General features: G+C 46.2%; 1 protein-coding gene across 5 annotated transcripts; it reads right to left on the bottom strand.

Moving 5' to 3' along the window:
* Nucleotides 1-9766: 9766 nt before the first annotated feature.
* LOC116501393 (secretory carrier-associated membrane protein 1-like) lies at nt 9767-127506 on the bottom strand. 5 transcript variants are annotated; one of them, XM_032206922.1, is made up of 6 exons: nt 127393-127506; nt 127248-127312; nt 43638-43715; nt 13060-13158; nt 12695-12806; nt 9767-9992 (listed from the first exon to the last, which is right to left on the bottom strand). In XM_032206922.1, the coding sequence occupies exons 2-6, from the start codon at nt 127302-127304 to the stop codon at nt 9778-9780; spliced, it is 561 nt and encodes a 186-aa protein (XP_032062813.1). In that variant the 5' UTR covers nt 127305-127312; nt 127393-127506; the 3' UTR covers nt 9767-9777. The 5 variants fall into 5 exon arrangements, with proteins under 5 accessions (XP_032062813.1, XP_032062812.1, XP_032062815.1 ...); XM_032206921.1 differs by having other exon boundaries at nt 127401-127506; XM_032206924.1 differs by having other exon boundaries at nt 127408-127506.
* Nucleotides 127507-202439: the final 74933 nt, after the last annotated feature.

Raw genomic sequence — 202439 nt, 5'->3', positions numbered from 1 at the left:
ATATAAGGCTGTTGTCAGAATATGTAGGGAGGCAACTAGGAAAGCTAAGGCCTCCCTAGAATTAAACCTTGCAAGAGGGGTCAAGGACAACAGAAAGGGCTTCTTCAAATACACTGTGGATAAAACTAACACTAGAGGCAATGTAGGCCCACTAATGAATGAGGTGGGTGCCCTGGTGACAGAAGATAAAGAGAAGGCAGAATTACTGAATGCCTTCTTTGTCTCTGACTATAATTCTGGAGGCTCTCCTGAGGAGCCTCATGCCCCTGAGGCCCAAGACAAAGTCAGAATAAAGGAGGAGTTTGCCTTGGTTGATGAGGGCTGGGTTAAGGACCAATTAAGCAAACTGGACATCCATAAGTCCATGGGTCCTGATGGGATGCATCCGCGCGTGCTGAGGGAGCTGGTGGAAGTCGAGGCGTCTGCCCTGGAGGGGTGTGGAGGAAGGCGTCTGCCCCGGAGCCGATCGCCTTGGCAAGGTGATCGGCTCCAGGGCAGATGCGTTCTGCAGTGGAGTGGGGGATTGGACAGGCAGGGCTAAATTTTCCGGCACTGAGCCCACTTGAGGGAGCCGCCAAGGCCCGGCAGCCCTCACGAGGGAGGAGAACGAGGCAAGAACGAGGAGTAGGCAGAGCCAGCAGCATAGGCGGAGCCAGCAGTGTCAGCGGCGGGCCATTTAAATCAGGCGCCACCACGATTTTGCAGCCACTTGCAGAGGCGATCGGCTACGGGGCAGACGCGTTCTGCAGCGGAGTGGGGGATCGGACAGGCAGGGCTAAATTTACCAGCATCGAGCCCACTCGAGGGAGATGCCAGGACCTGGCAGTCCTCACGAGGGAGGAGAACGAGGCATAGGCAGAGCCAGCAGCGCCCCCTCCCCAGCCGTTCAAAAGCTGCCCCTAAGGACCGTGAGCGACCAGGAGCACGGCGACCAGGACAGGTAAACAGGGCGTGGCGCGTCAGAAGGGAGTGGTGCGGCAGTTAGCTCAGACAGGATGAGCAGGCAGGGCAGAGTGTTCCCCCCCGCCCATATGAACACCTCCTCTAACAGCAGTCTACCGCTAGCTCAGCTGCAGTGGTCTCCACCAGGCACAGTGCTCTCTCTAGGAAGTCTGTACACACCCAGACTGACTGCCCGCTCAAAAATGCAGCAGTTCACGTCTCTGGATGCAGGGAGTGCCTGAGCCTGTTGCTACCTCCTGCGGGGGGCAAAGACACTGTGTACGTGAGGCGCGAGCAGGTGGACGACCTGGTCCGCCTCGTGGCAGAACTCAAGGAGGAGGTCAAGAGGTTTAGGGGTATCAGGGCATGTGAGCGGTTGATAGACTTGTGGAGCAACTCCCTGCGTGGTCTGAAGGACAGGTACTGGTGGGACCACTCTCATGACTGGAGTGCTGCAGTGTCTGGCTATAGGCTCTTCAGAAGGGACAGGCAGCATGGAAGGGGTGGTGGTGTGGCTCTCTATATCAGAGAGAGTTTTGATGTCATGGAACTTGAGGCTGGGAATGATAAGGTTGAGTCCCTGTGGGTTAGGATCAGTGGGAAGGCCAACAAGGCAAGCATCCTGGTGGGGGTCTGTTACAGACCACCGAACCAGGATGAGGAGATGGATGAGGAGTTCTACAGGCAGCTGACAGAAGTTGCGAAATCTTCAGCGCTTGTTCTTGTGGGGGACTTCAACTTCCCAGATATATCCTGGAAGCACAACACAGCCCAGAGAAAGCAGTCTAGGAGGTTTCTGGAGGGCGTGGAAGATAGCTTCCTGACGCAGCTGGTTAGTGAGCCTACCAGGGGAGGTGCCCCGCTAGACCTTCTCTTCACAAACAGAGAAGGACTGGTGGGAGATGTGGTGGTTGGAAGCTGTCTTGGGCAGAGTGACCATGAAATGGTAGAGTTCTCCATTCTTGGCGAAGCCAGGAAGGGGACCAGTAAAACCGCTGTATTGGACTTCCGGAGGGCTGACTTTGAACTGTTCGGGACACTGGTTGGCAGAGTCCCTTGGGAGGCGGTTCTGAAGGACAGAAGAGTCCAGGAAGACTGGGCGCTCTTCAAGAAGGAAATCTTAATGGCACAGGAGCGGTCTGCCCCCACGTGCCCAAAGATGAGCCGGCGGGGAAGAAGACCGGCCTGGCTGAGCAGAGAATTGTGGCTTGAGCTTAGGAGAAAAAAGAGGGTTTATAATCTTAGGAAAAGAGGGTGGGCCAATCGGGAGGACTATAAGGATCCTGCGAGGCAGTGCAGGGACAAAATTAGACAGGCCAAAGCTCATCTGGAGCTCAATCTGGCTACTGCCGTTAAAGACAAGAAAAAATGTTTTTACAAATACATCCATGTAAAACGGAGGACTAAGGAGAATCTCCATCCTTTACTGGATGCGGGGGGAAACCTAGTGTCAAAAGATGAGGAAAAGGTGGAGGTGCTTAATGCCTTCTTTGCCTCAGTCTTTAGCAGCAAAACCAGTTGCTCTCTGGATACCCAGTACCCTGAGCTGGTGGAAGGGCATGGGGTGCCGAATGTGGCCCTCACTATCCATGAGAAAATGGTTGGCAACCTGCTACGGCACTTAGATGCGTGCAAGTCGATGGGGCCAGATGGGATCCACCCGAGGATACTGAGAGAAATGGTGGAGGAGCTGTCCAAGCTGCTTTCCATCATTTATCAACAGTCCTGGCTATTGGGGGAGGTCCCAGTTGACTGGCAGCTAGCAAACATGAAGCCCATCTACAAGAAGGGCCGGAGGGCAGACCCGGGGAACTATAGGCCTGTCAGTTTAACCTCAGTGCCAGGGAAGCTCATGGAGCAGATTATCTTGAGTGTCATCACATGGCACTTACAGGGCAACTAGGTGATCAGGCCCAGTCAGCATGGGTTTATGAAAGGCAGGTCCTGCTTGACGAACCTGATCTCCTTCTGTGACAAAGTGACACGCTTGGTGGATGAGGGAAAGGCTGTGGATGTGGTCTACCTTGAGCTGCCTGGCAGAGAAGGACCTGGGAGTATTGGTTGATAGTCGGCTGAATACGAGCCAGCAGTGTGCTCAGGTGGCCAAGAAGGCCAACAGCATCCTGGCTTGCATAAGAAGCAGTGTGGCCAGCTGGTCTAGGGAAGTGATTCTCCCTCTGTACTCGGCTCTGGCGAGGCCTCACCTCGAGTACTGTGTTCACTTTTGGGCCCCTCGCTACAAGAAGGACATCGAGGTGCTCGAAAGAGTCCAGAGAAGGGCAACAAGGCTGGTGAGAGGTCTGAAGAACAAGTCTTACAAAAGTGGCTGAGGGAGCTGGGATTGTTCAGCCTGGAGAAGAGAAGGCTCAGGGGCAACCTTATCGCTCTTTATAAGTACATTAAAGGAGGCTGTAGCGAGGTGGGGGTTGGTCTATTCTCCCATGTGCCTGGTGACAAGACAAGGGAGAACGGGCTAAAGTTGCGCCAGGGGAGTTTTAGGTTGGATATTAGGAAGAACTTCTTTACTGAGAGGGTTGTTAGGCATTGGAATGGGCTGCCCAGGGAAGTGGTGGAGTCACCATCCCTGGAGGTCTTTAAAAGACGTTTAGATGTTGAACTTAGCGATATGGTTTAGTGGAGGACTGTTAGTGTTAGGTCAGAGGTTGGACTCGATGATCTTGAGGTCTCTTCCAACCTAGACAATTCTGTGATTCTGTGATTCTGTGAAGTCATTGCTAGGCTACTCTCTATCTTCTTTGGTAAGTCATGGGCATCGGGAGAGGTGCCTGAGGACTGGAGGCCTCCGGTCACTCTGGTCTTCAGAAAGGGCAAGAAAGAGGACCCAGGTAACTATAGACCGGTCAGCCTCTCCTCCATCCCTGCTAAGGTGATGAAACAATTTATCCTTGGCGTTGTCTCCAGTCATATCAAAGATAAAAGGGTCATTAGGGGCAGTCAACATGGCTTCACCAAGGGGAAGTCATACTTGACCAACCTGATAGCCTTTTATGAGGATATAACTGGGTGGATAGATGATGGAAAGGCGGTGGATGTGGTCTATCTTGATTTCAGTAAAGCCTTTGACACCGTCTCCCACAACATCCTCGCAGCTAAACTGAGGAAGTGTGGTCTGGAAGATCGGGTAGTGAGGTGGACTGTGAACTAGCTGAAGGAAAGAAGCCAGAGAGTTGTGGTTAATGGGACAGTCGAGTTGGAGGCCTGTATCTAGTGGAGTCCCTCAAGGGTCAGTACTGGGATCAGTGTTGTTTAATATATTCATCAGTGACTTGGATGAGGCAATGGAGTGTGCCATCAGCAAGTTTGCCGATGACAATAAAGTGGGAGGAGTCGCTGACATGCCGAAAGGCTGTGCTGCCATCCAGCGGGACCTCAACAGGTTGGAGAATTGGGCGGGGAGAAACTTAATGAAAAATAATAAGGGCAAGTGTAGAGTCCTGCATCTGGGCAAGAACAACTCCAGGCACCGGTATAAGTTGGGGACTGCCCTGCTGGAAAGCAGTGAAGGGGAGAGGGACCTGGGGGTCCTGGTGGACAGCCGGATGACCATGAGCCAGCACTGTGCCCTTGTGGCCAAGAAGGCCAATGGCATCCCGGGGTGTATCAGAAGAGGTGTGTATTACTAGGTCAGGAGAGGTTCTCCTCCCCCTCTACTCTGCCCTAGTGAGACCGCATCTGGAATATTGCGTCCAGTTCTGGGCCCCTCAGTTCAAGAAGGACAGGGAACTCCTTGAGAGAGTCCAGCTCAGAGCAACAAGGATGATTAAGGGAGTGGAGCATCTCCCTTACAAGGAAAGGCTGAGGGAGCTGGGTCTCTTTAGCTTGGAGGAGACTGAGGGGTGACCTTATTAATGTTTATAAATATGTAAAGGGTGAGTGTCATGAGGATAGAGCCAGGCCTATTCTCCCACATGCCTGGTGAGAGGATGAGGGGGAATGGGCTAAAGTTGCACCAGGGGAGTTTTAGGTTGGATATTAGGAAGAACTTCTTTACTGAGAGGGTTGTTAGGCATTGGAATGGGCTGCCCAGGGAAGTGGTGGAGTCACCATCCCTGGTGGTCTTTAAAAGAAGTTTAGATGTTGAACTTAGTGATATGGTTTAGTGAAGGACTTGTTAGTGTTAGGTCAGAGGTTGGACTCGATGATCTTGAGGTCTCTTCCAACCTAGACAATTCTGTCATTCTGTGATTCTGTAATCTTTGTGCCTCTCCTCTGGACTCACTCTAAGAGGTCCACATCTTTCTTGTTCTGGGGGCCACAAACCTGGATGCAGTACTCCACATGGTGCTTCACAAGGGCAGAGTAGAGGGGGACAATCACCTCTCTCTCCTTGCTAGCCACTTTTCTTGTGATGGTGCCCAGGATGCACTTCGCCTTCTGGGCTGCAAGCGCACACTGCTGGCTCATGTTGACCTTTTTGTCCACCAGAACCCCCAAGTCCTTCTCTGCAGGGCTGCTTTCAATGAGTTCTTCACCCAGTCTGTACCCTTGTCTGGGATTGCCCCAACCCAGGTGTAGCACCCTGCACTTGGACTTGTTGAACCTCATTCGGTTCACATGGGCCCACTTCTCTACTCTGTCCAGGTCCCTTTGAGTGGCAACTCTTCCTTCTTTGGTATTAACTGTACCACTCAGCTTAGTGTCACTTACAAACTTGCTGAGGGTGCACTCAGTCCTATTGTCTATGTCACTGATGATATTGAAAAGCACTGGTCCCAAGACAGACCCCTGAGGGACACTGCTCATCACAGTCCTTCTTTTGGACATAGAGCCCTTGACCACCACTCCCTGGGTGTGGCCATTCCAAAGCCATATCTTTCCAATTTAGAGATTAGGATGTCGTGTTGGACTGTGTCAAAAGCCTTACAGAAGTCTAAGTAGATGACATTGGTCAGTCTTCCCTTGTCAACTGATGCAGTCATTCCATCATAGAAGGCCGCCAGACTGATCAGGCATGATTTGCCCTTGGTAACGCCATGCTGTAGAGAACTAATTTTCTGTATTCAAAGGTAGCTGTGTAGTCATAACAAGGAGAAATGCTAAGTAGTTAAGTGGACAGTAGAAGGCCTTATTAATGTTTATAAATATGTAAAGGGTGAGTGTCATGAGGATAGAGCCAGGCTCTTCTTGGTGACATCCAATGATAGGACAAGGGGAATGGGTGTAAGCTAGAACATAGGAGGTTCCACTTAAATATGAGAAAAAAAAATTAAGGTGAGGGTGGCAGAACACTGGAACAGGCTTACCAGGGGGGGTGTGGAGTCTCCTTCTCTGGAGACTTTCAAAACCTGCCTGGACGTGTTCCTGTGTGACGTGATTTAGGTGTTCCTGCACCAGCAGGGGGATTGGACTAGATGATCACAGAATCACAGAATGACAGAATTGTCTAGGTTGGAAGAGACCTCAAGATCATCGAGTCCAACCTCTGACCTAACACTAACAAGTCCTCCACTAAACCATATCACTAAGTTCAACGATGATCTTTCAAGATCCATTCCAATCCCTAACATTCTGTGGTTCTGTGATTCTGCGATCCAGGTCTGGGGCCCCCAGCACAAGAAGGACATAGACATATTACAATGAGTCCAGAGGAGGGCCACAAAGATGATCAAAGGGCTGTAGCCCTAATTTCTATGAAGAAAGCCTATTTCTATGAAGAAAGGCTGAGAGAGCTGGGGATGTTCAGCCTGAAGAAGAGAAGGCTCCAAGAAGACCTCATTGCATCTTTTCAATACCTAAAGGGGGTTTTAAAAAGGTGGAGAGTGATTCTTTTCTCAGTCGGATAATGACAGGACAAGGAGGAACAGTTTTAAATTAAAAGGGGGGAGATTTAGCTTAAAAGTTAGGAGGAAACTCTTCACTCAGAGGGTGGTGAGGCACTGGAACAGGTTGCCCAGAGAGGTTGTGGATGCCCCATCCCTGGAAGTGTTTAAGGCCAGGTTGGATGGGGCTTTGAGCTGATCTAGTGGGAGGTGTCCCTGCCCATGGCAGGGGGGTTGGAACTAGATGATCTTTAAGGTCCCTTCCATACCAAGCCATTCTATGATTCTATGACTATGTGATACTTTGACAACCATGATGGATACCTGCCCATATACTCCCACATACCTTGCCACCCATAACTATCCTGCCTTTGGGCAGATCTCTGGGTGGTATTCTTAAATAGCTGTTTAACTTTAGACAAAATTCTTCACATTCAACTGTGATACAAATTGTTAGAAGTTAATGACCACCTGAGGGCTGAAATGACCTAAGGCTTTGGTAGAACTCTGTGTCATGCGATGTCTATATGAGAATAACTTCAATGAACTTGAACAGCTATACCAATACAGTACTCAGCATGAAGTGATCTAAGAAAGCCATTTCCTAGTTTAGCTGTGGAAGCAGGTGAGAAGGGAAGGGAAGGGAAGAGAAGAGAAGAGAAGAGAAGAGAAGAGAAGAGAAGAGAAGAGAAGAGAAGAGAAGAGAAGAGAAGAGAAGAGAAGAGAAGAGAAGAGAAGAGAAGAGAAGAGAAGAGAAGAGAAGAGAAGAGAAGAGAAGAGAAGAGAAGAGAAGAGAAGAGAAATAAAAATGGCATTCATCCTACAATAAGTGTAAAAAATGGTAAATTATATTAGGTTAATGAATATTCAGGATCATTTTAATTAGTGTAAACTTCCTTGTATAGAAGAATCCTACTTAGATATACATTCCCTGTCTTAATTAAATATGCTTTATCATCAATTAATGTTTATAAATCAATTCTAAATAAAGACCACAAGTAGCACTGTTGCTGTCTATTTGGCATCTTTATTATTGAGATGATTATTTTACAGTCCCATTTGGGACTGAAAATAGGTATTTGTAATAAATTTCATTTCAGTAATATTTTATTGATGGTATTCTTGGAAAACCAAAGTCCTCGTTAGAATACATGAGAAAAAAAAAAACAACACTTTTTCCCAGGAATCATTTTAAACATTCACAAACTACACAAAGTAACAAACCCAAATGATACAAAATCTTTCCATCAGATTAAGCATCTCTTCAGTTTGTAACTTCAAATAAGAAATATTCTTTGAAAATCAGTACTACTTATTTTGCATGTGTTATCAGCCTTTGGGGAAACCAACTTGGAAACAGAGGCTATTGAGCAAAAAAAAAGTTTGCTCTCAGATAAAGGTAAAGAGACATGAGACATTTCACTAGTAACAGCATATGAAGTCCTAAAAATGGGTGCCCACTTTCACAGAGCTAGGAAAACTGCCATTCTATCTGCAAGCCACTGAATCATCAAAGATAATACAGAAAAGCTCCACTGGCAACTGACAGAAGCCATTGCTTCTGGAATCAGACAACTCTGAACTCTGATACAAAGAGAAAAGATGGATGAATTACAGGAATAGAGATAAAAGCAGACTTCTGTTCTCATGAGATAAAGTGCATATAGATGTGAAAAAGATTTTTAAAAGTTTCTTCAGAAACAATAAAGGCCAAGAATAAAGATATTGAAATTGCTACTAACCAAGGCAACACAAAAAATGAAATTCTCAGGGCTGCTAAAAAGGGCCAGGAAAACTGACCTACTTTACGAAGTCCTGAGCAGCTGATACTAGATTTATCCAAATGTGATTATGTTCACAGATCCCTAAGCCTTACAAGACCTAGGAAGATTTGGAAGAGGAAATAAAATAGAAGTACAACAGCAAGCAGAAGCAGGTTAGTTTGCTGTGTTAATGAGTGCCTCCACTGAGGAAGCATAGCCACTCTAATGAAGTATGAGCCATATCATGTAGATACATTCCTAGGAAAGAAGAATCACAAGGATTGATTCAACAGTCAGCCCTAAGGCACAGAGTTCTGTACTCAACCTTTTTTTTTTTTTAAGCCTGAAATACATTTTGTCTTTCTTTTCCTTTATTATGCCTGCTTCCTTCCTGAGTAATCCTAAATCAGAGAGTATGAAAGCTAAAGAAAAAGCAAGAGGACTTAGTTAAAATCTCAGTCTACCTAGAAGAAAATCTGTCAGTTTATTATGAGAGCAAAATTTGTATTTATTTTGAAATGCTATGTCACCGCTTTCTTGTTTCAATGAATAAAATTACCAGATTAACAGGTAAAATTATGCACATGTGCTAAATCTGGAACCTAGAGAAAAATACAGAAAAGTTCTGAAATTCACATCCCCTTAGTATGCTAAAAATATATTAATGTCATCAAAGCACCTAAATCTTTGGAATTTTCTCTGTCTGAAAGTACTTCTTAGGCACTCATCACACAAGACAAGACAGAAGAAACAAACCTCATGGAATTTGTACAGTTGATTCATCCAGCATTTCTCCAATCAAAGCACAGCACCTGAATGAAGGCAAAACTAACCTCCCAAAGACTGTTTAGAACATGCTTGGTGTACAAGGGATAGTTCCAACATGGACTGATTGTTCAGCTAATTTCCTTTATGCTATTTTTTTAACAAATTAAAATTATATTCAGTCTATATTATAAACTACACTAAACTAAAACTATGCATATTAAGGCACATGGATATTACACTTTTAAAATTTGTAAGTCTATTAACACTGATAGTGAATTATATTTCTTAATATATAAGCTGATGTTAAAAAAAAATATTTCTAAGGTAATAAATTGTCAAAGCTCATTTTACAACAAGAGGGATATTTAAAATAGAAAACTGCAATATACTATAACCAAACTACTTTAGGGTAATCCTTCCCTTTTTTTTTCATGGAAGTTTATATGAAATAATAAAGTACTTTGAAAATTGAAGCTAACAAAAAGATTACACTTTAACATTTAACTTCCGTATTTTAAAATATTTCATTGCAGATGTTGCAAAAGCCAAATTATCAGGCATGTTTCGAGTTTGAATAGGCACTTTGCTTTTTCTTTAAAAAAGTACTTACACATCCACAAATAGTACATAATCTTTACTGTCTTCTGGAATTCTACAGGAATGTCTACAGAAAAGTCCTGGTAGAAACATGGACCCACTGGAAAATTCTCAGGAAGAGGTGGCCAGTTATTTTTTCTACCTGCAAATCATAAAAAAACAACAACAACAAACAAAACCCCACCAGCTTTATAATACAGTTTTAACATCTGTATACTAGAAAGATATATGCATCTGGGCTTGTTCAAATTGTTTTATGTACATAAGTTTCACAAGCATATGGATAACTTGGGCTACCAAAACCCAAGAGTTTTATCAGCAATACTCACACAAACTTCAGAAATAAAATATGATGAAATGCAGACAGATCAAGGAAAGTACAATATTTTATCTATATAAAAGACTAAGCAGGCATCTGATGGTTCCTATAAAGTAATAAGAAAAGAGTTTTGACAAAACAGTTAGATTTGAGCAGAAAATCAATTTCTCAGAGTTCCTTGACTTTTAAATACACATTTCCCACCATACTCATATGCTCACTTTGTGGAACACAAAAACTGGGGATTTCAAGGCATTCTCCATCCTCAGAATCCTGATATTTGTAACGCCTGGATATCTCTAACTCTTTGAACTAGTTCCCAATATAGTTTACAGTCAAAGCTTTGCTTAAAAGCCTGTAAGCCTAAAGAAAGGTAATTATTAAAATGGTCTCAACTACAATATGAGAAGATGCTCTACAGCATCAATATATTTTGGTATAAATTGTGGGACAGTGAGAACACAACAAAAGACAGAAGAGTATTAGACACCAAAGATTTCCTGTATGCTGATCTACTCACAGGCTAGAGTATACATTCTGATGAATGCAAGCCATACCAAGTACAGATTCAGAGATTCAGATGAGATAACTACAACAAACCTATATCATAGCATTTAAAATGCTGGATGCAATAGATATGTTTGCCACCATATTGCAAAAGTGGAGCTGACTAGAGACTAACATAAAGGCAAAATTATTTGAAATTCTGATAAGTGTTTGCTTGCAATTTCTATCTTCAAACATAGCTTTACTAGCAGTTCACCTGTTAAGAAAACTTGCAAACCTTACGTACTTGCATTATTTAATTATTTCTTTACCCAGACAAAATGAAGCTGACAGTTCTGACCAAACAGGTCCAAAACACTGAGTATTTGTTGAGTTTTATGCCTCTTCAACTGGACATTTTTACCAGTTCTTTCAGAGCTGGGGGTTTAGAGGGAGCATACAAAAGGTAATCAAGTGATATGCCCATTCATATTAAAAAGTACTTTTCATTTTCTTATATCAAAAATATCTGATAACAATTCAGATCTTTGTTCTACGGTATACAGTTATTTTTCTCAGGGTTGCAAGTTTCAAGATAGTCACAGAAAAATTCAGATATAGTAATTCAGGTTATTATTTGAGAGTAGTATTTGATGTGCTTTTCTACCTTGGTGGAACAGGTTTCAAAATTTTCAACTAAAACTGAAAGACAGTCTTAGTATTTTTCAGACATGCCTAAATGAACTAGCTGAAATAGGAAGCAGCACACTTTAATCAGCTCAAGTGCACTACTGCACGGGACCTGAACAGAGAGAACCAAAGGCATTGAGCTGAGAAGACCCACAAGCTTTGAGATCTTTCCACTGTGGTCAGTTGCATACAATGACAGTGTCCTAGGTGTGCAGCCAGCATCATAACTTGAATGCAAATAACTAGAGTACTATTGCAAAAGACCTTGCCCTGTGATCAATATGCTTCTACAGTGTTTTGAAAGGAGTTTAAATGACTGTGCAAAAGAAAAAAAAATCAAAAGGAAAAAAATATTGTTCTCCTCAGTCACAACATACAATTCCTGATTTGCAGCATCTTTTACACAGTCATTTGGTAAAAACCTAACACCCTCTTTAAAGCTTTAAGAGCTCTCTCTTCTCTGTTCAGCCTTCCTAAAGAATCCTTTAGATTCTTCATGCACTCTTCAAGTCCTTTGATGTGAACAACTGAAACTTAATAACAGAGCAAATACCATTTAAAAATATTCTGAAACATGTATTGGGTATCAGAGTTATAGTCCCTAAGATACAGATGAAAGTAATTAAACTGTCAGTAAAGCCTGGAAGAGACAAGTAATCAATCCAGACCATCAATATAAATTAGTGAAATTAGGTGAAGGGCGATATATGGAGAAGGAAATGAAAAAAATCACCAGAAAAGCATAATCTTGGAGAATAGGTACAGAGATTTAATAAAGAGACTGGAAAAAATAATACAGAGAAAAATAAAAATGGTTTAATGAAGGGACCATGATTCTTTTCCTTAGAAGAATACCAATTCCTCACTCCCAAATCCCCTACCATATGACTGGTAGAAAATTCCATGAGGATTTTGAATCACTAAACAGTTATGCAATCTGGAATTGTACCTCTGTATGTTCCAATATTTCAGAACAGGAAAGTTCTTCTGCAGCAATACTGACAGCAGATAAATCAGAGATGTTATTTATGAAGTTACATTTAATTCTTCCCAAAATGCTCCATTTCAATTCAATAGTATTACTTGGATATTAACCCAGAATAAAATTAGTTGATAGTAGAGTACAATATGTAATAATGACACATTTAAATATTTTTGCTGTGAAAATTTGTACAGGACAGTTTTTATTCACTTTATGCACTGTTCTAAAGGAGATACATTTTTCTCTTCGTGAAGAGATTATAAAAAACCCTCTTTGATTTGCTTTACAATGTCACTGTAAAACTAAAATAGTTTCTGAGAAAATGTGAAATTTCTGCAGTTTTAAAAAGTAATTTTTTCATGCATACCCCTCTGCTGATTGAGACCCTGCATTGCCCTTTCTCTGCGATCTAGTTCAGCTGCTTTTCTTTCCAGTTCTTCTTGACGCTTTAACAGTTCTGCCTGGGCCAAAGCATGCTCCTGAACAAAACAAGCATTGTTAGATATTGATAAAAAATACAAACACAAGATAAATATTCCAAGTCTATTTTCTATAATTAAGCATCTCCATTTATGGATGAAGACCGACCTACTATTGCATAAATTCATGAAATAAGTGACTTCTAAAAGGCAATATTAATTTTCATAAAGCAACACTTATTTATAAAAGACTATTCAAGAAGTGTGTAATTACAATTAAAAGCATTATAGTGCCTGAAAGTTATACACAAACCTTTGCAATTTGTGCATAAGCAGGTGGTTCTTCCGCTGGTTTCATTATTGCTGTCTGAGTACTGGGTACATCAGGTATTTTCACATTTCCTGAAAGAGGCTAAGAAAACAAGAGACAATTATTGGGAAACAGTCTCCCATTCTAATAACCATATTTTCATTAAGTATATAAGAACTAATCCAGTTGTTTTGAAAAAAAAGTGTTACCGATAAACTGAAAATCTAATATGCTGCCTGCAATATTTACAACTGTCCTGGTTTCATTTAGGACAGAGTTAATTTTTTTCCTAGTAGCTGGTAGAATGCTATGTTTTGGCTTAGGATGAAAAGAGTGCTGATAACACGCCGATGTTTTAATTGTTGCAGAGCAGTGCTTACATCAAGCCAAGGACTTTTCAACTTCTCACTCTGTCCTGTGGATGCGGTCTACCTTGACTTCAGTAAGGCATTTGACACTGTCTCCCGTAACATCCTCATAGACCAGCTCAGGAAGTGTGGATGACTGGACGGTGAGGTGGATTTACAATTGGCTGGATGGCAGAGCTCAGAAGGTTGTGCTTAGTGGTGAGGAATCTAGTTGTAGGCCTGTAGCCAGCAGTGTCCCCCAGGGGTTGTACTGAGTCTGGCTGGGATGTTAACTTTCCCTGCAGCAGCCCATACAGTGCTGTGCTTGCCACACTTGTGGCTAGAACAGCAGTGGTATCACACCAGTGTTGTGTCTGCTGCTGAGCAATGCTGGCACAGCATCAGGACTCTCTCTAACCCTCCTAGGGGGTGGGCAAAAAAGTGAGAAGAGAAACATCACCAGGGCAGCTGACCTAAACCAACCAAAGGGATATTCCATACCATATGATGTCACACTCAGCAATAAAAGCTGGAAAAAGGAAGAAGAGGGGAGGAGTGGGCTCTTGTGAAAACGTCAGTCCTCCTCCCGAACACTGGCTACGTGCGTTGAGGCCCTGCTTCAAGGACGTGGTCAATCATCGCTCATTTGTGGGAAGTAGAGAGCAATTTCTTTCCTCTGCACTTCCACATAGCCTTTATTTGTTTGTTTGTTTGTTTGTTTTCCCTTTTCCCCTTTCCCTTTTTTTTTTTTGCCTTTAGTTAAATTGTTTAGTTAATAATAATCTTCCCTTAATATTTTTTTTCCTTTAATTAAATTATCCTTATCTCAACCTGTGAGTTGTTCTTTTCTTTACTTCTTCCCCTCCTCATCTAGGGAGGGGGAGTGAGAGAGCGGTTGTGGTGTTTAGCTGCCTAGCACGGTAAAACCACCACAGGGGGCAGTACTGGGTCCAGTTCTGTTCAACTTATTCATCAATGACCTGGACGAAGTCCAGGTGCAAGAAAAAGTAGAGAGAAGAGTTTCTAAGAGAATCAGAGGTAGTAAGGAAATGGTAAGAAAAATCAGGTATCTGTCTCAACATCGTTTGTTATTTTTTCATAGAATCATAGAATGGCTTACGTTGGAAGGGACCTTAAAGACCATGTAGTTCCAACCAACCTGCCATAAGCAGGGACACCTCCCAGTAGATCAGGTTGGCCAAGGCCCCATCCATCTTGGCTTTGAAGACCTCCAGAGATGGGACATGCACAACATCTCTTGACAATCTGTTCCAGTGACTCACTACCCTCACAGTGAAGAATTTCTTCCTAATGTCTAATGTAAATCTCTTTTCATTTAAAGCCATTCCCCTTTGTCCTATCACTATCTACACAAGTATAGAGTCCTTCTCCATCTTTTTTATAAGAATCCTTTAAGTACTGAAAGACCATGATGAGGTCTCCCCAGAGCCGCCTTTTCTGTACGCTGAACAGACTCTCTCACCCTTTCTTCGCAGGAGAGGTACTCCAGCCCCTTAATCATTTGACACCCCAAATGGGGGTGGACCCCCTCCCCTGTCGCTGTCAGGCAGAGGGAGGGGACCTAGGAGTTGAGGAGGAATGGAGACAGGTCTCTGCTCAACATCACAGGCAATGCCCCCCCACTACCAGCCCCACCTTCCCAGGTGCCCTTACACAACAGGTTTGAGGCCCTAGAGCTTGAGAGACCAGTAGCTGAGGAAGAGGTAGAAAGTCTACCCAGGAGGATGCATAGGGTGAGGAAGTCGACTCCACGCCTCAGGACTGCCTCCACCAAGAAAGAAAGAAGGGTGATTGTTGTGGGCGACTCCCTTCTCAGGGGAACAGAGGGCCCTATTTGTCGGCCTGACCCTACCCATAGGGAAGTCTGCTGCCTCCCTGGGGCCAAGGTCAGGGACATTGCCAGAAAGCTTCCCAACATGGTTTGCCCCTCTGACTATTATCCTCTTTTGATAGTCCAGGCTGGCAGTGATGACATTGAAGAAAGAAGCCTGAAGACCATCAAACGGGACTTTAGGGGACTGGGACGGTTAGTGGATGGAGCAGGAGTACAGGTGGTATTTTCGTCTATCCCTACGGTGGCAGGGAGGGGTACAGAGAGGACATGGAAAACTCACCTGATAAACACGTGGCTCAGAGGCTGGTGCCAACACAGAAATATTGTGTTTTTTTTTGAAAATGGGGCGCTTTACTCAGCACCCAGCCTGATGGATGCAGACGGGTCCCTATCTCTAAGGGGAACACAGATCCTAGCCCAGGAGCTGGCGGGGCTCATTGAGAGGGCTTTAAACTAGGTATGAAGGGGGATGGGGCTGAAACAAGGCTTGTTAGAGCTGTGTGCCAGGGGGAGCAATGGCAAGGCTGGGGGAGAAGGCAATGGCCCAGCTGAAGTGCATCTACACTAATGCACGCAGCATGGGTAACAAACAGGAGGAGCTGGAAGCCATCGTGCGGCAGGCAGGCTATGACTTGGTTGCCATCACGGAAACGTGGTGGGACCACTCTCATGACTGGAGTGCTGCAGTGTCTGGCTATAGGCTCTTCAGAAGGGACAGGCAGCATGGAAGGGGTGGTGGTGTGGCTCTCTATATCAGAGAGAGTTTTGATGTCATGGAACTTGAGGCTGGGAATGATAAGGTTGAGTCCCTGTGGGTTAGGATCAGTGGGAAGGCCAACAAGGCAAGCATCCTGGTGGGGGTCTGTTACAGACCACCGAACCAGGATGAGGAGATGGATGAGGAGTTCTACAGGCAGCTGACAGAAGTTGCGAAATCTTCAGCACTTGTTCTTGTGGGGGACTTCAACTTCCCAGATATATCCTGGAAGCACAACACAGCCCAGAGAAAGCAGTCTAGGAGGTTTCTGGAGGGCGTGGAAGATAGCTTCCTGACGCAGCTGGTTAGTGAGCCTACCAGGGGAGGTGCCCCGCTAGACCTTCTCTTCACAAACAGAGAAGGACTGGTGGGAGATGTGGTGGTTGGAAGCTGTCTTGGGCAGAGTGACCATGAAATGGTAGAGTTCTCCATTCTTGGCGAAGCCAGGAAGGGGACCAGTAAAACCGCTGTATTGGACTTCCGGAGGGCTGACTTTGAACTGTTCGGGACACTGGTTGGCAGAGTCCCTTGGGAGGCGGTTCTGAAGGACAGAAGAGTCCAGGAAGACTGGGCGCTCTTCAAGAAGGAAATCTTAATGGCACAGGAGCGGTCTGCCCCCACGTGCCCAAAGATGAGCCGGCGGGGAAGAAGACCGGCCTGGCTGAGCAGAGAATTGTGGCTTGAGCTTAGGAGAAAAAAGAGGGTTTATAATCTTAGGAAAAGAGGGTGGGCCAATCGGGAGGACTATAAGGATCCTGCGAGGCAGTGCAGGGACAAAATTAGACAGGCCAAAGCTCATCTGGAGCTCAATCTGGCTACTGCCGTTAAAGACAAGAAAAAATGTTTTTACAAATACATCCATGTAAAACGGAGGACTAAGGAAAATCTCCATCCTTTACTGGATGCAGGGGGGAACTTGGTTACAAAAGATGAGGAAAAGGTGGAGGTGGTTAATTGTTGAGGGATTTTTGAAACAGCAAAGATCCCATGGCTTGCTGCAGCTGAGCAAACCAAGCTACCAGGACAACTATGAAAACTTCCCATGACATTGTTCCCACATCACCCAACTGAGGAATTTAGAAAAATATTGTTGCCAGCTGCTGGCTTCAAGGACAAAATCTACGTGACTGCTAATCACAAGGGGGTTGTTTTCTTGCAGGTGGGGTTGTTTTCTTGTAGTTGTTTGTCTGAGTGCTTTTGACTAATAATCTTGTGTGAGACACTATCCGCCTCTGTTAAGTTCACTAAAATAGACTATTCGAGTAATAAATAGAGCATGCTCTGACCATGCTGGTGTCTGTCGTGTTTTTGGCCATTCTTCCTGCAACATATGGCGTCTGAACAGGCTGAGGCCCGAACAGGCTGAGACCCGGACACGCTGAGAGACATGAGAGACGCTGAGAGCAGCTGAGAGATTTCAGAGACCCGGAGAGCCCTGAGAGATGCTTAGAGACACAGAGAGACTTCAGAGACAAGGAGACCCCTGAGAGACGCTTCATAGACACAGACAGCCCTGAGAGACACAGAGAGACCTGACAGAAGCCGAAACACCTGAGAGAGGCTGAGAAACTCCAAGCACCAACCCGGACACAGATGATCGCGGTGAGATGCGGGAACAAAGGAATCGCGGTAAGACGCGGTGATTGATTGATAGAGATTGTGGTGAGACATGGAGACTGATTGATTGATAAAGATCGCAGTGAGACGCGGAGATTAATTGATTGATACGGATTGCGGTGAGACACGAGAACAAAGTAATCGCGGTGAGATGCGGGAAAGTGCCGTAATTGCGGTGAGACGAGGGACATCCGGGATCGAGTTGCTACGGGAGATCGGAGGCGTCAGTGAACAACGGCAGACGACCGCCACCGTGTGGCGAGTTGGCACATAGCGGAGGGGTGGAGATCACGACTCTGCAGCCCGTCTGATGTAACCATGGAGGAAGCAGCTGTGCAGCTTCTCTCTTGCATTCTCTCTAAGAGAGGCATATCTTGCAATGTAAAAAAAGATCAAATCCTTGGTACACTGGGCCCAGAAGAAGGGTTTTCTAAAGGAAATCCTCCTAATTTTTAGCCCAGATGAGTGGCGGCTCATAGGAGATCATTTACGGGATACAACCATCTCAAGTGGAAAGTTCGATAAAGATCTATGTACGACCTGGCTTGCAGTGCTTAACGCGCTGTGTGGTATAAAACCCAAACGGCAGCCGGCTATGGCAGCGGCGCAAGCTTTCTCAGTACTGTCTGGGACTGACAGACCACCGAGTATGAAACCTGAGACCTCAGGAATGCAGCTGACATGATCTTTATCATCGGTTCCTGCACCCACCCTGGTTCGGGGTATGACCTCTCCAATAAATCAATCGGCGGCAGAAATAACAGACTGCTGATGGGGAGTGGGGACTGCCCTCCCCACCCCCCGCGTTGGAAAATCTTGATAAAGCTGTGCTGCCAGCATCGGTGCCGCTGCCAGGCAGCAATAAATCCACTCAGGATGCCAATGAGAGGTGCAGCAGCAGCTTGCGAAAATCGACCTTCACTGAAGGAGCTGATGGGTACAATGCAAAGAAAACAAGACCTGATTAACAGACTGGAGACTCAGCTAGCAAAACAGAAACAGCTGAGGATTGAGGAACTCAAAATTGTTCAAGAGGAAGCTGCCAAGATCAAGGAGTGGGTAACATCTAAGCTGAGAGAGCTTGAGCTAGAAAACTACCACCTGAAAAACTGTAATCAGAGGCTGATGGAGCAAATTAAAGCCCTTCAGGATACATTGCAAGGTATGACCAGCATTTCTCCCTTTAAATCTCTTTGGAGCTGTAATTCTCTGAAGTCCAGAGCAACACAGACTTCTTTACCTGAGAAGATAGACCAGAAATCTATGCTTCTTGCACCTGGTTTCAGGCAACTATGTCAAACAAGACCTACCAAACGTGTCTTCTCTACAACAAGCATCGTCCTTGCCAATGACACCTTCACTGAGGATGGAGAGGACAAATCTCTGCTTTCTCAGAACACACTGAAGCTCGTGTCTGACCCATCAAGCTGGAATGTCTCTGCAGAAAAAGACATATTTTCAACCATAAGCTCTGAACACAGGTTAGGGTGTTCTGATCCTGTGTCTCTGCACCCTCCAGCTGAGCCCACAAAAATCCTTGAGGCTTTGACTTTCCGGTCTTCACTAGAGGGAAACCATTGCACTGTGAGCACCTTGCAACAAGTGTCTTTGCACGGAGCCGGCCCCTCTGATGATCTGAGTGCCAGGTTCCGTTCCCACCAACTGTATTCCACTTCCTCAGGAGAAATAATGAGCATGCTTGAGGGCACCCTCCAGACTGCTGGGCCACCCCTGGCTGTGTCAACGTAAGCTGTTACAGCAGGTTCCATCTGTCCAAGGAGGGACAGGTGCTCCGACGTCATACGTGATGCTTTCATAGAGGGGCATAGGCATGCGACATCCTTGGCCTGCCCTATTATTATCAACCCTGTGCAAGGCACCAGGTTGTGGCAGCCACATGACTGCAAGCTTCTACAACAAGCTCGAAAAATGGTTTTGGACTATGGATTACAATCCCAGGCAGCTCGACAGATAATTCAATGGATTTTCCAGGCAGAACTGATGTGTCCACTTGACTGTCGAAACTTGGCGTGTTTATTGTTAACTCCTTCCCCATTGTTATTGTTTGAAAAGGAATGGTTGCAGTCACCACAGGGGGAAGCGGGTCAACTGCGTCAACCGGGGGACCCCCGTATGGGATTACTGCAGAGATGTTAAAGGGAATGGGTCCTTATCTCAATACCCAGATTCAGTTGCAGTTCCTTGCGATTATTCACCAAACAGCTGCACAGCTCACACTGAGGACTCTTCTTAGTCTCCCAGGGGAAAAGAAAGCACCTCCATTCGCATCTGTAGAACAGGCCTCTGGGGAACCATATGCAAAAGTCAGTCCAGGCAACCAGATGTGGTGGTGCAGGACTGTCAAAGAATTGCTTTTACGGTACCCTCCATTAACAAACAGGCCCTGGCAATGCGCTATGAATGGCTAGTGCTTCTGCAGGGGATGAGGAATTCCCCTACATTATGGCAATTATATGTGGCCTGGGCACTACAACCAATTCGGACAGCGTGGTGTGACGTAATTATTTACCATTATATGGATAACATTTGGTTTGGTTGGCCAGAATACTTCCAGGATTCAGTTTTAAAGTTTAATCAGGATGCATTGGAAGCAAAAGGGTTGAAGATAGCCCCAGAGAAGGTTCAATGGAAGCAACTATGGCTATACTTGGGATGGAAAATATCAGACTCTACTATTTGTCCCCAGAAAGGTGATATAACTATGGTGTTACATAATTTGATAAATGTACAAATGTTCCTGGATAATATTCAGTGGGGTTGCCACATTGTAGGGATTACTAATAACAACTTAGCTATATTACTACCTTCATTACGGTGCAGGAGTGCAGAGCAGCAGATTACACTAACAAATGACCACCGGCAGTCTCCTTCACAAATAGCTTCTAAGGTTGCAGCCGGCACTGCTTGCAGATGTATAGCAGATGTTGCACTCTCTTTCCTAATTAGTGATCATGTGTCTTTTCCATTTGCAGTGATTGGTCAGTGGCAAAAAGAAAAGGGGGAGAGTAAGGGGTGACAAAGACAGAAATGGTACCAGAAGGATGCCACTGACACTAACAGCACGGGTAATAGGAGTAGTATAAATGACACAGGTGATGGCAAGGGTGAAATGATAGGTAAGTATTTTCGCGTTCTGGAATGGATTTTCCTACAGATTCAGCCTAAAACGAGTGTTCCATATTCTCCCAAGGGCCAAGTGATGGTTGAATGATCACACCAGGTTTTAAAGGAACAATTAGTGAGATTAAAAGAGATCAAGAACATCGATGAGCGATTGTCCGAGGCATTGGGTGTCTTGAATCACTTACGTTTTACTGGTGACCAAGAAGACCCTCCTGCGAGTATTCATTTTCAAACAATAAATAGAGCAGCACCAAATGTGTTACCACAAATAAGGATGAATTACCGAGATCCTGCTACAGGAACTTGGAAAGGGCCATACGAGTACAGAAATACAAATAACACCTGTGATTAAGATGACACTGATAGGCAGGGTTTAGGGGCTTATGGCACGGAGACAAGGGTAACAACTATAGCATTTGGAACAATCGTTCAGCTATGGCCTTACCTCCTGATTTTTTTATGATTTGCAGGGATAGGACCTGGCAAGGTATCCCTGCAAATGCTATTGGAGGTCCATGTTACTTAGATAAACTCACTATATTTGCTCCTAGCTTGTCACAGTTGCGTGAGATCATCAGACATAAATGGGCATTGCTCACACCGGATTGCAATGATAATGTTGAATTGCTTGGTGTTGCAGCTAGAGCGGCACTGGCAATTTTCGTGCCAGGAGCGGCATCTGTGGCCACACTTAACAACTTAGAAAAATTGGCATGCTGGGCCGAGAAGCAAGCCAATGCCACGACAGAGATACTTGAGGAGATGTTACCAGATCAAAATAGTCTGCAACATGGGCTCTTACAGGATCGAGCTGCTATTGACTTCTTGCTTTTGACTCAAGGGCATGGGTGTGAGGACTTTGAGGGAATGTGCTGTTTGAACCTTTCTGATCATAGCGAGTCAATTCACAAATCCATTACTTTCCTGAAAGAGCACATGAGAAAGATTCAAAATGATATCAGTCCTTTCTATCAATGGCTCACTGATTTGTTTGAAACGATGCATAGATGGTTACTGGGATTAATCAAAGAGGGATTAAGGGTTCTGTTTGTTGTGGTGTTAATCATCATTGCGTATTGTATTGTAATAAATGTGGTTAAAGGGTTACTTGCAAAACTGTTAATTCAGGCTTGGTTTGCTCAAAAAGAAAAAGGGGGAATTCTTGGGGGATTTTTGAAACAGCAAAGATCCCATGGCTTGCTGCAGCTGAGCAAACCAAGCTACCAGGACAACTATGAAAACTTCCCATAACATTGTTCCCACATCACCCAACTGAGGAATTTAGAAAAATATTGTTGCCAGCAGCTGACTTCAAGGACAAAATCTACGTGACTGCTAATCACAAGGGGGTTGTTTTCTTGCAGTTGTTTGTCTGAGTGCTTTTGACCAATAATCTTGTGTGAGACACTATCCGCCCTTGTTAAGTTCACTATAAATGTCAGGCAATTCGGGTAATAAATGGAGCATGATCTGACCATACTAGTGTCTGTCGTGTTTTCGGCCATTCTTCCTGAAACACTTAATGCCTTCTTTGCCTCAGTCTTTAGCAGCAAAACCAGTTGCTCTCTGGATACCCAGTACCCTGAGCTGGTGGAAGGGCATGGGGTGCCGAATGTGGCCCTCACTATCCATGAGAAAATGGTTGGCAACCTGCTACGGCACTTAGATGCGTGCAAGTCGATGGGGCCAGATGGGATCCACCCGAGGATACTGAGAGAAATGGCGGAGGAGCTGTCCAAGCTGCTTTCCATCATTTATCAACAGTCCTGGCTATCGGGGGAGGTCCCAGTGTCGTGGTTTAACCCGGCTGGCAGCTAAACACCACGCAGCCGTTCGCTCACCCTCCCCCCTCCCTCTCTGGGACGGGGGAGAGAAATGGAAAGTGAAGCCCGTGAGTTGAGATAAAGACAGTTTAATAAGACAGGAAAATAATAATAATAATAATAATAATGATGATACAATGGTGATAATACGAAAGTAATAATAGTATGTACAAACAAGTGATGCACAATGCAATTGCTCACCACCCGCTGACCGATGCCCAGCCTAACCCCGAGCAGTCCGGCCCCCTCCCCCCGGCTAGCCACCCCTATATATTGTTTAGCATGACGTCAGATGGTATGGAATACCCCTTTGGCTAGTTTGGGTCACCTGTCCTGGGTCTGTCCCCTCCCAGCTCTTACTGCACCCCCCAGCCTGCCCGTTGGCAGGACAGAGCAAAGGCTGAGATGTCCTTGGCTTAGTATAAGCACTGCTCTGCAACAATTAAAGCATCGGGGTGTTATCAGCACTCTTCTCATTCTAAGCCAAAACACAGCATTCCACCAGCTACTAGGAAGAAAATTAATTCTGTGCTAACTGAAACCAGGACATCTATCCACCCCTTATTCCATACCATTTATGTCATGCTCAGGTTACACTCTTTTCCATACATTCTAATTAGTCACCTATAGTAATCATGGTAGTGATTATATACAGTATAATATACTATTTAACATGGTGCAATTCAGTTCATGGGCTATTCTCACCCAGTATTAAATCTCCTTGAGGTACACACCGGACCTCTCCGTTCTTTTGCATTACCCACCAAGTATATCCAGGTCCCTGAGCGAAAACAATTCCACGAATAGGTTTGCCTTTTCCTGAGGCAGGAGTAGCCCAGACTGTTTTACCCAGCATATTTTTTACATGCACTACAGGAACTTTATCCCCATCTACAGTACGTAACAGGTTTGATTGGGCAGGTCCAGCTCGGTTGGTAGATCCCCTAGTATTGACTAACCAGGTGGCCTTTGCCAAATGCGTATCCCAGTTTTTGAACGTCCCAGCGCCCATTGCTTTCAAGGTAGTCTTTAACAGGCCATTGTATCGTTCAACTTTCCCGGAGGCTGGTGCATGATAGGGGATGTGATACACCCATTCAATACCATGTTCTTTGGCCCAAGTGTCTATAAGGTTGTTTCGGAAGTGAGTCCCATTGTCTGATTCTATTCTTTCTGGGGTGCCATGTCGCCATAGGACTTGCTTTTCAAGGCCCAGGATGGTGTTCCGGGCGGTAGCATGAGGCACAGGATATGTTTCCAGCCATCCGGTGGTTGCTTCCACCATTGTAAGTACGTGGCGCTTGCCATTGCGAGTTTGAGGGAGTGTGATGTAATCAATCTGCCAGGCCTCTCCATATTTATATTTCAGCCATCGTCCTCCATACCAAAGAGGCTTTGACCGTTTGGCTTGCTTGATTGCAGCACATGTTTCACAGTCATGAATAACCTGTGCTATAGCGTCCATGGTCAAGTCCACCCCTCGATCACGAGCCCATCTGTATGTTGCATCTCTACCTTGATGGCCTGAGGTGTCATGGGCCCATCGGGCTATAAATAATTCACCTTTATGCTGCCAATCCAGGTCCACCTGAGCTACTTCAATCTTAGCAGCCTGATCCACCTGCTGGTTGTTTTGATGTTCTTCAGTAGCCCGATTCTTGGGCACATGAGCATCTACGTGGCGTACTTTCACAGCCAGGTTCTCTACCCGAGCAGCAATATCTTGCCACAATGCAGCAGCCCAGATAGGTTTGCCCCTACGCTGCCAGTTGTTTTGCTTCCATTGCTGTAACCATCCCCACAGGGCATTTGCTACCATCCATGAATCGGTGTAGAGATAGAGAACTGGCCATTTTTCTCGTTCAGCAATGTCTAAAGCCAGCTGAATGGCTTTCACTTCTGCAAACTGACTCGATTCACCTTCTCCCTCAGCAGCTTCTGCAACTCGTCGCGTAGGACTCCATACAGCAGCCTTCCATCTCCGATGCTTCCCCACAATACGACAGGACCCATCAGTGAACAGGGCATATTTCTTTTCATTCTCTGGCAACTGGTTGTACAGTGGGGCTTCTTCAGCACGACCCACCTCCTCCTCTGATGATATCCCAAAGTATTTGCCTTCTGGCCAGTCCATGATCACTTCCAATATTCCTGGGCGACTGGGGTTTCCTATTCGAGCCCGCTGAGTAATCAGTGCAACCCACTTGCTCCATGTAGCATCAGTTGCATGATGCGTAGAGGGGACCCTTCCCTTGAACATCCAGCCTAGTACCGGTAATCGGGGTGCTAGGAGGAGCTGCGCTTCAGTACCGACCACCTCCGAAGCAGATCGAACTCCTTCATATGCTGCCAATATCTCCTTTTCAGTTGGAGTATAGCGGGCCTCAGATCCTCTGTATCCCCGACTCCAAAACCCCAGAGGCCGACCTCGAGTTTCCCCAGGTTCTTTCTGCCAGAGGCTCCAGGTGGGGCCGTTCTCCCCGGCTGCAGTGTAGAGCACATTCTTTACATCTGGTCCTGTTCGAACTGGCCCAAGGGCTACTGCATGGACTATTTCCTGCTTGATTTGTTCAAAGGCTTGTCGTTGTTCAGGGCCCCATTCAAACTCATTCTTCTTACGAGTTACTTGGTAGAGTGGGTTTACAATCAGACTGTAATTTGGGATGTGCATTCTCCAAAACCCCACAACACCTAGGAAAGTCTGTGTTTCTTTTTTGTTAGTTGGTGGAGACATAGCTGTTATTTTGTTGATCACATCCATTGGGATTTGACGACGTCCATCTTGCCATTTTATTCCTAAAAACTGGATCTCCCGTGCAGGTCCTTTGACTTTATTTTGTTTTATGGCAAAACCGGCTTTCAGAAGGATTTGGACTATTTTCTTCCCTTTCTCGAAAACTTCCTCTGCTGTGTCACCCCACACAATAATGTCATCGATGTACTGCAGGTGTTCAGGAGCTTCCCCCTGCTCTAGTGCAGACTGGATCAGCCCATGGCAAATGGTAGGGCTGTGTTTCCACCCCTGGGGCAGCCTATTCCAAGTATATTGGACTCCCCTCCAAGTGAAGGCAAATTGTGGCCTGCACTCTGCTGCTAGAGGGATGGAGAAAAATGCATTAGCGATATCAATTGTGGCGTACCACTTGGCTGCCTTCGATTCAAGTTCATACTGAAGTTCCAGCATGTCCGGCACTGCAGCACTCAGTGGTGGCGTGACTTCGTTCAGGCCGCGATAGTCCACTGTTAGTCTCCACTCGCCATTAGACTTTCGCACTGGCCATATGGGACTATTGAAAGGTGAATGAGTCTTGCTGATCACTCCTTGGCTCTCCAATTGACGAATTAGCTTATGGATGGGAATCAGGGAGTCTCGGTTGGTGCGATATTGCCGCCGGTGCACAGTTGTGGTAGCAATTGGCACTTGCTGTTCTTCGACCCTCAGCAACCCCACAACAGAGGGGTCCTCTGAGAGACCAGGCAAGGTAGATAATTGTTTAATGCCCTCTGTCTCTAAGGCAGCAATACCAAAAGCCCACCGGAACCCTTTTGGGTCCTTGCAGTATCCTCTTCTAAGATAGTCTATGCCAAGGATACATGGAGCATCCGGACCAGTCACAATGCGGTGCTTTTCCCACTCATTCCCAGTCAGACTCACTTCAGCCTCCAATACAGTCAACTGCTGAGATCCCCCTGTCACTCCACAAATATAGATGGGCTCTGGTCCTTTATAGCTCGATGGCATTATAGTACATTGTGCACCGGTGTCTACTAAAGCCTTATACTTCTGTGCGCGTGATGTGCCAGGCCATCGAATCCACACAGTCCAATAAACTCGATTGTCCCTTTCCTCCCCCTGGCTGGAGGCAGGGCCCCCCTAATCCTGGTCAGAATCTTCCTCGTTTCTGTGTTTGAAGGACTGTCTGCTGGAAGTTGGAGCAGCAAACTTTTCGGAGAATCCCTTTTTCCTGATTGTTTTCTTTTGCAACTCACGTACCCGTGCCTCTAGGGTCGCGGTAGATTTTCCATCCCACTTTCTCATGTCCTCTCCATGGTCTCGTAAGTAAAACCACAGGGTGGCACGGGGTGAGTACCCACCATATCGTCTTCCTTGTGTGGGTGAACGCCTACCCCTGACAGCTGAGACACTGCTTTGTACAGGTGCGAAGGAGAATAATCTCTCTTCAAGTTGGTGAACCTTTTCAGAAAGTTTCTCCCAAGTGTTCTCCTTTGGTCGGTGGGCACTGGTTGGTTCAGGTGGGGAGGACAATAGATTCTCTTCAAGTTGGTGAACCTTTTCAGAAAGTTTCTCCACAGCTGAGACGCAGGCCTGTAAGGAAGAGGAGAGACTTTCTTCGTACTGCCGGAGTTGTTTAGCCGCTTCACCCACTGTGGGTTCCTCATCCTCTTTCCAGGCCATTATTGCCAATGAGCTGGCATATGATGATGGTGCACTCCGTACAAACTTCCGCCACATGGGTCGTGTACACTTGACTTCATCTGGATCTGTGGATGTTTGTTTGAGGTCTGGATCCTCATAAATCACTTCCCGTACGGCTAATTCCCTCAGGTACTGGATTCCCTTCTCCATAGTGGTCCACTTGCCTGGTAGACATAAAATATCTTCCTTGAAGGGATACCTTTCCCTCACAGCTGAGAGGAGACGCCTCCAGAGGCTGGTGGGTCGTGCTCCATCTGCAATTGCTTTGTCAATGCCGGCGTCTCGAGCAAGGGATCCCAGCCGCTTGGCTTCCCTGCCGTCTAATTCCACACAATTGGCTCCAGAGTCCCAGCACCGGAGCAGCCAGGTGACAAGCTGCTCACCTATACAGCGACCAAAATCTTTTCGCACATCTCGTAGCTCGCGCTCGTTTAGGCTTCGGGTAGTTACTGTTGCTCTTTCGGCATCCTCATCTTCCTCCTCCTGAATCCTTGACGGCCCAGCGTCGTCATCATCTTCGTCATCTCTATACTTAGTTTTGGCAGAAGCCTTACCTGGATTGGCAGAAGACTCTCTGCGTTCTAAACGACTTGAATTTCTATACCATATTTTCACCTTCTCTACAGGGGCAGCTTGCACTGCTACTGCTCGTTTCTCTGACTTTGTTACAGGGTCTGCCACAGGGGTTGGAATGCCCTCTGCAGGGTCAACTTGCACTGCTACAGCTCGTTTCTCTGACACGGCCACAGGAGCTGGAGCGGCTACAGGAGCTGGAGCAGTTGCAGGAACCGGAGCTGTAGCGGCTACAGGAGCTGGAGTTGGAGCTGGAGCAGTTGCAGGAGCTGGGACTGGAGCAGCAGTAGGAGCTGGAGCTGGAGCGGCTTCAGGAGCTGGAGCTGGAGCGACTTCAGGAGCTGGGACTGGAGCAGTTGCAGGAACTGGGACTGGAGTAGCGGCCGGAGCTGGAACTGGAGCGACTGCAGGAACTGGGACTGGAGCAGCTGCAGGAGCTGGGACTGGGGCGGCTTCAGGAGCTGGGACTGGGGCGGCTTCAGGAACTGGGACTGGAGCGGCTGCAGGAGCTGGGACTGGAGCGGCTGCAGGAGCTGGGACTGGAGTGGCTGCAGGAGCTGGGACTGGAGCATCTGCAGAAGCTGGGACTGGAGCATCTGCAGAAGCTGGGACTGGAGCGGCTGCAGAGTCCACCGTAGGGGTCACAGTGGCCGTTGGATCTGTCACGGGACTTGGAGTGGCCGCAGGGTCTGTCACTAAGTTGATAGCAGTATCCATGGCAGCTCGATAGGCGTAAGCCAGGCCCCAGCATGTTACAATGATTTGTGTTACTTTGGAACTTCCCGAATCGCGACACCTTTTATTCAAGCATTCTGCCAGTTTTTGAGGATTTTGCACTTGTTCAGGGGTGAATTTCCAAAACACTGGGGGTGCCAACTGGTCTAGATGCCTGCCCATATCCTCCCATACTCCCTGCCACCCACAACTATACTGCCTCCGGGCAGATCTCCGGATGAGCTTCCTAAGTAGTTGTTTAACTTTAAGCAGAACCTGAAGTGCATTCAGGAGGCAGAACAACAGGACTATGCTGGTCTGAGTATCCCAAGGATATTCAATATCTTGGAGAGCTATTGTAATAAACTCGGAGGATAAGAGGGTGGTGAAGGAGGAAGGGAGAGTGATCAAGGAGGGTACAGGGGTGGTGAAGGAGAAAGGGAGAGTGATCAAGTAAGAAAAATTATCTTCCCCTTTCCCCTCCACAGATTGACTCCCTAATGAAAAAAGGCAACAGATACAATTGCTAATAGTTTCCAAAATACAGTTTCCAAAGTATAGAATCGAAGATGTTACTGAGTACAAATACCAGGTTAGAGTCATGGCCAGATATTTCATCATCTCATAAGCCACTGATACAACACACAGTACCATAATGGTCTGAAACCAGGGCCCGGAGAGGATAAACAACATGACAGAGAGCAAATACGGAAAATAACGTGCTATAATACTCAATTTGGAAAACAGGCGCAGCACAGTTGAGATTAAAGCAATCAGCATTATGACAAGTGACTATTAAGCAGGTCTAATACTTATACCAATTTTAGTTTAACACACTCTGGTCAGATCTGCCGTTATCTCAACCTTTCGAGCCCCACGTTGGGCGCCAAAAAGACTGTCGTGGTTTAACCCGGCTGGCAGCTAAACACCACGCAGCCGTTCGCTCACCCTCCCCCCTCCCTCTCTGGGACGGGGGAGAGAAATGGAAAGTGAAGCCCGTGAGTTGAGATAAAGACAGTTTAATAAGACAGGAAAATAATAATAATAATAATAATAATGATGATACAATGGTGATAATACGAAAGTAATAATAGTATGTACAAACAAGTGATGCACAATGCAATTGCTCACCACCCGCTGACCGATGCCCAGCCTAACCCCGAGCAGTCCGGCCCCCTCCCCCCGGCTAGCCACCCCTATATATTGTTTAGCATGACGTCAGATGGTATGGAATACCCCTTTGGCTAGTTTGGGTCACCTGTCCTGGGTCTGTCCCCTCCCAGCTCTTACTGCACCCCCCAGCCTGCCCGTTGGCAGGACAGAGCAAAGGCTGAGATGTCCTTGGCTTAGTATAAGCACTGCTCTGCAACAATTAAAGCATCGGGGTGTTATCAGCACTCTTCTCATTCTAAGCCAAAACACAGCATTCCACCAGCTACTAGGAAGAAAATTAATTCTGTGCTAACTGAAACCAGGACACCCAGTTGACTGGCAGCTAGCAAACATGAAGCCCATCTACAAGAAGGGCCGGAGGGCAGACCCGGGGAACTATAGGCCTGTCAGTTTAACCTCAGTGCCAGGGAAGCTCATGGAGCAGATTATCTTGAGTGTCATCACATGGCACTTACAGGGCAACTAGGTGATCAGGCCCAGTCAGCATGGGTTTATGAAAGGCAGGTCCTGCTTGACGAACCTGATCTCCTTCTGTGACAAAGTGACACGCTTGGTGGATGAGGGAAAGGCTGTGGATGTGGTCTACCTTGAGCTGCCTGGCAGAGAAGGACCTGGGAGTATTGGTTGATAGTCGGCTGAATACGAGCCAGCAGTGTGCTCAGGTGGCCAAGAAGGCCAACAGCATCCTGGCTTGCATAAGAAGCAGTGTGGCCAGCTGGTCTAGGGAAGTGATTCTCCCTCTGTACTCGGCTCTGGCGAGGCCTCACCTCGAGTACTGTGTTCACTTTTGGGCCCCTCGCTACAAGAAGGACATCGAGGTGCTCGAAAGAGTCCAGAGAAGGGCAACAAGGCTGGTGAGAGGTCTGAAGAACAAGTCTTACAAAAGTGGCTGAGGGAGCTGGGATTGTTCAGCCTGGAGAAGAGAAGGCTCAGGGGCAACCTTATCGCTCTTTATAAGTACATTAAAGGAGGCTGTAGCGAGGTGGGGGTTGGTCTATTCTCCCATGTGCCTGGTGACAAGACAAGGGAGAACGGGCTAAAGTTGCGCCAGGGGAGTTTTAGGTTGGATATTAGGAAGAACTTCTTTACTGAGAGGGTTGTTAGGCATTGGAATGGGCTGCCCAGGGAAGTGGTGGAGTCACCATCCCTGGAGGTCTTTAAAAGACGTTTAGATGTTGAACTTAGCGATATGGTTTAGTGGAGGACTGTTAGTGTTAGGTCAGAGGTTGGACTCGATGATCTTGAGGTCTCTTCCAACCTAGACAATTCTGTGATTCTGTGATTCTGTGAAGTCATTGCTAGGCTACTCTCTATCTTCTTTGGTAAGTCATGGGCATCGGGAGAGGTGCCTGAGGACTGGAGGCCTCCGGTCACTCTGGTCTTCAGAAAGGGCAAGAAAGAGGACCCAGGTAACTATAGACCGGTCAGCCTCTCCTCCATCCCTGCTAAGGTGATGAAACAATTTATCCTTGGCGTTGTCTCCAGTCATATCAAAGATAAAAGGGTCATTAGGGGCAGTCAACATGGCTTCACCAAGGGGAAGTCATACTTGACCAACCTGATAGCCTTTTATGAGGATATAACTGGGTGGATAGATGATGGAAAGGCGGTGGATGTGGTCTATCTTGATTTCAGTAAAGCCTTTGACACCGTCTCCCACAACATCCTCGCAGCTAAACTGAGGAAGTGTGGTCTGGAAGATCGGGTAGTGAGGTGGACTGTGAACTAGCTGAAGGAAAGAAGCCAGAGAGTTGTGGTTAATGGGACAGTCGAGTTGGAGGCCTGTATCTAGTGGAGTCCCTCAAGGGTCAGTACTGGGATCAGTGTTGTTTAATATATTCATCAGTGACTTGGATGAGGCAATGGAGTGTGCCATCAGCAAGTTTGCCGATGACAATAAAGTGGGAGGAGTCGCTGACATGCCGAAAGGCTGTGCTGCCATCCAGCGGGACCTCAACAGGTTGGAGAATTGGGCGGGGAGAAACTTAATGAAAAATAATAAGGGCAAGTGTAGAGTCCTGCATCTGGGCAAGAACAACTCCAGGCACCGGTATAAGTTGGGGACTGCCCTGCTGGAAAGCAGTGAAGGGGAGAGGGACCTGGGGGTCCTGGTGGACAGCCGGATGACCATGAGCCAGCACTGTGCCCTTGTGGCCAAGAAGGCCAATGGCATCCCGGGGTGTATCAGAAGAGGTGTGTATTACTAGGTCAGGAGAGGTTCTCCTCCCCCTCTACTCTGCCCTAGTGAGACCGCATCTGGAATATTGCGTCCAGTTCTGGGCCCCTCAGTTCAAGAAGGACAGGGAACTCCTTGAGAGAGTCCAGCTCAGAGCAACAAGGATGATTAAGGGAGTGGAGCATCTCCCTTACAAGGAAAGGCTGAGGGAGCTGGGTCTCTTTAGCTTGGAGGAGACTGAGGGGTGACCTTATTAATGTTTATAAATATGTAAAGGGTGAGTGTCATGAGGATAGAGCCAGGCCTATTCTCCCACATGCCTGGTGAGAGGATGAGGGGGAATGGGCTAAAGTTGCACCAGGGGAGTTTTAGGTTGGATATTAGGAAGAACTTCTTTACTGAGAGGGTTGTTAGGCATTGGAATGGGCTGCCCAGGGAAGTGGTGGAGTCACCATCCCTGGTGGTCTTTAAAAGAAGTTTAGATGTTGAACTTAGTGATATGGTTTAGTGAAGGACTTGTTAGTGTTAGGTCAGAGGTTGGACTCGATGATCTTGAGGTCTCTTCCAACCTAGACAATTCTGTCATTCTGTGATTCTGTAATCTTTGTGCCTCTCCTCTGGACTCACTCTAAGAGGTCCACATCTTTCTTGTTCTGGGGGCCACAAACCTGGATGCAGTACTCCACATGGTGCTTCACAAGGGCAGAGTAGAGGGGGACAATCACCTCTCTCTCCTTGCTAGCCACTTTTCTTGTGATGGTGCCCAGGATGCACTTCGCCTTCTGGGCTGCAAGCGCACACTGCTGGCTCATGTTGACCTTTTTGTCCACCAGAACCCCCAAGTCCTTCTCTGCAGGGCTGCTTTCAATGAGTTCTTCACCCAGTCTGTACCCTTGTCTGGGATTGCCCCAACCCAGGTGTAGCACCCTGCACTTGGACTTGTTGAACCTCATTCGGTTCACATGGGCCCACTTCTCTACTCTGTCCAGGTCCCTTTGAGTGGCAACTCTTCCTTCTTTGGTATTAACTGTACCACTCAGCTTAGTGTCACTTACAAACTTGCTGAGGGTGCACTCAGTCCTATTGTCTATGTCACTGATGATATTGAAAAGCACTGGTCCCAAGACAGACCCCTGAGGGACACTGCTCATCACAGTCCTTCTTTTGGACATAGAGCCCTTGACCACCACTCCCTGGGTGTGGCCATTCCAAAGCCATATCTTTCCAATTTAGAGATTAGGATGTCGTGTTGGACTGTGTCAAAAGCCTTACAGAAGTCTAAGTAGATGACATTGGTCAGTCTTCCCTTGTCAACTGATGCAGTCATTCCATCATAGAAGGCCACCAGACTGATCAGGCATGATTTGCCCTTGGTAACGCCATGTTGGTGTCCTGGATCATATCTTTGTCCTTCATGTGCATTCACATTGCCTCCAGGAGGATCTTTTTTTATGATGTTCCCAGGCACAGAGGTGAGGCTCACCGGTCTGTAGTTCCCCAGGTCCTCCTTTCTACCCTTTTGAAAAATGGGAGCAATGTTTCCCTTTTTCCAATCACCAGGGACTTCTCCTGACTGCCATGATTTTTCATATATGATGGAGAGAGGCTTGGCAACTACATCAGTCAATTACCTCAGGACCCTGGGATGCATGTCATCAGAGCCCATAGACTTACACCTGTTTAGTTTAGGTGGTCTTGAACCTGCTCTTCACTTACAGTGGGTGGGACTTTGCTCCCCCAGCCTCCATCTATGGGTTCAGGGAAATACAATACAGCCCAGAGGAAGCAGTCTAGGAGGTTCCTGGAATGCGTGTGTGAGAAACTAAGTTGTGTTTTTGCTGTAGAGAACTAATTTTCTGTATTCAAAGGTAGCTGTGTAGTCATAACAAGGAGAAATGCTAAGTAGTTAAGTGGACAGTAGAAGGCCTCACTGTTCCAAAATAAGGTAGAAGCTTGAGAAAAACAGGATGAGCAGTGTGAGAACAGTAAAACAAAGATCAGAAGTTCTGAAAACACAAGAAAGGAGAAAAAAAAAGTTGTAGTTGTTAAGTTGCGTCAGGAGGTCCCAAACTTGCTCTTCACTTACAGTGGGAGGGACTATGCTCCCCCAGCCCCTGCCTAGAGGTTCAAGGACTCGAGAGATGTGGGAAGCCTGAAGATTAGTGAAGACCGAAGCAAAGAAGTTTTTAAGTACCTCTGCCTTCTCCACATCTGTTGTTACCAGTTCTCTGTCTTCATTTGTCAGACACGGTACGCTCTCCTTAGTCTTTCTTTTCTGAACAATGTACCTGTAGAACCCCTTCTTGTTATTCTTTGCATCCCTGTCCTGGTTTCAGTTAGCACAGAATTAATTTTCTTCCTAGTAGCTGGTGGAATGCTGTGTTTTGGCTTAGAATGAGAAGAGTGCTGATAACACCCCGATGCTTTAATTGTTGCAGAGCAGTGCTTATACTAAGCCAAGGACATCTCAGCCTTTGCTCTGTCCTGCCAACGGGCAGGCTGGGGGGTGCAGTAAGAGCTGGGAGGGGACAGACCCAGGACAGGTGACCCAAACTAGCCAAAGGGGTATTCCATACCATCTGACGTCATGCTAAACAATATATAGGGGTGGCTAGCCGGGGGGAGGGGGCCGGACTGCTCGGGGTTAGGCTGGGCATCGGTCAGCGGGTGGTGAGCAATTGCATTGTGCATCACTTGTTTGTACATACTATTATTACTTTCGTATTATCACCATTGTATCATCATTATTATTATTATTATTATTATTTTCCTGTCTTATTAAACTGTCTTTATCTCAACTCACGGGCTTCACTTTCCATTTCTCTCCCCCGTCCCAGAGAGGGAGGGGGGAGGGTGAGCGAACGGCTGCGTGGTGTTTAGCTGCCAGCCGGGTTAAACCACGACAATCCCCCACCAACTTTACTTCTGTCAGTTCCTTGGCTTTCCTGATCCCATCAGTGCACATCCAGACAGCATTTCTGTATTCTTCTCACGTATAAATGTTTGTTGATTATCACTCTAGGATTTCTGCTATATTAAGAATGAAATCCCAATAGACGTTGTATTCCTGCCATTGTCCTCACAGGATAGAGACAGTTATTGTAATATAGTAGCATTTCTTTATTAAGCACTGAAGGAACCATGCATGTTTTTGTACACTACTGTGTTTTCATAATGACTTACCTTCATAGTGTGTATACTGGGGAATGAAGTATAAGTTTTCCAATCTGTCCTTAATGGTGGGAGTTGAATATTGTTTTAATGTGTTTATTTTTCCAGGCTGTTACTCAAAGATCATAATTCCATGTACAACAGCCACAAGTATTATAAACTACCTCCTATAGATTAAGAACAGCAGAGAAGGCAGCAGCAGCAGCAGTTGGTTGCTGGGTGCTGAGAAGAGTGTGAGGCTCCTGAGGTCCCAGGGGGTGTCTGACAGGGTTTCTGAGCCACGACACTCTCGGGTTCTGTGTGCTCTGTGTGTGGAGGCACTGGAAAACAGGCAACCAGTCTTGCGAAAAGGCCGGGAAAGAAGTGGGTGAAGCTGGATGGTCACATGGCCAGTTCAATCTGTGGAAAGTATGTCATGGTTTAACCCAGAAGGCAGCTAAGCACCATGCAGCCGTTCACTCACTCCCCCCACTGCGGGATGAGGGACGGAATCTAAAAAAAAAAAAAAAAAAGGTTAAAAACTCATGTGTTGAGATAAAGACAGTTTAATAGCATAGAAAATGAAGGGAAAATAATAATCATCATGATAAAAGAAAATACATCATACAAAACAAGTGATGTACAATACAATTGCTGACCACATGCTGACCAATGCCCAGTCATACCCTGAACAGAATCACAGAATCACAGAATCACAGAATTTTCTAGGTTGGAAGAGACCTCAAGGTCATCGAGTCCAACCTCCAACCTAACGCTAACAGCCCTCCACTAAACCATATCCCTAAGCTCTACAACAGCACTCTCCCCCCAAGCCAACTCCCCTCATTTTTATTGTTCAGCATGATGTCATATGGTATGTAATATCCTTTTGGCCAGTTTGGGTCAGCTGTCCCGATTCTGTCCCCTCCCAGCTTCTTGTGCACTCAGTCTCCTTGCTGAGAGGGAGATATGAAAAACTGAAAAGTCCTCGACTCAGTGTAGCACACCTTAGCAACAATTAAAACATCACTGTGTTATCAGCATTCTTCTCATCCTAAATCCAAAACACAGCACCACACCAGCTAATAGGAAGAAAATTAACTCTGTCCCAGCTGAAACCAGGACAATATCCACCCCTTATACCATACCCTCTACATCATGCTCAGGTCCCACGCTTTCCAATACATGCCAATTAATATCCACCACCTTTCCTGTCTTTGATATATAAACACAGATACCATTCCCTTAGTCTATGGGCCATCCCTCTAAAAAGTCTGTTGAGTTTATTTAGTATATGACTTTGGGCTACATATGTCATCGCAGTCCTTCAGGGCAGGAGAGATTGTGTGTGGTGTTGGATTGTTGCATGCTGAAGCCAGCTACGGTTCCATCACCACTGCGCTTGCCTGGTTCTGTCAAAATTCATTTTTTATTAATCTGGGTCATTCTTACAGTAATACCATTGATATGGCAATATATAGCAACAGTAGTAGTGATGACATACAGTATTCTATAGCAATTACATGATAAAACTCAAATCATGGACAATTCCCACCAAAAATCAAATCTCCTTGAGGTACACATTGGACTTTCCTTCCGCTTTACCCACTAAATGTACTAAAGTCCTTGAGCTAAAGCAATCCCATGGATGGATTTGCCTTTGTCTGAGGCAGTAATAACCCAAACTGTCTTCCCCAGCATGTTCTTTCTGTGTACTACATGATCTTAATCCCTTTCTATAGTAGGTAAAAGATTTGATTGGGCAGGGCTAGTTTGGTTGACAGATCCCCTAGCATTGACTAACCAGGTGGCCTTTGCCAAATGTGTATCCCAATGTTTGAATGTCCCAACACACACTCCTTCAGTGTAGTCTTTAACAGTCCATTATATTGCTTGATTTTCCCACAGGCTGGTGCATGATAGGGGATGTGATATACACACTCAATACCATGTTCTTTGGCCCAAGTGTCTATAAGTTTTTTTCAGAAATGGGTCCCATTTGTCTGATTCAATTCTTTCTGCGGTGCCCTGTCGACATAAGACTTGCTTTTCAAGGCCCAGGATAGTGTTCCGGGCGGTGACATGGGGCACAGGATATGTTTCCAGCTATCTGGTGGTTGCTTCCACCATTGGAAGTACGTGGCACTTGCCGTTGCGGGTTTGAGAGAGTGTGAGTATACTCAATCTGCCAAGCCTCCCTATATTTATATTTCAGCCATTGTCCACCGTACCAGAGAGGCTTCAGACTTTGAACTGTTCAGGACACTGGTAGGGAGGTCCCTTGGGAGTCAGTCCTGAAGGGCAGGAAGCCTGTACGCTCTTCACGAAGGAAGACTTAAAATTGCGGGAGCAGGCTGTCCCTGCGTGCCGTAAAATGAGCCAATGAAACAGGACTACTGAGGAAAAGGCTGAAATTTTAATGCCTTCTTTATATCTGTCTTTACTAGCCAGACCAGTGTCATGGTTTAACCTGGCCGGCAGCTAAACACCACACAGCCGTTCGCTCACCCTCCCCCCTCCCTCTCTGGGATGGGGGAGAGAAATGGGAAAGTGAAGCCCGTGAGTTGAGATAAAGACAGTTTATTAAGACAGGATAATAATAATTATTATTATTATTATTATTATTATAGTACTATTAATAATAATGTGTGCGAAACAAGCAATGCAGAATACAATTGCTCACCACCCGCTGACCGATGCCCAGCCTAACCCTGAGCAATCCAGCCCCCCTCCCCCGGCTAGCCACCCCTATATATTGTTTAGCATGATGTCAGATGGTATGGAATACCCCTTTGGCCAGTTTGGGTCAGCTGTCCTGGGTCCGTCCCCTCCCAGCTCTTGCTGCACCCCCAGCCTGCCCGTTGGCAGGACAGAGCAAGAAGCTGAGACGTCCTTGGCTTCGTGTAAGCACTGCTCTGCAACAATTAAAACATCGGCGTGTTATCAGCGCTCTTCTCATCCTAAGCCAAAACATAGCATTCTACCAGCTACTAGGAAGAAAATTAACTCTGTCCTAACTGAAACCAGGACAACCAGTTATCCACAGGGTACTCAGCCTCCTGAAGTGGAAGTCTGGGACAGGGAGCAAAAGAACGCCCCCCCCCCCCCGCAGCCATCATCCTCCATACCAAAGAGGCTTTAACTGCTTGGCTTGCTTGTTTGCAGCACATGTTTCACAATCATGAATAACCTGTGCTATAGTGTCTATGGTCAGGTCCACCCCTTGATCACGCGCCCATCTCTATGTTGCATCCCTGTCTTGATGGCCTGAGGTGTCATGGGCCCATCGAGCTACAGATAATTCACCTTTATGTTGCCAGTGCAGGTCCACCTGAGCCACTTCAATCTTAGCAGCCTGATCCACCTGCTGGTTGTTTTAATGTTCTTCAGTAGCCCGATTCTTGGGCTCATGAGCATCTACGTGGCGTACCTTTACAGCCAGGTTCTCCACCCAGGCAGCAATATCTTGCCACAATGCAGCAGCCCAGATGGGTTTGCCCCTACGCTGCCAGTTGCTCTGCTTCCATTGCTGTAACCACCCCCACAGGGCATTTGCCCTGAATCAGTGTAGAGATAGAGAACTGGCCACTTTTCTCGTTCAGCAATGTCTAAAGCCAGCTGGATGGCCTTCACTTCTGCAAACTGACTTGATTCACTTTCTCCCTCAGCAGCTTCTGCAACTCGTCGTGTAGGACTCCATACAGCAGCCTTCCATCTCCGATGCTTCCCCACAATACGACAGGACCCATCAGTGAACAGGGCATATTTCTTCTCATTCTCTGGTAACTGGTTGTACAGTGGGGCTTCTTCAGCACAAGCCACCTCCTCTGATGATGATATCCCAAAATATTTGCCTTCTGGCCAGTCCATAATAATTTCCAAGATTCTTGGGTGACTGGGGTTTCCTATTCGAGCCCGCTGAGTAATCAGTGCAACCCACTTGCTCCAGGTAGCATCAGTTGCATGATGTGTAGAGGGGACCCTTCCCTTGAACATCCAGCCTAGTACTGGCAGACAGGGTGCCAGGAGAAGCTGTGCTTCAGTACCGACCATCTCCGAAGCAGATTGAACTCCTTCATATGCTGCCAGTATCTCTTTTTCTGTTGGAGTGTAGCGGGCCTCAGATCTTCTGTATCCCCGACTCCAAAACCCCAGGGGTCGACCTCGAGTTTCCCCAGGTTCTTTCTGCCAGAGGCTCCAGGTGGGGCCATTCTCCCCGGCTGTGGTGTAGAGCACATTCTTTACATCTGGTCCTGTTCGGACTGGCCCAAGGGCTACTGCATGAACTATCTCCCCTTTAATTTGTTCAAAATCTTATCATTCCTCGGGTCTCCATTCGAAATCATTCTTCTTACAGGTTACTTGGTAGAGCCAGCTTAAAATCAGACTGTAATTTGCAATGTGCATTCTCCAGAACCCCATGAAACTTAAGAAAGTTTGTGTTTCCTTTTTTGCTAGTTGGTGGAGACATAGCTGTTATTTTGTTGATCACATCCATTCGGATTTGACGGCGTCCATCTTGCCATTTTATTCATAAAAAACAGATCTCCTGTGAAAGTCCTTTGACCGTATCTTAATTTAATGGCAAAACCAGCCTTCAAAAGGATTTAGGCTATTTTCTTCCCTTTCACAAAAACTTTCTCTGCTGTGTCACCCCACACTACAATGTCACTGATATACTGCAGGTGTTCAGGAGTGTCCTCTCTGTTCCAGCGCAGACTAGATCAGTCCATGGCAAATGGTAGGGCTGTTTTTCCACCCCTGGGGCAGTTGATTCCCAGTGTACTGGACACTCCTCCAAGTAAAAGCAAACTGGCCTGCACTCTGCTGCTAAAGAGATGTATAAAAATCCATTAGCAATATCAGTTGTGGCGTACCACTTGGCTGCTTTCGATTCCAGTTCATAGTGTAGTTCTAGCATGTCCAGCACGGCAGTACTCAACAGTGGCATGACTTCATTCAGGCCACGATAGTCCACTGTTAGTCTCTACTCACCCTTAAACTTTCGCACTGGCCATATGGGACTACTGAAAGGCAAATGAGTCTTGCTGATCACTCCTCAGATCTCCAATTGACAAATTAGCTTATGGATGGGAATTAGGGAGTCTCGGTTGGTGTGATATTGCTGCCGGTGCACAGTTGTGGTAGCAATTGGCACTTGCTGTTCTTCGACCCTCAGCAACCCCACAACAGAAGGGTCCTCTGAGAGACTGGGCAAGGTAGACAATTGTTTAATGCCCTCTGTCTCTAAGGAAGCTACATGTATGCCAAAAGCCCACCAGAACCCTTTTGCATCCTTGAAATATCCTCTTCTAAGTCTATGCCAAGGATACATGGAGCATCCGGGCCAGTCACAATGTGGTGCTTTTGCCACTCATTCCCAGTCAGACTCACTTCAGCCTCCAATACAGTCAACTGCTGAGATCCCCCCGTCACTCCACAAATACAGATGGGCTCTGGCCCTTTATAGCTCGATGGCATTAGAGTACATTGTGCACTGGTGTCTACTAAAGCCTTATACTTCTGTGCGTCTGACGTACCAGGCCATCGAATCCACACAGTCCAATAAACTTGATTGTCCCTTTCTTCCCCCTGGCTGGAGGCAGGGCCCCCCTAATCCTGGTCAGAATTTTCTTCGTTTCTGTGTTTAAAGGACTGCCTGCTGGAAGTTGGAGCAGCAAACTTTTCAGAAAATCCCTTTTTCCCAATTGTTTTCTTTTGCAACTCACGTGCAAAAAAAAAAAACCTCACGTGCCTCTAGGGTTGCGGTAGATTTTCCATCCCATTTTCTCATGTCCTCTCCATGGTCTCGTAAAACCACAGGGTGGCACGGGGTGTGTACCCACTATATCGTCTTCCTTGACCAGAAGGACACTTAATCCTAATAGCTGAGAGACTGGTTCGTAAAGGTGGGGAGGAAGATAAATTCTCTCTAAGTTGGTTTGAAATTTCAGAAAGTTTCTCCAAAGTATTCTCTTTTACTTGTTGTAACTCTTGAAAGAGATTTTCCACAACCAAGACGCAGGTCTGTAGTGAAGAGGAGAGACTTTCTTCGTACTGCTGGAGTTGTTTAGCCAGTTCATCCGCTGTGGGTTCCTCATGGTCTTTCGAGGCCATTACTGCCAATGAGCTGGCATATGATGACGGTTCACTCTGTACAAACTTCTGCCACATGGGTCATGTACACTTGACTTCATTCGGATCTTTAGATAGCTGTTTGTTGTCTAGGTCATCATAAATCACCTCCAACATGGCTAATTCCCTTCTCCATGGTGGTCCATTTTCCTGATGACATCCAAGATCTTCCTTGAAGGGATACCTTTCCTTCACGTCTGAAAGGAAACGCCTCCAGAGGGTGAAGATTTGTGCTCCATTTCCAATTGCTTTGTCAATGTCCGTGTCCCTAGAAAGGGATCCCAACTGCCTGGCTTCCCTGCCCTCTAATTCTAGACTATTCACTCTGGTATCCCAGCACCGGAGCAGTCAGGTGAAAGGTGCTCACCTGGACAACAACCAAAATCCTTTTGTATAACTCATAGCTCATGCTGGGATAGGCCTCAAATAGTTATTGATGATCTTATGATATCTTCCTCTTCTCGTTTCTGTTTTGGCCCAGCCACTGCAGAATAGCCTATCTCATCATCTTTTTCTTCCCCTGTCTGAGTAGGAGTTCCTCTTCTTTCTAAATGACCTGACTTCCCCATCCATTGTTTCATCTTGGTTACAGGGGCAACTTGCACTGCTACAGTCTACTTCCCTGACCCAGCCGAAAGGCCTGTCACAGGGGTTGGAAGAGCCGCAGGGCCCCTCACAGGGGTTGGAACGACCGATGGGTCCGACACAAGGGTTGGAGTGACCGCAGTGGCTGGAGTGGTTGCAGGGATTGGAGTGGCTGCAGAGGCTGGAGTGGCTGCAGGGGTTAGAGTGACCGTTGGGCCACAGGGTCTGTCACTAGGGTTATAGTGGCATCGATTGCAGCTCGATAGGCATAGGCCAGACCCCAGGACGTTGCAGTGATTTGTGTATCTCTGGTATTGCCAGAGTGATGACACCCCTTTTTCAAGCATTCTACCAGTTTTTTAGGATTTTGCAGTTGTTCAGGGGTGAATTTCCAAAGCACTGGAGGTGTCCACTGCTCTAGAAACCTGCCCATATCCTCCCACACTCCCTGACACTCACAACTGTCCTGCCTCAGGACAGATCTCTGGATGGCATTCCTAAGTAGTTGTTTGATCTTAAACAAAACCTGAAGCGCATTCAGGAGACATAACAATAACAACATGCTGGTGTGAACATCCCAAGGATATTCGAAATCTTGAAGAACTATCGTAACTAGCCCGGAGGAGAAGAGGGGGGTGAAGGAAAAAGGGAGAGTGAACAAGTGGGAAAAAATATCTCCCTCGTCCCCTCCATAGATTGTCTCCCTCAAGATAAAAGGGTAAAAGGTGTAATTGTTAACAGTTTCTGAGATATGGTTTCTGAAGTACAGTCGATGACAGTGCTGAGTACAAATACAAGGTTAGTCTCATGACCAGCAATTTTATCATATCATAAGCCAGTGTTACACCGCACAGTAAAATAATAATCTTCAACCAGCACCCGGAAAGGATAAACAGCACGACTGGGAGCACATACAGTAAGTAATATTCCATATAACTCAATTTGGAAAACAGGCACAGCAGACCTGAGATCAAAGCAATCAACACTGTGACTAGCAACTATTAAGCAAATTGAATACTTATACCAATTTTGGTTTAACACACTCTGGTCAGATCTGTCATTATCAAAACCCTTCGCACCCCATGTTGGGCACCAAAAGGACTGTTGTGGTTTAACCCAGCCGGCAGCTAAGCATCACACAGCCGTTTGCTCACCCTCCCCCCTCCCTCTCTAGGATGAGACAGAGAATTAGAAAGAAATGAAAGCCTCTGGATTGAGATAAAAACAGTTTATTAGGACAGAAAATAAAAGAAAATGATAATAATAATAATGATACTACTACTAATAATAATGTGTACAAACAAGCGATGCACAATGCAATTGCTCACCACCTGCTGATGGATGCCCAGCCTATCCCTGAGCAGCTGGTCCCCCCACCCTGGCTAGCCACCCCTATATATTGTTCAGCATGACGTCAGATGGTATGGAATACCCCAATATAAGCCTACGTTTGAAAAATATACTATTTGAATGTTTATAAATTATACTGACAAACAGTAATCATCCATACATTTTGCAGATCTTGTACAAGATCTTCAATATTAAAAGTAACCACTGAGAAATGCTGTTACAGCAGCTATTTCCTATTCTATTCCCTGTATTTTTTAACTCAAATGAGCACAATGTAAATTAAAACTACACAAAACAGAGGCAAAACCTGACTGTGTTTCTCAGACAAATTATTCCTTTTAGTACACCACAAGTATTCATAGCCTGTGGACTGTTACTTGAATTCAATGTTTTTGTTACTCTGAACAGGACATTCCAAAGTGAAATTGAAGTCAAAAGCAAGACACTGAGGAAGTATGCTACATTAACATGCTTTAAAGAATAGAAAATTTAAAAAAGTGTAAAGAACAGACTACCAGAAGTCTTACTGAACAGGTGAAAAATTCAGTTCTGTTTTGCTCCCCCTGCCCCTTTCAGGGAGCCACTTAAGTCAACCTACCCACTGCATCCTCCAAATACTTTATGGGATTATCTAGCCTTTTTAGCTAACCCTTCACGTATTTTACAACATCAGTCCCAACCTCTGAAAACAATACCCCACACCTAAAAAGATTAACAGCATACTTAAGAAATAAATGTGCTTACTATTCTTGAATCAGAGAATGGATTGTACTCATCTAGTCCTGGAAGAACATTTCTTGTCACTTGTGTAACAGAAGGATCCTAGAAAAAAAAAAAAAAACAGTTCTGTAAATGTATGCACATGTATAGAAGCAACAAATCAACGCTTACTTTCCTCTATCCTTCGAATACAAGGGTACAATATTGAAAGGAAATTGATAAAAAAAAAAAAAGGGATCAATACGTGGCTCCAAGGCTGGTGTCAATGGCAGAATTGACACCAGTTTCTTGACCGTGGAATGGTCTACTGTGGTGGTTTTACTTATCTGGGCAGCTGAGCTGCACCACAACCACTCTCTCACTCCCCCTCCTCAAAGGGAAAGCGGGAGAAAATATGATACAAAGGGCTCAAGGGTTGGGATAAGGACAGGGAGATCATTCAACAATTATCATCATGGACAAAACAGACTCAGCATAGGAAGATTAATGAAATTTATTACCTATTACTAACAAGCTAGAGCACAGAGAGACAAGAAAAAAAAAAAAAAAAACTAAAAACACTTTCCCCCCATCTACCCTCTTCTATGTCCTCCCCCTGAGCAGAGCAGGGAATGTGGGTTATGGTCAGTTCATAACACTTAGTCTCTACTGCTCCTTCACGGTCACTCTCTTCCCCTGCTCCAGGATGGAGCCTCTCCCACAGGATGCAGTCTTTCCCAAACTGGTCTTACGTGGGCTTCCCCCAGGAAGGGGGAAGCTCTTCAAGAACTGCTCCAAATACCGGTCCATACCGCAGGCTCCATCTGTCAGGACCAAACTACTCCAACATGGGTCCCCCACAGGCAACAGCTCCTGCCAGATCACCTGCTCCAGCATGGGCTCCTCTCCACAAGCTACAGGTCCAGACTGGAGTCTGCTCCAGCAGGGGCTTTCCATGGGCTGCAGCGTGGAAATCTGTTCCACCATGGTACACCATGGGCTGTACCTCCTCTCCCTCCTTGTTCACTGACCTTGTTGTCTGCAGGGCTGTTTCCCACTCATTACTCTCCCAGCTGCTGTTGCACAACATTTTTTTTCCCTTTCTTAAATATGAGCTCACATAGACACAAACAACATTGCTTATTGGCTTGGCTCTGGGCAGCAGCAGGTCCCTTTGTAGCTGGCTGAAACTGGCCCTTATCAAACATAGACTCTTCTCACAGAGGCTGATGAGATGTACCTTTCTCAGAGGAGGGAAAAAGGATTTCTGCACAGTAGTTAGTAGGGCTGGCATCCCTTCCTTCTCTTCTATCAACCACACTACTCAACTTCATGTCATCTGCAAATCTGCTGAGGGTGCACTTGATCCAACTGTCTATGTCATTGATACATAGGTGAGGCTCACCAGTCTGTAGTTTCCCTGGTCCTCCTTTCTACCCTTTTTAAAAATGGGAGCAAAGTTTCGCTTTTTCCAGCCACTATGGACTTCCTTCAGGACCCTGGGATGCATGTCATCAGGGCCCATAGACTTGTATGTGTTTAGGTTCATCAGGTGGTCTCGAACCTGCTCTTCTCTTACAGTGGGTGGGACTTTGCTCCCTGTGTTGGTCTGAGCTGGAGTCACCTTTTCCCTGCAGCAGCCCGCACAGTGCTGTACTCTGCACTCGTAGCTGGAACAGCACTGATATCACTCCAGTGTTGCGTCTATTGCTGCATAGTGCTGGCACAGCATCAGGACTCCTTCCAAGACCCCAAGAGCCAGCAGACTGGGGGTGGGCAAGTGATGGGGAGGGGACATTGCCTGGGCAGCTGACCTAAACCAACCAAAGGGATATTCCATAACACATGATGTCACACTCAGCAATAAAAAGGGGGGCTCTCATGGGGAAGGGGGCTGTTCCTCCTGAACAACCACTATGCATTTTGAGGCCCTGCTTCCCAGGAATTGGCCGAACACCGCTCGTTGATGGTGTCGTGGTTCCACTCGAGTGGGCAGCCAAGCTCCACCACAGCCGCTCTCTCACTCCCCCTCCTCAAAGAGGAATGGGGAGAAAATATGTGAAAAGGGCTCAAGGGTTGAGATAAGGACGAGAAAATCACACAATAATTATTGTAACGGGCAAAACAGACTCGGCATAAGGAGATAGTAAGATTTATTGCCTATTACTAACAAGCTAGAGAAGTGAGAAAACAAAGGAAAAAAAAAAAAACAAAAGCACCTTCCCCCCCATCCACCCTCTTCTACCTCCTCCCCCCGAGCAGCGCAGGGGAACGGGGGAATGGGGGTTATGGTCAGTCTACAGCACTTCTTCTCTGCCGCTCCTTCTCGGTCACTCTCGTCCCCTGTGCTGTGGGGTCCCACCCACGGGATGCAGTCCTTGATGAACTGATCCGGCGTGGGCTTCCCACAGGCAGCAGCTCTTCCAGAACTGCTCCAGATAAGGGTCCATACCACGGGGTCCATCCCTCAGGAGAAAACTGCTCCAACCTGGCTCCCCCACAGGCAGCAGCTCCTGCTAGGTCACCTGCTCCTGCGTGGTCTCCTCTCCACGGGCTACAGGTCCGGCCCGGAATCTTCTCTGGCAGGGGTCTTCCACAGGCGGCAGCCTCCGTCAGTGCAGGGCCACCTGCTCCACCGTGGTCTCCTCCACGGGCTGCAGCATGGAACCCTGCTCCACCGTGGTACTCCATGGGCTGCAGGGGGACATCCTGCTTCACCATGGTCCTCACCACAGGCCGCAGGGGACTTCTGCTCCGGCGCCTGGAGCACCTCTCCCCCTCCTTCTACACTGACCTTGACACCTGCAAGGCTTTCTCACTCCCTTGACTCTCCCGGCTGCTGTGTGGCGCAGCGTTTTTTTCCCTGTCTTAAATATGCTCTCACAGAGGCGCAAAACAACATCGCTTATTGGCTCAGCTCCGGAAAACAATGGGGCCCTTCCCAAACATGGGGCAGCTTCTAGATCTTTCTCACAGAAACCACCCCTATGGCCCCCTGCTACCAAAACCTTGCCACGTAAACCCACTACAGATGGGAAGTAGAGAATATTTTTTTTTCTCTCTCTCTCTGTGCTTCCGCGTGGACTGATTGTTTCTTTTGTTTCTGTTTTTCCTCCCCATTCCCTTTCCCTTTAATTAAACCTTTCTCATCTCAAACCTCAAGTTCTCTGTGTTGTATTTTCTCCCCCTTCCTCTTTGAGGAGAGGGGGAGTGAGAGAGTGGTTGTGGTGGAGCTCGGCTGCCCACCTGAGTAAAACCACCACACTCCCCCAGCCTCCATCTACGGGTTCAGGGAAATGAAAGACTTGGGAAGCCTAACTGTCAGTGAAGACTGAAGCAAAGAAGTTGTTGAGTACCTCAGCCTTCTCCATGTCTGTAGTTACCAGTTCACCCTTCCCATCCACCAGAGGGGGTGCACTCTCCTTGGCTTTTCTTTTCTGAGCAATTTACCTATAGAATCCCTCCCTGTTATTCTTTGCTTCCTTTGCCAAGCTCATTTCCTCCTGCACAAAATGTTTAGCATGCAGCTAGATTAATACATAATACAGTGGGTGAACAATTAGATGACAGGTCTGGCTCAAAGGGTTATATCAGGCTGGCAGCCAGTCACTAGTGGAGTTCCCCAGGGCTCCATTTTAGGACTGGTCCTCTTCAATGTTTTCATAAACAGCCTCAGTCTTCACCAACAAGTGCTCTAGCCACACCACCCAAGTCACACAAGGCAAAGGCCAGGACTGGGAGAATGAAGAAATGCCCACTGTAGAAGAATGTTATAAATGAAGTCTCAACTCAATCTGAATTTAGTAATATTTATAAAAGGCAAGTAAACAGTGCTGGGTGCGCAGGGAGTCTATGCTCTACCAACACACACACACGAACATCAAACTTTCTAAATATACAGAACATTGCTTTTACATACTAAACACGAGTACGCCCATACATATGTACGCCTATACATATGTACAATCAGAACAAACAATCCTTTAAGTCTATCACTATTAAGGTCCATGTCTGGGGGAGCATAGTTGGAATTGGTAATCCTTGTTGAAGTGCTCCCTTATCTTCCATGACTTAACAGTTTCCTTTTTCCATTCATTTTCCTGATTACAAACACCAGAGAATTCCAGGGCTAGTTGTGGGAACAATATGTCTTGCTTTAAGTTGTCAAGCAACTCAGCCTTCGGGCCTTATGTATCCTATTCTTCCCAGAATGAAGAAAAACATATCCATCTCCTTTTCAAGGCCAATAGGGCCTGGGTCAAAAGGCACGTCCAGGTCACCAGGGGGCATAACAGCAAAAGCCTTAAAGCAAGATAAATATTACAAAATTCCGATTGAGTTGAGACCTCATTTATAACAAATTGGTGACCCCGACGTGATCTTCTTGGACTTTGGATCTGTGACCGGTAAAGGGAGTGGCCCTTGCCGATAGCAGTGTTAGAGTCCAACAAGATTTCGAACATAAGAGGCAAGTAAGAAACCAAGAGGTCTTCTTTTGTGACCTGTAATTCTGCGCGCAAAGACCCGAACGAAGATACCGTTTGGTTGGGTGGAATTCGATTGTGTGACTGTATGTAAGGGTGTAACTGAGACGGAATTTAGTTCTGAAGCTAAGAATTCGTGGGTGGGTTAACCACTTGCAAGACACCTCTAGACACAGGCACAGCCAGCGATTCGGAACCTCTTTAAGGGTTCCAGAGATTCGGAACTTATTTGAAGCTTCCAGGGATTCAGCCAGGGATTTGGAACCTCTTTGAGGATTCCAGGCGTTATATATGGAGTGGTAATTCGTGTCGAGAAAATAGTTGATATTAATAAAGAAGGGGGAGATTTGGGAATGTGTCCATGGGGGTTGGAAAGCCCCATGGTTGAGATAGCATTAGACTCTCAACGACGAGGCCATCAGGAATATAAAAGAGGTTAGAGGGAACAAAGAAGGGTGATTCAGGAGACTCCATGCAGTCTCCGGTTTCTTGTTCTCCAGCTGGTTCTCTTGTTCTCCAGCCATTAGGGCATGGAAGTTGCCAAGTGTTTTCTGTTGTTGTTACATTCAAAGTTGTTTGACCAATGAAAAGTTGTTTTGAAAAGAACTGCTGTGGAGAGAAGGGTATAAGAGGGGAGCCTGCCCTCAAGATAAAAAAGGCAACATGATGAAGTTACATCAATAAAGAAGCAGGAAAAAGGAGTGAAGAGGAACAGGCTGGCAGAATGGAGACCAGGACGGTAACAGGCACTTTGATTGCCTCATGAAGATAGGTTCGGCCAAACTCAGCAATCTGCTCAGAGAAGCTTGTACTGAAAGTCACTGGAAATAGGCGCACTGGAGCTGGAGAGAAGCTCGAGCTGAGAGAAGCGGACCTGTGCACACAACTGCCTTTCGCTGGTAAGCAGTTGTGCATTATGGGGAATCATACGTCCTTAGGAACAAAGACTGTCCTGGTAACCTTACAGCTTATTCTCTTTATTAACAATTGGACAGTTTATGAGCCTGAAATATGGGACCAAACTGAGGTCAAGGTGTGGGACTCTGCAACTAAAACCGACAAGGTTGCAGTGGGATTGCTCGGCACCTGGCGAGCAGTCTCTGAGGCCTTAAAGAGCCCTGTGGGACCACAGTCAGAAACATGTCGTTTTCCAGACAGTGAGGGAGCTGCAGGCTCCTTTACTGATCCGACTGCTACGCCATCGGCCCCTCTGCTGCTACAGCCATTGAAGGATTTTGCTGTTATGCCCCCTATTGACCCGAACGTGCCTTTTGACCTAGGCCTATTGGCCTTGAAAAGGAGATGGATATGCTTTTCTTCGATCCAGGCAGAACGGGATACATAAGGCCTGAAGACCGAGTTGCTTGACAACTTAAAGTGAGACATATTGTTCAAATGGAAGGGAAAATGGAGACTTGTTTGTAGTCAAGAAAAGGAATGGAAAATGACTGTTAAGTCATGGAAAATAAAGGATTGTTTGTTACCTTTTCTGATTGTACATATGTATAGCCATACTCGCGTTTAGTATGTAAAGCAATATTCTATATATTTAGAATGTTTGATGTTTGTGTGTGCGTGTTGGTGGAGCGTAGACTCCCCGCACACCCAGCAATGTTTACTTGCCTTTTATACCTTTGATAGCTTTTATACCTTTTATAGCTTTTATTCCTTTTATAAATATTCTTTTATGAATATTACTAAATTCAGATTGAGTTGAGACTTCATTTATAACAATGACATAACTTCATCGTGTTGCCTTTTTTTCTTCTTGAGGACAGGATCCCCTCTTATACCCTTCTCCCCACAGCGGTTCTTTTCAAAACAACTTTTCATTGGTCAAACAACTTTGCATATAACAACAGTAAATACCCAGAAACTTCCATGCCTTAATGGCTGGAGAACAAGCAACCCAAGACTGCATGGCATCTCCTGAATCCTTCTTTGTTCCCTCTAAACACTTTTACATTCCTGATGGCCTCATCGTTAAGAGTCTGATCATCAACCATGGGGCTTGCCGACCCCCATGGCCACACTCCCACATCTCCCCCTTCTTTATTAATTTCAACCATTTTCTTGACACTAATTATTATGCCATATATCACACACTCAAAGCATTTAAGAGTAACAGTAGGATCACAAGATACACTGCCAGGCCCATATATTGGTCACCACTAGTCAACTCTTGGATAAAACAGCACTTCCTTTTGATCTGTCATGCGCTTCATTCGTCTCCGGCCCACTCCCCTCATGGAGAATACGGAACCACGGATTGGAACTCCACACTCGCTTCACAGTGATGTTGCGTCTCACTCACACAGCACAATCACACAATCACACAGAGAGGCCTCTGGCACATTTCATTCATACCACAAGAATATTATTTAGAACGATAACCAACCAAATAAGTATTGTCTCTGACTGTGTTCTTCGTGGAGTGACTTATTCCACTTTGTTTCAAACCCATACCCTTACACAAATACTTTCAACACAAAATACCTGGACATTTAAGAATAAGACATACAATTATTAACACTCCAGTTAGTATCCCTCCAGCAGCTGAAAATATTACCCAGGTAACCTTGTCACAATTGTGAGAGGCCTGCTTACCCTTCTCCTGCTTCTTATACAGTCATTAGCAGGTCCGTCCTGGCTCCCAAAACTGGGATGCAGCGGTAACCTCGGATTTGCTCGATCTGCTCCCAAGATCACTAGCGGCTGCTCTATCGGTCAGCAAATCCCCCTTGACCGCTCTATCGGTCATCCTGTAGGGTACCCTCTTCCCTTACGAGGACTATGCTACACGCCAGACGTCTCTGCACGATTTACCAGCTGCCCTGGACACGCGTATGACTTACAGGATTTTCCTGTACTGTAAAACATACTGCTTGTCCGCAGCTTCAGGAGGTCTTTGTCTGCTCCTGTGGTGAGCAGCTAAGAGTGGAGTCCCCTCCAAGCAAAATACTCAGGGTGCACCTAGGGGCGCCAATCCCACAGCCGAGCAGAGTGTCTCCTGCCTGGTTCGCCAACATGACTCACAGAAAGCTGACTCCTCAATCAGTAAGATTGTAAAGTAGTTATGTTTATTCAGTGCTGGGCAGCACAGGGGGGTAGTCCCACCAAAGTCGTGCACGCCTAACTTGGCAACTTGCTTTGGTTATATGCAGTAAAGAGTTACATATGCATGAAGCTTCCCAGTACACCTATGCATATGCATAACCTGTCCCCGCTTAGTATTAAAATTAGCTACAAGAGGTCATTTCCATAAATTCCTTGTCTGCACTTGTGCGGTGCCTTGTGGTGGTGGCCTCTGAGGGTTGTGGGTATGAAGTAAGATGTCTTCATCAGGGTTGAACTTTTCACCTCATCTCTTTGTGCATGCTCTCTGAGCCCTTGGTCACAATCTGGGCCATAAGGTTGTTTTGATCTGGTTCTTGGGATCTGAGGGGCTCCTGTTATCTAGAGGTCTAAGCGCAGCACAGGCACAGTACGTTGCAAATGTAGCACATATTCATTCTTAATCTCTCTCTGATTTCTAATTCCATGTTTCAGGTGCAACATACTTGCTCTCTTCTGGATCCACAGGTATTCTACTATTAACAGGAATGTTCAAAGCCTGACAGACACAGCCCTCCATGGACCCAAATATCGGCTAAAATACATGGGGTCTTAAGGGTTCTTTTGGTCATTCTATCATACAATACTGGACCATATTTAATTTACTCTTTCCTTCTCTGGGGCCCCTATCGCTCCAATTTCTAATCATTATTCCTAATGGACTTTCTGGTGATAGGTCTGGTAATTTGCTCCCTTTCTTCTGGTCCCTGGTCCCTGGTCTTCGATTTTCTCTGACCCATATAGGAATTTTACCATGGCAATTCCCACAGCCCTTGGTTACCTTAGTAAGAGTGTCTTGCAGGGGGTTTAGGACCTCTCACCCACCCACGAATCCTATAGGAATTGCTTTGGTCCTTCACCGGCCAAGTCCCTTGCGGAAGATTGGAACCGCGATTAGAAGACCTCCACACTTGCTTCGGAACTGAGTTCCGTCCCAGTCACAGTCTTACACACACAGGCAACCAAATCCCACCCAACCGAACGGTATACGCCTTAAATACTTACAACTCTGTCATCTTCGTTCGGATCTTTGCATGCAGAATTACGGGCAAAATATAGTGCTGCAGCCAGCAAGGGAGCTCATAAAAAAAAAAAAAAATCTTTGCTTGCCTTTATTCAGGTTCTGATGGTGTCCTGACCTGACTCGAACAGGAGCCACCAAATGGTGGGGTGCCTATCCTAGATCAAATCAAAATTCAGAAACCAAAGCCCTCCTGAACGAGCCCCCAATTGTAATAAAAGGCTGAGTCCCAAATAGGATTACAATCAAAGTTTTACAATTTATTAAACTAATAGAGGTAAGCAAACAGCGCTGGGTGTGCCGGGAGTCTCTGCTCCACCAAGACGCACACCTATTACATCAGGTGGCTGGCTTTTATGCTCCTAGGCTAATACATATTCCACACCACTTTTTGGAAAAGGCAGGGTTATTATAATTAGTTTCCCGGGATCCAAACCATCCCACGGACGCATGCCTATCGGTCTCCAGTGGTCCCTCTGGGGGGTCGCTCATGAAGGAAGGCTCATAGCCTTCCTTCCAGGCTTTGCCTTTCGGTCGTTCTTCATCTTCCCCCCTTCTCCTTATTTGCTCATCTCTTAGCCGGATATCAGAGACCTGTGCAGTGCCTCATGCGATAGTTAGCAGTTATTTTGAAACCCCTTTGTTCTCTTATCCCAGATATCAGAGAATTGTCCCATGCAAAAGTCAGCAGTTTTGGAAACTTCTTTGTTCTCTTATCCCCGAGACCCGAGTTTCAAGGTTTACCCTTCAAACCCTCTATTGACACAAACTGCTAGACCATTCTTTTGCAAGATACAAGAACTATATACATTTACCTCTCTGATTCTCTTAGACTTGTGGTTATACATGGGTATGTAAGACAGAAGGTCACATTTCATCATGCGGCCCTAGCATTGTTCCATGTTGACACGAATCAGATGAACACATTTCACATACAGTCTGGAGAAAAGAAGGCTAAGAGGCAACCTCATTGTGCTACAAAATTCCTGAGCAGAAAAGTGGAAAGGGAGGTGCAGATCTCTACTTCAGTGATGGGACCACGGGAATGGCACAAAGCTGTGCCAGGGGAGGTTCAGACTGGACATTAGGAAAAAAATCTTTACTGAGAGGGTGGTCAAACACTGAAACAGGCTTCCTAGAGAGATGGTTGATGCTCCATGTCTGTCAGTATTCAAGAGGCATTTGGATAATGCCCTTAAAAATATGCTTTAACTTTTGGTTAGCCCTGAAGAGGTCAGGCAGTTGGACTTGATGATCTTTGCAGGTCCTTTTCAACTGAACTATTCTATTCTATTCTATTCTATTCTATTCTATTCTATTCTATTCTATTCTATTCTATTCTATTCATTACTCTACTCTACTCTACTCTACTCTACTCTACGCTGGTGAAATCTCACCTCAAGTACTGTGTGCAGTTTTGGGCATCAGAATATAAGTCATAAAACTATTAGAGAACATCCAAAGGGGTCCCTTAGCCAGTATGAGAACAACAAAGATGGTAAAGTGTCTAGAGGGCAATACATACAAAGAGCGACTGTATTGGATACACATGGCAAGGTTTTGATAGCAGGGGGCTGCAGGGGTGGCCTCTGTGAGAAGACTCCAGAAACTGCCCCATGTTTGATAAGGGCCAGTTTCAGCCAGCTACAAAGAGACCTGCTGCTGCCCAGAGCCAAGCCAATAAGCAATGTTGTTTGTGCCTATGTGAGAGCATATTTAATAAAGGGAAAATAACTGCTGTGCAACAGCAGCTGGGAGAGTGAGGAATGAGAAACAGACCTGCAGACAACAAGGTCAGTGAAGAAGGAGGGGGAAGAGGTGCTCCAGGCACCAGAGCATAAATTCCCCTGCAGCCTGTGGAGAGGACCATGGTGAAGTAGGCTGTCCCCCTGCAGCCCATGCTGTACCATGTTGGAACAGATTTCCACACAGCATCCCATGGAGGAGCCCACGGTGGAGCAGATGGATCTGACTTGAAGGAGGCCGCGGCCCATGTGGGACCCAGGTTGGAGCAGTTTGCTCCTGATGGATGGACCCCGGGGTACAGACCCCAATTTGAAGCAGTTCCTGTGGGAAGCTCATGCAGGATCAGTTCAGGAAGGACTGTATCCTGTGGGAGGAATCCCATGTTGGAGCAGGGGAAGAGAGTGACCATGAAGGAGTAGCAGAGACCAAGCATTATGGACTGACTGCAACCCCCATTCCTCGTTCCCCTGTGCCGCTTGGAGAGAGGACGTAGCAGAGGGTGAATGAGGGGAAGACATTTTAAGTTTGTTTTGTTTTAGTTTCTCACTGCTCTAGCTTGTTAGTAATAGGTAATAAATTTCATTAATCTCCCTATGCTGAGTCTGTTTTGCCCATGATGGTAATTGTTGAGTGATCTCCCTGTCCTTATCTGTGTTGAGTCTGTCTGGGATGGAGTCACCTTTCCCTGCAGCAGCCCACACAGTGCTGTGCTCTGCACTCATAGCTGGAACAGCACTGATATCACTCCAGTGTTGTGTCTATTGCTGCATAGTGCTGGCACAGCATCAGGACTCCTTCCAAGACCCCAAGAGCCAGCAGGCTGGGGGTGGGCAAGTGATGGGGAGGGGACATTGCCTGGGCAGCTGATCTACACCAACCAAAGGGATATTCCATAACGCCTGATGTCACACTCAGCAATAAAAAGGGGATCTCTTGTGGGGGAGGGGGCTGTCCTCCTGAACAACCGCTATGCATTTTGAGGCCCTGCTTCCCAGGACATGGCCGAATATCGCTCGTTGATGGGAAGTAGAGAATAACTTTTTTTTTCCTTTCTCTCTGTGCTTCCGCACAGCCTTGTTGTTTCTTTTGTTTCTTTTTCTCCCCATTCCCTTTCCCTTTAATTAAATTATTCTCATCTCAAACCTCAAGCTCTTTGTGTTGTATTTTCTCCCCCTTCCTCTTTGAGGAGGGGGGGGGGGAGTGAGAGAGCGGTTGTGGTGGAGCTCAGCTGCCCACACGAGTAAAACAACTACAGTACTTTTTGGTGCCCAACATGAGGCTCGAGGGTTGAGATAACGGTAGAATTGATTAAAGTATTTACAACTAACATACTTGCTAGTCACAATGTTCAGTTTGCTGTTAATATTTTTCTATGTGACTTTGATGTATGTAGTCCATTCTCTGTTCTCTTTTTTCCTCTATATCTGATTGGAGAACGTGTTGAAACCAAACTGTGTTGAAGCCAACTGTGTTTGGTTTCTTTATCATGCTGTGCTGCAACATGCTGGCCTTCAGTTTCGTCTGGTACTTGGGCCCTGCATTGTTATCATTCTGGTCTCCTGGAGATTATCTTTTTGGAAATATTAAGAATTACACCGCCTTCTTTTTCTCCCCTAGCAGTCAATTTGTGAATAATATCAGGGGTGGTGCCTTCTTCTTCTCTCCCTCTGGGCTAATTGCAGCAGCCTTTGAGTATTTTGGATACCCTTGGTCGGATGTTATCCTCCTAGTTCTAGTGTTTGTCTTCCTCCCTAAGGTCAAACAATTTATTAAGAATATCATCCAAGAACCTGCACCAAGTAGTTATGGGTGGCAAGGTGTGTGGGGGGATATAGGTAGGTACCTGGGTACCTGTCACGGTTTTCTCCTCCGATGGTACTTAACTTCACCCCTGAACAAGTGCAAAATCCAAAAAAACTGGTAGAATGTTTGAAAGACGTATGCCCTGACCCTGGCAATACCAGAGAACTCCACCAGCTTGCTGCACTCTGCTGAGGTCTGGCTTACACCTATCAAATGTCAATTAACACTGCCCAGCACCCTCAAGGGGATAGGGAAGTTTCTGAATTTGATGACAAGATAGCACACACTGTGACCACCCCAGAGGACCAACCATCTATGGTATCAGTTGCCCCTACAGTCAAGACAAAACAATGGAAATGGAAGTCAGCTCGTTTAGTAAGGGAAGAAGCCTCTCCTAAGAAGGAGGGAGAAGAGGAAAAGGCAGGCACCTCTAAAGTAGCAGCATCACAACAACATCAGGGAGAAGAGATGGAAATCATAAAGGAATCAGAATCCACTCTATCTCTATCCTTGAGTGAGTTGTGAGAAATACGAAAGGATTATGGTCGGCGCCCAGGTGAACACATCCTCACCTGGCTGCTTCAATTCTGGGATGCTGGGGCCAATAGCCAACAATTAGAAGGCAGTGAAGCCAAGCAGCTGGGATCCCTCTCTAGAGAAAGGGTCATTGACAGAGTATTTGGGAGAGGAGCACAGGTTCTCAGCCTCTGGAGGTGACTCCTGGCAGCTGTGAAAGAAAGGTATCCCCAGAAGGAAGATATTGTATATCAAGTAGGCAAGTGGGCCACTATGGAGAAAGGTCTCCAGCATCTGCGGGAATTAGCTGTGCGGGAGATGATTTATAGTGATTTGGACAATGCCCAGACACCCAAAGACCCTGATGAAGTCCAATGCACAACATCCATGTGGCGGAAGTTTGTACGGGCTGCACCTTCATCACATGCCAGCACACTGGCAGCAATGCATTGGGATGAGGAGATGGGGCCAACAGTGGATACTGTGTCCAACCAGCTTCATAAATATGAAGAAAATCTCTCTGCCCCAGTACAGGCTTGCATTTTAGCCTTGGAAAGACTGTCCCAACGGTTAGAAGAACACATAACTTCCTCCTCACCTAGATGGAAGAATCTTTCAGCCATTAAGTGCCAGAATTCTCCACCTCAAGCAAGGGAGAATCCGGGATACACACCACAGGGTACCTTGTGGTTTTATTTACATGACTATGGGGAAGATATGAGGAAGTGGGAGGGTGAACCGACCTTAGCCCTAGCTCCTGGGGTAAGTGAACTGTGGAAAGATACAGCAGCAAGAAAAGAGGCCCCTAGGAGTATTGCTGCCCCAGTTTCCATTGGGCAGTCCCCCAGAGGCAGTAGAAGGGCTAGTATTACTCCTGACCCTGACGAAGAGACCTCTGCTTCACATTTGGAAGAATTAATTGACAGATGCTCCAACCAGGGCCAGTGGGGCCCTGCCTCTGGCCAGGTAGAGGAGAGGGACAAACGGATTTACTGGACTGTGTGGATTTGACGGCCTGGCACACCGGAACCGCAGAAATATAAAGCTTCAGTGGACACTGGCGCACAGTGTGCCTTAATGCCATGAGGCTACCAAGGGACAGAACTCACCTGTATCTCTGGAGTGACAGGGGGATCCCAAGAGCTAACTGTATTGGAAGCTGAAGTGAGTCTAACTGGGAATGAGTGGCAAAAGCATCCCATCGTGACTGGCCCAGAGGCTCCGTGCATCCTCGGCATAGACTACCTCAAGAAAGGGTACTTCAAGGATCCAAAAGGGTACTGGTGGGCTTTTGGCATAGCTGCCTTGAACACAGAGAAGATTAAGCAGCTGTCTACCCTGCCTGGTCTCTCACAAGACCCTTCTGCTGTAGGATTGCTGAGGATTGAAGAACAGCAAGTGCCAATTGCGACTACAACTGTGCACCGGTGGCAATATCGCACCAACCAAGACTCCCTGATTCCTATCCATGAGTTAGTTCATCATCTGGAGAGCCAAGGAGTGATCAGCAAGACTAGCTCACCCTTTAGTAGTCCCATGTGGCCAGTGCGAAAGTCTAATGGTGAGTGGAGGCTACCGGTGGACTATCGAGGCCTGAATGAAGTCACATCACTGAGTACTGCAGTGCCGAACATGCTAGAACTCCAGTATGAACTAGAGTCAAAGGCAGCTAAGTGGTATGCTAAAATCGATATTGCTGATGCATTTTTCTCCATCCCTTTGGTGGCAGCATGCAGGCTACAGTTTGCTTTCACTTCGAGTGGTATTCAGTACACCTGGAATTGACTGCCCCAGGGGTGGAAACAGAGCCCTATAATTTGCCATGGACTGATCCAGACAACACTGGAACAGGGGGACGCTCCTGAACACCTGCAGTACATCGATGATACCATCGTATGTGGTAACACAGCAGAAGTTTTTGAGAAAGGGAAGAAAATAATCCAAATTCTCCTGAAAGCTGGTTTTGCCATTAAACAGAATAAGGTCAAGGGACCTGCACAGGAAATCCAGTTCTTGGGGATAAAATGTCAGGATGGACGTCACGACATTCCGATGAATTTGATCACGAAAATAATGGTTATGTCTCCGCCAACTGGCAAAAAAGAAACGCAAGCTTTCCTAGGCCTTGTGGGATTCTGGAGAATGCATGTTCCAGGCTATAGTCAGCTTGTGGGTCCTCTGTATCGAGTGACTCGAAAGAGGAACTCTTTTGAGTGGGGCCCCGAGCAACAGGCCTTTGAACAAATCAAACAAGAAATAGCTCGTGCAGTAGCCCTTGGGCCTGTCCGTACCAGACCAGCTGTGCCTAACATACTGAACCCTGCAGCTGGGGAGCATGGCCTCACCTGGAGCCTCTGGCAGAAGACCCCAGGAGAAACTCGAGGTCGACCTCTGGGATTCTGGAGCCGGGGCTATCGAGGATCAGAAGCCAATTACACCCCAACTGAAAAAGAGATACTCACGGCATATGAGGGTGTTCGAGCCGCTTTAGAAGTTGTGGGTACAGAAGCACAACTCCTCTTGGCCCCACAGCTACCTGTGTTAAATTGGATGTTCAAAGGGAAAATCCCCACTACACACCATGTGACTCATTCTATGTGGAGTAAGTGGATAGCGTTAATTAAACAGTGGGCTCGAATGGGGAAATCCAACCGACCATGAATCCTGGAAGAGATTATGGACTGGCCGGAGGGCAGAGATTTTGGAGTGCTGACAGAAGAGGTAACCTGTGCTGAAGAGGCACCACCATATAATGAGTTGCCAGAAGACAGAAATCAGTATGTGTTGTTTACTGACCAAACCATGCTGTGTGGTAGGGAGCCATCGGAAATGGAAAGCTGCCGTGTGGAGTCCCACACAACGAGTTGTGGAGGCCATGGAAGGGGGAGGTGAGTCGAGTCAGTATGCAGAAGTGAAAGCCATACAACCGGCCCTAGAAATTGCTGAAAGAGAAAAATGGCCAGTACTGTATCTCTACAATGACTCATGGATGGTGGCAATTACTCTGTGGGGGTGGCTGCGGCAATGGAAACAGAGCAACTGGTAGCGAAGAGGTAAACCTATCTGGGCTGCTACCCTGTGGCAAGCTATTGATGCCCGGGTAGAAAACCTGGCTGTATGTCATGTATGTCATGTAGATGCCCACATGCCCAAGAGTCGCGCTACTGAAGAACATCAGAACAATGACAAAGTGGATCGAGCTTTGAAAATTGAAGTAGCTCAGGTGGACCTAGACTGGGGATGTAGGGGTGAGCAGCTTGTAGCTTGATAAGACCATGAAATATTAGGACATCTAGGGAGGGATGCCACATACAGATGGGCTTGTGATCGAGGGGTGGACCTGACCGCTGAGGCCGTTACACAGGTTACCCATGAGTGTGAGACCTGTGCTGCAATCAAGAAAGCCATGAGGGTAAAGTCTCCCTGGAATAGTGTGGGAAAGGAATTTGCAGGTGGCTTCGCGCTGTTTCACACGTCCCTGAATTAGGGATAATGAGGAAACAAACAGTAGAAACAAAAACTTGAGCAAGGTTGAGATAAAGTAAATTGGCTACAGTGTTAAAGATGAGCTTTGGGCAGTGCCCAATTGCTGGCTAGGTCAAGGCGCGTCTGAGGGTCTCTAACCAATTGTATGACAGATTTGGGGACGTGGACAGCGCGTAGGAAGCAGTGTCCAGTGGGGATACTAATGCTGCTGAGGTGATGACTGTGGTGGCTGGCGACTGAGACTTTAAGATCGTGGCAGGCAGAAAAGGAAGTAGAGAACACTGCTGCCCAGGCAATAACAGCAGCTGAACCGAGATCAGAGCCTGCAAGGTCACCAGAGCAGTGCAAGTTGATAGACCTGGGGGATGACAAGGAAGAGGGCCACGGACCGCCACCGCAGAGCCCCTCCCCGCTGACCCCCTCGGTTCCCACCTTGTCTCCCTGGGGGCCCGAGCTTTCGACCCGCGGGAACGATGGGAGCAAGTGTGCTGGGAAACGCTAAAGGATGGGGATCCGGTTGGAATGGCTTTCCCGGTGCAGGTGCGACCCAATGGTCGAAATGCAATGCTAACGCAGGGTCCAGCGCCACCTGCACCCCCGCTGTCACCTCCGAGCACTCGCGCACCTGCCCCGCCGCCGGCTGCTGTGTTTCTCAGGTTTGAGCGCCCCCCCGCTCGCCGCCGCCCGCCGCTGCCGCCGCTGCTGCTCACCCCCCCCCCCGGGCCGCCCCCCTCGCGCCCCCACCTCAGCCCGCCGGCCCCTCTGCTGGCGCTGCGGGCTACCGCCGGCAGCTCGGCCAAGGATGTGGGTGGATCCCCTGAAAGGGCAGCCACAGATCTCAGCAGTGAAAACAAGAAACTCAATAAATCCCAGCAGCTGAAAAAAGTTTTCAAAGAATGTGGTGCTGTAGGGGTTTCATTCCACGTTGGAATTTCATCAGTATCTCTAGGAATCTCCTACCTGGCTGTGTCAAGTGGTGTGGATATGACTGCAGTTCTCTTCAAACTTGGTTTCAGTGAATCATCACTACAAACTAAAAGGGCTGCTGGTACAGGCACATTTCTGTTGGCATATGTTATTCACAAATTGTTTGCCCCAGTTCAACTCAGCATTACTAGTTTCTGTGCCATTTATTCTACGATACTGCCGAAAGATTGATTTCTTTAAACCTCCTACCCCAAATCCGTGATAACTTCTTCATATATTTTCTGTGCTCTGTGATAGCTTAATATATGCAGATTTTCAGACTTGTATCCTCTTGTGTTAGAGATAAAAACCATAAATGATGGCGAAATTTCATTGTGAATGTCTTAGGATGTTAAATGTTTGGTTTTTAGGTTTTCTTTAAATGTATGTATTTAAGTAAATTTGTTAGCATACATTTGACAAATTATGTTCATAAATGTTTTGAAGCAATTACAGAATCACAGAATCACAGACTTTCTAGGTTGGAAGAGACCTCAAGATCATCGAGTCCAACCACTGACCTAACACTAACAAATCCTCCACTAAACCATATCCCTAAGCTCTACATCTAAACGTCTTTGTCGTGGTTTAACCCGGCTGGCAGCTAAACACCACGCAGCCGTTCGCTCACCCTCCCCCCTCCCTCTCTGGGACGGGGGAGAGAAATGGAAAGTGAAGCCCGTGAGTTGAGATAAAGACAGTTTAATAAGACAGGAAAATAATAATAATAATAATAATAATAATAATAATAATAATAATAATAATAATAATAATAGTACAATGATGATAATAGTACTACTAATAATAACATGTACAAACAAGTGATGCACAATGCAATTGCTCACCACCCGCTGACCGATGCCCAGCTTAACCCCGAGCAGTCCGGCCCCCTCCCCCCGGCTAGCCACCCCTATATATTGTTTAGCATGACGTCAGATGGTATGGAATACCCCTTTGGCTAGTTCGGGTCACCTGTCCTGGGTCTGTCCCCTCCCAGCTCTTACTGCACCCCCAGCCTGCCTGTTGGCAGGACAGAGCGAAAGTCTGAGGTGTCCTTGGCTTGGTATAAGCACTGCTCTGCAACAATTAAAACATCGGGGTGTTATCAGCACTCTTCTCATCCTAAGCCAAAACACAGCATTCCACCAGCTACTAGGAAGAAAATTAATTCTGTTCTAACTGAAACCAGGACATCTATCCACCCCTTATTCCATACCATTTATGTCATGCTCAGGTTACACTCTTTTCCATACATTCTAATTAGTCACCTATAGTAGTCATGGTAGTGGTAACATACAGTATTATATAGCAATTAACATGGTACAATTCAGTTCATGGGCTATTCTCACCCAGTATTAAATCTCCTTGAGGTACACACCGGACCTCTCCGTTCTTTTGCATCACCCACCAAGTGTATCCAGGTCCCTGAGCGAAAACAATTCCACGAATGGGTTTGCCTTTTCCTGAGGCAGGAGTAGCCCAGACTGTTTTACCCAGCATATTTTTTACATGCACTACAGGAACTTTATCCCCATCTACAGTACGTAACAGGTTTGATTGGGCAGGTCCAGCTCGGTTGGCAGATCCCCTAGTATTGACTAGCCAGGTGGCCTTTGCCAAATGCGTATCCCAGTTTTTGAATGTCCCAGCGCCCATTGCTTTCAATGTAGTCTTTAACAGTCCATTGTATCGTTCAACTTTCCCGGAGGCTGGTGCATGATAGGGGATGTGATACACACACTCAAAACCATGTTCTTTGGCCCAAGTGTCTATAAGGTTGTTTCGGAAATGAGTTCCATTGTCTGACTCTATTCTTTCTGGGGTACCATGTCGCCATAGGACTTGCTTTTCAAGGCCCAGGATGGTGTTCCGGGCGGTGGCATGAGGCACAGAGTATGTTTCCAGCCATCCGGTGGTTGCTTCCACCATTGTAAGTACGTGGCGCTTGCCATTGCGAGTTTGAGGGAGTGTGATGTAATCAATCTGCCAGGCCTCTCCATATTTATATTTCAGCCATCGTCCTCCATACCAAAGAGGCTTTGACCGTTTGGCTTGCTTGATTGCAGCACATGTTTCACAGTCATGAATAACCTGTGCTATAGCGTCCATGGTCAGGTCCACCCCTCGATCACGAGCCCATCTGTATGTTGCATCTCTACCTTGATGGCCTGAGGTGTCATGGGCCCATCGGGCTATAAATAATTCACCTTTATGCTGCCAATCCAGATCCACCTGAGCTACTTCAATCTTAGCAGCCTGATCCACCTGCTGGTTGTTCTGATGTTCTTCAGTAGCCCGATTCTTGGGCACATGAGCATCTACGTGACGTACTTTCACAGCCAGGTTCTCTACCCGAGCAGCAATATCTTGCCACAATGCAGCAGCCCAGATGGGTTTGCCCCTACGCTGCCAGTTGTTTTGCTTCCATTGCTGTAACCATCCCCACAGGGCATTTGCTACCATCCATGAATCGGTGTAGAGATAGAGAACTGGCCATTTTTCTCGTTCAGCAATGTCTAAAGCCAGCTGAATGGCCTTCACTTCTGCAAACTGACTCGATTCACCTTCTCCCTCAGCAGCTTCTGCAACTCGTCGTGTAGGACTCCATACAGCAGCCTTCCATCTTCGATGCTTCCCCACAATACGACAGGACCCATCAGTGAACAGGGCATATTTCTTTTCATTTTCTGGTAACTGGTTGTACAGTGGGGCTTCTTCAGCACGACCCACCTCCTCCTCTGATGATATCCCAAAGTATTTACCTTCTGGCCAGTCCATAATCACTTCCAATATTCCTGGGCGACTGGGGTTTCCTATTCTAGCCCGCTGAGTAATTAGTGCAATCCACTTGCTCCATGTAGCATCAGTTGCATGATGCGTAGAAGAGACCCTTCCCTTGAACATCCAGCCTAGTACTGGCAATCGGGGTGCTAGGAGGAGCTGCGCTTCAGTACCGACCACCTCTGAAGCAGATCGAACTCCTTCATATGCTGCCAGTATCTCCTTTTCAGTTGGAGTATAGCTGGCCTCAGATCCTCTGTATCCCCGGCTCCAAAACCCCAGGGGCCGACCTCGAGTTTCCCCAGGTTCTTTCTGCCAGAGGCTCCAGGTGGGGCCGTTCTCCCCGGCTGCAGTGTACAGCACATTCTTTACATCTGGTCCTGTTCGAACTGGCCCAAGGGCTACTGCATGGACTATTTCCTGCTTAATTTGTTCAAAGGCTTGTCGTTGTTCAGGGCCCCATTCAAATTCATTCTTCTTACGGGTTACTTGGTAGAGCGGGTTTACAATCAGACTGTAATTTGGGATGTGCATTCTCCAAAACCCCACAACCCCTAAGAAAGTCTGTGTTTCTTTTTTGTTAGTTGGTGGAGACATAGCTGTTATTTTGTTGATCACATCCATTGGGATTTGACGACGTCCATCTTGCCATTTTATTCCTAAAAACTGGATCTCTCGTGCAGGTCCTTTGACTTTATTTTGTTTTATGGCAAAACCGGCTTTCAGAAGGATTTGGACTATTTTCTTCCCTTTCTCGAAAACTTCCTCTGCTGTGTCACCCCACACAATAATGTCATCGATGTACTGCAGGTGTTCAGGAGCTTCCCCCTGCTCCAGTGCAGACTGGATCAGCCCATGGCAAATGGTAGGGCTGTGTTTCCACCCCTGGGGCAGTCGATTCCAAGTATATTGGACTCCCCTCCAAGTGAAAGCAAACTGTGGCCTGCACTCTGCTGCTAGAGGGATGGAGAAAAATGCATTAGCGATATCAATTGTGGCGTACCACTTGGCTGCCTTCGATTCAAGTTCATACTGAAGTTCCAGCATGTCCGGCACTGCAGCACTCAGTGGTGGCGTCACTTCGTTCAGGCCACGATAGTCCACTGTTAGTCTCCACTCGCCATTAGACTTTCGCACTGGCCATATGGGACTATTGAAAGGTGAATGAGTCTTGCTGATCACTCCTTGGCTCTCCAATTGACGAATTAGCTTATGGATGGGAATCAGGGAGTCCCAGTTAGTGCGATATTGCCGCCGGTGCACAGTTGTGGTAGCGACTGGCACTTGCTGTTCTTCGACCCTCAGCAACCCCACAACAGAGGGGTCCTCTGAGAGACCAGGCAAGGTAGATAATTGTTTAATGCCCTCTGTCTCTAAGGCAGCTATACCAAAAGCCCACCGGAACCCTTTTGGGTCCTTGCAATATCCTCTTCTGAGATAGTCTATGCCAAGGATACATGGAGCATCCGGGCCAGTCACAATACGGTGCTTTTCCCACTCATTCCCAGTCAGACTCACTTCAGCCTCCAATACAGTCAACTGCTGAGATCCCCCTGTCACTCCACAAATACAGATGGGCTCTGGTCCTTTATAGCTCGATGGCATTATAGTGCATTGTGCACCGGTGTCTACTAAAGCCTTATACTTCTGTGCGTCTGATGTGCCAGGCCATCGAACCCACACAGTCCAATAAACTCGATTATCCCTTTCCTCCCCCTGGCTGGAGGCAGGGCCTCCCTAATCCTGGTCGGAATCTTCTTCGTTTCTGTGTTTGAAGGACTGTCTGCTGGAAGTTGGAGCAGCAAACTTTTCAGAGAATCCCTTCTTCCTGATTGTTTTCTTTTGCAACTCACGTACCCGTGCCTCTAGGGTCGCGGTAGATTTTCCATCCCATTTTCTCATGTCCTCTCCATGGTCTCGTAAGTAAAACCACAGGGTAGCACGGGGTGAGTACCCACCATATCGTCTTCCTTGTGTGGATGAACGACTACCCCTGATAGCTGAGACACTGCTCTGTACAGGTACGGAGGAGAATAATCTCTCTTCAAGTTGGTGAACCTTTTCAGAAAGTTTCTCCACAGTGTTCTCTTTTGGTCGGTGGACACTGGTTGGTTCAGGTGGGGATGAAGATAGATTCTCTTTAAGTTGGTGGAACTCTTCAGAAAGTTTCTCCACAGCTGAGACGCAGGCCTGTAAGGAAGAGGAGAGACTTTCTTCGTACTGCCGGAGTTGTTTAGCCACTTCATCCACTGTGGGTTCCTCATCCTCTTTCCAGGCCATTATTGCCAATGAGCTGGCATATGATGATGGTGCACTCCGTACAAACTTCCGCCACATGGGTCGCGTACACCTGACTTCATCTGGATCTTTGGATGTTTGTCTGAGGTCTGGATCCTCATAAATCACTTCCCGTACGGCTAATTCCCTCAGATACTGGATTCCCTTCTCCATAGTGGTCCACTTGCCTGGTAGACATACAAGTTCTTCCTTGAAGGGATACCTTTCCCTCACAGCTGAGAGGAGACGCCTCCAGAGGCTGTGAGATTGTGCTCCATCTGCAATTGCTTTGTCAATGCCTGCATCTCTAGCAAGGGATCCCAGTCGCTTGGCTTCCCTGCCATCTAATTCCACACAATTGGCTCCAGTGTCCCAGCATCGGAGCAGCCAGGTGACAAGCTGCTCACCTATACAGCGACCAAAATCTTTTCGCACATCTCGTAACTCACGGTCGTTTAGGCTTCGGGTAGTTACTGTTGATTTTTCGGCATCCTCATCTTCCTCCTCCTGAACCCTTGATGGCCCAGCGTCGTCGTCGTCTCCGTCGTCTCTATACCTAGATTTGGCAGAAGATTCTCTGCGTTCTAAACGACCTGAATCTCTATACCATTTTTTCACCTTCTCTACAGGGGCAGCTTGCACTGCTACTGCTCGTTTCTCTGACCTTGTTACAGGGTCTGCCACAGAGGTTAGAATACCCTCCGCAGGGTCAACTTGCACTGCTACAGCTCGTTTCTCTGACCCAGCTACAGGAGCTGGAGCGGCTGCAGGAGCTGAAGCAGCTGCAGGAACCGGAGCTGGAGCAGCTGCAGGAGCTAGAACTGGTGCGGCTGCAGGAGTTTGAACTGGAGCAGCTGCAGGAACCGGAGCTGGAGCAGCTGCAGGAGCTGGAACTGGAGCGGCTGCAGGAGCTTGAACTGGAGCAGCTGCAGGAACCGGAGCTGGAGCGGCTGCAGGAGCTGGAACTGGAGCGGCTGCAGGAACTGGAGCTGGAGCGGCTGCAGGAACCGGAGCTGGAGCGGCTGCAGGAGCTGGAACTGGAGCAGCTGCAGGAGCTGGGACTGGAGCAGCTGCAGGAACCAGAGCTGGAGCGGCTGCAGGAACTGGGACTGGGGCGGCTGCAGGAGCTGGGACTGGAGCGGCTGCAGGAGCTGGGACTGGAGCGGCTTCAGGAGTTGGGACTGGAGCGGCTGCAGGAGCTGGGACTGGAGCGGCTGCAGAGTCCACCGTAGGGGTCACAGTGGCCATTGGATCTGTCACGGGACTTGGAGTGGCCGCAGGGTCTGTCACTAAGTTGATAGCAGTATCCATGGCAGCTCGATAGGCATGAGCCAGGCCCCAGCATGTTACAATGATTTGTGTTACTTTGGAACTTCCCGAATCGCGACACCTTTTATTCAAGCATTCTGCCAGTTTTTGAGGATTTTGCACTTGTTCAGGGGTAAATTTCCAAAACACTGGGGGTGCCAACTGGTCTAGATGCCTGCCCATATCCTCCCATACTCCCTGCCACCCACAACTATACTGCCTCCGGGCAGATCTCCGGATGAGCTTCCTAAGTAGTTGTTTAACTTTAAGCAGAACCTGAAGTGCATTCAGGAGGCAGAACAACAGGACTATGCTGGTCTGAGTATCCCAAGGATATTCAATATCTTGGAGAGCTATTGTAATAAACTCGGAGGATAAGAGGGTGGTGAAGGAAGAAGGGAGAGTGATCAAGGAGGGTACAGGGGTGGTGAAGGAGAAAGGGAGAGTGATCAAGTAAGAAAAATTATCTTCCCCTTTCCCCTCCACAGATTGACTCCCTAATGAAAAAAGGCAACAGATACAATTGCTAATAGTTTCCAAAATACAGTTTCCAAAGTATAGAATCGAAGATGTTACTGAGTACAAATACCAGGTTAGAGTCATGGCCAGATATTTCATCATCTCATAAGCCACTGATACAACACACAGTACCATAATGGTCTGAAACCAGGGCCCGGAGAGGATAAACAACATGACAGAGAGCACATACGGAAAATAACGTGCTATAATACTCAATTTGGAAAACAGGCGCAGCACAGTTGAGATTAAAGCAATCAGCATTATGACAAGTGACTATTAAGCAGGTCTAATACTTATACCAATTTTAGTTTAACACACTCTGGTCAGATCTGCCGTTATCTCAACCTTTCGTGCCCCACGTTGGGCGCCAAAAAGACTGTCGTGGTTTAACCCGGCTGGCAGCTAAACACCACGCAGCCGTTCGCTCACCCTCCCCCCTCCCTCTGTGGGACGGGGGAGAGAAATGGAAAGTGAAACCCGTGAGTTGAGATAAAGACAGTTTAATAAGACAGGAAAATAATAATAATAATAATAATAATAATAATAATAATAATAATAATAGTACAATGATGATAATAGTACTACTAATAATAACATGTACAAACAAGTGATGCACAATGCAATTGCTCACCACCCGCTGACCGATGCCCAGCTTAACCCCGAGCAGTCCGGCCCCCTCCCCCCGGCTAGCCACCCCTATATATTGTTTAGCATGACGTCAGATGGTATGGAATACCCCTTTGGCTAGTTCGGGTCACCTGTCCTGGGTCTGTCCCCTCCCAGCTCTTACTGCACCCCCAGCCTGCCTGTTGGCAGGACAGAGCGAAAGTCTGAGGTGTCCTTGGCTTGGTATAAGCACTGCTCTGCAACAATTAAAACATCGGGGTGTTATCAGCACTCTTCTCATCCTAAGCCAAAACACAGCATTCCACCAGCTACTAGGAAGAAAATTAATTCTGTTCTAACTGAAACCAGGACAGTCTTTTAAAGACTTCCAGGGATGGTGAATCTACCACTTCCCTGGGCATCCTGTTCCAATGTCTAACAACCCTTTCGGTAAAGAAGTTCTTCCTAATATCCAACCTAAACCTTCCCTGGGGCAACTTTAGCCCATTCCCCCTTGTCCTGTCACCAGGCACGTGGGAGAACAGACCAACCCCCACCTCGCTACAGCCTCCTTTAAGGTACCTGTAGAGAGCAATAAGGTCGCCCCTGAGCTTCCTTTTCTCCAGGCTGAACAAGCCCAGCTCCCTCAGCCGCTCCTCATAGGACTTGTTCTCCAGACCCCTCACCAGCTTCGTCGCCCTTCTCTGGACTCGCTCAAGCACCTTGATGTCCTTCTTGTAGTGAGGGGCCCAAAAGTGAACACAGTTCTGGAGGTGCGGCCTCACCAGAGCCGAGTACAGGGGGACGATCACCTCCCTAGCCCTGCTGGCCACACTGTTTCTTATGCAAGCCAGGATGCTGTTGGCCTTCTTGGCCACCTGAGCACACTGCTGGCTCATATTCAGCCAACTATCAACCATCACTCCCAGGTCCTTCTCTGCCTGGCAGCTCTCCAACCATTCCTCTCCCAGCCTGTAGCTCTGCTTGGGGTTATTGCGCCCCAGGTGGAGAACCCGGCACTTGGCCTTGTTGAACTTCATGCAGTTGACCTCAGCCCATCGGTGCAGCCTATCCAGATCCTCCTGCAGAGCCTTCCTACCCTCAAGCAGATCAACACATGCACCTAACTTGGTGTCATCTGCGAACTTACTGAGGGTGCACTCAATGCCCTCATCCAGATCATCGATGAAGATATTAAAGAGGACCGGCCCCAGCACCGAGCCCTGGGGAACGCCACTAGTGACTGGCCTCCAACTGGATTTGACTCCATTTACCACGACTCTTTGGGCCCGGCTATCCAGCCAGTTTCTAACCCAACGAAGCGTGTTCCAGTCCAAGCCAAGAGCAGCCAGTTTCTTGAGGAGAATGCTGTGGGAGACGGTGTCAAAAGCCTTGCTGAAATCAAGGTAGACCACATCCACAGCCTTTCCCTCATCCACCCAGCGCGTCACTTTGTCATAGAAGGAGATCAGGTTCGTCAAGCAGGACCTGCCTTTCATAAACCCATGCTGACTGGGCCTGATCGCCTGCTTGCCCTGCAAGTGCTGCGTGATGACTCTCAAGATAATCTGCTCCATGAGCTTCCCTGGCACTGAGGTCAAACTCACAGGTCTGTAGTTCCCCGGGTCTGCCCTCCGGCCCTTCTTGTAGATGGGCGTCACGTTTGCTAGCTGCCAGTCAACTGGGACCTCCCCCGATAGCCAGGACTGTTGATAAATGATGGTAAGCAGCTTGGCCAGCTCCTCTTCCAGTTCTCTCAGTATCCTTGGGTGGATCCCATCCGGCCCCATCGATTTGTGCACATCCAAGTGCCGTAGCAGGTCTCCAACCAGTTCTTCGTGGATAGTGAGGGCCACATCCTGCTCCCCATCCCCTTCCACCAGCTCAGGGTACTGGGTATCCAGAGAACAACCGGTATTGCCGCTAAAGACTGAGGCAAAGAAGGCATTAAGCACCTCCGCCTTTTCCTCATCTCTTGTAACTAAGTTCCCCCCCGCATCCAGTAAAGGATGGAGATTTTCCTTAGTCCTCATTTTTGTGTTGATGTATTTATAAAAACATTTTTTGTTATCTTTAACGGCAGTAGCCAGATGAGCTTTGGCCTTTCTAATTTTGTCCCTGCACAGCCTCGCAACATCCTTATAGTCCTCCCTAGTGGCCTGCCCACTTTTCCAAAGATTATAAACCCTCTTTTTTCTCCTAAGCTCAAGCCACAATTCTCTGTTCAGCCAGGCCGGTCTTCTTCCCCGCCAGCTTGTCTTTGGGCACGTGGGGACAGACCGTTCCTGCGCCATTAAGATTTCCCTCTTGAAGAGCGCCCAGACTTCCTGGACTCCTCTGCCCTTCAGAAACGCCTCCCAAGGGACTCTACCAACTAGTGTCCTGAGCAGCTCAAAGTCAGCCCTCCGGAAGTCCAATACAGCGGTTTTACTGGTCCCCTTCCTGGCCTCGCCAAGAATAGAGAACTCCACCATTTCATGGTCACTCTGCCCAAGACAGCTCCTGACCACCACATCTCCCACCAGTCCTTCTCTGTTTGTGAAGAGAAGGTCTAGCGGGGCACCTCCCCTGGTAGGCTCACTAACCAGCTGCGTCAGGAAGCTATCTTTTACGCCCTCCAGAAACCTCCTAGACTGCTTTCTCTGGGCTGTGTTGTGCTTCCAGGATATTTCAGGGAAGTTGAAGTCACCCACAAGAACAAGCGCTGAAGATTTCGCAACTTCTGCCAGCTGCCTGTAGAACTCCTCATCCATCTCCTCATCCTGGTTCGGCGATCTATAACAGACCCCGACCAGGACGCTAGCCTTGTTGGCCTTCCCGCCGATCCTAACCGAAAGGGACTCGACCTTGTCATTCCCAGCCTCGAGTTCTACAACCTCGAAAGATTCTCTAATATAGAGAGCCACACCACACCCCCTTCTGTGCTGCCTGTCCCTTCTGAAGAGCTTATAGCCAGACATTGCAGCACTCCAGTCATTAGAGTTGTCCCACCACGTCTCCGTGATGGCAACCAAGTCATAGCCTGCCTGCCGCACGATGGCTTCCAGCTCCTCCTGTTTATTACCCATGCTGCGTGCATTGGTGTAGATGCACTTCAGCTGGGCCATTGCCTTATCCCCTGGCCTTGCCATTGTTCCCCCTGGCACAGCTCCAACAATCCTTGTTTCAGCCCCATCCCCCTTCTTACCTAGTTTAAAGCCCTCTCAATGAGCCCCGCCAGCTCCTGGCCCAGGATCCGTTTTCCCCTAAAAGATAGGGACCCGTCTGCGGTCATCAGGCCAGGTGCCGAGTAAAGTTCCCCATGACCAAAAAACCTAAGATTTCTGTGTTGGCACCAGCCTCTGAGCCACGTGTTTATCAGGTGGGCTTTCCATGTCCTCTCTGTACCCCTCCCTGCCACCGTAGGGATAGACGAAAATACCACCTGCACTCCTGCTCCATCCACTAACCGTCCCAGTCCCCTAAAGTCTCATTTGATAGCCTTCAGGCTTCTCTCTTCAACGTCATCACTGCCAGCCTGGACTATCAAAAGAGTATAATAGTCAGAGGGGCGAACCAGGTTGGGAAGCATCTTGGCAACATCCCTGACCTTGGCCCCAGGGAGGCAGCAGACTTCCCTACGGGTAGGGTGAGGGCCCTCTGTTCCCCTGAGAAGAGAGTCTCCCACAACAATAACCCTTCTTTTTGTCCTGGAGGGGGCATTCCTGAGGCGTGGAGTCGACTTCCTCGCCCTAGGCATCCTCCTGGGTACACTTGCTACCTCTTCCTCACCCACCTGTCTCTCAAGCTCCAGGACCTCAAATCTGTTGTGTAAGGGCACCTGGGAAGGTGGGGCCGGAAGGGGAGGGCATTGCCTGCGGTGTCGAGCAGGGACCTGTCTCCATTCCTCCTCAACTCCCAGGTCCCCTCCCTCTGCCTGACGGTGACAGGGCAGGGGGTCCACCCCCATTTGGGGTGTCTCACCTCGGTACCTCTCCTTGAGACTCTGCAGGGAGTCACTCCACCATTCTATCTCCCGCTCACACTCCCTGATATCCCTCAACCTCTCCACCTCCTCCTTGAGCTCTGCCACCATGCGGACCAGGTCATCCACCTGCTCACACCTCATGCACGCAGTTTCTCTGCCTCTTGCCGATGGCAGGAACAGGCTCAGTTGTTTCAGGGAAAGTATCTGTGCTGCACTCTCAATAAAAATGTGTTAAATAAATAAAAAAATAAAAGAGAAAAAAAAGAAAAAAAAAAAGAAAAAAGAGGAAAAAAGATACAAGAAAAAAGAAGAAAAAATAAATTAAAAAAGAAAAAAGAGAAGAAAAAGGAAAAAAAAGACAAAAAATAAAAATAAAAAAAAAAAGGAAAAAAAATAGTACCTTTGAATAGTACCTTTGGCGATGTATGTGAAGCAGGGGCTGGACTGTGTGGAACTTCAGGTCGGCGATGGCAAAGTTGAGAGCCTCTGGGTAAGGATCAAGGGACGAACGAATAAAGGGGATGTCGTTGTGGGAGTCTATTACAGACCGCCTGGTCAGGATGATAGCACCGATAAATTATTCTTTACAGAACTAAGAGAGGCCTCGAGATTAACTCCCCTTGTCCTTATGGGGGACTTCAACTTGCCAGACGTTAACTGGGAGTGCCACACGGCTGACACGAGCAAGTCCAGGAGGTTCATGAAGCACCTAGATGATAACTTCTTGGTACAGGTGCTAACGGAGCCAACTAGGAAAGGTGCCCTCCTAGACCTGTTGCTAGAAAACAGAGAGGGTCTGGTGGGAGATGTGGTGATTGGTGGCCGCCTCGGTCATAGCGACCATGAAGTGGTTGAGTTCAAAATTTATGGTGACAGAAGGAAAAGTGCCACCAAAACCTCATCCCTAGATATGGGGAAAGCGGACTTCAGGCTGCTCAGGGAACTAGTCAGTAAGGTCCCCTGGGAAACTGCTCTTGAAGGCCTCGATGTCCACCAGTGCTGGTCACTCTTTAAGCGATGCCTCCTAGAAGCACAAGATCAGGCAATTCCAAAATATCGCAAGTCAGGCAGGCGGGGCAGGAGGCCGGCGTGGCTAACCAGGAATGTTCTAATGGAGATTAGGCGGAAACAGAGAGTGTTTCGCTACTGGAAGGAGGGCCAGGCGTCATGGAAAGAATACAGGGATGCTGTTCGTGTTTGTAGGGAGAAAGTTCGAGTAGCCAAAGCACAGCTAGAGTTGAAGCTGGCTGTGTCTGTGAGAGAAAATAAAAAGGGTTTTTTAGATATGTAAATGGAAAAAGGAGAACTAAAGAATACATAGGGCCGCTCCTTGATAGGGAAGGTCTCCTCACAGACGATGACGTAGGCAAAGCAGAGACGCTTAACGCCTTCTTTGCCTCTGTCTTCAATGCCGATGATGGGCTTCGGGACCCAGGGTGCCCTGAGCTGGAGGACCGGGACGGTGGGGATGACAAACTCCCAACTGACCCTGAACGTGTGTGGGATTTGCTACTCCACCTGGATCCCTACAAGTCCATGGGTCCGGATGGGATTCATCCCCGGGTGCTGAAAGAGCTGGCGGATGTCATCGCGGAACCTCTATCAATTATTTTTCAACGATCCTGGGAATTTGGAGAGGTCCCGGTAGACTGGAAGCTGGCAAATGTTGTGCCAATTTTCAAGAAGGGTCAGAAAGAAGACCCTAGCAATTACAGGCCTGTCAGTCTCACGTCAGTGCCTGGTAAAATCATGGAGAAGTTGGTTCTCGGACTTATTGAGGCGCACCTGGGGGACAAAGCAGTCATTGGTCCCAGCCAGCATGGGTTTGTGAAGGGTAGGTCCTGCCTAACTAACCTGATTTCCTTTTATGATAAGATCACCTGTATGGTGGACCAAGGGAAACCAGCTGATGTGATTTTTTTGGACTTCAGCAAGGCTTTTGACACGGTTTCCCATAGGATCCTACTGGACAAAATGTCCACCATACAGCTAAACAAAAACATCATACGATGGGTGAGCAATTGGCTAACGGGCAGGGCCCAAAGGGTTATGGTAAATGGGGCTGCGTCAGGCTGGCGGGCGGTCACCAGTGGGGTCCCTCAAGGCTCCATTTTAGGGCCGGTACTTTTCAATATTTTTATAAACAATCTGGATGTAGGAATAGAGGGTATTTTGAGCAAGTTTGCTGATGACACCAAACTTGGAGGAGTTGTGGACTCAAATGAGGGCGTAAAGGCCTTGCAGAGGGATCTGGACAGGTTGGAGAGCTGGGCGATCACCAACCGCATGAAGTTCAATAAGAGCAAGTGCCGGGTCCTGCACCTGGGACGGGGAAACCCTGGCTGCATGTACAGACTGGGCGATGAGATGCTGGAGAGCAGCCTAGAAGAGAGGGATCTGGGGGTCGTGGTAGACAGCAAGTTGAATATGAGCCAGCAGTGTGCCCTGGCAGCCAGGAGGGCCAATCGTATCCTGGGGTGCATCAAGAACGGCATCGCTAGTAGGTCAAGGGAGGTGATTGTCCCGCTCTACTCTGCGCTGGTGCGGCCTCACCTCGAGTACTGTGTGCAGTTCTGGGCACCACAGTATAAAAAGGACATGAAACTGTTGGAAAGTGTCCAGAGGAGGGCTACGAAGATGGTGAAAGGCCTTGAGGGGAAGACGTACGAGGAACGGCTGAGGTCACTGGGCCTGTTCAGCCTGGAGAAGAGGAGGCTGAGGGGAGACCTCATCACAGTCTACAACTTCCTCGTAAGGGGGTGTCAAGAGGCAGGAGACCTTTTCTCCATTAACACTAGTGACAGGACCCGCGGGAACGGGGTTAAGCTGAGGCAGGGGAAATTTAGGCTGGACGTCAGGAGGGGGTTCTTCACAGAGAGGGTGGTTGCACACTGGAACAGGCTCCCCAGGGAAGTGGTCACTGCACCGAGCCTGTCTGAATTTAAGAAGAGATTGGACTGTGAACTTAGGCACATGGTCTGAACTTTTGGGTAGACCTGTGCGGTGTCAAGAGTTGGACTTGATGATCCTTAAGGGTCCCTTCCAACTCAGGATATTCTATGATTCTATGATTCTAATATTGTATCAGACTCGCAGTATGCTGTAGGTGTTGCTCAGTGCATTGAGAGGGCACTTTTGAGACATATCCCAAAGGAAAACTTGTTTCTAAAATGTAAGGAGCTGTTATTTTTGGTCGAGCAGCAAGTGCACCTGTATTGTATTATTCACATGCGAAGCCACATCATGTTACCCAGTATTTTTGCAGAGGGTAACACACATGCTGGCCAGCTAACTAATATGACCCTGACTGCCTCCATGCCTAAGGTACTGGAGCAAGCACAGTTATCCCATGACTTTTTCCATGGATCCACCAAAGTCTTGGCAAAACAATTCACTATATCAATCACTGATGCCAAATTGATTGTCCAAACATGTCTTGACTGTCAACAACATGTTTTGACCCTGTCTTTAATGGTAAACCATAGAGGTCTACAGTCCTTACAGTTATGGCAGACCAACGTAATGCATATTCCAGAATTTGGTTGCTTGAAATATGTTCACGTATCAGTATATACTTGCTCTCATGCAATTTGGGCAACACCTGCAGCAGGTGAAACTAGTCGCCATGTCCAGGCTCACTGCCATGTCGCTTTCGCAGTGCTAGGCATCCCAAAGGAAATTAAAACCAACAGTGGCCCCGTCTATGGTAGTCAAACCTTTTTTCAAACTTGGGGTATCTGACACATCACAGGCATTCCTCATTCCCCTATGGGTCAAGCAATTGTAGAGCGCACATATCGCACCTTGCGATATCGCACTGCTAAATAAACAAAAAGGGGGAGACACCCAGGAAACACCACAGAACAGGTTCGGAAAGGCACTTTACGTAATGAATCACCTATCATTACATTTTCCTCACAAAGAGGTACCGCACAAAATAAAACATTACAAAATTATGAATTCCATGCTGTCATGGGTGCCACAATCAGAGCAGGCCTTAGTGATGGTAAAAAATTTAAATACAGGTTTTTGGGAGGGATCCCAACCTCTAATAACCTGAGGTCGAGGATATGCTTGTGTCTCCACAGGTCATGGACCAAGATGGGTACCAGCAAGGGGGGTAAGGCCATGGTTGGCCTCCTCCTCACAATGGCCGCTGTCATCAGTTATTGCCAGCCCTGGGTCTCCATCCAACCATGCCACAACATCTGGGTCACCCTCGCCAACATGACAGGACAAGAAGCGATGTGCCTGTCCCTGGCTAGGGCTAACAACCTGTTTACGACATGTCTGGCGAGAAACCAGGCATATAACAAAGACTGGACTGTCTACTTACCACAAGCGCCCCTAGAGCCATAGGAATTAGATATCCTGGGAAGTGTAACAGCAACAGCATGTGTAAGGTTCAATTGCTTGGGCATAAAGCCAAATCATGAAACAAATTGTCAATGCCACACTTGCTCCTATTGCAATGCATCTTTTTGGTGTAATTATACAAAACTATAATAGCATCATTCCTTGTGCCAGGAGCTGCTCTGCTTGGCTGTGGGATCGACTGTAGAACGGACGCCCCTAGGTGCACCCCGAGCATTTTCCTCGGAGGAGTCTCCACTCTCAGCCGCTCACCACAGGAGTAGACAAGGACTTCCTGAAGCCACAGACAAATTATTTTAAGTGATATTTTCTTGAGGTATGAATGAGAAGTGCAAGAGGCCTCTTTGCATGATTGTGTGATTGTGCTGTGCGAGTGAGAAGCAGCATCGCTGTGAAGCAACATCCCTAGCGCTTAGTGGATTGTTGACTGATGTCGATTCTAGTAGGCACGCTACTTTACAATTGTAATTCTGCATGACATTTTCACCCTGTTGCTTATTGTACCTTGCTTATTACAATGTCTGCGGTGCTTGATAGAAAAATCTATAGAAAGTGTTTGGTTGACTGAAAATAAAAAAGGGGGAATTGTGGGAAAGGAATTCACAGGTGGCTTCGAGCTGTTTAACACGTCCCTGAATTAGAGATAATGAGGAAACAAGAAGACCGAGTTGCTTGACAACTTAAAGCAAGACATATTGTTCAAAGGGAATGGAAAATGGAGACTTGTATGCAATCGAGAAAAGGAGTGGAAAATGGAGACTGTTAAGTCATGGAACTTAAAGGATTGTTTGTTACCTTTCCGGATTGTACGTATGTATAGGCATACATGTACTTGTGTTTAGTATGTAAAGCAATGTTCTGTATATTTAGAATGTTTGATGTTTGTGTGTGCGTGTTGGTGGAGCGTAGACTCCCCGCACACCCAGCGCTGTTTACTTCCCTTTTACACCTTTTAGAAATATGTGTTTTATAAATATTACAAAATTCATATTGAGTTGAAACCTCATTTATAACAGTAACAAAGACTGTCCTGGTAGCCTTACAGCTTATTCTCCTTATTAACAATCGGACAGTTTATGAGTCTGAAAAATGGAACCAAATTGATGTCAAGGAGTGGGACTCTGCAACTAAAAATGACAAGGTTGCAGTGGGATTGCTCAGCACCTGGCGAGCAGTCTCTGAGGCCTTAAAGAGCCCTGTGGGGCCACAATCACAAACGTGTGGTTTGCCAGATAGTGAGGGAGCTGCGGGCTCCTTTACTGATCCAACTGCTATGCCATCGGCCCCTTTGCCGCTACTGCCATCGAAGGCTTTTGCTGTTACGCCCCCTGCTGACCTGAACGTGCCTTTTGACCCAGGCCTACTGGCCTTGAAAAGGAGATGGATATGCTTTTCTTCAATCCGGGAAGAACGGGATACATAAGGCCTGAAGACCGAGTTGCTTGACAACTTAAAGTGAGACATATTGTTCAAAAGGAATGGAAAATGCAGACTTGTTTGTAGTTGTTATATATGGAGTGGTAATTCGTGTCGAGAAAATCACAGAATCACAGAATCACAGAATTTCTAGGTTGGAAGAGACCTCAAGATCATCGAGTCCAACCTCTGACCTAACGCTAACAGTCCCCACTAAACCATATCCCTAAGCTCTATATCTAAACGTCTTTTGAAGACTTCCAGGGATAGTGACTCCACCACTTCCCTGGGCAGCCTGTTCCAATGTCTAACAACCTTTAAATGGTTGATATTAATAAAGAAGGGGGAGATTTGGGAATGTGGCCATGGGGGTTGGAAAGCCCCATGGTTGAGATAACATTAGACTCTTAACGATGAGGCCATCAGGAATATAAAAGAGTTTAGAGGGAACAAAGAAGGGTGATTCAGGAGACTCCATGCAGTCTCAGGGTTTCTTGTTCTCCAGATGGTCTCCTGTGGTTGCTTCCGCCCCCCTGAAATGGGGGCGGAAGCAACAATATAGATGGACAATTTTACCTCAGGGGTTTACAGGGCCACCTATCTATTTGGGTAAGTGCTAAAAAAGATTTTGGAGCAATTGCAACCTCCCAAGGAGGTATTAATGTTACAAATATGTGGATCATTTTCTATTGTCAGGATAGGAGAAAAGAGTTGTGAAGGAAGCTACTAACAAGCTATTCAACTTTCTGGGAAAGCAGGGCTTGGGAGTATTGAAAAATAAATTACAATATGGAGAAAGAGAAGTCAGGTATTTAAAGCATCTAATGTCTGAAGGAAAACAAAGAATAAATGCAGAGAGGATTCAGGGAATTGTTGAAAATTAAGGAAGAACTAAAAAGTTTTAAAAGAATGACTTTTTTTTTAAGGAATCAGGAGCCATGAAGTCTGAAGGAAAATGGATACTCCCTGATGGGAGAGAAATGCTGAATAAAGTGATAATGAGGCAAATATTAACTGTTTTACATCAAAAGAGTCATTGGGAGGTGCAAGCAATATGTGATGTTGTGCTAAGAAAGTATGTCTGTGTAGGAATATACACTTTACCGAAGCACATATGCAGAGGATGTACCATATGTCAAAAGGTAAATAAAAAAGTCTTCTGTAACTCATCTAGAGGGGTACGGGAGCCAGGGCTTTGACCTTTCCAAAGTATACAGGTAGACTTTACTGAGTTACTTGTTTGTCCTAATTGACCACGTGACTGAACGGGTGTAAAGCTTTACTGTAAGGGTTAAAGCAGGCCTTAGAGATTGAGTGGGATTTTCACAGCCCCTGGCACCCCTCCTCTTCTGGGAAGGTGGAGCGAATGAACCAGACATTAAAGAAGCAATTAACTAAATTAGTGTTAGAAACACAACTTCTTTGGGTAAAATGTTTACTCCTACAGGTTCAAACAGCACCAAGAAAGGATATAGGAATTTCACCATATGAGATGCTGTTCAGATTGCCCTATCTGGGCAGAAGGGATGAGATACCACAATTCAAAACAAGAGAGTTTTCTTAAGAACTGTATTCTGGGGTTGTCCTCTTCTTTGTCATCTCTCAGGACCTGTGGGTTGTTGGCTCAAACCCCACCTTTTGGAATTCACACCATCACCCAGGAAACCGGGTCCTGATTTGGACCTGGAAAGAGTCAACTCCAGCCTGAATGGGAAGGACAATTACCGACCACTGAAAAAGCCATAAGAACTGCAGAAAAAGGTTGGACTCACTATACTCAAGTGAAGGCATCTGTCGACCCTAGCACCTGGGAAGCTGTTCCTACGGAACACTCGTTGGAAGTTGAAATCGAAGAGAAAAATCTCATAGTGGACTCTGAGCAGGATAAAATCGTACGATTGTAAACTAACCTTTTATTTTCACAGGTAACTAACGAGTGTGACTTGTGATTGAGAGAAAGGACAGACCTATAACGAATTGCAGTGCTCCCAAGGGGGGGGGGGGGGGGGGGTTGTTATAGTAGTAGTGTACATCTTATTATTTGTATTGATAATTACTTGGAAACCTAAGGTTTAAAAATAATGACAGGGAAAATTTAACTGTTAATTTTGTTTCTAAGTAATTGTAGGCCTTAGAGAAGGCCTTAGTCAATTAGCAACTTGGAAAAGGCATGACCAGATAATAGCAAAAACGGGATACCCCGTCAAAATATAGGTGACTGTGACAGAGGGTTATGTACCACAGTCCGTCACGTTTGATGCTTGTGAGGTGTTAGCTTGTGGAGATTTAAATGCCCAACGACAATTCAGCAGAGAGAACAAATAACTGGGAGAGACCCAACAGCCAGATTGAGAACAGCTGTATGGAAACAATCCTCTATTGCCATCAGAGAAAGGGAGAAACTCAAGGAGAAAACAGGAGAGTAAACAGGAGGCCCTCTGAAATGTGGCAGTTCAAACATTTGAGATTCAAACAGGGTATGGGGATGTGAATGCCTGGATAGAATGGGTCAAATATACCGTCCAGAGTCTCAACCATAGCAATTGCTATGCTTGTGCCTCAGGATGACCGATTGCCCAGATAGTGCCCTTCCCATGGGGGTGGACCAAAGACTCCCAAGGGATGCGATGTATGATTGCATTGTACCAAGAAAAGACTGCCTGGGGAAATGAGGCCTGTAAGTCTCTCTCTTTGCTATTCCCTTCCTTGCATGATAGCAATATCAGAGCTCCCCCTGTATTCTCCACAGCTATAGATAACCATACAGCTTGCCTCTCACGGCAGGGTATGAGTGCTACCCAGCATCTGGGAGAATTTTCCTTGTGCTACCAAGGACTTGATGGGAAACTGCTCAAGACTTGAGATCCCCAGGGCAGATCTCTGGTGGTACTGTGGAGGGAAGATCTTACAGTCCACCCTACCATCTAATTGGGGAGGCACTTGTGCACTTGTTTAATTAGCTATACCCTTCACCCTGGCATTTGAAAGAGAAACATCACAAATACCCAGAAGAAGTAAAAGACGCTTAGGAATATCATTTGATGATAGAGTATATATAGATTCTTTTGGGGTATCTAGAGGAGTTCTGGATGAACATAAAGCCAGAAATCAAATTGCTGCAGGGTTTGAGTCACTGTTCTGGTGGGTAACAATCAATAAAAATGTGGATTGGATTAATTATATCTATTATAATCAGCAGAGATTCATCAAATATACCAGGGATGTGATAAGAGGAATCGCTGAACAACTAGATGCCATCAGCAAAATGGCTTGGGAAAACAGAACATCATTAGATATGATGCTTGCGGAGGAAGGAGGTGTGTGTGTGTGTGTGTGATACTGATCAACCATTGTTGCACTCTTATACCCAACAATACTGTCCCAGATGGCTCAGTAACTAGAGCATTGCAAGGGCTTACCACCCTTGCCAGTGAATTGGCAGAAAAAGCAGGCATATTTACATCCTTGATTGTAGTTGTAGGAGTTTTGACAGCCATTGGTTGCTGCATTATCCCCTGTGTAAGAGGACTAGTACAGTGGTTAAATGAAACCGCACTATTGATACAAATGACCATGGAGCCACCACCTTACTCAGATAAGGTGATAATGAGGAGATGGAAAGCAAAGAAAGCGAAGGAGAAGAAATCTACCAAATTACACCTTAGAGAAAGGTTTTACAAAAATCAACAGTTTATAAAAAAAGAAAAGGGGGGAATTGTAGGAATAGAAATGTTGTTTTTGCAGAGTTAGATTGTTTAGAAGGAAGGAATGTGGTACTGAGATATACTTACAGTGATAAGAAAGCTTAAGCAGGTGACCTTGTAAAATGCAGACAACCAGACTCCTTAGGACAATTAGGTGAAAATCACGGTGTTAAGTCAAGTCAGATAAGTGAAGAAACATTACCACTTCAAACAGTAAAAATGTCAAAAGAAATTTGAAATTTGACAGGCCGGCTACTGAAGGCCATGCATTGTTTGTGAAGCATCAGATAGATTGTGAACCTGGATTACCCACTCAGTGGAGAAACAGGGGAGGGTCCTGTCATCAAAAAGTATATAAACTGTGTTTTGGAACTAGTAGATGCGCTCTCCTGCTTGTGGGCCGCCCGCAATTGCAATCGTGAATAAATTACAACTTCACTGAGATCCTCGCCTGAGCCTAAGTTATTGGCTACGGAGTGTTTCTCACAGTATGTAAAGCAATGTTCTGTATATTTAGAATGTTTGATGTTCGTGTGTGCATGTTGGTGGAGTGTAGACTCCCCGCACACCCAGCGCTGTTTACTTCCCCTTCATACCTTTTATAGCTTTTATACCTTTTAGAAATATGTGTTTTATAAATATTACAAAATTCAGATTGAGTTGAGACCTCATTTATAACACAGTCAAGAAAAGGAATGGAGAATGGAGACTGTTAAGTCATGGAACTTAAAGGATTGTTTGTTACCTTTTCTGATTTTACATATGTATAGGCGTACTCGATTTTAGTAAGTTATGGAACTTAAAGGATTGTTCTTTCCTGATTGTATGTATGTATAGGCACACTTGGGTTTTGTATGTAAAAGCAATGTTCTGTATATTTAGAATGTTTGATGTTCGTGTGTGCATGTTGGTGGAGCGTAGACTCTCCGCACACCCAGCGCTGTTTACTTCCCTTTTACACCTTTTATAGCTTTTATACCTTTTATAAATATTTGTTTTATAAATATTACAAAATTCAGATTGATTTGAGACTTCATTTATAACACTGGCAAGTTTGCTTATAAGGGTCATTTGTTACAGTGTTACTTATTTTGGTTTCCTGACTTATCGCATGTGGAATTTGACTCTATTGTTATTGTGATTTTGGCTATATTCTTGGTAATAATTGTAGGTTCTTGGCGTTGCTATAGAAAGATACCTGTGTGCTGCATTTTGTAAGTGTTAAGTGTATTCTGAAAGTGTGAACTGGGAAAATGGGAGGAAGGCAAAGTGGTGGGATTTTAAAGAAAAGCCCTTTAGGATGCGTTTTGAGTCATTGGAAGGATATTGGAGGATCTGCCCGTGGAAGTGTGAACAGGAAAACATTGATAAAATATTGTAATCAATGGTGGCCACTTTATAAGCTGGAATGTGGAGAAAATTGGCCTTTTAATGGAACTTTAAACTATAATACTTTGCTACAGTCAATGTTATTTTTGAGAAGGAGAACAGGATGAAATGTTGTATACTGATGTTGTTTCAGCATCTTGGAGGGAAAAGGTATGGAATTAAGTTGGCCCCTGACTGAGCCTTTGATGTTGGCATTAGAAAAGTACAGGCTGGAGAAAGATAAAAGGAAGTGTTAAAAGGGTTGTTGAAGGTGTTAAAGATGTTTGAAGTTGAATGAGCAGGGAAAGAGGATGTAGGAATGTTAATAGTTCTGCCTCAACCCGAGGCTGAGATCTCAAAATCATGGGTGTTAGCCCTCTGGGGCAAAGGGATCATGATGGGTCCCAGAGAGTTGTCATGGAAACAGAAAAGCAGTTAACTCTTAAAACAACCTGAGTTCATGTTCGAGCTCAGATTGCCAATGGGACCGCTCAGGGAACTGTGGACAATTGCATTCCCCTGACCGACCCCCACTGAGACCCTAATCATCCCAAAAATTATGAACGGTTAAGTAAATACTAAAATCTGGATGAATTGGGAATTGAGAGTATGCTTCCAAAAAGGTCCAAAAGAAACCCCTATAGAATTTTTGGGCCAACTCTGAAATGTAATGGGAAAAAAAAAAAAAAAAAAAAAAAAAAAACACGATTTGGACCTGGCTTCGGAGGACAAATTGACTAGCCTTTTCCTAGGGTAATCATTGGCCCCTGATTTCAACAGGAATAACGGGGACCTGGGGAATCTACCCTAGCGGATCCTCCACTGGTTATAATGAAGTTAGGGGAGGAATGGAAGTGAAATTTCTTGTTGATATGGGGGCAACATATTTGGTTCTAAATCAAGCATTAATGCCTTTACGGAATGATTATGTTAGGGTAAAAGGTGCAACCGATCAACCTGAAAAGGCTTATTTTTGTTAACCTTTGAAGTACAAGTTCGGGAAAAAATGGGACATACACAGATTTTTATATATGCCTAACTCCCCATAGGCACTCTTAGGTAGAGATTTATTAGAGCAAGTAGGAGCAGAAATTGTCTTTGAAAAAGGGAAAATGGAATTAAGGATAGGAGAAGAACAACTAATAAATGTGTTGAGCTTGACACTAATACAAACTGACCCTAAAAGTGAAATACCCTTAGAGATCACAGATCGAGTATATCCAGGAGTTTGGGCCACTGAAGTCCCTGGAAGAGCTAAAATGTGACCCCAATAATTATTAAATTAAAGCCAGGAGAGAAACCCGTTAAGGATAAGCAATATCCTTTGAGGATAGAAGATAGCAAAGGAATTACAGAGATAATAAATTTCTACAGTATGGATTATTGGTTGAATGCGAATCAGAATACAATACACCCATATTGCCAATTAAAAAGGCAGATGGAAAAAGCTATAGGCTAGTTCAGGATTTGAGGGCCATAAATAAAATCACCGAGGATATACATCCAGTAGTGGCAAACCCGTATACTTTGCTGACTAAATTAAAGAATAGTCAAGTCTGGTTTACTGTACTGGATTTAAAAGACACCTTCTTCTGCCTAGCCTTAGCCACAGAAAGCCAAAACCTATTTGCCTTTGAATGGGAAAACCCCGACTCAGGCAGAAAGACGCAGCTTACGTGGACAGTACTACCTCAAGGATTCAAGAATAGCCCCACTATTTTTGGAAACCAATTAGCAAAGGAACTCGAGACTTGGATACCTCTGGACACTGAAGGGGCTTTGTTACAATATGTAGATGATCTCTTAATAGCTACCAAGACTAAAGAGAGTTGTATTCAATGGACTATAAGTCTCCTTAATTTTCTGCATTTATATGGCTATTGAGTCTCTCAACAGAAAGCCCAGCTGGTTCAACAACGCATGACCTATTTGGGATCTGAAATTTCGGGAGGACAACGAGAACTAGGAACTGAACGTAAGGAAATCATTTGACGGACTCCAGAACCCCAAACGGTAAAGGAGCTACGAACCTTTTTAGGAATGACAGGTTGGTGTCACCTTTGGATTTATAATTATGGGCTAATGGTAAAGCCTTTATATGAATTGATAAAGAGTAATCAGTCAAAGTTAGTCTGGACTGGAGAAGCACGAAAAGCCTTTAAACAACTTAAACGAGAATTGATGCAAGCTCCGGCTTTGGGATTACCGGATCTCTCAAAACCCTTTTGGTTGTTCTCTCATGAGAGACAAGGGATAGCTTTGGGAGTACTAGCACAAAGATTGGGTCCCTATAAACGAGCAGTAGCTTGCTGCTCTAAACAATTAGATGAAGTAAGTAAAGGATGGCCCGGATGCCTTTGGGCTGTTGCAGCTGTTGTTATCAATATACAAGAGGCTCGCAAGTTTACAATGGGACAGAAAATGACAGTGTTAGTCTCCCATACGGTCTCAGCAGTTTTGGAACAAAAAGGAAACCATTGGCTTTCACCACAGAGATTTTTAAAATATCAAGCAATATTAGTAGAACAAGATGATGTGGAAATTGTGGTCACTAACATCGTAAATCCAGCTTCTTTCCTTAGCGGAACTCTGGATGAACCCGTAACCCATGATTGTATAGAAACAATGGAGACTGTGCATTCTAGTCGACCTGATCTTAAGGAAGAACCTTTAGAAGATGCTGACGAATCTTGGTATACTGATGGAAGCAGCTTTGTGAAACAAGGACAATGTAAGGCAGGGTACGCCGTTACAACCACTCAACAGGTAATCGAGTCCAAACCATTACCCCCTGGGACGTCCGCCCAGAAAGCAGAGATAATTGCTCTTACACAAGCACTGGAACTAGCAGCAGGAAGGAAAATAAATATTTGGACAGATTCTAAATATGCATTCGGCGTGGTGCATGCTCATGGAGCAATTTGGAAAGAATGTGGATTGCTGACCGCTCAGAGAAAACAGATAAAACATGCTGAAGAAATTTTAAAGTTGTTAGAGGCTGTAAAACAACCAGAAAAGGTAGCTATCATGCATTGTCGAGGACACCAAAAGGGGAACACTGATTTTGAAATTGGAAATTGATTGTCAGATCAGGAGGCTAAGCGGGCAGCTGAAATAACTGAAGTGAAGGTATTGTCTTTGATACCAGATGGTAAAATCCAAACTATATACATGAACCAAAAGCCAATTCCAGTAGCAATGTCTTCTGATAGAGGTTCACATTTTTGTGCGCAAGTAGTACAACAGATAAGTAAGATTCTAAAGATAGATTGGCAACTACATACTCCTTATAGACCGCAGGCAAGTGGACAGGTAGAAAAAATGAACCATTTAATTAAAGAACAAATAGCTAAAATCGGACAAGAAGCTAATTTGTCATGGCCTCAATCCCTCCCTTTAGCATTACTTAGAATCAGAGTTAAACCTAGAACAAAAGAGAATTTGAGTCCCTTTGAAATCTTATATGAAAGGCCGTATCAATTTCTATTTAGTGGAGAGGACCTAACGCAGTTAGGATCAGAATATTTATATGCTTATATAACTGAACTTCAGAAACAATTAAATAAAGTACATAAATTTGTTTTAGGGACCAGGGATAAGAGGGTTGGATCAACCAATCCACCCCTTTAAGCCTGGGGATTATATATATATCTAAAGACTTTTTCAGGACAACCCCTAGAGGAAAAATGGAATGGACTGTATCAAGTGTTGCTGACAACTCATACTGCTATCAAGATTAGAGAACAAGCCACTTGGATCCACCATTCCTGAGTGAAGAAAGCTCCAGAAGCCCCCTGGAAAGTAACACCAGGTGACGATGAACTGAAACTAAAGCTTAGTCGAACAAAATGAGGACATTACGATCGGGAATATTTAGTAATATAGTTGGCAGAAATTTAGTTGATAGAATTGTTTTGTTTCTATGGCTTATAGTTGTAATTGTGATTCGAGAAGGTGCCTCTATGATAACAGAGAATGGTGAGTGGCCTTGGACCGAAGCAGTAACAACAGAGGATAAGAGCATTAATGGAAAGTTAGCAGTTATGGTCATCTGGTGAACAAATGGTAACCATTTATATATACCATCAGAATGGCGAAAATTAGGGGAAGAGTGGACACACCAAAGAACCATAGGGGACGAAATTAAAATAGGGTGCCAAATGATTAATGGAACGACCTACGAGAATGGGGATTTTAGTAAAACCGATTTCCAAAAATGGCCAACGAGAAGGTTGTATCCACCCAGGTAAATTAGATTGCTGGTATAATTTTACATTAACACAGAATGTAGTACTAATAATGGCCAAAAGTTCAAAATCAAGGAGGGTGAGGGCCTCGTATTAAATTTTACAATATATGACAACCTATGCCCCACCCCCAACCAAACTGGAACCCAAAATTTATGAAATAGGCCCATATGTAGTAAGGAACACAGGCCAACAACAATTGTTATTTAATCCAGAATGGTCTCTCAAGCGTGTTGAATTGCTAATACAAATTAACATCTCGGCAGTTCAACCAGCCTGCTCTCCTTTCCTAAAGACATCATTTGAAGACTGGACAATATGGTCACAAAAGCAACCACACCTAAGGGGCAGGACTGTGGTGTAAATGCCTGAAGTAACTAGGAAAATAAAACTAACATTCACATTTTTAAGGAAAAGGTACAGCATTGAAGAGGCTTTCAGGGTAGGGCATAACTGCATTATCTGAGCGTTCCCTAGGCTCCCAACCTTTGATGCTATCGCGCTGGGGAAACTTGGTGTGCTAGCTCTAAGGAACAGCACGGAGCGTAGAGTGGAGTGGAGACACCACGGCTAGGCTCTGTAATCAGGTGGGGCCTCGATTGTTCTTGTGCACAAAGCTGCACTTTTTGCCACCCTAAGCCAAAGACCTGTCATGTTTTGACAAATGCTGTACCCTAGTGTACTTTTTGCTCATTATAATATCATTATAATACCAAAACACACCTCCATCCCAAAAGCTACCCGCCTCCAAGGTGCGACCACCCCTCACTGAGCATGCGCTCTGAATTTCTCGGAGCCTATTACTTTAAACGGAGACGGGAAAACTTTACACCAATCATAACTAAGATATGCTTGACTAGAGCCACTCAAGCTCCACCTAAAAGATAGAAAATAATATAAATTGGCCCAAGAGAAAGGGGATGTTAGGGAAGATACCACCGTCAGGGGAGATACCATCCCGAGGACAACATCCTTAGGACCTCCTGACTCTTGGGATCAGTCGACGGGCTGAGCCTCTCTTCCCCCCCCATTGGGACACCTTTGGGTGAGATCTGAATACTTGCTTATAAATCTCTATAGAGTCTTTGATTCTTTTAACGCGTTTATTTCTAGGCTGCGCACCTGTGACACCTGTGACACCTGTGACACCTGTAACACCTGTAACATCTATAACATCTATAACACCTGTAACATCTGTGACACCTGTAAACACCTGTAACACCTGTAACATCTATAACATCTATAACACCTGTAACATCTGTAACACCTACAACACCTATAACACCTGTAACATCTGTAACACCTACAACACCTATAACACCTGTGTATTTCATGAATACTAGCTTGCTTTTGCAGACAGTCCCTATCACCGGCAATCCAAAAGAACCTAATTATCTGTTGCTGTAATAAACCGTACTTGATTGCATTGTGATAACTCTCATTAAGTGCAACGAGGGTGAGGGTGGTTATCCGTGATAGTTCAGTGTTCTGAATCTAACCAGACCCCCAGACGGTTAATGCGTTTTTGGTGAATGTCTGAATGGACCCCCAGACCGTTAATGCGTTGATGGTGAATGTCTGACAGGACCCCCAGACAGTTAACGTGTTTTTGGTGAATGTCCAACTGGTTCAGTACCCTGAATCTGACCGGGCCCGTAACGGTTAATCAGCTACACCCCTTAACGCGATACAGGACATGAAGATATTTAACTGGAATGCTAGAAACAGGGTTAGGAGTTTTAAATGGAATTGATTCAGAAATATTAATGAATAAGCTAGCCACATCAACAAGTGATTTGACAAAACTAAAACAACCCCTACAATCATCCTTATTGGCATTGGGAACTAGCCAATGGCAAGTTTCAAAGGTGTTACCGAGACGGGAAAAGGCTGAAGACCAAGACCACAAACTAATAATAGATACACTTAGTATGGTTCAAGATAATATATCTTTAGCTCTCAGTTGTATGCAAGCACAGTTATGGTTGCAGGCAACGGCTGCCTTGATCATTAGGGAAGGAAGTGAAGGCATTTTTCCAGCTGAAGTCCAAAAGACTGTCTGGGACAATGCCAATGATTTTGAGAAGAAGTTCCAGTCTTGGTGGACTCTGGTAAATTTTACCTATGATCCCATTGTTAACATGGCTACTGCCTTTGTGCTTACTATACGTAATGCCACAGTTTATGTTATCTGCCCCATCATTGCACTAGGATTAAACCATGAGGAGACAGTGCTCTATCCTTTGGAGCATAGAACATGGGCACGGATGGAGAATGGGAAATGGCAGTCTGTAAATCTAGAATCATGTGTTACCGGGGAACAACAAGGATTTATTTGTGAAAGCAATACACTTGATGCTCAGGATGTATGTCTTGACACGGAGCAAGGTGTTTGCCACTTTGAAATTCATCCAAATACTAGTCAAAAGACTGTGCTTGTATATATTGGTCAAGGCTGTGTGTGTTTAAGAACTGCTTGTGATTTTGTAGAAGTAGATAAGGAGAACTTAACTCTCCTTAGCAAAAATAATTCTAACTTTTGTATTTGTAACTTTGTTAGAATCGTCGGGTGTGATTTTCTATATTTGGCACCAGTGTTATCCCACCAGTTGATCAAGTCTAACAGCACAATGTATCATAAGTTATTACGTACACCTATTGGGATGAACCTCACGCTAGTGAAGCAACTAGTTAAACACCAAGACCTGATTAGAATTTTAAAAGGCATTCAGGAAAATGGAGAGAAGACTCTAATCACTGTCCATCATGATACAAAGGAAATAAGCATAGTTTCGCAAAGAGTAAAACAAGACACAAATCACAGCTGGTGGGATACACTCTTTGGATGGTTGCCAACTGCAACTGGGATTTTGAACACATTGTGTCACACAATTATTGTTTTATTGATATTAGTTCATATAAGTTTAATGTCTTTTGTGATACTTGTTTGGAATTAGAAATTGTTACAACGAATGTCTACGTTAGCTTCCTTGACAAAAGTGCATGGCAAGGTATTGAGGGGTACATATCATAAAGACTGGGAAGAAGAATTTTTGTATTAAGTAAAAGAATTTACTAGATTTTCCATAAAAGGGGGGAATTATATTGTATAAACTCACTTCAGGATAGAATAAATCTTGTAGTTAAAAATGTAATGAGAACAAAATATACGACATCTTGTTATCTGTCGACCTTCAGTTATGCTGAAACTTGAGCTAACTTGAGCCAACTCAGCATTCCTGCAGCTTGGAAAACAACTGATTCAGCCAACTTGACATTCTTTAGCAAAAGGTGAAAATTACACCATGAGGAAGACCTATGGTCTTCCTCCCAAAGACCACCACCCACGTCCCGAAGACCCCTGCCCACAATTCTTGGGAGGCTTTGCGCAAGCGCAAGGACTGATAAGCTAATTAGCATACGAAGCGAGAGTAGGTGGGTTTAGGTAATGAATATGTATAGGCATTAATTGAATATTCATTATTTTACTGTATAAATATGAGATAATTTGTCACTTTGAACATGCACGTTAGGTGGAAGGATCCCCCGTGCATCCAGCGCTGACAATAAAGGATACTTCGTCACTTAGAAATTTCGGCTTTGATCTTTGAATCAGTAGGAAGGATCTGCAGGAGGATCCGAATACGCTGGACCAATGGACTGAGGTCAACTGCATGAAGTTCAACAAGGCCAAGTGCCAGGTTCTCCACCTGGGGCACAACAACCCAAAGCAGAGCTACAGACTGGGAGATGAGTGGTTGGAAAGCTGCCAGGCAGAGAAGGACCTGGGAGTATTGATTGATAGTCGGCTGAATATGAGCCAGCAGTGTGCTCAGGTGGCCAAGAAGGCCAACAGCATCCTGGCTTGCATAAGAAGCAGTGTGGCCAGCTGGTCTAGGGAAGTGATTCTCCCTCTGTACTTGGCTCTGGTGAGGCCTCACCTCAAGTACTGTGTTCACTTTTGGGCCCCTCGCTACAAGAAGGACATCAAGGTGCTTGAGCGAATCCAGAGAAGGGCGACGAAGCTGGTGAGGGGTCTGGAGAACAAGTCTTATGAGGAGCGGCTGAGGGAGCTGGGTTTGTTCAGCCTGGAGAAAAGGAGGCTCAGGGGCGACCTTATCGCTCTTTATAAGTACATTAAAGGAGGCTGTAGTGAGGTGGGGGTTGGTCTGTTCTCCCATGTGCCTGGTGACAGGACGAGGGGGAATGGGCTAAAGTTGCGCCAGGGGAGTTTTAGGTTGGATCTTAGGAAGAACTTCTTTACTGAGAGGGTTGTTAGGCATTGGAATGGACTGCCCAGGGAAGTGGTGGAGTCACCATCCCTGGAGGTCTTTAAAAGACGTTTAGATGTAGAGCTTAGGGATATGGTTTAGTGGAGGACTTGTTAGTGTTAGGTCAGAGGTTGGACTCGATGATCTTGAGGTCTCTTCCAACCTAGACAATTCTGTGATTCTGTGATTTTGCGATATGATGTCATGCTGAACAATAAAACTGGGGGGAGTTGACCAGGCAAGTAGACACTGCTTGGGGATGGGCTGTGCATCAGTCAGTGAGTGGTGATCAAATGCATTATGCACCACTTGTTTTGTACATATTATTATTGTTATTATTATCATTATCTGTTCCTTTTCTGTCCTATTAAACTGTCTTTATCTCAGCCCAAGAGTTTTTATGTTGTGTTTTGTTTTTTTTTTCTGATTCTCTCCCCTATCCCACTGCGGTGGGGGGCAGAGTAAGCAAATGGCTGTGTGGTGCTTAGCTGCCTGCCAGGTTAAACCACAACACCATTGAATGGGGCAACTGTAGAATGCCTGGTCCAATCTCAGACTGAGAATGCTACGTCCTCGTGGACCTGTACTTCTGCCAAAAATGGACCTGCCTTTGCATTAACTCCTTCCTACAGACAAATTTTCCTCAACCACCCAGCCAGTCCCAGTCCCTGCTCCTCAGAGAGCTGATCCAAGTAATCCTCATCTTGCTTGCCTACCTCCTTGTTCCTTCTTTCCAAATCAAACTTCTTTCACTAGTCTTATCTCACCCAAGCTCCTCCCAGTTCAGCACCCTGAGTTTCTGATCTTTTTATTTAACTTATTAGTCATACCAATCAGGGAGCAGAATTTAACAAGCCATCTTTCATAGTCAGATATTGTAGCTATTGGTGCATTGAAGTCACATATAGTCATTTCAGCTGACATTTTCAAAATTTGAATTAGTTTGGAAGACTGAAGTTTTAAGAAAGCAGCACAAACTAATTAACTGTTTTCCATGTTATCTTTCATTTTACCTGTTTCTTGTAGTCTCTTTTCCACAATATCAATCTCAAAAGAAAATATTAGAATGATATTATTTGAATAACTAGGAGTCGGGTAAAAGAAGCACCCCAGTATTTACATAGTGAATGGAAAAGTCAGTCAGAGAAAAAAAAAAAAAAAAAACAAACAACAAAAACCACAACACATCTGTATCTCGTGTTAGCAAGAGCACCTATAGAACTATTAAAAATGTCTCCTGTGCTAGGTTAATAAAATTAACTGAATACCCAGTTAACACAGAGGGTGTATAATCCTAACTAATTACAAATTGTTTTTTTTATAAGTAAGCCGTGTTTTTTTTTAATTATTTAAAAAACACCTTATGGAAAGTTATGCAACCCAAGGTGACCCGATGAATCCTGATGAAATCTTATGCCACCTCCTCATGAAAACTTACAAAAACTCCTTACTACACCTCATTGTGACACATAGGAAAATTCCTCTCTGCATGGTAGTTCAATTGCCTTGGTGACATATAACATCTTCCTTGAAGGAACACCATTCCTTTGAGCCTGACAGGAGTTGCCTCCAGAGAGTGAGGGCTTGTGCCCCTTTTCCAATCTCTCTGTCAATGTTCCCTTCCCTAGAGAGGGAACCCAGGTGCTTGGCTTCCCTACCCTCTAATTCCTGGCTACTGATACCATTATTCCAGCGTTGAAGAAAACAAGTGACAATGCTCATCTGGACGATGGCTGAAATCTTTTTGCGTATCTCACAGCTTACTCAGGGACAGGGATTGTGGTCACTGGATTTTTTATAATGAATGAATAGTGTTGACTATTGTTTAATAGGTGCAGGCCAGACACCAGCACAATAGGATAAGTTACCTCCTCAGTTGATATCTCTGCCTTCCAGACAGTTCATAATCTCTTCCAGGATTCCTGTGTGGTTGGATTTCCCCATCTGAGCCTGTTCCGTAATTAATGCTACCCACTAACTCTATGTCATGTTGGTTGCATGATGTGTAGAGAAGATTCTCCCTTTGAACATCCAGTGTAACACAGGTACCGTGGGGCCAAGAGGAGCTGTGCTTCTGTACCCACAACTTCTAAAGTGGCTTGAATCCCCTCAGATGCTGTTACTATCTCCTTTTCAGTTAGGGTGTAATTGGCTTCTGATCCTCGATAGCCCCGGCTCCAGAACCCCAGAGGTTGACCTCGAGTTTCTCCTGGGGTCTTCTGCCAGAGGCTCCAGGTGAGCCCATGCTCCCCAGCTGCAGGGTAAAGTATGTTAGGCACAGCTGGTCTGGTATGGACAGGCCCAAGGGCTACTGCAGGAGCTATTTCTTGTTTGAGTTGTTCAAAGGCCTGTTGTTCGGGGCCCCACTCGAAATAGATCCTCTTTCGAGTTCCATCGATATAGAGGGCTCACAAGCCTGGAACATGTATTCTCCATAACCTCACAAGGCTTAGGAAAACGTGGGTTTTTTTTGCTAGTTGGTGAAGAGATAGCCGTTATTTTACTGATCACATCCATTGGGATGTGGCAATGTCCATCCTGACATATTTCCCCCAAGAAATGGATTTCCTGTGCAGACCCTTGACCTTACTCTATTTAATGGCAAAACCAGATTTCAGGAGAATTTGTATTCCCTTTCTCAAAAACTTGCTGTGTTGCCCCCCATGATGATGTCATCGATGTACTTCAGGTGTTCAAGAGCTTCCCCCCTGTTCCAGTGCAGTCTGGATCAGTCCATGGCAAATGGTAGGGCTGTGTTTCCACCCCTGGGGAAGTCGATTCCAGGTGTACTGGACTCCCCTCCAAGTGAAAGCAAATTGTGGCCTGCACGCTGCTGCCAAGGGATGGAGAAAAATGCATTAGCGATATCAACTGTGGCATACCACTCAGCTGCCTGTAGTGGGTTTACGTGGCAAGGTTTTGGTAGCAGAGGACCATATGGGTGGCTTCTGTGAGAAGAATCTAGAAGCTGCCCCATGTTAGGTAAGGGCCCCACTGCTGGACAGATCTGGGTCAATAAGTGATGTTGTTTGTGCCTCTGTGAGAGCAAATTTAAAACAGGGGGAAACAGTGCTACACAGCAGCTGGGAGAGTGAGAGGAGTGAGAAACAGCCTTGCAGGTGCCAAGGTCAGTGAAGAAGGGGGAGAGGTGCTCCAGGTGCCAGAACAGAAGTCCCCTACGGCCTGTGGTGAGGACCATGGTGAACCAGGTTGTCCCCCTGCAGCCCATGGAGTACCATGGTGGAGCAGGGTTCCATGCTGCTGCCCATGGAGGAGCCCATTGCCAATGCCAGGCAGTTCTAGCTTAGCTTCTGTCATTGCTGCACTTGCCTGGTTCCTTGCAAAGTTGACTTGTCCTTGGTTCTGCAGTGTCTTCCTACAACGTATAACTCAGATTACAGAGTTTGTTATCTGTTAATTTGTTTGTAATCTGTTAATCCCAAAATTAAATCTCCTTGAGGCACATTTGATATCCCTATCCTTTTGCATTACCTGTCAAGTACACCCAGGTCCTTGGGCGAAGACAACACCACAAATGGGTTTGCCTTTTCCCAAGGCAGAAACAACCCACACTGCCTTCCCTACATGTACTACGGGGACTTTTTCTCCTCTCACAGTGTGTAGGGGGGTTGTTTCAGCAGGACCTGGATGTTTGTCAGATCCTCTGGTGTTAACTAACCAAGTGGCTTCTGGTAAATTCATGTCCCAGTGTTTCCATGCCCTAGCACCCAATGCCTGTAGTGTAGTCTTTAACAGGCTATTATACCTTTCAGCCTTTCCAGAGTCTTGTGGGTGACATGGGATGTGATATACCCAATCAGTTACATATCTATTGGCCCAGGAGGTCAAAAGGTTATTTTGGATGTGACTCCAATTGTCTGACTCAATTCTCTCATGTTGAAGAATGGATCAAAGAGCAAGGGAACGGGTCCCTAGAGGAACTATACAAGCAAGGCAAAGAAAATACAGAGTTTATAGCCATGGAGTAGGCCATATGAGAAACACTCTTGTGAAATATGCAAGGAGCAGTCTGCCCTTGAGAGAGAGAGAAACAGGTGGATCTGAGACCCAGGAAGATAAGGAAGTAGCTTATGCGCTGTAACTGCAAGTAGGAGGAACAGTATTTTTTGCAAAACTTCTAGGCTTAGCCAATAGGATAGTGACCAGTAGGCATAATTATAGCTGTGTGTATAAATATACGGATATCTGCGCAATAAAGTTGAAGCTTGTATTACCACTCATATTGAGTCGATCACTTGTTTCCCCTGTAGTGGGTTTACGTGGCCATAGGGGTGGTTTCTGTGAGAAAGATCTAGAAGCTGCCCCATGTTTGGGAAGGGCCCCATTGTTTTCCAGAGCTGAGCCAATAAGCGATGTTGTTTTGCACCTCTGTGAGAGCATATTTAAGACAGGGAAAAAAACGCTGCGCCACACAGCAGCCGGGAGAGTCAAGGGAGTGAGGAACAGCCTTGCAGGTGCCAAGGTCAGTGTAGAAGGAGGGGGAGAGGTGCTCCAGGCGCCGGAGCAGAAGTCCCCTGCGGCCTGTGGTGAGGACCATGGTGAAGCAGGATGTCCCCCTGCAGCCCATGGAGTACCACGGTGGAGCAGGGTTCCATGCTGCAGCACGTGAAGGAGACCACGGTGGAGCAGGTGGCCCTGCACCGACAGAGGCTGCCGCCTGTGGAAGACCCCTGCCAGAGAAGATTCCGGGCCGGACCTGTAGCCTGTGGAGAGGAGACCACGCAGGAGCAGGTGACCTGGCAGGAGCTGCTGCCCGTAGGGGAGCCAGGTTGGAGCAGTTTTCTCCTGAGGGATGGACCCCGTGGTACGGACCCTTATCTGGAGCAGTTCTGGAAGAACTGCTGCCTGTGGGAAGCCCACGCCGGATCAGTTCATCAAGGACTGCATCCCGTGGGTGGGACCCCACAGCACAGGGGACGAGAGTGACCGAGAAGGAGCGGCAGAGAAGAAGTGCTGTAGACTGACCATAACCCCCATTCCCCCGTTCCCCTGTGCCGCTCGGGGGGAGGAGGTAGAAGAGGGTGGATGGGGGGAGAAGGTGCTTTTGGTTTCTTTCCTTTGTTTCTCACTTCTCTAGCTTGTTAGTAATGAGCAATAAATCTTACTATCTTCTTATGCTGAGTCTGTTTTGCCCGTTACAATAATTATTGCGTGATTTTCTCGTCCTTATCTCAACCCTTGAGCCCTTTTTACATATTTTCTCCCCATTCCTCTTTGAGGAGGGGGAGTGAGAGAGTGTCTGTGGTGGAACTTGGCTGCCCACTCGAGCAGAACCACAACATCCCCACGCCGAAATCGGAGGGTCTCGCACCCGACAGTGACGCCCGAACAGGGACAACATGGAACCGAGAAGCACGGTGAGGACAAGCACTGATTAGCAGCAAATTGGAGGGCAGAAGATTGCTTAGACCGACCAAAATGGGGTCTGCACATTCCGGAGGGCTACCAGCGTGGATAGACACGGAACTGCACAAATCGCGGACAGATGCAGCGCGGATAGACGTGGAAAAAAAGCCGGCACTATGGATAAGGAAGTAGCCCTCAACTTATTGCAACGCTTTTTATAAAAGCGAGGGGTAGAAGGAGTTAAGCATATTCCAGGGCTTATAGCCTTTGGGGTAGCAAAGGGGTTTTTTTGTAACCCTGAATCATACTTTGATGTGGAAGAATGGAGAGCTTATGGGGACTGCTTGTGGGATTTAGCTATAGATGATGATAAAATGGTTAAAAAATTAATGAAACCGTGGTGGGAAACTATTAATAGTTTAAAAATATACAAGTTAGAACAGCAAGTTGCAGCTGTGGCTACCCAGCAACTAGGAAGTCAGCCCCAAGAATCAGAGGGACTGTTCTCAGTGGGGGGCGATTACTTGCCTATACCACCGCCTGGGAGACTGATAACTGTTAAGCCATGGCACCCGTCACCGGGGCCCCCCAGGGCGTCACCGCCCCCCCCTCCTAAAAGCTCGGATGCAGATCAGGGGGCATGGCCTATGGCGCCACCCCTTCCAACCACGGTCGAAACTGGGATACAAGTCTCAGGAGCAGAAGACGTGGTCTCCGACAGCGAGGAGGAGGTGGTGGGGCGACTCATTTTAAAACCGAAAGAGGATACACCCAGGGAGAGCTGTAAGGCTCCCACTAAACCACTGCCAAAGCCCTCCCCACAGGGGATAGAAAGGGTTAATTGGCAAGCGATTGCCAGAGAGGCGCAGATGCTCAGGACTTTGAATTGCTGAGCCCACTTGCTGATCAGGCTTTCCCAGTAACCTATGGGCAGGGGGCTGTGGGTCTGCAGGGAGCTCACACCCTGCTTGATTGGAAACTACTATCCCAGCTGAGAGCCACAATAAATGAGAGTGGGTTGCATAGTGAGCTGACCAAGCAGCTGTTTAATTATATATGGGGCAGCAGTATTTTATGCCCCGAGGACATTAAAACTATTGTAAGAATGATTGTGACACAATCTGGCCAGCTGCTATGGCAGGCTCATTGGCAACGCATATGTGATATTAGTGCTCACATGCCCCAACCACCGGGAGGTCCTTTAGAATACGTAACTACCGAGCAATTAATGGGGGTTGGGAGATTTGCATCAGTGGATATGCAGGTACAGTTAGGGCCGGAGATATGCCTAGAGAGCATGAGGACAGCAAGGGCTGCTATAGAGTTAGTGAAAACTGCTCCCCCGACGCCGGTCGTACATGTCCCTAAAGCAGGGAAGAGACGAATCATTTGCATCCTTTGTAGATAAGGTCACTGAAGCTATCAACAAAGGGGATGGATGTACCAGAGTGGATGAAAGCAGCTTTACTTAGACAGTGTGTGATGGAAAATAGTAATGCTGCTACAAAGTCCATACTAGTTACTTTACCGAGTGATGCCACAATAGAAGCTATGTTAGAGAGAATGAGCAGGGTTCCTGTGGGTCCACAAGCTTTTTTAGTTGAAGCGGTCCAAGAATTGGGAAAAGACCTGGTCCAGGCACAGAGCCAAGTCTTTGCAGCATTGGCTCCCCTTAATCCTCCAAGGGAGACTGGCAGAAAGGGATCGCAGGGAGGAAAAGGAATGAAGTGTTTTAGGTGTGGGAAGGAAGGTCATATGAGGCGTGAGTGTAAGGCCAAGGTATGGTGCCAGAACTGCAATTTGGGAACCCACGACACACCAGTCTGTCGAGCCTCAGGAAACGCACAACGGAGCGCGAGGAGCCGCCATGCGCCGACAACAGTAGCCACTCCCGTGCAATACTCCAACCCCACTCTATGGGCCCACCATGAGACGGCGCCGCCACCCACGATCCCAACACCTGCCCCACCTGCAATGCAGCCCGCCTACAGTCAGATGCCGCCAGATCACAACAACTACAACCAGCCACAAGGGAGAGCCTCGGACTGGATTTGGAAACTGCAGTAGAAGTGACTTTAATATCAGCGGCCATTAAAAATACCAACAACTTTTAAAGGACCACTGCTTATCAACAGAAGGCCGCAAGGAGCATTGTTGTTTGGACGGTCCTCTAGCGGATTAAAGGGACTCTTTGTGCTACCAGGAGTTATTGACGCGGACTACAATGGAATAGTACAAATCGTGGCCCAAACAAGCTTCCTGCCCATCCACATCCCGAAGGGAAGCAAGATTGCTCAATTAGTCCTTGTACCTGTACTTACAGCAGACCTGCAAACCGCATCGGAACAAGAACGCAGCAGTCAAGGATTTGGATCAACAAGGGGTTTGGTACTATTAATGTTACCTACGATGTCCAGTAGAGTGAAAAGAGACACTAACACCCTCATAGTGAAGAATTTATTGCTAATATCAAATCTAAATCTACCCTCTTTTAGTTTAAAAGCCATTACCCCTTATCTTATCGGTATACTCCCTGATAAAGAGTCCCTCCCCGTCTTTCTTGTAGGTCCTCTTTAATTACTGGAAGGCTGCTGTAAGGTCTCTCCCAGGTCTTCTCTTCTCCAGATTGAACAACTCAAATTTTCTCAGCCTTTCTTCATAGGACAGGTGCTCCAGCCTTCTGATCATCCTTGTGGCCCTCTTCTGGACTTGCTCCAACAAGTCCATGTCTTTCTTATGCTGGGGGCCCCAGAGCTGGATGCAGTACTATGGTGGTTTTACTCGGGTGGGCAGCTGAGCTCCACTTCAGCTGCTCTCTCACTCCCCCTCCTCAAAGGGAAAAGGGGAGAAAATATGATGCAAAGGGCTCAGGGGTTGAGATAAGGACAGAGAGATCACTCAATACTCATTGTAATAGGCAAAATGCACTCACTCCATCATAGAAAGCCACCAGATTGGTCAGGCACAATTTACCCTTGGTGAGGCCATGAAGGCTGTCTTGGATCACCTCTTTCTCTTGCATGTGCCTTGACATTGCTTCCAGGAGGATCTTTTCCATGATCTTCCCAGGAACAGAGGTGAGACTCACTGGTGTGTAGTTTCCTGGATCTTCCTTTCTACCCTTTTTAAAAATGGGAGCAATGTTTCGCTTTTTCCAGTCACTAGGGACTTCCTTCAGGACCCTGGGATGCATGTCATCAGGGCCCATGGACTTGTATGTGTTTAGGTTCATCAGGTGGTCTCGAACCTGCTCTTCTCTTACAGTGGGTGGGACTTTGCTCCCCCAGCCTCCATCTACGGGTTCAGGGAAATGAAAGACTTGGGAAGCCTAACTGCCAGTGAAGATTGAAGCAAAGAAGTTGTTGAGTACCTCAGCCTTCTCCATGTCTGTCGTTACCAGTTCACCCTTCCCATCCACCAGAGGGGGTGCACTCTCCTTGGCCTTTCTTTTCTGAGCAATTTACCTATAGAATCCCTCCCTGTAACCACTACAGGTATGCATTGGGTTTACATAACAAGGTTTGCATAGCAGGGGGGTGCATGGCTGGACTGAGAGGAGTTCAGAAGCTGTCCCATGTTAGGTAAGGGCCAGTTTCAGCCAGCTCTAAAATGGACATGCTGCTGACCAGAGTCAAACCAATAAGCAAAGGCTGTTTGTGCCTCTGTGAGAGCATATTTAAGAAAGGGAAAAAAAAACTGCTGCACAACAGCAGCTGGGAGAGTGAGAAATGAAAAACAGCCTTGCAGACACCAAGGTCAGTGAAGGAGGGGGAGGAGGTGCTCCAGGCGCCAGAGCAGAAGTTCCCCTGCAGAAGTTTCCACGCTGCAGCCTGTGAGAGGCCCACGGTGGAGCAAGTGGATCTGGCCTGAAGGAGGCTGCAGCCTGTGAATAGCCTCTGTGGGAGCAGAGTCCGGGCTGGAGCTTCAGGCCATGGAGAGGAGCCCATGCAGGAGCAGGTGATCTGGTGGGAGCTGCTGCCCATGGGGGATCCATGTTGGAGCAGTTTGCTCCTGATGGATGGACCCCGTGGCACGGACCCATACTGGAGTAGTTCTTGAAGAGCTGCTGCCTATGGGAAGCCCACATAGGATCAGTTCAGGAAGGACTTTATCCTGTGGGAGGAATCCCACGTTGGAGCAGGAGAAGAGAGTGACTGCGAAGGAGGGGCAGAGACGAAGTGGTATGGACTGACCACAACCCACATTCCCCATTCCCCTGTGCCACTCGGAGGGAGGACATAGAAGAGGGTGGATGGGGAGGGAAGGTGTTTTTAGTTTGCTTTTAGTTTCTCACTGCTCTATTCTGCTAGTGATATGCAATAAATTATATGAATCTCCCTACATTGAGTTTGGTTTGCCCATTGGAATAATTGGCGAGTGATCTCTCTGTCATAATCTCACCCCTTGATCCCTTTCCATAGTATTTCCTCCCCCGTTTCTCCCCCTTTTTTACTTCATTTAAAAATGTGGTAATTGCTCTCTGTTTTCTAATACCAGTTGCACAATGAATGCTTTCAAGACAAAATTTTTTTCTTTAAAACACTACAGATAATGAGGAAAGGATTTCAACATCATAGAGTTAAAGTTAATTTTCTTCCTAGTAGCCAGTATGGTACTGTAGTTTTCAATTTAGGATGAAACTAATGCTGATATCACAATGGTGTTTTAGTTGTTGCTGACACAAATTTAATTAAAGGGAAAAGGAAGAGGAGAAAAAAAGCAAAGGCGGAGCAGAAGCACAGAGAAGAAAAAAAAAAAAAAAAGAAATTAGTCTCTACTTCCCATCAACGAGCAATGTTCAGCCATGTCCCAGGAAGCAGGGCCTCAATATGCATAGCAGTAGTTTGGGAGGACAGATGTCTTCATAACGAGAGCCCCCCCCCTCCATCCCCTTTCCCACCTTTTATTGCTGAGTGTGACATCATATGATATGGAATATCCCTTTGGCTGGTTTAGGTCAGCTGCCCTGGTGATGTCCCCTTCCCACGTTTTGCCTACTGGTTTGGGGGTGGGGGGGACAGTCTTGTTGTTGTGCCAGCCCCGCTCAGCAATAGACAAAACACTGGTGTGATATCAGGGCTGTTCTAGCTACAAATGCAGAGCACAACACTATATAAGCCACTGCAGAGAAAGTTAACTCCATCCCAGCCAGACCCAGTACAGTTATCACCGCTATTTTCATCCTAATTCCAAAACACAGAGCCATACCAGCCACTAGGAAGAAAATTAACTCTATCCCAGCCGAAACCAGGACAATATCCTCCTCTAATTCTATACTATTTATGTCATGCTCAGATCCCACACTTTCCGATACATCTTCATTAATTACTGCCACCCTTCCCATCCTTTGATATGCACAAAGAGATATCATTCCCTTAGTCTATTGGCCATCCCTCTAAAATGTCCTTTGAGTTCATTTAGTCCATGACTTTGGGCTCCAGATGTCATAAAGGTCCTTCACAAGCAGTGTGTGATGTTGGATCATTGCATGCTGAAATCAGCTCTGGTTGCGCCTCTCCATAACTACCTGAAAGGAGGTTGCAGTGAGGACTGTGTCCGTCTCTTTTCTCAGGTGACAAGCGATAGGACACATAGCAACAGCCTCAAATTGCACCAGTGGAGATTTAGACTGGATATCAGGAAGAATTTCTTCACAGAAAGGTTGGTTAGGCATTGGAACAGGCTTCCCAGGGAGGTGGTGGAGTCACCATCCCTGGAGATATTTAAGAGACATGTGGACATGATACATAGTTTAGCAGTGGACTTGTACTGTTAGGACTTGATGATCTTGAAGTTTTTTTTCCAACTGAAATAATTCTACGATTCTATGATCACCACTATGCTTGCTCAGTTTCATCACTGCTGCACTTGCCCAGCTCCATCAAGATGCATTCTTCATTTGTTTGGATAACTCCTACTGCAATACCATTGACATAGTAGTGATGACATACAGCATTATATAGCAATTAACATCCTACAATTCAAATCATTAAGTATTCTCATTCAAGATCAAATCTCCTTGAGGTACACACTGGACTTACCCATCCTTACGCATTACCCACCAAGTACACCCAGGTTCTTAAGGAAAAGTAATCCCACATTGATTTGCCTTTGCTTGAGGCAGGAATAACCCAGCCTGTCTTCCCCAGCATGTTTTTAATGTGCACTACAGGGACTTTATTCCCTTCTACAGTACGTAAGAGTTTTGATTGGGCAGGGCCAGTTTGGTTGACAGATCCCCTAGAGTTGACTAACCAGGTGGCCTTTGCTGAATGTGTATTCCAATGCTTGAATGTTCCAGCACCCATTACTCTCAGTGTAGTCTTTAACAATCCATTGTAACGTTCAATTTTCCCAGAGGCTGCTGCATGACAGGGGTTGTGATATACCCACTGAATGCCATACTCTTTGGCCCATGTGTCTATGAGGTTGTTTCTGAAATGAGTCCCATTGTCTGAATCAATCCTTCCTGGGGTGCCATGTCGCCATAGAACTTCCTTTTCAAGGCCCAGGATAGTGTTCCGGGCAATGGCACGGGGCACAGGATATGTTTGCAACCATCTGGTGGTTGCTTCCACCATTGTAAGCACATGGCGCTTGCCATCTGCCAGGTCTCCTGATATTTATATTTCAGCCATCATCCTCCATACCAGAGAGGCTTTAACTGCTTGACTTGTTTGATTGCAGCACGTTTCACATTCATGGATAACATGTTGCCCTATTTTCAGCTGGGATAGACTTCATTTTCTTCCTAGTAGCCAGTACGGTGCTGTGGTTTTGGATTTAGGATGAAAATAATGCTGATAACAGACCAGTGTTTCAGTTGTTGCTGAGCAGTGCTTATACAGAGTCAAGGACTTTTCATCTTCTCCCAACCTCTCTGCCAGTGAGGAGACTGGGAGTGCACAAGAAGCTGGGAGGGGACGCAGCCAGGACAGCTGATCCAAACTGGCCAAAGGGATATTCCACACCATATGACATCATGCTGAACAATACAACTGAGGGGAGTTTGCTGCGGAGGGTTGCCATTGCTCCGGGACTGGATGTGTATCAGCTGGCTGGTGGTGAGCTATTGCATTGTGCATCACTTGTTTTGTTTATTCTTTTTTTGTTGCTATTATGGGTTCTTTTCTTTTCTTTTCTTTTCTTTTCTTTTCTTTTCTTTTCTTTTCTTTTCTTTTCTTTTCTTTTCTTTTCTTTTCTTTTCTTTTCTTTTCTTTTCTTTTTTCTTTTCCCTTTCCTTTCCTTATTGTCCTTAGTCCATGAATTCTTACACTTCTCAATTTTCTCCCCCATCTACTGCAGGGAGGGGAGTGAGCAAACAGCCATGCGGTGTTTAGCTGCCTACCAGGTTAAACCACAACAGATACAAAAAGTAAAAGTTGTCCCCAGTGGAGCCATCAGTGTCTGCTGCTCTTCCAATCCCCCATAGTCCCATTCTGCTCCATCTGTTCAGGGTCTGTACAAAGAAGGCCTGTTGTCATCAGCAAAACATCTTCCCCTGTTCTTCCTTTCCCTGTGGACACTGCTGGTGCTTGTCCATGAAGTAGAGCCCTTACTTCTCCCACAGCAGGGAATGCCTGTATCTTAGAAACACACATGCACAGCGTAGTTATTGCTAGGAAGTCATCTTTTTTCTCCCAGACTCGTCTGTCTGCTTCCCATCCAATAGTCAGCAGAGGTAAGCATGGGCCCTGTGATCAGCATATGGCATGAGCACACTTATAGAGCCCAGCAATCATTGGCACTGGTTAAAACAGCAGGATGCAATCATGGAAGAAGGATTATTCTGTCTGGAAGAAGACGTATTTATGTCTAGCTGGGGATAGAACACTAGCAATTTCCCTCTCTTGTCTAAAGAATTGTGACACCTGTTGATGAAGTCACATACTGCAACAAACACTGCCTTTAAGAGCACGGCTAACCAACTGTGGGAGCCAGAGTGTGGGAGCAATGAATAGTAAGCTACAGTCATGAGTAAAGATATGGCAAAGTTAACACATGCTATTTTGGAGTGGAGACATAGAATCATAGAACAGTGTTCCAGGAAGCTGTGAAGTGAAGCCAATTGGCACTAGCAGTCTGTGCTGCATGCATATGCTCCTGTACCATCTCAAGAGTGGGAGGAGCAGCAGAAGCTAAGGCAAGCTGAAAAGCTTGTTCAGTAAGTGAATAGACCTCAGCCTCACTTGTCTCTTCTTCCTGCTGTTAACTCTTGCTGTATTATACTGCAGATGTCTGGCTTCTGCAGCCTCTTTCTTATACCTTTACAGCCTTTCTTATACCTTCACACTCTTCTCATATCCTGACCCCTCAAGAAGAGGTACACAGGTGGACTTCAGTGAGCACTGTCTAGACAGTAGCAAGACTTGTGTTATGACCCCTTCCAGTCAAATGATTCTGCCAAATACCTTTTCAGCATCTCTCATTCCTTCAAATTTAAAACCGTATGTAAACAGTTGAACATAAATAGTTGTCTGCATTTTGATTGTTTTATGCTTCACATTGCTTTTTAATCATTCACTGTATTTTCTTCATTGAGCAATTATTAAGCAATTAAATTGAAATTAGAAAGCAATTGAATTGCAATTCTGGGATCTGGAAAACAAGCCAGGAAGTGATCTGTATACATGGTGTGAGAAACTAAGTTGTGCTTTTGCAGTAGAGAACTACTTTTCTGTATTCTAAGGTAGTTGTGTAGTCGTAATAAAGAGAAATGCTAAGTAGATAAGTGGACAGAAGGCCTCACTGTTCCAAAACAAGGTAGAAGCTTCAGAAAAACAGGATGAGCAGTGTGAGAACAGTAAAACAAAGATCACAAGTTCTCAAAACATAAGAAAGGAGAAATTAAAGGGTTGAAAAAAAGAAAAAGTTGTACGTATATGGTATAGAGGAGCATCAAGTAGCTTGTGAACCTGTAGTACTCAGCCAATGAGGAAACAGGGGAGGTGATCAGGTGTCAGGTAATAGGGAATAAACTGTTATGATTTGTTTACTAAAATGCACTCCTAATTGACAGGACGCCTGCTATTGCAATCACGAATAAAATAACTTCACAGAACATCCTGTCTGAAGAAAATTATTTGAGATTTTTCTCACAATGGTCAGGGAGTGAGTGATTAAAAACTGTGGTCCTTAAATATCAGGAGCTCTGTTCTAGAACAAATAAGACAAGGAAAAAAGAGACTGAAAACAAAAGGTGGGGGGAATTATGTTCTCTTTGTTTCAATTCAACTATACACAGTTTTGCAGAACAACAAATGTGAGTTTTTATATAAAATAGCTTACAGGGCATCCATCACAGTTTGACTTTCCTGATTCTCATGCACAGGTGCAAGTAGTTGCTAATCCCAATAATATATTGAGAATTTCTGTGCTTGGAGTAACCTGGTCTGCTGTAATTCCGTCTGCATATACCTATTCATCCTGTATGTGACTATTAATGAACAAGAAGGCTCAGACAGTCTTGATACAGATGCACCAGGTCACATATAGCTGTCACCAGGCAAGGATCCATGCTTCTGCTACTGCAGTCACTGCTCAAGTAAAAGCAAAAATTATGTATGTATTGCTTTTGCAGTGCTGAATGGTGTCCTGGCAGTGAAGTAGCGCTTTGAAGGCAGTAGTTTCTGGCTGGCAATATCGGGAAAGTCTGAGATTATAAACAGAAGGCCAGCTCTTCCAAAGAGATCAATCCACAGGCATCCCCACAGGCAAACAGGATGGAGAAGTGAACTGCTGCATATGAGCAAAGGAAATAACTTTCCTTTGAATTTAGTCTTTGACATTCATAACATATCCTTAAAATATCTTGGCAGAACTAAAGAATCAGATTTCAGCATAGCAATTAGGCTTCCTCTGAAGAAAAAGAAACATAAATGAAATGTTTGTTAAACTTGTACCTCTTCAGGTTTAAAGTCAAATAGAAAAGAAGGATATTTTATTATAAAAATGCAGTAATTACTCTGTTTTCTAATAACAGTTCCTCAGTGCATGCTTTCAAAACAATTTTTTTTTTTTCTTTAAAACACTACAGATAAGGAAGAAAGGATTTCAACATCAATTCCATTTTGTACTGATTCCTTCTTAAGACAGATTCATTTCAAAAAGGGTGAAGGAAAGGACGAAGCAAAGGGGAGGAGGGCAAGGGTGAAACAAAGGGGCCAAGCAAGTATATTACTACATCTAACTTCTGGAAATAAATACAACAGTGGAAGAATATCTGTCAATTTATTCTGCCCCTGGTCCCCAATCTGTTGTGGAGCAAAGTGATTATAATTATATCTTTAAAATGTTAACAGAGTTACCAAAAGTTAGTTCACTCAGTGACTGAACCAAATCACTGGAAACATAAACACACAAAAGTGGTGGAAAAGCTACATATCTTGTGTGTCTTTGAAAAAACATCTGGATGTCTGAAGCATTTCATAGAAGGGAAGTAAAACTGCATTATTAGCTCAAAAATTTCAAGTTGTTCAGGAGCATCTCTTGGTTTTTAATTGGTAATATAGTTAACCAAAAAAAAAAAATCACAGAATCACAGAATTTCTAGGTTGGAAGAGACCTCAGGATCATCGAGTCCAACCTCTGACCTAACGCTAGCAGTCCTCCACTAAACCATATCCCTAAGCTCTACATCTAAACGTCTTTTAAAGACTTCCAGGGATGGTGACTCCACCACTTCCCTGGGCAGCCTGTTCCAATGTCTAACAACCCTTTTGGTAAAGAAGTTCTTCCTAACTGTGTGGGCTGAGAGAGGGAGGGGGCTGTTCCTCCTGAACAACCACTACGCGTTTGGGGCCCTGCTTCCCAGGACGTGGCTGAACACCGCTCGCTGATGGGAAGTAGAGAATAATTTTTCCTCTCTCTGTGCTTCCGCGCGGACTGATTGTTTCTTTTGTCTCTGTTTTTTTCCTCCCATTCCCTTTCCCTTTAATTAAACCTTTCTTATCTCAAACCTCGAGTTCTCTGTGTTGTATTTTCTCCCCCTTCCTCTTTGAGGAGAGGGGGAGTGAGAGAGCGGTTGTGGTGGAGCTCGGCTGCCCACCTGAGTAAAACCACCACAGTCCTTTTTGGCGCCCAACGTGGGGCTCGAGGGTTGAGATAACAATAGCATTGATTGAAGTATTTACAACTAACATATTGGTAGTCATAATGCTCGGTTTTCTGGTAATACTTTTCTGTGTGGATATGTTGTATATAGCCCACTCTCTGTTTTCTTTTTTCCTTTACATCTGATCGGAGAAAGTGTTGAAGTCTGTGCTTGTTTTTTTATCATGTTGTGCTGTAACATACTGGCCTTCAGTTTTGTTTGGTATTCAAACCCGGCACTGTTATCCTCCTGGTCTCCTGGAGATTATCTTATTGAAAATATTAGGAATTACAGTGCCTTCTACTTTTCTCCCTGTGGGCTAATTACAGCAGCCTTTCAGTATCTTGGATACCCCTGGTCAGATATTATCCTCCTATCACTAGGTCTAGTGTTTGTCATCTTCCCCAAAGTAAAGCAATTTATTAAGAATATTATTCAAGGACCTGTCCCCAGACAAAGTTGTGGGTGGCAAGGTGTGTAGGGGGATTTGGGCAGGTACCTATCACGGTTTTCTCCTCCAATGGTTCTAAATTTCACCCCTGAACAAGTACAAAATCCAAGAAAACTGGTGGAATGTTTGAAAGATGTATGCCCTGACCCTGGCAATACTAGAGAACTCCACCAGCTGGCTGCGCTCTGCTGGGGTCTGGCTTACGCCTATCAGATGTCAATTAACATTGCCCAGCACCCTCAAGGGGATAGGGAGGTTCCTGAATTTGATAATGAGACAGCACACACTGTGACCACCCTAGAGGACCGACCATCTATGGTATCAGTCGCCCCTGTAGTAAAGACGAAACAGTGGAAACGGAGATCAGGTCGTTTAGTAAGGGAAGAAGCTCCTTCTACGGATGAGGGAGAAGAGGAAAAGGCAGGCAGCTCTAAAGCAGCGTTATCACGGCAACATCGCGAAGAAGAGACTGAAATCATAGATGAATCAGAAACTACTCGGTCTCTATCTCTGAGTGAGCTGCGAGAAATACGGAAAGACTTCAGTCGCCATCCAGGTGAGCACATCCTCACTTGGCTGCTTCGATGCTGGGATACTGGGGCCAATACCCAACAGCTAGAAGGCAACGAAGCCAAGCAGCTGGGATCCCTTTCTAGAGAAAGACTCATTGATAGAGTAATTGGAAGAGAGGCACAAGTTATCAGCCTCTGGAGGCGAATCCTAACAGCAGTGAAAGAAAGGTATCCCCACAAAGAGGATATTGTCTACCAAGTAAACAAATGGACCACTATGGATAAGGGCCTCCAGCAGCTGCGGGAATTAGCTGTGCTGGAGATGCTTTATAGTGATTTAAACTACGCCCAGGCACCTAAAGACCCCGATGAAGTGCAATGCACAGCGTCCATGTGGCGGAAGTTTGTACGAGCTGCACCCCCAACACATGCCAGCACACTGGCAGTCATGGGTTGGGACGAGGGGATGGGGCCAACTGTGGATACCGTGTCCAACCAGCTTCATAAATATGAAGAAAATCTCTCTCCCCCAGTACGGGGCTGCATTTCAGCTGTGGAGAAACTGTCCCAACGGTTAGACGAACACATAGCTTCGTCCTCACCTAAACGGAAAAACCTTTCGGCCATCAAGCGCCAGCAGTCCCTGGCTCAAACAAGGGAGAATCCGGGACGCACACCGCGAGGTACCTTGTGGTTTTATTTACGTGACCACGGGGAAGATATGAGGAAGTGGGATGGTGAACCGACCTCGGCCCTAGCTGCTCGGGTATGTGAGCTACGGAAAGATACAACAGCAACAAAGAGGGCCCCTAGGAAGATTGCTGCCCCAGTTTCTGTTGAACAGTCCCCCAGAGGCAGTAGAAGGAATAGTATTACTCCTGACCCTGATGAAGAGATTTCTGCTTCACGTTTGGAAGAAATAATTGATAGATACTCCGACCAGGATTAGTGGGGCCCTGCCTCTGGCCAGGTAGAGGAGAGGGACAACCGGATTTACTGGACTGTGTGGATTCGATGGCCTGGCACACCGGAACCGCAAAAATATAAAGCTTTAGTGGACACAGGCGCACAGTGTACCCTAATGCCGTCAGGCCACCAAGGGGCAGAACCCATCTCTATCTCCGGAGTGACGGGGGGATCCCAAGAGCTAACCATATTGGAAGCTGAAGTGAGTCTAACTGGGAATGAGTGGCAAAAGCACCCCATCGTGACTGGCCCAGAGGCTCCGTGCATCCTTGGCATAGACTACCTCAGGAAAGGGTACTTCAAGGATCCAAAAGGGTACCGGTGGGCTTTTGGCATAGCTGCCTTGAGCACAGAGAAGATTAAGCAGCTGTCTACCCTGCCTGGTCTCTCACAAGACCCTTCTGCTGTAGGATTGCTGAGGATTGAAGAACAGCAAGTGCCAATTGCGACTACAACTGTGCACCGGCGGCAATATCGCACCAACCGAGACTCCCTGATTCCTATCCATGAGTTAGTTCACCATCTGGAGAGCCAAGGAGTGATCAGCAAGACTCATTCACCTTTTAACAGTCCTATATGGCCAGTGCGGAAGTCCAATGGCGAGTGGAGGCTAACAGTGGACTATCGGGGCCTGAATGAAGTCACACCACCACTAAGTGCAGCAGTGCCAGACATGCTAGAACTCCAGTATGAGCTAGAGTCAAAGGCAGCCAAGTGGTATGCTACAATTGATATCGCTAATGCATTTTTCTCTATCCCTCTAGCAGCAGCATGCAGGCCACAATTCGCTTTCACTTGGAGGGGCATTCAGTATACTTGGAATCGACTGCCCCAGGGGTGGAAACATAGCCCTACCATCTGCCATGGACTGATCCAGACGACACTGGAACAGGGGAACGCTCCTGAACACCTGCAGTATATCGATGATATCATCGTATGGGGTAACACAGCAGAAGAAGTTTTTGGGAAAGGGAAGAAAATAATTCAAATTCTTCTGAAAGCTGGATTTGCCATTAAATAGAATAAAGTCAAGGGACCTGCACAGGAAATCCAGTTCTTGGGGGTAAAATGGCAGGATGGACGTCGCCATATTCCAATTGATGTGATCAACAAAATAACAGTTATGTCTCCGCCAACTAGCAAAAAAGAAACACAAGCTTTCCTAGGTCTTGTGGGATTCTGGAGAATGCATGTGCCAGGCTATAATCAGCTTGTGAGTCCTCTATATCGAGTGACTCGAAAGAGGAACTCTTTCGAGTGGGGCCCTGAGCAACAACAGGCCTTTGAACAACTCAAACAAGAAATAGCTCGTGCAGTAGCCCTTGGGCCTGTCCGTACTGGACCAGCTGTGCAAAACATACTGTACACTGCAGCTGGGGAGCATGGGCTCACCTGGAGCCTCTGGCAGAAGACCCCAGGAGAAACTCGAGGCCGACCTTTGGAGTTCTGGAGCCGGGCCTATCGAGGATCAGAAGCCAATTACACCCCAACTGAAAAGGAAATATTAACAGCATATGAGGGGATTAGAGCAGCTTCAGAAGTTGTTGGTACAGAAGCACAACTTCTCTTGGCCCCACGGCTACCTGTGTTACATTGGATGTTCAAAGAGAAAATCCCCACTACACATCATGCAACCGATGCTACGTGGAGTAAATGGGTAGCGTTAATTACACAGCGGGCTCGAATGGGGAAACCCAATCGCCCGGGAATCCTGGAAGAGATTATGGACTGGCCAGAGGGCAGGGATTTCGGAGCACCGACAGAAGAAGTAACGCGTGCTGAAGAGGCACCACCATACAATGAGTTGCCAGAAGACAGAAAGCAGTATGTGTTGTTCACTGATGGATCCTGCCGTGTGGTAGGGAGCCATCGGAAGTGGAAAGCTGCTGTGTGGAGTCCCACACGACAAGTTGTGGAGGCCATGGAAGGGGAAGGTGAATCGAGTCAGTATGCAGAAGTGAAAGCTATACAACTAGCCCTAGAAATTGCTGAAAGAGAAAAGTGGCCGGTACTGTATCTCTACACTGACTCATGGATGGTGGCAAATGCTCTGTGGGGGTGGCTGCGACAATGGAAACAGAACAACTGGCAGCGCAGAGGTAAACCTATCTGGGCTGCTACCCTGTGGCAAGATATTGCTGCCCGGGTAGAAAACCTGGCTGTAAAGGTACGTCATGTAGATGCCCATATGCCTAAGAATCGTGCTACCGAAGAACATCAGAACAACGAAGAAGTAGATCGAGCTTCAAAAATTGAAATAGCTCAGGTGGACCTGGACTGGGGACGTAAGGGTGAACTGTTTGTAGCTCGATGGGCTCATGAAACATCAGGACATCTGGGGAGGGACGCCACATATAGATGGGCTCGTGATCGAGGGGTGGACCTGACCACTGAGGCCATCACACAGGTTACCCATGAGTGTGAGACCTGTGCTGCAATTAAACGAGCCATGAAGGTAAAATCTCCCTGGAACAGGGGGAGATGGTTAGGGTTTCAATATGGTGAGGCCTGGCAGATTGACTACATCGGACCACTTCCACAAACCCGCCAAGGCAAACGGTACATACTCACCATGGTAGAAGCAACTACTGGGTGGCTGGAAACTGTCCTGGTTTCAGTTAGCACAGAATTAATTTTCTTCCTAGTAGCTGGTGGAACTTGAAGAGAATCTATTGTCCTCCCCACCTGAACCAACCAGTGCCCACCGACCAAAGGAGAACACTTGGGAGAAACTTTCTGAAAAGGTTCACCAACTTGAAGAGAGATTATTCTCCTTCGCACCTGTACAAAGCAGTGTCTCAGCTGTCAGGGGTAGGCGTTCACCCACACAAGGAAGACGATATGGTGGGTACTCACCCCGTGCCACCCTGTGGTTTTACTTACGAGACCATGGAGAGGACATGAGAAAGTGGGATGGAAAATCTACCGCGACCCTAGAGGCACGGGTACGTGAGTTGCAAAAGAAAACAATCAGGAAAAAGGGATTCTCCGAAAAGTTTGCTGCTCCAACTTCCAGCAGACAGTCCTTCAAACACAGAAACGAGGAAGATTCTGACCAGGATTAGGGGGGCCCTGCCTCCAGCCAGGGGGAGGAAAGGGACAATCGAGTTTATTGGACTGTGTGGATTCGATGGCCTGGCACATCACGCGCACAGAAGTATAAGGCTTTAGTAGACACCGGTGCACAATGTACTATAATGCCATCGAGCTATAAAGGACCAGAGCCCATCTATATTTGTGGAGTGACAGGGGGATCTCAGCAGTTGACTGTATTGGAGGCTGAAGTGAGTCTGACTGGGAATGAGTGGGAAAAGCACCGCATTGTGACTGGTCCGGATGCTCCATGTATCCTTGGCATAGACTATCTTAGAAGAGGATACTGCAAGGACCCAAAAGGGTTCCGGTGGGCTTTTGGTATTGCTGCCTTAGAGACAGAGGGCATTAAACAATTATCTACCTTGCCTGGTCTCTCAGAGGACCCCTCTGTTGTGGGGTTGCTGAGGGTCGAAGAACAGCAAGTGCCAATTGCTACCACAACTGTGCACCGGCGGCAATACCGCACCAACCGAGACTCCCTGATTCCCATCCATAAGCTAATTCGTCAATTGGAGAGCCAAGGAGTGATCAGCAAGACTCATTCACCTTTCAATAGTCCCATATGGCCAGTGCGAAAGTCTAATGGCGAGTGGAGACTAACAGTGGACTATCGCGGCCTGAACGAAGTCACGCCACCACTGAGTGCTGCAGTGCCGGACATGCTGGAACTTCAGTATGAACTTGAATCGAAGGCAGCCAAGTGGTACGCCACAATTGATATCGCTAATGCATTTTTCTCCATCCCTCTAGCAGCAGAGTGCAGGCCACAATTTGCCTTCACTTGGAGGGGAGTCCAATATACTTGGAATAGGCTGCCCCAGGGGTGGAAACACAGCCCTACCATTTGCCATGGGCTGATCCAGTCTGCACTAGAGCAGGGGGAAGCTCCTGAACACCTGCAGTACATCGATGACATTATTGTGTGGGGTGACACAGCAGAGGAAGTTTTCGAGAAAGGGAAGAAAATAGTCCAAATCCTTCTGAAAGCCGGTTTTGCCATAAAACAAAATAAAGTCAAAGGACCTGCACGGGAGATCCAGTTTTTAGGAATAAAATGGCAAGATGGACGTCGTCAAATCCCAATGGATGTGATCAACAAAATAACAGCTATGTCTCCACCAACTAACAAAAAAGAAACACAGACTTTCCTAGGTGTTGTGGGGTTTTGGAGAATGCACATCCCAAATTACAGTCTGATTGTAAACCCACTCTACCAAGTAACTCGTAAGAAGAATGAGTTTGAATGGGGCCCTGAACAATGACAAGCCTTTGAACAAATCAAGCAGGAAATAGTCCATGCAGTAGCCCTTGGGCCAGTTCGAACAGGACCAGATGTAAAGAATGTGCTCTACACTGCAGCCGGGGAGAACGGCCCCACCTGGAGCCTCTGGCAGAAAGAACCTGGGGAAACTCGAGGTCGGCCTCTGGGGTTTTGGAGTCGGGGATACAGAGGATCTGAGGCCCGCTATACTCCAACTGAAAAGGAGATATTGGCAGCATATGAAGGAGTTCGATCTGCTTCGGAGGTGGTCGGTACTGAAGCGCAGCTCCTCCTAGCACCCCGATTACCGGTACTAGGCTGGATGTTCAAGGGAAGGGTCCCCTCTACGCATCATGCAACTGATGCTACATGGAGCAAGTGGGTTGCACTGATTACTCAGCGGGCTCGAATAGGAAACCCCAGTCGCCCAGGAATATTGGAAGTGATCATGGACTGGCCAGAAGGCAAATACTTTGGGATATCATCAGAGGAGGAGGTGGGTCGTGCTGAAGAAGCCCCACTGTACAACCAGTTGCCAGAGAATGAAAAGAAATATGCCCTGTTCACTGATGGGTCCTGTCGTATTGTGGGGAAGCATCGGAGATGGAAGGCTGCTGTATGGAGTCCTACGCGACGAGTTGCAGAAGCTGCTGAGGGAGAAGGTGAATCGAGTCAGTTTGCAGAAGTGAAAGCCATTCAGCTGGCTTTAGACATTGCTGAACGAGAAAAATGGCCAGTTCTCTATCTCTACACCGATTCATGGATGGTAGCAAATGCCCTGTGGGGATGGTTACAGCAATGGAAGCAAAACAACTGGCAGCGTAGGGGCAAACCTATCTGGGCTGCTGCATTGTGGCAAGATATTGCTGCTCGGGTAGAGAACCTGGCTGTGAAAGTACGCCACGTAGATGCTCATGTGCCCAAGAATCGGGCTACTGAAGAACATCAAAACAACCAGCAGGTGGATCAGGCTGCTAAGATTGAAGTAGCTCAGGTGGACCTGGATTGGCAGCATAAAGGTGAATTATTTATAGCCCGATGGGCCCATGACACCTCAGGCCATCAAGGTAGAGATGCAACATACAGATGGGCTCGTGATGGAGGGGTGGACTTGACCATGGACGCTATAGCACAGGTTATTCATGACTGTGAAACATGTGCTGCAATCAAGCAAGCCAAACGGTCAAAGCCTCTTTGGTATGGAGGACGATGGCTGAAATATAAATATGGAGAGGCCTGGCAGATTGATTACATCACACTCCCTCAAACTCGCAATGGCAAGCGCCACGTACTTACAATGGTGGAAGCAACCACCGGATGGCTGGAAACATATCCTGTGCCTCATGCTACCGCCCGGAACACCATCCTGGGCCTTGAAAAGCAAGTCCTATGGCGACATGGCACCCCAGAAAGAATAGAATCAGACAATGGGACTCACTTCCGAAACAACCTTATAGACACTTGGGCCAAAGAACATGGTATTGAATGGGTGTATCACATCCCCTATCATGCACCAGCCTCCGGGAAAGTTGAACGATACAATGGCCTGTTAAAGACTACCTTGAAAGCAATGGGCGCTGGGACGTTCAAAAACTGGGATACGCATTTGGCAAAGGCCACCTGGTTAGTCAATACTAGGGGATCTACCAACCGAGCTGGACCTGCCCAATCAAACCTGTTACGTACTGTAGATGGGGATAAAGTTCCTGTAGTGCATGTAAAAAATATGCTGGGTAAAACAGTCTGGGCTACTCCTGCCTCAGGAAAAGGCAAACCTATTCGTGGAATTGTTTTCGCTCAGGGACCTGGATATACTTGGTGGGTGATGCAAAAGAACGGAGAGGTCCGGTGTGTACCTCAAGGAGATTTAATACTGGGTGAGAATAGCCCATGAACTGAATTGCACCATGTTAAATAGTATATTATACTGTATGTTATCACTACCATGATTACTATAGGTGACTAATTAGAATGTATGGAAAAGAGTGTAACCTGAGCATGACATAAATGGTATGGAATAAGGGGTGGATAGATGTCCTGGTTTCAGTTAGCACAGAATTAATTTTCTTCCTAGTAGCTGGTGGAATGCTGTGTTTTGGCTTAGAATGAGAAGAGTGCTGATAACACCCCGATGCTTTAATTGTTGCAGAGCAGTGCTTATACTAAGCCAAGGACATCTCAGCCTTTGCTCTGTCCTGCCAACGGGCAGGCTGGGGGGTGCAGTAAGAGCTGGGAGGGGACAGACCGAGGACAGGTGACCCAAACTAGCCAAAGGGGTATTCCATACCATCTGACGTCATGCTAAACAATATATAGGGGTGGCTAGCCGGGGGGAGGGGGCCGGACTGCTCGGGGTTAGGCTGGGCATCGGTCAGCGGGTGGTGAGCAATTGCATTGTGCATCACTTGTTTGTACATACTATTATTACTTTCGTATTGTCACCATTGTATCATCATTATTATTATTGTTATTATTATTTTTGTTATTTTTTTTTTTTCCTGTCTTATTAAACTGTCTTTATCTCAACTCACGGGCTTCACTTTCCATTTCTCTCCCCCGTCCCAGAGAGGGAGGGGGGAGGGTGAGCGAACGGCTGCGTGGTGTTTAGCTGCCGGTCGGGTTAAACCACGACAGAAACATACCCTGTAAACCATGCCACGGCCCGAAACACTATCTTGGGCCTGGAAAGGCAAGTGCTGTGGCGACATGGTACACTGGAGAGAATAGAGTCCGACAATGGGAGTCACTTCCGAAACAATTTGATCACTTCCTGGGCCAAGAGACATGGCATTGAGTGGGTGTATCACATCCCTTATCACCCACAAGCCTCTGGGAAGGTTGAGAGGTACAATGGACTGTTAAAAACTATGCTGCGAGCATTGGGTGCTGGGACATGGAAACATTGGGATATAAATCTACCAGAGGCCACTTGGCTAGTTAACAACAGGGGGTCTGAAAGCCGTCCTGGTCCTGCTGAAACAAAACCCCTACACACTGTGGGAGAAGCTAAAGTCCCTGTAGTGCGTGTGGGGAAGTGGATGGGGAAGGCGGTGTGGGTTGCCCCTGCCTCGGGAAAAGGCAAACCCACTCGTGGGATTGTCTTTGCCCAAGGACCAGGGTATACCTGGTGGGTAATGCAGAAAGATGGGGATATCAAGTGTGTGCCTCAAGGAGATTTAACACTGGGAGAAAATTAATCTGTCATCCAAGTTATGTGTTGTAGGAGGACACTGCAGAACCAATGACAGGTCAACTTTGCAAGGAACCGGGCAAGTGCAACACTGATGTGAGCTAAGCTCGTGCTGGTGTCAAGAAAACCAACTTTGCCTGCCCTGAGTGACCACTTTGACAGATGAAGGCGAAACCATCAACAGTTTTTATGAGCATTTTGGGAAAAGACCTATAGAATAAAGAGAAGTACAGACATAAAAATGCTTCAATGGACAGAAAACAATGGTGATGAGAACATCTATATACTAAACTGTACCTGATTGTGACACAAATGTTATGGAATAAGGGGTGGAAGTTGTGTTGGGTCTGTCTGAGCTGGAGTCACCTTTTCCCTGCAGCAGCCCACACAGTGCTGTACTCTGCACTTGTAGCTGGAACAGCACTGATATCACTCCAGTGTTGTGTCTATTGCTGCATAGTGCTGGCACAGCATCAGGACTCCTTCCAAGCCCCCAAGAGCCAGCAGACTGGGGGTGGGCAAGTGATGGGGAGGGGACATTGCTGGGGCAGCTGACCTAAACCAACCAAAGGGATATTCCATAACACCTGATGTCACACTCAGCAATAAAAGGGGGGGCTCTCGTGGGGGAGGGGGCTGTTCCTCCTGAACAACCACTACGCGTTTGGGGCCCTGCTTCCCAGGACGTGGCCGAACACCGCTCGCTGATGGGAAGTAGAGAATAATTTTTCCTCTCTCTGTGCTTCCGCGCGGACTGATTGCTTCTTTTGTCTCTGTTTTTTTCCTCCCATTCCCTTTCCCTTTAATTAAACCTTTCTTATCTCAAACCTCGAGTTCTCTGTGTTGTATTTTCTCCCCCTTCCTCTTTGAGGAGAGGGGGAGTGAGAGAGCGGTTGTGGTGGAGCTCGGCTGCCCACCTGAGTAAAACCACCACACTAACATCCAACCTAAACCTCCCCTGGCGCAACTTTAGCCCATTCCCCCTCGTCCTGTCACCAGGCACATGGGAGAACAGACCAACCCCCACCTCACTACAGCCTCCTTTAATGTACCTGTAGAGAGCAATAAGGTCGCCCCTGAGCCTCCTTTTCTCCAGGCTGAACAAGCCCAGCTCCCTCAGCCGCTCCTCGTAGGACTTGTTCTCCAGGCCCCTCACCAGCTTCGTCACCCTTCTCTGGACCCGCTCAAGCACCTTGATGTCCTTCTTGTAGCGAGGGGCCCAAAACTGAACACAGTACTCGAGGTGCGGCCTCACCAGAGCCGAGTACAGGGGGACGATCACTTCCCTAGACCAGCTGGCCACACTGCTTCTTATGCAAGCCAGGATGCCGTTGGCCTTCTTGGCCACCTGAGCACACTGCTGGCTCATATTCAGCCAACTATCAACCATCACTCCCAGGTCCTTCTCTGCCTGGCAGCTTTCCAACCACTCATCTCCCAGCCTGTAGCTCTGCTTGGGGTTGTTGCGCCCCAGGTGCAGGACCCGGCACTTGGCCTTGTTGAACTTCATGCAGTTGACCTCAGCCCATCAGTCCAGCCTATCCAGATCCTCCTGCAAAGCCTTCCTACCCTCGAGCAGATCGACACACACACCTAACTTGGTGTCATCTGCAAACTTACTGAGGGTGCACTCGATGCCCCCATCCAGATCATCGATAACAATATTAAAGAGGACCGGCCCCAGTACTGAGCCCTGGGGGACGCCACTAGTGACTGGCCCTTCTTGTAGATGGGCGTCACATTTGCTAGCCGCCAGTCGACTGGGACCTCCCCTGATAGCCAGGACTGTTGATAAATAATGGAAAGTGGCTTGGACAGATCCTCCGCCATTTCTCTCAGTATCCTCGGGTGGATCCCATCTGGCCCCATCGACTTGCATACATCCAAGTGCCATAGCAGGTCGCCAATCATTTCCTCATGGATAGTGAGGGCCACATTCGGCTCCCCATCCCCTTCCACCAGCTCAGGGTACTGGATATCCAGAGAACAACTGGTTTTGCCGCTAAAGACTGAGGCAAAGAAGACATTAAGCACCTCTGCCTTTTCCTCCAAAACATAAATATAAATCTTACAAATAGCAAGTTACAAGGAGCAAGATGTTCATATGCACATACCTCACCAAAACCAGAAGAGACTGGACCATGAAATACCATTTCATAGAATCATAGAATACCCCGAGTTGGAAGGGACCCATAAAGATCATCAAGTCCATTTCTATTTTGAATTCACATTACCACTATAACTGAAATTTGCTTAGTGTTTTCATGCTGTTGAAATCAGAAGAAAATCCAGATCTGCAATCAGTGAAAATTTGACTAATGTAGAACCCAGATGTGATACAGAACACAGAGCAAAGTTTTAAGTATACAAAATTTCTATTCAAAAGTGTAATTGCATTGTAAAATATATCTTCTTTAATTTTCAGTGTTTATAGTAACAGAATAAAGAAGCTGTATACTTTCTGCAAGGTTATAGCTATGAGATGCACTTAATATTTGAGAAATATTTGGCAACTAAACAATACTGTTCCCATTTTTGCGAAAAAGGCATCTCTTGGAGCACTAGAAATGTTATGAAAAGGCAGTCAGTGAAATAACGTATTTGGTATTATAATTCATTTGAACATTTACGTGAAAAGTGCAACATGAGATTAAGTATTCCATCTGTGCAACATGAGATTAAGTATTCCATCTGATTATTAATGAACTGAGAAATGTTTAAAAAGCAATGCAGTTTCACCTATATGTTTTATCCAAAATATATGCTCGATCCATGATTCTGCCAAGCATTTGCAAACAAACAAATTAAAATGAAGTTAAAATGTTAGCAAGACACAATCATAGTGCCCCCTTTCTTATCCACCCCTTCAACTAAAAGCCTCAGTAAGGCTTTCATTATCTTGCCGTTGCGATCAGCTCCGGTACAGGCACATTCTGCAAAAAGGCAAAGGATCACGGAATACAGGAAGGTTTCCTGATCCAGGGAAACCCCAGGGTAGCACAGAGACCAGTCAGGAGCTGGCAGCTCTCCCATGCGGCTGACGAGGCGTAGGCGGGGACAGGAGTAGCGGCAGCTACTACACACACATACAAAAGACAGCCCTACCAAGCACTAGCAACCAGGATTGGTAAACAGGGTGCGGTATTCCAGTTCTTGTGGGAGGGTGCGCAGGATAGGCACCTCTTCCAAGGAGGGCCGTTCCACTGGTTGAGTGGGAGATTTGAAGTACGCAACCCAGCAACCAGGCACTGTTCTGTGACTATTTACACAGGTTGAAGACACTCATCCTACCTGACCCTTAAGGTAGAATAGCAGGCACTTTTCTGAGAGCAGAGACTGCAAGTTGAGACTGAGGGATCTGCACCCTCTCCCCCAGTGATGACCAATGCCTCCACACCAACAAAGCTGCTGAAGGGAGGGGCTGCAGTGCAGACCTCAGACTGCAGGAAGCATCTAGATCTTCCTCTGGAGGCAGGCGGCAGACCTGCCTGTAAAAGGTGTGCACAGGTGGAGGACCTCTTGCACCAGGTGGCTGAGCTACAGGAGGCAGTGAGAAGGCTGTGTAACATCAGGAAGACTGAGGAGTTAGCTGATTCCAAGCACTGCCTGCAGTGGACCCACAGCCAAGAACTCCCTCACTGGCACATATAGATGGGAGGGAGTTCAATAATGCAGAAGAATGGAAGCAACAGCAAGGACCAGCAGGAGGAAGAGTCTTCCCCTGAAGCCTGAGGTGCTTCAAAACCACTTCACAGCTCTGCAGACTGAAAAAGAAGGACCTTTCACACCAGGAGAGACACTGGAGATGAGTAAGGCAGGCCCATCTGCTCCCTGTATAACAACCATCTGGTGAATCAACAGATGATTACAGATCAATCAAAATGAAAACATAAGGTTTTCCTTTGAGGAGGGGAAGTGAGAGAACGGCTAGGGTAGAATTGAGTTGCCTAGCAGGGTAAAACCACCACAGCATATTAAGGCTCTGCTTCTCAAGATGTGGCCAAACATCACTTGCTGATAGGAAGTAAACAATAATTGTTTTCTCTGTTTGCTTCTGCATGGGCTTTGCTTGTTTTTTTGTTTTTGTTTTTGTTTTTTCCCTTTAATTATCTTTATCTCAAGCTGTAACAAACACACCATCTCCCACAAATCATATTTTTCTTCTCCTCCATCCCCCTCCACAAAGGAGGATGGGGAGTGAAAGAGTAGTGTTGTGGAGCTTAATTAGCCAACAATATGAAACCACATGGACAGACAGAGAGGGCATGCCAAGTAAGTGAAAGATCTACAAACACGTGCACTTGTGAAAGTAGAGAATGCTGCATGTGTCTTCACTAGTTAACTTCCACCTGTGTCTACATGAATTTTAGGCAAGTCATGCGCTTAAGTGCTGCTAAAGGCAGCCTTTAGCTGGGGCAGCCTATGTGATTAGTCATGCCAGTGTGAAATATGTTCATCTGATTCGTGTCAGTATGGAACAATGCTAGGGCCACATGGTATGATGAATGTGACCTTCTGTCTTACATACCCTTGTATAACCACAAGTCTAAGAAAAACAGAGTGGTTAATGTATATAGTTCTTGTATCTTGCAAAGGAATGTTTTAGCAATTCATGTCAATAGAGAGCTTGAAGGGAAATGTATTTGTAGGCTTTTCCTTGAAGTCTCTGATATCTGGGGGGTTTCAGAATAACTGCAAACTATTATGACTATTGCATGGGACACTATGCAAGTTTCTAATATCTGGCCAGGAGATTAAGGAGACGGGGAGAGCTGAAGAACGACTAAAAGACAAAGCTTGCAGGGGACGCTGCACAAGTCTCTGACATACAGCCAAGTTGGACAAAGGAGAAGGACAAGAGGGAGGAAGACTATGAGCCTTCAGCACGAGAGACCCCCAGAGGTACCACTGGAGACTGATACGCATGCTCCAGTAGGAGGGTTTAGATTCCGGAAACTAATTATAATAACCCTGTTTTTTTTAGAAGTAGTAATGAATATGTATTAACCTAGGAACATAAAACTCGGCTGCTTGATGTAACTGGGGTACGTCTTGGTGGAGCGGAAACTCCCGGCGCACCCAGTGTTGTTTGCCTGCCTCTATTCCTTTAATAAATTGTAAACTTTTATTATAGTCCTATTTTGAAGACTGAGCCATTTATTACAAATGGGGGCTCGTCCGGGAGGGCTTTGGTTCCTGAATTCTGATTTGATCTAGGAGGGGCGCCCCACCATTTGGTGGCTCCTGTTTGAGTCAGGTCAGGACTAATGCCATCTTGAACCTGAATAAAGGTAAGCAAAGATTTTGATTTTTTTATGAGCTTCCTTGCCGGCTGCAGCACTGTATTTTGCCCGTAATTCTGCGCGTGAAGATCCGAACAAAGAAGACGGAGTCATAAGTGTTTAAGGCGTATACCGTTCGGTTGGGTGGGATTTGGTTGCCTGTGTGTGTAAGACTGTGACTGGGACGGAACTCAGTTCCAAAGCGAGTGTGGAGGTCTTCTAATCGCGGTTCCAATCTCCCGCAAGGGACTTGGCCGGTGAAGGACCGAAGCAATTCCTATAGGATTCGTGGGTGGGTGAGAGGTCCTAAACCCCCTGCAAGACACTCTTACTAAGGTAACCAAGGGCTGTGGGAATTGCCATATTAAAATTCCTAGATGGGTCAGACAGAATTGATGACCAGGGACCAGAAGAAAGGGAGCAAATTACCAGAAAGTCCAATAGGAATAATGATTAGAAATTGGAGCGATAGAGGCCCCAGAAAAGGAAAGAGTAAATAAATATGGTCCAGTATTGTATGATAGAATGACCAAAAGAACCCTTAAGACCCCATGTATTTTGACCGATATTTGGGTCCACAGAGGACTGGGTCTGTCAGGCTTTGAACATTCCTGTTAATAGTAGAATACCCGTGGATCCGGAAGAGAGCAAGTATGCTGCACCTGAAACATGGAATTAGAAATTAGAGAGCGATTGATTAAGAATGAATATGTGCTACATTTGCAATGTACTGTGCCTGTGCTGCGCTTAGACCTCCAGATAACAGGAGCCCCTTGGACCCCAAGAACCAGATCAAAACAACCTCACGGTTCGGACTTTAACCAAGGGGTCTGAGATAAGGAGGACTGTTCACAAAGGGACAGGTTATGCATTTGTATAAGAGTATTGGGAAACTTCATGTATATGTAACTCTTTACTCTTTTATAACCAAAGCAAGTTGCCACGTTAGGCACACGACATTGGTGGGGCTACCCCCCCACCCCGTGCCACCCAGCGTCAAGTAAACATACCTACTTTACAATCTTACTGATTGTGGAGTCATATTTCTGTGAGTCATTTTGGTGAGCCAGGCAGGAGACACTCTGTTTGGCTGCAGGATCGGCTGCGGAGCGGACGCCCCTAGGTGCACCCTGAGTGTTTTGCTCGGAGGGGACTCCACTCTCAGCCGCTCACCACAGGAGCAGACAAAGACCTCCTGAAGCTGCAGACAAACAGTATGTTTTCAGCTGCTGGAGGGATACTAACTGGAGTGTTAAAAATTGTATGTCTTATTCTTAAATGTCCAGGTATTTTGTGTTGAAAGTATTTGTGTAAGTGTAAGGGTTCGAAACAAAGTGGAATAAGTCACTCCACGAAGAACACAGTCAGAGACAATACTTGTTTGGTTGGTTATCATTCTAAATTATATCCTTGTGGTATGAATGAGATGTGCTAGAGGCCTCTTTGTGTGATTGCATGATTGTGCTGTGTGAGTGAGACGCAGCGTCACTGCGAAGCGAGTGCGGAGTTCTAGTCCGCGGTTCTGTATTCTCCACGAGGGGAGTGGGCGGAGACGAACGAAGTGTGTGACAGACGGAAAAGAAGGGCTGTTTTATCCAAGTTTTGATTGGTGGTACATAATATATGGGCCTGGTGGTGTATCTTGTGATCCTTTTTTTTTCTCTTAAATGCTTTGAGTGTGACAAGAAAAAAGGCAGGAGCATTATCTAAGTAACTAACAGTTGAGAAGTATTGGTGTATTTGCTGTGGTGTGTGGTCAGTTTCCCAAGTACTGGAGAGGGGGCTGACTGATTATCAAAGCAGTAGAATGGAGAAAGTCGTTTCTTCAGTGGTTTGGGCTTGAGCCCTGGGAATTTGGTAAGAAGGGGGAGAGGGAATTTATTTAGGCCTCAATACCTTTTTAAACCCCCATATTGACGGATACACAGGAGTGATTCTTTGTTTCGTATAGGCTTACTAACAAAGTGCATGAGAAAAATTGGCATTCGGCTTGAAATTCGGTCCTGTTGAAATGTAAATTTTGTGGAAAAGGTGGTAATGTTTATCTAGAAGACAAAGGATGAGTGCTTCAGCTGTCTTCCTGAAGTTCTGTGGATTTATGATTGAAACGGGGCTCATTAATAATTTGAAATAGTAAAGTTTGTATGTGGGAAGAGGAGTTTAATCCCAGAGAATTGGGACATTTGGGAAGAAGATTAGGAAAAGATAGTAAAAACCCGCAGTAAAAAGGTTTTCGTGGAAGTTGAAACAAAGGACAGTAACTAGTAAGGAATAGTAATAAATAAACAAATAAAAGGGAATGGGAAATCAAGGAAATGGGTAATATCCAAAACAGAGACGTTTTAAAGAAATCCTCCTTTGGTGCATATTAGCACATTGGAAGGATATTGTTAGAACTGGGGGCACAGAAAGCAAGAGGACTTTCAGTAAGTATTGCAATCAGTGGTGGCTACTATACAAGCTAAATGGCCACTTCATGGATCAATCGACTATAACACTATCTTGCAATTAATGTTGTTTTTGAGGAGAGAAGGAAAATAGGATGAAATGTATTATACTGAGATGTTTCAGCATCTTAGAGGGAAAAGGAGTGGAATTAAGTTAGCCCCTGACTAAGCCTTTGGTGTTGGCATGAGAAAAGTACAGGCTGGAGAAAGATAAAGGGAGGGTTAAGAGTTGTTGAATGTGTTAAAGGTGCGGCATGTAGTATTTAACAGAGCTGTTTGAAGTTGAATGAGCAGGGAAAGAGGATATAGGAATGTTAATAGTTCTGCCTCAACAGGAGGCTGGGATCTCAAAATCACCTGTGCAAGCACTTTGGGGCAGAGGGACCATGATGGGTCCGAGAGACTTGTCATGGAAACAGAAAAGCAGTTAACTCTTAAAACAATCTGAGTTTATGAGTGAGCTCAGATTGCCAATGGGACTGCTCAGGGAACTGTTGACAATTGCATTCCCCTGACCGGCCCCACGCTGAGACTATAGTCACCCCGGAAATAATGAACGGTTAAGATCTGGTTAAATTGGGAATGGAGAATCTGTTCCAACAAGATCCAAAAGAAGCCCCTATGGAATTTTTGGACCGACTATGAAATGCAATGGAAAACAAAACAAACGAAACTAGAAAAAATAGGGGCTAAATTAGAACAAGGAAGATGGACACTGCCAGACAGGCGAGAGATATTGCCAGAAGCTTATGCAAAGCAAATATTGGGACGTTTGCATACACAAACACATTGGGGTACAAAGGCATTAAGTGATCATTTACTAAAACAATTTGGTTGCATTGTTTTTTTTTGAAATAGCAAAGCAAATTACATAACCATTGCTTAACTTGTCAGAAGATAAAAAAGAAAGTGTTTCAACAAGCAGCCACAGGAGGGAGAAACAAAACAAAACAGCTTATAGGGCTTTTGAGAAAGTACAAGTTGATTTCACTGAATTGCCCAAAGTAGAGAGGATAAAATACATGTATCTATTTGTAATAGTAGATCATTTAACACAATGGGTAGAAGCTTATCCTGTAGCACGAGCTACGGCACAAATGGTGGTAAAAATTCCATTAGAACACCTGATACCTAGATGTGGGATAATCCAGTACACATTGATTCTGATCAGGGCACACACCTTACTTCTAAAATAATAAAATTATTATGTCAATCATTAGGTATTCAGTGGGAATACCATACTCTGTGGCACCCACAAAGTTCAGGGAAAGTAGAAAAACTGAGCCATTTATTACAAATGGTGTTTCTGCCCAATCACTGGGATATATGCTCACCTTTGTTATTGGTTGGACCTAAAAAGGAGAAAATGGCAGCAATGTTCCCTAACCTGGGCAGAGACCCCAGGTTCTTGGAAACCAGGCTGAGCCTCAATGGCTGGACAGGGTTGAGAGGAGATGAGAGAGGAAAAAGGGTGGGATAAATTCACTAAACTATTCGGGTCAGCCAAACAGAAGAAAAAATACTGCAATGTTATATATATGTATATATATACACAATAACTTACCACTATTTTTTGTAGTGATAAGAATGCACTTGAAACACAGATTTGTATTATTTTAGTAGTAGAAGAGAGAACAAAACACAGAAGCGTGAACTTGTGAAATAACTATGTCTGTTTCTACAGCTCCTAAGAAGGCTGCTCATCCTACAAAGTCCCCTATAACCGTCATGCCCCAAACACTACGAAATGTAGGCCCCTCTGGAGCTGCCGCTCAGCATCTTACAGCCTGCCCCCCAGCGAGACAGCCTCCCTAAGGCCATCCCTAACCCACAGCGCTGACTCCTTTCCCACCTTTTACAGTAGGGAAAAGCCGCCGCCGCCCCCCGAAGGGATACCACTGGGACCAAGCCCCCTCCCTCGGAACGCATAAAGCCACGGCACTGAGGACGGCTTACATCCCATCCCTGCGCCGGCTCCGCCCTTTAGCCACCGCCCCCTCCCCACCCCCAATCTCACCTTGAAGGGGTTGTTGAGGTCTGGGTCAGCGAAGGGATTGTTATCGAAATCTGACATGGTGGGGGCTGCAATCATCGAGCGGAGATGTTTATTCCCCCACAGCACAGCACTCCACCCCACCCCACTCCACCCCCCTTCCGCTCACCAACTCACAGGCTACCTCCTACTGCTATTATCAGCTGCTACAGCTCGGACCCAAAGCCGCCAGTAAGTAAGCGTCAGCCTCCCAAAATGGCTGCCCTTGAAGTGACAGTGAGGATAAGACGTCCCCGGAAGGGAAAGGGAGTGCCTGTTCCTGGGCTGGGTAGGAGGTGGTAGGGTTAGAAGAGCCCATTCCCGGGGTAGGGAGTGAGGAGAGTGGGCTCAGCGAGCGAGTTCATTCGTGATGGTGGAGGAGGGGGCTGAGTGTTAGAGACCAGTAGGTTCGGTGCGGCAGGTGGGGAAGGGTGTCCGTACGTTATTAACGGTCACGGTGGGCGCAGGTTGTCTCATATCAAAGAGCAGCACTCGCTCGGCAGCTCTGAGCCGCCCGCTCTTGTCCGAGCCTTGGGCTGGACCGTCGAGCGCTGCAGACACTCGCCTTCCCGCAAAGCTCCTCCGGTCCTGGGCTTCGTATCCACTCCCCTGGCCAGACGCGGTCGCTGCTGGCTCGGCCAGGATAGCTCCCATTTGGTAACCGTCTCTTAGGGTTACTCAGTACCGTGCGGATGGTACCTGAAGGGAAGAGGTGCATGACCAAGCGTATAGTTTCTCAGGTGTCTTACGTAAGGGTTTAACAAGGGCTGTACATAGGGTAAAGTTTTGAAATGCAGTCACAAAATCCTCCTTCCTTTGGTCGATGCATTAAAAGAGCTTCTTGGAAACATTCAACCAAACTCATCAAGCATCTTATAAATTTCTCTGTGCGATGATAAGCTGTGATGCTGATGTGGTTTAAGAAATTGTGAAGATTATCAGAGGGGGGGCTTCAAAGTGATAACACTAGAACTGAAGGAAGAGCCAATCTGGCTTTGTACTCGGGACATACTGCATGAGAGTTTCAGGGAACTGTTGAAAGACTTTTCAAATATTTCATCAGAAATATTGACGCTGCAGTTTGAAGACCAAGGAACCCAGTCATAATGATGCAAGTAAATGGGAAAAACTGTTTAAAGCACTGAATTTTTGGTTCAGAGCTATTATTAAAACTTGAAATTCTGTATACTTGATATCAAACAATAAGTCTACACTGATGCAACACTTAAAAACAGTGAATCATGAATTTCTTTACATGCTTTCTAAAGAAGTTATTTAAATGCAAAAAGAGAGGTTTGAGACAGATTAGTCTGTAGTTTAACTAGAAGGCCAATTTAACTCTAACAGAAATTTCTTTCAACTTTTTGGTATTCAAATATGATTTTTTTCCTGTGTAATAATAATAAGCTAAGTATGAGACACAATATCTAGGGTTTATTAAAGACTGTCTCAGAGCATTAACATGTATTTTAATGGTTCTACATATATCATTACTGATCCTGATGTTGGCAGTTATTGTGATAGTAGTGTTCTATCAACAAGTCAAGCAAAATCCTACACATGTAAGAGAATTGATTTTGCACGGATGAGTAAAGAAAGCAATAACTGCCCTAAGGAAGTTAATGCAATTTATACGGAAGTTTCTCAATTATTTGTGAGAGACTGTCACATATAAGATGAAACGCAAATGGAACACATTATAGAAGCATAGTTTCTAAAGAACAAAATACTTTTTACTTTTTTGGTGCTATGAAGTGTAAATTACTTCATACTTCAAAAAACACAAAGGCAGCTGTTGTACAATCAACAAAGGTACATTACAGTATTAGTCATTCATATAGCTCACCTATGGTGACAGGAAATTATGTTGTTTTCTAATATTCACCCGTGGCTCAATATATTATATCTCAATGATACATGTTGATAGTTCAAAAGCTGTGGGCATCGACAACCTCTTCTTTCAACCGAATGTGATTTTCCTCATATTCCAAGAGTTTCAGAATTAGAAAAGATAACTGATTAGCCAAGGATGCCCCCCTCAAGTCCTCTCTACACCTTTCTGTCCAAAAATTGGAATTTATTTTTTTTAGTGTTAAGTAAGAATTACTTACAATAAGAAGAAAAACTTTGAAAAAAAAAAATGTAAGAAAAACTTACAATAAAATATTTATAATTCTGGTACAAGATATTGAGAGAGGGAATTAGGAGAATCTATTCTAGTAGTAATAGAGCACTGACAGCATAAAATTAGTATGCTACTTAGTGTCTTTGCTAACTATGGTGCATTGTACAAATTAACTAAAGCAAGAATCCTTGGGCCCCTTACCAAGGTCAGTCTCCTAATGAGAGTGCGAGCCTATCTTAAGAAACTGGTAGAAACTGGTCCTGCAGATGGACAAGAGCCAAGGAGCAACTGAGTCTGTGCAAAGACAAGAGGTCAACTAGCGGTGACGAGGAAGTGTTATAAGTTGCCCCCTTAATTAATTTTCAGAGGGCATTGTATTAATCATATAAAAGAATTTATTGAGTAAGCAAACAGCAAGCAAAACAGCGCTGGGTGGCCGGGGAGTCTCTGCTCTGCCAACGGCGCGCACCTCACCCCCGCCAGGGTCCCTTTTTATATCTTGGTAATTCCGGGATTACGCAGCACATCCTGGTATGTTCTGCGACTGCGCGCACTGTTGCTAGGGGGTCGTCCCAGTCTCTCTGGTGGTTGTGAAGATGAAGGCCGTAGTCTTCCTCTGCATTGTGGCTCGACTCCCTTTCCTCACTAGGTCATGTTGACCCAGCACAAAGCAGGAAGGCAGAACGTTATCATGCTGGTTCAGCAGCTTATCAGGAAATGGTTACAGGAGCTTTGCAACAGTGACTTTAAACAAAAGATGGAACTAAGATGCAAGGGGGGGGAAGGGGAGGAAACTCCCTCCCCCTTGCCGGTTTAAGGGCCCTGTCTCGTTACTTTAAGTAAAGGAATTTCATGATGTCTAGCCAGGCATTTCAGTTTCTTATCTCAGCAGGAGACCTTTACTACCCCCACTTCTTCAAGCAGGACTCCTTCTCCTTATAATACAAAAGACAATGAACAAACATTTATTGTATATTACAGAAGAGTCATCAATCTTCATCCCCATGACCTCCGATGACCACCATCAGAAGACACTGCGCAAGCGCAGATGGGAGAAGATTATGGAAATGACTCCTTGGAACTAATTTTAATATGAAGCGGGGACAGGTTATGAATATGTATAGGTGTATTGTGAAACTTCATGCATATGTAACTTTACTGCATAAAACCAAGGCAAGTTGCTGCGTCAGGTGCACACGACTTTGGCGGGACTACCCCCCCGTGCTGCCCAGCGCTGAATAAACATACCTACTTTACAATCTTACTGATTGTGGAGCCCGTTTTCCGCAAGTCAATATAGCTCATAATAGAATAGTTCATTTGGAAGGGACCTACAAAGACCATCAAATCCAATTGCCTGACATCTTCAGGGCTAACCATAAGTTAAAGTGTATTATTGAGAGTGTTATTCAAATGCCTCTATTACAGCATTTGACTGCCCTCACAGTTGTTGTGGTTTAACCCAGCCGGCAGCTAAGCACCACACAGCCGTTCCCTCACTCTCCCCACTCAGTCTCTGGGATGGGGGAGAGAAATGAGAAAATGAAGCCTGTGAGTTGAGATATAGTTTATTAAGACAGTAAAATAAAATAATAATGATAATAGTACTACTATTAATGTGTACGAAACAAGTGATGCGCAATACAATTGCTCACCACCCGCTGACTGATGCCCAGCTTATCCCCAAGCAGTTGGCCCCCCTCCCCCGGCTAGCCACCCCTATATATTGTTTAGCATGACGTCAGATGGTATGGAATACCCCTTTGGCTAGTTTGGGTCACCTGTCCTGGGTCTGTCCCCTCCCAGCTCTTGCTGCACCCCTAGCCTGCCCCCCGGCAGAACAGAGCAAGAAGCTGAAAAGTCCTTGGCTTAGTGTAAGCACTGCTCTGTAACAATTAAAACATCAGTGTTTATCAACATTATTCTCATCCTAAATCTAAAACGTAGCACCCTAGCAGCTACTAGGAGGAAAACTTGTAGAGGGATTTTTGAAACAGCAAGGAGGCCATGACTTGCTTCAGCTGAGCAAACCAAGCTACTAGGACGACTACGAGGAGTTCCCATGACGATGTTCCCTTATTGCCCGATTGAGGAGCTAAAAATATTGTTGCCAGCAGCTGGCTTCAATCTATGTGACTGCTAATCACAAGGGGGTTGGTTTCTTGCAGGTGGGGTTGTTTTCTTGCAGTTGTTTGTCTGAGTGCTTTTGACCAATAATCTTGTGTGAGACAATATCCGCCCCTGTTAAGTTTGGTATAAAAGTCAGGCTATTTGGGTAATAGAGGGAGAGCATCATCTGACTGTATTGGTCTCTGTTATGACTTTGGCCGTTCTTCCTGCAACAAATGGTGCCTGAATGCGGCAGGACCTGGGACATCGGTGATTGAGCCGGACCTCAGAATTTCTACAGGAGAATGGAGGAGTCGGTGAAGACGGGGGAAGAGTAGCGCTGTGAGCCCAGAAGAGTGGTGGGAGGTAGGAGATCGTTTATGGGATAAAGTCATCTCAAGTGGAAAGCTGGATAAAGAAGTAACTGGGGCGTGGTGGACAGTGATTAATGTGCTGTGCGGTATGAAAGCCGAGCAGCAGGAAGTAATGGCGGCAGCTTAAGCTCTAGCAGTACCTCCTGGGACAGACAGCACGCCTGGTGCAAAGCACCGCCAGCCCAGCCGCCTGCCCTGCTGTCAGCTCCGGGCAGCTGCCGGCTGCTGCATTTCTCCGGTTTGAGCGCCCACCTGCACGCATCGGGCTGCTGCATCATGTTTGCCTGCTCCTGCGCCCGGGCCTGCCACCCTGTGGGTCCCCGCAAGCTGCCGCCGTTGCTTTTCCCCCTGCTACCCCACACCCTCGCGCTGGCACCCCCTCAGCCCGCCGGCCCCTCTGCTGGCGCTGCGGGCTACCGCCGGCAGCTCGGCCAAGGATGTGGGTGGATCCCCTGAAAAGGCAGCCACAGATCTCAGCAGTGAAAACAAGAAACTCAATAAATCCCAGCAGCTGAAAAAAAGTTTTCAAAGAATGTGGTGCTGTAGGGGTTTTATTCCACGTTGGAATTTCATCAGTATCTCTACCTGGCTGTGTCAAGTGGTGTGGATATGACTGCAGTTCTCTTCAAACTTGGTTTCAGTGAATCATCACTACAAACTAAAAGGGCTGCTGGTACAGGCACATTTCTGTTGGCATATGCTATTCACAAATTGTTTGCTCCAGTTCGACTCAGCATTACTATAGTTTCTGTGCCATTTATTCTCCGATACTGCCGGAAGATTGGTTTCTTCATTGAGATAAGGATGACAGTTGAGAGAAGTAATGGGCAAAACATGGACTGGATTTTTTTTATGAATGTATTAGTTGTGAAGAATTTAAGAAAGCAGAAATTGTGAGGAATATGTTTCATATTAGTGTGGTGAAGGGATGAGGGGTGGTGTGTGTGAAATATGTTCATCTGATCCATGTCAATATGGAACAATGCTAGGGCCGCATGATGGAATGTGACCTTCTGTCTTACATACCCTTGTATAACCACAAGTCTGAGAGAAGCAGAGTGGTTAGTGTATATAGTTCTTGTAGCTTGTAAAAGAATGGACTAGCAGTTTGTGTCAATAGGGGCTTTGAAGGGTTAACATTGAGGCCCAAGTCTGGGTCTGGGAGAAAAGAAAATAAGGAGGGGTTTGAGATAACCTGAAGGGTTAGCTTTGAAGCTCAAGTCTGGGTCTGGGAGATTAGGGAATAGGAGGGAGTTTTTCTTCTTTTAGATAACTACAGACCATTGCACAAGAGGCACATAAATCTCTGATATCTGGCACAGAGACTACTAAACAAAGAGAGAAGGGAAAATGAAGAACAACTGAAGGACAAAGCCTGGGAGGAAGGCTATGAGCCTTCAACATGAGGGACCCCCAGAGCGCCCACCTGAGACTGATACGCATACCCCAATGGGAGAGTCCAGACTCCGAGAACTAATTATAATAACCCTGCTTTTTCTAGAAGTAGTAATGAATATGTATTAGCCTAGGAGCAGAAAAACCTGCCATCTAATGTAACTGGTGTGCGTCTTGGTGGAGCAGAGACTCCCAGTGCACCCAGCGCTGTTTGCCTGCCTCTATTAGTTTAATAAATTGTAAATTTTAATTGCAATCCTATTTGGGCCTCAGTCATTTATTACAGTGTGTGTGTAAATTGTCCACCTCATCAGTGTTGTGATGATGTTATGTTTATTTTGGTGTGGCGAATTCCTTTTCTTTTTGATGGAAGTGAAGTTTGTGAAGATTGTGATGACTGTAAAGAGTATATTGTGATTATTCTAAATATGCTTTTCAGAAAGGCGAGGGTTGGAATGTAGCGGGTTACGTGGCAAGCTTTTGGTAGCAGGGGGCCATAGGGGTGTCTTCTGTGAGAAGAATCTAGAAACTGCCCCATATTTGGTAAGGGCCCTGGTGCTGACCGAGAGCCGAGCCAATAAGCGATGTTGTTTGCGCCTCTGTGAGAGCAGATTTAAGAAAGAGAGAAACAACAACAACAATAACAAAAACGCTGCACTTCACAGCAGCTGGGAGAGTGAGAGGAGTGGGAAACAGCCTTGCAGGTGCCAAGGTCAGTGAAGAAGGAGGGGGAGAGTTGCTCCAAGTGCCGGAGCAGAAGTCCCCTGCGGCCTGTGGTGAGAACCATGGTGAAGCAGGCTGTCCCCCTGCAGCCCATGGAGTATCACGGTGGAGCAGGATTCCGTGCTGCAGCCCCGCTGCTACAGTTACCACCGTGTTCACCCTCTCAGCAAGAACCAGAGGGAGTGCTGGAGTGGATGTCTCCACAGTAACAGATGCCACTTTGTGGGGTACTCACGTTCATAAAGTTCCATTGAACGTCAAAAGACCAATTGGGAATGACTGTAGTGTATTGCTGTTAGGTCGATCAAGTACAACTTTGACCAGATTGTTTGTTTTGCCGAGGATAATTGATTCCAATTATAATGGAAAAAAAAAAAAAAAAGAAAAAAGTGAGACGCGGGACGCAGAGAGACGCATCAAAAAGAAAAACCTAATACCTTTGAATATTGTATCAGACTCGCAGCATGCTATAGGCATTGCTCAGTGCATTGAGAGGGCACATTTGAGACACATCACAAAGGAAAACTTGTTTCTAAAATGTAAGGAGCTGTTATTTTCGGTAGAGCAGCGAGTGCACCTGTATTGTATTATTTGTCGGCTGAATATGAGCCAGCAGTGTGCTCAGGTGGCCAAGAAGGCCAACGGCATCCTGGCTTGTATTAGGAACAGCGTGACCAGCAGGGCTAGGGAGGTGATCGTCCCCCTGTATTCAGCTCTGGTGAGGCCGCACCTCGAGTACTGTGTTCAGTTTTGGGCCCCTCGCTACAAGAAGGACATCGAGGTGCTTGAGCGGGTGCAGAGAAGGGCGACGAAGCTGGTGAGGGGCCTGGAGAACAAGTCCTACGAGGAGCGGCTGAGGGAGCTGGGCTTGTTCAGCCTGGAGAAGAGGAGGCTCAGGGGTGACCTTATCGCTCTTTTTAGGTACCTCAAGGGAGGCTGTAGCGAGGTGGGGGTTGGCCTGTTCTCCCACGTGCCTGGTGACAGGACGAGGGGGAATGGGTTTAAGTTGAGCCAGGGGAGTTTTAGGCTAGATGTTAGGAAGAACTTCTTCACTGAAAGGGTTGTGAGGCATTGGAACAGGCTGCCCAGGGAAGTGGTGGAGTCACCATCCCTGGAAGTCTTCAAAAGACGTTTGGATGTAGAGCTTAGGGATATGGTTTAGTGGAGGGCTGTTAGCGTTAGGTTGGAGGTTGGACTCGATGACCTTGAGGTCTCTTCCAACCTAGAAAATTCTGTGATTCTGTGATTCACATGCAGAGCCACAGGAATTAGATATCCTGGGAAGTGTAACAGCAACAGCATGTGTAAGGTTCAATTGCTTGGGCATAAAGACAAATCATGAAACAAATCGACAATGCCACACTTGCACCCTATTGCAATGTATCTCTTTGGTGTAATTATACAAAACTATAATAGCATCATTCCTTGTGCCAGGAGCCGCTCTGCTCGGCTGTGGGATCGACTGTGAAGCGAACGCCCCTAGGTGCACCCCGAGCATTTTCCTCGGAGGGGTCTCCACTCTCAGCCGCTCACCACGGGAGTAGACAAAGACTTCCTGAAGCCACAGACAAATTATTTTAAGTGATATTTTCTTGAGGTATGAATGAGAAGTGCAAGAGGCCTCTTTATGTGACTGTGTGATTGTGCTACATGGTGAGACGTGGAGAGATGCGGAACAGAGATGCGGTGGGACACGGTGAGACGCAGAATAGTGTTGAGGTGAGACGCAGAATAGTGTCACAGTGAGATATGGAATAGAGACGCAGTGAGACACGGAACAGAGACGTGGTGAGACGTGTGACGCAATATTTTATCAGACTCGCAGTATGCTGAGCAGGACCAGTTTGGGTGCCAAGCCGATTTGTGAAGGCCGCCCGAGATGTTTCAAGGGACGGGGAAGTTGCTGATGGTGATTCTAATACTGCCAGCAGTGCTTGTGCTCGTGACTAAGATCGAGCTGCAATGAAATCTGTGGTCTAATCAGACTGGTCTAATCAGACTGGTATATCAGAATTTTGTCTGTCCATGGCATTGTCCACGGACCCGTTCAGGACTTGCCTCATAGGTATACCTGTGTATGACCCTTCTGAGTTTGGCCAGTATGCCGCCAACAATTGCCGCAGTGCCTCATCTGTTGCTGCGTGCTCAGCGAAATTAATAAATTCGCTTACTGTCCCGCTGCCCTGGGATCCACAAGAGTTACAGTTACTTGGGTCTCAGAGGATCGGGAACACATCACAGAATTGGACTCAAACATGTTTTGTGTTGGGTAATTTACAGCAAAGATTAAATCCTTTCAAAAAACAATCCAACAGGGTGGACAAATGTGACTTCAGAAGGGCCATATGGGTACAGAAACACAAATAATACCTGTGGTTACAATGACACTGCTAGGCAGGTTTTGGGGGCTTATGGCGTGAAGACAAGGGGTAACAACTACAGCTGTACGATTATTCCAAAATCTAAGGCACTACCTCCTGATGTTTTTATGATTTGCGGGAATAGGGCCTGCCAAGGTATCCCTGCAAATGCTATCAGAGGTCCATGTTACGTACGGCTAATTCCATCAGGTATTGGATTCCCTTCTCCATAGTGGTCCACTTGCCTGGTAGACATACAAGTTCTTCCTTGAAGGGATACCTTTCCCTCACAGCTGATAGGAGACGCCTCCAGAGGCTGTGAGATAATGCTCCATCTCCAATTGCTTTGTCAGCAATGTTATCAGCACTCTTCTCATCCTAAGCCAAAACATAGCATTCTACCAGCTACTAGGAAGAAAATTAACTCTGTCCTAACTGAAACCAGGACAGTCAATTATTTAGAAAGGTTACCTGGGAATCTGTCTCGAAACAGTCTTGTGGCGGGTTGCAAGGTGTGTGGGAGGATATAGGCAGGTACCTGTCACGGGTGTCTCCTCCAGTAGTTTTGAACTTCACCCCTGAGCAAGTGCAAAATTCTAAAAACCTGATAGAATGTTTGAGAGTTGTATGTCCTGATCCTGATAATGCCAGAGAACGACAGCTTGCAGCATTGTGCTGGGTCCTGGCTTACGCCTATTGAACGCTGTTTAACATCATCCAGCACCTTGAAGAGAGTGAGGAAGTCTTTGAGTCTGATGACTAGATAACACATGCTGTGGCTGACCCAGAGGACCAACGGACTATGATATCAGTCACCCCCATAGTCAAGTCAAAACAATGGAAACGGAAGTTAGCTCGTTTAGTAAGGGAAGAAGCCTCTCCTAAGAAGGAGGGAGAAGAGGAAAAGGCAGGCACCTCTAAAGCAGAGCCATCACAAAAACAGCAGGAAGAAGAGATGGAAATCATAAAGGAATCAGAAACCACTCAATCCCTATCCCTGAGTGAGTTGTGAGAAATACAAAAAGATTATGGTCGACACCCAGGTGAACACATCCTCACCTGGCTGCTTCGATGTTGGGATGCTGGGGCCAATAGCCAACAATTAGAAGGCAATGAAGCCAAGCAGCTGGGATCCCTCTCTAGAGAAATGGTAATCGACAAAGTAATTGAGAGAGGGGCACAGGTCCTCAGCCTCTGGAGGTGACTCCTGGCAGCTGTGAAAGAAAGGTATCCCCAGAAGGAAGATATTGTATATCAAGTAGGCAAGTGGGCCACTATGGAGAAAGGTCTCCAGCATCTGCGGGAATTAGCTGTGCGGGAGATGATTTATAGTGATTTGGACAATGCCCAGACACCTCAAGATCCCAATGAAGTCCAGTGCACAACATCCATGTGGCATAAATTTGTACGGAGTGCACCATCATCACATGCCAGTACGCTGGCAGTAATTAACTGGGAGGAGGGGATGGGACCAACAGCGTATAATCTGTCCTGCCAGCTTCAAAAATATGAAGACAATCTCTTTGCTCCACTACGGGCCTGTGTCTCAGCTGTGGAGAAACTGTCTGAAAGACTTGACCACCTCGTATAAAGAGCATATCCCTTCTCATCTAGACGGAGTGGTATTTCAGCCACTAAGAATCAGTATTTTCCTGCTCAAGAGAGAGAATACCCAAGACGTACACCATGTGGCACCTTGTGGTTTTATCTGCACGACCATGGGGAAGATATGAGGAAATGGGATGACGTATCTATTTCAACCCTACCTGGTTATTCTTGACCCTGATGAAGGGACCTCTGCTTCTGATTTGCAAGAATTAAGTGGCAGACACTCTAACCAGGACTAGAGGGGCCCTGCCTCTGGCCAGGTAGAGGAGAGGGATAACCGGATTTATTGGACTGGGTGGATCCGATGGCCTGGCACATTGGAACCAGAAGAATACAAAGCTCTAGTGGACACTGGTGCACAGTGTGCCTTAATGCCATGAGGCTACCAAGGGACAGAACTCATCTGTATCTCTGGAGTGACAGGGGGATCCTAACAGCTAACTGTATTGGTTGCTGAAGTGAGTCTAACTGGGAATGAGTGGCAAAAGCACCATACTGTGACTGGCCCAGAGGCTCCATGCATCCTTGGCATAGACTATCTCAAGAGAGGGTACTTCAAGGATCCAATAGGGTACCAGTGGGCTTTTGGCATAGCTGCTTTAAGCACAGAGAAGATTAGGCAGCTGTCTACCTTGCCTGGCCTTTCAGAAGACCCTTCCGGTGTAGGATTGTTGAAGGTTGAAGAACAGCAGGTACCAATCACTACCACAACAGTGCACAGACGGCAATATCACACCAACTGAGACTCCCTGATCCCCATACATGAGTTGGTTCACCGACTGGAGAGTCAAGGAGTGATCAGCAAGACTCGCTCACCCTTTCTTTAATAGTCCTATATGGCCAGTGCGAAAGTCTACTGGTGAGTGGAGGCTAATGGTGGAATATCGAGGCCTAAACGAAGTCACACCACCACTGAGTGCTGCAGTGCCAGACATGCTAGAACTTCAGTACGAACTAGAATTGAAGGCAGCCAAGTGGTACTCCACAACTGATATTGCTAATGCATTTTTCTCCATCCCTTTGGCAGCAGCATGCAGGCCACAATTTGCTTTCACTTGGAGGGGCATCCAATACACGTGGAATCGACTGCCCCAGGGGTGGAAACACAGCCCTACCATTTGGAGAATGCATGTTCCAGGCTATAATCAGCTTGTGAGTCCTCTGTATTGAGTGACTTGAAAGATAAACTATTTCAAGTGGGGCCCCGAGCAACAACAGGCCTTTGAACAAATCAAACAAGAAATAGCTCGTGCAGTAGCCCTTGGGCCTGTCCGTACCAGACCAGCTGTGCCTAACATACTGAACCCTGCAGCTGGGGAGCATGGCCTCACCTGGAGCCTCTGGCAGAAGACCCCAGGAGAAACTCGAGGTCGACCTCTGGGGTTCTGGAGCCGGGGCTATCGAGGGTCAGAAGCCAATTACACCCCAACTGAAAAAGAAATACTCACGGCATATGAGGGTGTTCGAGCCGCTTTAGAAGTTGTGGGTACAGAAGCACAGCTCCTCTTGGCCCCACGGTACCTGTGTTACACTGGATGTTCAAAGGGAAAATCCCCACTACACACCATGCGACTCATTCTACGTGGAGTAAGTGGATAGTGTTAATTACACAGTGGGCTCGAGTGGGAAAACTAATCGCCCAGGAATCCTGGAAGAGATTATGGACTGGCCGGAGGGCAGAGATTTTGGAGTGCTGACAGAAGAGGTAACCTGTGCTGAAGAGGCACCACCATATAATGAGTTGCCAGAAGACAGAAATCAGTATGTGTTGTTTACTGACGGATCCTGCCGTGTGGTAGGGAGCCATCGGAAATGGAAAGCTGCTGTGTGGAGTCCCACATGACGAGTTGTGGAGGCCATGGAAGGGGAAGGCAAGTCGAGTCAGTATGCAGAAGTAAAAGCCATACAACTAGCCTTAGAGACTGCCGAAAGAGAAAAATGGCCAGTACTGTATCTCTACACTGAGTCATGGATGGTGGCAATTGCTCTGTGGGGGTGGCTGCATCAATGGAAACAGAGCAACTGGCAGCACAGAGGTAAACCTGTCTGGGCTGCTACCCTGTGGCAAGATATTGCTGCCCGGGTAGAAAACCTGGATGTAAAAGTACGTCATGTAGATGCCCACATACCAAAGAATCGCGCTACTGAAGAACATCAGAACAATGACAAAGTGGATTGAGCTTCAAAAGCTGAAGTGGCTCAGTTGGACAAAGACTGGGAATGTAAGGGTGAGCTGTTTGTAGCTCGATGGGCCCATGAAACATCAGGACATCTGGGGAGGAATGCCACATACAGATGGGCTCGTAATCGAGGGGTAGACCTAACCATTAAGGCCATCACACAGGTTACCCATGAGTGTGAGACCTGTGCTGCAATCAAGAAAGTGTCACAGGCCCAACACAGAAAGCCATGAAGGTAAAATCTCCATGGAACAGGGGGAGTTGGCTAGGGTTTCAATATGGTGAGGCCTGGCAAATTGACTATATCAGACCACTCCCACAAACACACCAAGGCAAGCAGTACATACTCACCATGGTAGAAGCAACTACTGGGTGGCTGGAAACATACCCTGTAAACCATGCCATGGCCCGAAACACTATCTTGGGTCTAGAAAGGCAAGTGCTGTGACGTCATGGCTCACCAGAGAGAATTGAGTCTGACAATAGGAGTCATTTCCGAAACAATCTTGTCACCTCCTGAGCCAAGAGGCATGGCATTGAGTGGGTGTATCACATTCCTTACCACCCACAAGCCTCTGGTTGAGAGGTACAAAGGACTGTTAAAGACTATGTTACGAGCATTGGGTGCTGGGACGTGGAAACAGTGGGACATAAATCTACCAGAGGCCACTTGGCTAGTTAACAATAGAGGATCTGACAGCCGTGCTGGTCCTGCTGAAACAAAACCCCTGCACACGGTGAAAGGAGCTAAAGTCCCTGTAGTGCATGTAGGGAAGTGGATGGAGAAGGTGGTGTGGGTTGCTCCTGCCTCAGGAAAAGGCAAACCCACTCATGGGATTGTCTTTGGCAAAGGACTGGGGTATACCTGGTGGGTAATGCAAAAGAATGGGGATATCAGGTGTGTGCCTCAAAGAGATTTAACCTTGAGAGAAAACTAATCTGTAATCTAAGTTATATGTTGTAGGAAGACGCTGCAGGATCAGCGACAGGTCAACTTTGCAAGGAACCAGGCAGTGCAACAAGGACTTGAGCTAAGCTGGTGCTGGCGTCCAGACATCCAACTTCGCCTACCCTGAGTGACCACTTTGGCAGATGAAGTCAACAGTTCTTATGAACATTTTCTGAGAAAGACCTATAGAATGAAAAGATACACCTGCCTATTAATCTGTTAAGGGACAAGGAATAATGGTGATGAGAATACTTACATGCTAAAGTATGGGAGATCTGAGAGTGACACAAATGTTATGGAATAAGGGGTGGAGGTTGTACTGGGTCTGGCTAACACAGGTGTATCTTCCAATGTAAAAAAGATCAAATCCTTGGTGCACTGGGCTCAGAAGGAGGGTTTTCTGAAGAAAGTCCCTCTAATGTTTAGCCCAGATGAGTGGCAACACATAGGAGATCACTTATGGGATAAAGCCATCTCAAGTGGAAAGCTAGATAAAGATGTAAGTGGGACGTGGCGCACAGTGATTAATGTGCTGTGCAGTATGAAAACCGAACAGCAGCTGGAGATGGCGGCGGCACAAGCTTTGTCAGTACCGTCTGGGACTGATAGAACGCCGAGTGCAAAACCTGAGACCTCAGGAACGTGGCTGGCACGATTCTTTTCGACAATTCCTGCACCCACCCCGGTTCGGGGTATGATCTCTCCAATAAAGGAATCAGCGGCAGAAATAACTAAGGCACTATTGGAGCAGAGTGCTGATGGGGAGTAAGGGTTGCCCTCCCCACCCCCCGTGCTGGTAAATTTTGATGAAGCTGTGCTGCCAGCATCTGTGCCGATGCCAGGCAGCAATAAATACACTCGGGATGCTTCGCCAATGAGAGGTGCAGCAGCAGCTTGCGAAAATCGACGTTCAGAGGAGGAGTTGTTCCAAGAACTGCTAGTGAAATTGGAGAACTTAAAAATTACGGATTCGGAGGAGTCTTCTCTCTCGTCTGCCCCACCAGAGCCGAATCCCTCATTATCCGTCACTACAACACCGTTGGCACCAAGGAGGGACAGGTGCTCCAACGTCATACGTGATGCCCTCATAGAAGGGCATAGGCATGCTACATCCTTGGCCTGCCCTATTATTATCGACCCTGTGCAAGGCACCAGGTTGTGGCAGCCGCATGATTGGAAGATTTTACAACAGGCTCGAAAAATGGTTTTGGACTACAGTTTACAATCCCAGGCGGCTTGACAGATAATTCAATGGATTTTCCAGGCAGAACTAATGTGTCCACTTGACTGTCAAAACTTGGCGCGCTTATTGTTAACTCCTCCCCCATTGTTATTATTTGAAAGGGAATGGTTGCGGTTAGCACAGGGGGAAGCGGGTCGACTGCGTCAACCGAGGGACCCTCTGTATGGGATTACTGCAGAGATGTTAACGGGGACGGGTCCTTATCTCGATACCCAGGTTCAGCTGCAGATCCCTGCGATTATTCACCAAACAGCTGCACAGCTCGCACTGAGGGCTCTTCTTAGTCTCCCAGGGGGAAAGAAAGCACCTCCATTCGCATCAGTAGAACAGGCCCCTGGGGAACCATATGCTAAATTTATCGATCGGCTGTGGGCAGCAATTCCTGATCATCCTGATCTAACAGTGGAGTCTAAATGCAGTATGTTTAAAATGCTTGTGTTTGACAATGCAAACCCCAAAACTCAAAACATCTTAGTTACACTGCCGAGAACCGCACCGGTAGAGGACATGTTGGAAAGGGTACAGAGAGCTGATCAGTCCAGGCAACCAGATGTGGTGGCACAGGCTGTAAAGGACTGTCAGAGATTTGCTTTTACGGTACCCTCCATTAACAAACAGGCCTCGGCAAAGCACTATGAATGGCTAGTGCTTCTGCAGGGGATGAGGAATTCCCCTACATTATGTCAATTATATGTGGCCTGAGCATTACAACCAATTCGGACAGTGTGATGTGACGTAATCATTTACCATTATATGGATAACATTCGGTTTGGTAGGCCAGCATGCTTCCAGGATTCAGATTTAAAGTTTATTCAGGATACATTGGAAGCAAAAGGGTTGAAGATAGCCCCAGAGAAGGTTCAATGGAAGCAACTATGGCTATACTTGGGATGGAAAATATCAGACTCTACTATTTGTCCCCAGAAAGGTGATATAACTATGGTGTTACATAATTTGATAAATGTACAAATGTTCCTGGGTAATATTCAGTGGGGTTGCCACATTGTAGGGATTCCTAATGACGACTTAGCTATATTACTACCTGTACTGCAGGGCAGGAGTGCAGAGCAGCAGACTACACTACCAAATCACAGAATCACAGAATCACAGAATTTCTAGGTTGGAAGAGACCTCAAGATCATCGAGTCCAACCTCTGACCTAACGCTAGCAGTCCCCACTAAATGACCAATGGCAGGCTCTCTCACAAATAGCTTCTAAGGTTGCAGCTGGCGCTGCTTGCAGGCGTATAGCACAAGTTGCACTCTCCTTACTAGTAAGCAATCATGTGTCTCATCTATTTGCGGTGCTTGGTCAGTGGCAAAAAGAAAAGGGGGAGAGTAAGGGGGCGACAAAGACAGAAAGAGTATCAGGAGGATGCCACTGACATTAACAGCACTGGGAATAGGAATGGCATAAATGCAACAGGACATAGCAAAAGCGGAATGATAGGACAGGATTTTCGAGTCCTGGCGTGGATTTTTCTACCGATTCAGCCAAAAACGAGTGTTCAGACATGGGAGGAAGCTATCACAGAGTTAGTACGTGAGGGTCACTCTTGGAGTATTGAGATCAGCGGGCAGGAACCAGTATGCGAGGAATGTTCTAGAAATTCATGTCAATAGAGAGCTTGAAGGGAAATGTATTTGTAGGCTTTTCCTTGAAGTCTCTGATATCTGGGGGGTTTCAGAATAACTGCTATTATGACTATTGCATGGGACACTATGCAAGTCTCTGATATCTGGCCAGGAGATTAAGAAGAAGGGGAAAGCTGAAGGACAACTAAAAGACAAAGCTTGCAGGGGACTCTGCACAGGTCTCTGACATAGAGCCAAGTTGGACAAAGGAGAAGGACAAGAAAAAAAGCCTGGGAGGAAGACTATGAGCCTTCAGCATGACAGACCCTCAGAGACCCCCAGAGGAACCACCGGAGACTGATACGCATGCTCCAGTAGGAGGATTTGAATTTTGGAAACTAATTATAATAACCCTGTTTTTTCTAGAAGTAGTAATGAATATGTATTAGCCTAGTAGCATAAAAATCAGCTGCTTGATATAACTGGGCTGCATCTTGTTGGAGCAGAGACTCCCGGTGCACCCAGTGCTGTTTGCTTACCTCTATTCCTTTAATAAGTTGTAAACTTTGATTATAATCCGATTTTGGGACTTAAGTCATTTACAAAAAGGAGACATTAGTTTACCGATGGCTCAGGATCATTTGGAATGGTGTTTACAGCAGTCCATTCCACTACAGGAAGCTGTGTTAGGTTACCCGAGATTGGTACATTCCCGAACTCCAAAGGGGCCTCTCTGGAAAGTTATAAGATCATATAAATGGCAGGTAGTACCACGGCTTTCGTCCCGACCAGTGGTGGGCTGCACTGTATACACTGATGTAGGTGCAGTAAGTAAGAAGGCTGTGTGTGTGGTACGAGAATGGAAGTTGGGAGAAATACATAATTCCGGGGGAGACAGGGGATTCATTACAAACATTGGCATTGTCTGCAGTTGTTTGGGCTTGTCAATGCTGGATGCATGAGCTGATTAATATCGTCTCAGACTCTCTGTATGTTGTCAACGTGGTAAACCGGATAGAGGATGCCTTGATACGGCAAACTAAGAGGGACAGATTGTTGTCATTATTTCTGCAGCTGCGAGATGCCATTCAGGGGAGAACTGCACCTTACTGTGTTATCCATATATGTAGTCGTCAGTTCTCGATTGGGTTAGCAGAAGGTAATTGACAAGCAGACAAGTTGGTGAGTATAGTCACAGCAGGGCCTGAGAGTGGTTTGCACATGCGCGAGTGTCGCACGAAATGTTCCATCAGAATGCAAAGGGTCTTTGGAGAATGCTTGGATTTACTTGGACAGAGGCGAAAGGAATAGTAAGAGCGTGCCCTTCCTGTAGTCGTCATGGACCAGGGTTAGGTTTGGGTATTAATCCACGAGGTGTTAAGGCACTTGAGGTATGGCAAATGGATGTAACGCATGTGCCGGAATTTGGTACTAAAAGATATGTGCGTGTGAGTATTGATACTTTTTCAAGATTCTTATGGGCAGTGGCGCAGGGGGGAAAAAAAGCACACCTTGTGTGTAGACATCTGACGGTGTGTTTTGCCGTTATGGGAGTGCCACAGCAGATCAAGACGGACAATGGTCCAGCATGTGTTAGCAAAAAGGTTAGAAAATTTATGAAAATGTGGGGAGTAAAGCATATCACAGGTATTCCATATTCTCCCACGGGCCAAGTGATGGTTGAATGATCACGCCAAGTTTTAAAGGAACAATTAGCGAGATTAAAAGAAATCAAGGACATTGATGAGTGAGTGTCCAAGGCATTGGTTGTCTTGAATCACTTATGTTTGACTGGTGACCGAGAAGACCCTCCTGCGAGTATTCATTTTCAAACAATAAATAGAGCAGCACCAAATGTGTTACCACAAATAAGAATGAATTACCGAGATCCTGCTACAGGAACTTGGAAAGGGCCATATGAGTACAGAAATACAAATAACACCTCTGATTAAGATGACACTGCTAGGCAGGGTTTAGGGGCTTATTGTTGGGAATTGGCATAATTGTTCGATCTAAGCTTGCTTTAAGCAACCAGGGTAGGCCTTAGAAATCTCAGGGCCTGCTGTAGTTGAGCAAACCAAGCTGCCAGAGTAACTGTGAGAAGCTCCCACTGCAATGACTCCCACATCACCCAATTAAGGAACTCAGATAATATTGTTATCAGCAGCTGGCCTCAAGGACTAGGTCTACGTGGCCGTTAAGCACAAAGGGGGTTGTTTTCCTAACTTCTAATCAAAAGGGGGGTTCTTTTCTTGCAGGTGGTGTTATTTTCTTAACGGTTTGTCTGAGTGCTTTTGACCAATAATCTTGTGTGAAACACTGTCCACCCCTGTAAAATTCACTATAAAAGTTGGACTATTCGGGCAATAAAATGGTGAAGCATGATCTGACTCTGCTGGTGTCTGTCGTGCTTTCGTCCGTGCTTCGCAACAAATGGCGCCCGAACAGGCTGAGACCTGAACTGGACCTGAACAGGACATCGCAGCTGGAGACCTGAACAGGACCTGAACAGGACATCGCAGCGGGAGACCTGAACAGGGCCTGAACAGGACATCGCAGCGGGACAGACATCGCACCGGAGCAGGACATCGCAGCACCGGAGCAGACATCGCAGCCGAGCACGGACATCGCAGCGGTTCCGGGGCGAACATCGCAGCGCAGCGGGACACCAGCGCAGCGGGACACCAGCGGCGCCGGCACATCCGAACGCAGGTAGAGCAGGAGACCAGCGGCGTTGGGACCAGCGGCGCCGGGCGCCGGGACATCGGCGCGGCGCCGGGACCAGTGCCGCCGGGGACCAGCGGCGCCGCGACATCACAGCGCCGAGACTGAGACATCGGAGCGGCGCGGGACATCGGAGTGGACATCGGAGCGGACATCGGACCGGCGCTGCACCTGACCAGACACCGAGCCGCAAACACTGTACAAAGGACTCACGGTAAGACACGGGGAAAGGAAACCGTGGGGAGCGTGGGAAAAGATCCGCGGGGAAGCGCGGGAAACGGAACCGCGCAGGGACGCGGGAAAAGGAGCCGCGGAAAACGCGGGACATTGAAATAATCGCGGTGCGATGCGGGACATCCGAGATGGAGTTGCTACGGGAGACCAGAGGCGTCAGTGGACAACGGTAGTCGACTCTCACCGTGTGGCGAGTCGGCACAGAGCAGAGGGACGGACATCAGGACCCTGCAGCCTGTCTGACGTAACCATGGAGGCAGCAGCGGCTGTGCTGCTTCTCTCTAGCATTCCTTTTCTAAGAGGTTTACCTTGCAATGCAAAAAAGACTATTCGTCCCCAGATCGGTGTTATAACTATGTTTCTGGATAACATTCCGTGGGGTTGCCACATTCTACAGACTATTAATGACGAATTAGCTCTATTGCGGGGCAGGAGTGCAGAGACGCAGATTACCCTGCCAAATGACCACCGGCAGGTTGTTTCACAAACAGCTTCTAAGGTTGCAGCCGGCACTGCCTGCAGCCGTATAGCAGACGTTACACTCTCTTTCCTAACTAGTAATCATGTGTCTCATCCATTTGTGGTGAATGGTCAGTGGCAAAAAGAAAAGGGGGAGAGTAAGGGGCGACAAAGACAGAAACGGAACCAGGAGGATGCCACTGACACTAACAGCAGGGGTAATAGGAGCAGTATAAGTGACACAGGTGTGGGGCGGTGGCGGGCGCTGCCGCGCTGCGGGGCGCTCTGCCTGCTGCTCGCCCTCGCCGGCCTGTGCACTGCTGCCGACAGTGCTAGAACAAAATGTGAAGACTGCTCAGATGGCAGTGATGAGAGTGCTTGTGTGAAGAACATGTGTGCTGAATCTGACTTTGTGTGCAACAGTGGTCAGTGTGCGCCAAACAGACGGCAGTGTGATGGGGATCTGGACTGTGAAGATGGGTCTGATGAAAGTGCTGAGCTGTGTCATATGAGAGCATGCCGGGTAACTGAAATCAGCTGTGGTCCTCAGTCAACCCAGTGTATCCCAGTGTCCTGGAAATGTGATGGTGAAAAAGACTGTGACAGAGATCCTGATTGCAAGGATGGAAGTGATGAAATTAACTGCCCTTCTCAGACCTGCAGGCCAGACCAGTTCAGATGTGAAGATGGGAACTGTGTCCATGGGAGTAGGCAGTGCAGTGGTGTGAGAGACTGTCTGGATGGCACTGATGAAGCAAACTGTAACAATGTTATTCAGTGCTCTGGACCTGGCAAATTCAAGTGCAGAAGTGGAGAATGCATAGATATCAATAAAGTGTGTAACCAGCAGAGAGACTGCAAGGACTGGGGTGATGAGCCCCTGAAGGAATGCATCATAAATGAATGTGACTGTCCAGCTGGGTTTGAGTTTGTAGACAAGAGAAACTGTGGAGACATTGATGAATGCCAAAACCCTGGTAGCTGTAGTCAAATCTGTATCAACCTGAAAGGTGGCTACAAATGTGAATGTAGCCGTGGCTATCAGATGGATCCTGCTACAGGAACCTGGAAAGGGCCATACGGGTACAGAAATACAAATAACACCTGTGATTACAATGACACTGCTAAGCAGGGTTTAGGGGTTTATGGCACGGAGACAAGGGGTAACAACTACAGTGTTTGGAACAATTGTACAGCTTTGGCCTTACCTCCTGATGTTTCTCTGATTTGTGGGGATAGGGCCTGGCAAGGTATTGCTGCAAATGCTATCAGATGTCCATGTTACTTAGATAAACTCATTGTATTTGCTCCTAGCTTGTTACAGTTGCGTGAGATCACCAGACATAAATGGGCATTGCTTGCACCGGATTGCAATGATAATGTTGAATTGTGTGGGGTTGCAGCTAGAGCGGCATTGGCAATTTTAGTGCCTGGAGTGGCATCTGCAGCCGCACGTAACAACTGCTTGGCTGTGGGGATCGGCTGTGGTGTGGACGCCCCTAGGTGCACCCTGAGCGTTTTGTTCGGAGGGGACTCCACTCTCAGCTGCTCACCGCAGGAGCAGACAAAGATCTCCTGAAGCTGCAGACAAACAGTATGTTTTCAGCTGCTGGAGGGATACTAACTGGAGTGTTAATAATTGTGTGTGTTATTCTTAAACGTCCAGGTATTTTGTGTTGAAAGTATTTGTGTAAGAGTAAGGTTTTAAAACAAAGTGTTGCAAGTCATTTCACGAGGAACACAATGAGAGAAAATACTTGTTTGTTTGCTTATCATTCTAAATTATGTTCTTGTGGTATGATTGAGAGTGAGATGTGCCAGAGGCCTCTGGGTGTGCGATTGTGCTCTGTATGTGTGATTGTGCTGTGTACTGTGTGAGTGAGAGAGCGCTTTTGCCATAGTGCAGGTTATTGCCTTAGTGCAGGTTTGCCACAGTGCAGGTTATTGCCTTAGTGCAGGTTTGCCACAGTGCAGGTTATTGCCTTAGTGCAGGTTATTGCCATAGTGCAGGATTCCGGAATATGGCCCTAGTACAGGTTATCATTGCCATAGTGCAGGATTCCGGAATATAGCCATAGTTATTGTTGCCACAGTGCAGGATTCCGGAATATAACCATAGTACAGGTTATTGTTGCCATAGTGCAGGATTCCGGAATATAGCCTTAGTACAGGTTATTGTTGCCACAGTGCAGGATCCCGGGATATAACCATAGGGCAGGCTAAAAGCATAGGAAATTGGTGCCGGCAAAAATCAGAAGAAATGGATTTATTACAGCGCTGTTAGAAAAACGGGGAGTCAATTGTAAGCAACTAGCAGGGCTAGTTGTGATCGGTTGAGCAAAATCAAGTTTCACTAGTACGGAGTCATTGTTTGAAGTAGCCACTTGGAGAAATTTAAGGGAATGTACTGTTTAGACCTTTTCAACTCACAAATTCATTACTTTCCTGAAAGAGCACATGAGAAAGAGTCAATATGGTATCAATCCTTTCAATCAATGGTTCACTGATTTGTTTGAAACAATGCATAGATGGTTACTGGGATTAGTCAAAGGGGGATTAAGGATTCTGTTCATTGTGGTGTCAATCATCATTACACATAGTATTATGTTAAATGTGGTTAAAGGGTTACTTGCAAAATGTTATAGGGATTTTGAAGTGGTGCCGGGAACAGGTACCCAGTGGATCACTGCAAAGTGGACTGAAGCAGTTTTAGAATCTGCACACGCTGAAGACGACCATGAAGAGGTTCCTGATAATCATTCTGACAATGACGTGGGCTGTGACACCCTTTGATCACCATCAAGTGATTAGGTTTAAGTGTGTTACTATTAGATTGTGTTACCATTAAATGCTTACAGTAATTATAGTATTATTAGGGTTAAGTTATATAGTTGTGTTATATTGTATATTTGACACCTACTGTAAAACCAAGTACTGCCTGTACTAAAAGAAAACGGGGGAATTGTTGGGAATTGGCATAATTGTTCGATCTAAGCTTGCTTTAAGCAACCAGGGTAGGCCTTAGAAATCTCAGGGCCTGCTGTAGTTGAGCAAACCAAGCTGCCAGAGTAACTGTGAGAAGCTCCCACTGCAATGACTCCCACATCACCCAATTAAGGAACTCAGATAATATTGTTATCAGCAGCTGGCCTCAAGGACTAGGTCTACGTGGCCGTTAAGCACAAAGGGGGTTGTTTTCCTAACTTCTAATCAAAAGGGGGGTTCTTTTCTTGCAGGTGGTGTTATTTTCTTAACGGTTTGTCTGAGTGCTTTTGACCAATAATCTTGTGTGAAACACTGTCCACCCCTGTAAAATTCACTATAAAAGTTGGACTATTCGGGCAATAAAATGGTGAAGCATGATCTGACTCTGCTGGTGTCTGTCGTGCTTTCGTCCGTGCTTCGCAACAGCTTATGGCACGGAGACAAGGGGTAACAACTATAGCGTTTGGAACAATCGTTCAGCTATGGCCTTACCTCCTGATGTTTTTCTGATTTGTGGGGATAGGGACTGGCAAGGTATCCCTGCAAATGCTATCGGAGGTCCGTGTTACTTAGGTAAACTTACTATATTTGCTCCTAGCTTGTCACAGTTGCATGAGATCATCAGACATAAATGGGCATTGCTCACACCGGATTGCAAAGATAGTGTTGAATTACTTGGCGTTGCAGCTAGAGCAGCACTGGCAATTTTCGTGCCAGGAGTGGCATCTGCGGCTGCACTTAACAACTTAGAAAAATTGGCATGCCGGGCCGAGAAGCAAGCCAATGCCACGACAGAGATACTTGAAGAGATGTTACCAGATCAAAATAGTCTGCAACATGGGCTCTTACAGGATCAAGCTGCTATTGACTTCTTGCTTTTGACTCAAGGGCATGGGTGTGAGGACTTTGAGGGAATGTGCTGTTTGAACCTTTCTGATCATAGTGAGTCAATTCACAAATCCATTACTTTCCTGAAAGAGCACATGAGAAAGATTCAATATGATATCAGTCCTTTCTATCAATGGCTCACTGATTTGTTTGAAACGATGCATAGATGGTTACTGGGATTAATCAAAGAGGGATTAAGGGTTCTGTTTGTTGTGGTGTTAATCATCATTGTGTATTGTATTGTAATAAATGTGGTTAAAGGGTTACTTGCAAAACTGTTAATTCAGGCTTGGTTTGCTCAAAAAGAAAAAGGGGGAATTGTTGAGGGATTTTTGAAACAGCAAGGAGGCCATGACTTGCTTCAGCTGGGCAAACCAAGCTACCAGGACGACTACGAGAAGTTCCCATGACAATTTTCCCACATCACCCAAATGAGGAATTTAAAAAATATTGTTGCCAGCAGCTGGCTTCAAGGACGAGATCTACGTGACTGCTAATCACAAAGGGGTTGATTTCTTGCAGGTGGGGTTGTTTTCTTGCAGTTGTTTGTCTGAGTGCTTTTGACCAATAATCTTGCGTGAGACACTATCCGCCCCTGTTAAGTTTGCTATAAAAGTCAGGCTATTCAGGTAATAAAGGGAGAGCATGATCTGACCATACTGGTGTCTGTCATGTTTTTGGCCATTCTTCCTGCAAGAGACAGGAAAACTTTTCACCAATCATAACTAGTACATGCTTGACTAGATCACTAAAGCTCCACCTAAAAGATAGAAAATAATATAAATTGGCCTAAGAGAGAGGAGATGTCAGGGAAGATACCACCGTCAGGGAAGGTACCACCGTCAGGGGAGATACCATCCTGAGGGAATACACATCTCGAGGACCTCCTGACTCCTGGGATCAGTGACAGGCTGAGCCTCTCTTCCTCCCCTCATTGGGACACCTTTGGGTGAGATTTGAACACTTGTTTATACCATGTGTCTCTGCGGAAACTTAGAAATCTCTATAGAGTCTTTGTGCCTTTTTAATGCGTTAATTTCCAGGCTGTACACCTGTGTATTTCATGCATGCTAACTTGCTGTTGCAGACGGTAAATTATTTCTGGCATTCCAAAGGACCTGTGTACCTGTTGTTAACACCAGAACTAACTTGGTTTACAGTTTTAAACCTCAAGTATGCCTTCTTTTGCCTCCCTCTCCATGAAGCCAGCCAGAAAATTTTCCCATTTGAATGGGAAAGCCCTAAAAGCAGGCACAAAATGCAGCTCACATGGACAAGGCTGCCCCAATGCTTTAAGAACTCACCCATCCTATTTGGAGAACAACTTGCAAAGGATTTGGAAGTATGGGAAGCTCTACCCAGTGAAGGGAGGTTGCTGCAATACGTAAATGACATCCTAATAGCCACCCAGACAAAAGAAGTTTGTACAACCAGGATGGTAAGCTTGTTAAACTTTCTGGTACTCCAGGGGTACTGGGTCTCAAAGAAGAAGGCTCAGGTGGTAAAGTAAAAAGTGATCTACCTAGGTTATGAGGTTAATGCGGGGCAGCGGACTTTGGGGCAGGACTGCAAAGAAGCGATATGTCAAACCCCAAGACCTGAGACAATAAAAGAACTGCGAACTTTTCTGGGAATGACGGGGTCGTGCAGGTTGTGGATTTATAATTATGGACTGCTCGTGAAACCACTGTATGCACTCATCACCAATGGGAACAGGGACCTCCAATGGACAAAGGAGGCCATGCAAGCCTTGGACCAACTAAAGAAGTCTCTCATGTCTCTTCCAGGCCTGGGATTCCCAGACGTGAGTAAACCATTCTTCCTCTTTTCTCATGAAAAACAGGGGATTGCTCTAGGAATATTAGTAGAAAACCTGGGAGCATATGGCAGGGCAGTTGCTTATTTTTCTAAACAATTGGATGCCACTGCCAAGGGATGGCTGGGATGACTCAGAGCCGTTGCGGCAGTGGTACTAAATATCCAGGAGGCGTACAAGTTTACCTTGGGCCAGAAAATAACTGTGCTAGTTTCTCACACAGTATCTGCGGTATTAGAAGTGAAAGGTAGCCACTGGCTTTCCCCACAAAGATTTTTGAAATACCAGGCTATCATGGTGGAACAAGATGATGTAGAAATAGTGGTAACTAGCATTGCCAATCCAGCCTCTTTCCTCAGCGGAAACCAAGGAGAACCAGTACACCACAACTGCCTGGAGACCATCGAAGCTACCTACTCCAGCCGTCCAGATCTGAAGGATACTCCTTTGGACGATGTGGAAACATGGTTCACTGATGGGAGCAGCTACGTTATCAACAGGAAACGACATGCTGGGTATGCAGTTACCACTTGTAAAGAGGTAATAGAATATGGACCTTTGCCAACAAATACCTCAGCACAAAAGGCCAAGATAATAGCTCTGACTCGTGCCTTAGAAATAGCAGAAGGAAAGAAAGTAAATATCTACACGGACTCGAGATAATGCATTTGGGGTTGTGCACGCACATGGGGCCATCTGGAAAGAAAGAGGATTGTTGAACTCGCAAGAAAAGAATATTAAACATGCAAAAGAAATAATGCGATTATTGGAAGCAGTTCAGCTGCCTGAAAAGGTAGCAATCATGCATATTAGAGCACACCAGAAGGTGAGCTCGGAATTGGAAGAAGGAAACAATCTGGTAGGCAGAGAGGCAGAAGAAGCACGGAAAGGCGAAGTAGCAACTGAGGGAGCTTTGATCCCAGACGGAGAGATTCCCCTCGAAGATAAGCCCGTATATAACAAAAAGGACAGGAAATTAATTGAAGGCCAAAAAATAAAGTGTAATCAGGAGGGATGGGCTATTACTGAGGAAGGAAAGCTAGTCATCCCCTCCAATCTATTGTGATCACTGGTGAGGGAGGAACACGGAAAAACACATTGAGGAATTGACGCCTTATATAACTATCTAAATGGGAAAATCATTGCTGGGAATTTATATGCCACAATCACCCAGGTAACTCAGCAACGTGACCTGTGCCTCCAGACTAATCCCAAGAATACTCCTAAGCCAAAGATGGGTCAAATTGGGAAAGGCCATGGGCCTGGCCAACAGTGGCAGATCGACTTTTCAGAACTCCCAAGAGAAGGGGAGGTGTCGATATTTACTAGTATTAACATACTTTTTCAGGATGGCCAGAGGCCTTCCCCACCAGGACTGCCAAAGCCCGAGAGGTAACCAAGGTGTTGTTACAGGAAATAATACCACATTTTGGAGTTCCAGCCACCATGTCCTTAGATAGAGGGCCACACTTTATCTCAAAAATAGTACAGCAAATTAGTAGACATTTGGGGATAAATTGGGAACTCCACACTCCATACCACCCCCAATCGAGTGGTCAAGTGGAGAAAATGAACCATTTAATCCAACAACAAATTGTAAGGTTAGGGCAAGAAGCTAACTTACCCTGGCCCCAAGCTCTCCTGCTAGCATTGTTGCGGATTCGGACTAAACCCCGAACTAAAGAAAGATTAAGTTTGAAATGCTATATGGGAGACCGTAAGGGGCCCAGAAGGGAATATCTTCCCAGATTGGGGAAGAGATACTAACTACTTATATGGTGGCCTTGAGTAAACAACTCAGAGAAATAGAAAAACATATGGCTGGAACTCAGAGTTGAGAGTTGGATGGACCTGTGCATAATATACAGCCTGGGAATTATGTGTATGTTAAGTCTCTTGCAGAAAAGACTTTAGAGCCTCAGTGGGAGGGACCATACCAGGTACTCCTTACCACTTACACTGCAATAAAGATCAGAGAACAAAGTGCTTGGATCCACCATTCTCGAGTGAAGAAAGCTCCAGAGACCCCTAGGAAAGCAACACTAGGTGATCACGAGCTGAAACTAAGGATCGCTTGCACAAAATGAGTATACTCAGGATGATTTGTGTTACCAAATGGCTGGTAATCATACTGGTAATTCAAGGATCAGATAATGTCTTTGGGGAAGAGGGGCAGAACGGGTGGCCTTGGACTCAGGCATATAAAAAGGCCAATGGATATTATAGATATCCAGCACCCAAGGAGTTAAATCTGTCAACGGTGGTCATGCACGATACAAAAGTCTATTTAGAAAATGAATGGAGCTGGGATAATAAAACAGGGTTTCCACAGCTTTGTGGAAGAGTAGGCCAAGAAATAAAAATAGGTTGTAGACTAATTAATGTATCCAACTACCAAACAGTTTCTGAAATATCGATAAAAAACGAGGGTGGGAAGGAAACTCAGGAAATGTGTCAACCCAGGAGGGATTGTTGGTTGAATTTCACCTTAGAATCACCAACCTTAGTGTGGTGCATGTGGGCAGGGAGGTGTGGGGAAAGACCGGGGTGCGGGTTGACGTTCCAAATTCAGATAAATACAGAAGGCCTCTCCACCCCTAGGCCCCATCTTAGAACCAAATTAACTACCTCAACTAACCTCGTACTGCCCGAAGCACCAGCTAAGTCTGGGCATAAAATTTATGGGATTGGTCCATATGTGGTAAGAATCACAGACCAACAGCTACTGTTATTTAATCCGGAATGATCCCTTAAAAGGGTTGAATTAAAAATGCAGACTAATATCTCAGGGATCCAAACAAGGTGCTCCCCTTTCCTAAAGACATCATTCGATGGATGGATGGCATGGTTACAAAAACGGAAGTACCTTAGAGGAAAGAGAGATGTGACTGGGATACTAGGTAAAGGCTTGGGAGTCTTAAACAGAATAGACTCAGAAATATTAATGAATAAATTGGCTACTACCACAAGTGATTTGACAAAATTAAAACAGCCCTTACAGTCATCCTTATTAGCATTAGGGACTAGCCAATGGCAGGTGTCAAAAGTATTACTGAAAATGGAAGAGACTAGGGACCAAGACCATAGAGTAATAATTGATGCACTCAGCACAGCTCAAAATAATATATCTTTAGCACTTAGCTGTATACAAGCACAGTTATAGATGCAGGCAACAGTGGCTCTGATCATTAGAGAAGGGAGTGAAGGTGTCTTCCTGGTTGAAGTCCAAAAGGTTGTTTGGGATAGCGTTACTGATTTTGAGAGGAAATATCAATCCTGGTGGACTCTAGTAAATTTTACCTATGATCCCATTGCTATCATGGCTACAGCCTTTGTCCTTACTATACAAAATGACACAGTTTATGTTATTATATCCTATTAACAATCGGATAGTTTATGATCCTGAAACATGGGACCAAATTGAGGTCAAGGTGTGGGACTCTGCAACTAAAAACGACAAGGTACTTGCCTTTTATACCTTTTATAAATATTTCTTTTATAAATATTACTAAATTCACATTGAGTTGAGACTTCATTTATAACGTAGATTAGTTCTTGGAACTAATTTTAATACAATATGTGCATAGGCTATGCGTATGCATAATTGCATTACAAAATTCATTCATATGTGAACTTACACTGTATATAGCTAGGGCACACATTGTTAAGTGTGAGCGTAACTTTGAGGAATTATCCCTTATGCTCCCTGCACTGAAATAAAGGCATACCCACTTTATTACTTGCTTCATTGTGAGTTGCGAAGTGTTTCTGCGTATCAGTGGCAAACGCTCTGTGAGTGTGGCTGCAGCAGCAGAAACAGAGCAACTGGCAGCGCAGAGGTAAACGTATCTGCTCTGCTACACTGTGGCAAGTTATTGCTGCCTGGGTAGAAAACCTGTCTGTCAAGGTATGTCATGTAGATGCTTATATCCCCAAGAGTCACGCCACGGAAGAACATCAGAATAACAAAGAACCCCTCCCTGTGCCTGGTGAGCAGTGAGGATTTGCTGCCCTCGCTGAGGTTTCTGTCCTCCCTGAGGATTTTTTAAGGCTGAGGGTGACATGATTCTATGATTCTATGTGTTATAAATGAAGTCTCAACTCAATCTGAATTTTGTAATATTTATAAAACAAATATTTATAAAAGGTATAAAAGGCAAGTAAACAGCACTGGGTGTGCGGGGAGTCTACGCTCCACCAACATGCACACACAAACATCAAACATTCCAAATATATAGAACATCGCTTTTACATACTAAACCCGAGTATGCCTATACATACATACAATCAGGAAAGAACAATCCTTTAAGTTCCATGACTTACTAAATTCGAGTACGCCTATACATATGTAAAATCAGAAAAGGTAACAAACAATCCTCTAAGTTCCATGACTTAACAGTCTCCATTTTCAATTCCTTTTGAACAATATGTCTTGCTTTAGTTGTCAAGCAACTCGGTCTTCAGGCCTTATGTATCCCGTTCTTCCCCAATCAAATAAAAGCATATCCATCTCCTTTATGAAAAGCATATCCATCTCCATTTCCTTCTTTATTAATATCAACCATTTTCTCGACACGAATTACCACTCCATATGTAACATATGAATAGTTGGTGCAGAGGTCCCGTGCCCTGCCACACCAGCAGAGAAGAACATCACACTGAAGAACATCAGAATAACAAAGAGGTGAACCGAGCTTCAAAAATTGAAGTGGCTCAGGTGGACCTGGACTGGGGACGTAAGGGTGTGCTGTTGTAGCTTGATGGGCCCATGAAACATCAGGACATCTGGGGAGGGATGCCACCTATAGATGGGCTCGTAATCGAGGCATGGACCTGACCACTGAGGCCATCACATAGTGTGGCGTAATGACCACGCCAACACCAGGGTAAGTTTAGGGATCAATAACTTCTACAACTTTATTGAGGACAGGCTTTCTTATACCATAAGCTCTACAAGCAGTACTTTCCCAGTAGCTATTCATTGGTTAACAACTTTGCCCAGCAACAGCAAACATCCAGCAACTTCCATGTCTTAACAGTTGGAGAACAAGCAGTTCAGCAGTTCCAGACAGCAAGGCTTCTTGTGAATCACCACTTTTTTGTTCCTTCTAACTTGTTTACATTCCTCATGGCTTCATCTTCAGGAGTCCAACTGCATTTGTCAACACACATGGCAATACTCCCACATCTTCCCCTTCTTTATGAACAAAGAAAGCACGATTAACACAAATTAAAACACAGACAAAAACTACCAGGCATACTAATCCTATCTTTAACAAACTTTGTAACCACATCCCTGGGAGAGGTAGGCAGTGAGTGCTGCCCATCCCCCTCCCGGCTGGGGGGGGCTCTGGCTGCCCCTCCGTCTCCTGGAGTCCTTGTTTATGGGTCCTGCATATGCCAGTGGGACCTCCCCATATGTTGTTTTTTGGTTGAGCTGAGACGGACGGACGGACCCATTGTGCTGACACCCATCTTGGACCGGCTCCTGTTGAAACACAAGCATAACCTCAGCCCCAAGTTATTAGAGAGTAGGGCCCTTCCCATTGATTGATGCTTAATTTTTTACCATGACTTCTGCCCTTTCTTTAACTGAGTTTAAGGTATTGTGATTAAAATGTTTGTGAATTGGAAGACCTTCCTCTGTCCATCGATTTAAAAAATTAAGAGTACGTCATGCTTTAGCTATCTTTTTCTGGGGATTCATACCTATACTCCCCCTTTTTTGTTTTTGAAGCATAGCTTTTAGGGTACCGTGGGCCTGTTCCATAATTGCTTGACCCATGGGAGAATGAGGTATAAAAAAAAAAGGTGTTGAAAAAAGGAGTGGGTTGCGTGGACCATGTATCCTGGCCCATTATCTGTTTTAATTGTTTTTGGGACTCCTAACTTTGCAAAAGCTGACCGAAGATGTTTACATGAAGGGATAAAAAAACCAGACTCCTGATTACCTAACATGGGGCAGCTTCTAGATCCTTCTCCCAGAAGCCACCCCTATGGCCCCCTGCTACTAAAACATTGCCACGTAAACACACTACATTCCACCCCTCACCTCTGTGAAAAGCATATTTAATCACAATATATTCTTACTTTACAGTCATCACAATCTTTACAAACTTCATTTACATCAAAAAGAAACAGAATTCCCCACACCAAAATAAACATAACATCATCACAACACCAATGAGGTGGACAATTTACACACACCCCACCCCTTGTCCCTTCACCACACTAATATGAAACATATTCCTCACAACTGCTGCTTTCTTAAATTCTTCACAACTATTACAATCATTTAAAAAAAAAAAATCCAGTCCATGTTTTGTGTGTTACTTCTCTCAACTGTTATCCTTGTGTCAAATTCCTTGAGCCCCACTTCGGGGAAGTAAAAAACAATAATAAGTTATCACAGATTTGGGGTAGGATGTTTGAAGAAACCAATCTTCCAGCAGTATTGGACAATAAATGGCACAGAAACTATAGTAATGCTGATTCATAGTGGAACAAACAATTTGTGAACAGCATATGCCAACACAAATGTGCTTGTACCTGTTATAAATGAAGATACAACTCAATCTGAATTTAGTAATATTTATAAAAGGCAAATAAACAGTGCTGGGTGTATGGGGAGTCTAAGCTCTACCAACACAGACACACAACTGTCGAACTTTCTAAATATATATATAGAACATTACATATTTATAAGAAACCCGAGTACGCCTATACATATGTACAATCAGAAAAGGTATCAATTGAAACACAGACATAGCAAAGTTTTCAGAATTCTGGGAAGTGTTTAACAAACAATCCTTTAAGTTTATTACTATTAATGTCCATGACTGGGGGAGCATAGTTGGAGATGGCAATCCCGGTTGAAGTGCTCCCATATCTTCCATGACTTCATTAATTTTTCTCAGATCATATAACAGTCTCCATTTTCCATTCCTTTTCTTGATTACAAACTCCAGCAAGTTCCAGGGCTAGTCGTGGGAACAGTATATCTTGCTTTAAGTTGTTAAGAAGCTCATCCTTCAGGCCCTATGTACCCTATTCCCCCCGGACTGAAGGGAAACAGACCTGGCTCCTTTTCAGGGCCTATAGGGCCTGGATCAAAAGGAATGTCCAGGTCACGAGGGGGCGCAACAGCAAAAGCCTTTGATAGCTGTAGCAGCAGAGGGGCCAATGGCGTAGCATTCGGATCAGTAAACGAGCCCGCAGCTCCCTCACTGTCTGGCAAACCACATGTTTCTGACTGTGGTCCCACATGGCTCTTTGTGGGAATAGAAATGTTTTTGCAGAGTTACATTGTTTAGAGGAAAGGAATGTGGTATTGAGATATGCTTACAGTGATAAGAAACCTTAGCTGGTGACCTCATAAAATGCAGACAACCAGACTCCTTAGGACAATTAGGTGAAAATCATGCCTTAATGGCTGGAGAACAAGAAACCAGAGACTGCATGGAGTCTCCTGAATCACCCTTCTTGGTTCCCTCTAAACTCTTTTACATTCCTGATGGCCTCATTGTTAAGAGTCTGATGTTATCTCAACCATGGGGCTTTCTGACCCCCATGGCCACACTCCCACATCTCCCTCTTCTTTATTAATATCAACCACTTTATTGACACGAATTATTACTCAATATATAACATTCCATAAGAATGATAAGAATTTGGAAAAATAATCTCAAATTTAGAGGAGAAGTTAACAGGAAAAAAAAAAAAAAGGTTAAATATTGTGTATCAGTCTGGACAAAAGAAGCAATTAAGGAAACAGCAGTATTTTGGCCAAAATATGGGTCTGATGAAAATTCAGGCTTTAAATTTATGTGTAAACATTAAGATTCCTTTTTCAGAGAAGGAGAAAAGTTATGCTCCCTATAATCCTAATATTGCACTTGTGACAGCAGCAGTCACTCCAGGAAGGGAGACAGGGACTGTAATTAACACTGTCCCTAAAGAAGGATCGTACTCTAGGCTCTGGCAAGAATTAGAACAAGGTAGAAGATATATTGAGAATTTTGCTGTTATATATGGAGTGGTAATTCGTGTCGAGAAAATGGTTGATATTAATAAAGAAGGGGGAGATGCAGGAATGTGGCCATGGGGGTTGGAAAGCCCCGTGGTTGAGATAACATTAGACTCTTAATGATGAGGCCATCAGGAATGTAAAAGAGTTTAGAGGGAACCAAGAAGGGTGATTCAGGAGACTCCATGCAGTCTCTGGTTTCTTGTTCTCCAGCTGGTCTCTTGTTATCCAGCCATTAAGGCATGGATGTTTCTGGGTGTTTGCTGTTGTTGTTATATGGAAAGTTGTTTGACCAATGAAAAGTTGTTTTGAAAAGAACTGCTGTGGAGAGAAGGGTATAAGAGGGGAGCCTGCCCTCAAGAAAAAAAAAAGGCAACACGATGAAGTTATGTCAGTAGTAAAGGAGCAGAAAGAAGGAATGAAGAAGAACAGGCTGGCAGAACGGAGACCAGGAAGGGAACAGGCACTTTGATTGCCTCATGAAGATAGGTTCAGCCAAACTCAGCAATCTGCTCAGAGAAGCTTGTACTGAAAGTCTCTGGAAATAGGCGCACCAGAGCTGGAGAGAAGCTCAAGCTGAGAGAAGTGGACCTGCGCACACAACTGCCTCTCACTGGTAAGCAGTTGCGCATTATGGGGAATCATACATCCTTAGGAACAAAGACTGTCCTAGTAACCTTACAGCTTATTCTCCTTCTTAACAATCGGACAGTTTATGATCCTGAAACATGGGACCAAATTGAGGTCAGGGTGTGGGACTCTGCAACTAAAAATGACAAGGTTGCGGTGGGATTGCTCAGCACCTGGCGAGCAATCTCTGAGGCCTTAAAGAGCCATGTGGAGCCACAATCACAAACGTGTGGCTTGCCAGATAGTGAGGGAACTGCGGGCTCCTTTACTGATCCTTCTGCTACTCCATGGGCCCCTCTGCTGCTACAGCCATTGCAGGCCTTTGCTGTTACGCCCCCTGCTGACCTGAATGTGCCTTTTGACCCAGGCCCTATTGGCCTTGAAAAGGAGATGGATATGCTTTTCTTCGATCTGGGAAGAACGGGATACATAAGGCCTGAAGACCGAGTTGCTTGACAACGTAAAGCAAGACATTGTTCAAAAGGAATTGAAAATGGAGACTGTTAAGTCATGGAACTTAGAGGGTTGTTTGTTACCTTTTCTGATTTTACATATGTATAGGCATACTCGGGTTTAGTATGTAAAGCAATATTCTGTATATTTAGAATGTTTGATGTTTGTGTATGCGTGTTGGTGGAGCGTAGACTCCCTGTACACCCAGTGCTGTTTACTTGCCTTTTATGCCTTTTATAAATATTTGTTTTATAAATATTACAAAATTCAGATTGAGTTGAGACTTCATTTATAACACTGTGTACTGGGTCTGGCTGGAATGTTAACTTTCCCGGCAGCAGCCCATTCAGTGCCGTACTCTGTACTTGTAGCTGGAACAGCAGTGTTATCACACCAGTGTTGTGTCTACTGCTGAGCAGCATTGGGCCTTTCTCTAACCCTCCTAGGGGGTGGGCAAAAAAGTGAGGAGAGAAACATCACTAGGGCAGCTGACCTAAACCAATCAAAGGGATATTCCATACCATGTGGTGTCACACTCAGCAATAAAAGGTGGAAACAGGAAGAAGAGGGGAGGGGTGGGCTCTCGTTGAGAAGATGTCGGTCCTCCTCTCGAACACCGGCTGCGTGCGTTGAGGCCTTGCTTCAAGGACGTGGTCAATCATCGCTCATTTGTGGGAAGTAGAGAGTAATTTCTTTCCTCTGCACTTCCATATAGCTTTCATTTATTTTGTTTGTTTGTTTTCCTCCCTTTTTCCCCTTTCCCTTTTATTTCCCCTTAGTTAAATTGTTTAGTTCATGGTAGTCTTTATTTAATTATTATAATTATTTCCCTTTAATTAAATTATCCTTATCTCAACCCGTGAGTTGTTCTTTGCTTTACTTCTCCCCCTCCTTATCTAAAGGAGGGGGAGTGAGAGAGCGGTTGTGGGGTTTAGCTGCCCAGCACGGTAAAACCACCACAGTCCTTTTTGGCGCCCAACGTGGGGCTCGAAGGGTTGAGATAACAATAGAATTGATTAAACGCATACAACTAACACACTTGCTTGCTAGTAACCATGTTCCTTGCCCTGTTAATAATAATGGCTTTGTTCATATGTCATGCAATTCGTGTCATATTCTCCTTTCTCCTATATATCCGATCTGACAAAGTGCTACAATCTGTGTTCACTTTTTTTAATTCGTTGTGCTGCCAAGCACTGACCTTGGTTTTACTCTGGAATTCAGTCTCTGCGCTGGTATCATTTGGGTCCCATGGAAACTATCTTTCAGAGAATATTCAGAACTACACTGCCTTCCTTTTCTCATCTGGACACGAGTTTATTAATAATATCAGGAATGGTACCTTTCCCTTCTTTCACAGTGGGCTAATTACAACAGTTTGGGAGTATTTTGAAGATCCATCTGTAACCCATGTATTGCTATTTCTAATTCTGAATAACAGGTTTCATTTTCTCTCTAAGATTAGTCGATTGTTTAGAAAACTTATTTGGGAATCTGTCCCGAAACAGTCTCGTGGTGAGTGGCACGGTGTGTGGGATGATGTTAGCAGATACCTGTCACGAGTGTCTCCTCCAATAGTTTTGAACTTCACCCCTGAGCAAGTGCTAAATCCTAAAAACTTGGTAGAATGTTTGAGAGTTGTATGTCCTGATCCTGATAATGCCGGAGAACAACAGCTTGCAGCATTGTGCTGGGTCCTGGTTTATTCCTATCAAACACTGTTTAACATCATCCAGCAACTTGAAGAGAGGGAGGAAGTCTCTGAATCTGATGACCAAGTAACACATGCTGTGGCTGACCCAGAGGACCAACCAACTATGGTATCAGTCGCCCCCATAGTCAAGTCAAAACAATGGAAACGGAGGTCAGCTCGTTTAGTAAGGGAAGAAGGCTCTCCTAAGAAGGAGGGAGAAGGGGAATTGGCAGGCACCTCTAAAGCAGAGCCATCACAAAAACAGCAGGAAGACGAGACGGAAATCATAAAGGAATCAGAAATCACTCGATCCTTATCCCTGAGTGAGATGCGAGAAATACGAAAGGATTATGGTCGACGCCCAGGTGAACACATCCTCACTTGGCTGCTCCGATGCTGGGATGCTGGGGCCAGTAGCATACAATTAGAAGGCAATGAAGCCAAGCAGCTGGGATCCCTCTCTAGAGAAAGGGTAATCGACAAAGTAATCGGGAGAGGAGCACAGGCCCTCAGCCTCTGGAGACGACTCCTGGCAGCTATCAAAGAAAGATATCCCCATAAGGAAGATATTGTATATCACATAGGCAAGTGGACCACTGTGGATAAAGGTCTCCAGCATCTGCGGGAATTAGCTGTGCGGGAGATGATTTATAGTGATTTGGACAATGCCCAGACACCTCAAGACCCCGATGAAGTCCAGTGCACAACATCCATGTGGCATAAATTTGTGCGGAGTGCACCAGCAGCACATGCCAGTACCCTGGCAGCAATTCACTGGGATGAGGGGATGGGACCAACAATGTATGATGTCTCCTGCCAACTTCAAAAATATGAAGACAATCTCTCTGCTCCGCTACAGTCCTGTGTCTCAGCTGTGGAGAAACTGTCTAAAGGACTTGACAAGCTTGCGGAGAAAGTATATTCCCCCTCATCTAGACAGAGTGATACTTCAGCCACTAAGAATCAGCATTCGCCTGCTCAAGAGAGAGAGTACCCAAGACATACACCACGTGGCACCTTGTGGTTTTATCTGCGTGACCATGGGGAAGATATGAGGAAATGGGATGGTGTACCTACTTCAATCCTAGCTGCTTAGGTACGTGAACTGAAAGGAAATACAGCAGCAAGAAGAGGGGCTCCTAAGAGAAATGCTGCTCCAGTTTCTATTGGGCAGTACCCCAGAGGCAGTAGAAGAGCTGATGTTATTCTTGACCACGATGAAGGGACATCTACCTCTCATTTGCCAGAATTTGTGCATTTGCAAGAATTAAGTGGCAGACGCTCCAGCCAGGACTAGAGGGGCCCTGCCTCTGGCCAGGTAGAGGAGAGGGATAACCGGATTTATTGGACTGTGTGGATCCGATGGCCTGGAACATCAGAACCACAGGAATACAAAGCTTTAGTGGACACTGGCGCACAATGTACCATAATGCCATCAGGCTACCAAGGGACAGAACTCACCTGTATCTCTGGAGTGACAGGGGGATCCCAACAACTATCTGTACTGGAAGCTGAAGTGAGTCTAACTGGGAATGAGTGGCAAAAGCATCCCATTGTGACTGGCCCAGAGGCTCCGTGCATCCTTGGCATAGACTATCTCAAGAGAGGGTACTTCAAGGATCCAAAAGGATACCGGTGGGCTTTTGGCATAGCTGCTTTGAACACAGAGAAGATTAGGCAGCTGTCTACCCTGCCTGGCCTTTCAGAAGACCCTTCTGTTGTAGGATTGCTGAAGGTTGAAGAACAACAGGTACCAATTGCTACCACAACGGTGCACCGACGGCAATATCGCACCAATCGAGACTCCCTGATTCCCATCCATGAGTTGGTTCACCGACTGGAGAGTCAGGGAGTAATCAGCAAGACTCGCTCACCTTTTAATAGTCCTATATGGCCAGTACGAAAGTCTAATGGCGAGTGGAGACTAACAGTGGACTATCGAGGCCTGAATGAAGTCACGCCACCACTGAGTGCTGCAGTGCCAGACATGCTAGAACTTCAGTACGAACTAGAGTCAAAGGCAGCCAAGTGGTATGCCACAATTGATATTGCTAATGCATTTTTCTCCATCCCTTTGGCAGCAGCATGCAGGCCGCAGTTTGCTTTCACTTGGAGGGGCATCCAATACACCTGGAATTGGCTGCCCCAGGGGTGGAAACACAGCCCTACCATTTGCCATGGACTGATCCAGTCTGCACTGGAGCAAGGGGGAGCTCCTGAGCATCTTCAGTACATTGACGACATCCTCGTGTGGGGCAACACAGCAGAAGAAGTTTTTGAGAAAGGGAAGAAAATAATCCAAATTCTCCTGAAAGCTGGTTTTGCCATTAAAAAGAGCAAGGTCAAGGGGCCTACACAGGAAATCCAGTTCTTGGGGGTAAAATGGCAGGATGGACGTCGCCATATTCCAATTGATGTGATCAATAAAATAACAGCAATGTCTCCGCCAACTAGCAAAAAGGAAACGCAAGCTTTCCTAGGCCTCGTGGGATTCTGGAGAATGCATGTGCCAGGCTATAGTCAGCTTGTGAGTCCTCTATATCGAGTGACTTGAAAGATAAACTATTTTGAGTGGGGCCCTGAGCAACAACAGGCATTTGAACAAATCAAACAAGAAATAGCTCGTGCAGTAGCCCTTGGGCCTGTCCGTACTGGACCAGCTGTGCAAAATATACTGTACACTGCAGCTGGGGAGCATGGGCTCACCTGGAGCCTTTGGCAGAACACCCCAGAAGAAACTCGAGGTCGACCTCTGGGCTTCTGGAGTCGGGGCTATCGAGGATCAGAAGCCAATTACACCCCAACCAAAAAGGAAATACTCACAGCATATGAGGGTGTTCGAGCTGCTTCAGAAGTTGTGGGTACAGAGGCACAGCTCCTCTTGGCACCGCGGCTACCTGTGTTACATTGGATGTTCAAAGAGAAAATTCCCACTACACACCATGCAACTGATGCTACATGGAGTAAGTGGATAGCGTTAATTACACAGCGGGCTCGAATGGGAAAACCCAATCGCCCAGGAATCCTGGAAGAGATTATGGACTGGCCGGAAGGCAGAGATTTCGGAGTGCCGACAGAAGAGGTAACCCGTGCTGAAGAGGCACCACCATACAATGAGTTGCCAGAAGACAGAAAGCAGTATGCGTTGTTTACTGACGGATCCTGCCGTGTGGTAGGGAGCCATCGGAAATGGAAAGCTGCTGTGTGGAATCCCATACGACGAGTTGTGGAAGCCATGGAAGGGGAAGGTGAATCGAGTCAGTATGCAGAAGTAAAAGCCATACAACTAGCCCTAGAAATTGCCAAAAGAGAAAAATGGCAAGCTCTGTATCTCTACACTGAGTCATGGATGGTGGCAAATGCTCTTTGGGGGTGGCTGCAGCAATGGAAAGAGAGCAACTGGCAGCGCAGAGGTAAGCCTATCTGGGCTGCTACCCTGTGGCAAGATATTGCTGCCCGGGTAGAAAACCTGGATGTTAAAGTATGTCATGTAGATGCCCACATGCCCAAGAGTCGCACTACTGAAGAACATCAGAACAACAAAGAAGTGGATCGAGCTTCGAAAATTGAAGTGGCTCAGGTGGACCTAGACTGGGAACGTAAGGGTGAGCTGTTTGTAGCTCGATGGGCCCATGAAACATCAGGACATCTGGGGAGGGATGCCACTTACAGATGGGCTCGTGATCGAGGGGTGGACTTGACCATTGAGGCCATCACACAGGTTACCCATGAGTGTGAGACCTGTGCTGCAATCAAGAAAGCCATGAAGGTAAAATCTCCCTGGAACAGGGGGAGATGGTTAGGGTTTCAATATGGTGAGGCCTGGCAAATTGACTATATCGGACCACTCCCAAAAACTCGCCAAGGCAAACGGTACATACTCACCATGGTAGAGGCAACTACTGGGTGGCTGGAAACATACCCTGTAAACCATGCCACAGCCCGAAACACTATCTTGGGCCTGGAAAGACAAATATTGTGGCGTCATGGTACACCAGAGAGAATTGAGTCTGACAATGGGAGTCATTTCCGAAACAATCTTGTTACCTCCTGGGCAAAGAGGCATGGTATTGAGTGGGTGTACCACATCCCTTACCACCCACAAGCCTCTGGGAAGGTTGAGAGGTACAATGGACTGTTAAAGACTATGTTACGAGCATTAGGTGCTGGGACGTGGAAACAATGGGACACAAATCTACCAGAAGCCACTTGGCTAGTTAACAATAGGGGGTCTGACAGCCGTGCTGGTCCTGCCGAAACAAAACCCCTACACACTGTGAAAGGAGCTAAGGTTCCCGTAGTGCATATAGGAAGGTGGATGGGGAAGGCAGTGTGGGTTGCTCCTGCCTCGGGAAAAGGCAAACCCACTCGTGGGATTGTCTTCGCCCAAGGACCAGGGTATACCTGGTGGGTCATGCAAAAGAATGGGGATATCAAGTGTGTGCCTCAAGGAGATTTGACATTGAGAGAAAACTAATCTATAATCTAAGTTATATGTTGTAGGAAGATGCTGTAGGATCAACGACAGGTCAACTTTGCAAGGAGCCGGGCAGTGCAACAAGGACTTGAGCTAAGCTGGTGCTGGTGTCCAGACATCCAACTCCGCCTGCCTTGAGTGGCCACTTTGGCAGATGAAGACCTAATCATCAACAGTTCTTATGAACGTTTTCCAAGAAAGACCTATGGAATGAAAAGATACACCTGCCTATTAATCCTGTCCTGTTAAATCCTTGTCCTGTTAAAGGACAAGGGATAATGATGAGAATGCTTGTATGCTAAAATATGGGGATCTGAGTGTGACACAAATGTTATGGAATAAGGGGTGGAGGTTGTACTGGGTCTGGCTGGAATGTTAACTTTCCCGGCAGCAGCCCATACAGTGCCATACTCTGTACTTGTAGCTGGAACAGCAGTGTTATCACACCAGTGTTGTGTCTACTGCTGAGCAGCAGTGGCACAGCATTGGGCCTTTCTCTAACCCTCCTAGGGGGTGGGCAAAAAAGTGAGGAGAGAAACATCACTAGGGCAGCTGACCTAAACCAATCAAAGGGATATTCCATATCATGTGGTGTCACACTCAGCAATAAAAGGTGGAAACAGGAAGAAGAGGGGAGGGGTGGGCTCTCGTTGAGAAGACGTCGGTCCTCCTCGCGAACACCGGCTGCGTGTGTTGAGGCCTTGCTTCAAGGACGTGGTCAATCATCGCTCATTTGTGGGAAGTAGAGAGTAATTTCTTTCCTCTGCACTTCCATATAGCTTTCATTTATTTTGTTTGTTTGTTTTCCTCCCTTTTTCCCCTTTCCCTTTTATTTCCCCTTAGTTAAATTGTTTAGTTCATGGTAGTCTTTATTTAATTATTATAATTATTTCCCTTTAATTAAATTATCCTTATCTCAACCCGTGAGTTGTTCTTTGCTTTACTTCTCCCCCTCCTTATCTAAAGGAGGGGGAGTGAGAGAGCGGTTGTGGGGTTTAGCTGCCCAGCACGGTAAAACCACCACACACTGCCTTCCCTGATAATAACAGTACTAACACTTAACTGTGTATCCTCTTAGGTGAACTACCCCCCGTCCTTACCAGCAGAGAGTTTAGGACTTTTAAGAAGGAAAGGAAGTCTTTATTCGAGGACCCCAACAGCCTAGCTGAACAATTAGACCAGTTCCTATGACCTAACTTATACTCTTGGGGGAGGGAATTATGTCTATAAGTATGTTGTTTACAGGGAAAGAAATGGGAATGATCAGGAGGAGAGCTGCTATACAAGAATGGGAAAGAGCTCATCCTCCAGGACCAGGGGTAATACTGGCAGGGCAGAAATACCCACTTGCCGATCCTGGCTGGAATAATAATTGTGTGCAACACAGAAATCATATGAGAGACTTGGGGTCAGAATGAAAAAGTACTCGGGGATGAGTCCCGAGGACTCGGTATCCCAAGGGCTCTTGAAAGTTCATTGTGTGATTAAAGCCTGGCAAGATACACAGAAAATGTTCTAGAAAGTGGGGGGATGTAGTGAACAGCCACTGGGGGGCCCTCGTGCGGGAGGTCCTGGAGGTGTGTGTCCGGAGGGGAGATAAGAAGGAAAAGCAGAGAGCGGAACTGATGGTATTGACAGTGCAGCAGGTAGTGAGGCAGAGGGTTGGAGAAAGAGGAGGAAAATCTTCAGTGGTAGTCAGGGCCAGGATGGAAAGGGGAGGAAGAGAGATAAAGGAATGGCAGGCAAGGAAGGCTGCCTGTGTTGTGGCCTGAATCCTAGCAGGGACAGTCTTTGATAAGATGTTTTAAGTGTGGCCAGGCTGGCCGCTTCAAATAGGAATATCTGGAGTGGAAGAAGGAGGAAAGATGGAAAATGGGATGAAATATGGTATACTAATATGTTGTTTCAGCATCCTGGAGGGAGAGATATGGAATTCAGTTGGCCAATGACCGAGCCTTTGGTGAAAGTAAGCATTAAAAAGGGTTACTGAAGGTGTTAAAGGTGTGATATATAGTGTTTGACAGAGCTGTTTGAAGTTGAATGAGCAGGGAAAGAGGATGTAGGCATTATCTAAGTAACAGTCTAGAAGTTTGGGTATGTTTGCTGTGGTGTTTGGTCAATTTCCCAAGTATCGGGAGGGGAGAGGGGACGGGGACGGGGACGGCATCCTGCTCCACCAGGGGCCTCTGTGGTGGTTTTACTCAGGTGGGCAGCCAAGCTCCACCACAACCACTCTCTCACTCCCCCTCTCCTCAAAGAGGAAGGGGGAGAAAATACAACACAGAGAACTTGAGGTTTGAGATGAGAAAGGTTTAATTAAAGGGAAAGGGAATGGGGAGGTGTTGGGAATTGGCATACAGGGCCTGGACATGAGTCCGTGGAACAATTGTTCGATCTGAGCTTGCCTTAAGCAACCAGGAGTAGGCCTTAGAAAATCTCATGACCTGCTGTAGCTGAGCAAACCAAGCTACCAGAGTAACTATGAGAAGCTCCCACGACAATGATTCCCACATCGCCCAATTGAGGAATTCAGAAAAATATTGTTACCAGCAGCTGGCTTCAAGGACAAGATCTATGTGACTGCTAATCACAAGGGGGTTGTTTTCTTAACTGCTAATCACAAGGGGGGTTGTTTTCTTGCAGGTGGGGATGTTTTCTTCTAGTTGTTTGTCTGAGTGCTTTTGACCAATAATCTTGCGTGAAACACTGTCCGCCCCTGTTAAGTTCACTATAAAAGTTAGGCTATTCGGGCAATAAAATGGAGCATGATCTGACTCTGCTGGTGTCTGTCGTACTTTCGGCCGTGCATCTTCTAACAGGGAGGAAAAAAAGAAACAAAAGAAACAATCAGTCCGCACGGAAGCACAGAGAGAGAGGAAAAAAAATTATTCTCTACTTCCCATCAACGAGCGGTGTTCGGCCACATCCTGGGAAGCAAGGCCTCAAAACGCGTAGTGGTTGTTCAGGAGGAACAGCCCCCTCCCCCACAAGAGCCCCCCTTTTATTGCTGAGTGTGACATCAGGTGTTATGGAATATCCCTTTGGTTGGTTTAGGTCAGCTGCCCCGGCAATGTCCCCTCCCCATTACTTGCCCTCCCCCAGCCTGCTGGCTCTTGGGGGCTTGGAAGGAGTCCTGATGCTGTTCCGGCACTACACAGCAATAAACACAACACTGGAGTGATATCAGTGCTGTTCCAGCTACGAGTGCAGAGTACAGCACTGTGGGCTGCTGCAGGGAAAAGGTGACTCCAGCTCAGACAGACCCAACACAGCCTCTCCACAGGCCGCAGGGGGGCTTCAGCTCCAGCGCCTGGAGTGCCTCCTCCCCCACCTTCTGCACTGACCTTGGTGTCTGCGGGGAGGTTTCTGGCTCCTTGCTCTCCCAGCTGCTGTTGAGCAGCAGGTTTCTGTTTGTTTGTTTGTTGTTTTCATGGATGTCCTCTCACAGAGGCAGGGACTGTGTTGCTCATAGCTTGGCTCTGAGCCCCTTTTGGGGCCGGCTAAAAACTGTCCCTTATCCGCCACAGGGATGCTTCTGGATTTTTCTCACGGGGGCTGCCACTGCAGCCCCCCCCGCCTGAACCTTGCCACTGAACCCAATACACTGGCACAACTAGGTCATTACTGGCCTGTAAAGTATCAGGGATTAAATTAACTAATGAAACCCTAAAATGTGATGGGGGTAGAAGGGGCTGGGATAACAGTGCCACTTTTTGGGGACACCAAGCTGAGACTAGGGGATAAAATGATCACTGGGCAATTATTGCATGCACCCAAGGCAGGGACTAACTTGTTGGGAAGGGATTTGATGGTGAAATTGGGCATTCCAATAGTAAATTGTTAGACTGGAATAACAGTGTTATTAATGGAGTGCTCTCAGACCCTGAGAGCAAACATATATTCACTTCTGATAGGAAAGATCCTGAAATGGGGGTGGAAGCAACAATACAGGTGGACAGTTTTACCTTAGGGGCTTACAGGGGCACCAGTTTATTTGCGCAAGTTCTATAATAGATTTTGGAGCAATTCCAACCTCCCAAGGAGGTATTACTGTTACAAATATGTGTATCATTTTTTATTGTCAGGACAGGAGAAAAGAGTTGTGAAGGAAGCTACTAACAAGCTATTCAACTTTCTGGGAAAGCAGGGCTTGGGAGTATTGAAAAATAAATTACAATATGGAAAAAGAGAAGTCAGGTATTTAAGGCATATAATGTCTGAGGGAAAATGAAGAATAAATCCAGAGAGGATTCAGGGAATTGTTGAAAGTTAAGAAAGAACTAACAAGTTTTAAAAGAAAGATTTTTTTAAGGAATCAGGAGCCATGAAGTCTGAAGGAAAATGGATACTCCCTGATGGGAGAGAAATGCTGAATAAAGCACCAGTGAGGCAAATATTAATTGTTTTACATCAAGAGTCATTGGGAGGTGCAAGCAATGTGTGATGTTGTGCTAAGAAAGTATGTCTGTGTAGGAATATACACTTTACCGAAGCAAATATGCAGAGGATTGTCGTGGTTTAACCCAGCCAGCAGCTAAACACCACACAGCCGTTTGCTCACCCTCCCCCCTCCCTCTCTGGGATGGGGGAGAGAAATGGGAAAGTGAAGCCTGTGAGTTGAGATAAAGACAGTTTAATAAGACAGGAAAATAATAATAACAATAATAATAATAACAATAATAATAATAACAATGATGATAATAGTACTACTACTAATAATGAGTACAAACAAGTGATGCACAATGCAATTGCTCACCACCCGCTGACCGATGCCCAGCCTAACCCCGAGCAAAGTCCGGCCCCCTCCCCCAGCTAGCCACCCCTATATATTGTTTAGCATGACGTCAGATGGTATGGAATACCCCTTTGGGTGGTTTGGGTCACCTGTCCTGGGTCTGTCCCCTCCCAGCTCTTCCTGCACCCCCAGCCTGCCTGTTGGCAGGACAGAGCAATAAGCTGAGACGTCCTTGGCTTGGTATAAGCACTGCTCTGCAGCAATTAAAACATCAGGGTGTTATCAGCACTCTTCTCATCCTAAGCCAAAACGTAGCATTCTACCAGCTACTAGGAAGAAAATTAATTCTGTTCTAACTGAAACCAGGACAAGGATGTACCATATGTCAAAAGGTAAATAAAAAGGTCATCTGTGACCCATCTAGAGGGGGACGGTAGCCAGGAATTCGTTTTTTTTCAACGTATACAGGTAGACTTTACTGAGTTACTTGTTTGTCCTAATTGACCATGTGACTGGCTTTACTGCAAGGGTTAAAGCAGGCCTTAGAGACTGAGTGGGATTTTCACAGCCCCTGGCACCCCTCCTCTTCTGGGAAGGTGGAGAGAATGAACCAGACATTAAAGAAGCAATTAACTAAATTAGTGTTAGAAACCCAACTTCCTTGGGCAAAACGCTTGCTCCTACAGGTTCAAACAGCACCAAGAAAGGATATAGGAATTTCACCATATGAGATGCTGTTTGAGTTGCCCTATCTGGGCAGAAGGGATGAGATACCACAATGTGAAACAAGACAGTTTCCTTAAGAATTGCATTCTGGAGTTGTCCTCTTCTTTGTCATCTCTCAGGACCCGTGGGTTGTTGGCTCAAACCCCACCTTTGGAATTTCCCATTCACCACCATCCCCAGGGAAACTGGGTCCTGATTCGGACCTGGAAAGAATCAACTCCGGCCTGAATGGGACTAACCATGGAAACAGTCGTAAGAACTGTGGAAAAAGGTTAGACTCACTATACTCGAGTGAAGACATCCATCGACCCTAGTACCTGGGAAGCTGTTCCTACAAAAGACTTGTTGGAAGTTGAAATCGAAGAGAAAAATCTCATAGTGGACTCTGAGCAGGATAAAATCTTACGATTGTAAACTAACCTTTTATTTTCACAGGTGACTAACGAGTGTGGCTTGTGAGTGAGAGAAAGGACTGGCTTATAGCAAATCAAAATGCTCCCAAGGGGTTTTTGTTCTAGTAGTACATATATCTTATTCTTTGTATATGTAATTGTTTGGAAACCTAAAGGTTAAAAATAATGACAGGGAAAATTCAACTGTTAATTTTGTTTCTAAGTAATTGTAGGCCTTAGAGAAGGCCTTGGTCAGTTAGCAACTTGGAAAAGGCATGACCAGATAAAAGTAAGACGGGATACCCCGTCAAAATATGGGTGACTGTGACAGAGGGTTATGTACCACAGTCCGTCACGTTTGATGCTTGTGAGGTGTTAGCTTGTGGAGATTTAAATGCCCAACGACAATTCAGCAGAGAGAACAAATAACTGGGAGAGACCCAACAGCCAGATTGAGAACAGCTGTATGGAAACAATCCTCTATTGCCATCAGAGAAAGGGAGAAACTCAAGGAGAAAACAGGAGAGTAAACAGGAGGCCCTCTTTGAAATGTGGCAGTTCAAACATTTGAGATTCAAACAGGGTATGGGGATGTGAATGCCTGGATAGAATGAAAAACATACTGTCCAGAGTCTCAACCATAGCAATTGCTATGCTTGTGCCTCGGGATGACCGATTGCCCAGATAGTGCCCTTCCCATGGGGAAGGAGTCCCAGGGGATGCGATGTATGATTGCATTGTACCAAGAAAACACTGCCTGGGGAAATGAGGCCTGTAAGTCTCTCTTTGCTGTTCCTTGCATGATAGCAATATCAGGGTTCCCCCTGCATTCTCTACAGCTATAGATAACCATACAGCTTGCCTCTCATGGCAGGGTGTGAGTGCTACCCAGCACCTGGGAGAATTTTCCTTGTGCTACCAAGGACTTGATGGGAAACTGCTCAAGACTTGAGATCCCCAGGGCAGATCTCTGGTGGTACTGTGGAGGGAAGATCTTACAGTCCACCCTACCATCTAACTGGAGAGGCACATGTGCACTTGTACAATAAGCTATACCCTTCACCCTGGCATTCACTCCACAGGCTGCCCAGGGAGGTTGTGGAGTTTCCTTCTCTGGAGATATTCAAGGCCTGTCTGGACACCTACCTGGGCAGCCTGCTCTGAGGAACCTGCTTTGGCAGGGGGGTTGGACCCAATGATCTTTCTAGGTCCCTTCCAACCCCTACAGTTCTGTGATTCTGTGATTCTGTGATTTGAAAGAGAAACATCTCAAATACCCAGAAGAAGTAAAAGATGTGAAGAAGTAAAAAGAGTATCATTTCATGATAGATTCCTAGATTCTATTGGGGTGCCTAGAAGAGTTCCCGATGAACAGAAAGCCAGGAATCAAATTTTTGCAGGGTTTGAGTCACTGTTCTGGTGGGTACCAAACAATAAGAAGATGGATTGTGTTATATATGGAGTGGTAATTTGTGTCAAGAAAATGGTAAAATGCAGACCTTGTAAAATGCAGACAGCAGACTCCTTAGGACAATTAGGTGAAAATCATGCCTTAATGGCTGGAGAACAAGCAACCCTGAGACTGCATGGAGTCTCCTGAATCACCCTTCTTGGTTCCCTCTAAACTCTTTTACATTCCTGATGGCCTCATCGTTAAGAGTCTGATGTTATCACCAACCATGGAGCTTTCTGACCCCCATGGCCACACTCCCACATCTCCCTCTTCTTTATTAATATCAACCATCTTAACCAACCAACCACACGAATTACCACTCCATATATAACAGTTGCTGCATTATCCCCTGTGTAAGAGGACTAGTACAGTGGTTACGTGAAACTGCACTATTGAAACAAATGACCATGGATGAGCCACCATCTTACTCAGATAAGGTGATGATAAGGAGATGGAAAGCAGAGAAAGTGAAGAAGAGGAAGATATCTACCAAATTACACCTTAGAGAAAAGTTTTGCAAAAATCAACAGTTTATAAAGAAGAAAAGGGGGGAATTGTGGGAATAGAAATGTTGTTTTTGCAGAGTTACATTGTTTAGTGGAAAGGAATGTGGTATTGAGATATGCTTACAGTGATAAGAAAGCTTAGCAGGCGACCTTGTAAAATGCAGACAACCAGACTCCTTAGGACAATTAGGTGAAAATCGCGGTGTTAAGTCAAGTCAGATAAGTGAAGAAACATTACCACTTCAAGCAGTAAAAATGTCAAAAGAAATTTGAAATTTAACAGGCTGGCAACTGAAGGCCATGCATTGTTTGTGAAGCATCAGATAGATTGTGAACCTGGATTACCCACTCAGTGGAGAAACAGGGGAGGGTCCTGTCGTCAAAAAGTATATAAACTGTGTTTTGGAACTAGTAGGGGCACTCTCCTGCTTGTGGGGTGCCTGCCATTGCAATCACGAATAAATTACTACTTCACTGAGATCCTTGCCTGAGCCTAAGATATTGGCTATTGAGTGTTTCTCACAGCTGGAATGGCTTTCCCGGTGCAGGTACGACCCAACGGTTGAAATGCAATGCTAACACAGGGTCCAGCACCACCTGCACCCCCACTGTCATGCCCAGTGCCACCTGCACCCCTGCTGTCACCACCCCTCCCACCCACCCCGCCGCCGGCTGCTGCATTTCTCAGGTTTGTGTGCCCCCCCAAACGCACCGGGCGCTGCCATGTTCAACCTGCTTCTGTGCCCGGGCCCGCCACCCTGCGGGCCCCTGCTCGCCGCCTGCACTGCCGCCTCCGCTGCTGCTCACCCCCATCCCGGGCCACCCCTCCCCCCCAGCCTCTGCTGGCGCTGTGGGCCGCCGCCCGCAGCTCGGCCAAGGATGTGGGTGGATTCCCTGAAAAGGCAGCCACAGATCTCAGCAGTGAAAACAAGAAACTCAATAAATCCCAGCAGCTGAAAAAAATTTTCAAAGAATGTGGTGCTGTAGGGGTTTCATTCCACGTTGGAATTTCATCAGTATCTCTACCTGGCTGTGTCAAGTGGTGTGGATATGACTGCAGTTCTCTTCAAACTTGGTTTCAGTGAATCATCACTACAAACTAAAAGGGCTGCTGGTACAGGCACATTTCTGTTGGCATATGCTATTCACAAATTGTTTGCTCCAGTTCGACTCAGCATTACTATAGTTTCTGTGCCATTTATTCTACGATACTGCCGAAAGATTAATTTCTTTAAACCTCCTACCCCAAATCCGTGATAACTTCTTCATATATTTTCTGTGCTCTGTGGTAGCTTAATATATGCAGATTTTCAGACTTGTGTCCTCTTGTGTTAGAGATAAAAAACATAAATGATGGAGAAATTTCATTGTGAATGTGTCTTAGGACGTTAAATGTTTGTTTTTCAGGTTTTTTTTTTAAATGTATGTATTTAAGTAAATTTGTTAGCATACATTTGACAAATTATGTTCATAAATGTTTTGAAGTAATTGTTTCAGGGAAAGTATCTGTGCTGCACTCTCAATAAAAATGTGTTAAATAAAAAAAAAAAAAAGAGAAAAAGATAAAAAAAAAGAAAAAAAAAAGGAAAAAAAAAAAGAAAATACCTAGTACCTCTGAATATTGTATCAGACTTGCAGTATGTTGTAGGTGTCACTCAGAGCATTGAGAGGGCACATTTGAGACATGTCCCAAAGAAAAACTTGTTTCTAAAATTTAAAGTGCTGTTATTTTTGGTAGAGCAGCGAGTGTACCCGTATTGTATTATTCACGTGTGGAGCCACACCATGTTACCCAGTTTTTTTACAAAGGGTAACGCACGCACTGGCTAGCTAACTAATATGACCCTGATAGCCCTGATGCCTAAGGTGCTGGAGCAAGCATGGTTATCCCATGCCTTTTTCCATCTATCCGCCAAGGTTTTGGTGAAACAATTCGCTATATCGATCACTGACGTCAAATTGATTGTCCAAATATGTCCTGACTGTCAACATGTTTCGACCACGCCTTTAACGGTAAACCCTAGAGGTCTACTGTCCCTACAGTTATGGCAGACCAGCGTAACACATATTCCAGAATTTGGTCGCTTGAAATATGTTCACGTATCGGTATATACTTTCTCTCATGCAATTTGGGCGACACCTGCAGCGGGTGAAACTAGTTGCCATGTCCAGGCTCACTGCCGTGTTGCTTTCGTAGCGCTAGGCATCCCAAAGGAAATAAAAAACGACAATGGCCCCGCTTATGGTAGTCAAACCTTTATTCAAACTTGGGGTATCTGACACATCACAGGAATTCCTCATTCCCCCATGGGTCAAGCCATTGTTGAGCGCACACATCGCACCTTGAAAACACTGATAAATAAACAAAAAAAGGGGACACACAGGAAAAACCACAGAACAGGTAGGGAAAGGATCTTGCTCCTTATTACATGTGTTGGGTCTGTCTGGGATGGAGTCACCTTTCCCTGCAGCAGCCCATACAGTGCTGTGCTCTGCACTCGTAGCTGGAACAGCACTGATATCACTCCAGTGTTGTGTCTATTGCTGTGTAGTGCCGGAACAGCATCAGGACTCCTTCCAAGCCCACAAGAGCCAGCAGGCTGGGGGAGGGCAAGTGATGGGGAGGGGACATCGCCAGGGCAGCTGACCTAAACCAACCAAAGTGATATTCCATAACACCTGATGTCACACTCAGCAATAAAAAGGGGCTCTCTTGTGGGGGAGGGGGCTGTTCCTCCTGAACAACCACAACATGTTTTGAGGCCCTGCTTTCCAGGACTTGGCCGAACATCACTTGTTGATGGGAAGTAGAGAATAATTTTTTTTCCTTCTCTCGGTGCTTCAACGCGGCCTTGTTGTTTCTTTGTTGGTTTTTTGTTTGTTTTGTTTTGTTTTGTTTGTTTGTTTTTTGTTTGTTTGTTTGTTTTTCCTCCCCATTCCCTTTCCTTTTAATTAAACCATTCTCATCACAAACCTTGAACTCTTTGTCTTTTATTTTCTCCCCCTTCCTCTTTGAGGAGAGGGGGAGTGAGAGAGCGGTTGTGGTGGAGCTCAGCTGCCCACCCGAGTAAAACCACCACATTGCAATGCATCTCTTTGGTGTAATTATAGAAAACTATAATACCATCATTCCTTGTTCCAGAGGCCACTCTGCTCGGCTGTGGGATTGACTGTGGAGTGGACGCCCCTAGGTGCACCCCGAGCATTTTCCTTGGAGGAGTCTCCACTCTGAGCTGCTCACCACGGGAGTAGGCTAGGACCTCCTGAAGCTGCGGACAAATTATTTTAAGTGATATTCTCTTGTGGTATGAATGAGAAGTGCAAGAGGCCTCTTTGCGTGATTGTGTGATTGTGCTGTGCGAGTGAGAAGCAGCATCGCTGCGAAGCAACATCCCTAGCGCTTAGTGGATTGTTGACTGATGTCGATCCTAGTAGGCACGCTACTTTACAATTGTAATTCTGCATGACATTTTCACCCTGTTGCTTACTGTACCTTGCTTATTGCAATGTCTGCGGTGCTTGATAGAAAAATCTATAGAAAGTGTTTGGTTGACTGAAAATAAAAGAGGGGGAATTGTGGGAAAGGAATTCACAGAATCACAGAATCACAGAATTTCTAGGTTGGAAGAGACCTCAAGATCATCGAGTCCAACCACTGACCTAACGCTAGCAGTCCCCACTAAACCATATCCCTAAGCTCTACATGTAAACGTCTTTTGAAGTCTTCCAGGGATGGTGAATCCACCACTTCCCTGGGCAGCCTGTTCCAATGCCTCAGAACCCTTTCAGTGAAGAAGTTCTTCCTAACATCTAACCTAAAACTCCCCTGGCGCAACTTAAGCCCATTCCCCCTCGTCCTGTCACCAGGCACGTGGAAGAACAGACCAACCCCCACCTCGCTACAGCCTCCCTTGAGGTACCTATAGAGAGCGATAAGGTCACCCCTGAGCCTCCTCTTCTCCAGGCTGAACAAGCCCAGCTCCCTCAGCCGCTCCTCGTAGGACTTGTTCTCCAGGCCCCTCACCAGCTTCGTCGCCCTTCTCTGCACCCGCTCAAGCACCTCGATGTCCTTCTTGTAGCGAGGGGCCCAAAAGTGAACACAGTACTCGAGGTGCGGCCTCACCAGAGCTGAGTACAGGGGGACGATCACCTCCCTAGCCCTGCTGGTCACACTGTTCCTGATACAAGCCAGGATGCCGTTGGCCTTCTTGGCCACCTGAGCACACTGCTGGCTCATATTCAGCCGACTATCCACCATCACTCCCAGGTCCCTCTCTGCCTGGCAGCTCTCCAACCATTCCTCTCCCAGCCTATAGCTCTGCTTGGGGTTATTGAGCCCCAGGTGGAGGACCTGGCACTTGGCCTTGTTGAACTTCATGCAGTTGACCTCAGCCCATCAGTGCAGCCTATCCAGATCCTCCTGCAGAGCCTTCCTACCCTCAAGCAGATGGACACATGTGCATAGCTTGGTGTCATCTGCAAACTTACTGAGGGTGCACTCAATGCCCTCGTCCAGATCATCGATGAAGATATTAAAGAGGACCGGCCCCAGCACCGAGCCCTGGGGGACACCACTAGTGACTGGCCTCCAACTGGACTTGACTCCATTCACCACGACTCTTTGGGCCCGGCTATCCAGCCAGTTTCTAACCCAACGAAGCGTGCGCCAGTCCAAGCCTAGGGCAGCCAGTTTCTTGAGGAGAATGCTGTGGGAGACGGTGTCAAAAGCCTTGCTGAAGTCAAGGTAGACCACATCCACAGCCTTTCCCTCATCCACCCAGCGCGTCACTTTGTCATAGAAGGAGATCAGGTTCGTCAAGCAGGACCTGCCTTTCATAAACCCATGCCTTTCATAAACACCATTCACAGGTGGCTTCACGCTGTTTCACACATCCCTGAGTTATAGATAATGAGGAAACAAGCGGTAGAAACAACAACTTGAACAAGGTTGAGATAAAGTAAATTGGCTAGTGTTAAAGATGAGCTTTGGTCAGTGGCCAATTGCTGGCTGGCTTGAGGCTCCCATCAGTGAGCAGGACATAATGCTTCTCATTTTCTGGTATCTTGCTGTAAAGTGGGGCTTCTTCAGCATGGGTCACTTTCCTACTCCTCTGGTCATATCCCAAAACATTTGCCTTCTGTCCAGTCCACAATCACTTCCAAGATTCCTGGGCGACTGGGGTTTCCTATTCGAGCCCGCTGAGTAATCAGTGCAACCCACTTACTGCATGTAACATCACAGAATTACAGAATCATCTAGGTTGGAAAAGACCTCCAGGATCATCTAGTCCAACCTCTGACCTAACACTAAGTCCTCCACTAAACCATATCACTAAGCTCTACATGTAAACATCTTTTAAAGACCTCCAGGGATGGTGACTCCACCACTTCCCTGGGCAGCCCATTCCAATGCCTAATAACCCTCTCAGTAAAGAAGTTCTTCCTAATATCCAACCTAAACCTCCCCTGGCACAACTTTAGCCCATTCCCCCTCATCCTGTCACCAGGCATGTGGGAGAATAGACCAACCCCCACCTCGCTACAGCCACCCTTGAGGTACCTATAGAGAGCGATAAGGTCACCCCTGAGCCTCCTCTTCTCCAGGCTGAACAAGCCCAGCTCCCTCAGCCGCTCCTCATAAGACTTGTTCTCCAGACCCCTCAACAGCTTCATTGCATGATGTGTAGTGGTGACCCTTCCTTTGAACATCCAGCCTAGTACTGGCAGTCTGGGTGCCAGGAGGAGCTGTGCATCAATACCAAACACCTCCAAAGCAGATCGAACACCTTCATACGCTGCCAATATCTGCTTTTCGGTTGCCGTGTGGCAGACCTCAGATCCTCTGTATCCTTGACTCCAAAACCCGAGGTGTCAAGCTCAAGTTTCCACTGGAGCTTTCTGACAGAGGCTCCAGGTGGGGTCATTCTCCCCAACTGTGGTTTAGAGCACATTCTTTACATCTGGTCCTCTTTGGAGTGGCCCAAGGGCTACTGCATGAACTATCTCCCATTTAATTTGTTCAAAGGCTTGTTGTTGCTTAGGGCCCCATTTGAAATCGTACTTCTTATGGGGCACCTGATAGAGCAGGCTTACAAACAGACTGTAATTTGGAATGTGCATTCTCCAAAAACCCACAACACCTAGGAAAGTTTGTGTTTCTTTTTTTGCTAGTTGGTGGAGACATAGCTGTTATTTTGTTGATCACATCCATTCGGATTTGACGGCGTCCATCTTGGCATTTTATTCCTAAAATCTGGATCTCTCGTGCAGGTCCTTTGACTTTATTTTGTTTTATGGCAAAACTGGCCTTAAGAAGGATTTGGACTATTTTCTTCCCTTTCTCAAATACTTCCTCTGCTTTGTAACCCTGCACGACTATGTCATCGATGTACTGCAGGTGTTCAGGAGCTTCCCCCTGCTCCAGTGCAGACTAAATCAGTCCATGGCAAATGGTAGGGCTGTGTTTCTACCCCTGGGGAATTTTATTCCAGGTGAATTGGACATCCATCGAAGTAAAAGCAAACTCTGGCCTGTACTCTGCTGCTAAAGAGATGGAGAAAAATGCATTAGTGATATCAGTTGTGGCGTACCACTTGACTGTCTTTGATTCCAGTTCGTACTGGAGTTCTATCATGTCCGGCACTGCAGCACTCAGCAGTGGCATGAGTTCATAGTATCACAGAATAGAATCATAGAATATCCCAAGTTGGAAGTTACCCACAAGGATCATCCAGTCCAACTCCTGGCTCCACACAGGTCTACCCAAAAATTCAGACCAGATGACTGAGAGTATAGTCCAAAAGCTTCTTAAACTCCGAAAAGCTTGGTGCTGTGAATACATCCCTGGAGAGCCTGTTCCAGTGTGCAATCACCCTCACGGTGAAGAACCTTTTCCTGATATTCAACCTGAACCTCACCGGTCACTGCTTGACTCCATTCCCTTGGGTCCTATCGCTGGTCACCAGAGAGAATAGATCGGTGCCTGCCGCTCTGCTCCCCCTCTTGAGGAAGCTGTAGACTGCGATGAGGTCTCCCCTCAGCCTCCTCTTTTCCAGGCTGAACAGGCCAAGTGACATCAGCTGCTCCTCATATGTCTTCCCTTCTTGGCCCTTCACCATCTTTGTAGCCCTTCTCTGGACACTCTCCAATAGTAGGTTCATGTCCTTTTTGTATTTCGGTGCCCAAAACTTCTCACAGTGCTCGAGGTGAGGCCGCACCAGCGCATAGTAGAACTGGACAATCACTTCCCTTGACCGACTTCCCTCTAGATGCCTGCCCATATCTGCCCACACTCCCTGCCACTCTTATCTATGCTGCCTCAGGACAGATCTCTGGATGACATTCATAAGTAGTTGTTTAACCTTAAAACCTGAAATGCATTCGGGAGACATAACAGTGTGAACATGCTGGTCTGAACATCCCAAGGATATTCAAAGATTTGGAGAATTATTGTAACTCACCTGGAAGAGAAGGGGGAGGTGAAGGAGAAAGGGAGAGTGAACAAGTGGGAAAAAACATCTCCCTCGTCCCCTCCATAGATTGGCTTACCAAAGAAAAAGGGCAAAAGGTGTAATTATTAATAGTTTCTGAGATAGGGCTTCCAAAGTATGGAGTTGATGGACAGTAATTCAATCATAATCATAAGCCAGCGTTACACAGTACAGCAAAATAATAACCCTATACCAGCCCCCAGAAACGATAAGCAGAAAGACAGGGAACACATACAGTAAGTAATGTGCTATATAACTCAATTTGGAAAACAAGCATGGCAGACCTGAGATCAAAAAAATTAACATTGTGATTAGCAACTATTAAACTGGTCTAATGCTTATAACATTTTTTTTTAAAAGATGATCTGGTCAGATCTGTCATTATCTCAACCCTTTGGGCCCCATGTCAGGCACCAAAAAGACTGTAGTGGTTTAACTTGGCCAGCAGCTAAACACCACACAGCAGTTGGCTCACCCTCCCCCACCTCCCTCTCTGGGATGGGGGAGAGATTCGGAAAAAAAAATAAAATGAAAGCTTGTGGGTTGAGATAGAGACAATTTATTAGGATAGAAAATAAAGGAAAATAATAATAATAATGATAATAGCACTACTAATAATAATATGTATGAAACAAGTGATGCACAATGCAATTGCTTACCACCCGCTGACAGATGCCCACCCTGTCCCAGAGCAGCTGGTCTCCCCACCCTGGCCAGCCACCCCATATTAATTGTTCGGCATGATGTCAGATGGTATGGAATACCCCTTTGGCCAATTTGGGTCAGCTGTCCTGTTTCTGTCACCTTCAAGCTCCTGCTGCATCCCCAGGCTGCCCACTGTGACAGTCCTGAGACAGTGTGAGAAGCTGAGAAGTCCTTGGCTTTGTGTAAGCACTGCTCTGCAACAACTAAAACATCAGCATGTTATCAACATTATTCTCATCCTAAATCCCAGCCAGCTACTAGGAGGAACCAGCACCCTACCAGCACCCTACCAGCTACTAGGAGGAAAATTACCTCTGTCCTAGCCAAAACCAGGACAATGATAAACATTTATACTGATTATTTCTACAAAAAATGGAATAATTAACAGAATTAAGTGTGTTACAGAATCAGTCACTAATTTGCCTCTAAAGCTCTTCAAAGTTGCTGTACAATTACATCATCTGTACTTTTCTGTGGCAACACATTATAGAGCTACTTTAATTTTAGAGTTGTTAAAGCATTCATTGAGAAGCAGAGGTAAATACTCAAAACATACAAGATTTACAACTTCAGGTAAACTTCCTTTATTCTTACACTTTTTGTTCTTCCATTATCCACAAAGAACATGATGCCCTCCTGTAGTGGGTCTGGCAGAATGGAGTTAACGTTCCCTGCAGCAGCCCATACAGTGTTGTGCTCTGCACTTGCAGCTAGAACAGCCCTGCTATCACACCAATGTTTTGTCTATTGCTAAGCAGTGCTGGCACAACATCAAGCTTCCCTCCAAAGTCCCCCCAAGAGCCAGTAGGCTGGGGGTGGGCAAGAAGTCAGGAGGGGACATCACCAGAACAGCTGACCTAAACCAACCAGAGGGATATTACATACCATATAATATCCCACTCAGCAATAAAAGGTGGGAAAGGGGAAGGAGAAGTGTGTGTGTGTGTGGGGGGGGCTCTCATTATGAAGATGTCCGTCCTCCCAAACAACTGCTATGTGTATTGAGGTCCTGCTTCCCAAGACATAGCTGAACATTGCTCGTTGATAAGAAGTAGAGAATTTGTTTTTTCCTTCATACTGTGCTTCTGTGTGGCTTTTGGTTGTTTTATTTTCTTTTTCTTTTCCTGTACTTAAATTATCCTTATCTCAACATGTGAGCTTTTTTTTTTTTTTCTTTTCTTTCTACCATACTTTCTTCTCCCCCTCTTCTTTTGAAAAATAAGTTCTTTTTGTGTTGTGGTGGAGTTCATCTGCGCAGCAGGGTAAAACCACCACAGTCCTTTTTGGCACCCAAAGTGGGGCTCGAAGGGTTGAGATAAAAATATATTTGATCAGAGCACTTTAGAGAGAACTTAAAACTATCATAGTTAACAGTTGCTAGTAGCAGTGTTATCTAATTTGCTCTTAATACTTTTCCATGTGATCCTGTTTTATGTGATCCATGCCATGTTCTCCCTTCTACAATAGATCAGATCTGAGAGTCTGTTGAAGCCTGTTTTTTTCTTGTGTGTGTGTTTTTTTTTTTGTGTGTGTGTGTGTGGTTTTTTTTTCCAATTCTCAATTCTCTGCGCTGTAAAGCACTGGCCTTGAGCCTAATTTGGTATTTGGGCCCTACATAGCTATCTCTGTCATTTGGGAACTATCTCTTTGAGAATATTAACAACTACGCTCTCTGTTTTTCCTTCTTTGGAATTCAGTTTGTGGACGATATCAGGAATGGTACTACTGCCTTCTTTCTCTATGGGCCAATTACAATAGCTTTTGAGTGTTGTGAACATCCATGGCTAACTAGTATACTCCTATTGCTAGGTCTTCAGAATGTTTTTTTTTTGTTTTTGTTTGTTTGTTTGTGTGGTGCAATTGCTTAAAGTAACTAAGAAAATAAAACTAACATTCACATTTTAAAGAAAATGTACAGCATTGAAGAGACTTTCAGGGTAGGGCGTAGCTGCATTACCTAAGTGTTCCCTAGGCTTCCAACCTTAGATGCTATCACGCTGGGGGAACGTGGTGTGCTGATTCTAAGGAACAGTGTGGAGTGTAGAGTGGAGTGGAGACACCATGTCCAGGCTCTGTGACCAGGTGGGGACTCGATTGTTCTTGTGCACACTGAGACCAATAAGCTGCACTTTTTGCTACCCTGAACCAAGGACCTGTCATGTTTTGACAAATGCTGTCCCCTAGTGTACTTTTGCTCATTATAATATCATTATAATACCAAAACACATCTCCATCCCAAAAGCTACCCACCTCCAAGGTGCAATCACCCCTCACTGAGTATGCGCTCTGAATTTCTTGGAGCCTATACCTTTAAATGGAGATGGGAAAACTTTTCACAGATCATAATTAAGATATGCTTGACTAGAGTCACTCAAGCTCCACCTAAAAGATAGAAAATAATATAAATTGGCCTAAGAGAGAAGGGATGTTAGGGAAGGTACCACCATCAGGGAAGGTACCACCATCAGGGGGGGTACCACCATCAGGGAAGATACCATCCCGAGGACCTCCTGACTCCTGGGATCAGTGACAGGCTGAGCCTCTCTTCCTCCCCTCATTGGGATACCTTTGGGTGAGATTTGAACACTTGGTTATACCGTGTGTCTCCGCGGAAACTTAGAAATCTCTATAGAGTCTTTGTGTCCTTTTAACATGTTAATTTCCGGGCTGCGTGCCTGTGTCACCTGTGTATTTCATGCATGCTAGCTTGCTTTTGCAGACATTAACTATCGCTGCCAATCCAAAGAACCTGTGTGCCTCTTGCTGTAATAAATTTATGCCCTTGATTGCATTGTTCCTAGTCGTGATAGTTCTCATTAAACGCGACTAGAGTATGGGTGGTTATATGTCATTGGTGAATCCGTGACCGGGGTAGTTCAGTGCTCTGAATCCGAACAGACCCATAACGGTTAATGTGTTATTGGTAAATCCGACTGGACCCATAAAGGTTAATCGGCTACACACCTTAATGCAACAGTTTGTTTGTTTGTTTTGTTGTTGTTGTTGGTGGTGGTTTTTTTCCCTAAGGTTAAACAGTTAAGAATACCACCCACGAATCCACCCTGAGACAGTGTGATGGTGGGCAGCAAGGTGTGTGGGAGGATATTGCGAAATGTGTTCATCTGATTCGTGTCAATACGGAACAATGCTAGGGCCACATGGTATGATGAATGTGACCTTCTGTCTTACATACCCTTGTATAACCACAAGTCTAAGAAAAACAGAGTGGTTAATGTATATAGTTCTTGTATCTTGCAAAGGAACGTTTTAGCAATTCGTGTCAATAGAGAGCTTGAAGGGAAATGTATTTGTAGGCTTTTCCTTGAAGTCTTTGATATCTGAGGAGTTTCAGAATAACTGCTATTATGACTATTGCATGGGACACTATGCAAGTCTCTGATATCTGGCCAGGAGATTAAGGAGAAGGGGAAAGCTGAAGGACGACTAAAAGACAAAGCTTGCAGGGGATGTTGCACAAGTCTCTGACATACAGCCAAGATGGACATAGGAGAAGGACAAGAAAAAAATCCTGGGAGGAAGACTATGAGCCTTCAGCACAAGACACCCCCAGAGGGACCACTGGAGACTGATACGCATGCTCCAGTGGGAGAGTTTGGATTCTGGAAACTAATTATAATAACCCTGGTTTTTTTAGAAGTAGTAATTGTGATAAATTAGTAGGGAGTTTGTTCATTGTCCTTGAGAATTTAAAGAATCTACTGAGGAGATAAGGTTTCACAACTCATGGTGTTGGGAATTGGCATAATTGTTCGATCTAAGCTTGCTTTAAGCAACCAGGGGTAGGCCTTAGAAATCTCAGGGCCTGCTGTAGCTGAGCAAACCAAGCTGCCAGAGTAACTGTGAGAAGCTCCCACTGCAATGACTCCCACATCACCCAATTAAGGAACTCAGATAATATTGTTATCAGCAGCTGGCCTCAAGGACTAGGTCTACGTGGCCGTTAAGCACAAAGGGGGTTGTTTTCCTAACTTCTAATCAAAAGGGGGGTTCTTTTCTTGCAGGTGGTGTTATTTTCTTAACGGTTTGTCTGAGTGCTTTTGACCAATAATCTTGTGTGAAACACTGTCCACCCCTGTAAAATTCACTATAAAAGTTGGGCTATTCGGGCAATAAAATGGTGAAGCATGATCTGACTCGGCTGGTGTCTGTTGTGCTTTCGTCCGTGCTTCGCAACATCACGGCATTGTGACATGGGGACAAATGGGGAAGGGGGGTTGGGTAAACATCCTTATTAAAACAAAGATTCTGTAAGATACCACCCACCCACTGCAAGACATCCTGTTTTGCCCCCACCTGAACACAAGCACAACGCGTGATCACCAGAGGAAGAATAACGACCCCCAACAACAGACTGCGCAGCCTCAGAACAAGTCTCGACAAGTCGACAAGTCGACAGGTCTCGACAAGTCTCGACAAGCCGGAACTTGAATGCTATAAAACAGCAACACTGGAAAGGGAAGTTGCGTGTTGTGGTGGAGTGGAGACTCCCCAGCCGCCCAGTGCTGTTTTGGTTGTGCCTGCTTACTTAATTGATTAATTAATAAAACACTTTTGATAGACCAGAAAATTTTCGTGGTCTCACTTATAACAGTAATGAATATGTATTAGCCTAGGAGCATAAAAATCAGCTGCTTGATGTAACTGGGGTGCTTCTTGGTGGAGCAGAGGCTCCCGGCAAACCCAGTGCTGTTTGCTTACCTCTGTTCCTTTAATAAATTGTAAACTTTTATTATAGTCCTATTTTGAAGACTGAGCCATTTATTACAAATGGGGGCTCGTCCGGGAGGGCTTTGGTTCCTGAATTCTGATTTGATCTAGGAGGGGCGCCCCACCATTTGGTGGCTCCTGATCAAGTCAGGTCGGGACTAACGCCATGTTGAACCTGAATAAAGGTAAGCAAAGATTTTGATTTTTTTTACAAGCTCCCTTGCCGGCTGCAGCACTGTATTTTGCCTGTAATTCTGCGCGCGAAGATCTGAACGAAGACAACGGAGTCATAAGTGTTTAAGGCGTATACCGTTCGGTTGGGTGGGATTCGGTTGCCTGTGTGTGTAAGACTGTGACTGAGACGGAACTCAGTTCCGAAGTGAGTGTGGAGGTCTTCTAACCGCAGTTCCAATCACCCGCGAGGGACTTGGCCGATGAAGGACCGAAGCAATTCCTATAGGATTCGTGGGTGGGTGAGAGGTCCTAAACCCCCTGCAAGACACTCTTACTAAGGTAACCAAGGGCTGTGGGAATTGCCATGGTAAAATTCCTATATGGGTCAGAGAAAATCGAAGACCAAGGACCAGAAGAAAGGGAGCAAATTACCAGACATACCACCAGAAAGTCCATTAGGAATAATGATTAGAAATTGGAACAATAGGGGCCCCAGAAAATGAAAGAGTAAATTAAAAATGGTCCAGTATTATATGATAGAATGACCAAAAGAACCCTTAAGACCCCATGTATTTTGACCGATATTTGGGTCCACAGAGGACTGGGTCTGTCAGGCTTTGAACATTCCTGTTAATAGTAGAATACCCGTGGATCCGGAAGAGAGCAAGTATGTTGCACCTGAAACATGGAATTAGAAATTAGAGAGTGATTGATTAAGAATGAATATGTGCTACATTTGCAATGTACTGTGCCTGTGCTGCACTTAGACCTCCATATAACAGGAGCCCCTTGGACCCCGAGAACCAGATCTTTTATAACCAAAGCAAGTTGCCACGTTAGGCACACGACATTGGTGGGGCTACCCCCCCACCCCGTGCCACCCAGCGTCAAGTAAACATACCTACTTTACAATCTTACTGATTGTGGAGTCATATTTCTGTGAGTCATTTTGGTGAGCCAGGCAGGAGACACTCTGTTTGGCTGCGGGATTGGCTGCAGAGAGGACGCCCCTAGGTGCACCCTGAGTGTTTTGCTCGGAGGGGACTCCACTCTCAGCCGCTCACCACAAGAGCAGACAAAGATTTCCTGAAGCAGCAGACAAACGGTATGTTTTCAGCTGCTGGAGGGATACTAACTGGAGTGTTAAAAATTGTATGTCTTATTCTTAAACGTCCAGGTATTTTGTGTTGAAAGTATTTGTGTAAGTGTAAGGGTTCGAAACAAAGTGGAATAAGTCACTCCACGAAGAACACAGTCAGAGACAATACTTGTTTGGTTGGTTATCATTCTAAATTATATCCTTGTGGTATGAATGAGATGTGCTAGAGGCCTCTTTGTGTGATTGCATGATTGTGCTGTGTGAGAGACGCAGCATCACTGTGAAGCGAGTGCGGAGTTCCAATCCATGGTTCCGTATTCTCTGCGAGAGGAGTGGGCGGAGACGAACGAAGTGTGTGACAGACCGAAAAGAAGGGCTGTTTTATCCAAGTTTTGATTGGTGGTGCCTAATATATGGGCCTGGCCATGTAGCTTGTGATCCTTTTTTTGCTCTTAAATGCTTTGAGTGTGACAAGAAAAAGGCGGGAGCATTATCTAAGTAACTAACAGTTGAGAAGTGTTGGTGTATTTGCTGTGGTGTTTGGTCAGTTTCCCAAGTACTGGGGGGAGGGGACTGACTGATTATCAAAGCAGTAGAATGGAGAGAGTCATTTCTTTGGTGGTTTGGGTTTGAGCCCTGGGAATTTGGTAAGAAGGGGGAGAGGGAATTTATTTAGGCCTCAATACCTTTTTAAACCCCCATATTGACGGATACACAGGAGTGATTCCTTGTTTTGTATGGGCTTACTAACAAAGTGCATGAGAAAAATTGGCATTCAGCTTGAAATTCGGTCCTGTTGAAATGTAAATTTTTGTGGAAAAGGTGTGACATGTAGTATGTAACAGAGCTGTTTGAAGTTGAATGAGCAGGGAAAGAGGATGTAGGAATGTTAATAGTTCTGCCTCAACAGGAGGCTGGGATCTCAAAATCACCAGTGTGAGCCCTCTGGGGCAGAGGGACCATGATGGGTCCGAGAGACTTGTCATGGAAACAGAAAAGCAGTTAACTCTTAAAACAATCTGAGTTTATGGGTGAGCTCAGATTGCCAAAGGGACTGCTCAGTAAACTGTTGAAGACTGCATTCCCCTGACTGACCCCACACTGAGACTATAGGCACCCCAGAAATAATGAAAGGTAAATACCAAAATCTGGTTAAATTGGGAATTGAGAATCTGTTCCAAGAAGGTCCAAAAGAAACCCCTATGGAATTTTTGGACCGACTTTGCAATGGAAAATGCAATGTAAAACTAAACAATATGTTATATATGCAGTGGTAATTCGTGTCGAGAAAATGGTTGATATTAATAAAGAAGACGGAGATGCGGGAATGTGGCCATGGGGGTTGGAAAGCCCCATGGTTGAGATAACATTAGACTCTTAACGATGAGGCCATCAGGAATATAAAAGAGTATAGAGGGAACCAAGAAGGGTGATTCAGGAGACTCCATGCAGTCTCTGGTTTCTTGTTCTCCAGCTGGTTTCTTGTTCTCCAGCCATTAAGGCATGGATGTTTCTGGGTGTTTGCTGTTGTTGTTACATTCAAAGTTGTTTGACCAATGAAAAAGTTGTTTTGAAAAGAACTGCTGTGGAGAGAAGGGTATAAGAGGGGAGCCTGCCCTCAATATAAAAAAACAAAAAGGCAACATGATGAAGTTATGTCATCAATAAAGAAGCAGGAAAAAGGAGTGTAGAGAAACAGGCTGGCAGAACAGAGACCAGGAAGGGAACAGGCACTTTGATTGCCTAATGAAGATAGGTTTGGCCAAACTTGGCCAACTGCTCAGAGAAGCTGGTACTTAAAGTCTCTGGAAATAGGCACACCAGAGCTGGAGAGAAGCTCAAGCTGAGAGAAGTGGACCTGCGCACACAACTGCCTCTCACTGGTAAGCAGTTGCGCATTATGGGGAATCATACGTCCTTAGAAACAAAGACTGTCCTAGTAACCTTACAGCTTATTCTCCTTCTTAACAATCGGACAGTTTATGATCCTGAAACATGGGACCAAATTGAGGTCAGGGTGTGGGACTCTGCAACTAAAAATGACAAGGTTGCAGTGGGATTGCTCAGCACTTGACGAGCAATCTCTGAGGCCTTAAAGAGCCATGTGGAGCCACAATCACAAACGTGTGGCTTGCCAGATAGTGAGGGAGCTGCGGGCTCCTTTACTGATCCTTCTGCTACTCCATGGGCCCCTCTGCTGCTACAGCCATTGCAGGCCTTTGCTGTTACGCCCCCTGCTGACCTGAACGTGCCTTTTGACCCAGGCCCTATTGGCCTTGAAAAGGAGATGGATATGCTTTTCTTCGATCTGGGAAGAACGGGATACATAAGGCCTGAAGACCGAGTTGCTTGACAACATAAAGCAAGACATTGTTCAAAAGGAATTGAAAATGGAGACTGTTGTTTGTAATCAGGAAAATGGAGACTGTTAAGTCGTGGAACTTAAAGGATTGTTTGTTACCTTTTCTGATTGTACATATGTATAGGAGTACTCAAGTTTAGTAAGTCATGGAATTTAAAGGATTGTTTGTTACCTTTACTGATTGTATGTATGTATAGGCATACTCGGGTTTAGTATGTAAAAGCAATGTTCTATATATTTAGAATGTTTGCTGTTTGTGTGTGCGTGTTGGTGGAGCGTAGACTCCCTGCACATCCAGCGCTGTTTACTTGCCTTTTATAGCTTTTATACCTTTTATAAATATTCTTTTATAAATATTACTAAATTCAGATTGAGTTGAGACTTCATTTATAACACTAGAATCATAGAATCATAGAATCATAGAATATCCTGAGTTGGAAGGGACCCTTAAGGATCATCAAGTCCAACTCTTTGACACCGTACAGGTCTACCCAAAAGTTCAGACCATGTGCCTAAGTTCACAGTCCAATCTCTTCTTAAATTCAGACAGGCTCGGTGCAGTGACCACTTCCCTGGGGAGCCTGTTCCAGTGTGCAACCACCCTCTCTGTGAAGAACCCCCTCCTGACGTCCAGCCTAAATTTCCCCTGCCTCAGCTTAACCCCGTTCCCGCGGGTCCTGTCACTAGTGTTAATGGAGAAAAGGTCTCCTGCCTCTTGACACCCCCTTACGAGGAAGTTGTAGACTGTGATGAGGTCTCCCCTCAGCCTCCTCTTCTCCAGGCTGAACAGGCCCAGTGACCTCAGCCGTTCCTCGTACGTCTTCCCCTCAAGGCCTTTCACCATCTTCGTAGCCCTCCTCTGGACACTTTCCAACAGTTTCATGTCCTTTTTATACTGTGGTGCCCAGAACTGCACACAGTACTCGAGGTGAGGCCGCACCAGCGCAGAGTAGAGCGGGACAATCACCTCCCTTGACCTACTAGCGATGCCGTGCTTGATGCACCCCAGGATACGATTGGCCCTCCTGGCTGCCAGGGCACACTGCTGGCTCATATTCAACTTGCTGTCTACCACGACCCCCAGATCCCTCTCTTCTAGGCTGCTCTCCAGCGTCTCATCGCCCAGTCTGTACATGCAGCCAGGGTTTCCCCGTCCCAGGTGCAGGACCCGGCACTTGCTCTTATTGAACTTCATGCGGTTGGTGATCGCCCAGCTCTCCAACCTGTCCAGATCCCTCTGCAAGGCCTTTACGCCCTCATTTGAGTCCACAACTCCTCCAAGTTTGGTGTCATCAGCAAACTTGCTCAAAATACCCTCTATTCCTACATCCAGATTGTTTATAAAAATATTGAAAAGTACCGGCCCTAAAATGGAGCCTTGAGGGACCCCACTGGTGACCGCCCGCCAGCCTGACGCAGCTCCATTTACCATAGCCCTTTGGGCCCTGCCCGTTAGCCAATTGCTCACCCATCGTATGATGTTTTTATTTAGCTGTATGGTGGACATTTTGTCCAGTAGGATCCTATGGGAAACCGTGTCAAAAGCCTTGCTGAAGTCCAAAAAAATCACATCAGCTGGTTTCCCTTGGTCCACCATACGGGTGATCTTATCATAAAAGGAAATCAGGTTAGTTAGGCAGGACCTACCCTTCACAAACCCATGCTGGCTGGGACCAATGACTGCTTTGTCCCCCAGGTGCGCCTCAATAAGTCCGAGAACCAACTTCTCCATGATTTTACCAGGCACTGACGTGAGACTGACAGGCCTGTAATTGCTAGGGTCCTCTTTCTGACCCTTCTTGAAAATTGGCACAACATTTGCCAGCTTCTAGTCTACCGGGACCTCTCCAAATTCCCAGGATCGTTGAAAAATAATTGAGAGAGGTTCCGCGATGACGTCCGCCAGCTCTTTCAGCACCCGGGGATGAATCCCATCCGGACCCATGGACTTGTAGGGATCCAGGTGGAGTAGCAAATCCCGCACACGTTCAGGGTCAGTTGGGAGTTTGTCATCCCCACTGTCCCGGTCCTCCAGCTCAGGGCACCCTGGGTCCCGAAGCCCATCATCGGCATGACAGAGGCAAAGAAGGCGTTAAGCGTCTCTGCTTTGCCTGTGTCATCGTCTGTGAGGAGACCTTCCCTATCAAGGAGCAGCCCTATGTATTCTTTAGTTCTCCTTTTTCCATTTACATATCTAAAAAAACCCTTTTTATTTTCTCTCACAGACACAGCCAGCTTCAACTCTAGCTGTGCTTTGGCCACTCGAACTTTCTCCCTACAAACACGAACAGCATCCCTGTATTCTTTCCATGACGCCTGGCCCTCCTTCCAGTAGCGAAACACTCTCTGTTTCCGCCTAATCTCCATTAGAACATTCCTGGTCAGCCACACCGGCCTCCTGCCCCGCCTGCCTGACTTGCGATATTTCGGAATTGCCTTATCTTGTGCTTCTAGGAGGCATCGCTTAAAGAGTGACCAGCACTGGTGGACATCGAGGCCTTCAAGAGCAGTTTCCCAGGGGACCTTACTGACTAGTTCCCTGAGCAGCCTGAAGTCCGCTTTCCCCATATCTAGGGATGAGGTTTTGGTGGCACTTTTCCTTCTGTCACCATAAATTTTGAACTCAACCACTTCATGGTCGCTATGACCGAGGCGGCCACCAATCACCACATCTCCCACCAGACCCTCTCTGTTTTCTAGCAACAGGTCTAGGAGGGCACCTTTCCTAGTTGGCTCCGTTAGCACCTGTACCAAGAAGTTATCATCTAGGTGCTTCATGAACCTCCTGGACTTGCTCGTGTCAGCCGTGTGGCACTCCCAGTTAACGTCCGGCAAGTTGAAGTCCCCCATAAGGACAAGGGGAGTTAATCTCGAGGCCTCTCTTAGTTCTGTAAAGAATAATTTATCGGCGCTATCATCCTGGCCAGGCGGTCTGTAATAGACTCCCACAACGACATCCCCTTTATTCGTTCGTCCCTTGATCCTTACCCAGAGGCTCTCAACTTTGCCATCGCCGACCTGAAGTTCCACACAGTCCAGCCCCTGCTTCACATACATCGCCACCCCACCACCTCGCCTACCCTGCCTGTCCCTCCTGAAGAGCCTGTAACCATCTATTGCAACACCCCAGTCACAGGACTCATCCCACCAGGTTTCGCTTATGCCGATGATGTCGTAGTTGCGGGACTGGGCCAGGACTTCTAGCTCATCTATTTTATTCCTCATACTGCGTGCGTTTGTGTAAAAGCACTTCAGGTGCGTCTCCTTACACTCAGCACCTTGTGGATCTGACCAAAGGACCCCACTGGCACACAGCCCCTCTGATTCTAGCGTACCATCCCTTAGGTCTTCACCTGCGCGCCTGGTTTTAGCCCCTTCCCCCTTCGACTCTAGTTTAAAGCCCTATCTATCAGCCCTGCCAACTCCTGACCTAAGATCCTTACCCCTCTCCGAGAGAGGCGCATCCCATCCGGTGCCATCAGGCCCGGTGTAGCGTAGACCTTCCCATGATCAAAGAAACCGAAATTCTGCCGGTCACACCAGTCTCGAAGCCACGAGTTTATGTGAACAGTACGTCTTTCAGCTTCGATCCCCCCTATCGGAAGGACAGAGGCAAACACCACCTGCGCCCCTGATCCTCTAAGTAGTCGCCCCAAATCCCTAAAGTCTCTTTTGATCGCCTTCGGACTTCTCGTTGCTACTTCATCGCTACCAGCCTGAAAGACCAGTAGCGGGTAGTAGTCAGTGGGCCGTACCAGGCGCTTGACTTTATTGGCAAAGTCTCTCACCCGAGCCCCAGGGAGGCAACAGACTTCTCTGCGGGTTGGGTCCGGTCAGCATATCGGTCCCTCTGTCCCTTTCAGAAGGGAGCCCCCCATAACAATAGCCCTTCTTTCTTTTTTGAAGGATGATGTGGCAATGCGACGTGTAGGTCGCATTGTCTTAGGCGCCCCCTCCAACTGGGACGGGTGTTTGTCTACTTTGTCATTTAGATTGTCTTGCTCTAGTCCTTCATATCGATTATTTAAGGGTAGATGAGAAGGTGAGGTGGGCAGAGAGAGGGCTCGCCTACCACCCCGAATAGGCACCTGCCTCCATTCCCCCCCTTGATCTAGGTCTCCTCCCGCTGCCTGGCTGGAGGAGCGAACCTCCGTCTTCTGCGTAACAGGAGACGCCTGTGCCGTGGCAGTCTCGTGAGCCTGCCTCAGAGAGGGTAGAGCGCACCTCCACCAGTCAATTTCCCTCTCTGATTCCCTGATGCTCCTGAGCCTGTTCACCTCCTCCCGGAGCTCCGCTACCTGGCTGAGCAGTTCTTCAACCTGGGCACACCTCCCACAGGCATACCCACCACTGCTGTCGGAGACCGACAGAAGGCTGGGGCACACTCTGCAGCCCAGGACCTGGACGGCTGCGTGTTTCCCCGAGCCCTCCGTCTGAGTAGCCACACTGGCGACCGTGGCTGGAGATGCCTCACGAGATGCGGAGGCCATGGTTTTCTGCCTGGTCGATACCATGGTCAGGTTCTACGCAAGCAGGTTACAAGCACCGAAGGGAGAGGCAGCTGCAAAAGAGCGACGATGGGCCCCTCGCTCGCCCTGCCCGCGCGAACTGCCGTGCAAACTGCCACGCCCTTCGACGTGCCACGCCCTGTTTGCCCGTCCTGTTCGCCACGCTCCTGGTCGCTCGCGCTCCCTAGGGGCAGCTTTTAAACAGCCTGGGAGGGGGCGCTGCTGGCTCCGCCCTCGCCTCGTCAGCCTCCCTCGCGAGGACAGCCGGGTCCCGGCGGCTCCCCCGAGTGGCCTCGATGCCGGACAAAAAGCCCTGTCCGCCTCGGTCCCCTGCTCCGCTGCAGAACACGTCTGCCCCGGAGCCGATCGCCTCAGCAAATGGCTCTAAAACGGTGGCAACGCCTGATTTAAATAGCCCGCCACTGACGTTGCTGGCTCCGCCCTTGCCTCGTCAGCCTCCCTCGCGAGGACAGCCGGGTCCCGGCGGCTCCCCTGAGTGGCCTCGATGCCGGACAAAAAGCCCTGTCCGCCTCGGTCCCCTGCTCCGCTGCAGAACACGTCTGCCCCGGAGCCGATCGCCTCAGCAAAAAAAAAAAAAACTAGATATGGGATAATCCAGTACATTGATTCTGATCAAGACACACACTTTACTTCTAAAATAATAAAATTATTATGTCAATCATTAGGTATTCAGTGGGAATACCATACTACGTGGCACCCACAAAGCTCAGGGAAAGTAGACAGATTGAATCAAACAATAAAACAACAATTGGCTAAATCAATGATCGAGACACAAATGCCCTGGATGAAATGCTTACCATTGGCACTTTTAAACATAAGAACTAAACCACACAGTGAGACTGGATTATCGCCATATGAAATGTTATATGGTATGCCTTATTTTCAAGGGATGCCTCTAGGGAACAATGTAGTTGAGGATCGTAGTATCCAGAAATATATAATTACTATTGGAAGGAGATTACAAGAGCTAAGAGAAATTGGCATGCTGGCTCAAACACCACCTTTAGGATTTGCTATTCATAAGATACAACCAGGAGACAAGGTCTTAATAAAAACATGGAGGGAAGAATCATTGAATCCTCGATGGGAGGGACTGTACCTTGTTTTACTTACTACTGAAACAGCTGTGAGAACAGCAGAAAGGGGTTGGACCCACGCATCCAGAATAAAAGGACCAGTAACTACCAAAACTTGGAAGGTTGAGTCTGCTCCTGGGGAACTGAAATTAAAGCTAAGGAAGAACTAATATTCTGGCAATGAGGCTCTGCATGAATTAAGGACGCCAAATAAAGGGGACAAGCCTGAAGGGAGAAAAGGGAGAAGGCAAGACTGGGGCAGGACCCTCCACTGCGGTGTGTATGGTCTACCGAGGGAGGCAACCCCTATGGGTATTGACTGCCGAGTGAGAGGGCCTCGACCGGACTTCTCCCACATTAAGGTCAGATTGTCCCGAGAATATAACATAAGAACTTTTTTTTTTAAACCCATATAAAATTGTGATTCGTTTTCCAGGAGCTGGATCACCCTGACAGGCTGAACGGTAACACAAGCCAAAATCAACCCTGAAAGCGGGCCCAACCCCTTGATTGAAGGCATTTGCCTATTATGATCCAGCTACATGGAGAGCGTGGTGATAGCTTCCTGACGCAGCTGGTTAGTGAACCTACCAGGGGTGGTGCCCCGCTAGACCTTCTCTTCACAAACAGAGAAGGACTGGTGAGAGATGTGATTGTCGGGAGCTGTCTTGGGCAGAGTGACCACGAAATGGTGGAGTTCTCTATTCTTGGCGAGGCCAGGAAGGGGACCAGTAAAACCACTGTATTGGACTTCCGGAGGGCTGACTTTGAGCTGCTCAGGACACTAGTTGGTGGAGTCCCTTGGGAGGCAGTTCTAAAGGGCAGAGGGGTCCAGGAAGGCTGGGCGCTCTTCAAGAGGGAAATCTTAATGGCGCAGGAACGGTCTGTCCCCACGTGCCCAAAGACGAGCTGGCGGGGAAGAAGACCAGCCTTGCTCAACAGAGAACTGTGGCTTGATCTTAGGAGAAAAAAGAGGGTTTATAATCTTTGGAAAAGTGGGCAGGCCACTAGGGAGGACTTTAAGGATGTAGCGAGGCTGTGCAGAGACAAAATTAGAAAGGCCAAAGCTCATCTGGAGCTCAATCTGGCTACTGCCGTTAAAGATAACAAAAAACGTTTCTATAAATACATCAACACAAAAAGGAGGACTAAGGAGAATCTCCATCCTTTACTGGATGCGGGGGGAAACTTAGTTACAAAAGATGAGGAAAAGGCGGAGGTGCTCAATGCCTTCTTTGCCTCAGTCTTTAGTGGCAATACCGGTTGTTCTCTGGATACTCAGTACCCTGAGCTGGTGGAAGGGGATGGGGAGCAGGATGTGGCCCTCACTATCCACGAAGAACTGGTTGGTGACCTGCTACGGCACTTAGATGTGCACAAGTCGATGGGGCCGGATGGGATCCACCCAAGGGTACTGGGAGAACTGGTAGAGGAGCTGGCCAAGCCACTGACCATCATTTATTGGCAGTCCTGGCTATCGGGGGAGGTCCCAGTGTACTGGCGGCTAGCAAATGTGACGCCCATCTACAAGAAGGGCTGGAGGGCAGACCCGGGAAACTACAGGCCTGTCAGTTTGACCTCAGTGCCAGGGAAGCTCATGGAGCAGATCCTCTTGAGAGTCATCACGCAGCACTTGCAGGGCAAGCAGGCGATCAGGCCCAGTCAGCATGGGTTTATGAAAGGCAGATCCTGCTTGACGAACCTGATCTCCTTCTATGACAAAGTGACGCGCTGGGTGGATAAAGGAAAGGCTGTGGATGTGGTCTACCTTGACTTCAGCAAGGCTTTTGACACCGTCTCCCACAGCATTCTCCTCAAGAAACTGGCTGCTCTTGGCTTGGACTGGCGCACGCTTCGTTGGGTTAGAAACTGGCTGGATAGCCGGGCCCAAAGAGTCGTGGTAAATGGAGTCAAGTCCAGTTGGAGGCCAGTCACTAGTGGTGTCCCCCAGGGCTCAGTGCTGGGGCCGGTCCTCTTTAATATCTTCATTGATGATCTGGATGAGGGCATTGAGTGCACCCTCAGTAAGTTTGCAGATGACACCAAGTTAGGTGAGTGTGTCGATCTGCTCGAGGGTAGGAAAGCTCTGCAGGAGGATCTGGATAGGCTGCACCGATGGGCTGAGGTCAACTGCATGAAGTTCAACAAGGCCAAGTGCCGGGCCCTGCACCTGGGGCGCAATAACCCCAAGCAGAGCTACAGGCTGGGAGAGGAGTGGTTGGAGAGCTGCCAGGCAGAGAAGGACCTGGGAGTGATGGTTGATAGTCGGCTGAATATGAGCCAGCAGTGTGCTCAGGTGGCCAAGAAGGCCAACGGCATCCTGGCTTGTATCAGGAACAGTGTGACCAGCAGGGCTAGGGAGGTGATCATCCCCCTATACTCAGCTCTGGTGAGGCCGCACCTCGAGTACTGTGTTCAGTTTTGGGCCCCTCGCTACAAGAAGGACATCGAGGTGCTTGAGCGGGTGCAGAGAAGGGCGACAAAGCTGGTGAGGGGTCTGGAGAACAAGTCCTATGAGGAGCGGCTGAGGGAGCTGGGCTTGTTCAGCCTGGAGAAGAGGAGGCTCAGGGGCGACCTTATCGCTCTTTATAAGTACCTTAAAGGAGGCTGTAGTGAGGTGGGGGTTGGTCTGTTCTCCCACATGCCTGGTGACAGGATGAGGGGGAATGGGCTTAAGTTGCGCCAGGGGAGTTTTAGGTTAGATGTTAGGAAGAACTTCTTTACTGAAAGGGTTGTGAGGCATTGGAACAGGCTGCCCAGGGAAGTGGTGGAGTCACCATCCCTGGAGGTCTTTAAAAGATGTTTACATGTAGAGCTTAGGGATATGGTTTAGTGGGGACTGCTAGCGTTAGGTCAGTGGTTGGACTCGATGATCTTGAGGTCTCTTCCAACCTACAAATTCTGTGAAATTCTGTACATGGGCAGAAGACAGATCCTGGGGCTATAGGATCCCGATATATATGCTTAATAGCATAATTAGGTTACAAGTTGTAATAGAAATCGCTGTAAATAAAACCGGAGATGCACTTGGATTAATTGCAAAGCAAAATACCAAGATGAGAACTGCTTTGTATCAAAATCGCTTAGCTTTGGATTATTTACTAGCACAAGAAGGAGGAGTCTGTGGAAAATTTAACTTTAGTAATTGCTGTTTAGAGATTGATGATGAGGGTGTTTCTTCCTAGTAGCTGGTAGAATGCTATGTTTTGGCTTAGGATGAGAAGAGTGCTGATAATATGCTGATGTTTTAATTGTTGCAGAGCAGTGCTTACACCAAACCAAGGACGTTTCAGCTTCTCACTCTGTCCTGCCAATGGGGAGGCTGGGGGTGCAGCAAGAGCTGGGAGGAAGGCCGGACTGCTTGGTGTTAGGCTGGGCATCAGTCAGCAGGTGGTGAGCAATTGCATTGTGCATCACTTGTTTCATACACTTTATTAGTAGTAGTATTGTTATCATCACTATTGTCATTATTGTTATTATTATTTTCCTGTCTTTATCGCAACTCACAGGCTTCACTTTCCCGTTTCTCTCTCCCATCCCAGAGAGGGAGGGGGGGACGTGAGGAAACCGCCATGTGGTGTTTAGCTGCCCGCTGGGTTAAACCACAACAGAAATAAAAGCTGTAAATGAACTTGTAAAAGAAATGAAGAAAATTGCACATGTCCCAGTTCAAACTTGGAATGGAATTGATCTAAGAGGATTATGGGAGGGGGCTTTATGGGCGGTGATTGTTTTGCTAAAATGAGGATGGTTGTATTGGGGATCTGTGGAGGATTGTTAATAATTCCATGTTTAATACCTTGTATTATTGGACTAATACACTCGGTTATACAAGGAATGCAAATATCTGCAGTACATGTTGACCCAGAACCAGGGAAAGAGAAAACCCATTCCCTGATGATAATAAAAACAAAGATCCAAAATTGATACCAATTCGGCAAGTATTGACTCGACTGGAAAGGAAAACATGAATCAATACCATGAAAAAGGAGATGGGGGACTGTGAAATGCGTTCATCTGATATGGGCCTAGGCTAGGGCCGCATGGTATGATGAATGTGACCTTCTGTCATACATACCCTTGTATAACCACAAGTCTAAGAAAAACAGAGTGGTTAATGTATATAGTTCTTGTATCTTGAAAAGGATTGTTTTAGCAGTTCATGGACAGGTAGCT

Source organism: Aythya fuligula, chromosome W (assembly GCF_009819795.1).
Source record: "Aythya fuligula isolate bAytFul2 chromosome W, bAytFul2.pri, whole genome shotgun sequence".
NCBI lineage: Eukaryota > Metazoa > Chordata > Aves > Anseriformes > Anatidae > Aythya > Aythya fuligula.
Note: the sequence above shows the minus strand (reverse complement) of the source record. Positions and strands in the feature narration are given on the sequence as shown.

Excerpts from the sequence above, each read along its gene's own strand:
- LOC116501393 (XM_032206920.1), bottom strand. The coding sequence starts at position 127,322 with ATGATTGCAGCCCCCACCATGTCAGATTTCGATAACAATCCCTTCGCT. Across the intron at positions 43,716-127,247 it reads ACCTCAACAACCCCTTCAAG|GATCCTTCTGTTACACAAGT; the intron begins GTGAGATTGGGG and ends TTTTTTTTCTAG. Across the intron at positions 9,993-12,694 it reads GGGTCTCAATCAGCAGAGGG|GTAGAAAAAATAACTGGCCA; the intron begins GTATGCATGAAA and ends TATGATTTGCAG.